Source organism: Heterodontus francisci, unplaced genomic scaffold, assembly GCF_036365525.1.
Source record: "Heterodontus francisci isolate sHetFra1 unplaced genomic scaffold, sHetFra1.hap1 HAP1_SCAFFOLD_374, whole genome shotgun sequence".
Lineage (NCBI taxonomy): Eukaryota > Metazoa > Chordata > Chondrichthyes > Heterodontiformes > Heterodontidae > Heterodontus > Heterodontus francisci.
Window position 1 is genome coordinate 1,158,837 of NW_027140800.1, and position 288,358 is coordinate 1,447,194.

General features: G+C 47.3%; 7 protein-coding genes and 2 pseudogenes across 7 annotated transcripts; all 9 read left to right on the forward strand.

Annotated features, from left to right (window-relative positions):
• The first annotated feature begins 3,313 nt into the window (after nt 1-3,313).
• Nucleotides 3,314-5,739, forward strand: LOC137361182 (zinc finger protein 239-like). The gene is made up of 3 exons (XM_068026106.1): nt 3,314-3,422; nt 4,058-4,220; nt 5,589-5,739. The coding sequence occupies exons 1-3, from the start codon at nt 3,314-3,316 to the stop codon at nt 5,737-5,739; spliced, it is 423 nt and encodes a 140-aa protein (XP_067882207.1).
• A 1,944-nt stretch (nt 5,740-7,683) lies between these two features.
• LOC137361183 (oocyte zinc finger protein XlCOF20-like) lies at nt 7,684-8,594 on the forward strand. The gene is made up of 2 exons (XM_068026107.1): nt 7,684-7,792; nt 8,428-8,594. The coding sequence occupies exons 1-2, from the start codon at nt 7,684-7,686 to the stop codon at nt 8,592-8,594; spliced, it is 276 nt and encodes a 91-aa protein (XP_067882208.1).
• A 1,443-nt stretch (nt 8,595-10,037) lies between these two features.
• Nucleotides 10,038-11,284, forward strand: LOC137361184 (oocyte zinc finger protein XlCOF20-like). The gene is made up of 2 exons (XM_068026108.1): nt 10,038-10,146; nt 11,118-11,284. The coding sequence occupies exons 1-2, from the start codon at nt 10,038-10,040 to the stop codon at nt 11,282-11,284; spliced, it is 276 nt and encodes a 91-aa protein (XP_067882209.1).
• A 3,153-nt stretch (nt 11,285-14,437) lies between these two features.
• LOC137361185 (zinc finger protein 35-like) lies at nt 14,438-20,699 on the forward strand (annotated as a pseudogene).
• Nucleotides 20,700-25,332: 4,633 nt separating this feature from the next.
• LOC137361186 (zinc finger protein 585A-like) lies at nt 25,333-59,300 on the forward strand (annotated as a pseudogene).
• A 715-nt stretch (nt 59,301-60,015) lies between these two features.
• On the forward strand, nt 60,016-61,823 carry LOC137361187 (oocyte zinc finger protein XlCOF26-like). The gene is made up of 3 exons (XM_068026109.1): nt 60,016-60,137; nt 60,990-61,145; nt 61,739-61,823. The coding sequence occupies exons 1-3, from the start codon at nt 60,016-60,018 to the stop codon at nt 61,821-61,823; spliced, it is 363 nt and encodes a 120-aa protein (XP_067882210.1).
• Nucleotides 61,824-63,099: 1,276 nt separating this feature from the next.
• Nucleotides 63,100-63,580, forward strand: LOC137361188 (gastrula zinc finger protein xLCGF3.1-like). The gene is made up of 3 exons (XM_068026111.1): nt 63,100-63,243; nt 63,304-63,410; nt 63,448-63,580. The coding sequence occupies exons 1-3, from the start codon at nt 63,100-63,102 to the stop codon at nt 63,578-63,580; spliced, it is 384 nt and encodes a 127-aa protein (XP_067882212.1).
• A 4,636-nt stretch (nt 63,581-68,216) lies between these two features.
• Nucleotides 68,217-71,855, forward strand: LOC137361189 (oocyte zinc finger protein XlCOF26-like). The gene is made up of 3 exons (XM_068026112.1): nt 68,217-68,360; nt 68,421-68,527; nt 71,741-71,855. Exons 1-3 carry the CDS (start codon nt 68,217-68,219, stop codon nt 71,853-71,855), a joined length of 366 nt encoding a protein of 121 aa, XP_067882213.1.
• An 832-nt stretch (nt 71,856-72,687) lies between these two features.
• Nucleotides 72,688-133,397, forward strand: LOC137361190 (zinc finger protein 585A-like). The gene is made up of 15 exons (XM_068026113.1): nt 72,688-72,725; nt 73,421-73,524; nt 74,950-74,995; nt 75,521-75,624; nt 88,753-88,915; nt 101,623-101,726; nt 105,925-106,047; nt 112,490-112,619; nt 114,407-114,553; nt 123,698-123,844; nt 127,519-127,631; nt 129,279-129,357; nt 130,361-130,450; nt 131,237-131,459; nt 133,245-133,397. Exons 1-15 carry the CDS (start codon nt 72,688-72,690, stop codon nt 133,395-133,397), a joined length of 1,764 nt encoding a protein of 587 aa, XP_067882214.1.
• The last annotated feature ends 154,961 nt before the right edge of the window (nt 133,398-288,358 follow it).

Sequence of the window (288,358 nt, forward strand, 5' to 3'; positions counted from 1 at the left end):
CATCCTACCTGCTCATATATCAGTGCGTTCACATTGGGGAGAGACCGTTCACCTGCTCAGAGTGTCGGAAGAGATTCATTCAGTCATCTTACCTTCTGATACACCAGTGAGTTCACGCTGGGGAGAGAGTATTCAGCTGCTCAGAGTGTGGGATGAGATTCACTCAGTCATCCGACCTGCTGTTACAACTGTGAGTTGAGACTGGGGAGTGACCATTCAACTGTTCAGAGTGTGGGAAGACATTCCCTCAGTCATCCAAACCGCTGATGCACCAGTGAATTCACACTGGGGAGAGACCGTTCACCTGCTCAGAGAGTGGGAAAGACATTCAATCTGTCATCCTACCTGCTGATACACCAGTGAGTTGACACTGGGGAGAGACCGTTCACCTGCTCTGAGTGTGGACAGAGATTCACTTAGTCATCCTTCCAGCTGATACACCAGTGAGTTATCACTGGGTAGAGACCGTTCCCCTGTTCAGAGTGTGGTAAGGGATTCACTCAGTCATCCTACCTGCTGATACACCAGTGAGTTCACACTGGGGAGAGACCATTCAATTGCTCAGAGTGTGGCAAGAGATTCACTCAGTCATCCTACCTGCTGATACAACAGTGAGTTGAGACTGGGGCGAGACCATTCAACTGCTCAGAGTGTGGGAAGAGATTCCCTAAGTCATCCAAACTGCTGATACAACAGTGAGTTCACACTGGGGAGAGACCGTTCACCTGCTCAGAGTGTCGGAAGAGATTCACTAAGTCATTCTAACTTCTGATACACCAGTGAGTTGACACTGGGGAGAGACCGTTCACCTGCTCTGAGTGTGGACAGAGATTCACTTCGTCATCCTACCTGCTGATACACCAGTGAGTATTCACTGGGGAGAGGCCGTTCACCTTTTCAGAGTGTGGAAGGGATTCACTCAGTCATGCTACCTGCTGATACACCAGTGAGTTCACACTGGGGAGAGACCGTTCACCTTCTCAGTGTACGGGAAGAGGTTCACTCAGTCATCAGACCTGCTGATACACCAGTGAGTTCACACTGGGGAGAGACCATTCCCCTTTCAGAGTGCGGGAAAGGATTTACTCAGTCATCCTACCTGCTGATACACCAGTGCGTTATCACTGGGGAGAGACCATTCACTTGCTCAGAGTATGGTAGGAGATTCAATCAGACATCCTACCTGCTGAAACAACAGTGAGTTCACAATGGGGAGAGACCATTCACCTGCTCCGAGTGTGGGAAGTGATTCACTCAGTCATCCAAACTGTTGATACACCAGTGCGTTCACACTGGGGGGAGTCCGTTCACCTGCTCAGATTGTCGGAAGAGATTCACTCAGTCATCCTACCTTCTGATACATCTGTGAGTTAACACTGGGGAGAGACTGTTCACCTGCTCTGTGTGTGGACAGAGATTCACTTAGTCATCCTTCCAGCTGATACACCAGTGAGTTCACACTGGGGAGAGACCGTTCACCTGTTCAGATTGTGGGAAGGGATTCACTCAGTCATCCTGCCTGCTGATACACCAGTGAGTTCACACTGGGGAAAGACCGTTCACCTGCTCAGAGTGTGGGAAGTGTTTCACTCAGTAATCCAACCTGCTGATATACCAGTAAGTTCACACTGGGGAGAGACCGTTCACCTTCTCAGTGTACGGGAAGAGGTTCACTCAGTCATCCTACCTGCTGATACACCAGTGAGTTCTCATTGGGGAGAGACCATTCACCTGCTCAGGGTATGGTAGGAGATTCACTCAGATATCCTACCTGCTGAAACAACAATGAGTTCACAATGGGGAGAGATCGTTCACCTGCTCAGAGTGTGGGATGAGATTCACTCAGTCATCCTGCCTGCTGATACACCAGTGAGTTCACACTTAGCAGAGACCGTTCACCTGTTCAGAGTGTGGGAAGGGATTCTCTCAGTCATCCTACCTTCTGATACACCAGTGAGTTCACACAGGGGAGAGACCGTTAACCTGCTCAGAGTGTGGGATGAGATTCACTCAGTCATCCTGCCTGCTGATACACCAGTGAGTTCACACTTGGCAGAGACCGTTCACCTGTTCAGAGTGTGGGAAGGGATTCTCTCAGTCATCCTACCTGCTGTTACACCAGTGAGCTCACACTGGGGAGAGATCATTCACCTGCTCAGTGTCTGGTAGGAGATTCACTCAGTCATCATACCTGCTGAAACAACAGTGAGTTCACAATGGGGAGAGACGATTCACCTGCACAAAGTGTGGGAAGATATTCACTCAGTCATCCTTCCTGCTGATACAACAGTGAGTTGAGACAGAGGAGAGACCATTCAACTGCTCAGTGTGCGGGAAGAGGTTCACTCAGTCATCCTAACTGCTGATACACCAGTTCGTTCACACTGGGGAGGGAACAGTCCCCTGCTGAGAGTGTGGTAAAGGATTTAATCAGTCATCCTACCTGCTGATACACCAGTGGGTTCACACTGGGGAGAGACCATTCAACTGCTCAATGTCTGGTAGGAGATTCACTCAGTCATCCTACCTGCTGAAACAACAGTGAGTTGACAATGGGGAGAGACCGTTCACCTGCTCAGAGTGTCCGAAGAGATTCACTCAGTCATTTTGCCTTCTGATACACCAGTGAGTTCACACTGGGGAGAGACCATTCACCTGCTCAGAGTCTGGTCGGAGATTCAGTCAGTCATCCTTCCTGCTAAAACAACAGTGAGTTCACAATGCGGAGAGACCATTCACCTGCTCAGAGTGTGGGAAGTGATTCACTCAGTCATCATACCTTCTGATACACCAGTGAGTTCACCCTGGGGAGAGACCATTCAGCTGCTCAGAGTGTGGGATGAGATTCACTCAGTCATCCTGCCTGCTGATACACAAGTGAGTTCAGACTTGGCAGAGACCGTTCACCTGTTCAGATTGTGGGAAGGGATTCAGTCAGTCATCCTACCTGCTGATACACCAGTGAGTTCACACTGGGGAGAGACCGTTCACCTGCTCAGAGTGTGGGCAGTGATTCACTCAGTCATCCAACCTGCTTATATAATAGTGAGTTCACATTGTGGAGCGACCGTTCACCTCCTCAGATTGTCGAAAGAGATTCACTCAGTCATCCTACCTTCTGATACACCAGTGAGTTCACCCTGGGGAGAGACCATTCAGCTGCTCAGAGTGTGGGATGAGATTCACTCAGTCATCCTGCTGCTGACACACCAGTGAGTTCACACTTGGCAGAGACCGTTCACCTGTTCAGAGTGTGGGAAGGGATTCACTCAGTCATCCTACCTGATGATACACCAGTGAGTTCACACTGGGGATGAGACCGTTGACCTGCTCAGAGTGTGGGATGAGATTCACACAGTCTTCCTACCTGCTGATGCACCAGTATGTTGACACAGCGGAGAGACCGTTCACCTGCTCTGAGTGTGGACAGAGATTCACTTAGTCATCCTACCAGCTGATGCATCAGTGAGTTATCACTGGGGAGAGACCGTTCACCTTTTCAGAGTGTTGAAGGGATTCACTCAGTCATTATACCTGCTGATACACAAGAGAGTTCACACTGGGGAGAGACCATTCACCTGCTCAGAGTGTGGGATGAGATTCACTCAGTCATCCTACCTGCTGATACAACTGTGAGCTGAGACTGGGGAGAGACCACTCAACAGCTCCGAGTGTGGGGAGAGATTCCCTTAGACATCCAAACTGCTGATACACCAGTGAGTTCACAATGGGGAGTGACCTTTCACCGGCTCAGAGTCTGGGAAGAGAATCACTCAGTCACCTTACCTGCTGATACACCAGTGAGTTCACACAGGGGCGAGACTGTTCACCTGCTCAGAGTGTGGGATGAGATTCACTCAGTCATCCTACCTGCTAATACACCAGTGAGTTCACACTGTGGAGAGACCATTCACCTGCTCAGAGTGTGGACAGAGATTCACTCAGTCATCCTACCAGCTGATACACCAGTGAGTTCACAATGGTGAGAGACCGTTCACCTGTCCAGATTGTGGCAAGGGATTCACTCAGTCATACCACCTGCTGATACACCAGTGAGTTCACACTGGGGAGAGACCGTTCACCTGCTCTGATTGTGGACAGAGATTCACTCAGTCATCCTACCAGCTGGTGCACCACTCAGTTCACACTGGGGAGAGACCGTTCACCTGTTCAGATTGTGGCAAGGGATTCACTCTATCATACTGCCTGCTGATACACCAGTGAGTTCACAGTGGGGAGAGACCATTCACCTGCTCCGAGTCTGGTAGGTGATTCACTAAGGCATCATACCTGCTGATACAACAGTGAGTTGACAATGGGGAGACTCCGTTCACCTGCTCAGAGTGTGGGAAGTGATTCACTGAGTCATCCTACCTTCTGATACACCAGTGAGTTCACACTGGGGAGAGATCATTCTCCTGTTCAGAGTGTGGGATGAGATTCACTCAGTCATCCTGCCTGCTGATACACCAGTGAGTTCACACTGGGGAGAGACCCTTCACCTGTTCAGAGTGCGGGAAGGGATTCACTCAGTCATCCTGCCTGCTGATACACCAGTGAGTACACACTGGGGAGAGACCGTTCACCTGCTCAGAGTGTGGGAAAGAGATTCACTCTGTCATCCTACCTGCTGATACACAAGTGAGTTGACATTGGGGAGAGACCGTTCACCTGCTCAGAGTGTGGGAAAGAGATTCACTCTGTCATCCTTCCAGGTGATACACCAATGAGTTATCACTGGGGAGAGACCGGTCACCTGCTCAGAGTGTGGGAAAGAGATTCACTCTGTCATCCTACCTGCTGATACACAAGTGAGTTGACACTGGGGAGAGACCATTCACCTTCTCAGTGTCTTGTAGGAGATTCTCTCGGGCATCATACCTGCTGAATCAAAAGTGAGTTCTCAATGGGGAAAGACCATTCACCTGCGCACAGTGTGGGAAGAGATTCACTCAGTCATCCTGCCTGCTGATGCACCAGTGAGTACACACTGGGGAGAGACCGTTCACCTGCTCAGAGTGTCGGAAGAGATTCACTCAGTCATCCTACCTTCTGATACACCAGTGAGTTCAAACTGGGGAGAGACCGTTCACCTGTTCAGAATGTGGGAAGGGATTCACTCAGTCATCCTACCCGCTGATACACCAGTGAGCTCACACAGGGGAGAGGCCGTTCACCTGCTCTGAGTGTGGGATGAGATTCACTCAGTCATCCTACCTGCTGCTACACCAGTGAATTCACACTGGGGTGAATCCATTCAGCTGCTCAGAGTGTGGGAAGTGATTCACTCAGTCATCCAACCTGCTTATATAATAGTGAGTTCACACTGTGGAGAGACCGTTCACCTCCTCAGAGTGTCGGAAGAGATTCACTCAGTCATCATACCTTCTGATACACCAGTGAGTTCACCCTGAGGAGAGACCATTCAGCTGTTCGTTGCGTGGGATGAGATTCACTCAGTCATCCTGCCTGCTGATACACCAGTGAGTTCACACTTGGCAGAGACCGTTCACCTGTTCAGAGTGTGGGAAGGGATTCACTCAGTCATCCTACCTGCTGATACACCAGTGAGTTCACACTGGGGAGAGAACGTTCACCTGCTCAGAGTGTGGGATGCGATTCACTCTGTCATCCGACCTGCTGATGCACCAGGATGTTTACACTGCGGAGAGACCGTTCACCTGTTCAGATTGTGGCAAGGGATTCACTCAGTCATACTACCTGCTGATACACCAGTGAGTTCACACTGGGGAGTGACCGTTCACCTGCTCAGAGTGTCGGAAGAGATTCAGTCAGTCATCCTACCTTCTGATACACCAGTGAGTTCACACTGGGGAGAGACCATTCAACTGCTCAATGTCTGGTAGGAGATTCACTCAGTCATCCTACCTGCTGAAACAACAGTGAGTTGACAATGGGGAGAGACCGTTCACCTGCTCAGAGTGTCCGAAGAGATTCACTCAGTCATTTTGCCTTCTGATACACCAGTGAGTTCACACTGGGGAGAGACCATTCACCTGCTCAGAGTCTGGTCGGAGATTCAGTCAGTCATCCTTCCTGCTAAAACAACAGTGAGTTCACAATGCGGAGAGACCATTCACCTGCTCAGAGTGTGGGAAGTGATTCACTCAGTCATCATGCCTTCTGATACACCAGTGAGTTCACCCTGGGGAGAGACCATTCAGCTGCTCAGAGTGTGGGATGAGATTCACTCAGTCATCCTGCCTGCTGATACACAAGTGAGTTCAGACTTGGCAGAGACCGTTCACCTGTTCAGAGTGTGGGAAGGGATTCTCTCAGTCATCCTACCTGCTGATACACCAGTGAGTTCACACAGGGGAGAGACCGTTAACCTGCTCAGAGTGTGGGATGAGATTCACTCAGTCATCCTGCCTGCTGATACACCAGTGAGTTCACACTTGGCAGAGACCGTTCACCTGTTCAGAGTGTGGGAAGGGATTCTCTCAGTCATCCTACCTGCTGTTACACCAGTGAGCTCACACTGGGGAGAGATCATTCACCTGCTCAGTGTCTGGTAGGAGATTCACTCAGTCATCATACCTGCTGAAACAACAGTGAGTTCACAATGGGGAGAGACGATTCACCTGCACAAAGTGTGGGAAGATATTCACTCAGTCATCCTTCCTGCTGATACAACAGTGAGTTGAGACAGAGGAGAGACCATTCAACTGCTCAGTGTGCGGGAAGAGGTTCACTCAGTCATCCTAACTGCTGATACACCAGTTCGTTCACACTGGGGAGGGAACAGTCCCCTGCTGAGAGTGTGGTAAAGGATTTAATCAGTCATCCTACCTGCTGATACACCAGTGGGTTCACACTGGGGAGAGACCATTCAACTGCTCAATGTCTGGTAGGAGATTCACTCAGTCATCCTACCTGCTGAAACAACAGTGAGTTGACAATGGGGAGAGACCGTTCACCTGCTCAGAGTGTCCGAAGAGATTCACTCAGTCATTTTGCCTTCTGATACACCAGTGAGTTCACACTGGGGAGAGACCATTCACCTGCTCAGAGTCTGGTCGGAGATTCAGTCAGTCATCCTTCCTGCTAAAACAACAGTGAGTTCACAATGCGGAGAGACCATTCACCTGCTCAGAGTGTGGGAAGTGATTCACTCAGTCATCATACCTTCTGATACACCAGTGAGTTCACCCTGGGGAGAGACCATTCAGCTGCTCAGAGTGTGGGATGAGATTCACTCAGTCATCCTGCCTGCTGATACACAAGTGAGTTCAGACTTGGCAGAGACCGTTCACCTGTTCAGATTGTGGGAAGGGATTCAGTCAGTCATCCTACCTGCTGATACACCAGTGAGTTCACACTGGGGAGAGACCGTTCACCTGCTCAGAGTGTGGGCAGTGATTCACTCAGTCATCCAACCTGCTTATATAATAGTGAGTTCACATTGTGGAGCGACCGTTCACCTCCTCAGATTGTCGAAAGAGATTCACTCAGTCATCCTACCTTCTGATACACCAGTGAGTTCACCCTGGGGAGAGACCATTCAGCTGCTCAGAGTGTGGGATGAGATTCACTCAGTCATCCTGCTGCTGACACACCAGTGAGTTCACACTTGGCAGAGACCGTTCACCTGTTCAGAGTGTGGGAAGGGATTCACTCAGTCATCCTACCTGATGATACACCAGTGAGTTCACACTGGGGATGAGACCGTTGACCTGCTCAGAGTGTGGGATGAGATTCACACAGTCTTCCTACCTGCTGATGCACCAGTATGTTGACACAGCGGAGAGACCGTTCACCTGCTCTGAGTGTGGACAGAGATTCACTTAGTCATCCTACCAGCTGATGCATCAGTGAGTTATCACTGGGGAGAGACCGTTCACCTTTTCAGAGTGTTGAAGGGATTCACTCAGTCATTATACCTGCTGATACACAAGAGAGTTCACACTGGGGAGAGACCATTCACCTGCTCAGAGTGTGGGATGAGATTCACTCAGTCATCCTACCTGCTGATACAACTGTGAGCTGAGACTGGGGAGAGACCACTCAACAGCTCCGAGTGTGGGGAGAGATTCCCTTAGACATCCAAACTGCTGATACACCAGTGAGTTCACAATGGGGAGTGACCTTTCACCGGCTCAGAGTCTGGGAAGAGAATCACTCAGTCACCTTACCTGCTGATACACCAGTGAGTTCACACAGGGGCGAGACTGTTCACCTGCTCAGAGTGTGGGATGAGATTCACTCAGTCATCCTACCTGCTAATACACCAGTGAGTTCACACTGTGGAGAGACCATTCACCTGCTCAGAGTGTGGACAGAGATTCACTCAGTCATCCTACCAGCTGATACACCAGTGAGTTCACAATGGTGAGAGACCGTTCACCTGTCCAGATTGTGGCAAGGGATTCACTCAGTCATACCACCTGCTGATACACCAGTGAGTTCACACTGGGGAGAGACCGTTCACCTGCTCTGATTGTGGACAGAGATTCACTCAGTCATCCTACCAGCTGGTGCACCACTCAGTTCACACTGGGGAGAGACCGTTCACCTGTTCAGATTGTGGCAAGGGATTCACTCTATCATACTGCCTGCTGATACACCAGTGAGTTCACAGTGGGGAGAGACCATTCACCTGCTCCGAGTCTGGTAGGTGATTCACTAAGGCATCATACCTGCTGATACAACAGTGAGTTGACAATGGGGAGACTCCGTTCACCTGCTCAGAGTGTGGGAAGTGATTCACTGAGTCATCCTACCTTCTGATACACCAGTGAGTTCACACTGGGGAGAGATCATTCTCCTGTTCAGAGTGTGGGATGAGATTCACTCAGTCATCCTGCCTGCTGATACACCAGTGAGTTCACACTGGGGAGAGACCCTTCACCTGTTCAGAGTGCGGGAAGGGATTCACTCAGTCATCCTGCCTGCTGATACACCAGTGAGTACACACTGGGGAGAGACCGTTCACCTGCTCAGAGTGTGGGAAAGAGATTCACTCTGTCATCCTACCTGCTGATACACAAGTGAGTTGACATTGGGGAGAGACCGTTCACCTGCTCAGAGTGTGGGAAAGAGATTCACTCTGTCATCCTTCCAGGTGATACACCAATGAGTTATCACTGGGGAGAGACCGGTCACCTGCTCAGAGTGTGGGAAAGAGATTCACTCTGTCATCCTACCTGCTGATACACAAGTGAGTTGACACTGGGGAGAGACCATTCACCTTCTCAGTGTCTTGTAGGAGATTCTCTCGGGCATCATACCTGCTGAATCAAAAGTGAGTTCTCAATGGGGAAAGACCATTCACCTGCGCACAGTGTGGGAAGAGATTCACTCAGTCATCCTGCCTGCTGATGCACCAGTGAGTACACACTGGGGAGAGACCGTTCACCTGCTCAGAGTGTCGGAAGAGATTCACTCAGTCATCCTACCTTCTGATACACCAGTGAGTTCAAACTGGGGAGAGACCGTTCACCTGTTCAGAATGTGGGAAGGGATTCACTCAGTCATCCTACCCGCTGATACACCAGTGAGCTCACACAGGGGAGAGGCCGTTCACCTGCTCTGAGTGTGGGATGAGATTCACTCAGTCATCCTGCCTGCTGATACACAAGTGAGTTCAGACTTGGCAGAGACCGTTCACCTGTTCAGATTGTGGGAAGGGATTCAGTCAGTCATCCTACCTGCTGATACACCAGTGAGTTCACACTGGGGAGAGACCGTTCACCTGCTCAGAGTGTGGGCAGTGATTCACTCAGTCATCCAACCTGCTTATATAATAGTGAGTTCACATTGTGGAGCGACCGTTCACCTCCTCAGATTGTCGAAAGAGATTCACTCAGTCATCCTACCTTCTGATACACCAGTGAGTTCACCCTGGGGAGAGACCATTCAGCTGCTCAGAGTGTGGGATGAGATTCACTCAGTCATCCTGCTGCTGACACACCAGTGAGTTCACACTTGGCAGAGACCGTTCACCTGTTCAGAGTGTGGGAAGGGATTCACTCAGTCATCCTACCTGATGATACACCAGTGAGTTCACACTGGGGATGAGACCGTTGACCTGCTCAGAGTGTGGGATGAGATTCACACAGTCTTCCTACCTGCTGATGCACCAGTATGTTGACACAGCGGAGAGACCGTTCACCTGCTCTGAGTGTGGACAGAGATTCACTTAGTCATCCTACCAGCTGATGCATCAGTGAGTTATCACTGGGGAGAGACCGTTCACCTTTTCAGAGTGTTGAAGGGATTCACTCAGTCATTATACCTGCTGATACACAAGAGAGTTCACACTGGGGAGAGACCATTCACCTGCTCAGAGTGTGGGATGAGATTCACTCAGTCATCCTACCTGCTGATACAACTGTGAGCTGAGACTGGGGAGAGACCACTCAACAGCTCCGAGTGTGGGGAGAGATTCCCTTAGACATCCAAACTGCTGATACACCAGTGAGTTCACAATGGGGAGTGACCTTTCACCGGCTCAGAGTCTGGGAAGAGAATCACTCAGTCACCTTACCTGCTGATACACCAGTGAGTTCACACAGGGGCGAGACTGTTCACCTGCTCAGAGTGTGGGATGAGATTCACTCAGTCATCCTACCTGCTAATACACCAGTGAGTTCACACTGTGGAGAGACCATTCACCTGCTCAGAGTGTGGACAGAGATTCACTCAGTCATCCTACCAGCTGATACACCAGTGAGTTCACAATGGTGAGAGACCGTTCACCTGTCCAGATTGTGGCAAGGGATTCACTCAGTCATACCACCTGCTGATACACCAGTGAGTTCACACTGGGGAGAGACCGTTCACCTGCTCAGAGTCTGGGAAGAGATTCACTCAGTCACCCTACCTGCTGATACACAAGTGAGTTCACACAGGGGAGAGACCTTTCACCTGCTCAGAGTGTGGGATGAGATTCTCTCAGTCATTCCACCTGCTAGTACACCAGTGAGTTCACACTGGGGAGAGACCATTCACCTGCTCAGAGTGTGGGACGTGATTCACTCTGTCATCCGACCTGCTGATACAACAGTGAGTTGAGACTGGGGAGAGACCATTCACCTGCTCAGAGTGTGGGACGTGATTCACTCTGTCATCCGACCTGCTGATACACCAGTGAGCTAACACTGGGGAGAGACCGTTCACCTGCTCTGATTGTGGACAGAGATTCACTCAGTCATCCTACCAGCTGGTGCACCACTCAGTTCACACTGGGGAGAGACCGTTCACCTGTTCAGATTGTGGCAAGGGATTCACTCTATCATACTGCCTGCTGATACACCAGTGAGTTCACAGTGGGGAGAGACCATTCACCTGCTCCGAGTCTGGTAGGTGATTCACTAAGGCATCATACCTGCTGATACAACAGTGAGTTGACAATGGGGAGACTCCGTTCACCTGCTCAGAGTGTGGGAAGTGATTCACTGAGTCATCCTACCTTCTGATACACCAGTGAGTTCACACTGGGGAGAGATCATTCTCCTGTTCAGAGTGTGGGATGAGATTCACTCAGTCATCCTGCCTGCTGATACACCAGTGAGTTCACACTGGGGAGAGACCCTTCACCTGTTCAGAGTGCGGGAAGGGATTCACTCAGTCATCCTGCCTGCTGATACACCAGTGAGTACACACTGGGGAGAGACCGTTCACCTGCTCAGAGTGTGGGAAAGAGATTCACTCTGTCATCCTACCTGCTGATACACAAGTGAGTTGACATTGGGGAGAGACCGTTCACCTGCTCAGAGTGTGGGAAAGAGATTCACTCTGTCATCCTTCCAGGTGATACACCAATGAGTTATCACTGGGGAGAGACCGGTCACCTGCTCAGAGTGTGGGAAAGAGATTCACTCTGTCATCCTACCTGCTGATACACAAGTGAGTTGACACTGGGGAGAGACCATTCACCTTCTCAGTGTCTTGTAGGAGATTCTCTCGGGCATCATACCTGCTGAATCAAAAGTGAGTTCTCAATGGGGAAAGACCATTCACCTGCGCACAGTGTGGGAAGAGATTCACTCAGTCATCCTGCCTGCTGATGCACCAGTGAGTACACACTGGGGAGAGACCGTTCACCTGCTCAGAGTGTCGGAAGAGATTCACTCAGTCATCCTACCTTCTGATACACCAGTGAGTTCAAACTGGGGAGAGACCGTTCACCTGTTCAGAATGTGGGAAGGGATTCACTCAGTCATCCTACCCGCTGATACACCAGTGAGCTCACACAGGGGAGAGGCCGTTCACCTGCTCTGAGTGTGGGATGAGATTCACTCAGTCATCCTACCTGCTGCTACACCAGTGAATTCACACTGGGGTGAATCCATTCAGCTGCTCAGAGTGTGGGAAGTGATTCACTCAGTCATCCAACCTGCTTATATAATAGTGAGTTCACACTGTGGAGAGACCGTTCACCTCCTCAGAGTGTCGGAAGAGATTCACTCAGTCATCATACCTTCTGATACACCAGTGAGTTCACCCTGAGGAGAGACCATTCAGCTGTTCGTTGCGTGGGATGAGATTCACTCAGTCATCCTGCCTGCTGATACACCAGTGAGTTCACACTTGGCAGAGACCGTTCACCTGTTCAGAGTGTGGGAAGGGATTCACTCAGTCATCCTACCTGCTGATACACCAGTGAGTTCACACTGGGGAGAGAACGTTCACCTGCTCAGAGTGTGGGATGCGATTCACTCTGTCATCCGACCTGCTGATGCACCAGGATGTTTACACTGCGGAGAGACCGTTCACCTGTTCAGATTGTGGCAAGGGATTCACTCAGTCATACTACCTGCTGATACACCAGTGAGTTCACACTGGGGAGTGACCGTTCACCTGCTCAGAGTGTCGGAAGAGATTCAGTCAGTCATCCTACCTTCTGATACACCAGTGAGTTCACACTGGGGAGAGACCATTCAACTGCTCAATGTCTGGTAGGAGATTCACTCAGTCATCCTACCTGCTGAAACAACAGTGAGTTGACAATGGGGAGAGACCGTTCACCTGCTCAGAGTGTCCGAAGAGATTCACTCAGTCATTTTGCCTTCTGATACACCAGTGAGTTCACACTGGGGAGAGACCATTCACCTGCTCAGAGTCTGGTCGGAGATTCAGTCAGTCATCCTTCCTGCTAAAACAACAGTGAGTTCACAATGCGGAGAGACCATTCACCTGCTCAGAGTGTGGGAAGTGATTCACTCAGTCATCATGCCTTCTGATACACCAGTGAGTTCACCCTGGGGAGAGACCATTCAGCTGCTCAGAGTGTGGGATGAGATTCACTCAGTCATCCTGCCTGCTGATACACAAGTGAGTTCAGACTTGGCAGAGACCGTTCACCTGTTCAGAGTGTGGGAAGGGATTCACTCAGTCATCCTACCTGCTGATACACCAGTGAGTTCACACTGGGGAGAGACCGTTCACCTGCTCAGAGTGTGGGCAGTGATTCACTCAGTCATCCAACCTGCTTATATAATAGTGAGTTCACATTGTGGAGCGACCGTTCACCTCCTCAGATTGTCGAAAGAGATTCACTCAGTCATCCTACCTTCTGATACACCAGTGAGTTCACCCTGGGGAGAGACCATTCAGCTGCTCAGAGTGTGGGATGAGATTCACTCAGTCATCCTGCTGCTGACACACCAGTGAGTTCACACTTGGCAGAGACCGTTCACCTGTTCAGAGTGTGGGAAGGGATTCACTCAGTCATCCTACCTGATGATACACCAGTGAGTTCACACTGGGGATGAGACCGTTGACCTGCTCAGAGTGTGGGATGAGATTCACACAGTCTTCCTACCTGCTGATGCACCAGTATGTTGACACAGCGGAGAGACCGTTCACCTGCTCTGAGTGTGGACAGAGATTCACTTAGTCATCCTACCAGCTGATGCATCAGTGAGTTATCACTGGGGAGAGACCGTTCACCTTTTCAGAGTGTGGAAGGGATTCACTCAGTCATTATACCTGCTGATACACAAGAGAGTTCACACTGGGGAGAGACCATTCACCTGCTCAGAGTGTGGGATGAGATTCACTCAGTCATCCTACCTGCTGATACAACTGTGAGCTGAGACTGGGGAGAGACCACTCAACAGCTCCAAGTGTGGGGAAAGATTCCCTTAGACATCCAAACTGCTGATACACCAGTGAGTTCACAATGGGGAGTGACCTTTCACCGGCTCAGAGTCTGGGAAGAGAATCACTCAGTCACCTTACCTGCTGATACACCAGTGAGTTCACACAGGGGCGAGACTGTTCACCTGCTCAGAGTGCGGGATGAGATTCACTCAGTCATCCTACCTGCTAATACACCAGTGAGTTCACACTGTGGAGAGACCATTCACCTGCTCAGAGTGTGGACAGAGATTCACTCAGTCATCCTACCAGCTGATACACCAGTGAGTTCACAATGGTGAGAGACCGTTCACCTGTTCAGATTGTGTGAATGGATTCACTCAGTCATACCACCTGCCGATACACCAGTGAGTTCACACTGGGGAGAGACCATTCACCTGCTCCGAGTCTGGTAGGAGATTCACTCAGACATCATACCTGCTGATACAACAGTGAGTTGACAATGGGGAGAGTCCGTTCACCTGCTCAGAGTGTGGGAAGTGATTCACTCAGTCATCCTACCAGCTGATACACCAGTGAGTTCACACTGGGGAGAGACCGTTCACCTGCTCAGAGTGTGGGATGAGATTCACTCAGTCATCCTGCCTGCTGATACACCAGTGAGTTCACACTGGGGAGAGACCGTTCACCTGTTCAGAGTGTGGGAAGGGATTCACTCAGTCATCCTACCTGCTGATACACCAGTGAGCTCACACAGGGGAGAGACCGTTCACCTGCTCAGTGTTGGAGGAGATTCACTCAGACATCCAACATGCTGAAACAACAGTGAGTTCACACTGGGGAGAGTCCATTCACCTGCTCAGAGTGCAGGAAGAGAATCACTCAGTCATCCTACCCGCAGATAAAACAGTGAATTGAGACTGGGAAGAGACCATTCAACTGCTCAGAGTGTAGGAAGAGATTCACTCAGTCATCCTACCCGCTGATAAAACAGTGAATTGAGACTGGGGAGAGACCATTCACCTGCTCAGAGTGTGGGAAGTGATTCACTCAGTCATCCAACCTGCTGATACACCAGTGAGTTCGCACAGGGGAGAGACCGTTCACCTTCTCAGAGTGTGGGATGACATTCACTCAGTCATTCTGCCTGCTGTTACACCAGTGAGTTAACACTGGGGAGAGACCGTTCACCTGCTCAGAGTGTGGGAAGGGATTCACTCAGTCATCCTACCTGCTAATAAACCAGTGAGTTCACACTGGGGAGAGACCGTTCACCTGCTCAGAGTCTGGGAAGAGATTCACTCAGTCACCCTACCTGCTGATACACAAGTGAGTTCACACAGGGGAGAGACCTTTCACCTGCTCAGAGTGTGGGATGAGATTCTCTCAGTCATTCCACCTGCTAGTACACCAGTGAGTTCACACTGGGGAGAGACCATTCACCTGCTCAGAGTGTGGGACGTGATTCACTCTGTCATCCGACCTGCTGATACAACAGTGAGTTGAGACTGGGGAGAGACCATTCACCTGCTCAGAGTGTGGGACGTGATTCACTCTGTCATCCGACCTGCTGATACACCAGTGAGCTAACACTGGGGAGAGACCGTTCACCTGCTCTGATTGTGGACAGAGATTCACTCAGTCATCCTACCAGCTGATACAGCACTCAGTTCACACTGGGGAGAGACCGTACACCTGTTCAGATTGTGGCAAGGGATTCACTCTATCATACTGCCTGCTGATACACCAGTGAGTTCACAGTGGGGAGAGACCATTCACCTGCTCCGAGTCTGGTAGGAGATTCACTAAGGCATCATACCTGCTGATACAACAGTGAGTTGACAATGGGGAGACTCCGTTCACCTGCTCAGAGTGTGGGAAGTGATTCACTGAGTCATCCTACCTTCTGATACACCAGTGAGTTCACACTGGGGAGAGATCATTCTCCTGTTCAGAGTGTGGGATGAGATTCACTCAGTCATCCTGCCTGCTGATACACCAGTGAGTTCACACTGGGGAGAGACCGTTCACCTGTTCAGAGTGCGGGAAGGGATTCACTCAGTCATCCTGCCTGCTGATACACCAGTGAGTACACACTGGGGAGAGACCGTTCACCTGCTCAGAGTGTGGGAAAGAGATTCACTCTGTCATCCTACCTGCTGATACACAAGTGAGTTGACATTGGGGAGAGACCGTTCACCTGCTCAGAGTGTGGGAAAGAGATTCACTCTGTCATCCTTCCAGGTGATACACCAATGAGTTATCACTGGGGAGAGACCGTTCACCTGCTCATTGTGCGGCAAGTGGTTCACTCAGTCATCCTAACTGCTGATACTCCAGTGAGTTCACAGTGGGGAGAGACCGTTCACCTGCTTAGAGTCCGGGAAGTGATTCACTCAGTCATCCTACCTGCTGAAACAGCAGTGAGTTCACACTGGGGAGAGACCATTCCCCTGCTCAGAGTGTGGGAAAGGATTTACTCAGTCATCCTACATGCTGATACACCTGTGAGTTCAAACTGGGGAGAGACCATTCACCTTCTCAGTGTCTTGTAGGAGATTCTCTCGGGCATCATACCTGCTGAATCAAAAGTGAGTTCTCAATGGGGAAAGACCATTCACCTGCGCACAGTGTGGGAAGAGATTCACTCAGTCATCCTGCCTGCTGATGCACCAGTGAGTACACACTGGGGAGAGACCGTTCACCTGCTCAGAGTGTCGGAAGAGATTCACTCAGTCATCCTACCTTCTGATACACCAGTGAGTTCAAACTGGGGAGAGACCGTTCACCTGTTCAGAGTGTGGGAAGGGATTCACTCAGTCATCCTACCTGCTGCTACACCAGTGAATTCACACTGGGGAGAGTCCATTCAGCTGCTCAGAGTGTGGGAAGTGATTCACTCAGTCATCCAACCTGCTTATATAATAGTGAGTTCACACTGTGGAGAGACCGTTCACCTGCTCAGAGTGTGGGAAAGAGATTCACTCTGTCATCCTTCCAGGTGATACACCAATGAGTTATCACTGGGGAGAGACCGTTCACCTGCTCATTGTGCGGCAAGTGGTTCACTCAGTCATCATAACTTCTGATACACCAGTGAGTTCACCCTGGGGAGAGACCATTCAGCTGCTCGTTGCGTGGGAAGGGATTCACTCAGTCATCCTACCTGCTGATACACCAGTGAGTTCACACTGGGGAGAGACCGTTCACCTGCTCAGAGTGTGGGATGCGATTCACTCTGTCATCCGACCTGCTGATGCACCAGGATGTTTACACTGCGGAGAGACCGTTCACCTGTTCAGATTGTGGCAAGGGATTCACTCAGTCATACTACCTGCTGATACACCAGTGAGTTCACACTGGGGAGTGACCGTTCACCTGCTCAGAGTGTCGGAAGAGATTCAGTCAGTCATCCTACCTTCTGATACACCAGTGAGTTCACACTGGGGAGAGATCATTCTCCTGTTCAGAGTTTGGGATGAGATTCAGTCAGTCATCCTGCCTGCTGATACACCAGTGAGTTCACACTGGGGAGAGACCGTTCACCTGCTCAGAGTGTGGGAAAGAGATTCACTCTGTCATCCTACCTGCTGATACACCAGTGAGTTGACATTGGGGAGAGACCGTTCACCTGCTCAGAGTGTGGGACCTAGATTTACTCTGTCATCCTATCTGCTGATACACCAGTGAGTTCACACTGGGGAGAGACCATTCACCTGCTCAGAGTCTGGTAAAGAGATTCACTCTGTCATCCTACCTGCTGATACTCCAGTGAGTTCACACTGGGGAGAGACCGTTCACCTGCTCAGAGTGTGGGAAAGAGATTCACTCTGTCATCCTTCCAGGTGATACAACAATGAGTTATCATTGGGGAGAGACCGTTCACCTGCTCATTGTGCGGGAAGTGGTTCACTCAGTCATCCAACCTGCTTATATAATAGTGAGTTCACACTGTGGAGAGACCGTTCACCTCCTCAGAGTGTAGGAAGAGATTCACTCAGTCATCATACCTTATGATACACAAGTGAGTTCACCCTGGGGAGAGACCATTCAGCTGCTCGGAGTGTGGGATGAGATTCAGTCAGTCATCCTGCCTGCTGATACACCAGTGAGTTCACACTTGACAGAGACCGTTCACCTGTGCAGAGTGTGGGAAGGGATTCACTCAGTCATCCTACCTGCTGATACACCAGTGAGTTCACACTGGGGAGAGACCGTTCACCTGCTCAGAGTGTGGGATGCTATTCACTCAGTCATCCTACCTGCTGATACACCAGTGAGTTCACACTGGGGAGAGACCTTTCACCTGCTCAGAGTGTGGGAAAGAGATTCACTCTGTCATCCGACCTGCTGATGCACCAGGATGTTGACACTGCGGAGATACCGTTCACCTGCTCTGAGTGTGGACAGAGATTCACTTAGTCATCCTACCAGCTGAGACACCAGTGAGTTATCACTGGGGAGAGACCGTTCACCTTCTCAGTGTACGGGAAGAGGTTCACTCAGTCATCTTACCTGCTGATAAACCAGTGAGTTCACACTGGGTAGAGACCATTCACATCATCAGAGTGTCGGAAGTGATTCACCCAGTCATCCTACCTTCTGATACACCAGTGAGTTTACACTGGGGAGAGACCGTTCACCTGCTCAGAGTGTGGGATGAGATTCACTCAGTCATCCTACCTGCTGAAACAACAGTGAGTTCACTCTGGGGAGAGACTATTCACCTGCTCGGAGTGCAGGAATAGATTCACTCAGTCATCCTACCTGCCGATACAAAAGTGAGTTGAGACTGTGAAGAGACCACTCAACAGTTCAGAGTGTGGGGAGAGATTCCCTTCGGCATCCAAACTGCTGATACACCAGTGAGTTCACACTGGGGAGAGACCGTTCACCTGCTGTGAGTGTGGGATGAGATTCACTCAGTCATCCTACCTGCTAATACACCAGTGAGTTCACACTGGGGAGAGACCAACTACCTGCTCAGAGTGTGGGACGTGATTCACTCAGTCATCCGACCTGCTGATACAACAGTGAGTTGAGACTGGGGAGAGACCTTTCACCTTCTCATTGTCTTGTAGGAGATTCTCTCGGGCATCATACCTGCTGAAACAACAGTGAGTTCTCAATGGGGAGCGACCATTCACCTGCGCAGAGTGTGGGAAGAGATTCACTCAGTCATCCTACCTGCTGATAAAACAGTGAGTTGACAATGGGGGTGAGACAGTACACCTGCTCAGAGTGTGGCAAGAGATTCCCTCAGTCAGCCAAACTGCTGATACACCAGTGAGTTTACACTGGGGAGAGACCTTTCAGCTGCTCAGAGTTTGGACAGTGATTCACTCAGTCATCCGACCAGCTGATGCACCAGTGAGTTCACACTGGGGAGAGACCGTTCAACTGTTCAGATTGTGGGAAGGGATTCACTCAGTAATCCTGCCTGATGATACACTAGTGAGTTCACACTGGGGCGAGACCATTCACCTGCTCAGAGTCTGGCAGGACATTCACTCAAGGCATCCTACCTGCTGATACAACAGTGAGTTGACAATGGGGAGAGACCGTTCACCTGCTCAGAGTGTGGTAAGTAATTCAAACAGTCATCCGACCAGCTGATACACCAGTGAGTTCACACAGGGGAGATACCGTTCACCTGCACAGAGTGTGGGATGAGATTCACTCAGTCATCCTACCTGCTAATACACCAGTGAGTTCACACAGGGGAGAGACCATTCACCTGCTCATAGTTTGGGAAGAGATTCACTCAGACATCCTACCTTCTCATACAACAGTGAGTTGAGACTGGGGAGAGACCATTCAACTGCTCAGAGTGCGGGAAGAGATTCACTCAGACATCCAAACTGCTGATACACCAGTGAGTTCACACTGGGGAGAGACCTTTCACCTGCTCAGAGTGCGGAAAGTGATTCACTCAGTCATCCGACCATCTGATACACCAGTGAGTTATCACTGGGGAGAGAACGTTCAACTGTTCAGAGTGTGGGAAGGGATTCACTCATTCATCCCACTTGCTGATACACCAGTGATTTCACACTGGGGAGAGACCGTTCACCTGCGAATAGTGTGGGAAGATATTCACTCAGTCATCCTTCCTGCTGATACACCAGTGAGTTGAGACTGGGGAGAGACCATTCCCCTGCTCCGAGTGTGGGTAAGGAATTACTCAGTCATCCAACCTGCTGATACACCAGTGAGTTGACAATGGGGAGAGACCGTACACCTGCTCACAGTGTGGGAAGTGATTCACTCAGTCATCCAACTTTTTGATAAACCAGTGAGTGCACACTGGAGAGAGACCGTTCACCTGCTCTGAGTGTCGGAGGAGATTCACTCAGTCATCCTACCTTCTGATACACCAGTGAGATCACACTGGAGAGAGACCGTTCAACTGCTCAGAGAGTGGGAAGGGATTCACCCAGTCATCCTACCTGCTGATACACCAGTGAGCTCACACAGGGGAGAGTCCGTTGACCTGCTCTGAGTGTGGGAAGAGATTCACTCAGTCATCCTACCTGCTGATACAACAGTCAGTTGAGACTGGGGTTAGACCATTCAACTGCTCAGAGTGTGGGAAGAGATTCCTTCAGTCATCCAAACTGCTGATACACTAGTGAGTTTACACTGTGGAGAGACCTTTCACCTGCTCAGAGTGTGGGAAAGAGATTCACTCTGTCTTCCTACCTGCTGATACACCAATGAGTTCAAACTGGGGAGAGACCGTTCACCTGCTCAGAGTCTGGGAACACATTCACTCAGTCATCCTACCTGCTGATATACCTGTGAGCTCACACTGGGGAGAGACCATTCACCTTCTCAGTGTCTTGTAGGAGATTCTCTCGGGCATCATACCTGCTGAAACAACAGTGAGTTCTCAATGGGGAGCGACCATTCACCTGCGCAGAGTGCGGGAAGAGATTCACTCAGTCATCCTACCTGCTGATAAAACAGTGAGTTGACAATGGGGGAGAGACCGTTCACCTGCTCAGAGTGTGGGAAGAGATTCCCTCAGTCAGCCAAACTGCTGATACACCAGTGAGTTTACAGTGGGGAGAGACCTTTCAGCTGCTCAGAGTTTGGACAGAGATTCACTCAGTCATCCGACCAGCTGATACACCAGTGAGTTCACACTGGGGAGAGACAGTTCAACTGTTCAGATTGTCGGAAGGGATTCACTCAGTACTCCTGCCTGCTGATACACAAGTGATTTCACACTGGGGAGAGACCATTCACCTGCTCAGAGTCTGGTTGGAGATTCACTCAGGCATCCTACCTGCTGATACAACAGTGAGTTGACAATGGGGAGAGACCGTTCACCTGCTCAGAGTGTGGGAAGTAATTCAAACAGTCATCCAACCTGCTGATATACCAGTGAGTTCACACTGGGGAGAGACCGTTCACCTGCTCAGAGTGTCGGAATAGATTCACTCAGTCATCCTACCTTCTGATACACCAGTGAGCTCACACAGGGGAGAGTCCGTTCACCTGCTCAGAGTGTGGGAAAGAGATTCACTCTGTCATCCTACCTGCTGATACAACAGTGAGTTGAGACTGGGGAGAGACAATTCATCTCTTCAGAGTGTGGGAAGAGATTCCCTCAGTCATCCAAACTGCTGATACACCAGTGAGTTCACACTGGGGAGAGACCTTTCAAATGCTCAGAGTGTGGGAAAGAGATTGACTCAGTCATCCTACCGGCTGATACACCAGTGAGTTATCACTGGGGAGAGTCCATACACCTGTTCAAAGTGTGGGAAGAGATTCACTCAGTTATCCTACCTGCTGATACACCAGTGAGTTCAAACTGGGGAGAGACCGTTCACCTGCTCAGAGTCTGGGAAGACATTCACTCAGTCATCCTACCTGCTGATACACCAGTGAGTTCACACTGGGGAGAGACCATTCTCCTGCTCAGAGTCTGGGAAGACATTCACTCAGTCATCCTACCTGCTGATGCACCTGTGAGCTCACACTGGGGAGAGACCATTCACCTGCTCAGAGTTTGGGAAGAGATTCACTCAGACATCCTACCTTCTCATACAACAGTGAGTTGAGAATGGGGAGAGACCATTCAACTGCTCAGAGTGCGGGAAGAGATTCACTCAGACATCCAAACTGCTGATACACCAGTGAGTTCACACTGGGGAGAGACCTTTCACCTGCTCAGAGTGCGGGAAAGAGATTCACTCAGTCATCCGACCATCTGATACACCAGTGAGTTATCACTGGGGAGAGAATGTTCAACTGTTCAGAGTGTGGGAAGGGATTCACTCAGTCATCCTACTTGCTGATAGACCAGTGATTTCACACTGGGGAGAGACCGTTCACCTGTTCATAGTGTGGGAAGATATTCACTCAGTCATCCTTCCTGCTGATACACCAGTGAGTTCACACTGGGGAGAGACCATTTCCCTGCTCCGAGTGTGGGAAAGGAATTACTCAGTCATCCTACCTGCTGATACACCAGTGAGTTCAAACCGGGGGGGACCATTCACCTTCACAGTGTCAGGAGGAGATACACTCGGTCATCCTACCTGCTGATACAAAAGTGAGTTGACAATGGGGAGAGACCGTTCACCTGCTCACAGTGTGGGAAGTGATTCACTCAGTCATCCAACTTGCTGATACACCAGTGAGTTCACACTGGGGAGAGACCGTTCACCTGCTCTGAGTGTCGGAAGAGATTCACTCAGTCATCCTACCTTCTGATCCACCAGTGATTTCACACTGGGGAGAGACCATTCACCTGCTCAGAGTCTGGTAGGAGATTCACTCAGTCATCCTAACTGCTGAAACAACAGTGAGTTCACAATCGGGAGAGACCGTTCACCTGCTCAGAGTGTCGGAAGTGATTCACTCAGTCATGCAACCTGCTGATATACCAGTGAGTTCACACAGGTGAGAGACCGTTCACCTGCTCGGAGTGTGGGATGAGAATCACTCAGTCATCCTACATGCTGAAACAACAGTGAGCTCACACAGGGGAGAGTCCGTTCACCTGCTCTGAGTGAGGGAAGAGATTCACTCAGTCATCCTACCTGCTGATACAACAATGAGTTGAGACTGGGGTTAGACCATTCAACTGCTCAGAGTGTGGGAAGAGATTCCTTCAGTCATCCAAACTGCTGATACACTAGTGATTTTATACTGTGGATAGACCTTTCAGCTGCTCAGAGTGTGGGAAAGAGATTCACTCTGTCATCCTACCGGCTGATACAACAGTGAGCTGAGACTGGGGAGAGACAATTCATCTGCTCAGAGTGTGGGAAGAGAATCTATCAGTCATCCAAACTGCTGATACACCAGTGAGTTCACACTGGGGACAGACCTTTCAAATGCTCAGAGTGTGGGAAAGAGATTCACTCAGTCAACCTACCAGCTGATACACCAGTGAGTTATCACTGGGGACAGACCGTTCACCTGTTCAAAGTGTGGGATGAGATTCACTCAGTCATCCTTCCTGCTGATACACCAGTCAGTTCACACTGGGGAGAGACCATTCCCCTGCTCCGAGTGTGGGAAAGGATTTACTCAGTCATCCTACCTGCTGATACACCAGTGAGTTCACACCGGGGGAGAACATTCACCTGCTCATTGTCAGGAGGAGATTAACTCGGTCATCCTCCCTGCTGATACAAAAGTGAGTTGACAATGGGGAGAGACCGTTCACCTGCTCACAGTGTGGGAAGTGATTCACTCAGTCATCCAACTTGCTGATACACCAGTGAGTTCACACTGGGGAGAGACCGTTCACCTGCTCTGAGTGTCGGAAGAGATTCACTCAGTCATCCTACCTTCTGATACACCAGTGAGTTCACACTGGGGAGAGACCATTCACCTGCTCAGAGTCTGGTAGGAGATTCACTCAGTCATCCTAACTGCTGAAACAACCGTGAGTTCACAATCGGGAGAGACCGTTCACCTGCTCAGAGTGTCGGAAGTGATTCACTCAGTCATGCAACGTGCTGATATACCAGTGAGTTCACACAGGGGAGAGACCGTTCACCTGCTCGGAGTGTGGGATGAGAATCACTCAGTCATCCTACCTGCTGAAACAACAGTGAGTTCACACTGGGGAGAGTCCATTCACCTGCTCAGAGTGTAGGAAGAGATTCACTCAGTCATCCAAACTGCTGATACAACAGTGAATTCACACTGGGGAGAGACCTTTACCCTGCTCAGAGTGTGGGAAAGAGATGCACTCTGTCATCCTACCTGCTGATACACCAGTGGGTTGACACTGGGGAGAGACCATTCACCTGCTCTGAGTGTGGACAGAGATTCACTCAGTCATCCTTCCAGCTGATACACCAATGAGTTATCACTGGGGAGAGACCGTTCACCTGCTCATTGTGCGGGAAGTGGTTCACTCAGTCATCCGAACTGCTGATTCACCATTGAGTTCACACTGGGGAGAGACCGTTCACCTGCTCAAAGTCTGGGAAGTGATTCACTCAGTCATCCTACCTGCTGATACAACAGTGAGTTGAGACTGGGGAGAGACCATTCATCTGATCAGAGTGTGGGAAGAGATTCACTCAGTCATCCAAACTGCTGATACACAAGTGAGTTTACACTGGGGAGAGACCTTTCAGCTGCTCAGAGTTTGGACAGAGATTCACTCAGTCATCCGACCAGCTGATACATCAATGAGTTCACACTGGGAGAGACCGTTCACCAGTTCAGATTGTGGGAAAGGATGCACTCAGTCATCCTGCCTGCTGATACACAAGTGAGTTCAAACTGGGGAGAGACCATTCACCTGCTCAGAGTCTGGTAGAAGATTCACTCAGGCATCCTACCTGCTGATACAACAGTGAGTTGACAATGGGGAGAGACCGTTCACCTGCTCAAAGTCTGGGAAGTGATTCACTCAGTCATCCTACCTGCTGATACAACAGTGAGTTGAGACTGGGGAGAGACCATTCATCTGATCAGAGTGTGGGAAGAGATTCACTCAGTCATCCAAACTGCTGATACACCTGTGCGTTCACACTGGGGAGAGACCATTCCCCTGCTCAGAGTGTGGGAAAGGATTTACTCAGTCATCCTACCTACTGATACACCTGTGAGCTCACACTGGGGAGAGACCATTCACCTTCTCAGTGTCTTGTAGGAGATTCTCTCGGGCATCATAACTGCTGAAACAACAGTGAGTTCTCAATGGGGAGCGACCATTCACCTGCGCAGAGTGTGGGAAGAGATTCACTCAGTCATCCTACCTGCTGATAAAACAGTGAGTTGAGAATGGGGGAGAGACCGTTCACCTGCTCAGAGTGTGGGAAGAGATTCCCTCAGTCATCCAAACTGCTGATGCACCAGTGAGTTTGCACTGGGGAGAGACCTTTCAGCTGCTCAGAGTTTGGACAGAGATTCACTCTGTCATCCTACCTGCTGATACAACATTGAGTTGAAACTGTGGAGAGACAATTCATCTGCTCAGAGTGTGGGAAGAGATACCCTCAGTCATCCAAACTGCTGATACACCAGTGAGTTCACACTGGGGAAAGACCTTTCAAATGCTCAGAGTGTGGGAAAGAGATTCACTCAGTCAGCCTACCAGCTGATACACCAGTGAGTTATCACTGGGGAGAGACCGTTCACCTGTTCAAAGTGTGAGAAGGGATTCACTCAGTTATCCTACCTGCTGATACACCAGTGAGTTCAAACTGGGGAGAGACGGTTCACCTGCTCTGAGTCTGTGAAGACATTCACTCAGGCATCCTACCTGCTGATACACCAGTGAGTTCACACTGGGGAGAGACCGTTCACCTGCTCAGAGCGTGTGATGAGATTCACTCAGTCATCCTACCTGCTAATACACCATTGAGTTCACACTGGGGAGAGACCTTTCACCTGCTCAGAGTTTGGGAAGGGATACACTCAGACATCCTACCTTCTCATACAACAGTGAGTTGAGACTGGGGAGAGACCATTCAACTGCTCAGAGAGCGGGAAGATATTCACTCAGTCATCCAAACTGCTGATACACCAGTGAGTTCACACTGGGGAGAGACCTTTCACGTGCTCAGAGTGTGGGGAAGAGATTCATTCAGTAATCCCACCAGCTGATATACCAGTGAGTTATCACTGGGGAGAGAACGTTCAAATGTTCAGAGTGTGGGAAGGGATTAACTCAGTCATCCTACCTGCTGATACACCAGTGATTTCACACTAGGGAGAGACCGTTCACCTGCTCATAGTGTGGGATGAGATTCACTCAGTCATCCTTCCTGCTGATACACCAGTGAGTTCACACTGGGGAGAGACCATTCCCCTGATCCATGTGTGGGAATGGATTTACTCAGTCATCCTACCTGCTGATGCACCAGTGAGTTCACACCGGGGGGATACCATTCATCTGCTCATTGTCAGGAGAAGATTCACTCGGTCATCCTACCTGCTGATACAAAAGTGAGTTGACAATGGGGAGAGACCGTTCACCTGCTCACAGTGTGGGGAAGAGATTCATTCAGTCATCCTACCAGCTGATATACCAGTGAGTTATCACTGGGGAGAGAACGTTCAAATGTTCAGAGTGTGGGAAGGGATTCACTCAGTCATCCAACTTGCTGATACACCAGTGAGTTCACACTGGCGAGAGACCGTTCACCTGCTCTGAGTGTCAGAAGAGATTCATTCAGTCATCCTACCTTCTGATACACCAGTGAGTTCACACTGGGGAGAGACCATTCACCTGCTCAGAGTCTGGTAGGAGATTCACTCAGTCATCCTAACTGCTGAAACAACAGTGAGTGCACAATCGGGAGAGACCGTTCAGCTGCTCAGAGTGTCGGAGGTGATTCACTCAGTCATGCAACCTGCTGATATACCAGTGAGTTCACACTGGGGAGAGACCGTTCATATGCTCAGAGTGTCGGAAGAGACTCACTCAGTCATCTTGCCTGCTGATACACCAGTGAGTTCACACTTGGAAGAGACCGTTCACCAGATCAGAGTGTGGGAAGAGATTCCCTCAGTCATCCCAACTGCTGATACACCAGTGAGTTCACACTGGGGAGAGACATTACAGCTGCTCAGAGTGTGGGAAAGTGATTCACTCTGTCATCCTACCTGCTGATACACCAGTGAGTCAACACTGGGGAGAGACCGTTCACCTGCTCTGAGTGTGGAGAGAGATTCATTCAGTCATCCTACCAGCTGATACACCAGTGAGTTCACACTGGGGAGAGGCCGTTCACCTGTTCAGAGTGTGGGAAGGGATTCACTCAGTCATCCTTCCTGCTGATACACCAGTGAGTTCACACTGGGGAGAGACCATTCCCCTGCTCCGAGTGTGGGAATGGATTTACTCAGTCATCCTACCTGCTGATACACCAGTGAGTTCACACTGGGGAGTGTCCATTCACCTGCTCAGATTGTGCGATGTGATTCACTCAGTCATCCTACCTGCTGATACACCAGTGAGTTAACACTTGGGAGAGAACATTCACCTGCTCAGAGTCTGGTAGGAGATTCATTCAGTCATCCTACCTGCTGAAATTACAGTGAGTTCACAATGGGGAGAGACCGTTCACCTGCTCAGAGTGTGGGAAAGAAATTCACTCTGTCATCCTACCTGCTGATACACCAGTGAGTTAACACTGGGGAAAGACCGTTCCCCTGTTCAGATTATGGGAAGGAATTCACTCAGTCATCCTGCCTGCTGAAACACTTGTGAGTTCACACTGGGGAGAAGCCATTAACCAAATCAGAGTGTGGGATGAGATTCACTCAGTCATCCTGCCTGCTGATAAACCAGTGAGTTCACACTGGGGAGAGACCGTTCACCTGTTCAGAGTGTGGGAAGGGATTCACTCAGTCATCCTACCTGCTGATACACCAGTGAGTTCACACTGGGGAGAGACCTTTCAAATGCTCAGTGTGTGCGAAAGAGATTCACTCAGTCATCTCACCAGCTGATACACCAGTGAGTTATCACTGGGGAGAGAACGTTCAACTGCTCAGTGTCTGGCAGGATATTCACTCGGTCATCATACCTGCTGAAACAACAGTGAGTTCACAATGGGGAGAGACCATTCATCTGCTCAGAGTGTGGGAAGAGATTCCCTCAGTCATCCTACCTGCTGAAACAACAGTGAGTTCACACTGCGGAGATACCGATCACCTGCTCAGAGTGTAGGAAGAGATTCACTCAGTCATCCTACCTGCTGATACAACAGTGAGTTGAGACTGGGGAGAGACCATTCATCTGATCAGCGTGTGGGAAGAGAATCCCTCAGTCATCCAAACTGCTGATACACCAGTGAGTTCACACTGGTGAGAGACCATTGACCTGCTCAGCGTCTGGCTGGAGATTCACTCAGTCATCCTACCTGCTGAAACAACAGTGAGTTCACACTGCGGAGATACCGATCACCTGCTCAGAGTGTAGGAAGAGATTCACTCAGTCCTCCTACCTGCTGATACAACAGTGAGTTGAGACTGGGGAGAGACCATTCATCTGATCAGCGTGTGGGAAGAGAATCCCTCAGTCATCCAAACTGCTGATACACCAGTGAGTTCACACTGGGGAGAGACCATTGACCTGCTCAGTGTCTGGCAGGAGATTCACTCGGTCATCATACCTGCTGAAACAACAGTGAGTTCACAATGGGGAGAGACCATTCATCTGCTCAGAGTGTGGGAGGAGATTCCCTCAGTCATCCAAACTGCTGATACACCAGTGAGTTCACACTGGGGAGAGACCTTTCACCTGCTCAGAGTGTGGGAAAGAGATTCACTCTGTCATCCTACCTGCTGATACACCAGTGAGTTAACACTCTGGAGAGACCGTTCACCACCACTGAGTGTGGACAGAGATTCACTCAGTCATCCTACCAGCTGATACACCAGTGAGTTCGCACTGGGGAGAGACCGTTCACCTGTTCAGATTGTGTGAATGGATTCACTCAGTCATCCTGCCTGCTGATACACCAGTGAGTTCACAATGGGGAGAGACCATTCACCTGCTCAGAGTGTGGGAAGAGATTCCCTCAGTCATCCAAACTGCTGATACACCAGTGAGTTCACACTGGGGAGAGACCTTTCACCTGCTCAGAGTTTGGGAAAGAGATTCACTCTGTCATTCTACCTGCTGATACACCAGCGAGTTATCACTCTGGAGAGACCGTTCAACACCACTGAGTGTGGACAGAGATTCACTCAGTCATCCTACCAGCTGATACACCAGTGAGTTCGCACTGGGGAGATACCGTTCACCTGTTCAGATTGTGTGAATGGATTCACTCAGTCATCCTGCCTGCTGATACACCAGTGAGTTCACACAGGGGTGAGACCATTCACCTGCTCAGAGTCTGGTAGGAGATTCACTCAGGCATCCTACCTGCTGAAACAACAGTGAGTTCACACTGGGGAGAGACCATTCACCTGCTCAGAGTGCGGGAAGAGATTCACTCAGTCATCCAACCTGCTGATATACCAGTGAGTTCACACTGGGGAGAGACCGTTCACCTGTTCAGAGTGTTGGAAGGGATTCACTCAGTCGTCCTACCTGCTGATACACCAGTGAATTCACACAGTGTAGAGAAAATTCACCTGCTCAGATTGTTGGATGATATTCACTCAGTCATCCTGCCTGCTGTTACACCAGTGAGTTCACACTGGGGAGAGACAGTTCACCTGCTCTGACTGTGGACAGAGATTCACTCAGTCATCCTACCAGCTGATACACCAGTGAGTTCACAACGGGGACAGACCGTTCACCTGCTCAGGGTGTGGGAAATGATTCACTCAGTCATCCTACCTGCTGATACACCAGTGAGTTCACACTGGGGAGAGACAGTTCACCTGCTCTGACTGTGGACAGAGATTCACTCAGTCATCCTCCCAGCTGATACACCAGTGAGTTCACACTGGGGAGAGACCGTTCACCTGCTCAGAGTGTGGGAAGAGATTCACTCAGTCATCCGACCTGCTGATATACCAGTGATTTCACATTGGGGAGAGACCGTTCACCAGCTCAGTGTACGGGAAGAGGTTCACTCAGTCATCAAGCTGCTGATACAACAGTGAGTTGAGACTGGGGAGAGACCATTCATCTGATCAGCGTGTGGGAAGAGAATCCCTCAGTCATCCAAACTGCTGATACACCAGTGAGTTCACACTGGGGAGAGACCATTCACCTGCTCAGAGTCTGGTAGGAGATTCACTCAGTCATCCTGCCTGCTGATACACCAGTGAGTTCACACTGGGGAGAGACCATTCACCTGCTCAGACTCTGGTAGGAGATTCACTCAGTCATCCTGCCTGCTGATACACCAGTGAGTTCACACTGGGGAGAGACCATTCACCTGCTCAGAGTCTCGTGGGAGTTTCACTCAGACATCCAACGTGCTGATAAACCAGTGAGGTTACACTGGGGAAAGACCGTTCACCTGCTCAGAGTGTTGGAAGAGATTCACTCAGTCATCCTACCTTCGGATGCACCAGTGAGTTCACACTGGGGAGAGACCATTCACCTGCTCAGATTGTTGGATGAGATTCACTCAGTCATCCTGCCTGCTGTTACACCAGTGAGTTCACACTGGGGAGACACCATTCACCTGCTCAGAGTGTAGGAGGAGATTCACTCAGTCATCCTACCTGCTGATAGAACAGTGAGTTGAGACTGGCGAGAGACCATTCACCTCCTCAGATTGTGGGAAGAGATTCACTCAGTCATCCAAACTGCTGATACAACTGTGAGTTGACAATGGGGAGAGACCGTTCACCTGCTCACAGTGTGGGAAGAGACTCACTCAGTCATCCTGCCTGCTGTTCCACCAGTGTGTTCATACTGGGGAGAGACCATTCAACTGCTCAGAGTCTGGGAGGAGATTCACTCAGTCATCCTACCTGCTGATAGAACAGTGAGTTGAGACTGGCGAGAGACCATTCAACAGCTCAGATTGTGGGAAGAGATTCACTCAGTTATCCCACCTGCTGATACACCAGTGAGTTGACCCTGGGGAGAGACAGTTCACCTGCTCTGAGTGTGGACAGAGATTCACTCAGTCATCCTACCAGCTGATACACCTGTGAGTTATCACTGGGGAGAGACCTTTCACCGTTTCAGAGTGTGGAAGGGATTCACTCAATCATCCTACCTGCTGATACACAAGTGAGTTCATACTGGTGAGAGACCTTTCACCTGCTCATAGTGTGGGACGACATTCACTCAGTCATCCTACCTGCTGATATACCAGTGATTTGGCATTAGGGAGAGACTGTTCACCAGCTCAGTGTACGGAAGAGGGTCAGTCAGTCATCCTACCTGCTGATTCACCAGTGAGTTCACACTGGGAAGAGACCATTCCCCTTTCAGAGTTTGGGAAAGGATTTACTCAGTCATCCTACCTGCTGTAACAACAGTGAGCTCACAATGGGGAGAGACAATTCACCTGCGCAGAGTCTGGTAGGAGATTCACTCAGACATCCAACCTGCTGATACACCAGTGAGTTCACACTGGGGAGAGACCGTTCACCTGCTGAGAGTGTCGGAAGAGATTCACTCAGTCATCCTACCTTCTGATGCACCAGTGAGTTCACACTGGGGAGAGACCATTCACCTGCTCAGAGTCTGGATGAGATTCAGACAGTCATCCTACCTGCTGAAACAACAATGAGTTCATTATGGGGAGAGACCATTCATCTGCTCAGAGTGTGGGAAGTGATTCACTCAGTCATCCAACCTGCTGATATACCAGTGAGTCTACACTGGGGAGAGACCGTGCACCTCCTCAGAGTGTCGGAAGAGATTCACTCAGTCATCCTACCTTCTGATACACCAGTGAGTTCACCCTGGGGAGAGACGATTCAGCTGCTCAGAGTGTGGAATGAAATTCACTCAGTCATCTTTCCTGCTGATACAAAAGTGTGTTCACACTGGGGAGAGACCGTTCACCTGCTCTGAGTGTGGACAGAGATTCACTCAGTCATCCTAGCAGCTGATACAGCAGTGAGTTATCACTGAGGAGAGACCGTTCACCTTTTCAGAGTATGGGAAGAGATTCAATCAGTCATCCTCCCTGCTGATACACCAGTGAGTTCAAACTGGGGAGAGACCATTCCCCTCTCAGAGTGTGGGAAAGGATTCACTCAGTCATCCAACCTGCTGATATACCATTGAGTTTACACTGGGGAGAGACCATTCACCTGCTCAGAGTCTGGTCGGAGATTCAGTCAGTCATCCTACCTGCTGAAACAACAAAGAGTTCACAATGGGGAGAGAACATTCACCTGCTCAGAGTGTGGGAAGAGAATCACTCAGTCATCCTAACTGCTGATGCAACAGTGAGTTGACAATGGGGACAGACCGTTCACCTGCTCAGAGTGTGGGAAGTGATTCACTCAGTCATCCAACCTGCTGATATACCAGTGAGTTTACTCTGGGGAGAGACCATTCACCTGCTCAGAGTCTGGTAGGAGATGCACTCAGACAACTTACCTGCTGAAACAACAGTGAGTTCACACTGGGGAGACACCATTCACCTGCTCAGAGTGTGGGAAGTGATTCACTCAGTCATCCAACCTGCTGATACACCAGTGAGTTCACACTGGGGAGAGACCGTTCACCTGCTCAGAGTGTCGGAAGAGATTCACTCAGTCATCCTACCTTCTGATACACCAGTGAGTTCACACTGGGGAGAGACCATTCACCTACGCAGACTGTGGGATGAGATTCACTCAGTCATCCAAACTGCTGATACACCAGTGAGTTCACACTGGGGAGAGACCTTTCACCTGCTCAGAGTGTGGGAAAGAGATTCACTCAGTCATCCTACCTGCAGATAAACCAGTGAGTTAACACTGGGGAGAGAACGTTCACCTGCTCAGAGTGTGGGAAAGAGTTTCACTCAGTCATCCTACCAGCTGATACACCAGTGAGTTATCACTGGGGAGAGACCGTTCACCTTTTCAGAGTTTGGAAGAGATTCACTCAGTCATCCTACCTGCTGATACACAGGTGAGTTCACACTGGGGAGAGACCGTTCACCTGCTCAGTGTACGGGAAGATGTTCACTCAGTCTTCCTACCTGCTGATACACCACTGAGTTCACACTGGGGAGACACCATTCCCCTTTCAGAGTGTTGGAAAGGATTTACTCTGTCATCCTACCTGCTGATACACCAGTAGTTCACACTGGGGAGGGACCATTCACCTGCTCAGAGTCTTGTAGGAGATTCACTCAGTCATCCTACCTGCTGATACAAAAGTGAGTTGACAATGGGGAGAGACCGTTCACCAGCTGAGTGTGGGAAGTGATTCACTCAGTCATCCAACCTGCTGATATACCAGTGAGTTCACACTGGGGAGAGACCGTTCACTTGCTCAGAGTGTCGGAAGTGATTCACTCAGTCATTCTACCTTCTGATACAACAGTGAGTTCACACTGGGGAGAGACCATTCACCTGCTCAGTGTGTTGGAAGAGAATCACTCAGTCATCCTGCCTGCTGTTACAGCAGTGAGTTCACACTGGGGAGAGACCATTCACCTGCTCAGAGTCTGGCAGTAGATTCAGTCAGTCATCCTACCAGCTGATAAACCACTGAGTTTTCTCTGGAGAGAGACTGTTCATCTTTTCAGAGTGTGGAAGGGATTCACTCAGTCATCCTACCTGCTGATACACCAGTGAGTTCACACTGGGGAGAGACCGTGCACCTGCACATAGTTTGGGAAGAGATTCACTCAGTCATCCTACCTGCTGATACACCAGTGAGTTCACACTGGTGAGAGACCATTCCCCTCTCAGAGTGTGGGAAAGGATTTACTCAGTCATCCTACCTGCTGATACACCAGTGAGTTCACACTGGGGAGAGACCGTTCACCTGCTCATAGTGTGGGAAGGGATTCACTCAGTCATGCTACATGCCGATACCCAGTGAGTTCACACTGGGGAGAGACCATTCCCCTCTCAGAGTGAGGGAAAGGATTTTCTCAGTCATCCTACCTGCTGAAACAACAGTGAGTTCGCAATGGGGAGAGACCATTCACCTGCTCAGAGTGTGGGAAGTGATTCACTCAGTCATCCAACCTGCTGATATACCAGTGAGTTCACACTGGGGAGAGACCGTTCACCTGTTCAGAGTGTGGGAAGGGATTCACTCAGTCGTCCTACCTGCTGATACACCAGTGAATTCACACAGTGTAGAGACCATTCACCTGCTCAGAGTGTGGGAAGGGATTCACTCAGTCATCCTAACTGCTGATACACTAGTGAGTTCACACTGGGGAGAGACCATTCCCCTGCTCAGAGTGAGGGAAAGGATTTACTAAGTCATCCTACCTGCTGATACACCAGTGAGTTCACACTGGGGAGAGACCATTCACCTGCTCAGTGTCAGTAGGAGATTCACTCGGTTATCATACCTGCTGAAACAAGAGTCAGTTCACAATGGGGAGAGAACATTCACCTGCTCAGGGTGTGGGACGAGATTCACTCAGTCATCCTACCTGCTGATGCAACAGTGAGTTGTCAATGGGGAGAGACCGTTCACCTGCTCACAGTGTGGGAAGTGATTCACTCAGTCATCCAACCTGCTGATACACCAGTGAGTTCACACTGGGGAGAGACCGTTCACCTGCTCTGAATGTCGGGAGAGATTCACTCAGTCATCCTACCTTCTGATCCACCAGTGAGTTCACACTGGGGAGAGACCATTCACCTGCTCAGAGTCTGGTCGGAGATTCACTCAGTCATCCGACCTACTGAAACAACAGTGAGTTGACAATGGGGAAGAGACCGTTGACCTGCTCAGAGTGTGGGAAGTGATTCACTCAGTCATCCTACCTTCTGATACACCAGTGAGTTCACACTGGGGAGAGACAATTCACCTGCTCAGAGTGTGGGATGAGATTCACTCTGTCATCTTGCCTGCTGATACACCAGTGAGTTCACACTTGGAAGAGACCGTTCACCTGTTCAGAGTGTGGCATGGGATTCACTCAGAAATCCTACCTTATGATACACCAGTCAGTTCACACTGGGGAGAGACCATTCACCTGCTCAGATTGTTGGAAGAGATTCACTCAGTCATCCTGCCTGCTGTTACACCAGTGAGTTCATACTTAGGAGAGACCATTCACCTGCTCAGAGTGTGGGAAGAGATTCACTCAGTCATCCTAACTGCTGATACAACTGTGAGTTGACAATGGGGACAGACCGTTCACCTGCTCAGGGTGTGGGCAAGAGTTTCACTCTGTCATCCAACCTGCTGATACACCAGTGAGATGACACTGGGGAGAGACAGTTCACCTGCTCTGACTGTGGACAGAGATTCACTCAGTCATCCTCCCAGCTGATACACCAGTGAGTTCACACTGGGGAGAGACCGTTCACCTTTTCAGAGTGTGGAATTGATTCACTCAATCATCCTACCTGCTGATACACCAGTGAGTTCATACTGTGGAGAGACCGTTCACCGGCTCATAGTGTGGGAAGAGATTCACTCAGTCATCCTACCTGCTGATATACCAGTGATTTCACATTGGGGAGAGACCGTTCACCAGCTCAGTGTACGGGAAGAGGTTCACTCAGTCATCCAAGCTGCTGATACCCCAGTGAGTTCATACTGGGGAGAGACCATTCCCCTTTGAGAGTGTGGGAAAGGATTTACTCTGTCATCCTACCGGCTGATACACCAGTGAGTTCACAGTTGGGAGAGACCACTCACCTGCTCAGAGTCTGGTACGAGATTCACTCAGACATCCTACCTGCTGTAACAAGAGTGAGTTCACAATGGGGAGAGACCATTCATCTGCTCAGAGTCTCGTGGGAGAATAACTCGGTCATTCTCCCTGCTGATACATCACAAAGTTCACACTGGGGAGAGACCGTTCACCTGCTCAGAAAGTTGGAAGAGATTCACTCAGTCATCCTACCTTCGGATGCACCAGTGAGTTCACACTGGGGAGAGACCATTCACCTGCTCAGATTGTTGGATGAGATTCACTCAGTCATCCTGCCTGCTGTTACACCAGTGAGTTCACACTGGGGAGACATCATTCACCTGCTCAGAGTGTAGGAAGAGATTCACTCAGTCATCCTACCTGCTGATAAAACAGTGAGTTGAGACTGGCGAGAGACCATTCAACAGCTCAGAGTGTGGGAAGAGATTCCCTCAGTCATCCAAACTGCTGATACACCTGTGAGTTCACACTGGGGAGAGACCTTTCACCTGCTCAGATTGTTGCATGAGATTCACTCAGTCATCCTGCCTGCTGTTACACCAGTGAGTTCACACTGGGGAGACATCATTCACCTGCTCAGAGTGTAGGAAGAGATTCACTCAGTCATCCTACCTGCTGATAGAACAGTGAGTTGAGACTGGCGAGAGACCATTCAACAGCTCAGAGTGTGGGAAAGAGATTCACTCTGTCATCCTACCTGCTGATACACCAGTGGGTTGACACTGGGGAGAGACCGTTCACCTACTGAGTGTGGACAGAGATTCACTCAGTTATCCTACCAGCTGATACACCAATGAGTTATCACTGGGGAGAGACCTTTCACCTGTTCAGAGTGTGGGAAGGGAATCACTCAATTATCCTACCTGCTGATACACCAGTGAGTTCACACTGGGGAGAGACCGTTCACCTACTCAGAGTCTGGGAAGAGATTTACTCAGTCATCCTACCTGCTGATACACCAGTGAGTTCACACAGGGGAGAGACCCTTCACCTGCTCAGAGTGTGGGATGAGATTCACTCAGTCATCCTACTTGCTAATACACCAGTGAGTTCACACTGGGGAGAGACCATTCACCTGCGCAGAGTGTGGGAAGCGATTCACTCTGTCAACCTACCTGCTGATACAACAGTGAGTTCACAATGGGGAGAGACCTTTCACCTGCTCAGAGTGTGGGAACGAGATTCACTCAGTCATCCTCCCAGCTGATATACCAGTGAGTTATCACTGGGGAGAGACCGTTCACCTGCTCAGTGTGCGGGAAGAGGTTCATTCAGTCATCCTAACTGCTGATTCACCAGTGAGTTCACACTGGGGAGAGACCATTCACCTGCTCAGTGTCAGTAGGAGATTCACTCGGTCATCATACATGCTGAAACAAGAGAGAGTTCACAATGGGGATAGACCATTCACCTGCTCAGGGTGTGGGAAGAGATTCACTCAGTCATCCTACCTGCTGAAACAACAATGAGTTCACAATGGGGAGAGAACATTCACCTGCTCAGAGTGTGGGAAGAGAATCACTCAGTCATCCTAACTGCTGATGCAACAGTGAGTTGACAATGGGGACAGACCGTTCACCTGCTCAGAGTGTGGGATGTGATTCACTCAGTCATCCAACCTGCTGATATACCAGTGAGTTTACTCTGCGGAGAGACCATTCACCTGCTCACAGTCTGGTAGGAGATGCACTCAGACATCCTACCTGCTGAAACAACAGTGAGTTCACACTGGGGAGAGACCATTCACCTGCTCAGTGTCAGTAGGAGATTCACTCGGTCATCATACCTGCGGAAACAAGAGTGAGTTCACAATGGGGATAGACCATTCACCTGCTCAGGGTGTGGGAAGAGATTCACTCAGTCATCCTACCTGCTGATGCAACAGTGAGTTGACAATTGGGAGAGACCGTTCACCTGTTCACAGTGTGGGAAGAGATTCACTCAGTCATCCAACATGCTGATACACTGGTGAGTTCACACTGGGGAGAGACCGTTCACCTGCTCTGAATGTCGGGAGAGAGGCACTCAGTCATCCTACCAGCTGATACACCTGTGAGGTATCACTGGGGAGAGACCTTTCACCTTTTCAGAGTGTGGAAGGGATTCACTCAATCATCCTACCTGCTGATACACAAGTGAGTTCATACTGGTGAGAGACCTTTCACCTGCTCATAGTTTGGGACGACATTCACTCAGTCATCCTACCTGCTGATATACCAGTGATTTCACATTAGGGAGAGACTGTTCACCAGCTCAGTGAACGGAAGAGGGTCACTCAGTCATCCTACCTGCTGATTCACCAGTGAGTTCACACTGGGGAGAGACCATTCCCCTTTCAGAGTGTGGGAAAGTATTCACTCAGACATCCTACCTGCTGTAACAACAGTGAGTTCACAATGGAGAGAGACCATTCACCTGCGCAGAGTCTGGTAGGAGATTCACTCAGACATCCAACCTGCTGATACACCAGTGAGTTCACACTGGGGAGAGACCATTCACCTGCTCAGAGTCTGGATGAGATTCAGACAGTCATCCTACCTGCTGAAACAAAAATGAGTTCATTATGGGGAGAGACCATTCATCTGCTCAGAGTGTGGGAAGAGAATCACTCAGTCATCCTAACTGCTGAAACAACAGTGAGTTGAAAAAGGGGACAGACCGTTCACCTGCTCAGAGTGTGGGAAGTGATTCACTCAGTCATCCAACCTGCTGATATACCAGCGAGTTTACACTGGGGAGAGACCGTGCACCTCCTCAGAGTGTCGGAAGAGATTCACTCAGTCATCCTACCTTCTGATACACCAGTGAGTTCACCCTGGGGAGAGACGATTCAGCTGCTCAGAGTGTGGAATGAAATTCACTCAGTCATCTTTCCTGCTGATACAAAAGTGAGTTCACACTGGGGAGAGACCTTTCACCTGCTCAGAATGTGGGAAAGAGATTCACTCTGTCATCCTACCTGCTGTTACACAAATGAGTTGACACTGGGGAGAGACCGTTCACCTGCTCTGAGAGTGGACAGAGATTCACTCAGTCATCCTAGCAGCTGACACACCAGTGAGTTACCACTGAGGAGAGACCGTTCACCTTGTCAGAGTGTGGGAACAGATTCAATCAGTCATCCTCCCTGCTGATACACCAGTGAGTTCACACTGGGGAGAGACCATTCCCCTCTCAGAGTGTGGGAAAGGATTCACTCAGTCATCCAACCTGCTGATATACCATTGAGTTTACACTGGGGAGTGACCATTCACCTGCTCAGAGTGTGGGAAGAGAATCACTCAGTCATCCTAACTGCTGATGCAACAGTGAGTTGACAATGGGGACAGACCGTTCACCTGCTCAGAGTGTGGGATGTGATTCACTCAGTCATCCAACCTGCTGATATACCAGTGAGTTTACTCTGCGGAGAGACCATTCACCTGCTCACAGTCTGGTAGGAGATGCACTCAGACATCCTACCTGCTGAAACAACAGTGAGTTCACACTGGGGAGAGACCATTCACCTGCTCAGTGTCAGTAGGAGATTCACTCGGTCATCATACCTGCGGAAACAAGAGTGAGTTCACAATGGGGATAGACCATTCACCTGCTCAGGGTGTGGGAAGAGATTCACTCAGTCATCCTACCAGCTGATACAACAGTGAGTTGACAATTGGGAGAGACCGTTCACATGCTCACAGTGTGGGAAGAGATTCACTCAGTCATCCAACATGCTGATACACTGGTGAGTTCACACTGGGGAGAGACCGTTCACCTGCTCTGAATGTCGGGAGAGAGTCACTCAGTCATCCTACCTTCTGATACACCAGTGAGTTCACACTGGGGAGAGACCATTCAGCTGCTCAGAGTGTTGCATGAGACTCACTCAGTCATCCTGCCTGCTGTTCCACCAGTGTGTTCAGACTGGGGAGAGACCATTCACCTGCTCAGAGTCTGGGAAGAGATTCACTCAGTTATCCTTCCTGCTGATACACCAGTGAGTTGACCCTGGGGAGAGACAGTTCACCTGCTCTGAGTGTGGACAGAGATTCACTCAGTCATCCTACCTTCTGATACACCAGTGAGTTGACAATGGGGACAGACCGTTCACCTGCTCAGAGTGTCGGAAGAGATTCACTCAGTCATCCTACCTTCTGATACACCAGTGAGTTCACACTGGGGAGAGACCATTCACCTGCTCAGACTGTGGGATGAGATTCACTCAGTCATCCAAACTGCTGATACACCAGAGAGTTCACACTGGGGAGAGACCTTTCACCTGCTCAGAGAGTGGGAAAGAGATTCACTCAGTCATCCTTCCTTCAGATAAACCAGTGAGTTAACACTGGGGAGAGAACGTTCACCTGCTCGGAGTGTGGGAAAGAGATTCACTCAGTCATCCTACCAGCTGATACACCAGTGAGTTATCACTGGGGTGAGACCGTTCACCTTTTCAGAGTTTGGAAGAGATTCACTCAGTCATCCTACCTGCTGATACACCAGTTGTTCACACTGGGGAGGGACCATTCACCTGCTCAGAGTCTTGTAGGTGATTCACTCAGTCATCCTACCTGCTGATACAAAAGTGAGTTGACAATGGGGAGAGACCGTTCACCAGCTGAGTGTGGGAAGTGGTTCACTCAGTCATCCAAACTGCCGAAACAACAGTGAGTTCACAATGGGGAGAGACCGTTCACCTGCTCAGAATGTGGGAAGAGATTCACTCAGTCATCCTACCAGCTGAAACACCAGTGAGTTCACACTGGGGAGAGACCGTTCTCCTGCTCATAGTTTGGGAAGAGATTCACTCAGTCATCCTACCTGCTGATACACCAGTGAGTTCACACTGGGGAGAGACCGTTCACCTGCTCATAGTTTGGGAAGAGATTCACTCCGTCATCCTACCTGCTGATACACCAGTGAGTTCACACTGGGGAGAGACCGTTCACCTGCTCATAGTGTGGGAAGAGATTCACTCAGTCATCCTACCTGCTGATACCCAATGAGTTCACACTGGGGAGAGACCATTCCTCTCTCATAGTTTGGGAAGAGATTCACTCAGTCATCCTGCCTGCAGTTCCACCAGTGTGTTCAGACTGGGCAGAGACCATTCACCTGCTCAGAGTCTGGTAGGAGATTCTGTCAGTCATCCTACCTGCTGATACAACAGTGAGTTCACAATGGGGAGAGAACATTCACCTGCTCAGAGTGTGGGAAGAGATTCACTCTGTTATCCTTCCTGCTGATACACCAGTGAGTTGACCCTGGGGAGAGACAGTTCACCTGCTCTGAGTGTGGACAGAGATTCACTCAGTCATCTTACCAGCTGATACACCTGTGAGTTATCACTGGGGAGAGACCTTTCACCTTTTCAGAGTGTGGAAGGGATTCACTCAATCATCCTACCTGCTGATACACATGTGAGTTCATACTGGTGAGAGACCTTTCACCTGCTCATAGTGTGGGACGACATTCACTCAGTCATCCTACCTGCAGATATACCAGTGATTTCACATTAGGGAGAGACTGTTCACCAGCTCAGTGCACGGAAGAGGGTCACTCAGTCATCCTACCTGCTGATTCACCAGTGAGTTCACACTGGGGAGAGACCATTCCCCTTTCAGAGTGTGGGAAAGGATTTACTCAGTCATCCTACCTGCTGATACACCAGTGAGTCCACACTGGGGAGAGACCATTCACCTGCTCAGAGTCTGATAGGAGATTCACTCAGACATCCTACCTGCTGTAACAACAGTGAGTTCACAATGGGGAGAGACCATTCACCTGCGCAGAGTCAGGTAGGAGATTCACTCAGACATCCAACCTGCTGATACACCAGTGAGTTCACACTGGGGAGAGACCGTTCACCAGCTCAGAGTGTCGGAAGAGATTCACTCAGTCATCCTACCTTCTGATACACCAGTGAGTTCACAATGGGGAGAGACCATTCACCTGCTCAGAGTCTGGATGAGATTCAGACAGTCATCCTAACTGCTGAAACAACAATGAGTTCATTATGGGGAGAGGCCATTCATCTGCGCAGAGTGTGGGAATAGAATCACTCAGTCATCCTAACTGCTGAAACAACAGTGAGTTGACAATGGGGACAGACCGTTCACCTGCTCAGAGTGTGGGAAGTGATTCACTCAGTCATCCAACCTGCTGATATACCAGTGAGTTTACACTGGGGAGAGACTGTGCACCTCCTCAGAGTGTCGGAAGAGATTCACTCAGTCATCCTACCTTCTGATACACCAGTGAGTTCACCCTTGGGAGAGACGATTCAGCTGCTCAGAGTGTGGAATGAAATTCACTCAGTCATCTTTCCTGCTGATACAAAAGTGAGTTCACACTCGGGAGAGACCTTTCACCTGCTCAGAATGTGGGAAAGAGATTCACTTTGTCATCCTACCTGCTGTTACACAAATGAGTAGACACTGGGGAGAGACCGTTCACCTGCTCTGAGTGTGGACAGAGATTCACTCAGTCATCCTAGCAGCTGATACACCAGTGAGTTATCACTGAGGAGAGACCGTTCTGCTTGTCAGAGTGTGGGAAGGGATTCAATCAGTCATCCTCCCTGCTGATACACCAGTGAGTTCACACTGGGGAGAGACCATTCCCCTCTCAGAGTGTGGGAAAGGATTCACTCAGTCATCCAACCTGCTGATATACCATTGAGTTTACACTGGGGAGAGACCATTCACCTGCTCAGAGTCTGGTAGGAGATGCACTGAGACATCCTACCTGCTGAAACAACAGTGAGTTCACACTGGGGAGAGACCATTCACCTGCTCAGAGTGTGGGAAGTGATTCACTCAGTCATCCAACCTGTTGATACACCAGTGAGTTCACACTGGGGAGAGACCGTTCACCTGCTCAGAGTGTCGGAAGAGATTCACTCAGTCATCCTACCTTCTGATACACCAGTGAGTTCACACTGGGGAGAGACCTTTCACCTGCACAGAGAGTGGGAAAGAGATTCACTCAGTCATCCTTCCTTCAGATAAACCAGTGAGTTAACACTGGGGAGAGAACGTTCACCTGCTCAGAGTGTGGGTAAGAGATTCACTCAGTCATCCTGCCAGGTGATACACCAGTGAGTTATCACTGGGGAGAGACGATTCAGCTGCTCAGAGTGTGGAATGAAATTCACTCAGTCATCTTTCCTGCTGATACAAAAGTGAGTTCACACTGGGGAGAGACCTTTCACCTGCTCAGAATGTGGGAAAGAGATTCACTCTGTCATCCTACCTGCTGTTACACAAATGAGTTGACACTGGGGAGAGACCGTTCACCTGCTCTGAGAGTGGACAGAGATTCACTCAGTCATCCTAGCAGCTGACACACCAGTGAGTTACCACTGAGGAGAGACCGTTCACCTTGTCAGAGTGTGGGAACAGATTCAATCAGTCATCCTCCCTGCTGATACACCAGTGAGTTCACACTGGGGAGAGACCATTCCCCTCTCAGAGTGTGGGAAAGGATTCACTCAGTCATCCAACCTGCTGATATACCATTGAGTTTACACTGGGGAGTGACCATTCACCTGCTCAGAGTGTGGGAAGAGAATCACTCAGTCATCCTAACTGCTGATGCAACAGTGAGTTGACAATGGGGACAGACCGTTCACCTGCTCAGAGTGTGGGATGTGATTCACTCAGTCATCCAACCTGCTGATATACCAGTGAGTTTACTCTGCGGAGAGACCATTCACCTGCTCACAGTCTGGTAGGAGATGCACTCAGACATCCTACCTGCTGAAACAACAGTGAGTTCACACTGGGGAGAGACCATTCACCTGCTCAGTGTCAGTAGGAGATTCACTCGGTCATCATACCTGCGGAAACAAGAGTGAGTTCACAATGGGGATAGACCATTCACCTGCTCAGGGTGTGGGAAGAGATTCACTCAGTCATCCTACCAGCTGATACAACAGTGAGTTGACAATTGGGAGAGACCGTTCACATGCTCACAGTGTGGGAAGAGATTCACTCAGTCATCCAACATGCTGATACACTGGTGAGTTCACACTGGGGAGAGACCGTTCACCTGCTCTGAATGTCGGGAGAGAGTCACTCAGTCATCCTACCTTCTGATACACCAGTGAGTTCACACTGGGGAGAGACCATTCAGCTGCTCAGAGTGTTGCATGAGACTCACTCAGTCATCCTGCCTGCTGTTCCACCAGTGTGTTCAGACTGGGGAGAGACCATTCACCTGCTCAGAGTCTGGGAAGAGATTCACTCAGTTATCCTTCCTGCTGATACACCAGTGAGTTGACCCTGGGGAGAGACAGTTCACCTGCTCTGAGTGTGGACAGAGATTCACTCAGTCATCCTACCTTCTGATACACCAGTGAGTTGACAATGGGGACAGACCGTTCACCTGCTCAGAGTGTCGGAAGAGATTCACTCAGTCATCCTACCTTCTGATACACCAGTGAGTTCACACTGGGGAGAGACCATTCACCTGCTCAGACTGTGGGATGAGATTCACTCAGTCATCCAAACTGCTGATACACCAGAGAGTTCACACTGGGGAGAGACCTTTCACCTGCTCAGAGAGTGGGAAAGAGATTCACTCAGTCATCCTTCCTTCAGATAAACCAGTGAGTTAACACTGGGGAGAGAACGTTCACCTGCTCGGAGTGTGGGAAAGAGATTCACTCAGTCATCCTACCAGCTGATACACCAGTGAGTTATCACTGGGGTGAGACCGTTCACCTTTTCAGAGTTTGGAAGAGATTCACTCAGTCATCCTGCCTGCTGTTACACCAGTGAGTTCACACTGGGGAGAGACCATTCACCTGCTCAGAGTCTGGCAGGAGATTCAGTCAGTCATCCTACCTGCTGAAACAACAGTGAGTTCACAATGGGGAGAGACCGTTCACCTGCTCAGAATGTGGGAAGAGATTCACTCAGTCATTATAACTGCTGATACAACAGTGAGTTAACAATGGGGACAGACCATTCACCTGCTCCGAGTGTGGCAAGTGATTCACTCAGTCATCCTACCAGCTGATACACCACTGAGTTCACACTGGGGAGAGACCGTTCACCTGCTCATAGTGTGGGAAAGGATTTACTCAGTCATCCTACCTGCTGATACACCAGTGAGTTCACACTGGGGAGAGACCATTCACCTGCTCAGACTGTGGGATGAAATTCACTCAGTCATCCAAACTGCTGATACACCAGTGACTTCACACTGGGGAGAGACCTTTCACCTGCTCAGAGTGTGGGAAAGAGATTCACTCTGTCATCCTACCTGCTGATAAACCAGTGAGTTAACAGTGGGCAGAGAACTTTCATCTGCTCAGAGTGTGGACAGAGATTCACTCAGTCATCCTACCAGCTAATACACCAGTTCGTTATCACTGGGATAGACCGTTCACCTTTTCGGTGTGTGGAAGGGATTCACTCAGTCATCCTACCTGCTGATACACCGGTGAGTTCACACTGGGGAGAGAGCGTTCACCTGCTCATAGTGAGGGAAGAGATTTACTCTGTCATCCTACCTGCTGATACACCAGTGAGTTCACACTGGGGAGAGACCATTCACCTGCTCAGAGTCTGGTTGGAGATGGACTCAGACATCCTACCTGCTGAAACAACAGTGAGTTCACAATGGGGAGAGACCATTCACCTGCTCAGAATGTGGGAAGTGATTCACTGAGTCATCCAACCTGCTGATACACCAGTGAGTTCACACTGGGGAGAGACCGTTCACCTGCTCAGAGTGTCGGAAGAGATTCACTCAGTCATCCTACCTTCTGATACACCAGTGAGTTCACACTGGGGAGAGACCATTCACCTGCTCAGAGTCTGGTTGGAGATGGACTCAGACATCCTACCTGCTGAAACAACATTGAGTTCACAATGGGGAGAGACCATTCACCTGCTCAGAGTGTGGGAAGAGATTCACTCAATCATCCTACCTTCTAATGCACCAGTGAGTTCACACTGGGTAGAGACCATTCACCTGCTCAGACTGTGGGATGAGATTCACTCAGTCATCCTACCTGATGATAAAACAGTGAGTTAACACTGGGGAGAGAACGTTCACCTGCTCAGAGTGTGGAAGGGATTCACTCAGTCATCCTACCTGTTGGTACACCAGTGAGTTCACACTGGGGAGAGACCGTTCACCTGCTCATAGTGTGGGAAGAATTCACTAAGTCTTCTTACCTGCTGATACACCAGTGAGTTCACACTGGGGAGAGACCGTTCACCTGCTCAGTGTACGGGAAGATGTTCACTCAGTCTTCCTACCTGCTGATACACCAGTGAGTTCACACTGGGGAGAGACCATTCCCCTTTCATAGTGTGGGAAAGGATTTACTCAGTCATCCTACCTGCTGATGCACCAGTAGTTCACACTGGGGAGGGACCATTCACCTGCTCTGAGTCTTGTAGGAGATTCACTCAGTCATCCTACCTGCTGATACAACAGTGAGTTGACAATGGGGAGAGACCGTTCACCTGCTGAGTGTGGGAAGTGATTCACTCAGTCATCCAACCTGCTGATATACCAGTGAGTTCACAGTGGGGAGAGACCATTCCCCTGCTCAGAGTGTTGGATGAGATTCACTCAGTCATCCTGCCTGCTGTTACACCGGCCTTTCATTGCAGCAGCTTTTTCGGGAGCAGAGAGTGAGCTAGTGAGCAGCTGGGAAGCTCAGTTTGAAAGTAAATTTAATTTCCTTTTGTTTTTCGGCGGAGGCCAGGGGGCTGCTGGGTAAGTAAAACACTATATATTTGGGCGGTTTCTGAACCCGAGACACCACATTTGTCGTGTCTCCCACCCGCCCTCCTCCTCTAACCAAAAAAAAAGGACTCGGTGGGGTGTTTATAAGGTAAGGCTTTTTCGATTTCTCTGGTTTTATTGTGATTGGTAAAAACTTTTCGTTCCTTTTTCATTTAACTAAGTTAAGCTTAAGATTAAAAATGGCAGGAGATCTCAGACCCGTGTCATGCTCCTCTTGCTCAATGTGGGAGCTCAGGGACACGGCTGATGTCCCTGACTCCTTCACGTGCAGTAAGTGTGTCCAGCTGCAGCTCTTGTTAGACCGCATGACGGCTCTCGAGCTGCGGATGGACTCACTTTGGAGCATGCGCGATGCTGAGGAGGTCGTGGATTGCACGTTTAGTGAATTGGTCACACCGCAGATTAGGATTGCTGAGGGAGAAAGGGAATGGGTGACCAAAAGGCAGAGAAAGAGCAGGAAGGCAGCGCAGGAGTCCCCTGCGGTCTTCTCCCTCCAAAACAAGTATACCGTTTTGGATACTGTTGGGGGAGATGGCTCACCAGGGGAAGGCAGCAGTAGCCAGGTCCATGGCACCGTGGCTGGCTCTGCTGTTCAGTAGGGCGGGAAAAAGAGTGGAAGGGCTATAGTCGTAGGGGATTCTTTTGTAAGGGGAGTAGATAGGCGGTTCTGTGGTCGAAAACGAGGCTCCCGAATGGTATGTTGCCTCCCAGGTGCACGGGTCAGGGATGTCTCAGATCGGCTGCAGAACATTCTAAAGGGGGAGGGTGAACAGCCAGTTGTCATTGTGCACATAGGCACTAATGATATAGGTAAAAAACGGGATGAGGTCCTACAAGCAGAGTTTAGGGAGTTAGGAGCCAAGTTAAAAAGTAGGACCTCAGAGGTAGTAATCTCAGGATTACTACCAGTGCCACGTGATAGTCAGAGTAAAAATGAAAGAATAGTCAGGATGAATGCGTGGCTTGAGAGATGGTGCAGGAAGGAGGGGTTCAGATTTTTGGGACATTGGGACCGGTTCTGGGGGAGGTGGGACTATTACAAATTGGACGGTCTACACCTGGGCCGGACTGGAACCAATGTCCTTGGAGGTGCTTTTGCTAACGCTGTTGGGGAGGGTTTAAACTAATGTGGCAGGGGGATGGGAACCAATTGAGGTCAGTTGACAGTAAGGAGTTAGTAACAAAAGCTTGTAAGGAACTAGATAATGAAGTCAGTGTGACTAAGGGGAAGAACAGGCAGGGAGCAGATGATGAATATAAAGGGACTGGTGGTCTGAGGTGCATTTGTTTTAATGCAAGAAGTGTAGTAGGTAAGGTAGATGAACTTAGGGCTTGGATTAGTACCTGGGAGTATGATGTTATTGCTATTACTGAGACTTGGTTGAGGGAAGGGCATGATTGGCAACTAAATATCCCAGGATATCGATGCTTCAGGCGGGATAGAGAGGGAGGTAAAAGGGGTGGAGGAGTTGCATTACTGGTCAAAGAGGATATCACAGCTGTGCTGAAGGAGGGCACTATGGAGGACTCGAGCAGTGAGGCAATATGGACAGAACTCAGAAATAGGAAGGGTGCGGTAACAATGTTAGGGCTGTACTACAGGCCTCCCAACAGCGAGCGTGAGATAGAGGTACAAATATGTAAACAGATTATGGAAAGATGTAGGAGCAACAGGGTGGTGGTGATAGGAGATTTTAATTTTCCCAACATTGACTGGGATTCGCTTAGTGTTAGAGGTCCAGGTGGAGCAGAATTTGTAAGGAGCATCCAGGAAGGTTTTCTAGAGCAGTATGTAAATAGTCCAACTCGGGAAGGGGCCATACTAGACCTGGTGTTGGGGAATGAGCCCGGCCAGGCTGTTGAAGTTTCAGTAGGGGACTACTTTGAGAATAGTGATCACAATTCCGTAAGCTTTAAAATACTCATGGACAAAGACGAGAGTGGTCCTAAAGGAAGAGTGCTAATTTGGGGGAAGGCCAACTATACCAAAATTCGGCAGGAGCTGGGAAATGTAGATTGGGAGCAGCTGTTTGAAGGTAAATCCACATGTGATATGTGGGAGGCTTTTAAAGAGAGGTTGATTAGCGTTCAGGAGAGACATGTTCCTGTGAAAATGAGGGATAAAAATGGCAAGATTAGGGAACCATGGATGACAGGTGAAATTGTGAGACTAGCTAAGAGGAAAAAGGAAGCATACATAAGGTGTAGGCGGCTGATGAAAGACGAAGCTTTGAAAGAATATCGGGAATGTAGGACCAATCTGAAACGAGGAATTAAGAGGGCTAAAAGGGGTCATGAAATATCTTTAGCAAACAGGGTTAAGGAAAATCCCAAAGCCTTTTATTCATATATAAGGAGAAAGAGGGTAACTAGAGAAAGGATTGGCCCACTAAAGGACAAAGGAGGAATGTTATGCTTGGACTCAGAGAAAATGGGTGAGATTCTAAACGAGTACTTTGCATCGGTATTCACCGAGGAGAGGGACATGACGGATGTTGAGGTTAGGAACAGATGTTTGATTACTCTAGGTCAAGTCGGCATAAGGAGGGAGGAAGTGTTGGGTATTCTAAAGGGCATTAAGGTGGACAAGTCCCCAGGTCCGGATGGGATCTATCCCAGGTTACTGAGGGAAGCGAGAGAGGAAATAGCTGGGGCCTTAACAGATATCTTTGCAGCATCCTTAAACATGGGTGAGGTCCCGGAGGACTGGAGAATTGCTAATGTTGTCCCCTTGTTTAAGAAGGGTAGCAGGGATAATCCACGTAATTATAGACCGGTGAGCCTGACGTCAGTGGTAGGGAAGCTGCTGGAGAAGATACTGAGGGATAGGATCTATTCCCATTTGGAAGAAAATGGGCTCATCAGTGATAGGCAACATGGTTTTGTGCAGGGAAGGTCATGTCTTACCAACTTAATAGAATTCTTTGAGGAAGTGACAACGTTGATTGATGAGGGAAGGGCTGTCGATGTCATATACATGGACTTCAGTAAGGCGTTTGATAAGGTTCCCCATGGCAGGCTGATGGAGAAAGTGAAGGCGCTTGGGGTCCAAGGTGTACTAGCTAGATGGATAAAGAACTGGCTGGGCAACAGGAGACAGAGAGTAGCAGTAGAAGGGAGTTTCTCAAAATGGAGACGTGTGACCAGTGGTGTTCCACAGGGATCCGTGCTGGGACCACTGTTGTTTGTGATATACATTAATGATTTGGAGGAAAGTATAGGTGGACTGATTAGCAAGTTTGCAGACGACACTAATATTGGTGGAGTAGCAGATCGTGAAGGGGACTGTCAGAGAATACAGCAGAATGTAGATAGATTAGAGAGTTGGGCAGAGAAATGGTAGATGGAGTTCAATCAGGGCAAATGCGAGGTGATGCATTTTGGAAGATCCAATTCAAGAGTGAACTATACAGTAAATGGAAAAGTCCTGGGGAAAATTGATGTCCAGAGAGATTTGGGTGTTCAGGTCCACTGTTCCCTGAAGGTGGCAACGCAGGTAAATAGAGTGGTCAAGAAGGCATACGGCATGCTTTCCTTCATCGGACGGGGCATTGAGTACAAGAGTTGGCAGGTCATGTTACAGTTGTATAGGACTTTGGTTCGGCCACATTTGGAATACTGCGTACAGTTCTGGTCGCCACATTATCAAAAGGATGTGGATGCTTTGGAGAGGGTGCAGAGGAGGTTCACCAGGATGTTGCCTGGTATGGAGGGCGCTAGCTATGAAGAGAGGTTGAGCAGATTAGGATTATTTTCATTAGAAAGACGGAGGTTGAGGGGGGACCTGATTGAGGTGTACAAAATCATGAGAGGTATAGACAGAGTGGACAGCAAGAGGATTTTTCCCAGAGAGGGGGTTTCAATTACTAGAGGACACGAGTTCAAAGTGAAAGGGGAAATGTTTAGGGGGGATATGCGTGGAAGGTTCTTTACGCAGAGGGTGGTGGGCACCTGGAACGCGTTGCCAGCGGAGGTGGTAGACGCGGGCACGATGGAGTCTTTTAAGATGTATCTAGACAGATACATGAATGGGCAGGAAGAAAAGAGATACAGAACCTTAGAAAATAGGCGACATGTTTAGAGAGAGGATCTGGATCGGCGCAGGCTTGGAGGGCCGAAGGGCCTGTTCCTGTGCTGTAATTATCTTTGTTCTTTGTTCTTTGAGATTCACTCAGTTATCCTGCCTGCTGCTACATCAGTGAGTTCACACTGGGGAGAGACGGTTCATCTGCTCAGAGTGTCGGAAGAGATTCACTCAGTCATTCTACCTTTTGATGCACCAGTGAGTTCACACTGGCGAGAGACCAGTCAGCTGCTCAGAGTGTGGGATGAGATTCACTCAGTCATCCTGTCTGCTGATACACCAGTGTGTTCACACTTGGCAGAGTCCGTTCACCTGTTCACAGGGTGGGATTTGATTCACTCAGTCATCCTACCTGCTGATACACCAGTGAGTTCACACAGGGGAGAGACCGTTCACCTGCTCGGAGTGATGGATGAGATTCACTCAGTCATTCTACCTGCTGATACACCAGTGAGTTCACAATGGGGAGAGACTTTTCACCTGCTCAGAGTGTGGACAGAGATTCACTTAGTCATCCTACCTGCTGATACACCACTGAGTTAACACTGGGGAGAGACCGTTCACCTTTTCAGAGTGTCGGAAAAGATTCACTCAGTCATCCTGCCTTCTGATACACCAGTGAGTTCACACTGGGGAGAGACAATTGACCTGCTCAGAGTCTGGTAGGAAATTCACTCAGTCATCCTATCTGCTGAAACAACAGTGAGTTCACAATGGGGAGAGACCATTCACCTGCTCAGAATGTGGGAATAGATTCACTCAGTCATCCAACCTGCTGATATACCAGTACTTCACTTTGGGGAGAGACCGTTCACCTTTCAGAGTGTCGGAAAAGATTCACTCAGTCATCCTGCCTTCTGATACACCAGTGAGTTCACACTGGGGAGAGTCCATTCAGCTGCTCAGAGTGTGGGATGAGATTCACTCAGTCATCCTGCCTGCTGAAACACCAGTCAATTCACACATGGGAGAGACCGTTCACCTGTTCAGAGTGTGGGACGGGATTCACTCTGTCATCCTACCTGCTGATACACCAGTGAGTTCACACAGGTGAGAGACCTTTCACCTGCTCAGAGTTTTGGATGAGATTCACTCAGTCATCCTACCTGCTGATACACCAGTGAGTTCACACTGGGGAGAGACCATTCAGCAGCTCAGAGTCAGTTTGGAGATTCACTCAGTCATCCTGCCTGCTGTTACACCATTGAGTTCACAAAAGGGGAGAGACCATTCACCTGCTCAGAGTGTGGGAAGAGATTCACTCAGTCATCATAACTGCTGATACAACAGTGATTTGACAATGGGGACAGACCGTTCACGAGCTCAGAGTGTGGGCAAGAGATTCACTCTGTCATCCTACCTGCTGATACACCAGTGAGTTGACACTGGGGAGAGAGAGTTCACCTACTCTGAGTGTGGACAGAGATTCACTCAGTCATCCGACCAGCTGATACACCAGTGAGTTATCACTGGGGAGAGACCGTTCAACTGCTCAGAGTGTCGGAAGAGATTCACTCAGTCATCCTACCTTCTGAGACACCAGTGAGTTCACACTGGGGAGAGACCATTCACCTTTTCAGAGTGTGGAAGGGATTCACTCAATCATCCTACCTGCTGACAAACCAGTGAGTTCATACTGGGGAGAGACCGTTCACCTGCTCCAAGTGTGGGAAGAGATTCACTCAGTCATCCTACCTGCAGATATACATGTGATTTCACATTGGGGAGAGACCGTTCACCAGCTCAGTGTTCGGGAAGAGGTTCACTCAGTCATCCTACCTGCTGATACACCAGTGCGTTCACACTGGGGAGAGACGATACCCCTATCAGACTGTTGGAAAGGATTTACTCAGTCATCCTACCTGCTGATACACCAGTGAGTTCACACTGGGGAGAGAAGATTCACCTGCTCAGAGTCAGGTAGTAGATTCACTCAGTCATCCTAACTGCTGATACAACAGTGATTTGACAATGGGGACATACCGTTCACCTGCTCAGAGTGTGGGAAGAGATTCACTCAGTCATCCAACCTGCTGATATACCAGTGAGTTCACACTGGGGAGAGACCGTTCACCTCCACAGAGAGTCGGAAGAGATTCACTCAGCCATCCTACCTTCTGATACACCAGTGAGTTCACACCGGGGGGAGACCATTCAGCTGCTCAGAGTGTGGGATGAGATTCACTCAGTCATCCTGCCTGCTGATACACCAGTGAGTTCACACTTGGGAGAGAGTATGTACCTGTCAGGCAGGGAGGAAGTTGTCGAGCGAGGGAGCCGTGGTTTACTCAAGAAGTTGAAGCGCTTGTCAAGAGGAAGAGGGCGGCTTATGTTAGGATGAGACGTGAAGGCTCAGTTAGGGCGCTTGAGAGTTACAAGCTAGCCAGGAAGGATCTAAAGGGAGGGCTAAGAAGAGCAAGGAGAGGACACGAGAAGTCATTGGCGGATAGGATCAAAGAAAACCCTAAGGCTTTCTATAGGTATATCAGGAATAAACGAATGATAAGAGTTAGAACAGGGCCAATCAAGGATAGTAGTGGGAAGTTGTGTGCGGAATCAGAGGAGATAGGGGAAGCGTTAAATGAATATTTTTCGTCAGTATTTACAGTAGAGAAAGAAAATGTTGCCGAGGAGATTACTGAGATACAGCCTACTAGGCTAGATGGGATTGAGATTCACAAGGAGGAGGTGTTAGCAATTTTGGAAAGAGTGAAAATAGATAAGTCCCCTGGGCCAGATGGGATTTATCCTAGGATTCTCTGGGAAGCCAGGGAGGAGATTGCAGAGCCGTTGTTGTTGATCTTTAAGTCGTCATTGTCGACAGGAGTAGTGCCGGAGGACTGGAGGATAGCAAATGTTGTCCCCTTGTTCAAGAAGGGGAGTAGAGACAGCCCTGGTAATTATAGACCTGTGAGCCTTACCTCGGTTGTGGGTAAAATGTTGGAAAAGGTTATAAGAGACAGGATTTATAATCATCTTGAAAAGAATAAGTTCATTTGCGATAGTCAGCACGGTTTTGTGAAAGGTAGGTCGTGCCTCACAAACCTTATTGAGTTTTTCGAGAAGGTGACCAAACAGGTGGATGAGGGTAAAGCCGTGGATGTGGTGTATATGGATTTCAGTAAGGCGTTTGATAAGGTTCCCCACGGTAGGCGATTGCAGAAAATACGCAAGTATGGGGTTGAAGGTGATTTAGAGCTTTGGATCAGAAATTGGCTAGCTGAAAGAAGACAGAGGGTGGTGGTTGATGGCAAATGTTCATCCTGGAGTTTAGTTACTAGTGGTGTACCGCAAGGTTCTGTTTTGGGGCCACTGCTGTTTGTCATTTTTATAAACGACCTGGATGAGGGTGTAGAAGGGTGGGTTAGTAAATTTGCGGATGACACGAAGGTCGGTGGAGTTGTGGATAGTGTCGAAGGGTGTTGTAGGGTACAGAGGGACATAGATAGGCTGCAGAGCTGGGCTGAGAGATGGCAAATGGAGTTTAATGCGGAGAAGTGTGAGGTGATTCACTTTGGAAGGAGTAACAGCAATGCAGAGTACTGGGCTAATGGGAAGATTCTTGGTAGTGTAGATGAGCAGAGAGATCTTGGTATCCAGGTACATGAATCCCTGAAAGTTGCTACCCAGGTTAATAGGGCTGTTAAGAAGGCATATGGTGTGTTAGCCTTTATTAGTAGGGGGATCGAGTTTCGGAGCCACGGGGTCATGATGCAGCTGTACAAAACTCTGGTGAGGCCGCACCTGGAGTATTGCGTGCAATTCTGGTCACCGCATTATAGGAAGGATGTCGAAGCTTTGGAAAGGGTGCAGAGGAGATTTACTAGGATGTTGCCTGGTATGGAAGGAAGGTCTTACGAGGAAAGGCTGAGGGACTTGGGGTTGTTTTCGTTAGAGAGAAGGAGGAGGAGAGGTGACTTAATAGAGACATACAAGATAATCAGAGGGTTAGATAGGGTGGATAGTGAGAGTCTTTTTCCTCGGATGAGGATGGCAAACACGAGGGGACATAGCTTTAAGTTGAGGGGTGAAAGATATAGGACAGATGTCAGAGGTAGTTTCTTGACGCAGAGAGTAGTAGGGGCGTGGAACGCCCTGCCTGCAACAGTAGTAGACTCGCCAACTTTAAGGGCATTTAAGTGGTCATTGGATAGACATATGGATGTAAATGGAATAGTGTAGGTCAGATGATCGGCGCAACATCGAGGGCCGAAGGGCCTGTACTGCGCTGTAATATTCTAATTCTAATTCTAATTCTAATTCTAATTCACTTATTCAGAGTGTGGGAAGGGATTCACACAATCATCCTACCTGCTGTTACACCAGTGAGTTCATACTGGGGCGAGACCGTTCACCTGCTCATAGTGTGGGAAGAGATTCACTCAGTCGTCCTACCTTCTGGTATATCAGTGATTTCACATTGGGGAGAGACCGTTCACCAGCTCAGTGTACGGGAAGAGGTTCACTCAATCTTCCTACCTGCTGATACACCAGTGAGTTCACACTGGGGAGATACCATTCACCTGCTCAGAGTCTGGTAGGAGATTCACTCAGAAATCCTACCCGCTGTAACAACAGTGAGTTCACAATGGGGAGAGACCATTCACCTGCTCAGAGTCTGGTAGGAGATTCACTCAGACATCCAACTTGCTGATACACCAGTGAGTTCACACTGGGGAGAGACCGTTCACCTGCTCAGAGTGTTGGATGAGATTCACTCAGTCATCCTGCCTGCTGTTGTAAAAGTGAGTTCACACTGGGGAGAGACCATTCACCTGCTCAGAGTCTGGTAGGAGATACAGTCAGTCATTCTACCTGCTGAATCAACAATGAGTTCACAATGGGGAGAGACCATTCACCTGCTCAGAGTGTGGGAATAGAATCACTCAGTCATCCTGACTGCTGATACAACAGTGAGTTGACAATGGGGACAGACCGTTCACCTGCTCAGAGTGTGGGAAGTGATTCACTCAGTCATCCAACCTGCTGATATACCAGTGAGTTTACACTGGGGAGAGACCGTTCAACTCATCAGAGTGTCGGAAGAGATTCACTCAGTCACCTTACCTTCTGATACACCAGTGAGTTCACACTTGGGAGAGACCGTTCACCTGTTCAGAGTGTGGGAAGGGATTCACTCAGTCATCCTACCTGCTGATACACCAGTGAGTTCACACTGGGAAGAGACCAGTCCCCTCTCAGAGTGTAGGAAAGGATTTACTCAGTCATCCTACCTGCTGATACAACAGTGAGTTCACACTGGGGACAGACCATTCACGTGCTCAGAGTCTGGTTGGAGATTCACTCAGACATCCTACCTGCTGAAACTAAAGTGAGTTCACAATGGGGAGAGACCATTCATCTGCTCAGAGTGTTGGAAGTGATTCACTGAGTCATCCAACCTGCTGATACACCAGTGAGTTCACACTGGGGAGAGACCGTTCACCCGCTCAGAGTGTCGGAAGAGATTCACTCAGTCATCCTCCCCTCTGATACACCAGTGAGTTCACACTGGGGAAAGACCATTCAACTGCTCAGACTGTGGGATGAGATTCACTCAGTCATCCTACCCGCTGATACACCAGTGAGTTATCACTGGGGAGAGACCGTTAACCTTTTCAGAGTGTGGGTGGGATTCACTCAGTCATCCTACCTGTTGATACACCAGTGAGTTCACACTGGGGAGAGACCGTTCACCCGCTCAGTGTGTCGGAAGAGATGCACTCAGTCATCCTCCCCTCTGATACACCAGTGAGTTCACACTGGGGAGAGACCATTCACCTGCTCAGAGTGTGGGAAGAGAATCACTCAGTCATCCTGACTGCTGATACAACAGTGTGTTGACAATGGGGACAGACCGTTCATCTGCTCAGAGTGTGCGAAGACATTCACTCAGTCATCCAACCTGCTGATATACCAGTGAGTTTACACTGGGGAGAGACCGTTTACCTCATCAGACTGTCGGAAGAGATTCAATCAGTCATCCTACCTTCTGATACACCAGTGATTTCACGCTGGGGAGAGACCATTCAGCTGCTCAGAGTATGGGATGAGATTCACTCAGTCATCCTCCCCTCTGATACACCAGTGAGTTCACACTGGGGAGAGACCATTCAACTGCTCAGACTGTGGGATGAGATTCACTCAGTCTTCCAAACTGCTGATACACTAGTGAGTTCACACTGGGGAGAGACCTTTCACCTGCTCTGATTGTGGGAAAGAGATTCACTCTGTCATCCTACCTACTGATAAACCAGTGAGTTAACACTGGGGAGAGACCGTTCACCTGCTCAGAGTGTGGACGGAGATTCACTCAGTCATCCTACCCGCTGATACACCAGTGAGTTATCACTGGGGAGAGACCGTTCACCTTTTCAGAGTGTGGGTGGTATTCACTCAGTCATCCTACCTGTTGATACACCAGTGAGTTCACACTGGGGAGAGACCGTTCACCCGCTCAGAGTGTCGGAAGAGATGCACTCAGTCATCCTCCCCTCTGATACACCAGTGAGTTCACACTGGGGAGAGACCATTCACCTGCTCAGAGTGTGGGAAGAGAATCACTCAGTCATCCTGACTGCTGATACAACAGTGAGTTGACAATGGGGACAGACCGTTCATCTGCTCAGAGTGTGGGAAGAGATTCACTCAGTCATCCAACCTGCTGATATACCAGTGAGTTTACACTGGGGAGAGACCGTTCACCTCGTCAGACTGTCGGAAGAGATTCAATCAGTCATCCTACCTGCTGATACACCAGTGAGTTCACACTGGAGAGAGACCGATCACCTGCTCTGAGTGTGGAAGGGATTCACTCAGTCATCCTGCCTGCTGAGATACCAGTGAGTTCACACTTGGGAGAGACCGTTCACCTATTCAGAGTGTGGGAAGGGATTCACTCAGTCATCCTACCTGCTGATACACCAGTGAGTTCACACTGGGAAGAGACCGATCACCTGCTCTGAGTGTGGAAGGGATTCACTCAGTCATCCTGCCTGCTGAGATACCAGAGAGTTCACACTGGGGAGAGACCGATCACCTGCTCAGAGTGTGGAAGGGATTCACTAAGTCATTCTACCTGCTGATACACCAGTGGGTTCACACTGGGAAGAGACCAGTCCGCTCTCAGAGTGTAGGGAAGTAATTACTCAGTCATCCTACCTGCTGATACAACAGTGAGTTCACACTGGGGAGAGACCATTCACGTGCTCAGAGTCTGGTTGGAGATTCACTCAGACATCCTACCTGCTGAAACAACAGTGAGTTCACAATGGGGAGAGACTATTCATCTGCTCAGAGTGTGGGAAGTGATTCACTGAGTCATCCAACCTGCTGATACACCAGTGAGTTCACACTGGGGAGAGACCGTTCACCCGCTCAGAGTGTCGGATGAGATTCACTCAGTCATCCTCCCCTCTGATACACCAGTGAGTTCACACTGGGGAGAGACCATTCAACTGCTCAGACTGTGGGATGAGATTCACTCACTCTTCCAAACTGCTGATACAACAGTGAGTTCACACTGGGGAGAGACCTTTCACCTGCTCTGAGTGTGGGAAAGAGATTCACTCTGTCATCCTACCTGCTGATAAACCAGTGAGTTAACACTGGGGAGGGACCGTTCACCTGCTCAGAGTGTGGACGGAGATTCACTCAGTCATCCTACCTGCTGATACACCAGTGAGTTATCACTGGGGAGAGACCGTTCACCTTTTCAGAGTGTGGGTGGGATTCACTCAGTCATCCTACCTGTTGATACACCAGTGAGTTCACACTGGGGAGAGACCGTTCACCTGCTCAGTGTACGGGAAGAGGTTCACTCAGTCATCCTACCTGCTGATACGCCAGTGAGTTCGCACTGGGGAGAGAACATTCTCCTTTTAGAGTGTGGGAAAGGATTTACTCTGTCATCCTACCTGCTAATACACCAGTAGTTCACACTGGGGAGAGACCATTCACCTGCTCAGAGTCTTGTAGGAGATTCACTCAGTCATCCTACCTGCTGATACAACAGTGAATTGACAATGGGGATGGACCATTCACCTGCTGAGTGTGGGAAGTGATTCACTCAGTCATCCAACCTGCTGATATACCAGTGAGTTCACAATGTGGAGAGATCGTTCACCTTCTCAGAGTGTCGGAAGATATTCACTCAGTCATTCTACCTTCTGATACACCAGTGAGCTCACACTGGGGAGAGGCCATTCCCCTGCTCAGAGTGTTGGATGAGATTCACTCAGTCATCCTGCCTGCTGTTACACCAGTGAGTTCAAACTGGGGAGAGACCATTCACCTGCTCAGAGTCTAGTAGGAGATTCAGTCAGTCATACTACCAGCTGAAACAACAGTGAGTTCACAATGGGGAGAGACCATTCACCTGCTCAGAATGTTGGAAGAGATTCACTCAGTCATCCAACCTGCTGATATAACAGTGAGTTCACTTTGGGGAGAGACCGTACACCTGCTCAGCGTGTCGGACGAGATTCACTCTGTCATCCTACCTTCTGATACACCAGTGAGTTCACACTGGGGTGAGACCATTCAGTTGCTCAGATTGTGGGCTGAGATTCACTCAGTCATCCTGCCTGCTGGAACACCAGACAGTTCACACTTGGGAGAGACCATTCACCTCCTCAGAGTGTGGGATGAGATTCACTCAGTCATCATACCTGCTGATACACCATTGAGTTCACACTGGGGAGAGACCATTCAGCAGCTCAGAGTGTCGGATGAGTTTCAATCTGTCATCCTGTCTGCTGATACACCAGTGTGTTCACACTGGGGTGTGACCGTTCACCTTTTCAGAGTGTCGGAAGAGATTCAGTCAGTCATCCTACCTTCTGATACACCAGTGAGATCACACTGGGGAGAGACGATTCACCTGCTCAGACTGTGGGATGAGATTCACTCAGTCATCCAAACTGCTGAGACACCAATGAGTTCGCACAGGGGAGAGACATTTCACCTGCTCAGAGTGTGGGAAAGAGATTCACTCTGTCATCCAAACTGCTGATAAACCAGTGAGTTAACACTGGGGAGAGACCGTTCACCTGTTCAGAGTGTGGACAGAGATTCACTCAGTCATCCTTCCAGCTTAAACACCAGTGAGTTATCACTGGGGAGAGACCGTTCACCTGTTCAGATTGTGGGAAGGGATTCACTCAGACATCCTACCTTCTGATGCACCAGTGAGTTCTCACTGGGGAGAGACCATTCACCTGGTCAGAATGTGGGAAGTGATTCACTCAGTCATCCAACCTTCTGATATACCAGTGAGTTCACTTTGGGTAGAGACCGTTCACCTGCTCAGAGATTCGGAAGAGATTCACTCAGTCATCCTACCTTCTGATACACCAGTGAGTTCACAGTGGGGAGAGACCATTCACCTGCTCTGAGTGTGGGATGAGATTCACTCAGTCATCCTGCCTGCTGGAACACCAGTCAGTTCAAACTTGGAAGAGACTGTTCACCTGTTCAGAGTGTGGCATGGGATTCACTCTGTCATCCTACCTGCTGATACACTAGTGAGTTCACACAGGGGAGAGACGTTTCACCTGCTCAGAGTTTGGCATGAGATTCACTCAGTCATCCTACCTGCTGATACACCAGAGACTTCACACTGGGGAGAGATCATTCAGCAGCTCAGAGTGTGGGATGAGATTCACTCAGTCATCCTGCCTGCTGATACACCAGTGAGTTCACACTGGGGAGAGACCGTTCACCTTTTCAGAGTGTCGGAAGAGATTCAGTCAGTCATCCTACCTTCTGATACACCAGTGAGATCACACTGGGGAGAGACGATTCACCTGCTCAGACTGTGGGATGAGATTCACTCAGTCATCCAAACTGCTGAGACACCAATGAGTTCGCACAGGGGAGAGACATTTCACCTGCTCAGAGTGTGGGAAAGAGATTCACTCTGTCATCCAAACTGCTGATAAACCAGTGAGTTAACACTGGGGAGAGACCGTTCACCTGTTCAGAGTGTGGACAGAGATTCACTCAGTCATCCTTCCATCTTAAACACCAGTGAGTTATCACTGGGGAGAGACCGTTCACCTGTTCAGATTGTGGGTGGGATTCACTCAGTCATCCTACCTGTTGATACACCAGTGAGTTCACACTGGGGAGAGACGATTCACCTGCTCAGACTGTGGGATGAGATTCACTCAGTCATCCTGCCTGCTGATACACCAGTGAGTTCACACTGGGGAGAGACCATTCACCTGGTCAGAATGTGGGAAGTGATTCACTCAGTCATCCAACCTTCTGATATACCAGTGAGTTCACTTTGGGTAGAGACCGTTCACCTGCTCAGAGATTCGGAAGAGATTCACTCAGTCATCCTACCTTCCGATACACCAGTGAGTTCGCAGTGGGGAGAGGCCATTCACCTGCTCTGAGTGTGGGATGAGATTCACTCAGTCATCCTGCCTGCTGGAACACCAGTCAGTTCAAACTTGGAAGAGACTGTTCACCTGTTCAGAGTGTGGCAAGGGATTCACTCTGTCATCCTACCTGCTGATACACGAGTGAGTTCACACAGGGGAGAGACGTTTCACCTGCTCAGAGTTTGGGATGAGATTCACTCAGTCATCCTACCTGCTGATACACCAGAGACTTCACACTGGGTAGAGATCATTCAGCAGCTCAGAGTGTGGGATGAGATTCACTCAGTCATCCTGCCTGCTGATACACCAGTGAGTTCACATTGGGGAGAGACCGTTCACCTTTTCAGAGTGTCGGAAGAGATTCACTCAGTCATCCTACCTTCTGATACACCAGTGAGTTCACGCTGGCGAGAGACCATTCACCTGCTCAGACTGTGGGATGAGATTCACTCAGTCATCCAAACTTCTGATACACCAGTGAGTTCACACAGGGGAGAGACCTTTCACCAGCTCAGAGTGTGGGAAAGAGATTCACTCAGTCATCCTACCTTCTGATACACCAGTGAGTTCACACTGGCGAGAGACCATTCACCTGCTCAGACTGTGGGATGAGATTCACTCAGTCATCCAAACTGCTGATACACCATTGCGTTCACACAGGGGAGAGACCTTTCACCAGCTCAGAGTGTGGGAAAGTGATTCACTCAGTCATCCTCCCTGCCGATACGCCAGAGAGTTCACACTGGGGAGAGACCATTCACCTGCTCAGAGTGTGGGATGAGATTCACTCAGTCATCCAGCCTGCTGATACACCAGTGAGTTCACACTGGGGAGATACCATTCACCTGTCCAGACTCTGGTAGGAGATTCACTCAGTCATCCTACCTGCTGAAACAACAGTGAGTTCACAATGGGGAGAGACCATTCACCTGCTCAGAGTGTGGGAAGTGATTCACTCAGTCATGCAACCTGCTGATACACCAGTGAGTTCTCACTGGGGAGTAACCGTTCACCTGCTCAGTGTACGGGAAGAGGTTCACTCAGTCATCCTACCAGCTGATACATCAGTGAGTTCACACTGGTGAGAGACCATTCCCCTTTCAGAGTGTGGGAAAGGATTAACTCAGTCATCCTACCTGCTGATGCACCAGTGGGTTCACACTGGGGAGAGACCATTCAACTGCACAGAGTATGGCAGGAGATTCACTCTGTTATCCTAAATGCTCATACAACAGTGAGTTGACAATGGGGAGAGACCGTTCACCTGCTCAGAGTGTGGGAAGTGATTCACTCAGTCATCCAACCTGCTGATAGACATGTGAGTTCACACTGGGGAGAGACCGTTCACCTGCTCAGAGTGTCGGATGGGATTCACTCAGTCATTCTACCTTCTGATACACTAGGGAGTTCACACAGGGGAGAGACCATTCACCTGCTCAGCGTCTGGTAGGAGATTCAGTCAGGCATCGGACCTGCTGAAACAACAGTGAGTTCACAATGGGGAGAGACCATTCACTTGCTCAGAGTGTGGGAAGAGATTCACTCAGTCATCCTAACTGCTGATACATCAGTGAGATAACAATGGGGACAGACCATTCACCTGCTCAGAGTGTGGGAAGTGATTCACTCAGTCATCCTACGTGCTGATACTCCAGTGAGTTCACACAGGGGAGATTCCGTTCACCTGCCCAGAGTGTGGGATGAGATTGACTCAGTCATCCTACGTGCTGATACACCAGTGAGTTCACACTGGGGAGAGACCATTCAGCAGCTCAGAGTGTGGGATGTGATTCACTCAGCCATCCTACCTGCTGATACACCAGTGAGTCTACACTGTGGAGAGACCGTTCACCTGCTCAGTGTACGGGAAGAGTTTCACTCAGTCATCCTACCTGCTGATACACCAGTGAGTTCACATTGGGGAGAGACCATTCACTGCTCAGAGTCTGGTTGCAGATTCACTCAGATATCCTACCTACTGAAACAACAGTGAGTTCACAATGGGGAGAGACCATTCACCTACTCAGAGTGTGGGAAGTGATTCACTCAGTCATGCAACCTGCTGATACACCAGTGAGTTCTCACTGCGGAGAGAATGTTCACCTGCTCTGAGTGTCGGAAGAGATTCACGCAGTCATCCTACCTTCTGATACACCAGAGAGTTCACACTGGGGAGAGACCAATTACCTGCTCAGACTGGGATGAGATTCACTCAGTCATCCTAACTTCTGATACATCAGTGAGTTAACAATGGGGACAGACCGTTCACTGTTCAGAGTGTGGGAAGTGATTCACTCAGTCATCCAAACTCCTAATAAACCAATGGGTTCACACTGGGGAGAGACCGTTCACCTGCTCAGTGTACGGGAAGAGGTTCACTCAGTCATCCTACCTGCTGATACGCCAGTGAGTTCGCACTGGGGAGAGAACATTCTCCTTTTAGAGTGTGGGAAAGGATTTACTCTGTCATCCTACCTGCTAATACACCAGTAGTTCACACTGGGGAGAGACCATTCACCTGCTCAGAGTCTTGTAGGAGATTCACTCAGTCATCCTACCTGCTGATACAACAGTGAATTGACAATGGGGATGGACCATTCACCTGCTGAGTGTGGGAAGTGATTCACTCAGTCATCCAACCTGCTGATATACCAGTGAGTTCACAATGTGGAGAGATCGTTCACCTTCTCAGAGTGTCGGAAGATATTCACTCAGTCATTCTACCTTCTGATACACCAGTGAGCTCACACTGGGGAGAGGCCATTCCCCTGCTCAGAGTGTTGGATGAGATTCACTCAGTCATCCTGCCTGCTGTTACACCAGTGAGTTCAAACTGGGGAGAGACCATTCACCTGCTCAGAGTCTAGTAGGAGATTCAGTCAGTCATACTACCAGCTGAAACAACAGTGAGTTCACAATGGGGAGAGACCATTCACCTGCTCAGAATGTTGGAAGAGATTCACTCAGTCATCCAACCTGCTGATATAACAGTGAGTTCACTTTGGGGAGAGACCGTACACCTGCTCAGCGTGTCGGACGAGATTCACTCTGTCATCCTACCTTCTGATACACCAGTGAGTTCACACTGGGGTGAGACCATTCAGTTGCTCAGATTGTGGGCTGAGATTCACTCAGTCATCCTGCCTGCTGGAACACCAGACAGTTCACACTTGGGAGAGACCATTCACCTCCTCAGAGTGTGGGATGAGATTCACTCAGTCATCATACCTGCTGATACACCATTGAGTTCACACTGGGGAGAGACCATTCAGCAGCTCAGAGTGTCGGATGAGTTTCAATCTGTCATCCTGTCTGCTGATACACCAGTGTGTTCACACTGGGGTGTGACCGTTCACCTTTTCAGAGTGTCGGAAGAGATTCAGTCAGTCATCCTACCTTCTGATACACCAGTGAGATCACACTGGGGAGAGACGATTCACCTGCTCAGACTGTGGGATGAGATTCACTCAGTCATCCAAACTGCTGAGACACCAATGAGTTCGCACAGGGGAGAGACATTTCACCTGCTCAGAGTGTGGGAAAGAGATTCACTCTGTCATCCAAACTGCTGATAAACCAGTGAGTTAACACTGGGGAGAGACCGTTCACCTGTTCAGAGTGTGGACAGAGATTCACTCAGTCATCCTTCCAGCTTAAACACCAGTGAGTTATCACTGGGGAGAGACCGTTCACCTGTTCAGATTGTGGGAAGGGATTCACTCAGACATCCTACCTTCTGATGCACCAGTGAGTTCTCACTGGGGAGAGACCATTCACCTGGTCAGAATGTGGGAAGTGATTCACTCAGTCATCCAACCTTCTGATATACCAGTGAGTTCACTTTGGGTAGAGACCGTTCACCTGCTCAGAGATTCGGAAGAGATTCACTCAGTCATCCTACCTTCTGATACACCAGTGAGTTCACAGTGGGGAGAGACCATTCACCTGCTCTGAGTGTGGGATGAGATTCACTCAGTCATCCTGCCTGCTGGAACACCAGTCAGTTCAAACTTGGAAGAGACTGTTCACCTGTTCAGAGTGTGGCATGGGATTCACTCTGTCATCCTACCTGCTGATACACTAGTGAGTTCACACAGGGGAGAGACGTTTCACCTGCTCAGAGTTTGGCATGAGATTCACTCAGTCATCCTACCTGCTGATACACCAGAGACTTCACACTGGGGAGAGATCATTCAGCAGCTCAGAGTGTGGGATGAGATTCACTCAGTCATCCTGCCTGCTGATACACCAGTGAGTTCACACTGGGGAGAGACCGTTCACCTTTTCAGAGTGTCAGAAGAGATTCAGTCAGTCATCCTACCTTCTGATACACCAGTGAGATCACACTGGGGAGAGACGATTCACCTGCTCAGACTGTGGGATGAGATTCACTCAGTCATCCAAACTGCTGAGACACCAATGAGTTCGCACAGGGGAGGTACATTTCACCTGCTCAGAGTGTGGGAAAGAGATTCACTCTGTCATCCAAACTGCTGATAAACCAGTGAGTTAACACTGGGGAGAGACCGTTCACCTGTTCAGAGTGTGGACAGAGATTCACTCAGTCATCCTTCCATCTTAAACACCAGTGAGTTATCACTGGGGAGAGACCGTTCACCTGTTCAGATTGTGGGTGGGATTCACTCAGTCATCCTACCTGTTGATACACCAGTGAGTTCACACTGGGGAGAGACGATTCACCTGCTCAGACTGTGGGATGAGATTCACTCAGTCATCCTGCCTGCTGATACACCAGTGAGTTCACACTGGGGAGAGACCATTCACCTGGTCAGAATGTGGGAAGTGATTCACTCAGTCATCCAACCTTCTGATATACCAGTGAGTTCACTTTGGGTAGAGACCGTTCACCTGCTCAGAGATTCGGAAGAGATTCACTCAGTCATCCTACCTTCCGATACACCAGTGAGTTCACAGTGGGGAGAGACCATTCACCTGCTCTGAGTGTGGGATGAGATTCACTCAGTCATCCTGCCTGCTGGAACACCAGTCAGTTCAAACTTGGAAGAGACTGTTCACCTGTTCAGAGTGTGGCAAGGGATTCACTCTGTCATCCTACCTGCTGATACACTAGTGAGTTCACACAGGGGAGAGACGTTTCACCTGCTCAGAGTTTGGGATGAGATTCACTCAGTCATCCTACCTGCTGATACACCAGAGACTTCACACTGGGTAGAGATCATTCAGCAGCTCAGAGTGTGGGATGAGATTCAGTCAGTCATCCTGCCTGCTGATACACCAGTGAGTTCACATTGGGGAGAGACCGTTCACCTTTTCAGAGTGTCGGAAGAGATTCACTCAGTCATCCTACCTTCTGATACACCAGTGAGTTCACGCTGGCGAGAGACCATTCACCTGCTCAGACTGTGGGATGAGATTCACTCAGTCATCCAAACTTCTGATACACCAGTGAGTTCACACAGGGGAGAGACCTTTCACCAGCTCAGAGTGTGGGAAAGAGATTCACTCAGTCATCCTACCTTCTGATACACCAGTGAGTTCACACTGGCGAGAGACCATTCACCTGCTCAGACTGTGGGATGAGATTCACTCAGTCATCCAAACTGCTGATACACCATTGCGTTCACACAGGGGAGAGACCTTTCACCAGCTCAGAGTGTGGGAAAGTGATTCACTCAGTCATCCTCCCTGCCGATACGCCAGAGAGTTCACACTGGGGAGAGACCATTCACCTGCTCAGAGTGTGGGATGAGATTCACTCAGTCATCCAGCCTGCTGATACACCAGTGAGTTCACACTGGGGAGATACCATTCACCTGTCCAGACTCTGGTAGGAGATTCACTCAGTCATCCTACCTGCTGAAACAACAGTGAGTTCACAATGGGGAGAGACCATTCACCTGCTCAGAGTGTGGGAAGTGATTCACTCAGTCATGCAACCTGCTGATACACCAGTGAGTTCTCACTGGGGAGTAACCGTTCACCTGCTCAGTGTACGGGAAGAGGTTCACTCAGTCATCCTACCAGCTGATACATCAGTGAGTTCACACTGGTGAGAGACCATTCCCCTTTCAGAGTGTGGGAAAGGATTAACTCAGTCATCCTACCTGCTGATGCACCAGTGGGTTCACACTGGGGAGAGACCATTCAACTGCACAGAGTATGGCAGGAGATTCACTCTGTTATCCTAAATGCTCATACAACAGTGAGTTGACAATGGGGAGAGACCGTTCACCTGCTCAGAGTGTGGGAAGTGATTCACTCAGTCATCCAACCTGCTGATAGACATGTGAGTTCACACTGGGGAGAGACCGTTCACCTGCTCAGAGTGTCGGATGGGATTCACTCAGTCATTCTACCTTCTGATACACTAGGGAGTTCACACAGGGGAGAGACCATTCCCCTGCTCAGAGTGTTGGATGAGATTCACTCAGTCATCCTGCCTGCTGTTACACCAGTGAGTTCACACTGGGGAGAGACCATTCACCTTCTCAGCGTCTGGTAGGAGATTCAGTCAGGCATCGGACCTGCTGAAACAACAGTGAGTTCACAATGGGGAGAGACCATTCACTTGCTCAGAGTGTGGGAAGAGATTCACTCAGTCATCCTAACTGCTGATACATCAGTGAGATAACAATGGGGAGAGACCATTCACCTGCTCAGAGTGTGGGAAGTGATTCACTCAGTCATCCTACGTGCTGATACTCCAGTGAGTTCACACAGGGGAGATTCCGTTCACCTGCCCAGAGTGTGGGATGAGATTGACTCAGTCATCCTACGTGCTGATACACCAGTGAGTTCACACTGGGGAGAGACCATTCAGCAGCTCAGAGTGTGGGATGTGATTCACTCAGCCATCCTACCTGCTGATACACCAGTGAGTCTACACTGTGGAGAGACCGTTCACCTGCTCAGTGTACGGGAAGAGTTTCACTCAGTCATCCTACCTGCTGATACACCAGTGAGTTCACACTGGGGAGAGGTCATTCCCCTTTCAGAGTGTGGGAAAGGATTTACTCAGTCATCCTACCTGCTGATACACCAGTGAGTTCACATTGGGGAGAGACCATTCACTGCTCAGAGTCTGGTTGCAGATTCACTCAGATATCCTACCTACTGAAACAACAGTGAGTTCACAATGGGGAGAGACCATTCACCTGCTCAGAGTGTGGGAAGTGATTCACTCAGTCATGCAACCTGCTGATACACCAGTGAGTTCTCACTGCGGAGAGAATGTTCACCTGCTCTGAGTGTCGGAAGAGATTCACGCAGTCATCCTACCTTCTGATACACCAGAGAGTTCACACTGGGGAGAGACCAATTACCTGCTCAGACTGGGATGAGATTCACTCAGTCATCCTAACTTCTGATACATCAGTGAGTTAACAATGGGGACAGACCGTTCACTGTTCAGAGTGTGGGAAGTGATTCACTCAGTCATCCAAACTGCTAATAAACCAATGGGTTCACACTGGGGAGAGACCGTTCACCTGCTCAGAGTGTCGGACGAGATTCACTCAGCCATCCTACCTTCTGATACACCAGTGAGTTCACAATGGGGAGAGACCATGCAGCTGCACAGAGTGTGGGATGAGATTCACTCAGTCATCCTGCCTGCTGATGCACCAGTGAGTTCACACTTGGGAGAGACCGTTCACCTGTTCAGAGTGTGGGAAGGGATTCACTCAGTCATCCTACCTGCTGATACACCAGTGAGTTCACACAGGGGATATACCGTTCACCTGCTCAGAGTGTGGGATGAGATTGACTCAGTCATCCTACCTGCTGATACGCCAGTGAGTTCACACTGGGGAGAGACCATTCAGCAGCTCAGAGTGTGGGATGTGATTCACTCAGTCATCCTACCTGCTGATACACCAGTGAGATCACACTGTGGAGAGACCGTTCACCTGCACAGTGTACGGGAAGAGTTTCACTCAGTCATCCTACCTGCTGATACACCAGTGAGTCAACACTGGGCAGAGATCATTCCCCTTTCGGAGTGTGGGAAAGGATTTCCTCAGTCATCCTACCTGCTGATACACCAGTGAGTTCAAACTGGGGAGAGACCATTCACCTGCTCAGAGTCTGGTAGGAGATTCACTCAGACATCCTACCTGCTGAAACAAAAGTGAGTTCACAATGGGGAGAGACCATTCACCTGCTCAGAGTGTGGGAATTGATTCACTCAGTCATGCAACCTGCTGATACACCAGTGAGTTCTCAATGGGGAGAGACCGTTCACCTGCTCAGAGTGTGTGATGAGATTCACTCAGTCATGCTGCCTGCTGATACACCAGTGAGTTCACACTGGGGAGATCCCATTCACCTGCTCAGACTCTGGTAGGAGATTCACTCAGTCATCCTACCTGCTTATACAACAGTGAGTTGACAATGGGGAGAGACCATTCAGCTGCTCAGAGTGTGGGAGGTGATTCACTCAGTCATTCAACCTGCTGATATACCAGTGGGTTCACACTGGGGAGAGACCGTTCACCTGCTCAGTGTACGGGAAGAGGTTCACTCAGTCATCCTACCTGCTGATACATAAGTGAGTTCACACTGGGGAGAGACCATTCCCCTTTCAGAGTGTGGGAAAGGATTTACTCAGTCATCCTACCTGCTGATACACCAGTGGGTTCACACTGGGGAGAGACCATTCACCTGCTCAGCGTCTGGTAGGAGATTCAGTCAGGCATCCCACCTGCTGAAACAACAGTGAGTTCACAATGGGGAGAGACCATTCACTTGATCAGAGAGTTGGAAGAGATTCACTCAGTCATCCTAACTGCTGATACAACAGTGAGTTAACAATGGGGACAGACCGTTCACCTGCTCAGAGTGTGGGAAGTGATTCACTCAGTCATCCAACCTGCTAATATACCAGTGAGTTAACACTGGGGAGAGACCGTTCACCTGCTCTGAGTGAGGACAGAGATTCACTCAGTAATCCTAACAGCTGATACACCAGTGAGTTATCAATGGGGAGAGACCGCTCACCTGTTCAGATTGTGGGATGTGATTCACTCAGTCATCCTACCTTCTGATACACCAGTGGGTTTTCACTGGGGAGAGACCATTAAACTGCTCAGAGTGTGGGATGAGATTCAGTCACTCATCCTGCCTGCTGATACAACAGTGAGTTCTCACTGGGGAGAGACCGTTCACCTGCTCAGAGTGTAGGAAGAGATTCACTCAGTCATCCTACCTTCTGATACACCAGTGAGTTCACACTGGGGAGAGACCATTCAGCTGCTCAGAGTGTGGGAGGTGATTCACTCAGTCATCTCGCCTGCTCATACACAAGTGAGTTCACACTTGGGAGTGACCGTTCACCTGTTCAGAGTGTGGGAAGGGATTCACTCAGTCATCCTACCTGCTGATACACCAGTGCGTTCACACAGGGGAGAGATCGTTCACCTGCTCAGAGTGTGGGATGAGATGCACTCAGTTATCCTGCCTGCTGATGCACCAGTGAGTTCACACTTGGGAGAGACCATTCCCCTGCTCAGGGTGTTGGATGAGATTCACTCAGTCATCCTGCCTGCTGTTACACCAGTGAGTTCACACTGGGGAGAGACCATTCAGCAGCTCAGAGTGTGGGATGAGATTCACTCAGTCATCCTACCTTTTGATACACCAGTGAGTTCACACTGGGGAGAGAACATTCAGCTGCTCAGAGTGTAGGATGAGATTCACTCAGTCATCCTACCTGCTGATACACCAGTGAGTTCACACTGGGGAGAGACCATTCAGCAGCTCAGAGTGTGGGATGAGATTCACTCAGTCATCCTACCTTTTGATACACCAGTGAGTTCACACTGGGGAGAGACCATTCAGCAGCTCAGAGTGTGGGATGAGATTCACTCAGTCATCCTGCCTGCTGATACACAAGTGAGTTCACACTGGGGAGATACCTTTCACCTTTTCAGAGTGTTGGAATAGATGCACTCAGTCATCCTACCTGCTGATACACCAGTGAGTTCAAAATGGGGAGAGACCATTCACCTGCTCAGAGTGTGGGATGAGATTCACTCAGTCATCCAAACTGCTGATACACCAGTGAGTTCACACTGGGGAGAGACATTAAACCTGCTCAGAGTGTGGGAAAGAGATTCACTCTGTCATCCTAACTGCTGATACAACAGTGAGTTAACAATGGGGACAGACCGTTCACCTGCTCAGAGTGTGGGAAGTGATTCACTCAGTCATCCCACCTTTTGATACACCAGTGAGTTCACACTGGGGAGAGAACATTCAGCTGCTCAGAGTGTGGGATGAGATTTACTCAGTCATCCTTCCAGCTGATACACCAGTGAGTTCACACTTGGGAGAGACCGTTCACCTGTTCAGAGTGTGGGAAGGGATTCACTCAGTCATATTAACTGCTGATACACCAGTGAGTTCACACAAGTGAGATACCGTTCACCTTTTCAGAGTGTGGGATGAGATTCACTCAGTCATACTGCCTGCTGATACACAAGTGAGTTCACACTGGGGAGATACCTTTCACCTTTTCAGAGTGTCGGAAGAGATGCACTCAGTCATCCTACCTGCTGATACACCAGTGAGTTCAAACTGGGGAGAGACCATTCACCTGCTCAGAGTGTGGGATGAGATTCACTCAGTCATCCAAAGGGCTGATACACCAGTGAGTTCACACTGGGGAGAGACATTAAACCTGCTCGGAGTGTGGGAAAGAGATTCACTCTGTCATCCTACCTGCTGATAAACCACTGAGTTAACACTGGGGATAGACCGTTCACCAGGTCAGAGTGTGGACGGAGATTCACTCAGTCATCCTACCAGCTGATGCACCAGTTAGTTATCACTGGGGAGAGACCGTTCACCAGCTCAGAGTGTGGGAAGTGATTCACTCAGTCATCCAACCTGCTGATAGACCAGTGAATTCACACTGGGGAGAGACCGTTCACCTGCTCAGACTGTCGGAAGAGATTCACTCAGTCTTTCTATCTTCTGATACACTAGGGAGTTCACACAGGGGAGAGACCATTCCCCTGCTCAGAGTGTTGGATGAGATTCACTCAGTCATCCTGCCTGCTGTTACACCAATGAGTTCACACTTTAGAGAGACCATTCACGTGCTCAGAGTCTGGTAGGAGATTCAGTCAGGCATCCTACCTGCTGACACAACAGTGAGTTCACAATGGTGAGAGACCATTCATTTGCTCAGAGTGTGGGAAGAGATTCACTCAGTCATCCTAACTGCTGATACAACAGTGAGTTAACAATGGGGACAGACCATTCACCTGCTCAGAGTGTGGGAAGTGATTCACTCAGTCATCCAACCTGCTGATATACAAGTGTGTTCACAATGGGGAGAGACATTTCACCTGCTCAGAGTGTGGGAAAGAGATTCACTCTGTCATCCTACCTGCTGATACACCAGTGAGTTAACACTGGGAAGAGACCATTCAGCTGCTCAGAGTGTGGGAGGTGATTCACTCAGTCATCTCGCCTGCTGATACACAAGTGAGTTCACACTTGGGAGAGACCGTTCACCTGTTCAGAGTGTGGGAAGAGATTCACTCAGTCATCCTACCTGCTGATACACCAGTGAGTTCTCACTGGGGGAGACCGTTCACCTGCTCAGAGTGTCGGAAGAGCTTCACGCAGTCATCCTACCTTCTGATACACCAGTGAGTTCACACTGGGGAGAGACCAATTACCTGCTCAGACTGGGATGACATTCACTCAGTCATCCAAACCGCTGATACACCAGTGAGTTCACACTGGTGAGAGACCTTTCACCAGCTCATAGTGTGGGAACGAGATTCACTCTGTCATCCTACCTGCAGATACACCAGTGAGTTAACACTGGTCAGAGACCGTTCATCTGTTCTGAGTGTGGACAGAGATTCACTCAGTCATCCTACCAGCTGATACAACAGTGAGTTATCACTGGTGAGAGACCGTTCACCTGTTCAGATTGTGGGAAGGGATTCACTCAGTCATCCTACCTTCTGATACACCAGTGAGTTCACACTGGGGATAGACCATTCAACTGCTCAGCGTCTGGTAGGAGATTCAGTCAGGCATTCTGCCTGCTGAAACAACAGTGAGTTCACAATGGGTAGAGACCATTCACTTTCTCAGAGTCTGGGAAGAGATTCACTCAGTCATCCTAACTGCTGATACATCAGTGAGTTAACAATGGGGACAGACCGTTCACCTGCTCAGAGTGAGGGAAGTGATTCACTCAGTCATCCAAACTGCTGAAAAACCAGTGAGTTCACACTGGGGAGAGACCGTTCACCTGCTCAGAGTGTCGGACGAGATTCACTCTGCCATCCTACCTTCTGATACACCAGTGAGTTCACACCGGGGAGAGACATTAAACCTGCTCAGAGTGTGGGAAAGAGATTCACTCTGTCATCCTTCCTGCTGATAAACCACTGAGTTAACACTGGGGATAGACCGTTCACCTGGTCAGAGTGTGGACGGAGATTCACTCAGTCATCCTACCAGCTGATGCACCAGTTAGTTATCACTGGGGAGAGACCGTTCACCTGTTCAGATTGTGGGAAGGGATTCACTCAGTCATCCAACCTTCTGATATACCAGTGAGTTCACACTGGTGAGAGACCATTCACCTGCTCAAAGTGTGGTAGGAGATTCACTCTGTCATCCAACCTGCTGATACAACAGTTAGTTGACAATGGGGAGAGACCGTACACCTGCTCAGAGTGTGGGAAGTGATTCACTCAATCATCCAACCTGCTGATAGACCAGTGAATTCACACTGGGGAGAGACCATTCACCTGCTCAGAGTGTGGTAGGAGATTCACTCTGTCATCCAACCTGCTGATACAACAGTTAGTTGACAATGGGGAGAGACCGTTCACCTGCTCAGAGTGTCGGAAGAGATTCACTCAGTCTTTCTATCTTCTGATACACTAGGGAGTTCACACAGGGGAGAGACCATTCCCCTGCTCAGTGTGTTGGATGAGATTCACTCAGTCATCCTGCCTGCTGTTACACCAGTGAGTTCACACTTTAGAGAGACCATTCACCTGCTCAGAGTCTGGTAGGAGATTCAGTCAGGCATCCTACCTGCTGAAACAACAGTGAGTTCACAATGGTGAGAGACCATTCATTTGCTCAGAGTGTGGGAAGAGATTCACTCAGTCATCCTAACTGCTGATACAACAGTGAGTTAACAATGGGGACAGACCATTCACCTGCTCAGAGTGTGGGAAGTGATTCACTCAGTCATCCAACCTGCTGATATACAAGTGAGTTCACAATGGGGAGAGACATTTCACCTGCTCAGAGTGTGGGAAAGAGATTCACTCTGTCATCCTACCTGCTGATACACCAGTGAGTTAACACTGGGGAGAGACCGTTCACCTGCTCTGAGTGAGGACAGAGATTCACTCAGTCATCCTACCAGCTGATACACCAGTGAGTTATCACTGGGGAGAGACCGTTCACCTGTTCAGATTGTGGGAAGGGATTCACTCAGTCATACTACCTTCTGATACACCAGTGAGTTCACACTGGGGAGAGACCATTCAGCTGCTCAGAGTGTGGGAGGTGATTCACTCAGTCATCTCGCCTGCTGATACACAAGTGAGTTCACACTTGGGAGAGACCGTTCACCTGTTCAGAGTGTGGGAAGAGATTCACTCAGTCATCCTACCTGCTGATACACCAGTGCGTTCACACAGGGGAGAGACCGTTCACCTGCTCAGAGTGTGGGAGGTGATTCACTCAGTCATCCTGCCTGCTGATACACAAGTGAGTTCACACTTGGGAGAGACCGTTCACCTGTTCAGCGTGTGGAAGGGATTCACTCAGTCATCCTACCTGCTGATACACCAGTGCGTTCACACAGGGGAGAGACCGTTCACCTGCTCAGAGTGTGGGATGAGATTCACTCAGTCATCCTACCAGCTGATACAACAGTGAGTTATCACTGATGAGAGACCGTTCACCTGTTCAGATTGTGGGAAGGGATTCACTCAGTCATCCTACCTTCTGATACACCGGTGAGTTCACACTGGGGATAGACCATTCAACTGCTCAGCGTCTGGTAGGAGATTCAGTCAGGCATCCTGCCTGCTGAAACAACAGTGAGTTCACAATGGGTAGAGACCATTCACTTGCTCAGAGTGTGGGAAGAGATTCACTCAGTCATCCTAACTGCTGATACATCAGTGAGTTAACAATGGGGACAGACCGTTCACCTGCTGAGAGTGAGGGAAGTGATTCACTCAGTCATCCAAACTGCTGAAAAACCAGTGAGTTCACACTGGGGAGAGACCGTTCACCTGCTCGGAGTGTCGGACGAGATTCACTCTGCCATCCTAACTTCTGATACACCAGTGCGTTCACACTGGGGAGAGACATTAAACCTGCTCAGAGTGTGGGAAGAGATTCACTCAGTCATCCTAACTGCTGATACATCAGTGAGTTAACAATGGGGACAGACCGTTCACCTGCTGAGAGTGAGGGAAGTGATTCACTCAGTCATCCTTCCTGCTGATAAACCAGTGAGTTCACACTGGGGATAGACCGTTCACCTGGTCAGAGTGTGGACGGAGATTCACTCAGTCATCCTACCAGCTGATGCACCAGTTAGTTATCACTGGGGAGAGACCGTTCACCTGTTCAGATTGTGGGAAGGGATTCACTCAGTCATCCAACCTTCTGATATACCAGTGAGTTCACACTGGGGAGAGACCATTCACCTGCTCAGAGTGTGGTAGGAGATTCACTCTGTCATCCTACCTGCTGATACAACAGTGAGTTGACAATGGGGAGAGACCGTTCACCTGCTCAGAGTGTCGGAAGAGATTCACTCAGTCTTTCTATCTTCTGATACACTAGGGAGTTTACACAGGGGAGAGACCATTCCCCTGCTCAGTGTGTTGGATGAGATTCACTCAGTCATCCTACCTGCTGAAACAACAGTGAGTTCACAATGGGGAGAGTCCATTCATTTGCTCAGAGTGTTGGAAGAGATTCACTCAGTCATCCTAACTGCTGATATACAAGTGAGTTCACAATGGGGAGAGACATTTCACCTGCTCAGAGTGTGGGAAATAGATTCACTCAGTCATCCTACCTGCTGATACACCAGTGAGTTAACACTGGGGAGAGACCGTTCACCTGCTCTGAGTGAGGACAGAGATTCACTCAGTCATCCTACCTGCTGATACACAAGTGAGTTCACACTTGGGAGAGACCGTTCACCTGTTCAGAGTGTGGGAAGAGATTCACTAAGTCATCCTACCTGCTGATACACCAGTGCGTTCACACAGGGGAGAGACCGTTCACCTGCTCAGAGTGTGGGAGGTGATTCACTCAGTCATCCTGCCTTCTGATACACCAGTGAGTTCACACTGGGGAGAGACCAATTACCTGCTCAGACTGGGATGAGATTCACTCAGTCATCCAAACTGCTGATACACCAGTGAGTTCACACTGGTGAGAGACCTTTCACCAGCTCATAGTGTGGGAAAGAGATTCACTCTGTCATCCTACCTGCAGATACACCAGTGAGTTAACACTGGTCAGAGACCGTTCACCTGTTCTGAGTGTGGACAGAGATTCACTCAGTCATCCTACCAGCTGATACAACAGTGAGTTATCACTGGTGAGAGACCGTTCACCTGTTCAGATTGTGGGAAGGGATTCACTCAGTCATCCTACCTTCTGATACACCAGTGAGTTCACACTGGGGATAGACCATTCAACTGCTCAGCCTCTGGTAGGAGGTTCAGTCAGGCATCCTGCCTGCTGAAACAACAGTGAGTTCACAATGGGTAGAGACCATTCACTTGCTCAGAGTCTGGGAAGCGATTCACTCAGTCATCCAACCTGCTGATATACCAGTGAGTTCACACTGGGGAGAGACCGTTCACCTGCTCAGTGTACGGGCAGAGGTTCACTCTGTCATCCTAACTGCTGATACATCAGTGAGTTAACAATGGGGAGAGACCGTTCACCTGCTCAGAGTGTGGGAAGTGATTCACTCAGTCATCCAAACTGCTGATATACCAGTGAGGTCACACTGGGGAGAGACCGTTCACCTGCTTAGAGTGTCGGACGAGATTCACTCTGCCATCCTACCTTCTGATACACCAGTGAGTTCACACTGGGGAGAGACCATTCAGCTGCGCAGAGTTTGGGATGAGATTCACTCAGTCATCCTGCCTGCTGATGCACCAGTGAGTTCACACTTGGGAGAGACCTTTCACCTGTTCAGAGTGTGGGAAGGGATTCACTCAGTCATCCTACCTGCTGATACACCAGTGAGTTCACACAGGGGATATACCGTTCACCTGCTCAGTGTACGGGAAGAGTTTCACTCAGTCATCCTACCTGCTGATACACCATTGATTCACACTGGGGAGAGATCATTCCCCTTTCGGAGTGTGGGAAAGGATTTCCTTAGTCATCCTACCTGCTGATACACCAGTGAGTTCACACTGGGGAGAGACCATTCACCTGCTCAGAGTCTGGTAGGAGATTCACTCAGACATCCTACCTGCTGAAACAAAAGTGAGTTCACAATGGGGAGAGACCATTCACCTGCTCAGAGTGTGGGAAGTGATTCACTCAGTCATGCAACCTGCTGATACACCAGTGAGTTCTCAATGGGGAGAGACCGTTCACCTGCTCAGAGTGTCGGAATGGATTCACTCAGTCATCCTACCATCTGAAACACCAGTGAGTTCACATTGGGGCGAGACCATTCACCAGCTCAGAGTGTGGGAAAGAGATTCACTCTGTCATCCTACCTGCAGATACACCAGTGAGTTAACACTGGTCAGAGACCGTTCACCTGTTGTGAGTGTGGACAGAGATTCACTCAGTCATCCTACCAGCTGATACACCAGTGACTTATCACTGGTGAGTGACCGTTCACCTGTTCAGACTCTGGTAGGAGATTCACTCAGTCATCCTACCTGCTGATATACCAGTGAGTTCACACTGGGGAGAGACCGTTCACCTGCTCAGTGTACGGGCAGAGGTTCACTCTGTCATCCTAACTGCTGATACATCAGTGAGTTAACAATGGGGACAGACAGTTCACCTGCTCAGAGTGTGGGAAGTGATTCACTCAGTCATCCAAACTGCTGATATACCAGTGAGGTCACACTGGGGAGAGACCGTTCACCTGCTTAGAGTGTCGGACGAGATTCACTCTGCCATCCTACCTTCTGATACACCAGTGAGTTCACACTGGGGAGAGACCATTCAGCTGCGCAGAGTGTGGGATGAGATTCAATCAGTCATCCTGCCTGCTGATGCACCAGTGAGTTCACACTTGGGAGAGACCTTTCACCTGTTCAGAGTGTGGGAAGGGATTCACTCAGTCAACCTACCTGCTGATACACCAGTGAGTTCACACAGGGGATATACCGTTCACCTGCTCAGTGTACGGGAAGAGTTTCACTCAGTCATCCTACCTGCTGATACACCAGTGATTCACACTGGGGAGAGATCATTCCCCTTTCGGAGTGTGGGAAAGGATTTCCTCAGTCATCCTACCTGCTGATACACCAGTGAGTTCACACTGGGGAGAGACCATTCACCTGCTCAGAGTCTGGTAGGAGATTCACTCAGACATCCTACCTGCTGAAACAAAAGTGAGTTCACAATGGGGAGAGACCATTCACCTGCTCAGAGTGTGGGAAGTGATTCACTCAGTCATGCAACCTGCTGATACACCAGTGAGTTCTCAATGGGGAGAGACCGTTCACCTGCTCAGAGTGTCGGAATGGATTCACTCAGTCATCCTACCATCTGAAACACCAGTGAGTTCACACTGGGGCGAGACCATTCACCAGCTCAGAGTGTGGGAAAGAGATTCACTCTGTCATCCTACCTGCAGATACACCAGTGAGTTAACACTGGTCAGAGACCGTTCACCTGTTGTGAGTGTGGACAGAGATTCACTCAGTCATGCTACCAGATGATACACCAGTGACTTATCACTGGTGAGTGACCGTTCACCTGTTCAGACTCTGGTAGGAGATTCACTCAGTCATCCTACCTGCTGATATACCAGTGAGTTCACACTGGGGAGAGACCGTTCACCTGCTCAGTGTACGGGCAGAGGTTCACTCTGTCATCCTAACTGCTGATACAACAGTGAGTTAACAATGGGGACAGACAGTTCACCTGCTCAGAGTGTGGGAAGTGATTCACTCAGTCATCCAACCTGCTGATATACCAGTGAGTTCACACTGGGGAGAGACCATTCACCTGCTCAGAGTGTGTGATGAGATTCACTCAGTCATGCTGCTTGCTGATACACCAGTGAGTTCACACTGGGGAGATAGCGAAGAGAGGAATAGGGAGAGAGAGGAGTTGAACACGTGGCTGCAGGGATGGAGTAGGAGGGAGGGTTTTGGTTTCCTGGATAATTGGGGCTCTTTCTGGGGTAGGTGGGACCTCTACAAACAGGATGGTCTTCACCTGAACCAGAGGGGTACCAATATCCTGGGGGGGGAGATTTGTTAGTGCTCTTCGGGGGGGTTTAAACTAAATCAGCAGGGGAATGGGAACCTAAATTGCAGTGCCAGTGTACAGGCTGTTGAGAGTAGTGAGGTAGGGGATAAGGTTACAGGGACGCAAGAGGGCACTGGCAAGCAAGAACTTGGTTTAAAGTGTGTCTACTTCAACGCCAGGAGCATCCGGAATAAGGTGGGTGAGCTTGCAGCATGGGTTGGTACCTGGGATCCTGATGTTGTGGCCATTTCGGAGACATGGGTAGAGCAGGGGCAGGAATGGATGTTGCAGGTTCCGGGATTTAGATGTTTCAGAAAGAACAGAGAAGAGGGTAAAAGAGGGGGGAGGGTGTGGCATTGTTAATCAAGGAAAGTATTACAGCGGCAGAAAGGACGTTTGAGGACTCGTCTACTGAGGTAGTATGGGCCAAGGTTAGAAACAGGAGAGGAGAGGTCACCCTGTTGGGAGTTTTCTATAGACCTCCGAATAGTTCCAGAGATGTAGAGGAAAGGATAGCGAAGATGATTCTCGACAGGAGCGAGAGTAACAGGGTAGTGGTTATGGGGGACTTTAACTTTCCAAATATTGACTGGAAATACTATAGTTCGAGTACTTTAGATGGGTCTGTTTTTGTCCAGTGTGTGCAGGAGGGTTTTCTGACACAGTATGTGGACAGGCCAACCAGGGGCGATGCCACATTGGATTTGGTACTGGGTAATGAACCCGGCCAGGTGTTCGATTTAGATGTAGGTGAGCACTTTGGCGATAGTGATCACAATTCGGTTAGGTTTACCTTAGCGATGGGCAGGGACAGGTATATACCACAGGGCAAGAATTATAGCTGGGGGAAAGGAAATTATGACGCGATTAGGCAAGATTTAGGATGTGTAGGATGGGGAAGGAAACTGCAGGGGATGGGCACAAACGAAATGTGGAGCTTATTCAAGGAGCAGCTAATGCGTGTCCTTGATAAGTATGTACCTGTCAGGCAGGGAGGAAGTTGTCGAGCAAGGGAGCCGTGGTTTACTCAAGAAGTTGAAGCGCTTGTCAAGAGGAAGAGGGCGGCTTATGTTAGGATGAGACGTGAAGGCTCAGTTAGGGCGCTTGAGAGTTACAAGCTAGCCAGGAAGGATCTAAAGGGAGGGCTAAGAAGAGCAAGGAGAGGACACGAGAAGTCATTGGCGGATAGGATCAAAGAAAACCCTAAGGCTTTCTATAGGTATATCAGGAATAAACGAATGATAAGAGTTAGAACAGGGCCAATCAAGGATAGTAGTGGGAAGTTGTGTGCGGAATCAGAGGAGATAGGGGAAGCGTTAAATGAATATTTTTCGTCAGTATTTACAGTAGAGAAAGAAAATGTTGCCGAGGAGATTACTGAGATACAGCCTACTAGGCTAGATGGGATTGAGATTCACAAGGAGGAGGTGTTAGCAATTTTGGAAAGAGTGAAAATAGATAAGTCCCCTGGGCCAGATGGGATTTATCCTAGGATTCTCTGGGAAGCCAGGGAGGAGATTGCAGAGCCGTTGTTGTTGATCTTTAAGTCGTCATTGTCGACAGGAGTAGTGCCGGAGGACTGGAGGATAGCAAATGTTGTCCCCTTGTTCAAGAAGGGGAGTAGAGACAGCCCTGGTAATTATAGACCTGTGAGCCTTACTTCGGTTGTGGGTAAAATGTTGGAAAAGGTTATAAGAGACAGGATTTATAATCATCTTGAAAAGAATAAGTTCATTTGCGATAGTCAGCACGGTTTTGTGAAAGGTAGGTCGTGCCTCACAAACCTTATTGAGTTTTTCGAGAAGGTGACCAAACAGGTGGATGAGGGTAAAGCCGTGGATGTGGTGTATATGGATTTCAGTAAGGCGTTTGATAAGGTTCCCCACGGTAGGCTATTGCAGAAAATACGCAAGTATGGGGTTGAAGGTGATTTAGAGCTTTGGATCAGAAATTGGCTAGCTGAAAGAAGACAGAGGGTGGTGGTTGATGGCAAATGTTCATCCTGGAGTTTAGTTACTAGTGGTGTACCGCAAGGTTCTGTTTTGGGGCCACTGCTGTTTGTCATTTTTATAAACGACCTGGATGAGGGTGTAGAAGGGTGGGTTAGTAAATTTGCGGATGACACGAAGGTCGGTGGAGTTGTGGATAGTGTCGAAGGGTGTTGTAGGGTACAGAGGGACATAGATAGGCTGCAGAGCTGGGCTGAGAGATGGCAAATGGAGTTTAATGCGGAGAAGTGTGAGGTGATTCACTTTGGAAGGAGTAACAGCAATGCAGAGTACTGGGCTAATGGGAAGATTCTTGGTAGTGTAGATGAGCAGAGAGATCTTGGTATCCAGGTACATAAATCCCTGAAAGTTGCTACCCAGGTTAATAGGGCTGTTAAGAAGGCATATGGTGTGTTAGCCTTTATTAGTAGGGGGATCGAGTTTCAGAGCCACGGGGTCATGATGCAGCTGTACAAAACTCTGGTGAGGCCGCACCTGGAGTATTGCGTGCAGTTCTGGTCACCGCATTATAGGAAGGATGTCGAAGCTTTGGAAAGGGTGCAGAGGAGATTTACTAGGATGTTGCCTGGTATGGAAGGAAGGTCTTACGAGGAAAGGCTGAGGGACTTGGGGTTGTTTTCGTTAGAGAGAAGGAGGAGGAGAGGTGACTTAATAGAGACATACAAGATAATCAGAGGGTTAGATAGGGTGGATAGTGAGAGTCTTTTTCCTCGGATGAGGATGGCAAACACGAGGGGACATAGCTTTAAGTTGAGGGGTGAAAGATATCGGACAGATGTCAGAGGTAGTTTCTTTACACAGAGAGTAGTAGGGGCGTGGAACGCCCTGCCTGCAACAGTAGTAGACTCGCCAACTTTAAGGGCATTTAAGTGGTCATTGGATAGACATATGGATGTAAATGGAATAGTGTAGGTCAGATGATCGGCGCAACATCGAGGGCCGAAGGGCCTGTACTGCGCTATAATATTCTAATTCTAATTCTAATTCTAATACCATTCACCTGCTCAGACTCTGGTAGGAGATTCACTCAGTCATCCTACCTGCTGATATACCAGTGAGTTCACACTGGGGAGAGACCGTTCACCTGCTCAGTGTACGGGCAGAGGTTCACTCTGTCATCCTAACTGCTGATACAACAGTGAGTTAACAATGGGGACAGACAGTTCACCTGCTCAGAGTGTGGGAAGTGATTCACTCAGTCATCCAACCTGCTGATATACCAGTGAGTTCACACTGGGGAGAGACCTTTCACCTGTTCAGAGTGTGGGAAAGAGATTCACTCTGTCATCCTACCTGCTGATACACCCGTGAGTTAACACTGGGGAGAGACCGTTCACCTGTTCAGATTGTGGGAAGGGATTAACTCAGTCATCCTGCCTGCTGATACAACAGTGAGTTCTCACTGGGGAGAGACCGTTCACCTGCTCAGAATGTGGGAGGTGATTCACTCAGTCATCTCGCCTGCTGATACACAAGTGAGTTCACACTTGGGAGAGACCGTGCACCTGTTCAGAGTGTGGGAAGGGATTCACTCAGTCATCCTACCTGCTGATACACCAGTGCGTTCACACAGGGGTGAGACCGTTCACCTGCTCGGAGTGTGGGATGAGATGCACTCAGTCATCCTGCCTGCTGATACACCAGTGAGTTCACACTTGGGAGAGACCATTCCCCTGCTCAGAGTGTTGGATGAGATTCACTCAGTCATCCTGCCTGCTGTTACACCAGTGAGTTCACACTGGGGAGAGACCATTCACCTGCTCAGAGTGTGGGAAGAGATTCACTCAGTCATCCTAACTGCTGATACAACAGTGAGTTAACAATGGGGAGAGACAGTTCACCTGCTCAGAGTGTGGGAAGTGATTCACTCAGTCATCCAACCTGCTGATATACCAGTGAGTTCACACTGGGGAGAGACCGTTCACCAGCTCAGAGTGTCGGAAGAGATTCACTCAGTCATCCTACCTTTTGATACACCAGTGAGTTCACACTGGGGAGAGAACATTCAGCTGCTCAGAGTGTGGGATGAGATTCACTCAGTCATCCTTCCAGCTGATACACCAGTGAGTTCACACAGGTGAGATACCGTTCACCTGCTCAGAGTGTGGGATGAGATTCACTCAGTCATCCTACCTGCTGATACACCAGTGAGTTCACACTGGGGAGAGACCATTCAGCAGCTCAGAGTGTGGGATGAGATTCACTCAGTCATCCTGCCTGCTGATACACAAGTGAGTTCACACTGGGGAGAGACCTTTCACCTTTTCAGAGTGTCGGAAGAGATGCACTCAGTCATCCTACCTGCTGATACACCAGTGAGTTCAAACTGGGGAGAGACCACTCACCTGCTCTGAGTATGGGATGAGATTCACTCAGTCATCCAAACTGCTGATACACCAGTGAGTTCACACTGGGGAGAGACATTAAACCTGCTCAGAGTGTTGGATGAGATTCACTCAGACATCCTGCCTGCTGTTACACCAGTGAGTTCACGCTTTGGAGAGACCATTCACCTGCTCAGAGTCGGGTAGGAGATTCAGTCAGGCATCCTACCTGCTGATACAACAGTGAGTTGACAATGGGGAGAGACCGTTCACCTGCACAGAGTGTGGGAAGTGATTCACTCAGTCATCCAACCTGCTGATAGACCAGTGAATTCACACTGGGGAGAGACCGTTCACCTGCTCAGAGTGTCGGAAGAGATTAACTCAGTCATTCTACCTTCTGATACACTAGGGAGTTCACACAGGGGAGAGACCATTCCCCTGCTCAGAGTGTTGGATGAGATTCACTCAGTCATCCTGCCTGCTGTTACACCAGTGAGTTCACACTTTGGAGAGACCATTCACCTGCTCCGCGTCTGGTAGGAGATTCAGTCAGGCATCCTACCTGCTGAAACAACAGTGAGTTCACAATGGGGAGAGACCATTCACTTACTCAGAGTCTGGGAAGAGATTCACTCAGTCATCCTAACTGCTGATACAACAGTGAGTTAACAATGGGGACAGACCGTTCACCTGCTCAGAGTGTGGGAAGTGATTCACTCAGTCATCCAACCTGCTGATATACAAGTGAGTTCACAATGGGGAGAGACATTTCACCTGCTCAGAGTGTGGGCAAGAGATTCACTCTGTCATCCTACCTTCTGATACACCAGTGAGTTCACACTGGGGAGAGACCATTCAGCTGCTCAGAGTGTGGGAGGTGATTCACTCAGTCATCTCGCCTGCTGATACACAAGTGAGTTCACACTTGGGAGAGACCGTTCACCTGTTCAGAGTGTGGGAAGAGATTCACTCAGTCATCCTACCTGCTGATACACCAGTGCGTTCAAACAGGGGAGAGACCGTTCACCTGCTCAGAGTGTGGGATGAGATACACTCAGTCATCCTGCCTGCTGATACACCAGTGAGTTCTCACTGGGGAGAGACCGTTCACCTGCTCAGAGTGTCGGAAGAGATTCACGCAGTCATCCTACCTTCTGATACACCAGTGAGTTCACACTGGGGAGAGACCAATTACCTGCTCAGACTGGGATGAGATTCACTCAGTCATCCAAACTGCTGATACACCAGTGAGTTCACACTGGTGAGAGACCTTTCACCAGCTCATAGTGTGGGAAAGAGATTCACTCTGTCATCCTACCTGCAGATACACCAGTGAGTTAACACTGGTCAGAGACCGTTCACCTGTTCTGAGTGTGGACAGAGATTCACTCAGTCATCCTACCAGCTGATACAACAGTGAGTTATCACTGGTGAGAGACCGTTCACCTGTTCAGATTGTGGGAAGGGATTCACTCAGTCATCCTACCTTCTGATACACCAGTGAGTTCACACTGGGGAGAGACCATTCACCTGCTCAGAGTGTGCGATGAGATTCACTCAGTCATGCTGCCTGCTGATATACCAGTGATTTCAGACTGGGGATAGACCATTCAACTGCTCAGCGTCTGGTAGGAGATTCAGTCAGGCATCCTGCCTGCTGAAACAACAGTGAGTTCACAATGGGTAGAGACCATTCACTTGCTCAGAGTCTGGGAAGAGATTCACTCAGTCATCCTACCTGCTGATACACCAGTGCGTTCACACAGGGGATATACCGTTCACCTGCTCAGTGTACGGGAAGAGTTTCACTCAGTCATCCTACCTGCTGATACACCAGTGAGTTCACACTGGGGAGAGATCATTCCCCTTTCGGAGTGTGGGAAAGGATTTCCTCAGTCATCCTACCTGCTGATACACCAGTGAGTTCACACTGGGGAGAGACCATTCACCTGCTCAGAGTCTGGTAGGAGATTCACTCAGACATCCTACCTGCTGAAACAAAAGTGAGTTCACAATGGGGAGAGACCATTCACCTGCTCAGAGTGTGGGAAGTGATTCACTCAGTCATGCAACCTGCTGATACACCAGTGAGTTCTCAATGGGGAGAGACCGTTCACCTGCTCAGAGTGTCGGAATGGATTCACTCAGTCATCCTACCTTCTGATACACCAGTGAGTTCACACTGGGGCGAGACCATTCACCAGCTCAGAGTGTGGGAAAGAGATTCACTCTGTCATCCTACCTGCAGATACACCAGTGAGTTAACACTGGTCAGAGACCGTTCACCTATTCTGAGTGTGGACAGAGATTCACTCAGTCATCCTACCAGCTGATACACCAGTGACTTATCACTGGTGAGAGACCGTTCACCTGTTCAGATTGTGGGAAGGGATTCACTCAGTCATCCTACCTTCTGTTACACCAGTGAGTTCACACTAGGGATAGACCATTCACATGCTCAGAGTGTGTGATGAGATTCACTCAGTCATGCTGCCTGCTGATACACCAGTGAGTTCACACTGCGGAGATACCATACACCTGCTCAGACTCTGGTAGGAGATTCACTCAGTCATCCTACCTGCTGATATACCAGTGAGTTCACACTGGGGAGAGACCGTTCACCTGCTCAGTGTACGGGAACAGTTTCTCTCAGTCATCCTACCTGCTGATACATAAGTGAGTTCACACCGGGGAGAGACCGTTCCCCTTTCAGAGTGTGGGAAAGGATTTACTCAGTCATCCTACCTGCTGATACACCAGTGGGTTCACACTGGGGAGAGACCATTCACCTGCTCAGCGTCTGGTAGGAGATTCAGTCAGGCATCCCACCAGCTGAAACAACAGTGAGTTCACAATGGGGAGAGACCATTCACTTGATCAGAGAGAGGGAAGAGATTCACTCAGTCATCCTAACTGCCGAAACAACAGTGAGTTAACAATGGGGTGAGACCGTTCACCTGTTCAGATTGTGGGAAGTGATTCACTCAGTCATCCTACCTTCTGATACACCAGTGGGTTTTCACTGGGGAGAGACCATTCACCTGTTCAGAGTGTGGGAAGGGATTCACTCAGTCATCCTACCTGCTGATACACCAGTGCGTTCACAAAGGGGAGAGACCGTTCACCTGCTCAGAGTGTGGGATGAGATGCACTCAGTCATCCTGGCTGCTGATACACCAGTGAGTTCACACTTGGGAGAGACCGTTCACCTGTTCTGAGTGTGGGAAGGGATTCGCTCAGTCATCCTACCTGCTGATACTCCAGTGAGTTCACACTGGGGAGAGACCATTCCCCTGCTCAGAGTGTTGGCTGAGATTATCTCAGTCATCCTGCCTGCTGTTACACCAGTGAGTTCACACTGGGGAGAGACCATTCACCTGCTCAGAGTGTGGGAAGAGATTCACTCAGTCATCCTAACTGCTGATACAACAGTGAGTTAACAATGGGGAGAGACAGTTCACCTGCTCAGAGTGTGGGAAGTGATTCACTCAGTCATCCAACCTGCTGATATACCAGTGAGTTCACACTGGGGAGAGACCGTTCAACAGCTCAGAGTGTCGGAATGGATTCACTCAGTCATCCTACCTTCTGATACACCAGTGAGTTCACACTGGGGCGAGACCATGCACCAGCTCAGAGTGTGGGAAAGAGATTCACTCTGTCATCCTACCTGCAGATACACCAGTGAGTTAACACTGGTCAGAGACCGTTCACCTATTCTGAGTGTGGACAGAGATTCACTCAGTCATCCTACCAGCTGATACACCAGTGACTTATCACTGGTGAGAGACCGTTCACCTGTTCAGATTGTGGGAAGGGATTCACTCAGTCATCCTACCTTCTGTTACACCAGTGAGTTCACACTGGGGATAGACCATTCACCTGCTCAGAGTGTGTGATGAGATTCACTCAGTCATGCTGCCTGCTGATACACCAGTGAGTTCACACTGCGGAGATACCATACACCTGCTCAGACTCTGGTAGGAGATTCACTCAGTCATCCTACCTGCTGATATACCAGTGAGTTCACACTGGGGAGAGACCGTTCACCTGCTCAGTGTACGGGAACAGTTTCTCTCAGTCATCCTACCTGCTGATACATAAGTGAGTTCACACCGGGGAGAGACCGTTCCCCTTTCAGAGTGTGGGAAAGGATTTACTCAGTCATCCTACCTGCTGATACACCAGTGGGTTCACACTGGGGAGAGACCATTCACCTGCTCAGCGTCTGGTAGGAATTCAGTCAGGCATCCCACCAGCTGAAACAACAGTGAGTTCACAATGGGGAGAGACCATTCACTTGATCAGAGAGAGGGAAGAGATTCACTCAGTCATCCTAACTGCCGAAATAACAGTGAGTTAACAATGGGGTGAGACCGTTCACCTGTACAGATTGTGGGAAGGGATTCACTCAGTCATCCTACCTTCTGATACACCAGTGGGTTTTCACTGGGGAGAGACCATTCACCTGTTCAGAGTGTGGGAAGGGATTCACTCAGTCATCCTACCTGCTGATACACCAGTGCGTTCACAAAGGGGAGAGACCGTTCACCTGCTCAGAGTGTGGGATGAGATGCACTCAGTCATCCTGGCTGCTGATACACCAGTGAGTTCACACTTGGGAGAGACCGTTCACCTGTTCAGAGTGTGGGAAGGGATTCGCTCAGTCATCCTACCTGCTGATACTCCAGTGAGTTCACACTGGGGAGAGACCATTCCCCTGCTCAGAGTGTTGGCTGAGATTATCTCAGTCATCCTGCCTGCTGTTACACCAGTGAGTTCACACTGGGGAGAGACCATTCACCTGCTCAGAGTGTGGGAAGAGATTCACTCAGTCATCCTAACTGCTGATACAACAGTGAGTTAACAATGGGGAGAGACAGTTCACCTGCTCAGAGTGTGGGAAGTGATTCACTCAGTCATCCAACCTGCTGATATACCAGTGAGTTCACACTGGGGAGAGACCGTTCAACAGCTCAGAGTGTCGGAAGAGATTCACTCAGTCATCCTACCTTTTGATGCACCAGTGTGTTCACACTGGGGAGAGAACATTCAGCTGCTCAGAGTTTGCGATGAGATTCACGCAGTCATCCTTCCTGCTGATACACCAGTGAGTTCACACTTGGGAGAGACCGTTCACCTGTTCAGAGTGTGGGAAAGAGATTCACTCTGTCATCCTACCTGCTGATACACCCGTGAGTTAACACTGGGGAGAGACCGTTCACCTGTTCAGATTGTGGGAAGGGATTCACTCAGTCATCCTGCCTGCTGATACAACAGTGAGTTCTCACTGGGGAGAGACCGTTCACCTGCTCAGAATGTGGGAGGTGATTCACTCAGTCATCTCGCCTGCTGATACACAAGTGAGTTCACACTTGGGAGAGACCGTGCACCTGTTCAGAGTGTGGGAAGGGATTCACTCAGTCATCCTACCTGCTGATACACCAGTGCGTTCACACAGGGGTGAGACCGTTCACCTGCTCGGAGTGTGGGATGAGATGCACTCAGTCATCCTGCCTGCTGATACACCAGTGAGTTCACACTTGGGAGAGACCATTCCCCTGCTCTGAGTGTTGGATGAGATTCACTCAGTCATCCTGCCTGCTGTTACACCAGTGAGTTCACACTGGGGAGAGACCATTCACCTGCTCAGAGTGTGGGAAGAGATTCACTCAGTCATCCTAACTGCTGATACAACAGTGAGTTAACAATGGGGAGAGACAGTTCACCTGCTCAGAGTGTGGGAAGTGATTCACTCAGTCATCCAACCTGCTGATATACCAGTGAGTTCACACTGGGGAGAGACCGTTCACCAGCTCAGAGTGTCGGAAGAGATTCATTCAGTCATCCTACCTTTTGATACACCAGTGAGTTCACACTGGGGAGAGAACATTCAGCTGCTCAGAGTGTGGGATGAGATTCACTCAGTCATCCTTCCAGCTGATACACCAGTGAGTTCACACAGGTGAGATACCGTTCACCTGCTCAGAGTGTGGGATGAGATTCACTCAGTCATCCTACCTGCTGATACACCAGTGAGTTCACACTGGGGAGAGACCATTCAGCAGCTCAGAGTGTGGGATGAGATTCACTCAGTCATCCTGCCTGCTGATACACAAGTGAGTTCACACTGGGGAGAGACCTTTCACCTTTTCAGAGTGTCGGAAGAGATGCACTCAGTCATCCTACCTGCTGATACACCAGTGAGTTCAAACTGGGGAGAGACCACTCACCTGCTCAGAGTATGGGATGAGATTCACTCAGTCATCCAAACTGCTGATACACCAGTGAGTTCACACTGGGGAGAGACATTAAACCTGCTCAGAGTGTTGGATGAGATTCACTCAGACATCCTGCCTGCTGTTACACCAGTGAGTTCACGCTTTGGAGAGACCATTCACCTGCTCAGAGTCGGGTAGGAGATTCAGTCAGGCATCCTACCTGCTGATACAACAGTGAGTTGACAATGGGGAGAGACCGTTCACCTGCACAGAGTGTGGGAAGTGATTCACTCAGTCATCCAACCTGCTGATAGACCAGTGAATTCACACTGGGGAGAGACCGTTCACCTGCTCAGAGTGTCGGAAGAGATTAACTCAGTCATTCTACCTTCTGATACACTAGGGAGTTCACACAGGGGAGAGACCATTCCCCTGCTCAGAGTGTTGGATGAGATTCACTCAGTCATCCTGCCTGCTGTTACACCAGTGAGTTCACACTTTGGAGAGACCATTCACCTGCTCCGCGTCTGGTAGGAGATTCAGTCAGGCATCCTACCTGCTGAAACAACAGTGAGTTCACAATGGGGAGAGACCATTCACTTACTCAGAGTCTGGGAAGAGATTCACTCAGTCATCCTAACTGCTGATACAACAGTGAGTTAACAATGGGGACAGACCGTTCACCTGCTCAGAGTGTGGGAAGTGATTCACTCAGTCATCCAACCTGCTGATATACAAGTGAGTTCACAATGGGGAGAGACATTTCACCTGCTCAGAGTGTGGGCAAGAGATTCACTCTGTCATCCTACCTTCTGATACACCAGTGAGTTCACACTGGGGAGAGACCATTCAGCTGCTCAGAGTGTGGGAGGTGATTCACTCAGTCATCTCGCCTGCTGATACACAAGTGAGTTCACACTTGGGAGAGACCGTTCACCTGTTCAGAGTGTGGGAAGAGATTCACTCAGTCATCCTACCTGCTGATACACCAGTGCGTTCAAACAGGGGAGAGACCGTTCACCTGCTCAGAGTGTGGGATGAGATACACTCAGTCATCCTGCCTGCTGATACACCAGTGAGTTCTCACTGGGGAGAGACCGTTCACCTGCTCAGAGTGTCGGAAGAGATTCACGCAGTCATCCTACCTTCTGATACACCAGTGAGTTCACACTGGGGAGAGACCAATTACCTGCTCAGACTGGGATGAGATTCACTCAGTCATCCAAACTGCTGATACACCAGTGAGTTCACACTGGTGAGAGACCTTTCACCAGCTCATAGTGTGGGAAAGAGATTCACTCTGTCATCCTACCTGCAGATACACCAGTGAGTTAACACTGGTCAGAGACCGTTCACCTGTTCTGAGTGTGGACAGAGATTCACTCAGTCATCCTACCAGCTGATACAACAGTGAGTTATCACTGGTGAGAGACCGTTCACCTGTTCAGATTGTGGGAAGGGATTCACTCAGTCATCCTACCTTCTGATACACCAGTGAGTTCACACTGGGGAGAGACCATTCACCTGCTCAGAGTGTGCGATGAGATTCACTCAGTCATGCTGCCTGCTGATATACCAGTGAGTTCAGACTGGGGATAGACCATTCAACTGCTCAGCGTCTGGTAGGAGATTCAGTCAGGCATCCTGCCTGCTGAAACAACAGTGAGTTCACAATGGGTAGAGACCATTCACTTGCTCAGAGTCTGGGAAGAGATTCACTCAGTCATCCTACCTGCTGATACACCCGTGAGTTAACACTGGGGAGAGACCGTTCACCTGTTCAGATTGTGGGAAGGGATTCACTCAGTCATCCTGCCTGCTGATACAACAGTGAGTTCTCACTGGGGAGAGACCGTTCACCTGCTCAGAATGTGGGAGGTGATTCAGTCAGTCATCTCGCCTGCTGATACACAAGTGAGTTCACACTTGGGAGAGACCGTGCACCTGTTCAGAGTGTGGGAAGGGATTCACTCAGTCATCCTACCTGCTGATACACCAGTGCGTTCACACAGGGGTGAGACCGTTCACCTGCTCGGAGTGTGGGATGAGATGCACTCAGTCATCCTGCCTGCTGATACACCAGTGAGTTCACACTTGGGAGAGACCATTCCCCTGCTCAGAGTATTGGATGAGATTCACTCAGTCATCCTGCCTGCTGTTACACCAGTGAGTTCACACTGGGGAGAGACCATTCACCTGCTCAGAGTGTGGGAAGAGATTCACTCAGTCATCCTAACTGCTGATACAACAGTGAGTTAACAATGGGGAGAGACAGTTCACCTGCTCAGAGTGTGGGAAGTGATTCACTCAGTCATCCAACCTGCTGATATACCAGTGAGTTCACACTGGGGAGAGACCGTTCACCAGCTCAGAGTGTCGGAAGAGATTCATTCAGTCATCCTACCTTTTGATACACCAGTGAGTTCACACTGGGGAGAGAACATTCAGCTGCTCAGAGTGTGGGATGAGATTCACTCAGTCATCCTTCCAGCTGATACACCAGTGAGTTCACACAGGTGAGATACCGTTCACCTGCTCAGAGTGTGGGATGAGATTCACTCAGTCATCCTACCTGCTGATACACCAGTGAGTTCACACTGGGGAGAGACCATTCAGCAGCTCAGAGTGTGGGATGAGATTCACTCAGTCATCCTGCCTGCTGATACACAAGTGAGTTCACACTGGGGAGAGACCTTTCACCTTTTCAGAGTGTCGGAAGAGATGCACTCAGTCATCCTACCTGCTGATACACCAGTGAGTTCAAAATGGGGAGAGACCACTCACCTGCTCAGAGTATGGGATGAGATTCAATCAGTCATCCAAACTGCTGATACACCAGTGAGTTCACACTGGGGAGAGACATTAAACCTGCTCAGAGTGTTGGATGAGATTCACTCAGACATCCTGCCTGCTGTTACACCAGTGAGTTCACGCTTTGGAGAGACCATTCACCTGCTCAGAGTCGGGTAGGAGATTCAGTCAGGCATCCTACCTGCTGATACAACAGTGAGTTGACAATGGGGAGAGACCGTTCACCTGCACAGAGTGTGGGAAGTGATTCACTCAGTCATCCAACCTGCTGATAGACCAGTGAATTCACACTGGGGAGAGACCGTTCACCTGCTCAGAGTGTCGGAAGAGATCAACTCAGTCATTCTACCTTCTGATACACTAGGGAGTTCACACAGGGGAGAGACCATTCCCCTGCTCAGAGTGTTGGATGAGATTCACTCAGTCATCCTGCCTGCTGTTACACCAGTGAGTTCACACTTTGGAGAGACCATTCACCTGCTCCGCGTCTGGTAGGAGATTCAGTCAGGCATCCTACCTGCTGAAACAACAGTGAGTTCACAATGGGGAGAGACCATTCACTTACTCAGAGTCTGGGAAGAGATTCACTCAGTCATCCTAACTGCTGATACAACAGTGAGTTAACAATGGGGACAGACCGTTCACCTGCTCAGAGTGTGGGAAGTGATTCACTCAGTCATCCAACCTGCTGATATACAAGTGAGTTCACAATGGGGAGAGACATTTCACCTGCTCAGAGTGTGGGCAAGAGATTCACTCTGTCATCCTACCTTCTGATACACCAGTGAGTTCACACTGGGGAGAGACCATTCAGCTGCTCAGAGTGTGGGAGGTGATTCACTCAGTCATCTCGCCTGCTGATACACAAGTGAGTTCACACTTGGGAGAGACCGTTCACCTGTTCAGAGTGTGGGAAGAGATTCACTCAGTCATCCTACCTGCTGATACACCAGTGCGTTCAAACAGGGGAGAGACCGTTCACCTGCTCAGAGTGTGGGATGAGATACACTCAGTCATCCTGCCTGCTGATACACCAGTGAGTTCTCACTGGGGAGAGACCGTTCACCTGCTCAGAGTGTCGGAAGAGATTCACGCAGTCATCCTACCTTCTGATACACCAGTGAGTTCACACTGGGGAGAGACCAATTACCTGCTCAGACTGGGATGAGATTCACTCAGTCATCCAAACTGCTGATACACCAGTGAGTTCACACTGGTGAGAGACCTTTCACCAGCTCATAGTGTGGGAAAGAGATTCACTCTGTCATCCTACCTGCAGATACACCAGTGAGTTAACACTGGTCAGAGACCGTTCACCTGTTCTGAGTGTGGACAGAGATTCACTCAGTCATCCTACCAGCTGATACAACAGTGAGTTATCACTGGTGAGAGACCGTTCACCTGTTCAGATTGTGGGAAGGGATTCACTCAGTCATCCTACCTTCTGATACACCAGTGAGTTCACACTGGGGAGAGACCATTCACCTGCTCAGAGTGTGCGATGAGATTCACTCAGTCATGCTGCCTGCTGATATACCAGTGAGTTCAGACTGGGGATAGACCATTCAACTGCTCAGCGTCTGGTAGGAGATTCAGTCAGGCATCCTGCCTGCTGAAACAACAGTGAGTTCACAATGGGTAGAGACCATTCACTTGCTCAGAGTCTGGGAAGAGATTCACTCAGTCATCCTACCTGCTGATACACCAGTGCGTTCACACAGGGGATATACCGTTCACCTGCTCAGTGTACGGGAAGAGTTTCACTCAGTCATCCTACCTGCTGATACACCAGTGAGTTCACACTGGGGAGAGATCATTCCCCTTTCGGAGTGTGGGAAAGGATTTCCTCAGTCATCCTACCTGCTGATACACCAGTGAGTTCACACTGGGGAGAGACCATTCACCTGCTCAGAGTCTGGTAGGAGATTCACTCAGACATCCTACCTGCTGAAACAAAAGTGAGTTCACAATGGGGAGAGACCATTCACCTGCTCAGAGTGTGGGAAGTGATTCACTCAGTCATGCAACCTGCTGATACACCAGTGAGTTCTCAATGGGGAGAGACCGTTCACCTGCTCAGAGTGTCAGAATGGATTCACTCAGTCATCCTACCTTCTGATACACCAGTGAGTTCACACTGGGGCGAGACCATTCACCAGCTCAGAGTGTGGGAAAGAGATTCACTCTGTCATCCTACCTGCAGATACACCAGTGAGTTAACACTGGTCAGAGACCGTTCACCTGTTCTGAGTGTGGACAGAGATTCACTCAGTCATCCTACCAGCTGATACACCAGTGACTTATCACTGGTGAGAGACCGTTCACCTGTTCAGATTGTGGGAAGGGATTCACTCAGTCATCCTACCTTCTGTTACACCAGTGAGTTCACACTGGGGATAGACCATTCACCTGCTCAGAGTGTGTGATGAGATTCACTCAGTCATGCTGCCTGCTGATACACCAGTGAGTTCACACTGCGGAGATACCATACACCTGCTCAGACTCTGGTAGGAGATTCACTCAGTCATCCTACCTGCTGATATACCAGTGAGTTCACACTGGGGAGAGACCGTTCACCTGCTCAGTGTACGGGAACAGTTTCTCTCAGTCATCCTAACTGCCGAAACAACAGTGAGTTAACAATGGGGTGAGACCGTTCACCTGTTCAGATTGTGGGAAGGGATTCACTCAGTCATCCTACCTTCTGATACACCAGTGGGTTTTCACTGGGGAGAGACCATTCACCTGCTCAGAGTGTGGGATGAGATTCAGTCAGTCATCCTACCTGCTGATACAACAGTGAGTTCTCACTGGGGAGAGACCATTCACCTGTTCAGAGTGTGGGAAGGGATTCACTCAGTCATCCTACCTGCTGATACACCAGTGCGTTCACAAAGGGGAGAGACCGTTCACCTGCTCAGAGTGTGGGATGAGATGCACTCAGTCATCCTGGCTGCTGATACACCAGTGAGTTCACACTTGGGAGAGACCGTTCACCTGTTCAGAGTGTGGGAAGGGATTCGCACAGTCATCCTACCTGCTGATACTCCAGTGAGTTCACACTGGGGAGAGACCATTCCCCTGCTCAGAGTGTTGGCTGAGATTATCTCAGTCATCCTGCCTGCTGTTACACCAGTGAGTTCACACTGGGGAGAGACCATTCACCTGCTCAGAGTGTGGGAAGAGATTCACTCAGTCATCCTAACTGCTGATACAACAGTGAGTTAACAATGGGGAGAGACAGTTCACCTGCTCAGAGTGTGGGAAGTGATTCACTCAGTCATCCAACCTGCTGATATACCAGTGAGTTCACACTGGGGAGAGACCGTTCAACAGCTCAGAGTGTCGGAAGAGATTCACTCAGTCATCCTACCTTTTGATACACCAGTGAGTTCACACTGGGGAGAGAACATTCAGCTGCTCAGAGTTTGCGATGAGATTCACTCAGTCATCCTTCCTGCTGATACACCAGTGAGTTCACACTTGGGAGAGACCGTTCACCTGTTCAGAGTGTGGGAAGGGATTCAGTCAGTCATCCTAACTGCTGATGCACCAGTGAGTTCACACAGGTGAGATACCGTTCACCTACTCAGAGTGTGGGATGAGATTCACTCAGTCATCCTACGAGCTGATACAACAGTGAGTTATCACTGGTGAGAGACCGTTCACCTGTTCAGATTGTGGGAAGGGATTCACTCAGTCATCCTACCTTCTGATACACCAGTGAGTTCACACTGGGGAGAGACCATTCACCTGCTCAGAGTGTGCGATGAGATTCACTCAGTCATGCTGCCTGCTGATATACCAGTGAGTTCAGACTGGGGATAGACCATTCAACTGCTCAGCGTCTGGTAGGAGATTCAGTCAGGCATCCTGCCTGCTGAAACAACAGTGAGTTCACAATGGGTAGAGACCATTCACTTGCTCAGAGTCTGGGAAGAGATTCACTCAGTCATCCTACCTGCTGATACACCAGTGCGTTCACACAGGGGATATACCGTTCACCTGCTCAGTGTACGGGAAGAGTTTCACTCAGTCATCCTACCTGCTGATACACCAGTGAGTTCACACTGGGGAGAGATCATTCCCCTTTCGGAGTGTGGGAAAGGATTTCCTCAGTCATCCTACCTGCTGATACACCAGTGAGTTCACACTGGGGAGAGACCATTCACCTGCTCAGAGTCTGGTAGGAGATTCACTCAGACATCCTACCTGCTGAAACAAAAGTGAGTTCACAATGGGGAGAGACCATTCACCTGCTCAGAGTGTGGGAAGTGATTCACTCAGTCATGCAACCTGCTGATACACCAGTGAGTTCTCAATGGGGAGAGACCGTTCACCTGCTCAGAGTGTCGGAATGGATTCACTCAGTCATCCTACCTTCTGATACACCAGTGAGTTCACACTGGGGCGAGACCATTCACCAGCTCAGAGTGTGGGAAAGAGATTCACTCTGTCATCCTACCTGCAGATACACCAGTGAGTTAACACTGGTCAGAGACCGTTCACCTGTTCTGAGTGTGGACAGAGATTCACTCAGTCATCCTACCAGCTGATACACCAGTGACTTATCACTGGTGAGAGACCGTTCACCTGTTCAGATTGTGGGAAGGGATTCACTCAGTCATCCTACCTTCTGTTACACCAGTGAGTTCACACTGGGGATAGACCATTCACCTGCTCAGAGTGTGTGATGAAATTCACTCAGTCATGCTGCCTGCTGATACACCAGTGAGTTCACACTGCGGAGATACCATACAGCTGCTCAGACTCTGGTAGGAGATTCACTCAGTCATCCTACCTGCTGATATACCAGTGAGTTCACACTGGGGAGAGACCGTTCACCTGCTCAGTGTACGGGAACAGTTTCTCTCAGTCATCCTAACTGCCGAAACAACAGTGAGTTAACAATGGGGTGAGACCGTTCACCTGTTCAGATTGTGGGAAGGGATTCAGTCAGTCATCCTACCTGCTGATACAACAGTGAGTTCTCACTGGGGAGAGACCATTCACCTGTTCAGAGTGTGGGAAGGGATTCACTCAGTCATCCTACCTGCTGATACACCAGTGCGTTCACAAAGGGGAGAGACCGTTCACCTGCTCAGAGTGTGGGATGAGATGCACTCAGTCATCCTGGCTGCTGATACACCAGTGAGTTCACACTTGGGAGAGACCGTTCACCTGTTCAGAGTGTGGGAAGGGATTCGCTCAGTCATCCTACCTGCTGATACTCCAGTGAGTTCACACTGGGGAGAGACCATTCCCCTGCTCAGAGTGTTGGCTGAGATTATCTCAGTCATCCTGCCTGCTGTTACACCAGTGAGTTCACACTGGGGAGAGACCATTCACCTGCTCAGAGTGTGGGAAGAGATTCACTCAGTCATCCTAACTGCTGATACAACAGTGAGTTAACAATGGGGAGAGACAGTTCACCTGCTCAGAGTGTGGGAAGTGATTCACTCAGTCATCCAACCTGCTGATATACCAGTGAGTTCACACTGGGGAGAGACCGTTCAACAGCTCAGAGTGTCGGAAGAGATTCACTCAGTCATCCTACCTTTTGATACACCAGTGAGTTCACACTGGGGAGAGAACATTCAGCTGCTCGGAGTTTGCGATGAGATTCACTCAGTCATCCTTCCTGCTGATACACCAGTGAGTTCACACTTGGGAGAGACCGTTCACCTGTTCAGAGTGTGGGAAGGGATTCACTCAGTCATCCTAACTGCTGATGCACCAGTGAGTTCACACAGGTGAGATACCGTTCACCTGCTCAGAGTGTGGGATGAGATTCACTCAGTCATCCTACCTGCTGATACACCAGTGAGTTCACACTGTGGAGAGACCATTCAGCAGCTCAGAGTGTGGGATGTGATTCACTCAGTCATCCTACCTTTTGATACACCAGTGAGTTCACACTGGGGAGAGAACATTCAGCTGCTCAGAGTGTGGGATGAGATTCACTCAGTCATCTTTCCTGCTGATACACCAGTGAGTTCACACTTGGGAGAGACCGTTCACCTGTTCAGAGTGTGGGAAGGGGTTCACTCAGTCATCCTAACTGCTGATGCACCAGTGAGTTCACACAGGTGAGATACCGTTCACCTGCTCAGAGTGTGGCATGAGATTCACTCAGTCATCCTACCTGCTGATACACCAGTGCGTTCACACTGGGGAGAGACCATTCAGCAGCTCAGAGTGTGGGATGAGATTCACTCAGTCATCCTGCCTGCTGATACACAAGTGAGTTCAGACTGGGGAAAGACCTTTCACCTTTTCAGAGTGTCGGAAGAGATGCACTCAGTCATCCTACCTGCTGATACACCAGTGAGTTCAAACTGGGGAGAGACCGTTCACCTGCTCAGAGTGTCGGAATGGATTCACTCAGTCATCCTACCTTCTGATACACCAGTGAGTTCACACTGGGGCGAGACCATTCACCAGTTCTGAGTGTGGGAAAGAGATTCACTCTGTCATCCTACCTGCAGATACACCAGTGAGTTAACACTGGTCAGAGACCGTTCCCCTGTTCTGAGTGTGGTCAGAGATTCACTCAGTCATCCTACCAGCTGATACACCAGTGACTTATCACTGGTGAGAGACCGTTCACCTGTTCAGATTGTGGGAAGGGATTCACTCAGTCATCCTACCTTCTGTTACACCAGTGAGTTCACAATGGGGAGTGACCATTCACCTGCTCAGAGTGTGTGATGAGATTCAGTCAGACATGCTGCCTGCTAATACACCTTTGAGTTCACACTGCGGAGATACCATACACCTGCTCAGACTCTGGTAGGAGATTCACTCAGTCATCCTACCTGCTGATATACCAGTGAGTTCACACTGGGGAGAGACCGTTCACATGCTCAGTGTACGGGAAGAGGTTCTCTCAGTCATCCTACCTGCTGATACATAAGTGAGTTCACACTGGGGAGAGACCGTTCGCCTTTCAGAGTGTGGGAAAGGATTTACTCAGTCATCCTACCTGCTGATACACCAGTGGGTTCACACTGGGGAGAGACCATTCACCTGCTCAGCGTCTGGTAGGAGATTCAGTCAGGCATCCCACCTGCTGAAACAACAGTGAGTTCACAATGGGGAGAGACCATTCACTTGATCAGAGAGAGGGAAGAGATTCACTCAGTCATCCTAACTGCCGAAACAACAGTGAGTTAACAATGGGGAGAGACCGTTCACCTGTTCAGATTGTGGGAAGGGATTCACTCAGTCATCCTACCTTCTGATGCACCAGTGGGTTTTCACTGGGGAGAGACCATTCACCTGCTCAGAGTGTGGGATGAGATTCAGTCAGTCATCCTACCTGCTGATACAACAGTGAGTTCTCACTGGGGAGAGACCGGTCACCTGCTCAGAGTGTCGGAAGAGATTCACTCAGTCATCCTACCTTCTGATACACCAGTGAGTTGACACTGGGGAGAGACCATTCAGCTGCTCAGAGTGTGGGAGGTGATTCACTCAGTCATCTCGCCTGCTGATACACCAGTGAGTTCACACTTGGGAGAGACCTTTCACCTGTTCAGAGTGTGAGAAGGGATTCACTCAGTCATCCTACCTGCTGATACACCAGTGCGTTCACAAAGGGGAGAGACCGTTCACCTGCTCAGAGTGTGGGATGAGATGCACTCAGTCATCCTGGCTGCTGATACACCAGTGAGTTCACACTTGGGAGAGACCGTTCACCTGTTGAGAGTGTGGGAAGGGATTCGCTCAGTCATCCTACCTGCTGATACTCCAGTGAGTTCACACTGGGGAGAGACCATTCCCCTGCTCAGAGTGTTGGCTGAGATTCACTCAGTCATCCTGCCTGCTGTTACACCAGTGAGTTCACACTGGGGAGAGACCATTCACCTGCTCAGAGTGTGGGAAGAGATTCACTCAGTCATCCTAACTGCTGATACAACAGTGAGTTAACAATGGGGAGAGACAGTTCACCTGCTCAGAGTGTGGGAAGTGATTCACTCAGTCATCCAACCTGCTGATATACCAGTGAGTTCACACTTGGGAGAGACCATTCCCCTGCTCAGAGTGTCGGAAGAGATTCACTCAGTCATCCTACCTTTTGATACACCAGTGAGTTCACACTGGGGAGAGAACATTCAGCTGCTCAGAGTGTGGGATGAGATTCACTCAGTCAGCCTTCCTGCTGATACACCAATAAGTTCACACTTGGGAGAGACCGTTCACCTGTTCAGAGTGTGGGAAGGGATTCACTCAGTCATCCTAACTGCTGATGCACCAGTGAGTTCACACAGGTGAGATACCGTTCACCTGCTCAGAGTGTGGGATGAGATTCACTCAGTCATCCTACCTGCTGATACACCAGTGAGTTCCCACTGTGGAGAGACCATTCAGCAGCTCAGAGTGTGGGATGAGATTCACTCAGTCATCCTACCTTTTGATACACCAGTGAGTTCACACTGGGGAGAGAACATTCAGCTGCTCAGAGTGTGGGATGAGATTCACTCAGTCATCCTTCCTGCTGATACACCAGTGAGTTCACACTTGGGAGAGACCGTTCACCTGTTCAGAGTGTCGGAAGAGATGCACTCAGTCATCCTACCTGCTGATACACCATTGAGTTCAAACTGGGAAGAGACCATTCACCTGCTCAGAGTGTGGGATGAGATTCACTCAGTCATCCAAACTGCTGATACACCAGTGAGTTCACACTGGGGAGAGACATTAAACCTGCTCAGAGTGTGGGAAAGAGATTCACTCTGTCATCCTACCTGCTGATAAACCATTGAGTTAACACTGGGGATAGACCGTTCACCTGGTCAGAGTGTGGACGGAGATTCACTCAGTCATCCTACCAGCTGATGCACCAGTTAGTTATCACTGGGGAGAGACCGTTCACCTGTTCAGATTGTGGGAAGGGATTCACTCAGTCATCCAACCTTCTGATATACCAGTGAGTTCACACTGGGGAGAGACCATTCACCTGCTCAGAGTGTGGTAGGAGATTCACTCTGTCATCCTACCTGCTGATACAACAGTGTGTTGACAATGGGGAGAGACCGTTCACCTGCTAAGAGTGTGGGAAGTGATTCACTCAGTCATCCAACCTGCTGATAGACCAGTGAATTCACACTGGGGAGAGACCGTTCACCTGCTCAGAGTGTTGGAAGAGATTAACTCAGTCATTCTACCTTCTGATACACTAGGGAGTTCACACAGGGGAGAGACCATTCCCCTGCTCAGAGTGTTGGATGAGATTCACTCAGTCATCCTGCCTGCTGTTACATCAGTGAGTTCACACTTTGGAGAGACCATTCACCTGCTCCGCGTCTGGTAGGAGATTCAGTCAGGCATCCATCCTGCTGATATACAAGTGAGTTCACAATGGGGAGAGACATTTCACCTGCTCAGAGTGTGGGAAAGAGATTCACTCTGTCATCCTACCTGCTGATACACCAGTGAGTTAACACTGGGGAGAGACCGTTCACCTGCTCTGAGTGAGGACAGAGATTCACTCAGTCATACTACCTTCTGATACACCAGTGAGTTCACACTGGGGAGAGACCATTCAGCTGCTCAGAGTGTGGGAGGTGATTCACTCAGTCATCTCGCCTGCTGATACACAAGTGAGTTCACAAATGGGAGAGACCGTTCACCTGTTCAGAGTGTGGGAAGAGATTCACTCAGTTATTCTACCTGCTGATACACCAGTGCGTTCACACAGGGGAGAGACCGTTCACCTGGTCAGAGTGTGGGATGAGATGCACTCAGTCATCCTACCTTCTGATACACCAGTGAGTTCACACTGGGGATGGACCATTCAGCTGCTCAGAGTGTGGGAGGTGATTCACTCAGTCATCCTGCCTGCTGATACACAAGTGAGTTCACACTTGGGAGAGACCGTTCACCTGTTCAGCGTGTAGGAAGGGATTCACTCAGTCATCCTACCTGCTGATACACCAGTGCGTTCACACAGGGGAGAGACCGTTCACCTGCTCAGAGTGTGGGATGAGATACACTCAGTCATCCTGCCTGCTGATACACCATTGAGTTCACACTTGGGAGAGACCGTTCATCTTTACAGAGTGTGGGAAGGGATTCACTCAGTCATCCTACGTTCTGATACACCAGTGAGTTCACACTGGGGAGAGACCGTTCACTTGCTCAGAGTGTGGGAAGAGATTCACTCAGTCATCCTACCAGCTGATACACTAGTGAGTTTTCACTGGGGAGAGACCGTTCACCTGCTCAGAGTGTGAGAAGGGATTCACTCAGTCATCTACCTGCTGATACACCAGTGAGTTAACACAGGGGAGATACCGTTCACCTGCTCAGAGTGTGGGATGAGATTCACTCAGTCATCCTGCCTGCTGTTACACCAGTGAGTTCACACTGGGGAGAGACCATTCACCTGCTCAGACTGTGGGATGAGATTCACTCAGTCATCCGAACTGCTGATACACCAGTGAGTTCACACTGGGGAGAGACCTTTCACATTCTCAGTGTGTGGGAAAGAGATTCACTCTGTCATCCTACCTGCTGATACACCAGTGAGTTCACACTGGGGAGAGACCGTGCACCAGCTCTGAATGAGGACAGAGATTCACTCTGTCATCCTCCCAGCTGATACACCAGTGAGTTATCACTGGGGAGAGACCGTTCACCTGTTCAGATTGTGGGAAGGGATTCACTCAGTCATCCTACCTGCTGATACACCAGTGAGTTCACACTGGGGAGAGACCATTCACCTGCTCAGAGTGTGGGTGAGATTCTGTCAGTCATCCTGCCTGCTGATACACCAGTGAGTTCACACTGGGGAGAGACCGTTCACCTGCTCAGAGTGTGGGAGGTGATTCACTCAGTCATCCTGCCTGCTGCTACACAAGTGAGTTCACACTTGGGAGAGACCGTTCACCTGTTCAGAGTGTGGGAAGGGATTCAAAGAACAAAGAACAAAGATAATTACAGCACAGGTACAGGCCCTTCGGCCCTCCAAGACTGCGCCGATCCAGATCCTCTCTCTAAACATGTCGCCTATTTTCTAAGGTTCTGTATCTCTTTTCTTCCTGCCCATTCATGCATCTGTCTAGATACATCTTAAAAGACTCCATCGTGCCCGCGTCTACCACCTCCGCTGGCAACGCGTTCCAGGTGCCCACCACCCTCTGCGTAAAGAACTTTCCACGCATATCCCCCCTAAACATTTCCCCTTTCACTTTGAACTCGTGTCCTCTCGTAATTGAAACCCCCACTCTGGGAAAAAGCCTCTTGCTGTCCACCCTGTCTATACCTCTCATGATTTTGTACACCTCAATCAGGTCCCCCCTCAACCTCCGTCTTTCTAATGAAAATAATCCTAATCTACTCAACCGCTCTTCATAGCTAGCGCCCTCCATACCAGGCAACATCCTGGTGAACCTCCTCTGCACCCTCTCCAAAGCATCCACATCCTTTTGATAATGTGGCGACCCGAACTGTACGCAGTATTCCAAATGTGGCCGAACCAAAGTCCTATACAACTGTAACATGACCTGCCAACTCTTGTACTCAATGCCCCGTCCGATGAAGGAAAGCATGCCGTATGCCTTCTTGACCACTCTATTTACCTGCGTTGCCACCTTCAGGGAACAGTGGACCTGAACACCCAAATCTCTCTGGACATCAATTTTCCCCAGGACTTTTCCATTTACTGTATAGTTCGCTCTTGAATTGGATCTTCCAAAATGCATCACCTCGCATTTGCCCTGATTGAACTCCATCTGCCATTTCTCTGCCCAACTCTCTAATCTATCTATATTCTGCTGTATTCTCTGACAGTCCCCTTCACTATCTGCTACTCCACCAATCTTGATGTCGTCTGCAAACTTGCTAATCAGACCACCTATACTTTCCTCCAAATCATTAATGTATATCACAAACAACAGTGGTCCCAGCACGGATCCCTGTGGAACACCACTGGTCACACGTCTCCATTTTGAGAAACTCCCTTCTACTGCTACTCTCTGTCTCCTGTTGCCCAGCCAGTTCTTTATCCATCTAGCTAGTACACCTTGGACCCCAAGCGCCTTCACTTTCTCCATCAGCCTGCCATGGGGAACCTTATCAAACGCCTTACTGAAGTCCATGTATATGACATCTACAGCCCTTCCCTCATCAATCAACTTTGTCACTTCCTCCAAGAATTCTATTAAGTTGGTAAGACATGACCTTCCCTGCACAAAACCATGTTGCCTATCACTGATGAGCCCATTTTCTTCCAAATGGGAATATATCCTATCCCTCAGTATCTTCTCCAGCAGCTTCCCTACCACTGACGTCAGGCTCACCGGTCTATAATTACCTGGATTATCCCTGCTACCCTTCTTAAACAAGGGGACAACATTAGCAATTCTCCAGTCCTCCGGGACCTCGCCCGTGTTTAAGGATGCTGGGGAGTTCACACTGGGGAGAGATCATTCCCCTTTCGGAGTGTGGGAAAGGATTTCCTCAGTCATCCTACCTGCTGATACACCAGTGATTTAACACTGGGGAGAGACCATTCACCTGCTCAGAGTCTGGTAGGAGATTCACTCAGACATCCTACCTGCTGAAACAAAAGTGAGTTCACAATGGGGAGAGACCATTCACCTGCTCAGAGTGTGGGAAGTGATTCACTCAGTCATGCAACCTGCTGATACACCAGTGAGTTCACACTGGGGAGAGACGTTTCACCTATTCAGAGTGTGGGAAAGAGATTCACTATGTCATCCTCCCTGCTGATACACCAGTGAGTTATCACTGGTGAGAGACCGTTCACCTGTTCAGATTGTGGGAAGGGATTCACTCAGTCATCGTACCTTCTGATACACCAGTGAGTTCACACTGGGGCGAGACCATTCACCAGCTCAGAGTGTGGGAAAGTGATTCACTCTGTCATCCTACCTGCAGATACACCAGTGAGTTAACACTGGTCAGAGACCGTTCACCTATTCTGAGTGTGGACAGAGATTCACTCAGTCATCCTACCAGCTGATACACCAGTGACTTATCTCTGGTGAGAGACCGTTCACCTGTTCAGATTGTGGGAAGGGATTCACTCAGTCATCCTACCTTCTGTTACACCAGTGAGTTCACACTGGGGAGAGACCATTCACCTGCTCAGAGTGTGTGATGAGATTCACTCAGTCATGCTGCCTGCTGAGACACCACTTAGTTCACACTGGGGAGATACCATTCACCTGCTCAGACTCTGGTAGGAGATTCACTCAGTCATCCTACCTGCTTATACAACAGTGAGTTGACAATGGGGAGAGACCATTCAGCTGATCAGAGTGTGGGAGGTGATTCACTCAGTCATCCAACCTGCTGATATACCAGTGAGTTCACACTGGGGAGAGACTGTTCACCTGGTCAGTGTACGGGAAGAGGTTCACTCAGTCATCCTACCTGCTAATACATAAGTGAGTTCACACTGGGGAGAGACCGTTCCCCTTTCAGAGTGTGGGAAAGGATTTACTCAGTCATCCTATCTGCTGATACACCAGTGGGTTCACACTGGGGAGAGACCATTCACCTGCTCAGCGTCTGGTCGGAGATTCAGTCAGGCATCCCACCTGCTGAAACAACAGTGAGTTCACAATGGGGAGAGAGCATTCACTTGATCAGAGAGAGGGAAGAGATTCACTCAGTCATCCTAACAGCTGATACAACAGTGAGTTAACAATGGGGACAGACCGTTCACCTGCTCAGAGTGTGGGAAGTGATTCACTCAGTCATCCAACCTGCTGATATACCAGTGAGTTCACACTGGGGAGAGACGTTTCACCTATTCAGAGTGTGGGAAAGAGATTCACTCTGTCATCCTCCCTGCTGATACACCAGTGAGTTAACACTGGGGAGAGACAGTTCACCTGCTCTGAGTGAGGACAGAGATTCACTCAGTAATCCTAACAGCTGATACACCAGTGAGATATCAATGGGGAGAGACCGTTCACCTGTTCAGATTGTGGGAAGAGATTCACTCAGTCATCGTACCTTCTGATACACCAGTGAGTTCACACTGGGGCGAGACCATTCACCTGCTCAGAGTGTGGGATGAGATTCAGTCAGTCATCCTGCCTGCTGATACAACAGTGAGTTCTCACTGTGGAGAGACCGTTCACCTGCTCAGAGTGTCGGAAGAGATTCACTCAGTCATCCTACCTTCTGAGGCACCAGTGAGTTCACACTGGGGAGAGACCATTCCCCTGCTCAGAGTGTTGGATGAGATTCACTCAGTCATCCTAACTGCTGATACAACAGTGAGTTAACAATGGGGAGAGACAGTTCACCTGCTCAGAGTGTGGGAAGTGATTCATTCAGTCATCCAACCTGCTGATATACCAGTGAGTTCACACTGGGGAGAGACTGTTCACCAGCTCAGAGTGTCGGAAGAGATTCACTCAGTCATCCTACCTTTTGATACACCAGTGAGTTCACACTGGGGAGAGAACATTCAGCTGCTCAGAGTGTGGGATGAGATTCACTCAGTCATCCTTCCTGCTGATACACCAGTGAGTTCACAGTTGGGAGAGACCGTTCACCTGTTCAGAGTGTGGGATGAGATTCAGTCAGTCATCCTGCCTGCTGATACAACAGTGAGTTCTCACTGTGGAGAGACCGTTCACCTGCTCAGAGTGTCGGAAGAGATTCACTCAGTCATCCTACCTTCTGAGACACCAGTGAGTTCACACTGGGGAGAGACCATTCCCCTGCTCAGAGTGTTGGATGAGATTCACTCAGTCATCCTAACTGCTGATACAACAGTGAGTTAACAATGGGGAGAGACAGTTCACCTGCTCAGAGTGTGGGAAGTGATTCATTCAGTCATCCAACCTGCTGATATACCAGTGAGTTCACACTGGGGAGAGACTGTTCACCAGCTCAGAGTGTCGGAAGAGATTCACTCAGTCATCCTACCTTTTGATACACCAGTGAGTTCACACTGGGGAGAGAACATTCAGCTGCTCAGAGTGTGGGATGAGATTCACTCAGTCATCCTTCCTGCTGATACACCAGTGAGTTCACAGTTGGGAGAGACCGTTCACCTGTTCAGAGTGTGGGAAGGGATTCACTCAGTCATCCTAACTGCTGATGCACCAGTGAGTTCACACAGGTGAGATACCGTTCACCTGCTCAGAGTGTGGGATGAGATTCACTCAGTCATCCTACCTGCTGATACACCAGTGAGTTCACACTGGGGAGAGACCATTCAGCAGCTCAGAGTGTGGGATGAGATTCACTCAGTCATCCTGCCTGCTGATACACAAGTGAGTTCACACTGGGGAGAGACCTTTCACATTTTCAGAGTGTCGGAAGAGATGCACTCAGTCATCCTACCAGCTGATACACCAGTGAGTTCAAACTGGGGAGAGACCATTCAGCTGCTCAGAGTGTGGGATGAGATTCACTCAGTCATCCAAACTGCTGATACACCAGTGAGCTCACACTGGGGAGAGACATTAAACCTGCTCAGAGTGTGGGAAAGAGATTCACTCTGTCATCCTACCTGCTGATACAACAGTGAGTTGAAAATGGGGAGAGACCGTTCAGCTGCTCAGAGTGTGGGAAGTGATTCAGTCAGTCATCCAACCTGCTGACAGACCAGTGAATTCTCACTGGGGAGAGACCGTTCACCTGCTCAGAGTGTCGGAAGAGATGAACTCAGTCATTCCACCTTCTGATACACGAGGGAGTTCACACAGGGGAGAGACCATTCCCCTGCTCAGAGTGTTGGATGAGATTCACTCAGTCATCCTGCCTGCTGTTACACCAGTGAGTTCACACTTTGGAGAGACCATTCACCTGCTCAGCGTCTGGTAGGAGATTCAGTCAGGCATCCTACCTGCTGATACACAAGTGAGTTCACACTTGGGAGAGACCGTTCACCTGTTCAGAGTGTGGGAAGAGATTCACTCAGTTATCCTACCTGCTGATACACCAGTGCGTTCACACAGGGGAGAGACCGTTCACCTGCTCAGAGTGTGGGATGAGATGCACTCAGTCATCCTACCTTCTGATACACCAGTGAGTTCACACTGGGGATGGACCATTCAGCTGCTCAGAGTGTGGGAAGTGATTCACTCAGTCATCCTGCCTGCTGATACACAAGTGAGTTCACACTTGGGAGAGACCGTTCACCTGTTCAGCGTGTGGGAAGGGATTCACTCAGTCATCCTACCTGCTGATACACCAGTGCGTTCACACAGGGGAGAGACCGTTCACCTGCTCAGAGTGTGGGATGAGATACACTCAGTCATCCTGCCTGCTGATACACCAGTGAGTTCACACTTGGGAGAGACCGTTCATCTTTTCAGAGTGTGGGAAGGGATTCACTCAGTCATCCTACCTGCTGATACACCAGTGAGTTCACACTGGGGAGAGACCGTTCACCTGCTCTGAGTGTGGACAGAGATTCACTCAGTCATCCTACCAGCTGATACACTAGTGAGTTATCACTGGGGAGAAACCGTTCACCTTTTAAGAGTGTGGAATGGATTCACTCAGTCATCCTACGTTCTGATACACCAGTGAGTTCACAATGGGGACAGACCGTTCACCTGCTCAGCGTCTGGTAAGAGATTCACTCAGTCATCCTACCTGCTGAAACAACAGTGAGTTCAAAATGGGGAGAGACCATTCACTTGCTCAGAGTGTGGGAAGAGATTCACTCAGTCATCCAACCTGCTGATATACCAGTGAGTTCACACAGGGGAGAGACCGTTCACCTGCTCAGAGTGTGAGAAGGGATTCACTCAGTCATCTACCTGCTGATACACCAGTGAGTTAACACAGGGGAGATACCGTTCACCTGCTCAGAGTGTGGGATGAGATTCACTCAGTCATCCTACCTGCTGATACACCAGTGAGTTCACACTGGGGAGAGATCATTCAGCAGCTCAGAGTGTGGGATGAGATTCACTCAGTCATCCTGCCTGCTGATACACCAGTGAGTTCACACTGGGGAGAGACCATTCACCTGCTCAGACTGTGGGATGAGATTCACTCAGTCATCCGATCTGCTGATACACCAGTGAGTTCACACTGGGGAGAGACCTTTCACATTCTCAGAGTGTGGGAAAGTGTTTCACTCTGTCATCCTACCTGCTGATACACCAGTGAGTTCACACTGGGGAGAGACCGTTCAACTGTTCAGAGTGTGGGAAGGGATTCAAAGAACAAAGAACAAAGATAATTACAGCACAGGAACAGGCCCTTCGGCCCTCCAAGCCTGCGCCGATCCGGATCCTCTGTCTAAACATGTCGCCTATTTTCAAAGGTTCTGTATCTCTTTTCTTCCTTCCCATTCATGTATCTGTCTAGATACATCTTAAAAGACTCCATCGTGCCCGCGTCTACCACCTCCGCTGGCAACGCGTTCCAGGTGCCCACCACCCTCTGCGTAAAGAACTTTCCACGCATGTCCCCCCTAAACATTTCCCCTTTCACTTTGAACTCGTGTCCTCTCGTAATTGAAACCCCCACTCTGGGAAAAAGCCTCTTGCTGTCCACCCTGTCTATACCTCTCATGATTTTGTACACCTCAATCAGGTCCCCCCTCAACCTCCGTCTTTCTAATGAAAATAATCCTAATCTACTCAACCTCTCTTCATAGCTAGCGCCCTCCATACCAGGCAACATCCTGGTGAACCTCCTCTGCACCCTCTCCAAAGCATCCACATCCTTTTGATAATGTGGCGACCCGAACTGTACGCAGTATTCCAAATGTGGCCGAACCAAAGTCCTATACAACTGTAACATGACCTGCCAACTCTTGTACTCAATGCCCCGTCCGATGAAGGAAAGCATGCCGTATGCCTTCTTGACCACTCTATTTACCTGCGTTGCCACCTTCAGGGAACAGTGGACCTGAACACCCAAATCTCTCTGGACATCAATTTTCCCCAGGACTTTTCCATTTACTGTATAGTTCGCTCTTGAATTGGATCTTCCAAAATGCATCACCTCGCATTTGCCCTGATTGAACTCCATCTGCCATTTCTCTGCCCAACTCTCTAATCTATCTATATTCTGCTGTATTCTCTGACAGTCCCCTTCACTATCTGCTACTCCACCAATCTTAGTGTCGTCTGCAAACTTGCTAATCAGTCCACCTATACTTTCCCCCAAATCATTAATGTATATCACAAACAACAGTGGTCCCAGCACGGATCCCTGTGGAACACCACTGGTCACAAGTCTCCATTTTGAGAAACTCCCTTCTACTGCTACTCTCTGTCTCCTGTTGCCCAGCCAGTTCTTTATCCATCTAGCTAGTACACCTTGGACCCCAAGCGCCTTCACTTTCTCCATCAGCCTGCCATGGGGAACCTTATCAAACGCCTTACTGAAGTCCATGTATATGACATCGAAAGCCCTTCCCTCATCAACCAACTTTGTCACTTCCTCAAAGAATTCTATTAAGACATGACCTTCCCTGCACAAAACCATGTTGCCTATCACTGATGAGCCCATTTTCTTCCAAATGGGAATAGATCCTATCCCTCAGTATCTTCTCCAGCAGCTTCCCTACCACAGACGTCAGGCTCACCGGTCTATAATTACCTGGATTATCCCTGCTACCCTTCTTAAACAAGGGGACAACATTAGCAATTCTCCAGTCCTCCGGGACCTCACCCGTGTTTAAGGATGCTGCAAAGGGATTCACTCAGTCATCCTACCTGCTGATACACCAGTGCGTTCACACTGGGGAGAGATCATTCCCCTTTCGGAGTGTGGGAAAGGATTTCCTCAGTCATCCTACCTGCTGATACACCAGTGATTTCACACTGGGGAGAGACCATTCACCTGCTCAGAGTCTGGTAGGAGATTCACTCAGACATCCTACCTGCTGAAACAAAAGTGAGTTCACAATGGGGAGAGACCATTCACCTGCTCAGAGTGTGGGAAGTGATTCACTCAGTCATGCAACCTGCTGATACACCAGTGAGTTCTCAATGGGGAGAGACCGTTCACCTGCTCAGAGTGTCGGAATGGATTCACTCAGTCATCGTACCTTCTGATACACCAGTGAGTTCACACTGGGGCGAGATCATTCACCAGCTCAGAGTGTGGGAAAGTGATTCACTCTGTCATCCTACCTGCAGATACACCAGTGAGTTAACACTGGTCAGAGACCGTTCACCTATTCTGAGTGTGGACAGAGATCCACTCAGTCATCCTACCAGCTGATACACCAGTGACTTATCACTGGTGAGAGACCGTTCACCTGCTCAGATTGTGGGAAGGGATTCACTCAGTCATCCTACCTTCTGTTACACCAGTGAGTTCACACTGGGGAGAGACCATTCACCTGCTCAGAGTGTGTGATGAGATTCACTCAGTCATGCTGCCTGCTGATACACCAGTAAGTTCACACTGGGGAGATACCATTCACCTGCTCAGACTCTGGTGGGAGATTCACTCAGTCATCCTACCTGCTTATACAACAGTGAGTTGACAATGGGGAGAGACCATTCAGCTGATCAGAGTGTTGGAGGTGATTCACTCAGTCATCCAACCTGCTGATATACCAGTGAGTTCACACTGGGGAGAGACCGTTCACCTGCTCAGTGTACGGGAAGAGGTTCACTCAGTCATCCTATCTGCTGATACATAAGTGAGTTCACACTGGGGAGAGACCGTTCCCCTTTCAGAGTGTGGGAAAGGATTTACTCAGTCATCCTACCTGCTGATACACCAGTGGGTTCACACTGGGGTGAGACCATTCACCTGCTCAGCGACTGGTCGGAGATTCAGTCAGGCATCCCACCTGCTGAAACAACAGTGAGTTCACAATGGGGAGAGAGCATTCACTTGATCAGAGAGAGGGAAGAGATTCACTCAGTCATCCTAACAGCTGATACAACAGTGAGTTAACAATGGGGTGAGACCGTTCACCTGCTCTGAGTGAGGACAGAGATTCACTCAGTAATCCTAACAGCTGATACACCAGTGAGTTCACACTGGGGAGAGACGTTTCACATATTCAGAGTGTGGGAAAGAGATTCACTCTGTCATCCTCCCTGCTGATACACCAGTGAGTTAACACTGGGGAGAGACCGTTCACCTGCTCTGAGTGAGGACAGAGATTCACTCAGTAATCCTAACAGCTGATACCCCAGTGGGTTTTCACTGGGGAGAGACCATTCACCTGCTCAGAGTGTGGGATGAGATTCAGTCAGTCATCCTGCCTGCTGATACAACAGTGAGTTCTCACTGTGGAGAGACCGTTCAACTGCTCAGAGTGTCGGAAGAGATTCACTCAGTCATCCTACCTTCTGATACACCAGTGAGTTCACACTGGGGAGAGACCATCCAGCTGCTCAGAGTGCGGGAGGTGATTCATTCAGTCATCTCGCCTGCTGATACACAAGTGGGTTCACACTTGGGAGAGACCGTTCACCTGTTCAGAGTGTTGGAAGTGATTCACTCAGTCATCCTACCTGCTGATACACCAGTGCGTTCACACAGGGGAGAGACCGTTCACCTGCTCAGAGTGTGGGATGAGATGCACTCAGTCATCCTGCCTGCTGATACACCAGTGAGTTCACACTTGGGAGAGACCGTTCACCTGTTCAGAGTGTGGGAAGGGATTCGCTCAGTCATCCTACCTGCTGATACGCCAGTGAGTTCACACTGGGGAGAGACAATTCCCCTGCTCAGAGTGTTGGATGAGATTCACTCAGTCATCCTGCCTGCTGTTACACCAGTGAGTTCACACTGGGGAGAGACCATTCACCTGCTCAGAGTGTGGGAAGAGATTCACTCAGTCATCCTAACTGCTGATACAACAGTGAGTTAACAATGGGGAGAGACAGTTCACCTGCTCAGAGTGTGGGAAGTGATTCATTCAGTCATTCAACCTGCTGATATACCAGTGAGTTCACACTGGGGAGAGACCGTTCACCAGCTCAGAGTGTCGGAAGAGATTCACTCAGTCATCCTACCTTTTGATACACCAGTGAGTTCACACTGGGGAGAGAACATTCAGCTGCTCAGAGTGTGGGATGAGATTCACTCAGTCATCCTTCCTGCTGATACACCAGTGAGTTCACACTTGGGAGAGACCGTTCACCTGTTCAGAATGTGGGAAGGGATTCACTCAGTCATCCTAACTGCTGATGCACCAGTGAGTTCACACAGGTGAGATACCGTTCACCTGCTCAGAGTGTGGGATGAGATTCACTCAGTCATCCTACCTGCTGATACACCAGTGAGTTCACACTGGGGATAGACCATTCAGCAGCTCAGAGTGTGGGATGAGATTCACTCAGTCATCCTGCCTGCTGATACACAAGTGAGTTCACACTGGGGAGAGACCTTTCACATTTTCAGAGTGTCGGAAGAGATGCACTCAGTCATCCTACCAGCTGATACACCAGTGAGTTCAAACTGGGGAGAGACCATTCAGCTGCTCAGAGTGTGGGATGAGATTCACTCAGTCATCCAAACTGCTGATACACCAGTGAGCTCACACTGGGGAGAGACATTAAACCTGCTCAGAGTGTGGGAAAGAGATTCACTCTGTCATCCTACCTGCTGATAAACCACTGAGTTAACACTGGGGATAGACCGTTCACCTGGTCTGAGTGTGGACGGAGATTCACTCAGTCATCCTACCAGCTGATGCACCAGTTGGATATCACTGGCGAGAGACCGTTCACCTGTTCAGATTGTGGGAAGGGATTCACTCAGTCATCCAACCTTCTGATACACCAGTGAGTTCACACTGGGGAGAGACCATTCACCTGCTCAGAGTGTGGTAGGAGATTCACTCTGTCATCCTACCTGCTGATACAACAGTGAGTTGACAATGGGGAGAGACCGTTCAGCTGCTCAGAGTGTGGGAAGTGATTCACTCTGTCATCCAACCTGCTGATATACAAGTGAGTTCAAAATGGGGAGAGACATTTCACCTGCTCAGAGTGTGGGAAAGAGATTCACTCTGTCATCCTACCTGCTTATACACCAGTGAGTTAACACTGGGGAGGGACCGTTCACCAGCTCTGAGTGAGGAAAGAGATTCACTCAGTCATCCTACCAGCTGATACACCAGTGAGTTATCACTGGGGAGAGACCGTTCACCTGTTCAGATTGTGGGAAGGGATTCACTCAGTCATCCTACCTTCTGATACACCAGAGAGTTTTCACTGGGGAGAGACCGTTCACCTGCTCAGAGTTTCGGAAGAGATTCACTCAGTCATACTACCTTCTGATACACCAGTGAGTTCACACTGGGGAGAGACCATTCAGCTGCTCAGAGTGTGGGAGGTGATTCACTCAGTCATCTCGCCTGCTGAGACACCAGTGCGTTCACACAGGGGAGAGACCGTTCACCTGCTCAGAGTGTGGGATGAGATATACTCAGTCATCCTACCTTCTGATACACCAGTGCGTTCACACAGGGGAGAGACCGTTCACCTGCTCAGAGTGTGGGATGAGATGCAATCAGTCATCCTACCTTCTGATACACCAGTGAGTTCACACTGGGGAGAGACCATTCAGCTGCTCAGAGTGCGGGAGGTGATTCACTCAGTCATCCTGCCTGCTGATACACAAGTGAGTTCACACTTGGGAGAGACCGTTCACCTGTTCAGCGTGTGGGAAGGGATTCACTCAGTCATCCTACCTGCTGATACACCAGTGCGTTCGCACAGGGGAGAGACCGTTCACCTGCTCAAAGTGTGGGATGAGATGCACTCAGTCATCCTACCTTCTGATACACCAGTGAGTTCACACTGGGGAGAGACCATTCAGCTGCTCAGAGTGTGGGAGGTGATTCACTCAGTCATCCTGCCTGCTGATACACAAGTGAGTTCACACTTGGTAGAGACCGTTCACCTGTTCAGCGTGTGGGAAGGGATTCACTCATTCATCCTACCTGCTGATACACCAGTGCGTTCGCACAGGGGAGAGACCGTTCACCTGCTCAGAGTGTGGGATGAGATTCGCTCTGTCATCCTGCCTGCTGATACACCAGTGAGTTCACACTTGGGAGAGACCGTTCATCTGTTCAGAGTGTGGGAAGGGATTCACTCAGTCATCCTACCTGCTGATACACCAGTGAGTTGACAGTGGGGAGAGACCGTTCACCTGCTCTGAGTGTGGACAGAGATTCACTCAGTCATCCTACCGGCTGATACACTAGTGAGTTATCACTGGGGAGAAACCGTTCACCTTTTCAGAGTGTGGAATGGATTCACTCAGTCATCCTACCTGCTGATACACCAGTGAGTTCACACTGGGGAGAGACCATTCCCCTGCTCAGAGTGTGGGAAGTGATTCACTCAGTCATCCAACCTGCTGATATACCAGTGAGTTCACACTGGGGAGAGACCGTTCACCTGCTCAGAGTGTGAGAAGGGATTCACTCAGTCATCCTACCTGCTGATACACCAGTGAGTTAACACAGGGGAGATACCGTTCACATGCTCAGAGTGTGGGATGTGATTCACTCAGTCATCCTACCTGCTGATACAACAGTGAATTCACACTGGGGAGAGACCAATCAGCAGCTCAGAGTGTGGGATGAGATTCACTCAGTCATCCGAAATGCTGATACACCAGTGAGTTAACACAGGGGAGATACCGTTCACATGCTCAGAGTGTGGGATGAGATTCACTCAGTCATCCTACCTGCTGATACACCAGTGAGTTAACACAGGGGAGATACCGTTCACATGCTCAGAGTGTGGGATGAGATTCACTCAGTCATACTACCTTATGATACACCAGTGAGTTCACACTGGGGAGAGACCATTCAGCTGCTCAGAGTGTGGGAGGTGATTCACTCAGTCATCTCGCCTGCTGATACACAAGTGAGTTCACAAATGGGAGAGACCGTTCACCTGTTCAGAGTGTGGACAGAGATTCACTCAGTCATCCTACCAGCTGATACACTAGTGAGTTATCACTGGGGAGAAACCGTTCACCTTTTCAGAGTGTGGAATGGATTCACTCAGTCATCCTACCTGCTGATACACCAGTGAGTTCACACTGGGGAGAGACCGTTCACCTGCTCAGAGTGTCGGACGAGATTCACTCAGTCATCCTACCTGCTGATACACCAGTGGGTTCACACTGGGGAGAGACCATTCACCTGCTCAGCGTCTGGTAGGAGATTCAGTCAGGCATCCCACCTGCTGAAACAACAGTGAGTTCACACAGGGGAGAGACCATTCACTTGCTCAGAGTGTGGGAAGAGATTCACTCAGTCATCCTAACTGCTGATACAACAGTGAGTTAACAATGGGGACAGACCGTTCACCTGCTCAGAGTGTGGGAAGTTATTCACTCAGTCATCCAACCTGCTGATATACCAGTGAGTTCACACAGGGGAGAGACCGTTCACCTGCTCAGAGTGTGAGAAGGGATTCACTCAGTCATCCTACCTGCTGATACACCAGTGAGTTAACACAGGGGAGATACCGTTCACATGCTCAGAGTGTGGGATGTGATTCACTCAGTCATCCTACCTGCTGATACACCAGTGAGTTCACACTGGGGAGAGACCATTCAGCAGCTCAGAGTGTGGGATGAGATTCACTCAGTCATCCTGCCTGCTGATACACCAGTGAGTTCACACTGGGGAGAGACCATTCACCTGCTCAGACTGTGGGATGAGATTTACTCAGTCATCCGAAATGCTGATACACCAGTGAGTTAACACAGGGGAGATACCGTTCACATGCTCAGAGTGTGGGATGAGATTCACTCAGTCATCCTGCCTGCTGATAGACCAGTGAGTTCACACTGGGGAGAGACCATTCAGCTGCTCAGAGTGTGGGAGGTGATTCACTCAGTCATCTCGCCTGCTGATACACAAGTGAGTTCACAAATGGGAGAGACCGTTCACCTGTTCAGAGTGTGGACAGAGATTCACTCAGTCATCCTACCAGCTGATACACTAGTGAGTTATCACTGGGGAGAAACCGTTCACCTTTTCAGAGTGTGGAATGGATTCACTCAGTCATCCTACCTGCTGATACACCAGTGAGTTCACACTGGGGAGAGACCGTTCACCTGCTCAGAGTGTCGGACGAGATTCACTCAGTCATCCTACCTGCTGATACACCAGTGGGTTCACACTGGGGAGAGACCATTCACCTGCTCAGCGTCTGGTAGGAGATTCAGTCAGGCATCCCACCTGCTGAAACAACAGTGAGTTCACAATGGGGAGAGACCATTCTCTTGCTCAGAGTGTGGGAAGAGATTCACTCAGTCATCCTAACTGCTGATACAACAGTGAGTTAACAATGGGGACAGACCGTTCACCTGCTCAGAGTGTGGGAAGTTATTCACTCAGTCATCCAACCTGCTGATATACCAGTGAGTTCACACAGGGGAGAGACCGTTCACCTGCTCAGAGTGTGAGAAGGGATTCACTCAGTCATCCTACCTGCTGATACACCAGTGAGTGAACACAGGGGAGATACCGTTCACATGCTCAGAGTGTGGGATGTGATTCACTCAGTCATCCTACCTGCTGATACACCAGTGAGTTCACACTGGGGAGAGACCATTCAGCAGCTCAGAGTGTGGGATGAGATTCACTCAGTCATCCTGCCTGCTGATACACCAGTGAGTTCACACTGGGGAGAGACCATTCACCTGCTCAGACTGTGGGATGAGATTTACTCAGTCATCCGAAATGCTGATACACCAGTGAGTTAACACAGGGGAGATACCGTTCACATGCTCAGAGTGTGGGATGAGATTCACTCAGTCATCCTACCTGCTGATACACCAGTGAGTTAACACAGGGGAGATACCGTTCACATGCTCAGAGTGTGGGATGAGATTCACTCAGTCATACTACCTTATGATACACCAGTGAGTGCACACTGGGGAGAGACCATTCAGCTGCTCAGAGTGTGGGAGGTGATTCACTCAGTCATCTCGCCTGCTGATACACAAGTGAGTTCACAAATGGGAGAGACCGTTCACCTGTTCAGAGTGTGGGAAGAGATTCACTCAGTCATCCTACCTGCTGATACACCAGTGCGTTCACACAGGGGAGAGACCGTTCACCTGCTCAGAGTGTGGGATGAGATAGAACATAGAACATAGAACATAGAACATACAGCACAGAACAGGCCCTTCGGCCCACAATGTTGTGCCGATCCTTTGTCCTCTGTCAAGGACAATTTAATCTATACCCCATCATTCTCCTTTATCCATATACCTATCCAAAAGCCTTTTGAAAATCCCTAAAGTTTCTGACTCAACAACTTCCCCGGGCAAGGCATTCCATGCCTCGACCACTCTCTGGGTAAAGAACCTTCCCCTGACATCCCCCTTATATCTCCCACCCTTCACCTTAAATTTATGACCCCTTGTAACGCTTTGCTCCACCCGGGGAAAAAGTTTCTGACTGTCTACCCTATCTATTCCCCTGATCATCTTATAAACCTCTATCATGTCACCCCTCATCCTTCTCCTTTCTAATGAGAAGAGGCCTAGAATGTTCAGCCTTTCCTCGTAAGACTTATTCTCCATTCCAGGCAACATCCTGGTAAATCTCCTCTGCACCCTCTCCAAGGCTTCCACATCCTTCCTAAAATGAGGCGACCAGAACTGCACACAGTACTCCAAATGAGGCCTTACCAAGGTCCTGTACAGCTGCATCATCACCTCACGGCTCTTAAATTCAATCCCTCTGCTAATGAACGCTAACACCCCATATGCCTTCTTCACAGCCCTATCCACTTGAGTTGCAACTTTCAATGATCTATGCACATAGACCCCAAGGTCTCTCTGCTCCTCCACATGCCCAAGAACCCTACCGTTAACCCAGTATTTTGCATTCATGTTTGTCCTTCCAAAATGGACGACCTCACACTTTTCAGGGTTAAACTCCATCTGCCACTTTTCAGCCCAGCACTGCAACCTATCCAAGTCCCTTTGCAGACGACAATAGCCCTCCTCGGTATCCACAACTCCACCAACCTTTGTATCATCTGCAAATTTACTGACCCACCCTTCGACTTCCTCATCCAAGTCGTTAATAAAAATCACAAACAGGAGAGGACCCAGAACTGATCCCTGCGGCACGCCACTGGTAACTGGGCTCCAGGCTGAGTATTTACCATCTAAGACCACTCTCTGCCTTCTATCAGTTAGCCAATTCTTAATCCAACTGGCCACATTCCCCACTATCCCATGCCTCCTGACTTTCTCCATAAGTCTACCATGGGGGACCTTATCAAATGCCTTACTAAAATCCATGTACACCACATCCACTGGTTTACCCTCATCCACTTGCTTGGTCACCTGCTCAAAGAATTCAATCAGGCTTGTGAGGCAAGACCTACCCCTCACAAAACCGTGCTGACTGTCCCGAATCAAGCAGTGTCTTTCCAGATGCTCAGAAATCCTATCCCTCAGCACCTTTTCCATCAACTTGCCTACCACCGAAGTAAGACTAACTGGCCTGTAATTCCCAGGGTTGTTCCTATTCCCTTTCTTGAACAGGGGCACAACATTTGCCACCCTCCAATCACCTGGTACCACCCCCGTCAGCAGAGAAGATGAAAAGATCATTGCCAACGGCTCTGCAATTTCATCCCTTGCTTCCCATAACATCCTTGGATATACCCCGTCAGGCCCGGGAGACTTGTCTATCTTCAAGTTATTCAAAAACCCCAACACATCTTCCCTCCTAACGAGCACTTCCTCGAGCTTACCAGTCTGTTTCACACCGTCCTCTTCAGTAATACACCCCTTCTCATTCGTAAATACCGAAGAGAAGTACTCATTCAAAACCTCACTTATCTCTTCCGGCTCAACACACAGTCTCCCGCTATTGTCCTTGACCGGACCTATGGTCCCCCTGGTCATCCTCATATTTCTGACATACGCGTAAAAGGCCTTGGGGTTTTCTTTTATCCTACCCGCCAAGCATTTTTCATGCCCTCTCTTAGCTCTCCTAATCCCTTTCTTCAGATCCTTCCTGGCCATCTTGTATCCCTCCAGAGCTATGCCTGTGCCCTTTTTCCTCAACTTTATATACGCATCCTTCTTCTTCCTAACAAGACTCTCAACCTCTCTTGTCAACCACGGTTCCCTCACATGACCATCCCTTCCCTGTCTGACAGGGACATGCTTATCAATGGCCCCTACTATCTGCTCCTTGAAAAAGTTCCACATTTCGACCGTGCCCTTCCCTGCCAGCATATGCTCCCAACTTATGCTCCTCAGTTCCTGCCTGACAGCATCATATCTACCCTTCCCCCAATTGTAAACCTTGCCCTGTTGCACATACCTATCCCTCTCCATTACCACAGTGAATGCTACAGAATTGTGATCACTATCTCCAAAGTGCTCGCCCACCAACAGCTCTATCACTTGCCCTGGTTCATTACCTAGTACCAAATCCAATATTGCCTCCCCTCTGGTCGGGCAGTCTACATACTGAGTCAGAAAAGCTTCCTGGACATACTGCACAAACACTACCCCATCCAAACTATTCGATCTAAAGAGTTGCCAATCAATATTTGGGAAGTTGAAATCCCCCATAATTACTACCCTGTGACTTCTGCTCCTTTCCAAAATCTGTTTCCCAATCTGCTCTTCCACCTCCGTGCTGCTATTGGGGGGCCTATAGAAAACTCCCATCAAGGTGACTGCTCCTTTCCTGTTCCTGACCTCAACCCACAGTGCCTCAGTCGGCAGATCCTCCTCGAAAATTCTTTCAGCAGTTGTTACACTATTTCTAACTAACAATGCCACCCCCCCACCTCTTTTACCACCATTCCTAATCTTATGAAAACATCTATAACCAGGTACCTCCAAGAACCATTCCTCCCCCTCACCTATCCACGTTTCAGTGATGGCCACAACATCGTAGTCCCAAGTGCCCATCCACGCCTTCAATTCACTCACCTTATTCCTGATACTTCTTGCGTTGAAGTATACGCACTTTAACCCTTCTCCGTGCCCATCTGTCCTCTGTGACAGTGCTACCTTCCCCAATACCTCACTACACTCTTTGTCTTTCTGAGTGGACCCACTGGTCCCTGGATTACAAGTCCGGTTCCCATCCCCCTCCCAAACTAGTTTAAACCCTCCCGAACAGTACTAGCAAACCTCCCTCCCAGGATATTGGTGCCCCTCTGGTTCAGATGCAGCCCGTCCTGTTTGAACAGGTCCCATCTTCCCCAGAATGCAGTCCAATTATCCAAGAACTGGAAGCCCTCCCTCCTACACCATTCCTGCAGCCACGTGTTCAGCTGTGCTCTCTCCCTATTCCTAGCCTCACTATCACGTGGCGCCGGCAACAAACCAGAGATAACAACTCTGTCCGTCCGAGCTTTCAGCTTCCAGCCTAACTCCCTAAACTCACTTCTAACATCTGTGCCACCCTTCCTTCCTACGTCGTTGGTGCCAATGTGCACCACGACCTCTGGCTGCTCCCCCTCCCCTTTAAGGATCCTGAAGGCGCGATCACAAACATCACGGACCCTGGCACCAGGGAGGCAACAAACCATCCGTGCGTCTCGCCTGCGCCCACAGAACCGCCTGTCCGTACTCCTCACCATCGAGTCCCCGATGACTAGTGCTCTCCCATTTTCCCTCCTTCCCTTCTGAGCCACAGTGCAGGACCCCGTGCCAGAGGCCCGGTCACTGCAGCCTGCCCCCGATAGGCCGTCCCCCCCAACAGTATCTAAAACTGTATACTTGTTGTTGAGGGGAACGACCACAGGAGATCCCTGCACTGACCTCTTCCCACCTCTAACTGTTACCCAGCTGCCTTTGATTTGTGGAGTAACGACCTCCGTGTAGCTTCTATCTATCAACCCCTCAGCTTCCCGAATGATCCTCAGTTCATCCAGCTCCAGCTCCAATTCCCTAACACGGTCTGATAGGAGCTGGAGACGGATGCACTTCCAGCAGGTGAAGTCGGCAGGGTCACCGGAGGTTCCCCTCACCTCGAACATTCTGCAGGAGGAGCAATACACTACACTGGCTGCCATTTCTTTTATTCAATTACCCCTTAGTTAAGTACAACTATAGATATTAACAAAAACAGTAAATAGCTTACTTGCTCAGTCCTTTTTGGTTAGAGGAGGAGGGTAAAAAGGGTCTTATTATTAGGTTAGAGGAGGAGGATGGGTGGGACACACTACATGCGTAGTGGCTCGGGTTTACTCAGCTCCGCACCTTTAAGGAAAATACCTACCCAGGAGTCCTCGCTGCCGACCAGCTTCCGGTTCCTCCGGCGCCAAAAGAAACTCAAAGACAAGGAAAACAGTAAGTAAAACAGTAAGTACTTACTTTTAAAACACAGCTCCTGATGCCTTCACTCACCCAACGAAGAGTCGCTACCTTCTCCTGCTGCTCCGCCGGGAAAAAAAAAAAAAAAAAAAAAAAAAAAAAAAAAAAAAAGATGCACTCAGTCATCCTACCTTCTGATACTCCAGTGAGTTCACACTGGGGAGAGACCATTCAGCTGCTCAGAGTGTGGGAGGTGATTCACTCAGTCATCCTGCCTGCTGATACACAAGTGAGTTCACACTGGGGAGAGACCTTTCACATTCTCAGAGTGTGGGAAAGAGATTCACTCTGTCATCCTACCTGCTGATACACCAGTGAGTTCACACTGGGGAGAGACCGTTCACCAGCTCTGAGTGAGGACAGAGATTCACTCTGTCATCCTACCAGCTGATACACCAGTGAGTTATCACTGGGGAGAGACCGTTCACCTGTTCAGATTGTGGGAAGGGATTCACTCAGTCATCCTACCTGCTGATACACCAGTGAGTTCACACTGGGGAGAGACCATTCACCTGCTCAGAGTGTGGGAGGTGATTCACTCAGTCATCCTGCCTGCTGCTACACAAGTGAGTTCACACTTGGGAGAGACCATTCACCTGTTCAGAGTGTGGGAAGGGATTCACTCAGTCATCCTACCTGCTGATACACCAGTGCGTTCACACACAGGAGAGACCGTTCACATGCTCAGAGTGTGGAATGAGATACACTCAGTCATCCTGCCTGCTGATACACCAGTGAGTTCACTCTTGGGAGAGACCGTTCACCTGATCAGAGTGTGGGAAGGCATTCACTCAGTCACGCTACCTGCTGATACACCAGTGAGTTGACAGTGGGGAGAGACCGTTCACCTGCTCTGAGTGTGGAAGGGATTCACTCAGTCATCCTACCTGCTGATACAGCAGTGAGTTCACAATGGGGAGAGACCATTCACCTGCTCAGCGAGTCGGAAGAGATTCACTCAGTCATTCTACCTTCTGATACACCAGTGAGTTCACACTGGGGAGAGACCAATCCCCTGCTCAGAGTGTTGGATGAGATTCACTCATTCATCCTGCCTGATGTGACACCAGTGAGTTCACACTGGGGAGAGACCATTCACCTGCTCAGCGTCTGGTAGGAGATTCAGTCAGGCATCCTACCTTCTGAAACAACAGGGAGTGCACAATGGGGAGAGACCATTCTCTAACTCAGAGTTTGGGAAGAGATTCACTCAGTCATACTACCTGCTGATACACCAGTGAGTTCACACTGGGGAGAGACCGTTCACCTGCTCAGAGTGTGGGATGAGATTCACTCAGTCATCCTGCCTGCTGATACAACAGTGAGTTCACACTTGGGAGAGACCGTTCACCTGTTCAGAGTGTGGGAAGGGATTCACTCAGTCATCCTAACTGCTGATACACCAGTGAGTTCACACAGGGGAGATACCGTTCACCTGCTCAGAGTGTGGGATGAGATTCACTCTGTCATCCTACCTGCTGATACACCAGTGAGTTCACACTGGGGAGAGACCATTCAGCAGCTCAGAGTGTGGGTTGAGATTCACTCAGTCATCCTGCCTGCTGATACACAAGTGAGTTCACACTGGGGAGAGACCGTTCACTTTTTCAGAGTGTCGGAAGAGATTCACTCAGTCATCCTACCTGCTGATACACCAGTGATTTCAAACTGGGGAGAGACCAATCAGCTGCTCAGAGTGTGGGATGAGATTCACTCAGTCATCCAAACTGCTGATGCACCAGTGAGTTCACAATGGGGAGAGACATTAAACCTGCTCAGTGTGTGGGTAAGAGATTCACACTGGGGAGAGACCGTTCATCAGCTCTGAGTGAGGACAGAGATTCACTCTTTCATCCTACCTGCTGATAAACCAGTCAGTTAACACTGGGGATAGACCGTTCACCTGGTCAGAGTGTGGACGGAGATTCACTCAGTCATCCTACCAGCTGATACACCAGTTACTTATCACTGGGGAGAGACCGTTCACCTGTTCAGATTGTGGGAAGAGATTCACTCAGTCATCCTACCTTATGATACACCAGTGAGTTCACACTGGGGAGAGACCATTCACCTGCTCATAGTGTGGGATGAGATTCACTCAGTCATCCGACGTGCTGATACACCAGTGAGTTCACTTTGGGGAGAGACCATTCACCTGCTCAGAGTGTGGGATGAGATTCAGTCAGTCATCCTGCCTGCTGATACACCAGTGAGTTCACAATGGGGAGAGACCGTTCACCTGCTCAGAGTGTCGGAAGAGATTCACTCAGTCATCCTACCTTCTGATAAACCAGTGAGTTCACACGGGGGAGAGACGATACACCTGCACAGCGTCTGGTTGGAGATTCACTCAGTCATCCTAACTGCTGAGACAGCAGTGAGTTAACAATGGGGACAGACCGTTCACCTGCTCAGAGTATGGGAAGTGATTCACTCAGTAATCCAACCTGCTGATATACCAGTGAGTTCACACTGGGGAGAGACCGTTCACCTGCTCAGAGTGTCGGAAGAGATTCACTCAGTCATCCTACCTTCTGATACACCAGGGAGTTCACACACGGGAGAGACATTTCACCTGCTCAGACTGTGTGAAAGAGATTCCCTCTCTCATCCTACCTGCTGATACACCAGTGGGTTAACAGTGGGGAGAGACCGTTCACCTGTTCAGATTGTGGGAAGGGATTCACTCAGTCATCCTACCTGCTGATACACCAGTAAGTTCACACTGGGGAGAGACCGTTCACCTGTTCAGATTGTGGGAAGGGATTCACTCAGTCATCCTGCCTGCTGATACACCAGTGAGTTCACACTGGGGAAATACCATTCACCTGCTCAGACTCTGGTTGGAGATTCACTCAGACATCCTACCTGCAGAAACAAAAGTGAGTTCACATTGGGGAGAGACCGTTCAGCTGCTCAGAGTGTGGGATGAGATTCACTCAGTCATCCTACCTGCTGATACAACAGTGAGTTGACAATGGGGAGAGACCGTTCACCTGCTCAGAGTGTGGGAGGTGATTCAATCAGTCATCCTAACTGCTGATACAGGAGTGAGTTAACAAGTGGGACAGACCGTTCAACTCCTCAGAGTGTGGGACATGATTCACTCAGTCATCCAACCTGCCGGTATACCAGTGAGTTCACACTGGGGAGAGGCCACTCACCTTCTCAGAGTGTGGGATGAGATTCACTCAGTCATCCTACCTGCTGATACACCAGTGAGTTCACACGGGGGAGAGATCATTCAGCTGCTCAGAGTGTGGGATGAGATTCACTCAGTCATCCTGTTTGCTGATACACCAGTGAGTTCACACTTGGGAGAGACCGCTCACCTTCTCAGAGTGATGGATGAGATTCACTCTGTCATTCTACCTGCTGATGCACCAGTGGGTTCACACTGGGGAGAGACCTTTCAACTGCTCAGAGAGTGGGAAAGAGATTCACACTGTCATCCTACCTGCTGATGCACCAGTGAGTTGACACTGGGGAGAGACCGTTCACCTGCTCTGAGTGTGGACAGAGATTCACTTCGTCATCCTACCTGCGGATACACCAGTGAGTTCACACAGGGGAGATACCGTTCACCTGCTCAGAGTGTGGGATGAGATTCACTCAGTCATCCTACCAGCTGATACACCAGTGAGTTCACACTGGGGTGAGACCAGACAGCATCTCAGAGTGTGGGATGAGATTCACTCAGACATCCTGCCTGCTGATACACCAGTGAGTTCACACTGGGGAGAGACCGTTCACCTTTTCAGAGTGTCGGAAGAGATTCACTCAGTCATCCTACCTGCTGATACACCAATGAGTTCATACTGGGGAGAGACATTTCACCTGCTCAGAGTGTGGGAAAGAGATTCACTCTGTCATCCTACGTGCTGATAAACAAGTGAGTTAACACTGGGGAGAGACCGTTCACCTGGTCAGAGTGAGGAGGGAGATTCACTCAGTCATCCTACCAGCTGATATACCAGTGAGTTATCACTGGGGAGAGACCGTTCACCTGTTCAGATTGTGGGAAGGTATTCACTCAGTCATCCTACCTTCTGATACTTCAGTGAGTTCACACTGGGGAGAGACCATTCACCTGCTCAGAGTGTGGGATGAGATTCACTCAGTCATCCTACCAGCTGATACACCAGTGAGTTCACACTGGGGTGGGACCATTCAGCTGCTCAGAGTGTGGGATGAGATTCACTCAGTCATACTGCCTGCTGACACACAAGTGATTTCACACTTGGGAGAGACCGTTCACCTGTTCAGAGTGTGGGAATTGATTCACTCAGTCATCCTACCTGCTGATACATCAGTGCGTTCACACAGGGGAGAGACCGTTCACCTGTTCAGAGTGTGGGAAGAGATTCAATCAGTCATAGTACCTGCTGATACACCAGTGAGTTGACAGTGGGGAGAGACCGTTCACCTGCTCTGAGTTTGGACAGAGATTCACTCAGTCATCCGACCAGCTGATATACCAGTGTGTTATCACTGGGGAGAGACCGTTCACCTGCTCAGCGTGTCGGAAGAGATTCACTCAGTCATTCTACCTTCTGATACACCAGTGAGTTCACACTGGGGAGAGACCATTCCCCTGATCAGAGTGTTGGATGAGATTCACTCAGTCATCCTGCCTGCTGTTGCACCAGTGAGTTCACACTGGGGAGAGACCTTTCACCTGCTCAGCGTCTGGTTGGAGATTCAGTCAGGCATCCCACCTGCAGAAACAACAGTGAGTTCACAATGGGGAGAGACCATTCACTTGCTTAGAGTGTGGGAAGAGATTCACTCAGTCATCCTAACAGCTGATACATCAGTGAGTTAACAATGGGGAGAGACCGTTCACCTGCTCAGAGTGTGGGAAGTGATTCACTCAGTCATCCAACCTGCTGATTTACCAGTGGGTTCACACTGGGGAGAGACCTTTCACCTGCTCAGAGTGTGGGAAAGAGATTCACTCTGTCATCCTGCCTGCTGATACACCATTGAGTTAACACTGGGGAGAGACCGTTCACCTGCTCTGAGTGAGGACAGAGATTCACTCAGTCATCATACCAGCTGATACACCAGTGCGTTATCACTGGTGAGAGACCGTTCACCTGTTCAGATTGTGGGAAGGGATTCACTCAGTCATCCTACCTGCTGATACACCAATGAGTTCATACTGGGGAGAGACATTTCACCTGCTCAGAGTGTGGGAAAGAGATTCACTCTGTCATCCTACGTGCTGATAAACAAGTGAGTTAACACTGGGGAGAGACCGTTCACCTGGTCAGAGTGAGGAGGGAGATTCACTCAGTCATCCTACCAGCTGATATACCAGTGAGTTATCACTGGGGAGAGACCGTTCACCTGTTCAGATTGTGGGAAGGGATTCACTCAGTCATCCTACCTTCTGATACTTCAGTGAGTTCACACTGGGGAGAGACCATTCACCTGCTCAGAGTGTGGGATGAGATTCACTCAGTCATCCTACCAGCTGATACACCAGTGAGTTCACACTGGGGTGGGACCATTCAGCTGCTCAGAGTGTGGGATGAGATTCACTCAGTCATACTGCCTGCTGACACACAAGTGATTTCACACTGGGGAGATACCATTCACCTGCTCAGACTCTGGTAGGAGATTCACTCAGTCATCCTACCTGCTGAAACAACAGTGAGTTCACAATAGGGAGAGACCATTCAACTGCTCAGAGTGTGGGAAGAGATTCACTCAGTCATCCTACCAGCTGATACACCAGTGCGTTATCACTGGTGAGAGACCGTTCACCTGTTCAGATTGTGGGAAGGGATTCACTCAGTCATCCTACCTTCTGATACACCAGTGAGTTCACACTGGGGAGAGACCATTCACCTGCTCAGAGTGTGGGATGAGATTCACTCCGACATCCTGCCTGCTGATACAAAAGTGAGTTCACACTGGGGAGATACCATTCACCTGCTCAGACTCTGGTAGGAGATTCACTCAGTCATCCTACCTGCTGAAACAACAGTGAGTTCAAAATGGGGAGAGACCATTCAGCGGCTCAGAGTGTGGGAAGAGATTCACTCAGTCATCCTACCTGCTGATACAACAGTAGAGTTCACAATGGGGAGAGACTGTTCACCTGCTCAGAGTGTGGGAGGTGATTCAATCAGTCATCCAACCTGCTGATATACCAATCAGTTAACACTGGGGAGAGACCGTTCACCTGCTCAGAGTGTCGGAAGAGATTCACTCAGTCATCCTACTTTTTGATACACTTGTGAGTTCACACTGGGGAGAGACCATTCAGCTGCTCAGAGTGTGGGATGAGATTCACTCAGTCATCCTGCCAGCTGATACACCAGTGAGTTCACACTTGGGAGAGACCGTTCACCTGTTCCGAGTGTGGGAAGGGATTTACTCAGTCATCCTACCTGCTGATACCCCAGTGAGTTGACAGTGGGGAGAGACCGTTCACCTGCTCAGCGTGTCGGAAGAGATTCACTCAGTCATTCTACCTTCTGATACACCAGTGAGTTCACACTGGGTAGAGACCATTCCCCTGCTCAGAGTGTTGGATGAGATTCACTCAGTCAACCTGCCTGCTGTTACACCAGTGAGTTCACACTGGGGAGAGACCATTCACCTGCTCTGCGTCTGGTTGGAGATTCAGTCAGGCATCCCACCTGCTGAAACAACAGTGAGTTCACAATGTGGAGAGACCATTCACTTGCTCAGAGTGTGGGAAGAGATTCACTCAGTCATCCTAACTGCTGATATACCAGTGAGTTCACACTGGGGAGAGACCTTTCACCTGCTCAGAGTGTGGGAAGTGATTCACTCAGTCATCCAATCTGCTGATATACCAGTGAGTTCACACTGGGGAGAGACCTTTCACCTGCTCAGAGTGTGGGAAAGAGATTCACTCTGTCATCCTACCTGCTGATACATCAGTGAGTTAACACTGGGGTGAGACCGTTCACCTGTTCAGATTGTGGGAAGGGATGCACTCAGTCATCCTACCTTCTGATACACCAGTGAGTTCACACTGGGGAGAGACCATTCACCTGCTCAGACTCTGGTAGGTGATTCACTCAGTCATCCTACCTGCTGAAACAACCGTGAGTTCACAATGGGCAGAGACCATTCAGCTGCTCAGAGTGTGGCAAGAGATTCACTCAGTTATCCTACCTGCTGATACAACAGTGAGTTGACAATGGGGAGAGACCGTTCACCTGCTCAGAGTGTGGGAGGTGATTCAATCAGTCATCCAACCTGCTGAGATACCAATCAGTTCACACTGGGGAGACACCGTTCACCTGCTCAGAGTGTCGGAAGAGATTCACTCAGTCATCCTACCTGCTGATACACCAGTGAGTTCACACTGGGGAGAGACCGTTCACCTGCTCAGCGTGTCGGAAGAGCTTCACACATTCATTCTACCTTCTGATACACCAGTGAGTTCACACTGGGGAGAGACCATTCCCCTGCTCAGAGTGTTGGATGATATTCACTCAGTCATCCTGCCTGCTGTTACACCAGTGAGTTCGCACTGGGGAGAGACCATTCACCTGCTCAGCGTCTGGTTGGAGATTCAGTCAGGCATCCCACCTGCTGAAACAACAGTGAGTTCACAATGGGGAGAGACCATTCACTTGCTCAGAGTGTGGGAAGAGATTCACTCAGTCATCCTAACTGCTGATACAGCTGTGAGTTAACAATGGGGACAGACCGTTCACCTTCTCAGAGTGTGGGAAGTGATTCACTCAGTCATCCAACCTGCTGATATACCAGTGAGTTCACACAGGGGAGAGACCTTTCACCTGCTCAGAGTGTGGGAAAGAGATTCACTCTGTCATCCTACCTGCTGATACACCAGTGAGTTAACACTGGGGAGAGACCGTTCACCCACTCTGAGTGAGGACAGAGATTCACTCAGTCATCCTACCTTTTAATACACTAGTGAGTTCCACTGGGGAGAGACCATTCAGCTGCTCAGAGTGTGGGATGAGATTCACTCCGTCATCCTGCCTGCTGATACACCACTGAGTTCACACTGGGGTGATACCATTCACCTGCTCAGACTCAGGTAGGAGATTCACTCAGTCATCCTACCTGCTGAAACAACAGTGAGTTCACAATGGGGAGAGACGATTTAGCTGCTCAGAGTGTGGGAAAAGATTCACTCAATCATCCAACCTGCTGATTTACCAATCAGTTCACACTGGGGAGAGACCTTTCACCTGCTCAGTGTGTGGGAAAGAGATGCACTCAGTCATTCTACCTGCTGATACACCAGTGAGTTCACACTTGGGAGAGGCCGTTCACCTGTTCAGTGTGTGGGAAGGGATGAAATCAGTCATCCGTCCTGCTGATACGCAAGTGAGTTCACACTGGGGAGAGACCGTTCACCTGCTCAGTGTACGGGAAGAGTTTCACTCAGTCATCCTACCTGCTGATACACCAGTGAGTTCACACTGGGGGGAGACCATTCACCTGCTCAGAGTCTGGTTGGAGATTCACTCAGACATCCTACCTGCAGAAACAAAAGTGAGTTCACATTGGGGAGAGACCATTCACCTGCTCAGAGTGTGGGAAGTGATTCACTCAGTCTTGCATCCTGCTGATACACCAGTGTGTTCACACTGGGGAGAGACCGTTCTCCTGCTCAGAGTGTCGGAAGAGATTCACTCAGTCATGCTACCTTCTGATACACCAGTGAGTTCACACTGGGGAGAGACCATTCACCTGCACAGACAGTGGGATGAGATTCACTCAGTCATCCAAACTGCTGATACACCATTGAGTTAACACTGGGGAGAGACCGTTCACCTGCTCTGAGTGTGGATATAGATTCACTCAGTCATCCTACCAGCTGATATACCAGTGAGTTATCACTGGTGAGAGACCGTTCATCTGTTCAGATTGTGGGAAGGGATTCACTCAGTCATCCTGCCTGCTGATGCAACAGTGAGTTCACACTGGGGAGATACCATTCACCTGCTCAGACGCTGGTAGGAGATTCACTCAGTCATCCTACCTGCTGATATACCAGTGAGTTCACACTGGGGAGAGACCGTTCACCTGCTCAGAGTGTCGGAAGAGATTCACTCTGTCAGCCTACCTTCTGATACACCAGTGAGTTCACACTGGGGAGAGACCATTCACCTGCTCAGACTGTGGGATGAGATTCACTCAGTCATCCAGCCTGCTGATACACCAGTGAGTTCACACTGGGGAGAGACCATTCACCTGCTCAGAGTGTGGGAAGAGATTCACTCAGTCATCCTACCTGCTGATATACCAGTGAGTTCACACTGGGGAGAGACCGTTCAACTGCTCAGAGTGTGGGAAGAGATTCAATCTGTCATCCTACCTTCTGATACACCAGTAGGTTCACACTGGTGAGAGACCGTTCACCTGTTCAGAGTGTGGGAAGGGATTCACTCAGTCATCCTACCTGCTGATACACCAGTGAATTCACACAGGGGAGAGACCGTTCACCTGCTCAGATTGTGGGATGAGATTCACTCAGTCTTCCTACCTGCTGATACACCAGTGAGCTCACACTGGGGAGAGAACATTCAGCTGTGCAGAGTCAGGTAGGAGATTCACTCAGTCATCCCACCTGCTGAAACAACAGTGAGTTCACATTGAGGAGAGACCTTTCACCTGCTCAGAGTGTGGGAAGTGATTCACTCAGTCATCCAACCTGCTGACACACCAGTGAGTTCACACTGGGGAGAGACCTTTCACCTGCTCAGAGTGTGGGAAAGAGATTCACTCTGTCATCCTACCTGCTGATACACCACTGAGTTAACACTGGGGAGAGACCATTCACCTGCTCAGAGTCTGGACGGAGATTCACTCAGTCATCCTACCTGCTGAAACAACAGTGAGTTCACATTGAAGAGAGACCATTCACCTGCTCAGAGTGTGGGAAGTGATTCACTCAGTGTTCCTACCTGCTGATACACCAGTGAGTTCACAGTGGGGAGAGACCTTTCACCTGCTCAGAGTGTGGGAAAGAGATTCACTCTGTCATCCGACCAGCTGATACACCAGTGTGTTATTACTGGGGAGAGACCGTTCAACTGTTCAGATTGTGGGATTGGATTCACTCAGACATCCTACCTGCTTATACACCAGTGAATTCACAATGGGGAGAGACCATTCACCTGCTCCGAGTGTGGGAAGAGATTCACTCTGTCATCCTACCAGCTGATACACCAGTGTGTTATTACTGGGGAGATACCGTTCAACTGTTCTGATTGTGGGAATGGATTCACTCAGTCATCCTACCTGCTGATACACCAGTGAGTTCACACTGTGGAGAGACCGTTCACCTGCTCAGAGTGTGGAAAGAGATTCACTCAGTCATCCTACCTGCTGATACAACAGTGAGTTGAGACTGGAGAGAGACCATTCAACTGCTCAGAATGTGGGCAGAGATTCGCTCAGTCATCCTGCCTGCTGAGACACCAGTGAGTTCACACTGGGGTGAGACCTTTCACCTGCTCCGAGTGTGGGAAGAGATTCACTCAGTCATCCTACCTGCTGATACACCAGTTTGTTAACACTGGGGAGAGACCGTTCACCTGCTCAGATTGTGGGATGAGATTCACTCAGTCATCCTACCTGCTGATACACCAGTGAGCTCACACTGGGGAGAGACCATTCACCTGCTCAGAGTGTGGAAAGAGATTCACTCAGTCATCCTACCTGCTGATACAACAGTGAGTTGAGACTGGAGAGAGACCATTCAACTGCTCAGAATGTGGGCAGAGATTCGCTCAGTCATCCTGCCTGCTGAGACACCAGTGAGTTCACACTGGGGTGAGACCTTTCAACTGCTCAGAGTGTGGGAAGAGATTCACTCAGTCATCCTACCTGCTGATACACCAGTTTGTTAACACTGGGGAGAGACCGTTCACCTGCTCAGATTGTGTGATGAGATTCACTCAGTCATCCTACCTGCTGATACACCAGTGAGCTCACACTGGGGAGAGACCATTCACCTGCTCAGAGTCTGGTAGGAGATTCACTCAGTCATCCCACCTGCTGAAACAACAGTGAGTTCACATTGAGGAGAGACCATTCACCTGCTCAGAGTTTGGGAAGTGATTCACTCAGTCATCCAACCTGCTTATACACCAGTGCGTTCACACTGGGGAGAGGCCTTTCACCTGCTCAGAGTGTGGGAAAGAGATTCACTCTGTCATCCTACCTGCTGATACACCAGTGAGTTAACACTGGGGAGAGACCATTCACCTGCTCAGAGTCTGGTAGGAGATTCACTCAGTCATCCTACCTGCTGATACAACAGTGCGTTGAGACTGGAGAGAGACCATTCAACTGCTCAGAATGTGGGCAGAGTTCGCTCAGTCATCCTGCCTGCTGATACACCATTGAGTTCACACTGGGGAGAGACCTTTCACCTGCTCAGAGTGTGGGAAGAGATTCACTCTGTCATCCTATCTGCTGATACACCAGTTTGTTAACACTGGGGAGAGACCGATCACCTGCTCACAGTGTGGACAGTGATTCACTCAGTCATCCTACCCGCTGATACACCAGTGAGTTCACACTGGGGAGAGTCCATTCCCCTGCTCAGAGTGTAGGAAAGGTTTCACTCAGTCATCCTACCTGCTGATACACCAGTGAGTTCACAATGGGGAGAGACCGTTCACCCGCTCAGAGTGTGGGAAGAGATTCACTCAGTCATCCTACCTGCTGATACAACAGTGAGTTGACAATGGGGAGAGACCGTTCACCTGCTCAGAGTGTGGGAAGTGATTCACTCAGTCATCCAACCTGCTGATATACCAGTGAGTTCACACTTGGGACAGAACGTTCACCTGCTCAGAGTGTGGGATGAGATTTACTCAGTCATCCTACCTGCTGATACACCAGTGAGCTCACACTGGGGCGAGACCGTTCACCTGTTCAGATTGTGTGAAAGAGATTCACTCAGTCATCCTGCCTGCTGATACACCAGTGAGTTCACACTGGGCAGGGACCGTTCACCTGCTCAGAGTGTAAGAAAGAGATTCACTCAGTCATCCTACCTCCTGATACACCAGTGAGTTCACACTGCGGTTTGTCCATTCACCTGCTCAGAGTGTGGGATGAGATTCACTCAGTCATCCTGCCTGGTGATACACCAGTGATTTCACCCTGGGGAGAGACCTTTCACCTGCTCAGAGTGTGGGAAAGAGATTCACTCTGTCATCCTACCTGCTGATACACTAGTGAGTTAACACTGTGGAGAGACCGTTCACCTGCTCAGAGTGTGGACAGAGATTCACTCAGTCATCCTACCAGCTCATATAACAATGAGTTATCACTGGGTAGAGACCGTTCTCCTGTTCAGAGTGTGGGAAGGGATGCATTCAGTCATCCTACCTGCTGATACACCAGTGAGTTCACACTTGGTAGAGACCGTTCACCTGCTCATGGTGTGGGAAGACATTCACTCAGTCATCCTACCTGCTGATACACCGGTGAGTTAACACTGGGGAGAGACCATTCACCTGCTCAGAGTCTGGACGGAGATTCACTCAGTCATCCTACCTGCTGAAACAACAGTGAGTTCACATTGAAGAGAGACCATTCACCTGCTCAGAGTGTGGGAAGGGATGCATTCAGTCATCCTACCTGCTGATACACCAGTAAGTTAACACTGGGGAGAGACCATTCAACTGCTCAGAGTCTGGACGGAGATTCACTCAGTCATCCTACCTGCTGAAACAACAGTGAGTTCACATTGAAGAGAGACCATTCACCTGCTCAGAGTGTGGGAAGTGATTCACTCAGTCATCCAACCTGCTGATACACCAGTGAGTTCAGACTGGGGAGAGATCTTTCACCTGCTCAGAGTGTGGGAAAGAGATTCACTCTGTCATCCTACCTGCTGATACACCACTGAGTTACCACTGGAGAGAGACCATTCACCTGCTCAGAGTCTGGACGGAGATTCACTCAGTCATCCTACCTGCTGAAACAAGAATGAGTTCACATTGAAGAGAGACCATTCACCTGCTCAGAGTGTGGGAAGTGATACACTCAGTCATCCAACCTGCTGATACACCAGTGAGTTCACAGTGGGGAGAGACCTTTCACCTGCTCAGAGTGTGGGAAGAGATTCACTCTGTCATCCTACCAGCTGATACACCAGTGTGTTATTACTGGGGAGAGACCGTTCAACTGTTCAGATTGTGGGAAGAGATTCACTCAGACATCGTACCTGCTTCTACACCAGTGAGTTCACAATGGGGAGAGACCATTCACCTGCTCAGAGTGTGGGAAGAGATTCACTCTGTCATCCTACCAGCTGATACACCAGTGTGTTATTACTGGGGAGAGACCGTTCAACTGTTCAGATTGTGGGAATGGATTCACTCAGTCATCCTACCTGCTGATACACTAGTGAGTTCACACTGGGGAGAGACCGTTCACCTGCTCAGAGTGTGGAAAGAGATTCACTCAGTCATCCTACCTGCTGATACAACAGTGAGTTGAGACTGGAGAGAGACCATTCAACTGCTCAGAATGTGGGCAGAGATTCGCTCAGTCATCCTGCCTGCTGAGACACCAGTGAGTTCACACTGGGGAGAGACCTTTCACCTGCTCAGAGTGTGGGAAGAGATTCACTCAGTCATCCTACCTGCTTTCGTAGGTGAGGACCTGGAAACACAAGTCGTGGGAGTCAATTGCCAGCGTTCGCCAGAGCTGGCGGGCAGCCATAAAGACGGGGCTAAAATATGGCGAGTCGAAGAGGCTTAGTAGTTGGCAGGAAAAAAGATAGAGGCGCAAGGGGAGAGCCAACTGTGCAACAGCCCCGACAAACAAATTTCTCTGCAGCACCTGTGGAAGAGCCTGTCACTCTAGAATTGGCCTTTATAGCCACTCCAGGCGCTGCTTCACAAATCACAAACCACCAGGCGCGTACCCATTGTCTCTCGAGATAAGGAGGCCAAAGAAGAATTGACAAAGAGAAGGTGAGGACCTGGAAACAATCATTATTATAGAAGAGGTAGTGTTGGGCAAGCTTATGGAGATAAGGATTGATAAGTCTCCTGGCCCTGATGTAATGCATCCCAGGGTACTAAATGAGATGGCGGGAGAAATAGCAGGTGCACTGACGGTAATTTTCCAAAATTCGCTGGACTCTGGGGTAGTCCCAGTTGATTGGAAAACAACAGATGTGACGCCACTGTTTAAAAAGGGAGGTAGACAAAAGATGGGGAATTATAGACCGGTTAGCTTAATCTCTGTAGTGGGGAAGATGCTTGAGTCTCTTATCAAGGAAGAAATAGCAGGGCATCTCGATAGAAATTGTCCCGTTGGGCAGACACAGCATGGGTTCATGAAGGGCAAGTCATGCTTGACAAATCTTTTGGAATTCTATGATGACATTACGAGCAAGGTGGACAATGGGGACCCAGTGGATGTGGTGTACCTAGATTTCCAAAAGTCCTTCGACAACGTGCCACATAAGAGGCTGCTGCATAAGATAAGGATGCATGGCGTTAGGGGTAAAGTATTAGCATGGATAGAGGATTGGTTGACTAACAGGAAGCAGAGAGTGTGGAAAAATGAGTGCTATTCTGGTTGGCAATCAGTCACGAGTGGTGTGGCTCAGGGATCGGTGTTGGTACCACAATTATTTACAATTCATATAGATGATTAGGAGTTGGGGACCACGTGTAGGGTGTCAAAGTTTGCAGATGACACTAAGCTGAGTGGCAGAGCAAAATGTGCAGATGACTGTGAAACTTTGCAGAGGAACATAGATACATTGAGTGAGTGGGCAAAGGCTGGCAGATGGAATACAATGTTAATAAATGTGAAGTCATTCATTTGGGTAGGAGTAACAGTAAAAAGTATTATTACTTGAATGGTAAAAAGTTGCAGCATGCTGCTATGCAGAGGGACCTGGGTGTCCTTGTGCATGAATCGCAGAAGGTTGGTCTGCAGGTGCAGCAAGTAATTAGGAAGGCAAATGGAATTTTGTCCTTCATTGCTAAAGGGATTGAGTTTAAAAGCAGAGAGGTTATGTTTCAGCTGTACAAGGTACTGGTGAGGCCGCACCTGGAGTACTGTGTGCAGTTTTGGTCTCCTTACTTGAGAAAGGATATACTGGCACTGGAGAGGGTGCAGAGGAGGTTCACTAGGTTGATTCTGGAGTTGAGGCTTATGAGGAGAGACTGAATAGATTGGGATTATATTCATTGCAGTTCCAGAAGAATGAGGGGGGATCTTATAGAAACATATAAAATTATGAAGGGAATAGATAATATACAAGTAGAGAGGATGTTTCCACTGGCAGGTGAAGCTAGGACAAGAGGGCATAGCCTCAGGATTAGAGGGAGCAGGTTTAGGACAGAATTAAGAAGTAACTTCTTCACCCAGAGGGTTGTTAATCTATGGAATTCCTTGCCCAGTGAAGTAGTTGACTTTTCTTCAGGAAACGTCTTTAAAGCTAAGCTAGATACCTTTTTGAACAATAAAGGAATTAAGGGATCCGGTGGGAGCGCGGGTAAGTGGATATGAGTCCATGAAAAGATCAGCCATGATCTTATTGAACGGCGGAGCAGGTTCGAGGGGCTGGACGGCCTACTCCTGCTCATAGTTCTTATGATCTTATGATCTTATGAAATAGGGCACAGTCTCGACAAGAGGTCAAGGTAGGGCACAGTATAGACTAGATGTCAAAGTAGGGCCATTCTGGGAGATTATGTCAAATTTTAAAATGCTTACATGCAGAAAAAGGTGAGACTTTGAAAGCAGACAGTGAAAACAGCTCCTGTGTAGATTTGTCTCGTAATGAGATAAAGAATCTCGAAATGGAAAAATATTGAGATAAAGCAGTCAAAACAAAGGGATACGAATTGCACAAATTTGAAAGGTTAGCAACCATCAAAAAATATTCTTGGTTGGTTCAGAAAGGCATCCTTCAATACAAGAGTAGTCATTGTTTGGGAGAGGGGAAGGCTAACTGGAAAGCTGCCAGGTTGAAGAAGTCCAGTTTTTGATACTGTACGACACAGATTTTTCGCACAACAATGAGACAAGAGAAAGAGATTGATCAATAAGTTGAAGAGAAAAACTGCAAGGGAAAGAGCTTTGTACTTTGCCATCCAGTCTCTGATACTGTTGCTGGAACTAGGGGTCACTGTTTAAAAATAAGGGGACGTCCATTTAAGACAGAGATCAGGAGAATTATTTTCTCTCAGAGGGGAATGATTCTTTGGAATTCTTTTCCTCAACAAATGGTGGAAGCAGAGTCTCGGAATATTTTGAAGCCAGAGGTGGATAGTTTCTTGATAAGCAAGGGGTTGGAAGGTTGTCGGGGGTCGGTGGAAATGAGGAGTAATCACTTCAGACATGACCATACTGAATGGCGGAGTAGTCTGGAAGGGCAGAGTGGCCTGCTCCTGCTCCTAATTCGTATGTTAGTATGTTCATATGCATTATCTGTGTTAGGCTGTTAATTACTGTCTGAGCTAGTGCCTATGGTTTATATGAAAACTGAACAAACTTGTCTTTACATTTATCTCAATAAAGTCGATTCACATCAAGCTTGGTACTGCAAAGTCTTTTCCCACCTTAGAAGGGGCTATAAACGACCTCTTTCTTATTGAATCTTACATTATGACACCCCAGATGGGACTTGACACATTGCAAAATCTTTTTAACAGAAAAGAAGGATCTCGAGTTCGTGAGACTGGCCAACATGCATCTTGGGAGGAAAAATCATTTTGGCGAATGTGGAGAAAGTAATGCCCCCACAAGTGATCAAAGGCACTTATAAGAAAATATATAAAGAGAATAAATGAATTCATGTTGTTAAAGATCATAAACGAGTCTTCGAGGAGAAATAAAGTAAGTTATAAAGTTCATTCAAGATAAGGTAGGCCAGAAAGTGTTTTTCAATCGATATGTTTTCCAAAGAAGTTACATAAAGTGACACATCTGAGAATGTTTTGCTCTTTTCCCTTTGGGGACAAGCAAAGAAATAAACTCCGCAGCAGCTGTTGTTTGTATTTAATTCACCATACAACGTTTGCATTGCTGAGAGTAAAATTTATATATTGAATATTATTAGACTTTCAATTTCTAAACTGACAAATAAAATTGGACAGATTAACAGATTGGGTTTTGGGGCAGAGCGACAGTGGATTGTTTGTGCTATTTTTTTTAAAACAGGTGCCAATAGTTTCCAGGGTCATATGAGAACTGATACCACAGCAAGAGGTCCAGCAGCTTTATGAATTACAGAACTTATCTGCAGACATCAAATGTCACAGCATTGTCACAATTTGGGTTAAAGGCTTTGCCTTTTCAAAAACTTTGGTTATTTGTTATCTTTTGAAACCAAGAGTTTGAGAAGGAGAGATAGTTGCAGCGTTTCTGTCATTAATGTAAAACTCCACGCAATACCGCCAAGTCCGGCATTAAAAATAGGAATCCATTTGCAAAATTAAATTTATATGAGTACTTATCTCAAGCAATCAAAGGAGAATTCATTTGAACTTAAAGGAGATCTGCAGAATCCTGGTGAATAAGAGAGGAGCAGTGGGAAAGGAGTGGAATTAAAAAGCACTAAAACCAGGTGAATAAGAGAGGAGCAGTGGGACAGGAGTGGATTAAAAAGCACCAAAACCTGGTGAATAAGAGAGGGGCAGTGGGGGTGGAGAAGAATTAAAAAGCACTAACACCAGGTGAATAAGAGAGGATCAGTGGGGGAGGAGAGGATTTAATAAGCACCAAAACCTGGTGAAAAGGAGAGCAGCAGTGGGAGAGGAGTGGATTTAAAAAGCTCCGAACCTGGTGAATAAGAGAGGAGCAGTGGGAGAGGAGAGGAATTAACAAGCACCAAAAGCTGGTGAATAACAGAGAAGCAGTGGGAGAGGAGTGGATCTAAAAAACACTGAAATCTGGTGAATAAGAGAGGAGCAGTGGGGGAGGAGTGGATTTAAAATACACTAAAATCTGGTGAATAAGAGAATAGCAGTGGGGGAGTAGTGGATTTAAAAATAACTAAAACCTGGTGAATAAGAGAGTAGCAGCGGGAGAGGAGTGGATTTAAAAATAACTAAAACCTGGTAAATAAGAGAGGAGCAGTGGGAGAGGAGTGGATTTAAAAATAACTAAAACCTGGTAAATAAGAGAGGAGCAGTGGGAGAGGAGTGGATTTAAAAAGCACCGAAACCTGGTGAATAAGAGAGGAGCAGTGGGAGAGGAGTGGATTTAAAAAGCATCAAAACCTGTTGGATAAGAGAGGAGCAGTGGGAGAGGAGCGGATTTAGAACGCACCGAAACCTGCTGAATAGGAGAGGAGCGGTGGGAGAGGAGTGGATTTAAATAGCATCAAAACCTGGTGAATAAGAGAGGAGCAGTGGGAGAGGAGTGGTTTTAAAAAGCATCAAAACCTGGTGAATAAGACAGGAGCAGCGGGAGAGGAAGGGATTTAGAACGCACCGAAACCTGCTGAATAAGAGAGGAGCAGTGGGGAGGAGTGGATTTAAAAAGCACCAAACCTGGTGCATAAGACAGGAACAGTGAGAGAGGAGCGGATTTAGAAACCACCGAAACCTGGTGAATAAGAGAGGAGCAGTGGGAGAGGAGTGGAATTAAAAAGCACTAAAACCTGGTGAATAAGAGAGGAGCAGTGGGAGAGGAGTGGATTTAAAAAGCACTGAAACCTGGTGAATAAGAGAGGGGCAGCGGAGATGGTGAGAGTGGCTCAGAAACTGCAGTGAGACAGGGACACCAGCAGATGGAGATGTTGAGAGGGGGCAGTAACTGCAGTGAGACAGGGACACCAGCAGATGGAAATGGTGAGCGGGGTCAGTAACTGCAGTGAGACAGGGACACCAGCAGATGGGGATGGTGAGAGGGGCATAGTAACTGCAGTGAGACAGGGACACCAGCAGATGGAGATGGTGAGAGGAGGACAGAAATTGCAGTGAGACAGGGACAGCAGCAGATGGGGATGGTGAGAGGGAGCAGTAACTGCAGTGAGGCAGGGACACCAGCAGATAGAGATGGTGAGAGGGGGGACAGTAACTGCAATGTGGCTGGGAGACCAGCAGATGGAGATGATGAGAGGTGGAGAGTAACTTCAGTGATACAGGGACACCAGCAAATGGAGATGGTGAGAGGGGACAGTAACTTCAGTGAGACAGGGACACCAGCAGAAGGAGTTGATAAGAGGAGGCAGATAGCTGCAGTGAGGCAAGGACACCAGCTGATGGAGATGGTGAAAGCAGGGAAAGTAACTGCAGTGAGACAGGAACACCAGCAATGCAGATGATGAGGGGGGACAGTAACTGCAGTGAGACAGGGACACCAGCAGATGGGAATGGTGAGAGTGGGCGGTAACTGCAATGAGACAGGGACACCAGCAGATGGAGATGGTGAGAGGAGGACAGTAATTGCAGTGAGACAGGGACAGCAGCAGATGGAGATGGTGAGAGGGGGCATTAACTGCTGTGAGGCTGGGAGACCAGCAGATGGAAATGGTGAGAGGGGACAGTAACTTCAGTGAGACAGGGACTCCAGCAGATGGAGATGGTGAGAGGGGACAGTAACTTCAGTGAGACAGGGACACCAGCAGAAGGAGATGATAAGAGGAGACAGATATCTGCAGTGAGGCAAGGACACCAGCGGATGGAGATGATGAAAGCAGGGAAAGTAACTGCAGTGAGCAGGAACACCAGCAATGCAGATGGTGAGGGGGGACAGTAACTGCAGTGAGACAGGGACACCAGCAGATGGGTATGGTGAGAGGGGGGCAGTAACTGCAGTGAGACAGGGACACCAGCAGATGGAGATGGTGAGAGGGGGACCGTAACTGCAGTGACACAGCGACACTAGCAGATGCAGATGGTGCGAGGGGGTCAGTAACAAAGAACAAAGAACAAAGAAAATTACAGCACAGGAACAGTCCCTTCGGCCCTCCAAGCCTGCGCCGATCCAGATCCTCTATCTAAACATGTCGCCTATTTTCTAAGGGTCTGTATCTCTTTGCTTCCGACCCATTCATGTATCTGTCTGGACACATCTTAAAAGACGCTATCGTACCCGCGTCTACCACTTCCGCTGGCACCGCATTCCAGGCACCCACCACCCTCTGCGTAAAGAACTTTCCACTCATATCTCCCCTAAACATTTACCCTCTCACTTTGAAGTCGTGACCCCTAGTAATTGAACCCCCACTCTGGGAAAAAGCTTCTTGCTATCAACCCTGTCCATACCGCTCATGATTTTGTACACCTCAATCAGGTGCCCCCTCAACCTTCGTCTTTCTAATGAAAATAATCCTATTCTACTCAACCTCTCTTCATAGCTAGCGCCCTCCATACCAGGCAACATCCTGGTGAACCTCCTCTGCACCCTCTCCAAAGCATCTACATCCTTTTGGTAATGTGGCGACCAGAACTGCACGCAGTATTCCAAATGTGGCCGAACCAAACTATTATACAACTGTAACATGACCTGCCAACTCTTGTGCTCATTTCCCCGTCCGATGAAGGAAAGCATGCCGTCTGCCTTCTTGACCAATCTATTGACCTGCGCTGCCACCTGCAGGGAACAATGGACCTGAACACACAAATCTCTCTGTACATCAATTTGCCCCAGGACTTTTCCATTTACTGTATAGTTCACTCTTGAGTTGGATCTTCCAAAATGCATCACCTCGCATTTGCCCTGATTGAACACCATCTGCATTTCTCTGCCCAACTCTCCAATCTATCTATATTCTGCTGTATTCTCTGACAGTCCGCTTCACTATCTGCTACTCCACCAATCTTAGTGTCGTCTGCAAACTTGCTAATCAGATCACTGATACTTTCCTCCAAATCATTAATGTATATCACAAACAACAGTGGTCCCAGCACGGATCCCTGTGGAACACCACTGGTCACACGTCTCCATTTTGAGAAACTCCCTTCGACTGCTACTCTCTGTCTCCTGTTGCCCAGCCAGTTCTTTATCCATCTGGCTAGTACACCTTGGACCCCATTCGACTTCACTTTCTCCATCAACCTACCATGGGGAACCTTAACAAACGCCTTACTGAAGTCCATGTATATGACATCTACAGCCCTTCCCTCATCAATCAACTTTGTCACTTCCTCAAAGAATTCTATTAAGTTGGTAAGACATGACCTTCCCTGCACAAAACCATGTTTCCTATCACTGATAAGCCCATTTTCTTCCAAATGGGAATAGATCCTATCCCTCAGTATCATCTCCAGCAGCTTCCCTACCACTGACGTCAGGCTCACAGGTCTATAATTACCTGGATTATCCCTGCTATCCTTCTTAAACAAGGGAACAACATTAGCAATTCTCCAGTCATCCGGGACCTCACCCGTGTTTAAGGATGCTGCAAAGATATCTGTTAAGGCCCCAGCTATTTCCTCTCTCGCTTCCCACAGTAACCTGGGATAGATCCCATCCCGACCTGGGGACTTGTCCACCTTAATGCCTTTTAGAATACCCAGCACTTCCTCCCTCATTATGTCGACTTGACCTAGAGTCATCAAACATTTATCCCTAACCTCAACATCCGTCATGTCCCTCTCCTCGGTGTCTACCGAAGCAAAGTACTCGTTTAAAATCTCACCCATTTTCTCTGACTCCACGCATAACTTTCCTCCTTTGTCCTTAAGTGGGCCAATCCTTTCTCGAGTTACCCTCTTGCTCCTTATATATGAATAAAAGGCTTTGGGATTTTCCTTCACCCTGTTTGCTAAAGATATTTCATGACTCCTTTTAGCCCTCTTAATTCCTCGTTTCAGATTGGTCCTACATTCTCGATATTCTTTCAAAGCTTCGTCTTTCTTCAGCCGCCTACACCTTATGTATGCTTCCTTTTTCCTCTTAGCTAGTCTCACAATTTCACCTGTCATCCATGGTTCCCTAATCTTGCCATTTCTATCCCTCATTTTCACAGGAACATGTCTCTCCTGCACGCTAATCAACCTCTCTTTAAAGGCCTCCCACATATCAAATGTGGATTTACCTTCAAACAGCTGCTATCAATCCACATTCTCCAGCTCCTGCCGAATTTTGCTATAGTTGGCCTTCCCCCAATTTAGCACTCTTCCTTTCGGACCACTCTCGTCTTTGACCATGAGTATTCTAAAACTTACGGAATTGTGATCGCTATTCCCAAAGTAGTCCCCTACTAAAGCTTCAACCAATTGGCCGGGCTCATTCCCCAACACCAGGTCCAGTATGGCCCCTTCCCGAGTTGTACTATTTACATACTGTTCTAGAAAACCCTCCTGGATGTTCCTTACAAATTCTGCTCCATCTCGACCTCTAACACTCAGTGAATCCCAGTCAATGTTGGGAAAATTAAAATCTCCTATCGCCACCACCCTGTTGCTCCTACATCTTTCCATAATCTGTTTACATATGTGTACCTCTATCTCACGCTCGCTGTTGGGAGGCCTGTAGTACAGCCCCAACATTGTTACCGCACCCTTCGTATTTCTGAGTTCTGCCGATTTTGCCTCACTAATCGAGTCATCCATAGTGCCCTCCTTCAGCACAGCTGTGATATCCTCTTTGACCAGTAATGCAACTCCTCCACCCCTTTTACCTCCCTCTCTATCCCGCCTGAAGCATCGGTTTCCTGGGATATTTAGTTGCATTTCATGCCTTTCCCTCAACCAAGACTCAGTAATAGCAATAACATCATACTCCCAGGTACTAATCCAAGCCCTAAGTTCATCTGCCTTACCTACTACACTTCTTGCATTAAAACAAATGCACCTCAGACCACCAGTCTCTTTGCATACATCATCTGCTCCCTGCCTACTCTTTCCCTTTGTCACGCTGACTTCAATATATAGTTGCTTACAGGCTTTAGTTACTACCTCCTTACTGTCCACTGACCTCCTCATTTGGTTCCCATCCCCCTGCCACATTAGTTTAAACCCTCTCCAACAGCGTTAGCAAAGGCACCCCCAAGGACATGGGTTCCAGTCCGGCCCATGTGTAGACCGTCCAATTTGTAATAGTCCCACCTCCCCCAGAACCGTTCCCAATGTCCCAAAAATCTGAACCCATCCCTCCTGCACCATCTGTCAAGCCCCGCATTCATCCTGACTAATCTTTCATTTCTCCTCTGACTATCACGTGGCACTGGTAGCAATCCTGAGATTACTACCTCTGAGGTACTAGAACATAGAACATAGAAAAATACAGCACAGAACAGGCCCTTCGGCCCACGATGTTGTGCCGATCCTTTGTCCTCTGTCAAGGACAATTTAATCTATACCCCATCATTCTCCTTTATCCATATACCTATCTAAAAGCCGTTTGAAAGTCCCTAAAGTTTCTGACTCAACAACTTCCCCAGGCAAGGCATTCCATGCCCCGACCACTCTCTGGGTAAAGAACCTTCCCCTGACATCCCCCTTATATCTCCCACCCTTCACCTTAAATTTATGACCCCTTGTAACGCTTTGCTCCACCCGGGGAAAAGGTTTCTGACTGTCTACCCTATCTATTCCCCTGATCATCTTATAAACCTCTATCATGTCACCCCTCATCCTTCTCCGTTCTAATGAGAAGAGGCCTAGAATGTTCAGCCTTTCCTCGTAAGACTTATTCTCCATTCCAGGCAACATCCTGGTAAATCTCCTCTGCACCCTCTCCAAGGCTTCCACATCCTTCCTAAAATGAGGCGACCAGAACTGCACACAGTACTCCAAATGAGGCCTTACCAAGGTCCTGTACAGCTGCATCATCACCTCACGGCTCTTAAATTCAATCCCTCTGCTAATGAACGCTAACACCCCATATGCCTTCTTCACAGCCCTATCCACTTGAGTTGCAACTTTCAACGATCTATGCACATAGACCCCAAGGTCTCTCTGCTCCTCCACATGCCCAAGAACCCTACCGTTAACCCAGTATTTTGCATTCGTGTTTGTCCTTCCAAAATGGACGACCTCACACTTTTCAGGGTTAAACTCCATCTGCCACTTTTCAGCCCAGCACTGCAACCTATCCAAGTCCCTTTGCAGACGACAATAGCCCTCCTCGGTATCCACAACTCCACCAACCTTTGTATCATCTGCAAATTTACTGACCCACCCTTCGACTTCCTCATCCAAGTCGTTAATGAAAATCACAAACAGGAGAGGACCCAGAACTGATCCCTGTGGCACGCCACTGGTAACTGGGCTCCAGGCTGAGTATTTACCATCTAAGACCACTCTCTGCCTTCTATCAGTTAGCCAATTCTTAATCCAACTGGCCACATTCCCCACTATCCCATGCCTCCTGACTTTCTCCATAAGTCTACCATGGGGGACCTTATCAAATGCCTTACTAAAATCCATGTACACCACATCCACTGGTTTACCCTCATCCACTTGCTTGGTCACCTGCTCAAAGAATTCAATCAGGCTTGTGAGGCAAGACCTACCCCTCACAAAACCGTGCTGACTGTCCCGAATCAAGCAGTGTCTTTCCAGATGCTCAGAAATCCTATCCCTCAGCACCTTTTCCATCAACTTGCCTACCACCGAAGTAAGACTAACTGGCCTGTAATTCCCAGGGTTGTTCCTATTCCCTTTCTTGAACAGGGGCACAACATTTGCCACCCTCCAATCACCTGGTACCACCCCCGTCAACAGAGAAGATGAAAAGATCATTGCCAGCGGCTCTGCAATTTCATCCCTTGCTTCCCATAACATCCTTGGATATACCCCGTCAGGCCCGGGAGACTTGTCTATCTTCAAGTTATTCAAAAACCCCAACACATCTTCCCTCCTAACGAGCACTTCCTCGAGCTTACCAGTCTGTTTCACACCGTCCTCTTCAGTAATACACCCCTTCTCATTCGTAAATACCGAAGAGAAGTACTCATTCAAAACCTCACTTATCTCTTCCGGCTCAACACACAGTCTCCCGCTATTGTCCTTGACCGGACCTACGGTCCCCCTAGTCATCCTCATATTTCTGACATACGCGTAAAAGGCCTTGGGGTTTTCTTTTATCCTACCCGCCAAGCATTTTTCATGCCCTCTCTTAGCTCTCCTAATCCCTTTCTTCAGATCCTTCCTGGCCATCTTGTATCCCTCCAGAGCTATGCCTGTGCCCTTTTTCCTCAACCTTATATACGCATCCTTCTTCTTCCTAACAAGACTCTCAACCTCTCTTGTCAACCACGGTTCCCTCACATGACCATCCCTTCCCTGTCTGACAGGGACATGCTTATCAATGGCCCCTACTATCTGCTCCTTGAAAAAGTTCCACATTTCGACCGTGCCCTTCCCTGCCAGCATATGCTCCCAACTTATGCTCCTCAGTTCCTGCCTGACAGCATCATATCTACCCTTCCCCCAATTGTAAACCTCGCCCTGTTGCACATACCTATCCCTCTCCATTACCACAGTGAATGCTACAGAATTGTGATCACTATCTCCAAAGTGCTCGCCCACCAACAGCTCTATCACTTGCCCTGGTTCATTACCTAGTACCAAATCCAATATTGCCTCCCCTCTGGTCGGGCAGTCTACATACTGAGTCAGAAAAGCTTCCTGGACATACTGCACAAACACTACCCCATCCAAACTATTCGATCTAAAGAGTTGCCAATCAATATTTGGGAAGTTGAAATCCCCCATAATTACTACCCTGTGACTTCTGCTCCTTTCCAAAATCTGTTTCCCAATCTGCTCTTCCACCTCCCTGCTGCTATTGGGGGGCCGATAGAAAACTCCCATCAAGGTGACTGCTCCTTTCCTGTTCCTGACCTCAACCCACAGTGCCTCAGTCGGCAGATCCTCCTCGAAAATTCTTTCAGCAGTTGTTACACTATTTCTAACTAACAATGCCACCCCCCCACCTCTTTTACCACCATTCCTAATCTTATGAAAACATCTATAGCCAGGTACCTCCAAGAACCATTCCTCCCCCTCACCTATCCACGTTTCAGTGATGGCCACAACATCGTAGTCCCAAGTGCCCATCCACGCCTTCAATTCACTCACCTTATTCCTGATGCTTCTTGCGTTGAAGTATACGCACTTCAACCCTTCTCCGTGCCCATCTGTCCTCTGCGACAGTGCTACCTTCCCCAATACCTCACTACACTCTTTGTCTTTCTGAGTGGACCCACTGGTCCCTGGACTACAAGTCCGGTTCCCATCCCCCTCCCAAACTAGTTTAAACCCTCCCGAACAGTACTAGCAAACCTCCCTCCCAGGATATTGGTGCCCCTCTGGTTCAGATGCAGCCCGTCCTGTTTGAACAGGTCCCATCTTCCCCAGAATGCAGTCCAATTATCCAAGAACTGGAAGCCCTCTCTCCTACACCATTCCTGCAGCCACGTGTTCAGCTGTGCTCTCTCCCTATTCCTAGCCTCACTATCACGTGGCGCTGGCAACAAACCAGAGATAACAACTCTGTCCGTCCGAGCTTTCAGCTTCCAGCCTAACTACTTTTTAATTTGGCTCCTAGCTCCCTAAATTCTGCTTGCAGGACCTCATCCCGTTTTTTACCTATATTATTGGTGTCTATGTGCACAACGACAACTGGCTGTTCACCCTCCCCCTTCAGAAAGTTCTGCAGCCGATCTGAGACATCCCTGACCCGTCCACCTGGGAGGCAACATACCATTCGAGAGTCTCGTTTTCGACCACAGAACCTCCTATCTACTCCCATTACAATCGAATCCCCTATACTATAGCCCTTCCACACTTTTTCCCGCCCTTCCGAACAGCAGAGCCAGCCACGGTGCAATGAACCTGGCTACTGCTGCCTTCCCCCGTTAAGCCATCTCCCTCAACAGTATCCTAAACGGTATACCTGTTTTGGAGGGAGATGACCGCAGGGGACACCAGCACTGCCTTCCTGCTCTTTCTCTGCCTTTTGGTCACCCATTCCCTTTCTCCCTCAGCAATCCTAATCTGTGGTGTGACCAATTCGCTAAACGTGCTATCCACGACGTCCTCAGCATCGCGGATGCTCCAAAGTGAGTCCATCCGCAGCTCCAGAGCCGTCATGCGGTCTAACAAGAGCTGCAGCTGGACACACTTCCTGCACGTGAAGGAGTCAGGGACATCAGCCGTGTCCCTGAGCTCCCACATTGATCAAGATGAGCAGAACACGGGTCTGAGATATCCTGCCATTTTTAATCTTAAGCATAACCTAGATAAATGAAAAAGGAACTAAAGATTTTTACCAATCTCACGATAAAAAAAAAAGAGAAACGGAAAAAGCCTTGCCTTATCTACACACCACCGAGTCCTTTTATTTTGGTTAGAGGAGGAGGGCGGGTGGGAGCCACTACACGTGAAGTGTCACGGGTTCAGAAATAGCCCAAATATAGAGGTTTTTACTTCCCCAGCAGCCCCCTGGACCGCCGAAAACAAAAGGAAAATTAAGTTTAAGTTGAAACTGACCTTCCCAGCTGAATACTCGCTCAGCACTCTCTGCTTCCAAATAAGCTGCTGCAATGAAACGCAAGTTGTTTTAAACAGCTCAAATTTATAGGTTTTTACTTACCCAGCAGCCCCCTGGTCCGCCGAAAACAAAAGGAAAATTAAGTTTAAGTTGAAACTGACCTTCCCAGCTGAATACTCGCTCAGCACTCTCTGCTTCCAAATAAGCTGCTGCAATGAAAGGCAAGTTATTTTAAACAGCCCAAATATATAGGTTTTTACTTACCCAGCAGCCCCCTGGTCCGCCGAAAACAAAAGGAAAATTAAGTTGAAGTTGAAACTGACCTTCCCAGCTGATCACTCGCTCAGCACCCTCTGCTTCCAAATAAGCTGCTGCAATGAAAGGCAAGTTATTTTAAACAGCCCAAATATATAGGTTTTTACTTACCCAGCAGCCCCCTGGTCCGCCGAAAACAAAAGGAAAATTAAGTTGAAGTTGAAACTGACCTTCCCAGCTGATCACTCGCTCAGCACCCTCTGCTTCCGAATAAGCTGCTGCAACGAAAAGGCAAGTTATTTTAAACATCCCAAATATATTGGTAACTGCAGTGAGACAGCGACACCAGCAGATGTCGATGGTGAGAGGCGGGCAGAAACTGCAGTGAGACGGGGATGGAGATGAAGACTCGGGGGGAAGGAATGCAGTGAGACAGGGACACCAGCAGATGGAGATGGGGAGATGGGGACAGTAACTGCAGTGAGACAGGGACACCAGCAAATGGAGATGGCGAGAGGGGGGACAGTAACTGCAGTGAGACAGGGACTCCAGCAGATGGAGATGATGAGAGGGGGGCCGTAATTGCAGTGAGACAGGGACACCAGCAGATGGAGATGGTGAGAGGGGGGTTGTAACTGCAGTGAGACAGGGACAGCAGCACATGGAGATGGTGAGATGGGGACAGTAGCTGCAGTGAGACAGGGACACCAGCAAATGGAGATGGCGAGAGGGGGAACAGTAACTGCAGTGAGACAGGGACACCAGCAGATGGAGATGATGAGAGGGGGGCAGCAACTGCTGTGAGACAGGGACACCAGCAGATGGAGATGGTGAGAGGTGGTCAGTAACTGCAGTCAGACAGGGACACCAGCAGCTGGAGATGGCGAGAGGGGGAACAGTAACTGCAGTGAGACAGGGACACCAGCAGATGGAGATGGTGAGAGGTGGTCAGTAACTACAGTGAGACAGGGACACCAGCAGGTGGAGATAGTGAGAACATTAGAACAATAGAACATAACAGCGCAATACAGGCCCTTCGGCCCTCGATGTTGCGCCGACCTGTGAAACCATCTGACCTACACTATTCCATTTTCATCCATATATCTATAAAATGACCACTTAAATGCCTTTACAGTTGGCGAGTCTACTACTGTTGCTGGCAGGTCGTTCCACGCCCCTACTGCTCTCTGAGTAAAGAAACTAACTCTAACATCTGTCCTATATCTATCACCCCTCAACTTAAAGCTATGTCCCCTCCTGTTTGCCATCACCATCCGAGGAAAAAAACTCTCACTATCCACCCTATCTAACCCTCTGATTATCTTATATGTCTCTATTAAGTCACCTCTCCTCCTCCTTCTCTCCAACGAAAACAACCTCAAGTCCCTCAGCCTTTCCTCGTAAGAACTTCCATCCATACCAGAGAACATCCTAGTAAATCTCCTCTGCACCCTTTCCAAAGCTTCCACATCCTTCCTATAATGCGGTGACCAGAACTGCACGCAATACTCCAGGTGCAGCCTCACCAGAGTTTTGTACAGCTGCAGCATGACCTCGTGGCTCCGAAACTCGATCCCCCTACTAATAAAAGCTAACACCCCATATGCCTTCTTAACAGCCCTATTAACCTGGGTAGCAACTTTCAGGGATTTATGCACATGGACACCAAGATCTCTCTGCTCATCTACATTATCAAGAATCTTCCCATTAGCCCAGTACTCTGCATTCCTGTTACTCCTTCCAAAGTGAATCACCTCACACTTTTCCGCATTAAACTCCATTTGCCATCTCTCAGCCCAGCTCTGCAGCCTATCTATGTCCCTCTGTATCCTACAACATCCTACGGCACTATCCACAACTCCACCGACCTTCGTGTCATCCGCAAATTTACTAACCCACCCTTCTATACCCTCTTCCAGGTCATTTATAAAAATGACAAACAGCAGTGGCCCCAAAACAGATCCTTGCGGTACACCACTAGTAACTAAACTCCAGAATGTACATTTGCCATCAACCACCACCCTCTGTCTTCTTTCAGCTAGCCAATTTCTGATCCAAAGCTCTAAATCACCTTCAACCCCATACTTCCGTATTTTCTGCAATAGCCTACCGTGGGGAACCTTATCAAACGCCTTACTGAAATCCATATACACCACATCCACTGCTTTACCCTCATCCACCTGTTTGGTCACCTTCTCGAAAAACTCAATAAGGTTTGTGAGGCACGACCTACCCTTCACAAAACCGTGCTGACTATCGCGAATGAACTTATTCTTTTCAAGATGATTATAAATCCTATCTCTTATAACCTTTTCCAAAATTTTACCCACAACCGAAGTAAGGCTCACAGGTCCATAATTACCAGGGCTGTCTCTATTCCCCTTCTTGAACAAGGGGACAACATTTGCAATCATCCAGTCTTCCGGCACGATTCCTGTCGAGAATGACGACATAAGTATCAAGGACAAAGGCTCTGCAATCTCCTCCCTGGCTTCCCAGAGAATCCTAGGATAAATCCCATCTGGCCCAGGGGACTTATCTATTTTCACACTTTCCAAAATTGCTAACACCTCCTCTTTGTGAACCTCAATTCCATCTCGCCTAGTAGACTGAATCGCAGTAGTCTCCTCGACAACATTTTGTTTCTCTAGTGTAAATAATGGCGAAAAATATGCATTTAACGCTTCCCCTATCTCCTCTGATTCCACACACAACTTCCAACTACTATCCATGATTGGCCCTAATCTAACTCTAGTCATTCTTTTATTCCTGATATACCTATAGAAAGCCTTAGGGTTTTCCTTGATCCTATCCGCCAATGACTTCTCGTGTCCTCTCCTTGCTCTTCTTAGCTCTCCCTTTAGATCCTTCCTGGCTAGCTTGTAACTCTCAAGCACCCGAACTGAGCATTCACGTCTCATCCTAACATAAGCCTTCTTCTTCCTCTTGACAAGCGCTTCAACTTCTTTAGTAAACCACGGCTCCCTCGCTCGACAACTTCCTCCCTGCCTGACAGGTACATACTTATCAAGGACACGCAGTAGCTGCTCATTGAATAAGTTCCACATTTCGATTGTGCCCATCCCCTGCAGTTTCCTTCCCCATCCTAAGCATCATAAATCTTGCCTCATCGCATCATAATTTCCTTTCCCCCAGCTATAATTCTTGCCCTGCGGTATATACCTGTCCCTGCCCATCGCTAAGATAAACCTAAACGAATTGTGATCACTATCACCAAAGTGCTCACCTACATCTAAATCTAACATCTGGCCGGGTTCATTACCCAGTACCAAATCCAATGTGGCATCGCCCCTGGTTGGCCTGTCTACATACTGTGTCAGAAAACCCTCCTACACACACTGGACAAAAACTGACCCATCTAAAGTACTCGAACTATAGTATTTCCAGTCAATATTTGGAAAGTTAAAGTCCCCCCATAACCACTACCCTGTTACTCTCGCTCCTGTCGAGAATCATCTTCGATATCCTTTCCTCTACATCTCTGGAACTATTCGGAGGTCTATAGAAAACTCCCAACAGGGTGACCTATCCTCTCCTGTTTCTAACCTCGGCCTATACTACCTCAGTAGACGAGTCCTCAAACGTCCTTTCTGCCGCTGTAATACTCTCCTTGATTAGCAATGCCACACCCCCCCCCCCCCCCCCACTTTATCATCTTCTCTGTTCTTACTGAAACATCCAAATCCCGGAATCTGCAACATCCATTCCTGCCGCTGCTCTACCCATGTCTCCGAAATGGCCACTACATCGAGATCCCAGGTACCAACCCATGCTGCAAGCTCACCCACCTTATTCCGGATGCTCCTGGCGTTGAAGTAGACACACTTTAAACCAAGTTCTTGCTTGCCAGTGCCCTCTTGCGTCCTTGTAAACTTACCCCTGACCTTACTACTCTCAACATCCTGTACACTGGCACTACAATTTAGGTTCCCATTCCCCTGCTGAATTAGTTTAAACCCCACTAGCAAATCTCCCCCACCCCCCCACCCCCGGGATATTGGTACCCCTCTGGTTCAGGTGAAGACCATCCTGTTTGTAGAGGGCCCACCTACCCCAGAAAGAGCCCCAATTATCCAGGAAACCAAAACCCTCCCTGCTACACCATCCCTGCAGCCACCTGTTCAACTCCTCTCTCTCCCTATTCCTCGCTTCGCTAGCACGTGGCACGGGCAACAACCCAGAGATAACAACTATGTTTGTTCTCGCTCTAAACTTCCACCCTAGCTCCCTGAATTTCTGCCTTAAATCCCAATCTCTCTTCCTACCTATGTCGTTGGTGCCTATGTGGACTACGACTTGGGGCTGCTCCCCCTCCCCCTTAAGGATCCCAAAAACACGATCCGAGACATCACGAACCCTGGCACCTGGGAGGCAACACACCAACCGTGAGTCTCTCTCATTCCCACAGAACCTCCTATCTGTTCCCCTAACTATGGAGTCCCCAATGACTAATGCTCTGCTCCTCTTCCCCTTTCCCTTCTGAGCAACAGGGACAGACTCTGTGCCAGAGACCTGTACCCCATTGCTTACCCCTGGTAAGTCGCCCCCGCAACAGTATCCAAACCTGTTGTTGAGGGAAACGGCCACAGGGGATCCCTGTACTGCCTGCTGGTTCCCTCTCCTTCCTCTGACGGTAACCCATCTATCTACTTCTTTTACCTGAGTTGTAACTACCTCCCTATAACTCCTCTCAATAACCCCCTCCGCCTCCCGAATGATCCGAAGTTCATCCAGCTCCAGCTCCAGTTCCCTAACGCGGTTCTCGAGGAGCTGGATGCAGATGCAGTCAGCAGGGACACTCTTGGCGACACTTACCTCCCACATTCTGCAGGAGGAACATACAACTGCCTTAACCTCCATTCCCACTATTCTAAATTCCCAACAAATCTACTGAAAAACCAAAAAAAAGTCAAAACTTGTTAGCTTAGCAATCTGACGGACAGAACTTTTTAAATAGAAAGCTTACCTTATCAACACACCAGAGTCCTTTTTTTTGGTTAGAGGAGGAGGTTGGGTGGGAGACACTACATTTGTCGTGTCTCGGGTACAGCCACCGCCCAAATATATAGTTTTTACTTACCCAGCAGTCCCCTGGTCCCCCGAAAACAAAAGGGAATTAACTTTCACTTGCACTGAAACTGTCCTCCCAGCTGCAAGTTCGCTCTGCACCTCCGCTTCTGTCAAAGCTGCTGCACCAAAAGGTGAGAGGGGGAAAGTAGCTGCAGTGAGACATGGACACCAGCAGATGGAGATGGTGATAGGGGGACAGTAACTGCAGTGAGACAGGAACACCAGCAGATGGAGATGGTGAGAGGGGGGCAGAGCAAGTCCCAACTCAATAGCTCAGATTCTCAATATTCTTATCTCTGAATCAGATTAAAAATAATGATAGGGCTCAGTGCTGTGAATATAAAATGTACTTTCTGTCCTGTGGGGAGTGTCGTGAATGGAATATGAAATGTGGTTTAGTTCCAGTGTTTATCTCTTTCTATGATTTCACTAATTTAACAATGAGATTGAGAGGGTATTTCACCCCCTTCTTCAGCTTCTGTCTGAATTTACTCTGGGTCACAATGTAAATACATGTGTTGGTGCAGGAACTGAGAAGCTGCAGCATCTTTGATGTGCGTTCAGTGATATAGGGAGGGTCAGTGAAGGAGGAATTATACCGAATATCTGCAATGCGCCCATAAATGATGAACACAACCTGGATCACCCATAACAATATAAAACTGCTGGATATACTGAAGAGTAAAATAATTGATTTTCTCCGATTCTCCATCTCTGGGTCCTTGTGATTCTCTCCATTGCTGTGGCGCCAGAATCGCCTGCGGACATTACTGGAGAATAAAATTCGTCTGACCGTCAGAACATTGAACAGCAAAATCAGAAAGACAGGGACACAAGGGGTCAAAACATAATGAAACAATTCAAATGTGATCCATGTGGGGGAAGTGAAGAAGCTCAGTTTATAAACAAAACCCATGGGAACATTATCAATAATGTAATCTTGTTCCACTGTAAAGTACCAGGGGACAGACACTAAACCGCCCAGCACACTCACTGTTCCTGCAACCGCAGCCGCTGTTTTCTCGGTGCAATATTTTGTTTTTAGCTTCTCACAGCAAATGGCCACAAATCGATCAAAGGTGAAAGTGACTGTGAGCCAAACAGAAATAAATGTGGATGCAGAAATCAGAACAACATTGAGAGAAAAAACAGGAGTAATGTTCAGGAATGTATCTGGGAAATAAATTAAAACAATTCACAACAATATGGGACCAGTGATAATGACCAGGAGATCAGACACTGTCATTCCCACCAGGTGGACAGTGATACATTTGGAGAGACCGCACTTTCCTCGGGACAGGATCACAATCGCCGCCAAGTTAACTGGAACAGAGAGAAAAGGAAGCAGAGAAATTACTGATCAGACCTGGAGACAAAGCAGCAGTTTGACAGGATCAGAGCTGAAATTTCCAGTTTGTTGCTGCATTGAACGATGAAAACTGATTCATTGACCTTGGCAGTGCTTTGTCACAGTGAAATGTTTAAAACACAATTATTAATAATGAATTGGGAAATTGATACAGAAAGTGAATATGGTCAACACTGGATCTACTGGAAGTAATGAGTGTGGATGCAGTGCAGGTGGGGAAATGTGAAGATGTTTCACAGAGATGGAATCCAATGGGTTAAATGGGAATTTGTCTCCAGATTATTGGTCAGGAAGGTTTGGAGCCAGTGGAGGTTGCAGCTGGTTTGTTGCTGTGGGTTCAGAGAGCTGACAGGGGCTGGTAGAGAATGGGAAAAGGCTGAGAGATGCTGCAATGAGTTTCAGGGTTAGGATTTATTTGGAAGAGGCGGCTGGTGGTGGAACAAGTGAGTGAGTTGGGAGGGAGGTAAGGAAAAGGACATGTTGGAGCGGAGGGGAGACAGGAGCCGATGGTTTGTACAGGCAATTAAATATAAATTTAAATATATTTCTGATATCAACCTCACTCTTTATTGCATTCAGCAGTCACAGAGATTTTAAAGTGCAGTATTTAAATAATGACTTACCGTCAGTGAACAACTGATTCTATGATGTTTATTCAGTCACTAAGTAAGGAAAAGGAAATTTCTACAAAACATGATAAGACCCAGACATAAATAAACACAGAGGATCAATTCCAACAGTAAAATGAGCACAATCTGACAGCAAACAACTTCAACCCACAGGTTCTCTCACTAACTGTTCTGGATATTTCAGCACTTTATGACAGTGAATTATTCACACTGCTGCTTCTTTCTCTTTACTTCTAATTATCTCTTTCCCTCGCTTTCCTTCTCCCTGCTTCTTTTCTCCTTCCCTATCTCTCTGGAGTGCTCACACCCTGCAAGCTGTTACTTAAAGCCGTTTTTCACATACGATTTATTCCTAACATTCAGTGCCTGTGTTCTGTTCACCAGCCCCGTGTTCATTGATTCTATTCTCAGAGTCAGTTTGTTCAATGGTGAAACATCTGAATAATTTACTGTGTCTACAGAACACCCAAGTCTCCACCTGTTCACCTACACTCTCCACTTCATCTACAATACATGGATTAAACAGGATTTAAAGCTTCTTCCACATTAACTTCACAATCATTGAAATTCCTTCTCCTGGATTTATAAAGTACACCGTTAGAATGTGGGATTGTTTAATTAATAAAACACCAACATCAGCGCTGCAGCTGATAATCTACAGATAAATGGAAAGACTCCTGATTCCAACTGATAGAGTGTAAACCCCAATAAAACATCAGATCAATACATTCTCTTTTGAAATGAATTCCAGTGACAGTGAAGGCTCCACAGTGAAGCAGAGAAGGAGATGTGAAAGAGGCAGCAGCAAACTCAGTTCAGTAGCAAGACCTCTGAAGCAACTTCAGACACACATAATATGAAATAATATTTTATGACAGTGATAATGAATAAATACATTGAAATCCCAGTTAAACTGAACCATATTAATGCGCATGGAGGACTTTGTTCTGTCCCCTTGTCACACTGACACTGTGACTTGTCTCATTAGCAATCAGTGAAAAAGCAATCATAAAAATATTCCAGGACCAGTTAGTTGCACATCTTGAAACTATGACAATCTCCTGATGATCTGATTCTTGATCCGAACCGAGACATCTGATTCAAATACTTTCAATACACAGAATAATCCAGTAACAATGTCAGGGTTACTTAAACCAATACAATTGAATACAGCTCCTGCAAGATGGAAAGAGTAAACAATGAGGAGATTCAATCAGTAAATTGATGGAAACACACACTGTGAAATAATGCTGAGTGCAGCAGCAGAGTTAATATCGATTTGCACCATTAACAGCTGAGATACTGGCTTACCAGGAACTCCAGTTGCTGCAAGTACAGGATAATAAATGCCTTCTATCTGATAGATTACTGGATAGACCATTTCTCAGAAGCTGAGGCTTCTGTTAGCCTGGAACCCACAGCTCCAGCAGACACTCTGAGCTAATCCATTCCAATGGGTCCTGATTTATACAGTGGATAAGTCTCCACTGACACGGTTATACCCCTGATCATTGCTATTAGTTACACTCACCTGAACAAACACATTACATCAGCAGCTTTGACTCTGATGTAAATAATGTGATGGATAAAACACAATAATTTCAATGGTAATGATATTTTCTTCGCAAGACCTCTCTCGGGACTAGACCTGAAATCTGTACTCATACTGTACAGATGCTACAATTATGAGTGGAGTCATTTTCATTTTCCATATTATTGTATTGACCTTGTTCACTCCTGGCATTCCTATTGTAAATGTAACTAACTGCCTGCAGTGTGCACTGAATCCAGGGACAAAAACAATCCCGTCTTAGTCTGTTCCTGCCTTTTCCCAGTTAAACTGTGAACTTTGAGTCTCTGATTCGGGACCACGTTCGGGGTTACAGTCCAGAAACTATTGTGGGTGATATTAGGGGACAGACACTGTACACGCCAATTGGGAGGCAGTCATGGAGTGACAATATTACTGGGCTAGTAATCCAGAGGTCCAACCCATGGGCCTGGGGACAGGGGTTCAAATCGTACCATGGCAGCTGCTGTAATTTAAATCCAATCAATTAACAAAAGTCTGCAATTGAAAGCTAGTTTCTGTAATGGTGCCATAATACTATCATAGATTGCTGTAAAAACTCATTTGGTTCGCTAATTCCTTTCAGGTATGGAAATCTGCCATCCTTACCTGGTCTGGCCTACATGTGGCTGCAGACCCAGAGCAATGTGGCTGACTCTTAACTGCTCTCTGAAATGGCCCAGCAAGTTGTCAAGGTCAACAACTGCTGACCTTGTCAGCGGAGCTCACATCACATGAAATAATAAAAGAAAATCTTGTCTCCACTATTTCACTGCAGATATTTCCCTGTTTATTCTATAGTGGTTAATGCCTACAGTAAAATTACAACTGCACCAACTCCTGACTCCTTTCCTCCAGGTCACTGCGAACCAGACCCCCAGTCCTCTAAGTATTTAAATTTATAATTCTAAACATTGGGTTAACATTCTTCCATGTCCTCACCACTCCTCATCTCCGGCCACTCCTCCAAGCCTGTGGCCAACCCATCTGTAATCTCCCCATACCTCTGACATTGGTATTTTTCAGTGGGATTGCACCTGCCTGGTTCCAATATTGCTGATCTGATTGTAACTAGAGCATCTCCAGCAATGGCCTCTCTTCCCACACCAGCACTGTTACCTCTGGAGACCCTGAACTTTCTATTCTTGTTCCATCCTCTTCCTCATTCACTCACTGCCCATTGGCCACATCATCTACAGATATGGGGAAAGCTTCCAAATGTGTGCTGACAAGACCCGTCTCCAGCTCTCTAGATTCTCCACTTCCTCTGTGTTATCAGACTGTAAAAGTCTGCTCCCATGAGCTGCAATTTCCTCCAATTAAACATAGCACAGAGCGAAGCCTCCACTTTTGGTTCCACCACAAACTCCACTCCCTTGTCATTGATTCCATCACCATTCCTAGCTGTTGTATAAGACTAAATATGATGTTGTGTAAAATATGCTCCCTATTCATCCCTGACCTGAGCTTCGGACCTGATGTTGTCTCCGTCAGAAATGACACCTCCTTCCACCTCTGTAACATCTCCAGCCTCTGTCCCTGCCCCTGCCTTCAGGCACTGAAAAGGCTCAATCGCGCATCTGTGTAAGGTTATTAGGTTACTAAATGCAAATAACCAGGTTACTAATTGTTAAAAATTGCGAATCTACCTATTATATCTAACAATTGACGTTTATTGTAAACTAACACTTAGCTTCATTCGAACAATTCATTGCAGTATGGTAAAGTGGGGAAACTTAGGAAATAGGGCATAGTATAGGAAACATTTCAAGGGAGAGGGATTCTGGGAGATTATGGCAAGTTTTAAATTGCTTATTTGCAGCAAAAGGGTGAGACATTGAGAGCAGACAGTGAAATCAACCTGTGTAGATTTGTCTCGTAATGAGATTAAAAAAACAACTCAAAATGTAAAAGCATTGCAATAAAGTAGTCAAGACAAACGGATACTAATTGCACAAATTCAAAAGGCTAGCAACCATCACAAAATTATAGTTGGTTGGTTCAGAAAGGCAACCTTTAATGCAAGAATTATCACTGATTGGGAGAGGGGAGGGTTAACTGGAAAGCTGCCAGAATAAAAGGAGTCATGGCTTTGATACCGTATGGCAGAGAATGTTCAAACAACAATGAGACAAGAGAGAGGGACCCACCAATGACCTGAAGGGCAAAAACTGAAAGAGAAAGTGTTCTGCGCTCTGCTGCCCAATCTCTAATATGGGGACTAGGAGTAGGGGTCACTGTTTAAAAATAAGGCAGAGAGATTTTTTTTCTCTCAGATGGTCGTGAGTCTTTGTAATTCTCTTCCTTAATTCGTCATCTGGTGGAAGCAGAGTCTTTGAATATGTTCAAGGCAGAGATAGATAGATTCTTGATAAGCAAGGGGATCGAGGTTTATCGGGTGGAAATGTGGAGTAATCAGTTTAGCCATGAACTTATTGAACGGCAGAGCAGGCTGGAAGGGCCGAATGGCCGAATCCTGCCCCTAATTCGCATGTTCGTATGTAGTATCTGAGTTAGACTGTTTATTACTGCCTGAGCATGTGACTGTGGTTAATCTGAAAACTCAACAAACTTGTCTTTCCCTTTATCTCTCAATAAAGTCGATTTACAGCATGCTTTGTGCTGTCAAGTCTGTTACCACCTTAGAAGAGTGCATACACCACCCCTATCTTATTGCTTGTTAAATTGTGACACCCCAGATGGGACTTGGCACATTGTGAATGCTTTTTGAGGGAATAGAAGGATCTCGTGTTCGTGGGACTGGCCATCTTGGGAGGAAAACCCTTTTGGCGAATGTAGAGAAATTAATGGACCCACCAGTGATCAAAGGCACTTATACGAAAATATATAAAGAGAATAAATGAATTCATGCTGTTCAAGATGATGAAGGAGTCTTCGAGGAGAAATAGAAGGAAGTTATAAACTTCATTCAAGATATGGTAGGGCAGAAGAAATCTTTCAATTGAGATTTTTTTCAACTAAGTTATATAAAGTGATGCATCTGAGAATGTTTTGCTCCGCCCCCTTTGGAGTCAAGCAAATAGATTAACCCCGCTGCAGCTGTATTATTCATTTAATTCACCACACAACATTTGCATTGCTGAGAGTAAAATTTATATATTGGACATTAGTAGACTTTCAATTTCTAAATTGACAAATAAAATTGGACAAATTAAATCATTGGGTTTTGGGGCAGAGCTACAATGGATTCTATGTGGTTTTTTGAACAGGTGACACTAGTTTCCAGGGTCACATGAGAACTGATACCACAGCAAGAGAACCATCAGCTTTAAGAATTACAGAAGTTATCTGCAGACATCAAATGTCACAGAATTGTCACAGTTTAGTTTAAAGGCTTTGCCTTCTCTAAAACTTTGGCTATTATTTATCTTAATATCATTAATTACGATTGAGAAGGAGAGATAGTTTCAAGCATTTCTGCCTTTAATGTAAAGCTCCATGCAATAACACAGAGCCTGGGCAAAAGAAATAGGAATCCATCAGCAAAGAGAGGAGCAGCGGGAGAGGAGTGGATTTAAAATGCCCCAAAACCTGGCAAATAAAGGAAAAGGAGTGGGAGACGAGTGGATTTAAAAAACACCAAAACCTGGTGAATAAGAGAGGAACATCAGGAGAGCAGTGGATTTAAACATCACCAAAACCTGGTGAATAATAGAGGTGCCGTGGGAGAGGAGTGGATTTAAAATGCATCAAAACCTGGTGAATAAGAGACAAGGAGTGGGAGAGGAGTGGATTTAAAAAGCACCAACACCTGGTGAATACGAGAGGAGCCGTGGGAGAGGAGTGGATTTAAAATGCATCAAAACCTGGTGAATAAGAGACAAGGAGTGGTAGAGGAGTGGATTTAAGCATCACCAAAACCTGGTGAATAAGAGAGGAGCAGTGGGAGAGGAGTGGATTTAAACATCACCAGAACCTGGTGAACAAGGGAGGAGCAGCGGGAGAGGAGTGGATTTAAAAAATACCAAAATCTGGCGAATAAGAGATGAACAGAGGAGAGGAGTGGATTTAAAAAGCACCAATATCTGGCGAATAAGAGGGGAGCAGTGGGAGAGGAGTGGATTTAAAAAACACCAATATCTGGCGAATAAGAGATGAGCAGTGGGAGAGGAGCGGATTTAAAAAACACCAATATCTGGCGAATAAGAGGGGAGCAGTGGGAGAGGAGTGGATTTTAAAAAGCACAAAAAAACTGGTGACTAAGAGAGAAGCAGTGGGGGAGGAGTGGATTTATAAAGCACCAAAACCTGGTGAATAAGAGAGGAGAAATGGGAGAGGAGTGGATTTAAAAAGCACCAAAACCTGGTGAATAAAAGATGAGAAGTGGGAGAGGAGCGGATTTAAAAAGCACCAAAATCTGGTGAATAAGGGAGGAGCAGAGGGAGAGGAGTGGTTTTAAAAAGCACCAAAACCTGGTGAATTAGAGATGAGCAGAGGAAGAGGAGCGCATATAAAAAGCACCAAATCCTGGTGAATAAGAGAGAAGTAGATGGAGAGGAGCAGATTTAAAAAAACACCAAAACCTGGTGAATGGGAGAGGATGTTGTCTGGAATGAAGAATTTTTGGTTTGAGGAAAGGTTAAACCGGCTGAAATTGATTTCTTTGGGACAGAGTTGGCTGAATGGGAGATTTAATGGAGGTGTATAAAATGATGATGGGCCTAGACAGAATCGATAGGATGGACCTATATCCCTTAGAAGAGGGGTCGATCAGCAGGGACCATAGATTTAAATTAATTGGTTGAGGAATTAGAAGCGAGCTGAGGGGTACTTTAGGCCTCTTTTTGTGCCCTATCTTTTATATGGTTCTATTGTTCGATATGCACTTCAAGGAATAATTTCTTCATGTCTACCCTGTCCCTGAGTATTTTTTTCACTCAGCGGCTGGTGGGGGTCTGGAACTCACAGCCTGAAAGGATGTTACGGACATAAATCCTCATCATATCAAAAAAGAAACACTTGGATATTCACTTGAAGTGATAATATTTCCACTTCTGCACTGTCCCATCGAATATACTCAGAGAAGGTGCAGCATGGGTTAGATACAGAGTAAAGCTCCGTTTAAACATTCCCCGGAGTGTCGGATTAACCCGGGTCACTCACTGTGCCCGGCTCAGCCTCAAGACTGACCTGCGTCAGTCACTGAGACGCTCCTGTATCACTTGCCTTAACAGAAGTGGATGCCGGGTTTGGGATTAGGACGACTGCTTGTGTGGAGGATAAGCATCACGAATCCCTCAGAGAATCAGAACAGGCCAGTGAGACTCAGAAAAGGAAACTTGTGTTGAATTTGTGAGTCTTGCATTGTGGAATGCTTTAGTATTAGGTGAGAATGTTGAGCCAGTGAAATTTTGCCCCAGTGGGATGAGTGGATACTATATGACTTTATTACAACAGTAAGGCACCGTGTGTACTGTAAATATGGACTGAAATAACAACTTTCAGCTGAATACTATGACTACAGTTATACCTGCTATCCAGTGAGAATGTACATAAGACACGATGGGATGAAGTCAAAGTGGTCACTGTTGAATTTGCCAGCTTGATCTTTGTGGGAACACAAGGGTTAAGAAAGTTAAAAATATTAAATGGTCAATTCGCTTGTTTGAGTAAACACTCAACAGAAATGGGTATGGAATTTCCTATGTGCTGCATTCCTACTCCTACATCTACTCTGTCCGGACCCCTCATGATTTTGAACACCTCTATCAAATCTAATCTCAAGTTTCTCTTCTCTATGGAGAACAACCCCTGTTTCTCCAATCTATCCACGTAACTGAAGTCCCTCATCCCTGGAACATTTCTCTTGCATCTGTTCTGCATTCTCTCTAATGCCCTCACATCCTTCCTAAAGTACGGTGTCCAGAATTGGACACAATACCAGTTGAGGATGAAGCAGTGTTTTATAAAGCTTCATCATAACCTCCTTGCTTTTATACTCTAAGCCTCTATTAACAAAGCCAGGGATGCCACATGCCTTTTAACCACTTTCTCAACTCGCCCTGCCACCTTCAATTTGTGCACAGATATCCCCAGGTCTCTCTGTCCCTGCACCCACTTTCTTCTGTTCTTAGGTTCTCATAACAGAGAGGAACAGGAGGACAGGGAGATCTAGAAAGAAGGAGGGGAGAGAGAGAGCAAACAAACAGGAAACACGTATGGGAACACCACCACCTGCAAGTTTCCCTTAAGTCACACACCATCCTGACTTGGAACTATATCGCCGCTCGTTCACTGTAACTGGGTCAAATTCCTGGATCTCGCTTCCGAACAGCACTGTGGGTGTACCTACCCGACATGGACTTCAGCGGTTCAAGAGGAAGGCTCAACACCACCTTCTCAAGGGAAGTTATGAATGGGCAATAAATGCTGTCCTTGCCACTAACGCACACATCCAACAAATGAATAAAGAAAATAAAAATTTGACACAGAGTCGCTTCAGGAGATATAGACCAGACGACCAAAAACCTGGTCAGAGGTTGCTTTGAGGGAGAATCTTCAAACAGGGAAGAGAGTTAATGAGACGGGGAAGTTTAGGAAAGGAATTCCAGAGTTAGGGCCTTGGCAGCTTGAAGGCACGGCCAACAATGGTGGAACAATTCAAATTGGGGATGTTCAAGAGGCCATAATTAGAGAATCACATATATTGGTGGATTGTGGAGCTGGAGGAGATTGCAGAGATAGTGAGGGGTCATTTGTGGAAGACACTTCCAAAATTCCACCATCCTTTGTGTGTAGAAGTGTTAATAAATGTCACCCTTGAAAGGGTCTTCGACTAATGATCGATTTTTCGACTGTGCCCCTCGTCCAAGACTCCTCCAACCGGTGAGAAGAGTTTATCTCTATCTACCCCATCAGTTTCCAATATTGTCTTGTAAACCTTGATCAATTCACCCCATACCGTTCGAAATTTCAGGGATACAGAGTAAAGCTCCGTCCAAACTGTCACTTCAATTGCTGCCAAGCCAAGTGCATCTTGGGGTTATCTACAGAGCAAACCTCTGTCCTCTCTGTTCTATCAAACAGTTGCAGGGCAGGTACAGTGTGGGGTTAGATACCGAGTCAAGCTGCCTCTATATATTCCTCTCTTTCTCCTTCTCCATCCAGATGGAGAGAATAACAGTGAGAAAGACAGGGATAGATTAAAAATTTTAAGGGACTGCACACGGGACAAAACAAAATTGCCATGCACAACAACTACATTTTCTGGGAACAGTGGAGCCAGCTGTAGCTCAGTGGGTAATAATCCTACCTCTGAGTTCTCCGTTTGTGTGTTCAAGGCTGAACACAAAATCTAGGCTGATGCCACCCAACAGAAAATCAGAACAGACCAGCGAGACTCAGAAAAGGAAACTTGTGTTGAATTTGTGAGCCTCGCTTTCTGTAATGTTTTAGTGTTTGGTCAGAATGTTGACCCAGTGAAATTTTGCCCCTGTGGGATGAGAGTTATCTGCATAGAGATTATAACATCTTATTGCAACATGAAGATACCACGCGTACTGAGTATAACAACATTTGCAGCGTCCCATCATATAAAATACTTTGCTGGGTGTGGGATCAGGGTTTGATATTTCTGAAACACTGAGGTAAACTCGAACTTTTAATCAGCCCTGGGAGGAAAGTCAACCTTGAGACTTTCAAACAGTAATCAATGTCAGATTTGATCAATTATTAGGTATTAATCAATTACAGTATACAAATCAGACAGAATATGCCGTTAAAGAGCGGGATATGGGTTTCCTACCAGCCTGCAGAAGGAAGTGCACCCTCTGCAGTTGTGGTATCACCTAAATGATGACTTTCTGTCTGTCTTCACTGAGAAAGATAGAAGAAATCTTTCAGAATTCGAGATCCAAGGGATTAGGTGGAATGGGGAATTGAAGGACATTGGTATTAGTAAGAAGGTTGTATTGGAGAAATTAATGGGGCTGAAGGTTGAGAAGTTGCCAGGACCTGATATTCCAGATTTATTTTTTTAAGAAAAAACAGAATTCATATTCACAACAGCCTAGTGTGGGATTTGAACTCCTGCTTTTTCAATCATCTGATCAGGCTTTCAAAATAAAACCCATGAAAAGAGATTCCGTTTGTTGTCTGACTATCTCGGGTTTTGTATATTGTTCCCTTCTCCTCTTCTTCTATGTGTCTGAAGTCTTTGATGTTTGTCAGACATTGGTCAACTACTTCATTTGGTGTTGTGTAACTACCTTCAATTCTGTGTATCTGCAAGGGACGCGATTCAAATTTTCACCTTATTGCATCAACCAAAACCTGCAGGTCCATGCAAACACCCCTATTTCCTGTCTCTGCAAAGATAGCTCACACTTCCACAATGTAGGAATGTCTGAATGGAAACAGCTTTGATACATTTCCCAACACGTTTGCTAACACATTTCAGGATGAAGCTAAATTCAACTGACCAGATTCCAAGTCCCAAATAGAATCTTTAAGATTTAAATAGTGTCACAAATGAAATCCCAGATCTCTTTGCCACTGCACCGATTTTAAAATCGAACGTTTCAGTTTATATCGCTTCTCTTCAGCCTTCCTTCCAAAATGCATCATTTTACATTTCTCAGCGTTGAGTTTAACCCACCATGTGTATGACCATTTCACCAGACTGTCTCTATCCTTCTGAAATCTGCTACTATTCCCTTCCCTGTTTATTACATTGCAGATGGCACAATGTTGAAGTAATGCCCTGTATACCCAAATCTAAGTCATTAATATATCTCAAAAGGATCAGTGGTCCTAATCCAAACTCCTGGGGAATATCACTGTGCAAACGTCTCTACTCGGTTTTCCTACCAGTGGAGGCGGAAGTTGCGGGCGTGGTTCTTCATGCATGCTCGATAACTGTCTTCACAAAAGAGGGGACGGTGCAAACATAGTAGTCAATGAGGAGGGGTTTGAAAGATTGAATGGGATAAACAATGAGAAGGGAAGTATAAAGGGGTTTTGCATCTTTGAAAGCTGATAATTCACCAGGCTCAGACTGTTGAGAGATACAAGGGAGGAAATAGCAGAGGCTTTGACCATCATTTTCCAATCCTCTCTGGTTACAGGCGTGGTTCCAGAGGACTGGAGGACTTCTAATGTTGTACTGTTGGTGAACAAGGGAGAAAGTAAAAGACTGAGTGATGACAGGCCACCCAGACTAATCACAGTGGAGGGCGAATCATTGGGTACAAGGGAATAATTAACTCCTTTCTAGTACTGTGTGTCTCCATGTCTGTGTCTCTGTCACATTTTAAGTACTAACCTCACATTAGTGAGGAGTCAGTCTCTGAAATAAATGTCCCAATGTTGTGGTAACATAGAATGACCACCGAGAACAATCCTAAAATGGCTGACTAATGTTTGTGGATTTTCACAGATGTTTGAGAGGAGAGTGAGTGAGGCAGACAGACAGAAAAAGAGACAAAGAGGGACACAGACCGAGACACTGACAGTGACAGGAGGATATTTGTCGTTGGACAGAGGAAGAGGAGGAGGCCATTTTGCCCCTCAACCCTCTTCTGCCATTCACTGAGCTCATGGCTGATTTGTGATCTAATTCCATGTACCTGTCTTTGCCCCTTAATACTTTTGGTTGACAAAAATCTATCAAACTCAGATTTAAAAATTAACAAGTGTCTCAGCATCAATTGCCGTTCGTGAAAGAGATTTCCAAACTGATACCACACCTGGTGTATTGAAGTGTTTCTTAATTTCACTCCCGAAAGATTTTTAGACCACGTTTATATTATTAGACTATGCCCCCAAGTTCCTGACAGCCAGTGGGAATAGTTACTCTCTGTCGACCCAATCAGTTTCCCTCATTATCTTGAAAACATTCATCAAATCATCCCATAACCTTCTAAATTCCAGGGATACACAGTAAAGCTCCAGCTACACTGTCCCATTAAACATTCCCAAACCAAGAACAATGTTGGGTTTGATACAGAGTAAATTTCCCTCTACGCTGCCCCATCACATACTCCCAGGACAGGAACATCATGGGGTGGATACAGAATGAATCTCACTCTACACTGTCCAAAACAGACACAAAGAGAGACAGAAAGAGGGAAACAGAGAGACATAGACTGACAGGGTGACTGACAGAGAAAGAAGGATATTTTTAAGATCGGATATTGGAAGAGGAGGATGTAATTTAACCCCACAACCCTGTTCCAGCATTCAATGAGACCAGGGCTGATCTGTGATCTAGCTTACACCATATATCCTGACTTTGCTCCTTATCTCTTACTCTCTTTGGTTAACAAGAATCTTTCAATCACAGATTTTAAAATTCACCAATAATCCAAAATGAAATTTCCACAACCAATATCATGATGGTGTGATGGCTCCCATTGTGGAATAGCTTGCTGGATGTTTAAATTAGAGGCTATTCCTTCTGGATCATCAAAAGTGTCCGCCTGCGCCCCAACCTCTTCGATATTTCTCCCTCTCCTGATGTTTTTTCTCTCCATACCTAACTCTAATATCTTTGTGCACACAGCAGTAAAGGATTAAATCAAATTAATATGTATTATATTCTCCCTTTCAGTCCACCGCAACAACCTCTCTCTCTCCAACCTTATCCCTCTGTACAGCCCTCTCTCTGTCTGCATATCTAACCCTCTCTCCCTCTGTCTCCCTCTTAGCGTCAGAGATAGTAGGAGGGAGAGATAGAGAGAGGAAGGCAGAGAAAGACACAGAACAACACCAGCTTCTCCAATCTATCCACGTAACTGAAGTCTCTCATCCCTGGAACCAGGCTTGTGACTCTTTTCTGCACCCTCTCTAATGCCTCCATATCGTTCCTCAAGTGCAGTGCGCAGAATTGGATACAATACTCCAGGCGAGGCCAAACCAGTGTTTTGCACAGGTCTGACACAGCCTCATTGCTTTTGTACTCTATATCTCTTATTTATAAAGCCCAGGACACCTTATGCCTTTTAACCACTTTCTCAACCTTCTCTGCCACCTTCAGTGATGTGTGTACAAATGCCAACTACCCGCTCCAGATCTGTCTATTTCTGCACCTCATTTAAAATTGAACCCTCTAGTTTATATCCTCATGCTTCCTATCTGTGGTGACAGAAGATGTGGACATGGTTCTTCGTGAATATTTTACATCAGTCTTTACGAAGGAGGGGACGACGCAGACATTGTAGTCAATGAGGAGCGATTTGAAATATTGAATAGGATAAACAGTGAGAGAGGAAATATTCAGGGGTTTAGCATCTTTGAAAGCTGATAATTCACTAGATGCAGACTGCTAAGAGGTGCAAGTGAGGAAATAGCAGAGGCTCTGACCATCATTTTCCAATCCTCTCTGGTTAAAGGCGTAGTGCCAGAGGACTGGAGGACTGCTAATGTTGTACAAGGGAGAAAGTAATAGACTGAGTAATTTCAGGCCACCCAGCCTAATCACAGTGGAGGACAAATTATTGGGTATAAGGGTGAGTATTCACTCCTTTCTAGTACTGTGTGTCTCAGTGTCTCCATGTCTGTGTCTCTGTCATGTTTTGAACACTAACCTTACATTAGTGAGGAGTCAGTCTCTGAAATAAATGTCCCAGTGTTGTGGTAAAATAAAATGGCCACCGAAAACCAATCTAAAATGGCTGACTGATGTGTGTGGATTTCCACAGATGTGAGGGGAGAGAGAGAGAGACAGGCAGAAAGAGAAACAAAGAGGGAGACAGAGACCAAGACGCAAAGAGTGATAGCAGTATATTTGTCGGAGGACAGAGGAAGAGGAGGAGGCCATTTGGCCCCTCAACCCTGTTCTGTCATTCACTGAGCTCATGGTTGATGTTTGATCTAACTCCATGTACCTATCTTTGCCCCTTACATACTTTTGGTTGACATACATCTATCAAACTCAGATTTATAAATTAACAAGTGTCTCAGCATCAATTGCTGTTTGTGCAAGAGAGTTCCAAACTGAAACCACACCTGGTGTGTTGAAGTGTTTCTTCATTTCAATCCTGAAAGGTTTTTAGACTACGTTTATATTTTTAGACTATGCCCCCACGTTCCTGTCTCTGCAGCCAGTGGGAATTGTTACTCTCTGTCCACCCTATCAGTTTCCCTTATTATCTTGAAAACAATCAACAAATCACTCCTTAGTCTTCAAAATTCCAGGGATACAGAGTAAAGCTCCAGCTACACTGTCCCATTTAACATTCCCAAGCAAAGCGTAATGTTGCCTTTGACACAGAGTAAATTTCCCTCTACACTGTCCCATTACACACTCCCAGGGCAGGAACATCATGGGTGGATACAGAGTGAATCTCACTCTACACTGTCCGAAACAGACAAAGAGAGAGACAGAAAGAGAGAAACAGAGAGACATAGACTGACAGGGTGACAAAAAGAGAAAGAAGGGTACTTCACAGGGGATATTGGAAGAGGAGGATGCAATTTAACCCCACAACCCTGTTCCTGCATTCAATGAGATCATGGCTGATCTGTGATCTAACTTACACCATATATCCTGCCTTTGCCCCTTAACCTTTGGTTAACAAGAATCTATCAATCACAGATTTAAAAATTAACCAATATGCCAGCATGAAATTTGCACAACCAATATCATGAGGGTGTTTCGGCTCCCACAGTGCCATTGCTTGCTGGATGTTTAAAATGGAGGCTATTCCTTCTGGATCATCAAAAGTATCCTCCTGGGCCCCAACTTCATCTACATTTCCCCCTCTCCCGATGCTTTTTTCTCTCCATATCTATCTCTTAAATGTTTGTGTGCACAGCAGTGAAGGATGACATCAAATTAAAATCTCTTACATTATCCTTTCCATCCACCTCAAATAACTCTCTCTCTCCAACTTTGTCCCTCTCTACAGCCCTCTCTCTGCCTTCATATCTAACCCTCTCTCCCTCTGTCTCTCTCCTAATCTCAGAGATCGCAGGAGGGAGAGACAGAGAGAGAATGTTGAAGGAACTGTACTCTGTTCCTGAGCTGTGCTGAAGCTGCTCTGGGAGTGTTTGATGGGCTACATTAATCAGCCGTGTACAGTCCTGTATCAGGCTGTGAAGAAGCAGGGCATGTTCAGTACACAATGGGTCAAAGGGAATGATTCACTCCTGTCTGCTACTGAGAAGAGAGACTGACCTTAACATCAAGGCAGCATTTGACAAAGTGTGGCATCGAGAAGCCCGAGTAAAACTGAAGTCAGTGGGAATCGGGGGAAAACTCTCCACTGGTTGGAATCATACCGGGCGGCACAGTGGCGCAGTGGTTAGCACCGCAGCCTCACAGCTCCAGCGACCTGGGTTCAATTCTGGGTACTGCCTGTGTGGAGTTTGCAAGTTCTCCCTGTGTCTGCGTGGGTTTCCTCCCACATGCCGAAGACTTGCAGGTTGATAGGTTAATTGGCCATTATAAATTGCCCCTAGTATAGGTAGGTGATAGGGAAATATAGGGACAGGTGGGGATGTGGTAGGAATATGGAATTAGTGTAGGGTTAGTATAAATGGGTGGTTGATGGTCGGCACAGACTCGGTGGGCCGAAGGGCCTGTTTCATTGCTGTATCTCTAAAACTAAAACATACCGAGCACAAAGGAAGATGGTTGTGGTTGTTGGAAGTCAATCATCTCAGTCCCAGGCCTTCACTGCAGGAGTTTATCAGAGTAGTGTCCTCAGCCCAACCATCTTCAGCTGAGATCCCAGCAGAAAGTGCTGGATATACTGAGCAGGGCAAGCAGCATCTGTGGAGAGAGAAACAGAGTTAGTGATTCAGCTCGAAACTTTCCAGATTTCCTGCATCCACAGTGATCGCGTCTTCAGGATCCTTAAAGGGGAGGGGGAGCAGCCAGAGGTCGTGGTGCACATTGGCACCAACGACGTAGGAAGGAACGGTGGCACAGATGTTAGAAGTGAGTTTAGGGAGTTAGGCTGGAAGCTGAAAGCTCGGACGGACAGAGTTGTTATCTCTGGTTTGTTGCCGGCGCCACGTGACAGTGAGGCTAGGAATAGGGAGAGAGCACAGCTGAACACGTGGCTGCAGGAATGGTGTAGGAGGGAGGGCTTCCAGTTCTTGGATAATTGGACTGCATTCTGGGGAAGATGGGACCTGTTCAAACAGGACGGGCTGCATCTGAACCAGAGGGGCACCAATATCCTGGGAGGGAGGTTTGCTAGTACTGTTCGGGAGGGTTTAAACTAGTTTGGGAGGGGGATGGGAACCGGACTTGTAATCCAGGGACCAGTGGGTCCACTCAGAAAGACAAAGAGTGTAGTGAGGTATTGGGGAAGGTAGCACTGTCACAGAGGACAGATGGGCACGGAGAAGGGTTAAAGTGCGTATACTTCAACGCAAGAAGCATCAGGAATAAGGTGAGTGAATTGAAGGCGTGGATGGGCACTTGGGACTACGATGTTGTGGCCATCACTGAAACGTGGATAGGTGAGGGGGAGGAATGGTTTTTGGAGGTACCTGGTTATAGATGTTTTCATAAGATTAGGAATGGTGGTAAAAGAGGTGGGGGGGTGGCATTGTTAGTTAGAAATAGTGTAACAACTGCTGAAAGAATTTTCGAGGAGGATCTGCCGACTGAGGCACTGTGGGCTGAGGTCAGGAACAGGAAAGGAGCAGTCACCTTGATGGGAGTTTTCTATAGGCCCCCCAATAGCAGCAGGGAGGTGGAAGAGCAGATTGGGAAACAGATTTTGGAAAGGAGCAGAAGTCACAGGGTAGTAATTATGGGGGATTTCAACTTCCCAAATATTGATTGGCAACTCTTTAGATCGAATAGTTTGGATGGGGTAGTGTTTGTGCAGTATGTCCAGGAAGCTTTTTTGACTCAGTATGTAGACTGCCCGACCAGAGGGGAGGCAATATTGGATTTGGTACTAGGTAATGAACCAGGGCAAGTGATAGAGCTGTTGGTGGGCGAGCACTTTGGAGATAGTGATCACAATTCTGTAGCATTCACTGTGGTAATGGAGAGGGATAGGTATGTGCAACAGGGCAAGGTTTACAATTGGGGGAAGGGTAGATATGATGCTGTCAGGCAGGAACTGAGGAGCATAAGTTGGGAGCATATGCTGGCAGGGAAGGGCACGGTCGAAATGTGGAACTTTTTCAAGGAGCAGATAGTAGGGGCCATTGATAAGCATGTCCCTGTCAGACAGGGAAGGGATGGTCATGTGAGGGAACCGTGGTTGACAAGAGAGGTTGAGAGTCTTGTTAGGAAGAAGAAGGATGCGTATATAAAGTTGAGGAAAAAGGGCACAGGCATAGCTCTGGAGGGATACAAGATGGCCAGGAAGGATCTGAAGAAAGGGATTAGGAGAGCTAAGAGAGGGCATGAAAAATGCTTGGCGGGTAGGATAAAAGAAAACCCCAAGGCCTTTTACGCGTATGTCAGAAATATGAGGATGACCAGGGGGACCATAGGTCCGGTCAAGGACAATAGCGGGAGACTGTGTGTTGAGCCGGAAGAGATAAGTGAGGTTTTGAATGAGTACTTCTCTTCGGTATTTACGAATGAGAAGGGGTGTATTACTGAAGAGGACGGTGTGAAACAGACTGGTAAGCTCGAGGAAGTGCTCGTTAGGAGGGAAGATGTGTTGGGGTTTTTGAATAACTTGAAGATAGACAAGTCTCCCGGGCCTGACGGGGTATATCCAAGGATGTTATGGGAAGCAAGGGATGAAATTGCAGAGCCGCTGGCAATGATCTTTTCATCTTCTCTGCTGACGGGGGTGGTACCAGGTGATTGGAGGGTGGCAAATGTTGTGCCCCTGTTCAAGAAAGGGAATAGGAACAACCCTGGGAATTACAGGCCAGTTAGTCTTACTTCGGTGGTAGGCAAGTTGATGGAAAAGGTGCTGAGGGATAGGATTTCTGAGCATCTGGAAAGACACTGCTTGATTCGGGACAGTCAGCACGGTTTTGTGAGGGGTAGGTCTTGCCTCACAAGCCTGATTGAATTCTTTGAGCAGGTGACCAAGCAAGTGGATGAGGGTAAACCAGTGGATGTGGTGTACATGGATTTTAGTAAGGCATTTGATAAGGTCCCCCATGGTAGACTTATGGAGAAAGTCAGGAGGCATGGGATAGTGGGGAATGTGGCCAGTTGGATTAAGAATTGGCTAACTGATAGAAGGCAGAGAGTGGTCTTAGATGGTAAATACTCAGCCTGGAGCCCAGTGACCAGTGGCGTGCCGCAGGGATCAGTTCTGGGTCCTCTCCTGTTTGTGATTTTTATTAACGACTTGGATGAGGAAGTCGAAGGGTGGGTCAGTAAATTTGCAGATGATACAAAGGTTGGTGGAGTTGTGGATACCGAGGAGGGCTATTGTCGTCTGCAGGGGGACTTGGATAGGTTGCAGTGCTGGGCTGAAAAGTGGCAGATGGAGTTTAACCCTGAAAAGTGTGAGGTCGTCCATTTTGGAAGGACAAACATGAATGCAAAATACTGGGTTAACGGTAGGGTTCTTGGGCATGTGGAGGAGCAGAGAGACCTTGGGGTCTATGTGCATAGATCATTGAAAGTTGCAACTCAAGTGGATAGGGCTGTGAAGAAGGCATATGGGGTGTTAGCGTTCATTAGCAGAGGGATTGAATTTAAGAGCCGTGAGGTGATGATGCAGCTGTACAGGACCTTGGTAAGGCCTCATTTGGAGTACTGTGTGCAGTTCTGGTCGCCTCATTTTAGGAAGGATGTGGAAGCCTTGGAGAGGGTGCAGAGGAGATTTACCAGGATGTTGCCTGGAATGGAGAATAAGTCTTACGAGGAAAGGCTGAACATTCTAGGCCTCTTCTCATTAGAAAGGAGAAGGATGAGGGGTGACATGATAGAGGTTTATAAGATGATCAGGGGAATAGATAGGGTAGACAGTCAGAAACTTTTTCCCCGGGTGGAGCAAAGCGTTACAAGGGGTCATAAATTTAAGGTGAAGGGTGGGAGATATAAGGGGGATGTCAGGGGAAGGTTCTTTACCCAGAGAGTGGTCGAGGCATGGAATGCCTTGCCCGGGGAAGTTGTTGAGTCAGAAACTTTAGGGACTTTCAAAAGGCTTTTGGATAGGTATATGGATAAAGGAGAATGATGGGGTATAGATTAAATTGTCCTTGACAGAGGACAAAGGATCGGCACAACATTGTGGGCCGAAGGGCCTGTTCTGTGCTGTATGTTCTATATTTTGCCTCAGACAATGAAGCAATCCAGAGCCATATGCACCAAGACCCGGACAACATTCAGGCTTGGGCCGACCAGTGGCAAGTAACATTCATGTCACACAAGTGCCAGGCAATGACCATCTGCAACATGCGAGAATCCAAACACATCCCCTTGGCATTCAAAGCATTATCCCATCGCTGAATCCCCCAGTGTCAACATCCTGGGGAAACACTGACATCAAACGTAACTGAACGACACACAACAATAGTTTTTTCACCATCCTTCTGGGACAGAGAGACACAGATAAAGAATGTGAGTGGACCATGACAGAACCTCAGTAAATTGTTCCAACCGTTGCTAACGATAGAAATCAAGGATTATATTACAGCAAAGGAAGAGGCATATAACGTTAGCCCCTTTATAACGATATCCTTTAGTTTAGATTGCCTCTCCTTCTTCCTAGCTGTGGTGGTGGATGATGTGGGCATGGTTCTTAATGAATACTTTGTGTTTATCTTCATAAAAGAGGGGAAACGATGCAGAAATTGTCGTTAAAGAGGAGTGTGAAATATTTGATGGGATAAACAAAGTGAGAGGGGAAATATGAAGGTGTTTGGCAGCTTTGAAAGTGGATAAATGGTCAGGCCTGGATGCATTGGAATCAGTTCAGAGAAGGTTCACTGGGCTGATTCCTGGGATGAAGATGTTATCTTTGAGGTATGGTGCAACTGGTTGGGCTTATACACATTGGAGTTTCGTAGAATGAGAGGTGATCTTATTGAAACATACAAGATTCTGAGGGGACTTTGCAGGGCGGATTCTGGGAGGATGTTCCCCTTGTGAGGGAGTCTAGAACTAGGAGGCAGGTACAGTGTGGATTTAGATACAGAGTAAAGCTGCCTTTGTATATGCCTCTCTTTCTCCTCCTCCATTGAGATGGAGAGAGTAACAGTGAGAAAGAAGAGGGATAGATATGGAGAGTAACACAAGAGAGGGAAGGATAGCAATGGGCAGAGATTACCAGAGAGAAAGAGGAAGAGATTGGGATGGAGCGTGTCGGTCAGTGTTCCTGCAAATCTGCGTGCAGCAGCCTCAAAGGTCCCATGCAGATCCTGTTCCACAATAAATAGCACACGTCTTCAAAGATTCTACAAAAATTTCAAGGGACAGCTCACGGAAAAGAAACTGGGCACGCACAACATATAAATTTTCATGGCAACATTGGAGCCAACTGCGGAATGCAGGTTTCTTACCAGCCTGCATAAGGAAGTGCAACCTCTGCAGATGCAGTGAAACCAAAAGCAGCTGACTTCAAATTGCAAACGGATGTATGTCGAGCTTTACAAAGTGTCTGAGAGAGGAGAGAGAAACAGACAGACAGACAGACACACACACACACACATAAACACACACACAGAAGCACACACACACACAAACACATACAAACAGAGAAGCAGAGGGCTTCAGGGACAGAGAGCGAAAGAAGAATATTTCAATTTTCAAAAGGCATTTGATGAGATCAACCTTAGATTTAAAAACGACAATTGATTTTGCATCAATGTGTGTGCGCAGAAGACACGTTCCAAACTACTACCACTTTTTGCCTGGAGTGTTGGATTAACCACGGTCACTCACTATGCCCGGCTCAGGCTCAAGACTCACCTGCCTCAGTCACTGAGACACTCCTGTATCACTTGCCTTAATGTAAGCGGATACTGGGTTTGGGAGTGGGACAGGCACACAGGATTAGGACGACTGCTCATGTGGAGGATAAGAATCAGTAATCCCTCAGTGAATCAGAAAAGGCATGGGAGAATGAAAAAAAAGAAACTTGTGTTGAATTTGTGAGCTTCGCTTTCTGGAATTCTTCAGTGTTTAGTGAGAACGTTGAGCCAGTGACATTTTGCCCCAGTGGGATGATTAGATACCATATGAACTTATTGCAACACTAAGGTACCGTGTGTATTGTAAATATGGACTGAAATAACTATGTAACTGATCAATTTTCAGCTGAATACTGTGACGACAGTTATACCTGCTATCCTGAGAGAATGGACATAAGATACGATGGGATGAAGTCCAAGTGGCCACCGTTGAATTTGCTAGCTGGAGAGAGAGAGAGAGAGAGAGAGAGAGAGAGAGAGAGAGAGAGAGAGAGAGAGAGAGAGAGAGAGAGAGAGAGAGAGAGAGAGAGAGAGAGAGAGAGAGAGAGAGAGAGAAATGGGGCAAGGGAGAGAGAGAGATTAGATTAGAGATACAGCACTGAAACAGGCCCTTCGGCCCACCGAGTCTGTGCCGAACATCAACCACCCATTTTTACTAATCCTACGCTAATCCCATATTCCTACCAAACATCCCCACCTGTCCCTATATTTCCCTACCACCTACCTATACTAGTGACAATTTATAATGGCCAATTTACCTATCAACCTGCAAGTCTTTTGGCTTGTGGGAGGAAACCGGAGCACCCGGAGAAAACCCACGCAGACACAGGGAGAACTTGCAAACTCCGCACAGGCAGTACCCGGAATCGAACCCGGGTCGCTGGAGCTGTGAGGCTGCGGTGCTAACCACTGCGCCACTGTGCCGCGATGGGGTGGGGAGAGAGAGAGAGAGAGCGATGGGGTGAGTGAAAGAGAGAAAGAGATGGGCTGCTGGAGAGAGAGTGACAGGGTGAGGGACGGAGAGAGACACACAGGGAGAGGGAAAGGAATAAAACATCCCAAAGGGATAGTACAGGCTTGAAGGGCAGAACAGTCTCCTCCTGTCTTCCGAAGGGCTTTATTAATATTACATCATGAAATAAACAAGGTCGTGATGATAATTTTGAGAAAATAGAATTGAATTAATTAACAATAGTTTCTCATTTCTGATTACTGATCCTATCGCCTCCTATTGTATTGTATTACTCTATGATTCTATGGTCTCTTCTGAGAGAGAGAGACAGAGAAAGAGAGAGAGAGACAGAGATAGATGTAGTGTGGGAGAGAGAGTGAAAGAAAGATACAGAGATGGGGTGAGGGGGAGAGAGAGAGAGAGGGAGACAGGTTAAGAGAGAGATAGATGGAGACAGGGTGAGGGAGGGAGAGAGACGGTTAAGGAGGAGAGAGAGACAGTCTGGCTGAGGGACAGTGAGAGAGAGAGCGAGAGAGCGACACACACACACATAAGGGAGAGGGTGAGGAAGAAAATGTCTCAAAGAGATTGGACAGGCTCAATGGGCCGAACGGCCTCCTCATGTCTTCCTAAGGGCTTTATTCATATTAAATCCAGAAATAAACAAGATTGTGATGATAATTTTTGGCAAATGAAATGGAATTAATGAACAACAGGTTCTCCTTTAAAATTATTAATCCGAATTCACAATGTTACTTGTGTGAATTTGGGCTTGACAGATAATTTGCTGTTTATTAACATCATTGAATAAACAAATATTGGAAGATTCAATGGCACTTTGTTCCCATCCTTGTTCAAACTCCTACTGACTGACTCGAAGGTTTAAATCAAAGGAACTGTTCTGACGGTGCGGGATCCCCTTCAGAGGTTGGGACTGACCCTCTCCCTGCTGCCTCCCCCAATCCCCTAGGGGTCACAGCGCTGGGTCAGGGGTCACAGACTGCACAGACACCAGGATTGACCCGTGACCCCCTGAAACCAAAGACAAGAAAAGGAAAACAAAAATTATTCTGGTCCCTGTGAAATCAGATTGACAATAAATTTAAACCCCGAGGGTAAAATATAAAAGGAGAAAAGAGAGCTTTTGATGTTTGTAAAAGCATTCTTTACACAGAAGGAAGTGTTTGTGTTTATCTGTCTAAGTTGGTCAAAGTGAATATATGCGTCTGTGTGTGGGTTTCTCTCTCTCTCTCTCTCTCAGATCCCGGGGACGTGTTGCAATCCCGGAGTGAGGGACGGTTATGATTGCCAATGCCAAGTTTCTTTGTATGTGGCATGGGGTATAATGTGGAAACCCAGCCATTGAGAGTTAAACCTGTAAAACAAATTAAATCAGACACTTCCAGCCTCATTAAAATATTTATATTGTCACTCTGCCTCCTGGGAGTGGTTACTTGACCGTCCCATGTCCCGACTCTGATAAAACTGGAAGTAGGCCGGTCTGAGGTCGTTTGCTGTCAGTGTTTAGTGTTCTTTAATTTTAACCTCTGAACCTTCCTAACACACTTGTTTTTGTTGCTAAAATCCTCTCCTAACTGTCTGACTCAGACATGGAGAATATGTGATCAGTAATTTCTGGTATTTTTTCCCCTTCTCTCTCTCTTGCAGTGACTTTGCTGGCGACTGTGATCCTGTCCCGGGGAAAATGTGAAATCTCCACTTGCACCATTCGCTATCTGGTGGTCACGGCACCCGCGGATATATTGGTCATTGTCACTATGTTCATACTGTTCAGGATCAGTTATTTTTATTATTTCCAGATATCTTTCTTGGACATCACCCCTGTGAGCAATATTGTTCTTGTCCCACTCTGTGCAACCCGAGACACTTCTGCCTGGTTCACCGTCATTCTCACCTTTGATCAATTTCTGGCGAATTGTTGCCAGAAGCTAAAAACAAAATATTTCACTGAAAATATTGTGTTTGTGGTTCTAGCAACAACCTGCATACTGCTCTGTTTAAAAAACATTACCTACTACTTTACATTTGAACCTGCATGAATAATGTACAGTGTACTGTGGTTCTCCACTGGAAAGTCAAGCTATTATACTGAGCATGGATGGGTGGGATTTGACATGTTCGATACGGTTTTAAGTCCATCGCTCCCATTTGCATTAATTCTGTTGCTCAACGCTCTGAAAGTCAGACACATTTCAGTGGCCAGTCGAGTCCATAAGGGCCTGATGGGTCAGAGCAGGGGAGAGAATCGCAGTGACCCAGAGATTCAGAGCAGAAGGAAGTCTGTGGTTTTACTCTTCACCATATCTGACAGCTTCATTCTTCTGTGGTTGGTGCATGTTATAGAATTCTTAAATTATAACATTGCAGGAACAAATCACAGGGAGTACAACAATTCTGAATATACATTTCAACAAGTCAGATTGATGCTGCTGACTTTATGTTGTTGCACAAACACATTTATTTATCGGGCGACTCATTCCAAGTTCAGAGATCAGCTCAAGAGCGCGGTGAAATATCCTGTTACATCAATTATTTTAATTAATGAATAAACAATACAATGGAGAACAGCCCTGAGGCAGGTTCCACTGTTTCCGGACAATGAATGGAATATTTATCCCCAACGTAAAAGAGCTGACTGACAGTTGGGTGACCAAAAATACACTGGCGGGTGATGAAGCCACACTCGCCGAAGTGCAGTGGGGCATCAGGGAAACGCTCACCGACAAATGTATGACATGACATACACTGGTGGGGAGGACAGGGGGATGATCACACACGCTGCAGGCAGCACGGTGGTAGGCACGTGGTGGCCAGCAGCTGGATAAGCTGAAACACACTGGTGGGGGCAGCTTTCTCACGCAGAATAAAGCACCAGGGAGGTGGGCAAGAGGTGACCTTCAGAGCAGAGGACAGAAAGTGGGAAGGAGAAGAGTCAAAGCACTTTTGTTTGACAGGCGGTGAAACAGCAGCCACACTCCCTCCTCTACTTCCATAAATTCCATTCTCAGTTCCTCACATCAGCTCAAGAGTCAAATCTTGCGCTTACTGAAGAAAAATGTTACAGATGCTTGAAATATTCTCGTGTCAGTTCATTATTATTTTGTGCTTTATTTTTTGAAGACACTTTATTGAGTCCGTCTCCCTTCCATTTTCCCAACCCAGTCACTGCCATCTCTCTCTCCCCCCTCCAGTCAGACGGTGGTGTTGGTGGCTGCTATTGGGGGATTATCAAGATGCCAGAAATCGATCAGCGCAGAGACCTCAGAGTGTGGTAAGGGTTGAATGAGGGTCCAGATACTGGGAGGGCAGTTGAGGTGGAGGATGTTACAGAGATAACGTGTGTTGTGGGGAATGAAGGAGATTATCTATTTGGAGAGGGTTAGGAGGCTGGGGGTTATTAAAGAGAAAGGAAGGTTTGCAGAGACATGATGAGGTTATACAGATAGGGAGAGTTCTCGAGGCTGGAGGAGATCACACAGATAGTGAGTATTATAGGAGCTGGAGGAGGTGCAAGAGATCGGGCCAAGCCCGTGGAGGGATTTGAACACAAAGATGATAGTTTTAAAAAGGAGATGTTGTTGGACCAAGAGCGAATGTCGGTCAGCGAACATGGGGGAGGTGGGCGAATGTGACCTGCTGTGAGTTTGGACATGAGACATCAGAGAGTTGGATGCACAGACGTTAATGGAGGGTGGACAATGGGAGGCCACAATGGAGAGCATTGAATTGGTCAAGATTGGAGACAACAAAGGCATGGATCAGGGTTTCAGCTGCAGATGAAATGGTTCAGGGGAGGAGATGAGCATTGTTCACCCACCTGCTGCTCATATTCAGTGGTACCGTGGGATCGAAACTGCATATTAATGCAGTCCTGATGCATACATACTTGCTCGGAGACCCTGACTACATACTGCAGGAATAATCCCAACTCACCAGGGTTTGTGAAAAACCCTGAACAAATATTAAACGTTTTTAAACCAGCATTAACTCACAACATAGTTTGATTCAAGGATTTGATTAATACCAATCCTTAAATACCTCTCGAAAATGTGGGCTTAGGCCATATATCTTGAACCAGCTGCTAGACGCTATGGCGATAGCGCTTTCACAGTTGCAGCTATTGAAAGAGTTCCAGGATCTGGCTCAGTTGTGCATAATTCCATTGCCGAATAGGTTGTCAATACCCCCTGGCGGTTTTCACAGGTGAATAGCAGGCCACTTGAAAGAGGGAAGGTAAGGAAGAAATTGTGACAAAGAAAAGTAACCTTCATGTCTATTTTAAACCAACAAACAAACAAACAAAAACTCTTTCAGTAACTGGCCACAAGCTTTTGCTGGCACTGATGGAGGAAATGGATACTTTTTCTTCACTCCTGCCTCCTGTTAGATCCTCATCCCACGGTGCCACTGAATGGCAGCCACGGCCGGTCTCGTTGCCCCTCAGTGGCTGCCATTTTTGTGAGAGGCAAAGACAAACCTGTAGATTCAACCAATTAATTTCCAAACATGAGAGGATAAAATGCTGACTGTTCCCAGTGAAAGAAATAAAACTGATCACTTTCAAACCAGTTTTTTAAAGGCGACATTATTTCGCCAAGTTATGACCCTTTTATACCCAACTGCCCTACAAGCTGATATTAAACCATTGAGCAGTCTTGCAGCTCCCTCTTTCCATTTCTCTCTCACTCTGCCCTCCCACATTCTCTTTATCTCTCTGTCTCCCCATGCCCTCTCACATTTTCTCCCTCCCTGCCCCTCTCACATTCGCTCTGGCTATCTCTCTGTCTCTCCCTGCCATTTCACTTTCTCTCTCTTCCTACCCTTCTCAAATTATCTTTCTCTGTCTCTCCCTACTCTCTCCCTTTCTCTCTCTCCCTGCCAATCTCAAATTCTCTCCCTCCATATCTTCCGGCTCGCTCCCTTTCCCTCTCTCCCTGCCAATCTCAAATTCTCTGTCTATCTCTCTCTCTGTCCCGCTCTCAATTACTTTTTTCACGAAGCAGCCTTCTTTCTCTCTCTATCTAGATGGCACGTGTTTTTAAAGGTCAAAATGGGAGATAGGCTGTTTCCACCTCAATTCAAAGGCGTATGTGGGGGCTGTGGCTAAACGATTATGGTCTTGGTTTTGCATTCCGCAGGTTGTGAGTTGGAATTCCCCAAGGTGACGCTTGTATAATGTACAAACTGGCAACAGGGCTGAAACAAATCTGCACAGGCTAAATTATTGGTTAAAAACGAAACATTTCATTCTACATTCCTGGCCACATTTTAGGATTGAAAACAGAGAATGTGGAAAATTTTTAATCTCGGGATATACTGGTGTGGCTGGGATTTAATATGTAAACGATGGGATACAGACTGGGGATGGAGATTGCAAAGTGAAGAACCAATGGTTCTTGTTCATGGCATAACCGTGTTTCAAACTAACTGTGAACTTAGAAACAGAATCAAAAATTTAGTCGGACCCAGGGAAATTTGAACTCTCCATCTCTGATTTACAAGATCAGTGCCCACTTGCCCAAAGGGTAGTCGGTGGCGTAGTGGTATTATCACTGGACTAGGAACCCAAAGACCCAGGGTATTTCTCTGGGGGCAGGGGTTCAAACCCCACCACAGCAAAAGGTGGAATTTGAATTTAATTAATAAATCTGGAATTAAAAAAGCAAGTCTAATGACGGCCATGAAACCATTGTCGATTGTAGTAAAAGCCCATCTGGTTCACTAATGTCCTAACCTGGTCTGGCCGACATGTGAATCCAGACCCACAGCAATGTGGTTAACTCTTAGATGCCCTCTGAAATGGCCTAGCAAGCCATCAGTAGTGCTAATGCGATGAAGTCAATCAAATATGGGAATATGGGATTAGTGTAGAATTAGTCTAAATGGGTGGTTGATGTTCGGCACAGACTCGGTGGGCCGAAGGGCCTGTTTCAGTGCTGTATCTCTAATCTAATCAAAAGGAATGAAACCGGACGGACCACCCGCCATCGACCTAGGCACCGGAAACGACAACGGCAAACCCAGCCCTGTCGACCCTGTAAAGGCCTCCTTACTAACATCTGGGGGCTTGTGCCAAAGTTGGGAGAGCTGTCGCACAGACTAGTCAAGCAACAGCCTGACATAGTCGTACTCACGGAATCATACCTTACAGACAAAGTCCCAGACACTGCCATCACCATCCCGGGTATGTCCTGTCCAACCGGCAGGACAGACCCACCAGAGGTGGCGGGACAGTAGTATACAGTAAGGAGGGAGTTGCCCTGGGAGTCGTCAACAACGAATCCAGACCCCTGAAGTCTCATGGCATCAGGTCAAACATGGGCAAGGTAACCTCCTACTGATTGCCACTTACTGCCCTCCCTCAGCTGATGAGTCAATGCTCCTCCATATTTAACACGATTTGGAGGAAACACTCCAAGGGCACAAAATGTACTCTGGGTGGGGGACTTTAATGTCCATCACCAAAAGTGGCTCGGTAGCACCACTACTGACCGAGCTGGCCGAGTACGAAAGGACATAGCTACTAGACTGGGTCTGCGACAGGTAGTGGGGGAACCAACATGAGGGAAAAACATACTTGGTACTGTCCTCACCAGTCTGTCTACGACAGATGCTTCTGTCCATGACAGTATTGGTAGGGGTGACCACCGCACAGTCCTTGTGGAGACGAAGTCCCGCCTTCACATTTGGGATGCGCTCGATCGTGTTGTGTGGCACTATCACTCAACCACAATCTGTAATCTAATGGCCCAGCATATCCCTCACCTTAACATTACATCACGCCAGGAGACCAACACTGGTTCAATGAACAGTGCAGGAGGGCATGGCAGGAGCAGCACCAGACATATCTCAAAATGAGGTATCAACGTGCTGAAGCTACAACACAGGACTATCTGCGTGCCAACCTGCGTAAGCATCATGTGATAGACAGAGCTAAGCGATCCCATAACCAACGGATCAGATCTAAGCTCTGCAGTCCTGCCACATCCAGCCGTGAATGGTGGTAGACAATTAAACAATTAACTGGAGGAGGTGGTTCCACAAATATCCCCATCCTCAATGATGGGGGAGCCCAGCACATCAGTGCGAAAGATAAGTCTGAAGCATTTGCAATAATCTTCAGCCAGAAGTGCCGAGTTGATGATCCATCTCGTCCTCCTCCTGAAGTCCCGAGCATCACAGATGCCAGACTTCAGCAAATTCGATTCACTCCGCGTGATATCAAGAAATGACTGAAGGCACTGGATACTGCAAAAGCTATGGGCCCTGACAATATTCTGGCAATAGTACTGAAGACCTGTGCTCCAGAACCTGCCGCGCTCCTAGCCAAGCTGTTCCAGTACAGCTGCAACACTGGCATCTACCCTGCAATGAGGAAAATTGCCAAGGTCTATCCTGTACTCAAAAAGCAGGACAAGTCCAACCCGGCCAATTACCGCCCCTTCAGCCTACTCCCAATCATCAGTAAAGTGATAGAAGGTGTCATCAACAGTGCCACCAAGTGGCACGTGCTCAGTAATAACCTGCTTAGTGACGCTCAGTTTGGGTTCCGCCAGGGCCACTCAGCTCCTGACCTCATTACAGCCTTGGTTCAAACATGGACAAAAGTGCTGAACTCAAGAGGGCAGGTGAGAGTGACTGCCCTTGACATCAAGGCAGTATTTGACCGAGCATGGCATCAAGGAGCCCTAGCAAAACTGAGGTCAATGGGAATCAGGGGAAAACCCTCCGCTGGCTGGAGTTATACAGCGCACAACGGAAGGTGGTTGTGGTTGTTGGAGGTCAATCATCTGAGCTCCAGGACATCACTGCAGGAGTTCTTCAGGGTAGTGTCCTGGGCCCAACCATCTTCAGCAGCTTCATCAATGACCTTCCTTCAATCATAAGGTCAGATGTGGGGATGTTCGCTAATGATTGCACAATGTTCAGCACCATTCGTGACTCCTCAGATACTGAAGCAGTCCGTGTAGAAATGCAGCAAGACCTGGACAATATCCAGGCTTGGGCTCATAAGTGGCAAGTAACATTCACGCCACACAAGTGTCAGGCAATGTCCATCTCCAACAAGAGAGATTCTAACCATCTCCCCTTTACATTCAACAGCATTACCACCGCTGAATCCCCCACTATCAACATCCTAGGGGCTACCATTGACCAGAAACTGAACTGGAGTAGCCATAAAAATATCGTGGCTACAAGAGCAAGTCAGGGACTAGGAATCCTAAGGAGAGTAACTCACTTCCTGACTCCCAAAAGCCTATCCACCATCTACAAGGCATAAGTCGGGAGTGTGATGGAATACTCTCCACTTGCCTGGATGGCTGCAGCTCCAACAACACTCAAGAAGTTCGACACCATACAGGATAAAGCAGCCCGCTTGATTGGCACCCCATCTACAAACATTCACTCCCTGCACCACAGACACACAGTGGTAGCAGTGTGTACCATCTACAAGATGCACTGCAGCAATGCACGAAGACTCGTAAGACAGCACCTTCAAAACCAGCGACCTCTACCAACTAGAAGGTCAAGGGCTGCAAATACAAGGGAACACCACCACCTGCAAGTTTCCCTTCAATTCACACACCATCCTGACTTGGAACGAAATCGCCGTTCCTTCACTGTCGCTGGGTCAAAATCTGGAAGTCCCTTCCTAACAGCACTGTGGGTTTACCTACCCCAAATGGACTGCAGCGGTTCAAGAAGGCAGCTCACCGCCACCTTCTCAACGGCAATTCGGGATGGGCAATAAATGTTGCCCTGGCCAACGTCGCCCACATCCCATGAATTAATTTTAAAAAACCTTTTTCTGGATGTGCATTCCTCAATCTTTATTAATGACTTAGACTTGGATGTACAGGGCACAGATTCAAAGTTTGCAGCTGACACAAAATTTGAAAGCATTGCAGACTGTGAGGATAGCGATAAACTTCAAGAGAATATCGACAGGCTGGAGGAATGAGCAGCCACGAAGGCAGATGAAACGTAATGCAGGAAAGTGTGATGTGATACATTTTTGTCGGAAGAACGAGAAGAGACAATCTAAAATAAAGGGTACAATTCTAAGTGCAGGAGCAGAGGATCCTGAGGGTTTGGAGGCACAAATTGTTGAAGGAAGCAGGCAGGCCAGGTTCAGAAAGTGTTTAATAAACTTGTGGGATCCTGGCTTTTATAAAGTAGAAGCATAGGGTCAAAAAGCAAGGAAGTTATGATGATGCATTGTCGAACACTGCTTCAGCCCCAACTGCAGTATTGGAGGAACTGTTCCCATTGGCTGAAGGGACAAGCACAAGAGGACACAAATTTAAAGTGATTGGCAAAATATCAGCGGCGACATGTTGAAAATTAGAATTAGAACATTACAGCGCAGTACAGGCCCTTCGGCCCTCCATGTTGCGCCGACCTGTGAAACCATCTGACCTACACTATTCCATTTTCATCCATATGTCTATCCAATGACCACTTAAATGCCCTTAAAGTTGGCGAGTCTACTACTGTTGCAGGCAGGGCGTTCCACGCCCCGACTACTCTCTGAGAAAAGAAACTACCTCTGACATCTGTCCTACATCTATCTCCCCTCAACTTAAAGTTATGTCCCCTCGTGTTTGCCATCACCATCCGAGGAAAAAGACTTTCACTATCCACCCTATCTAACCCTCTGATTATCTTATATGTCTCTATTAAGTCACCTCTCCTCCTCCTTCTCTCCAAAGAAAACAACCTCAAGTCCCTCAGCCTTTCCCCGTAAGACCTTCCCTCCATACCAGGCAACATCCTAGTAAATCTCCTCTGCACCCTTTCCATAGCTTCCACATCTTTCCTATAATGCGGTGACCAGAACTGCACGCAATACTCCAGGTGCGGTCTCACCAGAGTTTTGTACAGCTGCAGCATAACCTCGTGGCTCCGAAACTCGATCCCCCAACTAATTGTTTTTTTTCTGCAGTGAGTGGTTAGGATCTGGAATGCAATGCCTGAGTTCATGGTGGAAGCAGATCCAATCATGGCTTTCAAGAGGAAATTTCATATTTTTCTCAATGCAATGCCAGGTTAAAAGTGGGGATCTGGGACTAGGTAGTTGCTCTCGCAGAGAGCTGGCACGGGCACAACGAGCAGAATGGCTTCCTCCTGTGCTGCAACCATTCTATGATTCCATCTGGCTCAATCTGTTGCTTCCTATTGTGACGACTGGCCGCTCCTGTCACAGTCCCCCATCAAAATATACGATTATGATTGTGGTGGGACCAATGAACTATTAATTCAATCCCGTCACTCCACAGATCCGCGAACATATCATTTTAAAATTTCCAAATTAAGGAAAGACCCAAGCAAATTGTACCAACCATTAACCACCGAATGAGGCTAACCAAACCAGTTGTCTTTAAATCAATAAATTAACTGTTTAATTTGAAGAACTAAACACTATGGAGATACAAGAAACATTTAAAATAGAAAAAAATAGAGTCCTTGCAAATTTACAGTCCAAAGTTGCTTCAAGTCATAACAGCATGTTGCTCGCAGTTCTCACAGGATGTTTGTTGCTTGAAGTCTTCATGGAATGTTGCTTTCCTTCTCGAGCGAATTTCAATAATTAACGACTTGCAAACTCTTTCAATGGAATCAAGCTGATTTTAGCGTTTTTGAGGGGTAAATGAATGTCAAAGTCCAACTTCTCTTCCCTCAGTTTAAATTACCAGAAATCTCTGTCTTGGCTTGAGTTTTTAGAATTTTGAAAGATAATAACAAGACAAAATTCTCATTCCTTCACTAAAAATGGTTGAGAGCTCTTTTTCCAAGTGCTGACACCAGAGTGGTGTCTTCTGTCAGTCTGTCTGTTGGAAAAACCTGCCTTCAACTCATGTGGGAGCTCAGGGACATGGCTGATGTCCCTGACTCCATCACGTGCAGGAAGTGTGTCCAGCTGCAACTCTTATTAGACCGCATGACTGCTCTGGAGCTGCGGATGGACGCACTTTGGAGCATCCGCGATGCTGAGGAGGTCGTGCATAGCACGTTTAGTGAATTGGTCACACTGCAGATTAGGATTGCTGAGGGAGAAAGGGAATGGGTGACCAAAAGGCAGAGAAAGAGCAGGAAGGCAGTGCAGGTGTCCCCTGCGGTCATCTCCCTCCACAACAGGTTTACCGTTTTGGATACTGTTGAGGGAGATGGCTCACCAGGGTAAGGCAGCAGTAGCCAGGTTCATGGCACTGTGGCTGGCTCTGCTGTACAGAAGGGCGGGAAAAAGTGTGGAAGGGCGATAGTCATAGGGGATTTGATTGTAAGGGGAGTAGATAGGCGGTTCTGTGGTCGAAAACGAGATGCCCGAATGGTATGTTGCCTCCCAGGCGCACGGGTCAGGGATGTCTCAGATCGGCTGCAGAACATTCTGAAGGGGAGGGTGAACAGCCAGTTGTCGTTGTGCACATAGGCACCAATGATATAGGTAAAAAACGGGATGAGGTCCCACAAGCAGAATTTAGGGAGTTAGGAGCCAAGTTAAAAAATAGGACCTCAGAGGTAGTAATCTCAGGATTGCTACCAGTGCCACGTGATAGTCAGAGTAGAAATGAAAGAATAGTCAGGATGAATGCGTGGCTTGAGAGATGGTGCAGGAGGGAGGGGTTCAGATTTTTGGGACATTGGGACCGGTTCTGGGGGAGGTGGGACTATTACAAATTGGACGGTCAATACCTGGGCCGGACTGGAACCAATGTCCTTGTGGGTGCTTTTGCTAACGCTGTTGGGGAGGGTTTAAACTAATGTGGCAGGGGGTTGGGAACCAAATGAGGTCAGTGGAGAGTAAGGAGGTAGTACCTAAAGCCTGTAAGGAACTAGATAATGAAGTCAGCGTTGCTAAGGGAAAGAGTAGGCAGGGAGCAGATGATCAAAGCAAAGGGACTGGTGGTCTGAGGTGCATTTGTTTTAATGCAAGAAGTGTAGTAGGTGAGGCAGATGAACTTATGCCTTGGATTATTACCTGGGAGTATGATGTTATTGCTATTACTGAGACTTGGTTAAGGGAAGGGCGTGATTGGCAACTAAATATCCCAGGATACCGATGCTTCAGGCGTGATAGAGAGGGAGGTAAAAGGGGTGGAGGAGTTGCATTACTGGTCAAAGAGGATATCACAGCTGTGATGAAGGGAGGCACTATGGAGGACTCGAGCTGTGAGGCAATATGGGCAGAACTCAGAAATAGGAAGGGTGCGGTAACAATGTTGGGGCTGTACTACAGGCCTCCCAACAGCGAGCGTGAGATAGCGGTACAAATATGTAAACAGATTATGGAAAGATGTAGGAGCAACAGCGTGGTGGTGATATTAGGTTTTAATTTTCCCAACATTGACTGGGATTCACTTCGTGTTAGAGGTCTAGATGGAGCAGAATTTGTAAGGAGCATCCAGGAGGGTTTTCTAGAGCAGTATGTAAATAATCCAACTCGGGAAGGGGCCATACTGGACCTAGTGCTGGGGAATGAGCAGGGCCAGGTGGTTGACGTTTCAGTAGGGGACTACTTTGGGAATAGTGATCACAATTCCGTAAGTTTTAGAATACTCATGGACAAAGTCGAGAGTGGTCCTAAAGGAAGAGTGTTAAATTGGGGGAAGGCCAACTATACCAAAATTCGGCAGGAGCTGGGGAATGTAGATTGGGAGCAGCTGTTTGAAGGTAAATCCACATGTGATATGTGGGAGGCTTTTAAAGAGAGGTTGATTAGCGTTCAGGAGAGACATGTTCCTGTGAAAATGAGGGGTAGAAATGGCAAGATTAGGGAACCATGGATGACAGGTGAAATTGTAAGACTAGCTAAGAGGAAAAAGGAAGCATACATAAGGTCTAGGCGGCTGAAGAAAGAAGAAGCTTTGAAAGAATATCGGGATTGTAGGCGAAATCTGAAACGAGGAATTAAGAGGGCTAAAAGGGGTTATGCAATATCTTTAGCAAACAGGGTTTAGGAAAATCCCAAAGCCTTTTATTCAAATGTAAGGAGCAAGAGGGTAACTTGAGAAAGGATTGGTCCACTCAAGGACAAAGGAGGAAAGTTATGCGTGGAGTCAGAGAAAATGGGTGAGATTCTAAACGAGTACTTTGCATCGGTATTCACCGAGGAGAGGGACATAACGGATGTTGAGGTTAGGGACAGATCTTTTATTACTCTCGGTCAAGTCAGCATAAGGAGGGAGGAAGGGTTGCGTATTCTAAAAGGCATTAAGGTGGACAAGTCCCCAGGTCCGGATGGGATCTATCCCAGGTTACTGTGGGAAGCGAGAGAGGAAATATCTGGGGCCTTAACAGATATCTTTGCAACATCCTTAAACAGTCCCGGAGAACTGCAGAATTGCTAATGTTGTCCCCTTGTTTAAGAAGGGTAGCAGGGATAATCCAGGTAATTATAGACCGGTGAGCCTGACGTCAATGGTAGGGAAGCTGCTGGAGAAGATACTTAGGGATATGATCTATTCCCATTTGGAAGAAAATGGGCTTATCAGTGATAGGCAACATGGTTTTGTGCAGGGAAGGTCATGTCTTACCAACTTAATAGAATTCTTTGAGGAAGGGACAAAGTTGATTTATGAGGGAAGGGTTGTAGATGTCGTATACATGGACTTCAGTAAGGCGTTTGATAAGGTTCCCCATGGTAGGCTGATGGAGAAAGTGAAGGCGCATGGGATCCAAGATGTAATTGCGTGAGACAGCGACACCAGCAGATGGAAACGACAAAAACGAGTCGGTGGTGATGGCACAGCGGTGTTATCGCTGGGCTACTCTCCCCAACACCCACGATATTTCCATGGCGATTTGGGTTCAAATCGCACCACAACAAAGATGGAACTTGAACTAAGTTGATAAATCTGGAGTTAAATGCTAGTCTACTGATGGCCGTGTAACCGATGTTTTGTTTTGGTAAAAACACATCTGGTTCACTAATATCCTTTCGGGAAGGAAATCTGTTGTGCTTACCTGGTCGGGCCTGCATGTCACTCCAGACCCACAGCAATGTGCTTCCATGCACTCTGAAATGTCCCAGCAAGCCACTCATTGTACCGAAGTGCTGCAAGTCAATAAAAAGGAATGAAACTGGACGTACCACCCGGAAACGACAATGGCAAATCCAGCCCTGTCGACCCTGCAAAGTCCTCCTTACTAACATCTGGGGGATTGTGCCAAAGTTGGGAGCGCTGTCCCACAGACGAGTCGAGCAACAGCCTGACAAAGTCATACTCCCGGAATCATACCTTACAGACAATGTCCAAGACACTGCAATCACTATCCCTGGGTATGTCCTGTCCCACCGGCAGGACCGACCCCAGCAGAGGTGACGGGACAGTGGCCTACAGTAGGGAGGGAGTTGTCCTGGGAGTACTCAACTTCGACTCTGGACGCCATGAAGTCTCATGGCATCAGGTCAAACATGGGCAAGGTAATCTCCTACTGATTACCACCTACCGCCCTCCCTCAGCTCATGAGTCAATACTCCTCCATGTTTAACACCATTTGGGGAAGCACTCCAAGGGCACAAGGGCAGAATATGTACTCTGGGTGGGGGACATAGCTGCTAGACTGGGTCTGCGACAGGTAGTGGGGGAACCAACATGAGGGAAAAACATACTTGATATTGTCCTTACCAGTCTGTCTGCCGCAGATGCTTCTGTCCATGACTGTATTGGAAGGAGTGACCACCGCACAGTCCTTGTGGAGACGAAGTCCCGCCTTCACATTTGGGATACCGTCCATCGTGTTGTGTGGCACTATCACCGAGGTAAATGGGATAGATTTCGAACAGATCTAGCAATGCAAAAGTGGGCATCCATGAGGCGCTGTGGGCCATCATCAGCAGCACCAATGTACTCAACCACAATCTGCAACCTCATGGCCCGGCATATCCCCACTCTACCATTACCCTCAAGCCAGGAGACCAACCCTGGTTCAATGAAGAGTGCAGGAGGGGTGCCAGAAACAGCACCAGGCATACCTCAAAAGGAGGTGTCAACCTGGTGAAGCTACTAGCCAGGACTACTTGCATGCCAAACTCCATAAGCAGCATGCAAAAGACAGAGCTAAGCTATCCCATAACCAACAGGATCTGATCTAAGCTCTGCAGTCCTGCCACATCCAGCCGTGAATGGTGGTGGACAACTAAACTACTAACTGGAGGAGGTGGCTCCACAAATACCCCATCTTCAATGATGGGTGAGCCCAGCACATCAGTGCAAATAGTAAGGCAGAAGCATTTGCAACAATCTTCAGCCAGAAGTGCCGAGTTGAAAATCCATCTCGTCCTGCTCCTGAAGGCCCCAGCATCACAGATGACAGACTTCAGCCAATTCGATTCACTCCGTATGATATCAAGAAATGACTGAAGGCACTGGATACTGCAAAAGCTATGGGCCCCGACAATATTCTGGCAATAGTACTGAAGACCTGTGCTCCAGAACTTGCCACACCCCTAGCCAAACTGTTCCAGTATAGCTGCAACCCTGGTATCTACCCTGCAATGTGGAAAATTGCCTAGGTATGTCCCGTACGCAAAAAGCAGGACAAGTCCAACCCGGCCAATTATCGCCCCATCAGCCTACTCTCAATCATCAGTAAAGTGATGGAAGGTGTCATCAAATGTGCCGTCAAGCAGCACTTGCTTAGCAATAACCTGCTTATTGATGCTCAGTTTAGGTTCCACCATGGCCACTCAGCTCCTGATCTCATTACAGCCCTGGTTCAAACATGGACAAAAAATCTGAACTCAAGCGGTGAGGGGAGAGTGACTGCCCTTGACATCAAGGCAGCATTTGACCGAGTATTGTATCAAGGAGCCCTAGCAAAATTGGAGTCAATGGGAATCAGGGGGGAACTCCCTATTGGTTGGAGTCATACCTAGCTCAAAAGAAGTGGGCTGTGGTTGTTGGAGGTCAATCATCTGAGCTCCAGGACATCACTGCAGGAGATCCTCAGGGTAGTGTCCCAGGCCCAACCATCTTCAGCTGCTTCATCAATGACCTCCCTTCAATCATAAGGTCAGACGTGGGGATGTTTGCTGATGATTGCATAATGTTCAGCACCATTCGAACCTCATCAAATACTGAAGCAGTCCGTGGAAAAATGCAGAAAGACCTGGACAATATCCAGGCTTGGGCAGATAAGTGGCAAGTTACATTCGAGCGACACAAGTGCCAGGCAATGACCATCTCCAACAAAAGAGAATCTAACCATTTCCCATTAGCATTCAATGGCATTATCATCGCTGAATCCCCCACTATGAACATTCTAGGAGCTACCATTGACCAGAACCTGAACTGGAGTCGTCATATAAATACAGTGGCTACAAGAGCAGGTCAGGGGCTAGGAATCCTGCGGCGACTAACTCACTTCCTGTCTCCCCAAAGCCTGTCCACCATCTACAAGGCACAAGGCAGGAGTGTGATGGAATACTCTCCACTTGCCTGGATGTGTGCAGCTCCAACCACACTCAAGTATCTCGACACCATCCAGAACAAAGCAGCCCGCTTGATTGGCACCCCATCTACAAACATTCACTCCCTCCACCACCGATGCGCAGTGGCAGCAGTGTGTACCATCTACAAGATGCACTGCAGCAACGCACCAAGTCTCCTTAGACAGCACCTTCCAAACCCAAGACCTCTACCACCTCGAAGGACAAGAGCAGCAGAGGCATGGGAACATCACGACCCTCAAGTTCCCTTCCAAATCACACGTCATCCTGACTTTGAACTATATCGTCATTCCTTCACTGTCGCTGGGGCAAACTCCTGGAGCTCCCTTTCTAACAGCTCTGAGGGTGTTCCTACCTCACATGGACTGCACCGGTTCAACAAGGCAGCTCACCACCACCTTCTCAAGGAAAATTATGGATAGGCAACAAATGCTGGCCGAGCAAGTGATGCCAAGAACCCATGAATGAATAATAAAAAAAACTTACAGGATACGGAGCTATTCTCCCCTTTGACAAAAAAAATAATTATAACTCTCAGGTATTTTATTCTTCGCCTCTACATTCCGCTTAGTTTTAGTATTTGGTCTCACATTCACAGCTGTCGTTCAAGCTATAGCCTGGTCTGCTGTACGCTCAGTCAGAGTCTTTTTGTCCGCACTTACTTTGCATACGCCAACAAGTTCCATGGGTTCACCTCGCAATTTCCAGCACTCTGAACGAAGATCGCCCGTTTTGTTGCAATGATAAAACTTTAGCTTGCGAACCGCACTTCTATCCTCAGCACCTTCCTTTCTAACCTGAGTAGGCAGTTCAAAATGAATTGTAACCAATGTATCGCATCAGATTCACTCCCAGTGTCTCTATCCATGTTAAGGAGAATGCACACTTTGAATCGCCATCTCCAAATGGCTGTTTCTAAAGCAACAAAAATGAAGCTTCCTATATCTCCTCGGGCTTGACCGGCTCTTAATGCAATAACGATCCCTTGCAAGCCTTAAAGGCAAACAGCATCTTCCGCAAAAAGACTGCAGGGCCATGACACTATAAACAATCAGTCTGCAACATGAATGCAAACAGGCACACAGCCGACTCTTCTCACTGCCGAGCAGCCCATTCCTGAAGGTCCAGCTCTCCATAACCAGACGACGTTGTTCATCATAAGAACACCATGGAAAATGGTCACAGTGAGTAGATGGTCAGTAACAGAAAACATCTTTATATACAATAATGGAAACTTTATACCACAGGAAGTACCTCCAGACAAGTGGAGTACAACAGGAAGCCAATTCAGGCCAAAGAAGATAGGTTACCCAGCACCAAATACGTTTGCACAACCAAAACATCTCGACACAACAGGAAACACAATAATACAAATGATTTGTTTCTCCATCTCAGGCTATTTCTCTGTGCCTCTCTCTCTCTGACGCTTCCTCCCCACCTCCCTCCCTCCATCCCTGTCTCTGTCTCTCACTCTCTTTCTCCCCGCTCTCTCTCCCTCTGGTTCTCTCTTTCAGTCGCTTTCTCTCCCTCTGTCTCTCGCCCTTCCCCTCTGTTTCGATCTCACTCCGTCTGCCTCGACCTAATGCTCGCTCTGTCTTGCCCTCCGCGAGGTAGTTCAATCTGAAGCCAGGGTGTTAAACTTGAACAAAGGAAATTATGAAGGTATGAGGGGCTGAGGTGGATTGGGAAAATACATTAAAAGGTATAACAGTACATAGGAAATAGATAGTCTTTAAATAAATATGGCATAGTTTAGAGCAACTATACAATCCTTCAAGGCACAAAAGCCCCAACAGTAAAGGCAGTCAAAAGTGGATAACAAAGGAAGTTAAGAATTGTATAAGTTTAAAGAAAAGGCCTTTAAAGGTGCCAGCAATAGTAGTAAACCTGAGGATTGCGAGCATTTTAGAATACAGCAAAGGAGGACGAAGAAACTGATAAAGAAAGGGGTAATAGAATATGAATGTAAACTAGCAAAAAAATCATAATAGTAGACTGCAAAAGCTTCTACAGGTATGTAAAAAGGGAATGTTTGGCTAAGACAAATGTGGGTCCATTGCAGGCAGAATCAGGTGAATTTATAATGGGTGTAGAGAAATGGCAGAGAAGCTAAATGATTACTTTGAGTCTGTCTTCACTGAGGACGATACAAGAAATCTCCCAGAATTTGTGATCCGAGCGTTTAGGAGGAATGAGGAATTGAAGAAAATAAGTATTAGTAAGAAGGTTGTATTGGAGGAATTAATGGGGCTGAAGGTTGATAAATCCCCAGGGCCTGATATTCTACATCCCAGTGTATTGAAAGAGTAACTATGGAGATAGTGGATGCATTGGTGATCATCTTCCAAAATTCTACAGACTCTGAAGCGGTTCCTGCAGTTTCGAAGGTTGGAAATGTCACCCCACTATTTACACAGGGAGGGAGAGAGAAAACAGGGAATTACAGTCCTGTCAGCATTACATCAGTCGTTGGGAAAATGCTGGAATCTATTCTAAAGGATTTGTTAAATGGACACTTGGATAATAATGATCTGATTGGGCATTGTCAACATGGATTTATGAATGGGAAATCATGTTTATCGAAGCTGATGGAGTTTTCTAGTACCCAAAGCCTATCGCCAAAAGTTTAGGACCTTTATGAAGCAAGTGAATCAAACCTATCTGGAGGTTGAAAGAAGCAAGCAGCTGGTTTTTGACCAGTGACTGAGGGCTCTTAAAGTACGGCTCAACGATTAGAATCTCAGAGAAGTAATTCTGTTAGAGGAATTTAAAAACTCTTTCCCACTCTCAATAAACACCCATGTGGATGAGCAACGGGTTCATGGAGCCCAGTAAGCGGCCCTTTCAGCTAAGCAGTTTGCTTTAATTTATAAGTCGGTTACCCAGGGAAGAACCTTTCCTAGTCACCCCCACAAAGCTGAAAAGGAAGTCGGGTGGGAAGGTGAGAGGAGCCTCGGCAGTCCTGGGAGGGAAAGAAAAACTGCAACGAGAAAGGGACACCAGCAGTTGGAGATGATGAGAGGGGGCACTAACTGCAGTGAGACAGAGACACGAGCAGATGGAGATGGTTAGAGTGGGGCAGTAACTGCAGTGAGACAGGGATACCAGCAGATGGAGATGGTGAGAGCGGGGCAGTAACTGCACTGAGAGAGGGATACCAGCAGATGGAGATGGTTAGAGTGGGGCAGTAACTGCAGTGAGACAGGGATACCAGCAGATGGAGGTGGTGAGAGCGGGGCAGTAACTGCACTGAGAGAGGGATACCAGCAGATGGAGATGGAGAGAGGGGCAGAAACTACTGTGAGACAAGGACAACAGCAAATGGAGATGGTGAGAGGAGTAGCAACTGTACTGAATTGGACAGGAGGGTATGTTCACAAGGGGAGTTAGACAGGAGGTTGTGTTCAGAGGGGGAATTAGACACAAGGGGAGTTCACAGTGGGAATTAGACAGGAGGGTCAGAGAGCGGAATGTCATAGAGTATTTTGAATGAACGGCAATGGGTGCCTTCAACCCTTCCCCTCCCTCCTTGGACCGCGATAGGGTTCCCCTTGTCCTCACTTTCCACCCCACCTGCCTCCACATCCAAAGGATCATCCTCCGCCATTTCTGCACCTCCAGCGTGTTGCCAAAACCAAACGCATCTTTCCCTCTCCTCCCTGTCATCATTCCAAATGGATCGTTCCCTCTGCAACACCCTGGTCCGCTCCACCATTACCCCCGATACCTTGTCCCCTTCCCTAACACCTTCCCATCCAATTACATGAGGTGTACTACCTGCCCTTTTACCATCTCCCTCTTCACCATCCAAGGTGCCAAACACTTCTTCCAGGTGAAGCAGCGATTGACTTGTACTTCTTTCAATTCAGTATATTTCATTCATTGCTCACAGTGCGGTTTCCTCTTCAGTGGGGAGATTAAACGAAGATTGGGGAGCTGCTTTGCAGAACACTCCGCTCAGTCTGCAAGCATGATCCCAAACTTCAGCTTCAATGTCATTTTAATTCTCCACCTCTTTCTCAAGCCCACATTTCTGTGCTCGGCCTGCTGCAGTGTTCCAGTGAACATCAACACAAGCTCGAGGAGCAGTACCTCAATTTCCGATTAGGCACTATACATCCTTCTGTACTCAATATTGAGTTCAATAATTTCAGACAATGAGCCCCATTATTTTGTATTTACTTTTTAATTTATTTATGTATTCTTTTTATTTTTAAACATGTTCTAGTCTCAAACCGATTTTTCATGTTTTTGCTTTCGTACAGACCTATTCATTTTTCTGCGATTAACAGTCGAACTGGACTCATGCTTTGTCTTTTGCTACAACGAGTTACCTCTCCAGTTGCTTTCTGCTCCATGACATCTGTCACCTAGCCTCTCTCCTCTTTCCCCATCACAGACCTTCGTTCTTGATCTACTTCCCCCTCCCCCCTCTCGCTTGCTCTAGCATTTTCCAGTTCTGATGTAGGATGGCAAACCTGTAACGTTAACTCTGTTTCACTCTCTGCAGATGCTGCCAGACCTGCTGAGTATTTCAAACACTTTCTGGTTTCATTTCACTGAACAGAAGGCGGCGTTCACATGCGGAGTTAGACAGGAGGCAATGTTCACATGGGGAATTTGTTAGGAGGGGCTGTTCACAGGGGAATTAGACAGAAGGGGTGTTCACAAGGGGAATTAGATAGGAGGGTGGTTTTCACAGTGGGGAGTTATATCGGAGGGGGATGTGCAAATTGGGAATTATACAGCTTGGGAAGTTATACATGAGGGTGTGGTGTTCTTTGGGCAATTCGACAGCAGTGCGGTGTTCCCGGTTGTGGGGAATTAGACAGCAGAGCTGGATGTCCACCAGGGCTGAATTAGACAGGAAGGGGTTAAAAAGAAAGGTTTTCTTCAAAGACGGTTCTGAAGATTGTAGGCATTGCAGGAAAGATGTGAGGGCATTGGCGAGGGTACAGAAAAGATTCACGAGAATGGTTCCAGGGATGAGGAACTTCAGTTTTGAAGAAAGATTGGAAACTACGATAAGCTTAATGACAGAAGAAGTAGAAGAAGGTCTGAAATCCTTGAAAATGGATAAATCATCAGGGCCGAATGGAATGTATCCAAGACTATTAAGGGAAGTCAGTGAGGAAATAGCGGTTGTTCTGAGGATCATCCTCACAGGTGATGTACCAGACGAATGGAGGTCTGCAAAGGTTTTACCATTCTTTAAAAAGGGTGCGAGGGATAGCCCAAATAATTATAGGCCTGTCAGTCAGACCTTGATTGTGGGCAAATAATTAGAGACAATTATGAAAGAAAGACTAACTGTTGCATAGAAAGGCGCAGATTACTCAGGGACAGTGAGCATGAATTTGCGAAGGGAAGGTCGTGTCTTTCTAATTTTTTGTGTCAGTAACAAGTAGGATTAATGAGGGTAGTTCAGTGGATGTTGTCGACATGGATTTTATAAGGCATTTGACAAGGTCCCACATGGCAACTCGTCCGAACTCCGGAGAATGTGGCGAGTTGGTTCCAAAATTGGCTCAGTGACAGGAAACAACGAGCAACGCTCGACGTATGATTTTGCTAATGGAAAGCGGTGTCCAGTGGTGTTCCACAGGGCTCAGTGTTGGCTCCCTTGCTGTTTGTGGTATATATTAATGATATGAGACTTAAATGTGGGAGGCAAGATTGGGAAAGTTGCAGCTGACACAAAAATTGGCCGTGTAGTTGCTAGTGAAGATGATAGCTGTCGACCCCAGAATTATATTAATGGTCTGGTTGAGTGGGAAGAAAAGTGGCAAATGGTATTCAGTCCAGAGAAGCGTGAGGTAATGTAGTTGGGGAGTATGAACAAAGTGTGGGAATACACGGGAGTATATTGAGAGGGGTAGAGGAAGTGAGAGACCTTGGAATGCATGTCCACAGATCCCTGAAGGCAGCAGGACAGGTAGATAGAGTGGTGAAGAAGGCATATGGATTTCGTTCCTTCATTGACCGAAGTATAGAATTCCAAAGCAGGGAGGTAATGCTGAAACTATATAAAATACGGGTTTGACCACAGTTGGAGGATTGTGTGCAGTTCTGGTCACCATATTACAAGAAGGACATAATTGCTCTGAAGAGAGTACAGAGGAGATTTACAAGAATGTTGCCAGGGCTCAGACGTTGCAGCTATGAGGAAAGATTAGTTAGGCTAGGGTTGTTTTCCGTAAAACTCAGGAGGCAGAGGTGTGACTTAATAGATATGTACAAAATTATGAGGGGCCTAGATAGAGTAGACAGGCAGGATATGTTTTCCCCAGCGGAGAGGTCAATTACCAGGGGACACAGATATAAGGTGATTGGTAGAAGGATTAGAGGGGACATGAGGAAAAGCTTTTTTCACCCAGAGGGTTGTAGGTCTCTGGAATTAACTGCCAGGAACGGTGGTGGATGAATAAACACTCGATTCTTTTAAAAATTACCTGGACATGCTCCTGAAGTGCTGTAACAGGCAAGGCTATGGACCAGGTGCTGGAAAGTGGGGTTAGATTGGGTGGCTAGTTTTTTCGGCCGGCACAGACACGATGGGCTGAATGGCCTCCTTCTGTGCCATAATTTTTCTCTGGTTCTATGGTTCTAATGGAACCAAGCAATGTCAGTCGCAGTGAAAGAGGCCAAATTCAGAGGTATGAAGAGATCAGGTATATGTTTGCTGCAGATTTGGCGGAGAGGCTAGAGATGGGGAGGGCTGAGGATGCAGAGGTATTTTAACTCAATAGTAAGAAATTTAACTATAAGGTGTTAGAGAAATGGGAGCCAAAGCGGGTGCGTGAAGGTGAGGGTGATGGGTGAGCGTGACCTGGTAAAGAGTGGACATCAGCAGCATAGTTTTGGACTGGTTGACCTTGATGTGTGGCCGGTTAGAATTGTAGAAATGGAGACAGAAGGTGGCACAGTTCTAATTTTACTGGAGACATTACCCAATGTAGAAGAAACAGGTAAATGTACGAACATGTGGACATACGAATTAGGAGCAGAAGTAGGCCATTCGGGCGCTCGAGTCTCCTCTGCCATTCAATAAGGACATGGGCGATCTGTTATGTCTCAAATTCCACACTCCCATCTCCTCACTATAAACTTCGATTCCCTTGCCTCACAAGAATCTATCTCCCTCCGCCTTAAAATTATTCAATGACCCCGCCTCCACGACCTACTAAAGCAAAACATTCCAACGTCGCACAACCCTTTGAGAGAAAAAAAAATCTCCTCATCTCGGTCCTGAAAGGTCGAAACTCGAATTTTATAGCCGTGCTCCCTAATTCTGGACTCGCCCACAAGAGGAGACATCCTTTACACATCCACCTTGTCACGAACGTTGAGGATCTTATATACGTCAATAAAGACTCCCCTCACTCTTCTAAACTCCAGGGAACGCAAGCCCAGTCTGTCCAAACTTTCCTCATAAGATAACCAGATCATTTCAGTATCAATCTCGTAAACCTCCTCTGAACCGCCTCCAAAGCATTCAAATAAAATAAAAGCAAAATACTGCGGATGCTGGAAATCTGAAACAAAAACAAGAAATGCTGGATTCACTCAGCAGGTCTGGCAGCATCTGTGGAAAGAGAAGCAGAGTTAACGTTTCGGGTCAGTGACCAAAGCATTCAGTGCTGCTGATGTAATGTGTTTGTTCAGGTGAGTGTAACTAATAGCAATGATCAGGGGTATAACCGTGACAGTGAAGACTTATCCCCTGTATAGATCCACACCCATCGGAATGGATCAGCTCAGAGTGACTGCTGGAGCTTTGCATTCCAGGCGAACAGAAGTCTCTGCTTCTCACAAAAATGGGATAACCATTATTGCTTCAGGTCCTATCCATTTATTATCCAGTAGTTTCTGCAATTGCAGTTCCTGGTAAGCCTGTATATCAGTTGTGAATGGTATAAATCAATGTGAACTGTGCTGCTGTACTTGGTATTATTTCTCACTATGCGATTTACACAGCTTCCTGTTCTAGCAGTTGATTTATGGCACCTCCTAACTTGCAGCTCTTTCAGTCTTGTAGAAGCTACATGATTTATGTCATGACCTTCGTTTATCCAAATCCGGTATTGTTACTGGATTATTCTGTGTAATGAATGCATTCGAATCAGATGTCTCGGCTCAGAGCAGGAATCAGACTATCAGGAGCTTTGAACAGTTTCATGTTGTGGGTCTAACCTGTCCTGCAATATTTTAATGAATGTGTTTTCAGTGACTGATAATGAGATAGCTCATCAACTCTGTATTACAAGGGGACAGAGAAATGTCCTCCCTCCCTTATAACATGGTTCAGTTTAACTGGGATTTCAATCTATTTATTCGTTATCACTGTTATAAAATATTATTTCATACTGTGTGTGTCCGACGATGCTCCAGAGGTCAGGCCACTGAACTGAGTTTGCTGCTGACTCTTTCACATCTCCTTTTCTGCTTCACTGTGGATCCTTCACTGTCACCGGACCACATTGTAAAATAGAAAGTACTGATGTGATGTTTTATTGGTTTGCACTCCATCAGTTGGAAGCACGAGTATTTCCACTTATCCGAGGTTGTCAGCTGCAGCACAGATGCAAAGTGTTTTATTAATTAAACAATCCCACTTTCTAACGGTGCACATTATAATTCCAGGAGAAGGAATTTCAATGATTGTGAGGTTTGTCTGGAAGAAGTTTTCGATCCTGTTTATTCCATGTATTGTAGATGAAGTGAAGAGTGCAGCTGCACAGGCAGAGACTTGGGTAATCTGTAAATAGATGAAAATATTCACAGAGACTTTATCATTGAACAAACTGACTCTCAGAATAGAATAATTCAACACAAGAACAGATCCGCCATTCAATACGTTGCTGGTTGATCTTCTGATTCAATTCCCATTGCCTACCTGCTCACCATATCCCTTGATTCTCTGAGAGACCAAAAATCTGTTAATCCTATTGAATTTGGGGCTGGTGAAGAGAATACAGGTGTGGGATTTTATGATTAAATAGGATGCGAGAATGGAGCATTGAGGAACAGTTTGCAGAGGGGGTGTGATCCAGAGTGCTGGAGATGGCGACTGAGAGAAGGAAGGAGAGAAAGAGAAGGGAGAATGAAACAGAAAGAGATAAACAGAAGGACAGAGAAAGATAGAGAGAGAGAGAGTGAAAGAGAAGTAGCGTTGTGAATAATTCACGAAGATAAACTTCTGGAAAGTCCAGAACAATTAGTGAGAGAAAGTGTGAGTTGAAGTTGTTATTAGGATGCTGTCAGATTGGGGGAGTTCTATTGTTGATATCGCTGCCTTTGTGTTTATCCCTCTCAGATCCTCATTTCATTTTGGAGAAAGTTAATTTTCTTTACATACTGACTGAATAAATAATCAGAACAGAATCAGTTATTCACTTTTGGTGATTTGTTAATTAAATCTGTGCTTTAAAATCCCTGTGAATGATAAAGTCAATAAAGACTGAGGCTGATTTGATGAATACATTGCTATTTAAATTTAATTGAATGTATGAAGTAGATGTATTGAACATATTTTATAACCAATGAACTGTTCTCTATCATCAATGACGACAGAGATTAATGTTTCAATGCATTAATTGAGTTGTGTCACTGGGATCTCTCCATTAGATTTCCTCTAACAAGCTGCTGCAGTCTCTCCCTGTGAATCTCATCCTCTCCTCTCACTGTATTGAATCCTCTGTCTGCTCATTCAGTGCGTCAGTTTATCCACTTTGCCAAACCATCTGCTTCTGTCTCCCCTCCAGCTCTAACATGTACTTTTCCTTTTGGCTTAAATCTGTCATTTCGTTCCCTATACTTTCACGAGTGGGAACAGTTTCTCTCTATCTACTCTGTCTGGACCCCTCATGATTTTGAATACCTCATCAAATCACCTCTCCGCCTTCTGTTCTCCACGGAAAACAGTCTCATTTCTCCAATCAATCTTCATAACTGAAATTCCTCATCCCTTGAACCATTCTAGGGAATCTTTTCTGTACTCTCTCCAATGTCTTGACATCTTTCCTTAAATGTGTTGCCCAGAACTCGACACAATAATCCAACTAAGGCCAAACTAGTGCCTTATACAATGTCATCATAACCAAATGAAAGATGCTGCTATGGATAAACAAATGGGTCCCCGTTATGGCGGTCTTTTTGTGGTGTATGTCGAAAATTCCTTGCTCCATTACTACTCATCCTCCTTCCCCCAACCCTTTTTCCAGTACATTGATGAATTTATCAGTGATGTTTTCTGCTCCCGTTCCGAACTGGAAAACTTCAAACATCATCAACTTTGCTTCCAATTTCCACCTTTCTCTACCCTTCACATGGTCCGTCTCCGACACATGCCTTCCCTTCCTCGACTTCTCTCTCTCCAGAACTGGTGATCGCTTGTCCACTAATATTCAATATAAGCCCATCGGCTCCCACAGCTACTTCGACTACACTTCTTCACACTGCCTTCTGTATGCACTCCATTCCATTATCCCAGTTTTTCCATTTCTGATACATCCGTTTTGATGATGCAGCTTCCAACAGCAGTGCTTCTGATAAGTCTTCCATTATCCTCAACCAAGGATTCACCGCCACTGTCGTTGATAGGGCCCACGACCGTGCCCGACCCATTTCCCGCACTTCTTATCTCAAACCTTCCAGAACAGCAACAGGGTTCCCCTTGTCCTCATTTTCCACCCCACCAGACTCCACATTCAAATGATCATCCTCTGCCATTTGCACCACCTCCAGTGCGATGTCACCGCCAAATGCATCTTCCCCTCTCCTCCCCTATCAAAATTCTAAAAGGTTCGTTCCCTCTGGGATACCCAGCTCCTCTCCTCCATCACCCCCACGAACTCATCCACTTCCCCCGACACCTTCCCATGCAATCACAGCAGGTGTAATAGCTACCCTTTGACATCCTCTCTCCTCACCACCCAGGGCTTCAAGCACGTCTTTCAGGTGAAGCAGCGATTTCTTGTAATTGTTTCAATTTAGTATACTATATTCAGTGCTCGCAGTGCGATCACCCCTACATTGGGGAAAGAAAACCCAGATTGCGTGATCATTTTGTGGAATATTTCCACTCAGTCTGCAAGCAAGACCCCGAGCTTCTGGTTACTTGCTATTTCAATTGACCATCCTTCTCCCAGGTCAACATTTCAATCCTGGGCCTTCTGCAGTGTTCCAGTGAACGTCAACACAAGCATCTCATCCTCTGATTAGGCACTCTACAGCTTTCTGAACTCAACATTGAGTTCAACAATTTCAGAACATGAATGTATGTTTTATTTTATTTTACTTTGCTTTTAACTGTGCGTCTGTTTTAAACGTGTCTTTTCACCATTTTGCTTTTGGATAGAGTTGTTCATTATTCTGCCATTTGCATTTTTTCTGGACTTATGATTTTGTATTTAAACACAACTGTTAGCACTCCCTTGGCCTTTGTTCCATGCCATCTTTATAATTTAATTTCTCCTGCCGTCACATAGTTTCCCTTTTGTTCTTCTTCCCGTTCCCCTTTTTCACTTGTTCAATAACTACTATATTTCTAACTTTTGCCTGTCATAATGGAATGTCACAGACCTGAAACGTTAACTCTGTTCCTCTCTCCACAGATGCTGCCAGACCCGCTGAGTTTTCCAAGCACTTTCTGTTTTATTTCAACATAAACTCCTTCCTCTTGTACTCCATGCCCCCATTTATAAAGCCAAGAACACCGTATGCTTTATTGACTGCTCTTGGAACCTGTTCTACCACCTGCAGTGATACAGTACATATATCCCCAGGTCCCTCTGTTCCTGCACCCACTTTAGAGTTATACCCTTTATGTTAGACTGTTTTTCCATGTTCTTCCTACCAAAATGAATCACTTCACATTATTTCGTATTGAACTTCATCTGCCACCTGTTCACCCATTCCACCGACTTCTCTATGTCTTTTTGAAATTCTACACTATCCACCTCAAAGTTCACGATGCTTCCAAGTTTTGTATCATCTGCAAAGTGTGAAATTGTGCCCTGTACACCAAGATCTAAATCATTAATATATATCAGTGAGATCAAACGGTCCCAAAGCTGATCCCTGGGCAACTCCATTACAAAACTTCCCCTAACCCAAAGAACATCCAGTAGCCACTACACTCTGTTTCCTGTCAACCAGCTAATTTTGAATGCATGTTGCCACCTTATCTTTTATTGCATGAGCTATAACTTTGCTCAAAAGTCGGTTTTTTTGGCATTGTATCAAATACCTTTTGGAACTCCATATACACCGCATCAACAGCATTGCCCTCATCAACCCTCTCAGTCCCCCCTTCAAATAACTGGAGCAACACAGTTTTCCGTAAATATATACATGTTGGCTTTCTTTAATTAACCTTCATTTGTTTATGTGACTACTAATTTTGCCCAAAATCATTCTTTCTAGAAGTTTCCCCAACACCCCAGATAAACTGACTGGCCTCTGGCTGCAGGGCATATCCTTAAATGCTTTTCTGAACAAGGGTATAATATTTTCAATTCTCCAGTCCTCTACTACCATCCCTGAGTGTAAGGAAGACTGAAAAATTATGATCAGTGCCTTCACAATTTCCACTCTCATTTCCGTCAGTATCCTTGGATGCATCTCATCTGGCCTGCTGCTTTATCAACTTTAAATTTTGACAATCTTTCTAATGCCTCTTCCTTCTCAATTGCAGATCATTCTCGTATATGAATTACCTCCTCTTTCACTGTGATTTGGGTAGCATTTTCTTCCTTGGAAAAGGCAGGACAAAGTATTCATTTAATACCTCAGCTTTTCCCCATGCCGCCATGTGTACATCCCCATTTTGGTCCCTAATCAACTTTAATCACCTTTTACCACCCTTTTTCTATTTGTATTCCTATGGAAGACTTTGGGATTCCCTTTTATGTTAGCTGCCAGACTCTTGTCATACTCTCTCTTCGCTTCTCTGAAATGCTTTTTCACTTCTCATCTGCACTTTATATAATCAGCCATGTTCTCCATTGTACGATATACCTGAAGTCCGTCATAAGCTCACTTCTTTATTCTTCATCTTCATTCTTATCTCTTTTGTCATCTAGGGAGTTCTGGATTTGTTTGCCGTATCTTTCCCCTTCGAGGGAAGCATATTATCTAAATGGTGAGAGATTTCAGAGCTCTGAGATGCCGAGGAATCTGGGTATCCTATTGCATGAATCGCAGAGGTTAGTATGCAGTTACAGCACATAATTAGGAAAGCGAATAGAATGTTATCGTTTGTTGTGAGGGGAATTGAATTAAAAAGTAGGGAGGTTATGCTTCAGCTACACAGGGCATTGATGAGACCACATTTGGAGAACTGTGTACAGCACTGGTCTCCTGATTTAAGGAAAGATGTAAATTCATTGGAAGCAGTACAGAGAAGGTTTACTAGACTAATACCTGGAATGGGCGGGCTGCCTTATGAGGAAAGGCTAGGCCTGTATCCACTGGAACTTATATGAGTAAGAGGCGACCAGATTGAAACATATAAGATCCTGAGGGGCCTTGACAGCGCTGATGTGGAAAGAATGTTTCCCCTTGTGGCATATCTAGAACTAGGGGTCACTGTTTAAAATAACGGGTTGCGCATCTGAGACAGAGATGATATTTTTTTCCTCTCAGAGGGTTCTGAGTCTTTGGAATTCTCTTGCGCAAAATGTTGTGAGCAGAGTCATTGAATATTTTTAAGGCAGAGGTAGATAGATTCTTGGTAAGTTAGGGGGTGGAAGGTAATCAGGTGTAGATGGAAATGTTGAGTGATCAGTTCAGCCATGAACTTATTGAATGGCAGAGCAGGCTCGAAAGAGGAAGTGGTCGACACCTGCTCCTAATTCATATGTTCGTATGTTCATTTGAAAGTAAGCCATTGTTCAGCTATTGTTTTTGTCCTGCCAAATGTTGATTCAAATTTATTCCACCCAGATCCATTCTTACCTCATTTAAATTGTCTTTCCCCAGTTAACTGTTTTTTAATCACGATTATAAGAGGAGGATTGCATATGGCATTGGAAGGATGAATGAGAATTAACAGAGGCTGCTGCAGTTGTGTACCTATCACAACCTCTGCATCACCAACTCGTTCTTTCATACTAAACCCTGTCACCAAGTTTCACGGAGGCACCCAAGATCACGTCGTTGGCACCAGCTGGACCTCATCGTCACAAGTCGAGCCTCTTTAAACAGTGTCCAAATCACACGCAGCTTCCACAGTGCGGACTGCGACACTGAGCACTCCCTGGTGTGCAGCAAGGTTACAGTCAAAACAAAGAAACTGCATCATTCCAAGTAGCAGAGCCACCCGCGCATCAAAACTAACAGAATTTCTTATCCACAGCTGTTACATAAGTTTCTAAATTCACTTGAAAAAGCCCTTCAAAACACACCTACAGGTGATGCAGAGACCAAGTGGGCCCACATCAGAGATGCCATCTCTGAGTCAGCAATGACCACCTATGGCAAACGTGAGTAGCAGAATGCAGGCTGGCTTCAATCTCACTTTGAAGAGCTGGAAACTGTCATAGCCGCTAAACGTGTTGCACTGTTGAACTACAAGAAAGCCCTCAGCGAGTTAACATCGGTTGCACTTAAAGCAGCCAGAAATGCTTCACAAAGAACAGCCAGGCGCTGCACAAATGACGACTGACAGCATCTATGCAGTCATATTCAGGTGGCCTTCCACACTGGAAGCATCACAGGAATGTATGATGGCATTAAGATAACTTTTGGGCCAACCATCAGAAAGATCGCCCCCTCAAATCTAAATCAGGGGACACGATCACTGACCAACGCAAGCAAATGGACCGCTAGGTGGAGCAGTTCCTAGAACTGTACTCTAGGGACAATGTTGCCACTGAGTTCGCCTCAATATAGCCCAGTCTCTGCCAGTCATGGATGAGCTGGATGAACAGCCAACAAAATCGGAACTCAGTGATGCATTGATTCTCTGGCCAGTGGAAAATCCCCTGGGAAGGACGGCATAACCCCTGAAATAATCAAGAGTGCCAAGCCTGCTATACTCTCCACTCCATGAACTGCTTTGCCTGTGCTGGGATGAGGGAGCAGTACCACAGGACATGCGCGATGCCAATATCATCACCCTCTATAAGAACAGGGTGACCGCGGTGACTGCAACAACTACCGTGGAATTTCCCTGCTCAGCATAGTGGGGAATGTCTTTGGTCGAGTCGTTATAAACAGGCTCCAGAAGCTGGCTGAACGTGTCTACCCTGAGGCACAGTGTGGCTTTCGAGCAGAGAGATTCACCATTGACATGTTGTTCTCCCGTCGTCAGCTACAGGAGAAATGCTGTGAACAACAGATGCCCCTCTACGTTGCTTTCATAGATCTGACCGAAGCCTTTGACCTCGTCAGCAGACGTGGTCTCTTCAAACTACTAGCAAAGTTCGGATGTCCACCAAAACTACTAAGTATCATCATCTCATTCCATGACAATATGAAAGGCACAATTCAGCATAGAGGCATGAAAGATGGCAGGATCCCCAAGAACACATTGTACAGTGAGCTCGTCACTGGTATCAGACCCACCGGCCGTCCATGTCTGAACTTTAAAGACATCTGCAAATGCGACATGAAGTCCTGTGACATTGATCATAAGTCTTAGGAGTCAGTTGCCAGTGATCGTCAGAGCTCGCTGTCAGCCATAAAGGCAGGGCTAAAGAGTGGTGAGTCGAAGAGACTTAGCTGTTGGCAGGAAAAAAGACAGAAGCGCCAGGGGAGAGCCAACTGTGTAACAGTCCCGACAGCCAATGTTATCTGCAGCACCAGTGGAAGAGTCTGTCACTCTAGAATTGACCTTTATAGCCACTCCAGTCGCTGCTTCACAAACCACTGACCACCTCCAGGCGCTTACGCGTTGTCTCTCGAAACAAGGAGGCCAAAGAAGAAGACTCTGGATTGCTCTTTGGCGTTTCCCAGAGCCAACCTAAATCTTTTGATACTATTATCACTGTCCCCTAAATATGCTCCGACTGTCACTTGATCAACTTGTCCCACCTCATTCCCAAGAACCAGGTCCAGCAGAGCTTCCTTTCCGAAACATAATGCTGCAGAATTTTTTTTCCAGAACACCGTCTATGAACAGTTACTCTGTAACCTTTACATTACAAGCATCCCAGTCTATATTCAGATAATTAAAGGTCCCCATTATAACGACTCTATCATTTGAGTTTTCCTGAAAATAGACGCATTTTGTTGAAGCCTTTATCTTGCAATCATCTGGACAAATCACAAGAATACTGATGCAAGGGAAAGCAACTAATTTATACCGTATGAAAAGAGAGTGCTGATTCGTTAGAAAGTGCACTATAACTGGTAGAGGCATTGCCATGGAGAATGCATTAGTTTGTTCTGACTGATAATTTACTCCCAAGCTTTTTTGAAATTGAAATCAGGCACGTTGTCTTTGATTGTCGGAGGCATTGCCCTAAGGAATGAACCAGCGAATGCCTGTCACTTATTTGTTTCACTGAAACAGTTGTAATGTGTTCAGAACAGGGTCCTGTGTATTAATATATGATGCTTCCAGTCCACACAAAAGCACCACACTGCGAACCGCACTGACAATCTTACATTGATTGTTAGCGTAATTCTTAGCACACTGAGGATTATTTAGCAAATGTTGTCCAATCGCAGAAACACATCCAATGTTGGACACTGTGTTTTGAGTTTTGCAAGCAAATGCGGGTTGGGTGCAGCCTGTACCTTGCCCTTTGCGAACATCGGAAGAGATGTGTTCTTTGATATGATCCACCAGTCTTTGGGATGCAAGGCCTGTTTTGTAAGGCCTGTTTACCTAGCATCACACTGGCATTGAAATCCATATTTCACATTATTCAATTGTGTGATAGGGAGAGCGTTTTTTTGGCTTGATGGAATCATCCTGTTGATGGAGAACACTACGCGTGTTGCTGCTGTATCGCAGCAGTGTCAAGCAGCTAGCTTCATCCGTCCTTCAATTTGTTAAGATACATTAGTCTTCCCGTGTATTCTGAGGTAGACTGGCTACTTTTTAAAGCCAGAAATTCGGCCTTAGGCCTCTTCCTAAGTTTGTGCCATATACAGTGAAAAATGATCTGATCAGGGTAACCATTATCACGCAGGATGTCTTTGATTCACCCTATTTCAGCATCAAGCTTGCATGGTGAGAAAATGTCTCGGGCTCTTTTTACAAGGTTGCCGATAAGGCCAAACATATAGCCCGGGGAACTGTAAGACTTGCAATGCGTGTATCGACCAATGAAGGTTTGCTTGCGGTAGATATGGGTCGAGAAACCCGATGAGGATATGGAGATTAAACGTTTGCTCTATTTGAATTCATAGCTACATCTCATGATTTCCTTACATGACTTAATGTGCTCCATCCTGCACTCAAACTCACCCTTGAAATGGAGCAATCACATTTTTTCCCTTTGCTTGACGAACCTGTTCAGAAATCTGCTAAGGCATTTAATTCTGAAAATCCTGCTCCTCTCCCGATGCTCCTCGCTCCGTCAGCAGGATATGGTACTTTTTAAAAGTGCACCTCTGCTATTCACAAGGATTTGGTGCTTTTTAAATCCGCAATTCCACTCTTCCTCTCTCCAGCTCTCCAGTCTTTTTTGCTTTTTAAATCCACTCCTCTCTCGCTGCTCCATTCCAGGTATCCAAAGCACCAAAGCCAAATAATTACAAGCCGGTCAGTCTAACCTCAACAGTGGAAAAATTATTTGAATCTCCACTGAGAGACAGGATAAACTGTCAGCTGGAAAGACATGGGATAATCAAGGACAGTCAGCATGGATTTGTTCAGGGATGATCTTGGCTGACCAACGTGATCGAACTTTTAGAAGGTTTAAGAGGGAAGATAGATGAGGGTAGTTCAGTTGATGTGGTCTATATGAAGTTAAGCAAGGCTTTTGACAAGACACTGTATGGCAAACTGGTTAAAAAATAAAATCGCGTGAATCCATGGAAATGCAGCAAATTGGCTCAGTGACAGGAAACAAAGGGTAATTGTAGACGGCTATTTTTGCGACTGGAGAGCTGCTTCCAGTGGCATTCCACAGGGCTCAGTAGTGGGTCGCTTGCTTTTTGTGGCAGGGGGATGGGATCCGGAGCGACGGATCAGTGGACGGGGTAGCTGTTGAACAGGCAGATATCGAGTGCAGAGAGTCTGTGAGGAAGGTTAGACAGTTGACAGGGCAAAGTTGCAGCCAGTATGATGGGTTGAAGTGTGTCTAGTTTAACGCAAGAAGTGTCAGGAATAAGGGTGATGAACGTAGAGCATGGATCAGTACTTGGAGCTACGATGTTGTGGCCATTACGGAGACGTGGATATCACAGGGGCAGGAATGGATGCTGGATGTTCCGGGGTTTAGATGTTTCAAAAGGAATAGGGAGGGAGGTAAAAGAGGTGGGGAAATGGCATTGTTAATCAGGAATAGTATCACAGCTGCAGAAAAGGAGGTCGTCGAGGAGGGTTTGTCTACTGAGTCATTATGGGTGGAAGTCAGAAACAGGAAAGGAGCAGTCACTTTGTTGGGAGTTTTCTAGAGACCCCCCAATAGCGACAGAGACGTAGAGGAACAGATTGGGAGGCAGATTTTGGAAAGGTGCAGAAGTAACAGGGTTGTTGTCATGGGTGACTTCAACTTCACTAATATTGATTGGAACCTCCTTAGTGCAAATAGTTTGGATGGAGCAGTTTTTGTCAGGTGTGTCCAGGAAGGTTTCCTGACTCAATATGTAGATAGGCCGACTAGAGGGGAGAGTATGTTGGACCTGGTGCTTGGCAATGAACCAGGCCAGGTGGCAGATCTCTCGGTGGGAGAGCATTTCGGTGATAGTGATCACAACTCCCTGACCTTTACTATAGTCATGGAGAGGGACAGGAGCAGACGGGATGGGAAAATATTTAATTGAGGGTGGGGGAATTACAATGCCATTAGGCAGGAACTGGGAAGAATAAATTGGAAACAGATGTTCTCAGGGAAATGCACGACAGAAATGTGGAGGTTGTTTAGGGAGCACTTGCTGCGACTGCTGGATAGGTTTGTCCCGATGAGGCAGGGAAGGGATGGTAGGTTGAAGGAACCTTGGATGACAAGAGATGTGGAACAGCTAGTCAAGAGGAAGAAGGAAGCATACTTAAGGTTGAGGAAGCAAGGATCAGACAGGGCTCCAGAGGGTTACAAGGTAGCCAGGAAGGAACTGAAGAATGGACTTCGGAGAGCTAGAAGGGGACATGAAAAAGTCTTGGCGGGTAGAATTAAGGAAATTCCCAAGGCGCTCTACACTTATGTGAGGAACAAGAGGATGGCCAGAGTGAGGGTAGGGCCGATCAGAGATAGTGGAGGGAACTTGTGCCTGGAGTCGGAGGAGGTAGTGGAGGTCCTAAATGAATACTCACTATGAGTATTCATAGTGAGAGGGACTTGGTCGTTTGTGAGGACAGCGTGGAATAGGCTGATATGCTCGAACAGGTTGAGGTTAAGAAGGAGGATGTGGTGGAAATTTTGAATGATATGAGGACAGATAAGTCCCCGGGGCCAGACGGGATATACCCAAGGATATTACGGGAAGCGAGGGAAGAGATTGCTGTGCCTTTGGCGATGATCTTTGTGTCCTCACTGTCCACTGGAGTAGTACCGGAAAATTGGAGGGAGGCAAATGTTGTTCCCTTGCTCAAGAAAGGGAATAGGGATAACCCTGGGAATTATAGTCCAGTCAGTCTTACGTCGGTAGTGGGCAAATTATTGGAGAGGATTCTGAGAGACAGGACTTATGATTATTTGGAAAAGCATGGTTTGATTAGAGACAGTCAGCATGGCTTTGTGAGGGGCAGGTCATGCCTCACAAGCCTTATTGAATTCTTTGAAGATGTGACAAAACACATTGATGAAGGAAGAGCAGTGGATGTGGTGTATATGGATTTTAGCAAGGCGATTGATAAGGTTCCCCATGGTAGGCTCATTCAGAAAGTAAGGAGGCATGGGATTCAGGGAAAGCTGGCTGTCTGGATACAAAATTGGATGGCCCATAGAAGTCAGAGGGTGGTAGTAGATGGAAAGTATTCAGCATGGAGCACGGTGGCCAGTGGTGTTCCACAAGGATCTGTTCTGGGACCTCTGCTCTTTGTGATTTTATAAATGACTGGGATGAGGAAGTGGAAGGCTGGGTTAGCAAGTTTGGCGATGACACGAAGGATGCTGGAGTTGTGGATAGTGTGGAAGGCTGTTGTAGGTTGCAACGGGACATTGACAGGATGCAGAGCTGGGCTGAGAAGTGGCAGATGGAGTTCAACCTGGAAAAGTGTGAAGTGATTCATTTTGGAAGGTCGAATTTGAATGCGGAATAGAGGGTTAAAGACAGGATTCTTGGTAGTGTGGAGGAACAGAGGGATCTTGGGGTCCATGTCCACAGATCGCTCAAAGTTGCCAACCAAGTTGATAGGGTTGTTAAGAAGGCGTATGGTGTGTTGGCTTTCATTAACAAGGGGATTGAGTTTAAGAGCCACGAGGTTATGCTGCAGCTCTATAAGGCCCTGGTTCGACCACACTTGGAATATTGTGTTCAGTTCTGGTCGCCTCATTATAGGAAGGATGTGGAAGCTTTAGAGAGGGTGCAGAGGAGATTTACCAGGATGCTGCCTGGACTGGAGGGCATGTCCTACGAAGAAAGATTGAGGGAGCTCGGCCTTTTCTTATTGGAGCGAAGAAGGATGAGAGGTGACTTGATAGAGGGGTACAAGATGATGAGAGGCATAGATAGAGTGGATAGTCAGAGACTTTTTCCCAGGGTGGAATGGGCTATCACCAGGGGGCATAATTTTAAGGTGATTGGAGGAAGGTTTCGAGGAGATTTCAGAGGTAGGTTCTTTACACAGAGAGTGGTGGGTGCATGGAATGCGCTGCCAGCGGTGGTAGTAGAAGCAGATACATTAGGGGCATTTAAGCGACTCTTGGATAGGTACATGTATGATAGTAGAATGAAGGGTAGGTAGTTAGTTTCATCTTAGAGTAGGTTAAAGGTTCGGCACAACATCGTGGGCCGAAGGGCCTGTAATGTGCTGTACTGTTCTATGTTCTATATTCTAAAGGGTAATTGTTGACGGCTATTTTAGTGACTGGAGAGCTGTTTCCAGTGGCGTTCCACAGGGCTCAGTACTAGGTCACTTGCTTTTTGTGGTGTATATTAACGAGTTGGTCATAAATGTAGGGGGCATGATCAAGAAATTTGCGGACGACAGAAAGTTTGGCTGTGTGGTGGAGAGCGAGGAGTATAGCTGTCGGCTGCAGGAAGATATTCATGGTCTGTTCAAATGGGCAGAAAAGTGGTAAATGGAATTCAATCTGCAGAAGTGTGAGGTGATGCATTTGGGGAGGTCAAACAAGGCAAAGGAGTATATGATTAATGGGAAAATACTGAGAAGTGCAGAGCAAGTGAGGGATCTTGGACTGAATGCCCACAAATCCCTGAAGGCAACAGAACAGATCGATCAGGTGGTTAAGGAGGCATATGGAATCCTTTCCTTTATTAACCGAGGTATTGAATACAAGAGCTGGGAGGTTATGCTGGCGCTGTTTAACTCATTGGTCAGGCCACAAATTGAGTACTGTGTGCAGTTATGCTCACTCATAGAACATAGAACATAGAACATAGAACATACAGCACAGAACAGGCCCTTCGGCCCACAATGTTGTGCCGATCCTTTGTCCTCTGTCAAGGACAATTTAATCTATACCCCATCATTCTCCTTTATCCATATACCTATCCAAAAGCCTTTTGAAAGTCCCTAAAGTTTCTGACTCAACAACTTCCCCGGGCAAGGCATTCCATGCCTCGACCACTCTCTGGGTAAAGAACCTTCCCCTGACATCCCACTCATTGCAGAAAGGATGTAATTGCACAAGAGAAGGTACAAATGAGATTTACGAGCATGTTGCCAGGACTGGACAAATGCAGTTGTGCGGAAAGATTGGATAGGCTGGGATTGCTCTCCGTGGAACAGAGACGGCTGAGGGGAGATCTGATTGAACTGGACAAAAATATGAGGGGCCTGGATAGAATGGAGGTGAAGGGTCTTTTCACCTTAACAGAGAGGTCAGTGACGATGGGAAATAGATTTAAAATCATTTATAGAAGAATTAAGGAGGATATGAGGAAAAACACTTTCACCCAGAGGGTGGTGATCGTCTGGAACTCACTGCCTGAAAGTTTAATTGAAGCAGAAACCTTCAATTCATTCAAAAGGAGTCTGGATATGCAGCTCGAGTTCCGCAATCTGCAGGGCTACGGAGCAAATGCTGGAAGGTGGGATTCGAATAGGTGTATAGTTTTTGAGCCGGCACAGACACGATGGGTCAAGTGGTCTCTTTCTGTGTCTTAAACATTCTCAGATTCGATGAAAATCCGAAGTTTTCTTTCAGCATATAAGTAGTAAAAGGGTGGTAAAAGGAGGGCTGGGGCCGATTGGAGGCTGGAAAGGCGATTTACACATAGAGGCAGAGGGCATAGCTGAGGTATTAAATGAATGCTTGCCATCTATCTTTACCACGGAAGAAGAACAACTCAGGCAATATTGAAAGAGGAGGTAAATCAGACACTAGAGTGGTTGAAAATTGATAACGAGCAAGTATTAGATAGGCTGTCTGTACTTAAAGTGGATAAAGCACGCAACCAGATGAGATGCATCCAAGGATACTGAAGGTGGAAATAGTAGAGGCGCTGGCCCTAATTTTTCAATCTTGCTTAGAATCAGGGTTGTTCCCAGAGGACTGGAGAGTTGTAAACGTTACAACATTATTCACAAATGGGTCTAGGGATTAGCCCAGCAGCTAAAGGACAGTCATTTTAACTTCAGTGGTGGGAAATAATCTGGAAAAAATAATTCGGGACAAAATCAATAGTCACGTGGACAAATGTGGGTGAATTATGGAAAGCCAGCATGGAGTTCCTATGGGAAAATCATGCTGAACCAACTTGCTGGAATTTTGTGAGGAGGCAACAGAGAGGGTTGATGAAGGCGATTCTGTTGATGTGGTGTACATGGACATTCAAAAGCCGCTTGATACAGTGTTACACAACAAACTTGTGAGAAAACTTGTAGCTCATGAAATAAAGGGGATGGTCACAACCTGGATACGGAATTGGCTTGATTGAAAGGAAACAAAGATCCGTGATGGCACTCTTGCTTTTCTGATACATAATAATGAACTAGACCTTGGTGTACAGGGCACAATTGCAACGTTTGCAGATGATACAAAACATGGAAGCATTGTGAATTGTGAGGAGGATATTGTAGAATTTCAAAAGGACATTGACAGGTTGGTGGAATGGGCAGACATGTGGCAGATGAAGTTCAATGCCAAGAAATGTAAGGTAATTCATTTTGGTAGGGAGAACATAGAGAGACAATACAGTATAAAGGGCACAATTCTAAAGGGGTGCAGGAGCAGAGGGGCCTGGGTGTATATGTGCATACGTCATTGAAGGTGACAGGATAGGCAGAGAGAGCAGTTAATAAAGCATATAGTATCCTGGACTTTATTAACAGGGGCATAGTGTACAAGAGCATGGAAGTTATGTTGAACTTGTACAAGGCACTAGTTCGTCCTCAGGTGGAGTATTGGGTCCATTTCAGGGTGCCACAGTTTCGGAAAGACATGAGGGCATTGGAGAGATTACAAAAGAGATTCGTGATAATGGTTCCAGAGGTTAAGAAATTCAGTTACGAATATAGATCGGAGAAGTTAGGACAGTTTTATTTGAAGAAGAGAAGGCTAAGAGGTGATTTGATAGAGGTATTCGAAATCATGAGGTGTCCGGACAGATTAGATAGAGAGAAACTGATCCACACGTGAAAGGATCAAGAATTCGAGGGTACATATTTAAAGTATTTGGTAACAGAAGCAAAAGTGACATGAGGAAAAACTTTTTCACGCAGTGAATGGTTAAGGTCTGGAATGTGCTGCCTGAGAACCTGGTGGAGGCAGGTTCAATTGAAGCATTCAAAAGAGAATTAGACAGTTATGTGAAAAGGAAGAATGTGCAGGGTTATGGGAAGAAGGCAGGGGAATGGAACTGAGGGAATGTCTCTTTCAAACAGCCAGTGCCGACATGATAGGCCGAATGACCTCCTTCTGCGCTGTAACAACTCTGTGATTCTGTGGTGTTTTGGTGTTTTTTTTCTAAATCCACTCCTCTCCCTCTGCTTCTCTATTATTCATGAAGTTTTTGTGTTTTTTTTTTCAAATCTACTCTTCTCCCGCTGCTCCTCTCTTATTCACCAGGTTTTGGTTCTTTTTAAATCAGCACTATTCGTGACTCCTCAGATACTGAAGCAGTCCGTGTTGAAATGCAGCAAGACCTGGACAATATCAAGTCTTGGGCTGATAAGTGGCAAGTATCATTCACGCCACACAAGTGTCAGGCAAAGACCATCTCCAAAAAGAGAGAATCTAACCATCTCCCCTTGACATTCAACAGCATTGCCATCGCTGAATCCCCCACTATCAACATGCTAGGGGTTACCATTGACCAGAAACTGAACTGCAGTAGCCATACAAATACCGTGGCTACAAGAGCAGGTCAGAGGCTAGGAATCCTGAGGAGAGTAACTCACCTCCTGACTCCCCAAAGCCTGTCCACCATCTACAAGGCACAAGTCAGGAGTGTGATGGAATACTCTCCACTTGCCTGGATGGGTGCAGCTCCAACAACACTCAAGAAGCTCGACACCATCCAGGACAAAGCAGCCCGCTTGATTGGCACCCCATCTACAAACATTCACTCCCTCCACCACCGACGCACAGTGGCAGCAGTGTGTAGCATCTACAAGACGCACTGCAGCAATGCACCAAGACTCCTTAGACATCACCCCTTCCAAATCCGCGACCTCTACCAACTAGAAGCTTCCAGCGTTCCGGACGACTACATCTGCAGGAAGTGTACCCAGTTGCAGCTCATCACAGACCGCATGGATCGGTTGGACCGGTAACTGGATGCACTTAGGAGCATGAAGGTTGCAGAGAGCGTCATAGACAGGAGTTTTAGAGAAGTGGTTACAACCAAGGCGCAGGCAGATAGATGGGTGACCGCTAGAAGAGGCAGACAGTCAGTGCAGGAATCCCCTGTGGCTATCCCCTTCTCTAACAAGTATACCGTTTTGGATACTGTTGGGGGGATGGCCTATCAGGGGAAAACAGCAGAATTTGTAAGAAGCATCCAGGAGGGCTTATTGAAACAATACGTAGATAGTCCAACTAGGGATGGGGCCGCACTGGACCTGGTATTGGGGAATGAGCCTGGCCAGGTGGTCTAAGTTTCATCAGGGGAGCATTTCGGGCACAGTGACTATAATTCCATACGTTTTAAGGTACTTGTGGATAAGGATAAGAGTAATCCTCAGGTGAAGGTGCTAAATTGGAGGAAGGCTAGTGATAACAATATTAGGCAGGAACTGAATAATTTAGATTGGGGGCGGCTGTTTGAGGGTAAATCAATATCTGACATGTGGGAATCTTTCAAATGTCAGTTGATTCGAATCCAGGACCAGCACGCTCCTGTGAGGAAGAAAGATAAGTCTGGCAAGTTTCCGGATCCATTGACAATGCAGGATATTGTGAGCCTAGTCAAAAAGAAAGAGGAAGCATTCGTAAGGGCTAGAAGGCGAGGAACAGACGAATCCCTTGAGGAATATAAAGACAGTAAAATGGAACCTCAGCAAGGAGTCAGGAGGGCTAAAAGGGGTCATGAAAAGTCATTGGCAAACAGGAGCAAGGATAATCCAAAGGCTTTCTATAAATATATAAAGAGCAACAGGGAAACTAGGGAAAGGGTTGGCCCGCTCAGGGACAGAGAAGGGAATCTATGTATGGAGCCAGAGGAAATGGGCAAGGTACTAAATGAGTACTTTGCGTCAATATTCACCAAAGAGCAGGACTTGGTGGATGATGAGCCTAGGGAAGGGAGTGTAGATACTCTCAGTCACCTCATTATCAAAAAGGAGCAGGTGTTGGGTTTCTTGCATTAAGCATTAAGGTAGATACGTCCCCAGGGCCTGATGGGATCTACCCCAGGATACAAAAGGGAGGCAAGGGAAGAAATTGCTGGGGCCTTGACAAAAATCTTTGCATCCTCATTGGCTACAAGTGAGGTCCCAAAGGACTGGAGAATAGCAAATGTTGTTCCTTTGTTTAAGAAGGGTAGGAAGGATAATCCAGGAAATTATAGGCCGGTGAGCCTTACGTCAGTGGTAGGGAAATTATTAGAGAGGATTCTTCGGGACAGGATCTACTCCCATTTGGAAAAAAAACAAATGTATTAGCAAGAGGCAGCATGGTTTTGTGAAGGGGAGGTCGCGTCTCACTAATTTGAGTGAGTTTTTGAGGAAGTGACGAAGATGATTGATGAAGGAAGGGCAGTGGATGTTATCTATATGGACTTCAGTAAAGCCTTTGACAAGGTCCCTCATGGCAGACTGGTACAAAAGGTGAAGTCACATGGGATCAGAGGAGTGCTGGCAAGATAGATACAGAACTGGCTCTGTCATAGAGGACAGAGGGTAGCAGTGGAAGGCTGCTTTTCTGAATGGAGAGATGTGGCCAGTGCTGTTCCGCAGCGATCAGTGCTGGGACCTTTGCACTTTGTAGTATATATAAATGATTTAGAGGAAAATGTAGCTGGTCTGATTAATAAGTTTGTGGACAACGCAAAGGTTGGTGGAGTTGCTCATAGTGATGAGGATTGTCAAGAGGATACAGCAGGAGAGAGATCGGTTGGAGACTTGGGTGGAGAAACGGCAGATGAAGTTTAATCCGGACAAATGTGAGGTAATGAATTTTGGAAGATCTAATGCAGGTGGGAAGTATACAGTAAATGGCAGAACCCTTAAGAGTATTGACAGGCAGAGAGATCTGGGCATACAGGTCCACAGGTCACTGTAAGTGGCAACGCAGGTGGATAAAGTAGTCAAGGAGGCATACAGCATGCTTGGCATTCATCGGTCGGGGCATAGAGTATAAAAATTGGCAAGTCATGCTGCAGTTGTACAGAACTTTAGTTGGACCACACTTAGAATATTGCGTGCATTTGTGGTCGCCAAACTACCAGAAGGACGTGGAGGCTTTGGAGAGGGTACAGAAGAGGTTAACGAGGATGTTGCCTGGTATGGAGGGCATTAGCTATGAGGAGAGGTTGGAGAAACTCGAATTGTTTTCACTGGAACGACGGAGGTGGAGGGACGACATGATAAAGGTTTACAAAGTTATAAGCGTCATGGACAGTGTGGATAGTCAGAAACTTTTTTCCAGAGTGGAAGAGTCAGTTACTAGGGAGCATAGGGTTAAGGTGACAGGGGCAAAGATGGGCGCGGCATATTCTTTGCACAGAGGGTGGTGAGTGCCTGGAACTTGCTGTCGGGGGAGGTGGTGGAAGCAAGGTACGATAATGACGTTTAAGAGGCATCTTGACAAATACATGAATAGGGTGGGATTAGAGGGATACGGTCCCCGCAAGTACAGAACGTTTTCGTTTCGGCAGGCATCAGGATCGGCGCAGGCTTGGAGGGCGGAATGGCATGTTCCTGTGTTGTACCGTTCTTTGTTCTTTGTTCTTTGTTTGAAGGGCAAGGGCAGAAAATACATGGGAACACCATCACCTGCAAGTTTCCCTCCAAGTCACACATCATCCTGACTTGGAACTATATCGCCGTTCCTTCACTGTCGCTGGGTCAAAATCCTGGAAATCCCTTCCCAACAGCTATGTGGGTCTACCTACCCCATATGGACTGCAGCAGTTCAAGAAGGCAGCTAACCTTCTGAATGGCAATTAACGATGGGCAATAAATGCTGGCCTGGCCAGCGCCGCGCACATCCCATGAATGAATATAAACTCTTCTCCCAGTGCTCCTCTCCTTTACACCAGGTTTTAGTTCTTTATAAATCCACTCCTCTCCCACTGCCCCTCTCTTATTTACCAGGATTTTGTCCTTTTTAAATCCACTCCTCACCCACTGCTCCTCTCTTATTCACCAGGTTTTGTACTTTTTAGGCCAACTCCTATCCCACTGCTCCTCTCTATTTAATCAGGGTTTTGTGTATTTTTTTAAATACATTCCTCTCCCGCTGCTCCTCTCTTGCTCAACAGGTTTTCTTACTTTTTAAATCCACTCCTCCCCCTCTGCTCCTCTCTTATTCACCAGGTTTCTGTTCTTTTTAAATCCATTCCTCTCCCACTGCTCCTCTCTTATTCACCAGGTTTTGGTACATTTTAAATCCACTCCTCTCCCACTGCTCCTCTCCTATTCACCAGGTTTTGGTACTTTTTAAATCCACTCCTCTCCCACTACTCCTCTCTCATTCACCAGATTTTGGTGCATTTTAAATCATTTCCCCTCCCACTGCCCCTCTCTTATTAATCAGGTCTTGGTACATTTTAAATCCAGTCCTCTCCCACTGCTCCTCTCTTATTCACCAGGTTTTGGTGCTTTTTAAATCCTCTCCCCAACAGCTGCTCCTCTCTTACTCACCAGGTTTTGTTACTTTTTAAATCCAGTCCTCTCCCACTGCTCCTCTCTTATTCACCAGGTTTTGGTGCTTTTTAAATCCTCTCCCCACCCGCTGCTCCTCTCTTATTCACCAGGTTTTGGTACTTTATAAATCCACTCCTCTCCCACTGCTCCTCTCTTATTCACCAGGTTTTGTTACTTTTTAAATCCAGTCCTCTCCCACTGCTCCTCTCTTATTCACCAGGTTTTGGTGCTTTTTAAATCCAGTCCTCTCCCACTGCTCCTCTCTTATTCACCAGGTTTTGGTACTTTATAAATCCACTCCTCTCCCACTGCTCCTATCTTATTCACCAGGTTTCTGTGCTTTTTAAATCCTCTCCCCACCCGCTGCTCCTCTCTTATTCACCAGGTTTTGATACTTTTTAAATCTACTCCTCTCCCGCTGCTCCTCACTTATTCACCAGGTTTTGGTACTTTTTAATTCCACTCCTCTCCCTCTGCACCTCTCTTATTCACCAGGTTTTGGTACATTTTAAATCCACTCGTCGCCCACTGCTCATCTCTTATTCACCAGGTTTTGGTACTTTTTAAATCCACTCCTCTCCCACAGCTCCTCTCTTATTCACCAGGTTTTGGTGCTTTTTAAATCCACGCCACTCCCACTGCTCCTCTCTTAATCACCAGGTTTTGGTGCTTTTTAAATGCACTTCTCTCCCACTGCTCCTCTCTTATTCACCAGGTTTTGGTACTTTTTAAATCCTCTCCTCTCCCACTGCTCCTCTCTTATTCACCAGGTTTTGGTACATTTTAAATCCGCTCCTCGCCCACTGGACCTCTCTTATTCATCAGGTTTTGGTACTTTTTAAATGCACTTCTCTCCCACTGCTCCTCTCTTATTCACCAGGTTTTAGTTCTTTTTAAATCCACTCCTCTCCCACTGCTCCTCTCTTATTCACCAGATTTTGGTACTTTTTAAACCCACTCCTCTCCCACTGCTCCTCTCTTATTCACCAGATTTTGGTACTTTTTAAACCCACTCCTCTCCCACTGCTCCTCTCTTATTCACCAGATTTTGGTACTTTTTAAACCCACTCCTCTCCCACTGCTCCTCTCTTATTCACCAGATTTTGGTACTTTTTAAATCCACTCCTCTCCCACTGCTCCTCTCTTATTCAACAGGTTTCTGTGCTTTTTAAGTCCACTCCTCTCCCACTGCTCCTCTCTTTTTCACCATGTTTCTGTGCTTTTTAAATCCACTCCTCTCCCACTGCTCCTCTCTTATTTAGCAGGTTTTGGTGCTTTTTAAATCCTCTCCTCTCCCACTGCTCCTCTCTTATTCACCAGGGTTTGGGGCTTATTAAATCCTCTCCTCTCCCACTGCCCCTCTCTTATTCACCAGGTTTTAGTTCTTTTTAAATGCACTCCTCTCCCACTGCCCCTCTCTTATTCACCAGGTTTCGGTGCTTTTTAAATCCACTCCTCTCCCACTGCCCCTCTCTTATTCACCAGGTTTCGGTGCTTTGTAAATCCACTCCGCTCCCACTGCCCTTCTCTTATTCACCAGGTTTCGGTGCTTTTTAAATCCACTCCTCTCCCACTGCTCCTCTCTTATTCACCAGGTTTTAGTTCCTTTTAAATCCACTCCTCTCCGACTGCTCCTCTCTTATTCACCAGGTTTTAGTTCTTTTTAAATCCTCTCCTCTCCCACTGCTCCTCTCTTATTCACCAGGTTTCTGTGCTTTTTAAATCCGCTCCTCTCCCGCTGCTCCTCTCTTATTCACCAGGTTTTAGTTCCTTTTAAATCCACTCCTCTCCGACTGCTCCTCTCTTATTCACCAGGTTTTAGTTCTTTTTAAATCCGCTCCTCTCCCGCTGCTCCTCTCTTATTCACCAGGTTTTAGTTCTTTTTAAATCCTCTCATCTCCCACTGTGCCTCTCTTATTCACCAGGTTTTGGTACTTTTTAAATCCACTCCTCTCCCACTGCTCCTCTCTTATTCACCAGGTTTTAGTTCATTTCAAGTCCACTCCTCTCCCACTGCCCCTCTCTTATTCACTAGGTTTCGATGCTTTATAATTCCTCTACCCACCCGCTGCTCCTCTCTTATTCACCAGGTTTTGCTTCCTTTTAAATCCAATGCTCTCCCACTGCTCCTCTCTTATTCACCAGGTTTTAGTTCTTTTTAACTCCAGTCATCTCCCGTTGCTCCTCTCTTATTCACCAGGTTTCGGTGCTTTTTAAATCCACTCCTCTCCCACTGCTCCTCTCTTATGCACCAGATTTTGGTGCTATTTATATCCTCTCTCCACCCGCTGCTCCTCTCTTATTCACCAGGTTTTGATGTTTTTTTAAATCCAGACCTCTCCCTCTGCTCCTCTCTTATTGAACAGGTTTTATTTCTTTTTAAATCCACACCTCTCCCACTGCTCCTCTCTTATTCACCAGGTTCTGGTGCTTTTTAGATCCAGACCTCTCCCTCTGCTCCTCTCTTATTCACCAGGTTTTAGTTCTTTTTAACTCCAGGCGTCTCCCACTTCTCCTCTCTTATTCACCAGGTTTCGATGCTTTTTAAATCCTCCCCCCACCCGCTGCTCCTCTCTTATTCACCAGGTTTTGGTTCTTTTTAAATCCACTCCTCTCCCACTGCTCCTCTCTTATTCACCAGGTTTTGGTTCATTTACAATCCACTCCTCTCCCACTGCTCCTCTCTTATTCACCAGGTTTCGGTGCTTTTTGAATCCACTCCGCTCCCACTGCTCCTCTGTTATTCACCAGGTTTTAGTTCTTTTTAAATCCTCTCCTCTCCCACTGCTCCTCTCTTATTCACCAGGTTTCTGTGCTTTTTAAATCCGCTCCTCTCCCCATGCTCCTCTCTTATTCACCAGGGTTTAGTTCTTGTTAAATCCTCTCATCTCCCACTGTTCCTCTCTTATTCACCAGGTTTTGGTGCTTTTTAAATCCTCTCCTCTCCCACTGCTCCTCTCTTATTCACGAGGTTTCGGTGCTTTTTAAATCCACTCCTCTCCCACTGTTCCTCTCTTATTCACCAGGTTTTGGTGCTTTTTAAATCCACTCCTCTCCCACTGCTCCTCTCTTATTCACCAGGTTTTAGTTCTTTTTAAATCCACTCCTCTCCCACTGCTCCTCTCTTATTCACCAGATTTTGGTACTTTTTAAACCCACTCCTCTCCCACTGCTCCTCTCTTATTCACCAGGTTTTGGTACTTTTTAAATCCTCTCCCCACCCGCATCTCCTCTCTTATTCACCAGATTTTGGTACTTTTTAAATCCACTCCTCTCCCACTGCTCCTCTCTTATTAAACAGGTTTCTGTGCTTTTTAAGTCCACTCCTCTCCCACTGCTCCTCTCTTATTCACCAGGTTTCTGTGCTTTTTAAGTCCACTCCTCTCCCACTGCTCCTCTCTTATACACCAGATTTTGGTGCTTTTTAAATCCTCTCCTCTCCCACTGCTCCTCTCTTTTTCACCATGTTTCTGTGCTTTTTAAATCCACTCTTCTCCCACTGCTCCTCTCTTATTCACCAGGTTTTGGTGCTTTTTAAATCCTCTCCTCTCCCACTGCTCCTCTCTTATTCACCAGGGTTTGGGGCTTCTTAAATCCTCTCCTCTCCCACTGCCCCTCTCTTATTCACCAGGCTTTAGTTCTTTTTAAATCCATTCCTCTCCCCATGCTCCTCTCTTGTTCACCAGGTTTTGGTGCTATTTAAATCCTATCCCCTCCCACTGCCCCTCTCTTATTCACCAGGTTTCGGTGCTTTTTAAATCCATTCCTCTCCCCATGCTCCTCTCTTGTTCACCAGGTTTTGGTGCTATTTAAATCCTATCCCCTCCCACTGCCCCTCTCTTATTCACCAGGTTTCGGTGCTTTTTAAATCCGCTCCTCTCCCACTGCCCCTCTCTTATTCAACAGGTTTCGGTGCTTTTTAAATCCACTCCGCTCCCAATGCCCTTCTCTTATTCACCCGGTTTCGGTGCTTTTTAAATCCACTCCTCTCCCACTGCTCCTCTCTTATTCACCAGGTTTTAGTTCCTTTTAAATCCACTCCTCTCCGACTGCTCCTCTCTTATTCACCAGGTTTTAGTTCTTTTTAAATCCTCTCCTCTCCCACTGCTCCTCTCTTATTCACCAGGTCTCTGTGCTTTTTAAATCCGCTCCTCTCCCGCTGCTCCTCTCTTATTCACCAGGTTTTAGTTCTTTTTAAATCCACTCCTCTCCCACTGCTCCTCTCTTATTCACCAGGGTTTAGTTCTTGTTAAATCCTCTCATCTCCCACTGTTCCTCTCTTATTCACCAGGTTTTGGTACTTTTTAAATCCTCTCCTCTCCCACTGCTCCTCTCTTATTCACCAGGTTTCGGTGCTTTTTAAATCCACTCCTCTCCCACTGCTCCTCTCTTATTCACCAGGTTTTAGTTCATTTCAAGACCACTCCTCTCCCACTGCCCCTCTCTTATTCACTAGGTTTCGATTCTTTATAAATCCTCTAACCACCCGCTGCTCCTCTCTTATTCACCAGGTTTTGCTTCCTTTTAAATCCAATGCTCTCCCACTGCTCCTCTCTTATTCACCAGGTTTTAGTTCTTTTTAACTCCAGTCATCTCCCACTGCTCCTCTCTTATTCACTAGGTTTCGATGCTTTATAAATCCTCTACCCACCCGCTGCTCCTCTCTTATTCACCAGGTTTTGCTTCCTTTTAAATCCAATGCTCTCCCACTGCTCCTCTCTTATTCACCAGGGTTTAGTTCTTTTTAACTGCAGTCATCTCCCGTTGCTCCTCTCTTATTCACGAGGTTTCGGTGCTTTTTAAATCCACTCCTCTCCCACTGCTCCTCTCTTATGCACCAGGTTTTGGTGCTATTTATATCCCCTCTCCACCCGCTGCACCTCCCTTATTCACCAGGTTTTGATGTTTTTTTAAATCCAGACCTCTCCCTCTGCTCCTCTGTTATTGAACAGGTTTTAGTTCTTTTTAAATCCACACCTCTCCCACTGCTCCTCTCTTATTCACCAGGTTTTAGTTCTTTTTAAATCCCCTCCTCTCCCACTGCCCCTTTCTTATTCACCATGTTTCGGTGCTTTTTAAATGCACTCCTCTCCCACTGCTCCTCCCTTATTCACCAGGGTTTAGTTGTTATTAAATCCACTGCTCTCCCACTGCTCCTCTCTTATTCACCGGGTATTGGTTCATTTACAATCCACTCCTCTCCCACTGCTCCTCTCTTATTCACCAGGTTTGGTGCTTTTTAAATCCTCTCCTCTCCCACTGCTCCTCCCTTATTCACCAGGGTTTAGTTCTTATTAAATCCACTGCTCTCCCACTGCTCCTCTCTTATTCACCAGGTTTTGGTTCATTTACAATCCACTCCTCTCCCACTGCTCCTCTCTTATTCACCAGGTTTTTGTTCTTATTAAATCCTCTCCTCTCCCACTGATCCTCTCTTATTCACCAGGTTTTGTTGCTTTTTAAATCCTCTCCTCTCCCAATGCCCCTCTCTTATTAACCAGGTTTCGGTGCTTTTTCAATCCACTCCTCTCCCACTGCTCCTCTCTTATTCACCAGGTTTTTGTTCTTATTAAATCCTCTCCTCTCCCACTGCTCCTCTCTTATTCACCAGGGTTTAGTTCTAGTTAAATCCACTCCCCTCCCACTGCTCCTCTCTTATTCACCAGGTTTTGGTGCTTTTTAAATCCTCTCCTCTCCCACTGCCGCTCTCAATATTCAACAGGTTTCGGTGCTTTTTAAATCCACTCCTCTCCCGCTGCTCCTCTCTTATTCACCAGGTTTTGGTTCTTTTTAAATCCACTCCTCTCCCACTGCTCCTCTCTTATTCACTAGGTTATAGTTCCTTTTAAATCCACTCCTCTCCACTGCTCCTCTCTTATTTACCAGGTTTTGGTGCTTTCTAAATCCTCTCCTCTCCCACTGCTCCTCTCTTATTCACCAGGGTTTAGTTCTTGTTAAATCCACGCCTCTCCCACTGCTCCTCTCTTATTCACCAGGTTATAGTTCTTTTTAAATCCACTCCTCTCCCACTGCTCCTCTCTTATTCACCAGGTTGTGGTGCTTTTTAAATCCTCTCCTCTCCCACTGTTCCTCTCTTATTCATCAGGTTTTGGTGCTTTTTAAATCCTCTCCTCTCCCACTGTTCCTCTCTTATTCACCAGGTTTTGGTGCTTTTTAAATCCACTCCTCTCCCACTGCTCCTCTCTTATTCACCAGGTTTTAGTTCTTTTTAAATCCACTCCTCTCCCACTGCTCCTCTCTTATTCACCAGGTTTTGGTGCTTTTTAAATCCACTCCTCTCCACTGCTCCTCTCTTATTTACCAGGTTTTGGTGCTTTTTAAATCCTCTCCTCTCCCACTGCTCCTCTCTTATTCACCAGGGTTTAGTTCTTGTTAAACCCACGCCTCTCCCACTGCTCCTCTCTTATTCACCAGGTTTTAGTTCTTTTTAAATCCACTCCTCTCCCACTGCTCCTCTCGTATTCACCAGGTTTTGGTGCTTTTTAAATCCTCTCCTCTCCCACTGTTCCTCTCTTATTCACCAGGTTTTGGTGCTTTTTAAATCCACTCCTCTCCCACTGCTCCTCTCTTATTCACCAGGTTTTAGTTCTTTTTAAATCCACTCCTCTCCCACCGCTCCTCTGTTATTTACCAGGTTTTAGTTCTTTTTAAATCCACTCCTCTCCAACTGCTGCTCTCTTATTTACCAGGTTTTAGTTCTTTTTAAATCCACTCCTCTCCCACTGCTCCTCTCTTATTCACCAGGTTTGGGTGCTTTTTAAATCCTCTCCTCTCCCACTGCTCCTCTCTTATTCACCAGGTTTTTGTGCTTTTTAAATCCTCTCCTCTCCCACTGATCCTCTCTTATTCACCAGGTTTTGGTGCATTTTAAATCCTCTCCTCTCCCACTGATCCTCTCTTATTCACCAGGTTTTGGTGCTTTTTAAATCCTCTCCTCTCCCACTGCTCCTCTCTTATTCACCAGGTTTTGGTCCTTTTTAAATCCTCTCCCCACCCGGTGCTCCTCTCTTATTCACCAGGTTTTGGTGCTTTTTAAATCCTCTCCTCTCCCACTGCTCCTCTCTTTTTCACCAGGGTTTAGTTCTTGTTAAATCCACTCCCCTCCCACTGCTCCTCTCTTATTCACAAGGTTTTGGTGCTTTTTAATTCCTCTCCTCTCCCACTGCCCCTCTCTTATTCACCATGTTTTAGTTCTTTTTAAGTCCAGTCATCTCCCACTGCTCCTCTCTTATTCACCAGGTTTCGCTGCTTTTTAAATCCTCTCCTTTCCACTGCTCCTCTCTTATTCACCAGGTATCGTTGCTTTTTAAATCCACTCCTCTCCCACTGCTCCTCTCTTATTCACCAGGTTTTAGTTCTTTTTAACTCCAGTCATCTCCCACTGCTCCTCTCTTTTTCACCAGGTTTCGATGCTTTTAAAACCCTCTCCCCACCCGCTGCGCCTCTCTTATTCACCAGGTTTTGGTTCTTTTTAAATCCAATCCTCTCCCACTGCTCCTCTCTTATTCACCAGGTTTTGGTCCTTTTTAAATCCACTCCCCTCCCGGTGCGCCTCTCTTATTCACCATGTTTTGGTGCTTTTTAAATCATCTCCTCTCCCACCGCTCCTCTCCTATTCACCAGGATTTAGTTGTTGTTAAATCCACTCCTCTCCCACTGTTCCTCTCTTATTCACCCGGTTTTGGTGCTTTTTAAATCCTCTCCTCTCCCACTGCTCCTCTCTTATTCACCAGGTTTTAGTTCTTTTTAACTCCAGTCATCTCCCACTGCTCCTCTCTTATTCGCCAGGTTTCGGTGCTTTTTATATCCACTCCTGTCCCACTGCTCCTCTCTTATTCACCAGGTTTCGGTGCTTTTTAAATCCTCTCCTCTCCCACTGCTCCTCTCTTATTCACCAGGTATCGGTCCTTTTTATATCCACCCCTCTCCCACTGCTCCTCTCTTATTCACCAGGTTTTAGTTCTTTTTAACTCCAGTCATCTCCCACTGCTCCTCTCTTATTCACCAGGTATCGTTGCTTTTTAAATCCCATCCTCTCCCACTGCTCCTCTCTTATTCACCAGGTTTTATTTCTTTTTAACTCCAGTCATCTCCCACTGCTCCTCTATTATTCACCACGTATCGTTGCTTTTTAAATCCACTCCTCTCCCACTGCTCCTCTCTTATTCACCAGGTTTTGGTTCATTTTAAATCCAATCCTCTCCCACTGCTCCTCTCTTATTCACCAGGTTTTTGTGCTTTTTAAATCCTCTCCTCTCCCACTGCTCCTCTCTTATTCAGCAGGGTTTAGTTCTTGTTAAATCCACTCCTCTCCCACTGCTCCTGTCTTATTCTCCAGGTGATGGTGCTTTTTAAATCCTCTCCTCTCCCACAGCTCCTCTCTTATTCACCAGGTTTTGGTCCTTTTTAAATCCTCTCCCCACCCGGTGCTCCTCTCCTATTCACCAGGTTTTGGTGCTTTTTAAATCCTCTCCTTTCCACTGCTCCTCTCTTATTCACCAGGTATCGTTGCTTTTTAAATCCACTCCTCTCCCACTGCTCCTCTCTTATTCACCAGGTTTTAGTTCTTTTTAACTCCAGTCATCTCCCACTGCTCCTCTATTTTTCACCAGGTTTCGATGCTTTTAAAACCCTCTCCCCACCCGCTGCGCCTCTCTTATTCACCAGGTTTTGGTTCTTTTTAAATCCAATCCTCTCCCACTGCTCCTCTCTTATTCACCAGGTTTTGGTCCTTTTTAAATCCACTCCCCACCCGGTGCTCCTCTCTTATTCACCATGTTTTGGTGCTTTTTAAATCATCTCCTCTCCCACCGCTCCTCTCCTATTCACCAGGATTTAGTTGTTGTTAAATCCACTCCGCTCCCACTGTTCCTCTCTTATTCACCCGGTTTTGGTGCTTTTTAAATCCACTCCTCTCCCACTGCTCCTCTCTTATTCACCAGGTTTTAGTTCTTTTTTAATCCTCTCCTCTCCCACTGCTCCTCTATTATTCACCAGGTTTCGGTGCTTTTTATATCCACTCCTGTCCCACTGCTCCTCTCTTATTCACCTGGTTTTTGTGCTTTTTAAATCCTCTCCTCTCCCACTGCTCCTCTCTTATTCACCAGGTTTTGGTCCTTTTTATATCCTCTCCCCACCCGGTGCTCCTCTCTTATTCACCAGGTTTTGGTGCTTTTTAAATCCTCTCCTCTCCCACTGCTCGTCTCTTTTTCACCAGGGTTTAGTTCTTGTTAAATCCACTCCCCTCCCACTGCTCCTCTCTTATTCACAAGGTTTTGGTGCTTTTTAATTCCTCTCCTCTCCCACTGTTCCTCTCTTATTCACCAGGTTTTGGTGCTTTTTAAATCCTCTCCTCTCCCACTGCCCCTCTCTTATTCACCAGGTTTTAGTTCTTTTTAAGTCCACTCCTCTCCCACTGCCCCTCTCTTATTCAACAGGTTTCGGTGCTTTATAAATCCGCTCCTTTCCACTGCTCCTCTCTTATTCACCAGGTATCGTTGCTTTTTAAATCCACTCCTCTCCCACTGCTCCTCTCTTATTCACCAGGTTTTAGCTCTTTTTAACTCCAGTCATCTCCCACTGCTCCTCTCTTTTTCACCAGGTTTCGATGCTTTTAAAACCCTCTCCCCACCCGCTGCGCCTCTCTTATTCACCAGGTTTTGGTTCTTTTTAAATCCAATCCTCTCCCACTGCTCCTCTCTTATTCACCAGGTTTTGGTCCTTTTTAAATCCACTCCCCACCCGGTGCTCCTCTCTTATTCACCATGTTTTGGTGCTTTTTAAATCATCTCCTCTCCCACCGCTCCTCTCCTATTCACCAGGATTTAGTTGTTGTTAAATCCACTCCTCTCCCACTGTTCCTCTCTTATTCACCCGGTTTTGGTGCTTTTTAAATCCTCTCCTCTCCCACTGCTCCTCTCTTATTCACCAGGTTTTAGTTCTTTTTAACTCCAGTCATCTCCCACTGCTCCTCTCTTATTCACCAGGTTTTAGTTCTTTTTAAATCCTCTCCTCTCCCACTGCTCCTCTATTATTCACCAGGTTTCGGTGCTTTTTATATCCACTCCTGTCCCACTGCTCCTCTCTTATTCACCAGGTTTCGGTGCTTTTTAAATCCTCTCCTCTCCCACTGCTCCTCTCTTATTCACCAGGTATCGGTCCTTTTTATATCCACCCCTCTCCCACTGCTCCTCTCTTATTCACCAGGTTTTAGTTCTTTTTAACTCCTGTCATCTCCCACTGCTCCTCTCTTATTCACCAGGTATCGTTGCTTTTTAAATCCCATCCTCTCCCACTGCTCCTCTCTTATTCACCAGGTTTTATTTCTTTTTAACTCCAGTCATCACCCACTGCTCCTCTCTTATTCACCAGGTATCGTTGCTTTTTAAATCCACTCCTCTCCCACTGCTCCTCTCTTATTCAACAGGTTTTGGTTCATTTTAAATCCAATCCTCTCCCACTGCTCCTCTCTTATTCACCAGGTTTTTGTGCTTTTTAAATCCTCTCCTCTCCCACTGCTCCTCTCTTATTCAGCAGGGTTTAGTTCTTGTTAAATCCACTCCTCTCCCACTGCTCCTGTCTTATTCTCCAGGTTTTAGTTCTTTTTAACTCCAGTCATCTCCCACTGCTCCTCTCTTATTCACCAGGTTTTAGTTCTTTTTAAATCCTCTCCTCTCCCACTGCTCCTCTATTATTCACCAGGTTTCAGTGCTTTTTATATCCACTCCTGTCCCACTGCTCCTCTCTTATTCACCAGGTTTCGGTGCTTTTTAAATCCTCTCCTCTCCCACTGCTCCTCTCTTATTCACCAGGTATCAGTCCTTTTTATATCCACCCCTCTCCCACTGCTCCTCCCTTATTCACCAGGTTTTAGTTCTTTTTAACTCCAGTCATCTCCCACTGCTCCTCTCTTATTCACCAGGTATCGTTGCTTTTTAAATCCCATCCTCTCCCACTGCTCCTCTCTTATTCACCAGGTTTTATTTCTTTTTAACTCCAGTCATCTCCCACTGCTCCTCTCTTATTCACCAGGTATCGTTGCTTTTTAAATCCACTCCTCTCCCACTGCTCCTCTCTTATTCACCAGGTTTTGGTTCATTTTAAATCCCGTCCTCTCCCACTGCTCCTCTCTTAGTCACCAGGTTTTTGTGCTTTTTAAATCCTCTCCTCTCCCACTGCTCCTCTCTTATTCAGCAGGGTTTAGTTCTTGTTAAATCCACTCCTCTCCCACTGCTCCTGTCTTATTCTCCAGGTGTTGGTGCTTTTTAAATCCTCTCCTCTCCCACTGCTCCTCTCTTATTCACCAGGTTTTGGTCCTTTTTAAATCCTCTACCCACCCGGTGCTCCTCTCTTATTCACCACGTGTTGGTGCTTTTTAAATCCTCTCCTCTCCCACTGCTCCTCTCTTTTTCACCAGGGTTTAGTTCTTGTTAAATCCACTCCCCTCCCACTGCTCCTCTCTTATTCACAAGGTTTTGGTGCTTTTTAAATCCTCTCCTCTCCCACTGTTCCTCTCTTATTCACCAGGTTTTTTTGCTTTTTAAATCCTCTCCTCTCCCACTGCCCCTCTCTTATTCACCAGGTTTTAGTTCTTTTTAAGTCCAGTCATCTCCCACTGCTCCTCTCTTATTCACCAGGTTTCGCTGCTTTTTAAATCCTCTCCTTTCCACTGCTCCTCTCTTATTCATCCAGGTATCGTTGCTTTTTAAATCCACTCCTCTCCCACTGCTCCTCTCTTATTCACCAGGTTTTAGTTCTTTTTAACTCCAGTCATCTCCCACTGCTCCTCTCTTTTTCACCAGGTTTCGATGCTTTTAAAACCCTCTCCCCACCCGCTGCGCCTCTCTTATTCACCAGGTTTTGGTTCTTTTTAAATCCAATCCTCTCCCACTGCTCCTCTCTTATTCACCATGTTTTGGTGCGTTTTAACTCATCTCCTCTCCCACCGCTCCTCTCCTATTCACCAGGATTTAGTTGTTGTTAAATCCACTCCTCTCCCACTGCTCCTCTCTTATTCACCAGGTTTTAGTTCTTTTTATATCCTCTCCTCTCCCACTGCTCCTCTCTTATTCACCAGGTATCGTTGCTTTTTAAATCCACTCCTCTCCCACTGCTCCTCTCTTATTCACCAGGTTTTGGTTCATTTTAAATCCAATCCTCTCCCACTGCTCCTCTCTTATTCACCAGGTTTTTGTGCTTTTTAAATCCTCTCCTCTCCCACTGCTCCTCTCTTATTCAGCAGGATTTAGTTCTTGTTAAATCCACTCCTCTCCCACTGCTCCTCTCTTATTCAGCAGGATTTAGTTCTTGTTAAATCCACTCCTCTCCCAATGCTCCTGTCTTATTCTCCAGGTTTTAGTTCTTTTTAACTCCAGTCATCTCCCACTGCTCCTCTCTTATTCACCAGGTTTTAGTTCTTTTTAAATCCTCTCCTCTCCCACTGCTCCTCTATTATTCACCAGGTTTCGGTGCTTTTTATATCCACTCCTGTCCCACTGCTCCTCTCTTATTCACCAGGTTTCGGTGCTTTTTAAATCCTCTCCTCTCCCACTGCTCCTCTCTTATTCACCAGGTATCAGTCCTTTTTATATCCACCCCTTTCCCACTGCTCCTCCCTTATTCACCAGGTTTTAGTTCTTTTTAACTCCAGTCATCTCCCACTGCTCCTCTCTTATTCACCAGGTATCGTTGCTTTTTAAATCCCATCCTCTCCCACTGCTCCTCTCTTATTCACCAGGTTTTATTTCTTTTTAACTCCAGTCATCTCCCACTGCTCCTCTCTTATTCACCAGGTATCGTTGCTTTTTAAATCCTCTCCTCTCCCACTGCTCCTCTCTTATTCACCAGGTTTTGGTTCATTTTAAATCCCGTCCTCTCCCACTGCTCCTCTCTTATTCACCAGGTTTTTGTGCTTTTTAAATCCTCTCCTCTCCCACTGCTCCTCTCTTATTCAGCAGTGTTTAGTTCTTGTTAAATCCACTCCTCTCCCACTGCTCCTGTCTTATTCTCCAGGTGTTGGTGCTTTTTAAATCCTCTCCTCTCCCACTGCTCCTCTCTTATTCACCAGGTTTTGGTCCTTTTTAAATCCTCTCCCCACCCGGTGCTCCTCTCTTATTCACCACGTGTTGGTGCTTTTTAAATCCTCTCCTCTCCCACTGCTCCTCTCTTTTTCACCAGGGTTTAGTTCTTGTTAAATCCACTCCCCTCCCACTGCTCCTCTCTTATTCACAAGTTTTTGGTGCTTTTTAAATCCTCTCCTCTCCCACTGTTCCTCTCTTATTCACCAGGTTTTGGTGCTTTTTAAATCCTCTCCTCTCCCACTGCCCCTCTCTTATTCACCAGGTTTTAGTTCTTTTTAAGTCCAGTCATCTCCCACTGCTCCTCTCTTATTCACAGGTTTCGCTGCTTTTTAAATCCTCTCCTTTCCACTGCTCCTCTCTTATTCACCAGGTATCGTTGCTTTTTAAATCCACTCCTCTCCCACTGCTCCTCTCTTATTCACCAGGTTTTAGTTCTTTTTAACTCCAGTCATCTCCCACTGCTCCTCTCTTTTTCACCAGGTTTCGATGCTTTTAAAACCCTCTCCCCACCCGCTGCGCCTCTCTTATTCACCAGGTTTTGGTTCTTTTTAAATCCAATCCTCTCCCACTGCTCCTCTCTTATTCACCAGGTTTTGGTCCTTTTTAAATCCACTCCCCACCCGGTGCTCCTCTCTTATTCACCATGTTTTGGTGCTTTTTAAATCATCTCCTCTCCCACCGCTCCTCTCCTATTCACCAGGATTTAGTTGTTGTTAAATCCACTCCTCTCCCACTGTTCCTCTCTTATTCACCCGGTTTTGGTGCTTTTTAAATCCTCTCCTCTCCCACTGCTCCTCTCTTATTCACCAGGTTTTAGTTCTTTTTAACTCCAGTCATCTCCCACTGCTCCTCTCTTATTCACCAGGTTTTAGTTCTTTTTAAATCCTCTCCTCTCCCACTGCTCCTTTATTATTCACCAGGTTTCGGTGCTTTTTATATCCACTCCTGTCCCACTGCTCCTCTCTTATTCACCAGGTTTCGGTGCTTTTTAAATCCTCTCCTCTCCCACTGCTCCTCTCTTATTCACCAGGTATCGGTCCTTTTTAAATGCACTCCTCTCCCACTGCTCCCCTCTTATTCACCAGGTTTTGGTGCTTTTTAAATCCTCTCCTCTCCCACTGTTCCTCTCTTATTCACCAGGTTTTGGTTCTTTTTAAATCCAATCCTCTCCCACTGCTCCTCTCTTATTCACCAGGTTTTGGTCCTTTTTAAATCCACTCCCCACCCGGTGCTCCTCTCTTATTCACCATGTTTTGGTGCTTTTTAAATCATCTCCTCTCCCACCGCTCCTCTCCTATTCACCAGGATTTAGTTGTTGTTAAATCCACTCCTCTCCCACTGTTCCTCTCTTATTCACCCGGTTTTGGTGCTTTTTAAATCCTCTCCTCTCCCACTGCTCCTCTCTTATTCACCAGGTTTTAGTTCTTTTTAACTCCAGTCATCTCCCACTGCTCCTCTCTTATTCACCAGGTTTTAGTTCTTTTTAAATCCTCTCCTCTCCCACTGCTCCTTTATTATTCACCAGGTTTCGGTGCTTTTTATATCCACTCCTGTCCCACTGCTCCTCTCTTATTCACCAGGTTTCGGTGCTTTTTAAATCCTCTCCTCTCCCACTGCTCCTCTCTTATTCACCAGGTATCGGTCCTTTTTATATCCACCCCTCTCCCACTGCTCCTCTCTTATTCACCAGGTTTTAGTTCTTTTTAACTCCAGTCATCTCCCACTGCTCCTCTCTTATTCACCAGGTATCGTTGCTTTTTAAATCCCATCCTCTCCCACTGCTCCTCTCTTATTCACCAGGTTTTATTTCTTTTTAACTCCAGTCATCTCCCACTGCTCCTCTCTTATTCACCAGGTATCGTTGCTTTTTAAATCCACTCCTCTCCCACTGCTCCTCTCTTATTCACCAGGTTTTGGTTCATTTGAAATCCAATCCTCTCCCACTGCTCCTCTCTTATTCACCAGGTTTTTGTGCTTTTTAAATCCTCTCCTCTCCTACTGCTCCTCTCTTATTCAGCAGGGTTTAGTTCTTGTTAAATCCACTCCTCTCCCACTGCTCCTGTCTTATTCTCCAGGTGTTGGTGCTTTTTAAATACTCTCCTCTCCCAATGTTCCTCTCTTATTGACCAGGTTATGGTGCTTTTTAAATCCTCTCCTCTCCCACTGCTCCTCTCTTATTCACCAGGTTGCTATGCTTTTTAAATCCTCTCCTCTCCCACTGCTCCTCTCTTTTTCACCAGGGTTTAGTTCTTGTTAAATCCACTCCCGTCCCACTGCTCCTCTCTTATTCACCAGGTTTTGGTGCTTTTTAAATCCTCTCCTCTCCCACTGCTCCTCTCTTATTCACCAGGTTTTAGTTCTTTTTAAGTCCAGTCATCACCCACTGCTCCTCTCTTATTCACCAGGTTTCGGTGCTTTTTAAATCCTCTCCATTCCACTGCTCCTCTCTTATTCACCAGGTATCGTTGCTTTTTAAATCCACTCCTCTCCCACTGCTCCTCTCTTATTCACCAGGTTTTAGTTCTTTTTAACTCCAGTCATCTCCCACTGCTTCTCTACTTTTCACCAGGTTTCGATGCTTTTTAAATCCTCTCCCCACCCGCTGCACTTCTATTATTCACCAGGTTTCGGTGCTTTTTAAATCCACTCCTCTCCCACTGCTCCTCTCTTATTCACCAGGTTTCGGTGCTTGTTAAATCCTCTCCTCTTCCACTGCTCCTCTCTTATTCACCAGGTATCGTTGCTTTTTAAATCCACTCCACTCCCACTGCTCCTCTCTTATTCACCAGGTTTTAGTTCTTTTTAAGTCCTCTCCTCTCCCACCGCTCCTCTAATATTCACCAGGTTTCGGTGCTTTTTAAATCCACTCCTCTCCCACTGCTCCTCTCTCATTCACCCGGTTTCGGCGCTTTTTAAATCCTCTCCTCTCCCACTGCTCCTCTCTTATTCACCAGGTATCGTTGTTTTTTAAATCCACTCCTCTCCCACTGCTCCTCTCTTATTCACCAGGTTTTGGTTCTTTTTAAATCCACTCCTCTCCCACTGCTCCTCTCTTATTCACCAGGTTTTGGTTCTTTTTAAATCCAATCCTCTCCCACTGCTCCTCTCTTATTCACCAGGGTTTAGTTCTTGTTAAATCCTCTCCTCTCCCACTGCTCCTCTCTTATTCACCAGGTATCGTTGTTTTTTAAATCCACTCCTCTCCCACTGCTCCTCTCTTATTCACTAGGTTTTGGTTCTTTTTAAATCCACTGCTCTCCCACTGCTCCTCTCTTATTCACCAGGTTTTGGTTCTTTTTAAATCCAATCCTCTCCCACTGCTCCTCTCTTATTCACCAGGGTTTAGTTCTTGTTAAATCCTCTCCTCTCCCACTGCCCCTCTCTTATTCACCAGGTTTTAGTTCTTTTTCACTCCAGTCATTTCCCACTGCTCCTCTCTTATTCACCAGGTTTTAGATCTTTTTAACTCCAGTCATCTCCCACTGCTCCTCTCTTATTCACCAGATTTCGATGCTTTTTAAATCCTCTCCCCACTCGCTGCTCCTCTCTTATTCTCCAGGTTTTGGTTCTTTTTAAATCCACTCCTCTCCCACTGCTCCTCTCTTATTCACCAGGTTTTGGGACTATTTATATCCTCTCCCCACCCGCTGCCCCTCTCTTATTCACCAAGTTTTGATGTTTTTTTGAATCCACTCCTCTCCCACTGCTCCTCGCTTAATCAACAGGTTTGGGTACCTTTTAAATCCTCTCCTCAACCACTGCCCCTCTCGTATTCACCAGGTTTTAGTTCTTTTTAAATCCACTCCTCTCCCACTGCTCCTCTCTTATTCACCATGTTTCGTTGCTTTTTAAATCCTCTCCCCACCCGCTGCTCCTCTCTTATTCACCAGGTTTCGGTGCTTTTTTAAATGCACTCCTCTCCCACTGCTCCCCTCTTATTCACCAGGTTTTGGTGCTTTTTAAATCCTCTCCTCTCCCACTGCTCCTCTCTTATTCACCAGGTTTTGGTTCTTTTTAAATCCACTCCTCTCCCACTGCTCCTCTCTTATTCACCAGGTTTTAGTTCTTTTTAAATCCACTCTTCTCCCACTGCCCCTCTCTTATTCACCAGGTATCGTTGCTTTGTAAATCCACTCCTCTCCCACGGCTCCTCTCTTATTCACCAGGTTTTGGTTCTTTTTAACGCCAGTCCTCTCCCACTGCTCCTCTCTTATTCACCAGGTTTCGTTGCTTTTTCTATCCTCTCCCTACCCGCTGCTCCTCTCTTATTCAACAGGTTTCGGTGCTTTCTAAATCCACTCCTCTCCTGTTGCTCCTCTCTTATTCATCAGGTTTTGATGCTTTTTAAATCCACTGCGCTCCCACTGCTCCTCTCTTATTCACCAGGTTTTGGTTCTTTTTAAATCCACTCCTCTCCCAAAGCTCCTCTCTTATTCACCAGGTTTTGGTGCTTTTTAACTGCACTCCTCTCCCACTGCTCCTCTCTTATTCACCAGGTTTCGGTGCTTGTTAAATCCTCTCCTCTTCCACTGCTCCTCTCTTATTCACCAGGTATCGTTGCTTTTTAAATCCACTCCACTCCCACTGCTCCTCTCTTATTCACCAGGTTTTAGTTCTTTTTAAGTCCTCTCCTCTCCCACCGCTCCTCTAATATTCACCAGGTTTCGGTGCTTTTTAAATCCACTCCTCTCCCACTGCTCCACTCTTATTCACCCGGTTTCGGCGCTTTTTAAATCCTCTCCTCTCCCACTGCTCCTCTCTTATTCACCAGGTATCGTTGTTTTTTAAATCCACTCCTCTCCCACTGCTCCTCTCTTATTCACCAGGTTTTGGTTCTTTTTAAATCCAATCCTCTCCCACTGCTCCTCTCTTATTCACCAGGGTTTAGTTCTTGTTAAATCCTCTCCTCTCCCACTGCTCCTCTCTTATTCACCAGGTATCGTTGTTTTTTAAATCCACTCCTCTCCCACTGCTCCTCTCTTATTCACCAGGTTTTGGTTCTTTTTAAATCCACTCCTCTCCCACTGCTCCTCTCTTATTCACCAGGTTTTGGTTCTTTTTAAATCCAATCCTCTCCCACTGCTCCTCTCTTATTCACCAGGGTTTAGTTCTTGTTAAATCCTCTCCTCTCCCACAGCTCCTCTCTTATTCACCAGGTTTCAGTGCTTTTTATATCCTCTCCTCTCCCACTGCTCCTCTCTTATTCACCAGGTTTTAGATCTTTTTAACTCCAGTCATTTCCCACTGCTCCTCTCTTATTCACCAGGTTTTAGATCTTTTTAACTCCAGTCATCTCCCACTGCTCCTCTCTTATTCACCAGATTTCGATGCTTTTTAAATCCTCTCCCCACTCGCTGCTCCTCTCTTATTCTCCAGGTTTTGGTTCTTTTTAAATCCACTCCTCTCCCACTGCTCCTCTCTTATTCACCAGGTTTTGGGACTATTTATATCCTCTCCCCACCCGCTGCCCCTCTCTTATTCACCAAGTTTTGATGTTTTTTTGAATCCACTCCTCTCCCACTGCTCCTCGCTTAATCAACAGGTTTGGGTACCTTTTAAATCCTCTCCTCAACCACTGCCCCTCTCGTATTCACCAGGTTTTAGTTCTTTTTAAATCCACTCCTCTCCCACTGCTCCTCTCTTATTCACCATGTTTCGGTGCTTTTTAAATCCTCTCCCCACCCGCTGCTCCTCTCTTATTCACCAGGTTTCGGTGCTTTTTTAAATGCACTCCTCTCCCACTGCTCCCCTCTTATTCACCAGGTTTTGGTGCTTTTTAAATCCTCTCCTCTCCCACTGCTCCTCTCTTATTCACCAGGTTTTGGTTCTTTTTAAATCCACTCCTCTCCCACTGCTCCTCTCTTATTCACCAGGTTTTAGTTCTTTTTAAATCCACTCCTCTCCCACTGCCCCTCTCTTATTCACCAGGTATCGTTGCTTTGTAAATCCACTCCTCTCCCACGGCTCCTCTCTTATTCACCATGTTTTGGTTCTTTTTAACGCCAGTCCTCTCCCACTGCTCCTCTCTTATTCACCAGGTTTCGTTGCTTTTTCTATCCTCTCCCTACCCGCTGCTCCTCTCTTATTCAACAGGTTTCGGTGCTTTCTAAATCCACTCCTCTCCTGTTGCTCCTCTCTTATTCATCAGGTTTTGATGCTTTTTAAATCCACTGCGCTCCCACTGCTCCTCTCTTATTCACCAGGTTTTGTTTCTTTTTAAATCCACTCCTCTCCCAAAGCTCCTCTCTTATTCACCAGGTTTTGGTGCTTTTTAACTGCACTCCTCTCCCACTGCTCCCCTCTTATTCACCAGGTTCTGGTGCTTTTTAAATCCTCTCCTCTCCCACTGTCCCTCTCTTATTCACCAGGTTTCGATGCCTTTTAAATCCACTCCTCTCCCACTGCTCCTCTCTTATTCACCAGGTTTCGGTGCTTTTTAAATCATCTCCTCTCCCACTGCTCCTCTCTTATTCACCAGGTTTTTGTTCTTTTTAAATGCAATCCTCTCCCACTGCTCCTCTCTTATTCACCAGGTATCGTTGCTTTTTAAATCCACTCCTCTCCCACTGCTCCTCTCTTATTCACCAGGTTTTTATTCTTTTTAACTCCAGTCATCTCCCACTGCTCCTCTCTTATTCACCAGGTATCGTTGCTTTTTAAATCCACTCCTCTCCCACTGCTCCTCTCTTATTCACCAGGTTTTGGTTCATTTTAAATCCAATCCTCTCCCACTGCTCCTCTCTTATTCACCAGGTTTATGTGCTTTTTAAATCCTCTCCTCTCCCACTGCTCCTCTCTTATTCAGCAGGGTTTAGTTCTTGTTAAATCCACTCCTCTCCCACTGCTCCTCTCTTATTCACCAGATTTTGGTGCTTTTGAAATCCTCTCCTCTCCCACTGCCCCTCTCTTATTCACCAGGTTTTAGTTCTTTTTAAGTCCAGTCATCTCCCACTGCTACTGTCTTATTCACCAGGTTTCGGTGCTTGTTAAATCCTCTCCTCTCCCACTGCTTCTCTATTTTTCACCAGGTTTCGATGCTTTTTAAATCCTCTCCCCACCCGCTGCACCTCTATTATTCACCAGGTTTCGGTGCTTTTTAAATCCATTCCTCTCCCACTGCTCCTCTCTTATTCACCAGGTTTCGGTGCTTGTTAAATCCTCTCCTCTCCCACTGCTCCTCTCTTATTCACCAGGTATCGTTGCTTTTTAACTCCACTCCACTCCCACTGCTCCTCTCTTATTCACCAGGTTTTTGTTCTTTTTAAGTCCTCTCCTCTCCCACCGCTCCTCTAATATTCACCAGGTTTTGGTGCTTTTTAAATCCACTCCTCTCCCACTGCTCCTCTCTTATTCACCCGGTTTCGGCGCTATTTAAATCCTCTCCTCTCCCACTGCTCCTCTCTTATTCACCAGGTATCGTTGCTTTTTAAATCCACTCCTCTCCCACTGCTCCTCTCTTATTCACCAGGTTTTAGTCCTTTTTAAATCCTCTCCGCACCCGGTGCTCCTCTCTTATTCACCAGGTTTTGGTGATTTTTAAATCCTCTCCTCTCCCACTGCTCCTCTCTTATTCACCAGGGTTTAGTTCTTGTTAAATCCTCTCCTCTCCCACTGCCCCTCTCTTATTCAACAGGTTTCGCTGCTTTTTAAATCCACTCCTCTCCCACTGCTCCTCTCTTATTCACCAGGTTTTAGTTCTTTTTAAATCCACTCGTCTCCCACTGCTCCTCTCTTATTCACCAGGTTTTGGTTCTTTTTAAATCCACTCCTCTCCCACTGCCCATCTCTTATTCACCAGGTTTTAGATCTTTTTAACTCCAGTCATCTCCCACTGCTCCTCTCTTATTCACCAGGTTTCGGTGCTTTTTAAATCCACTCCTCTCCCACTGCTCCTCTCTTATTCACCAGGTTTTGGGACTATTTATGTCCTCTCCCCACCCGCTGCCCCTCTCTTATTCACCAAGTTTTGATTTTTTTTTGAATCCACTCCTCTCCAACTGCTCCTCGCTTAATCAACAGGTTTGGGTACCTTTTAAATCCTCTCCACACCCACTGCCCCTCTCTTATTCACCAGGTTTTAGTTCTTTTTATATCCACTCCTCTCCCACTGCTCCTCTCTTATTCACCATGTTTCGGTGCTTTTTAAATCCTCTCCCCACCCGCTGCTCCTCTCTTATTCACCAGGTTTCGGTGCTTTTTAAATGCACTCCTCTCCCACTGCCCCCTCTTATTCACCAGGTTTTGGTGCTTTTTAAATCCTCTCCTCTCCCACTGCTCCTCTCTTATTCACCAGGTTTCGATGTTTTTTAAATCCACCTCGCTCCCACTGCTCCTCTCTTATTGACCAGGGTTTAGTTCTTGTTAAATCCACTCCTCTCCCACTGTTCCTCTCTTATTCACCAGGTTTTGGTTCTTTTTCAATCCACTCCTCTCCCACTGCTCCTCTCTTATTCACCAGGTTTTAGTTCTTTTTAAATCCACTCCTCTCCCACTGCCCCTCTCTTATTCACCAGGTATCGTTGCTTTGTAAATCCACTCCTCTCCCACGGCTCCTCTCTTATTCACCAGGTTTTGGTTCTTTTTAACGCCAGTCCTCTCACACTGCTCCTCTCTTATTCACCAGGTTTCGGTGCTTTTTCTATCCTCTCCCCACCCGCTGCTCCTCTCTTATTCAACAGGTTTCGGTGCTTTCTAAATCCACTCCTCTCCTGTTGCTCCTCTCTTATTCACCAGGTTTTGGTTCTTTTTAAATCCACTCCTCTCCCAAAGCGCCTCTCTTATTCACCAGGTTTTGGTGCTTTTTAACTGCACTCCTCTCCCACTGCTCCCCTCTTATTCACCAGGTTCTGGTGCTTTTTAAATCCTCTCCTCTCCCACTGTCCCTCTCTTATTCACCAGGTTTCGATGCTTTTTAAATCCACTCCTCTCCCACTGCTCCTCTCTTATTCACCAGGTTTCGGTGCTTTTTAAATCCACTCCTCTCCCACTGCTCCTCTCTTATTCACCAGGTTTTTATTCTTTTTAACTCCAGTCATCTCCCACTGCTCCTCTCTTATTCACCAGGTATCGTTGCTTTTTAAATCCACTCCTCTCCCACTGCTCCTCTCTTATTCACCAGGTTTTGGTTCATTTTAAATCCAATCCTCTCCCACTGCTCCTCTCTTATTCACCAGGTTTATGTGCTTTTTAAATCCTCTCCTCTCCCACTGCTCCTCTCTTATTCAGCAGGGTTTAGTTCTTGTTAAATCCACTCCTCTCCCACTGCTCCTCTCTTATTCACCAGGTTTTGGTGCTTTTGAAATCCTCTCCTCTCCCACTGTTCCTCTCTTATTCACCAGGTTTTGGCGCTTTTCAAATCCTCTCCTCTCCCACTGCTCCTCTCTTATTCACCAGGTTGCTGTGCTTTTTAAATCCACTCCTCTCCCACTGCTCCTCTCTTATTCACCAGGTTTTAGTTATTTTTAACTCCAGTCATCTCCCACTGCTCCTCTCTTTTTCACCAGGTTTCGATGCATTTTAAAACCTCTCCCCACCCGCTGCACCTCTATTATTCACCAGGTTTCGGTGCTTTTTAAATCCACTCCTCTCCCACTGCTCCTCTCTTATTCACCAGGTTTCGGTGCTTGTTAAATCCTCTCCTCTCCCACTGCTCCTCTCTTATTCACCAGGTATCGTTGCTTTTTAAATTCACTCCACTCCCACTGCTCCTCTCTTATTCACCAGGTTTCGGCGCTTTTTAAATCCTCTCCTCTCCCACTGCTCCTCTCTTATTCACCAGGGTTTAGTTCTTGTTAAATCCACTCCTCTCCCACTGCTCCTCTCTTATTCACCATGTTATAGTTCTTTTTAAATCCACTCCTCTCCCACTGCCCCTCTCTTATTCACCAGGTTTTGATGCTTTTTAAATCCACTCCTCTCCCACTGCTCCTCTCTTATTCACCAGGTTTTGATGCTTTTTAAATCCACTCCTCTCCCACTGCTCCTCTCTTATTCACCAGGTTTTAGTTCTTTTTAAATCCACTCCTCTCCCACTGTCCCTCTCTTATTCACCATGTTTCGATGCTTTTTAAATCCACTGCGCTCCCACTGCTCCTCTCTTATTCACCAGCTTTTGGTTCTTTTTATATCCACTCCTCTCCCACTGCTCCTCTCTTATTCGCCAGGTTTTAGTTCTTTTTAAATCCACTCCTCTCCCACTGCCCCTCTCTTATTCACCAGGTATCGTTGCTTTGTAAATCCACTCCTCTCCCACGGCTCCTCTCTTATTCACCAGGTTTTGGTTCTTTTTAACGCCAGTCCTCTCCCACTGCTCCTCTCTTATTCACCAGGTTTCGGTGCTTTTTCTATCATCTCCCCACCCGCTGCTCCTCTCTTATTCAACAGTTTTCGGTGCTTTTTAAATCCACTCCTCTCCTGTTGCTCCTCTCTTATTCATCAGGTTTTGATGCTTTTTAAATCCACTTCGCTCCCACTGCTCCTCTCTTATTCACCAGGTTTTGGTTCTTTTTAAATCCACTCGTCTCCCAAAGCTCCTCTCTTATTCACCAGGTTTCGGTGCTTTTTAAATGCACTCCTCTCCCACTGCTCCCCTCTTATTCACCAGGTTTTGGTGCTTTTAAAATCGTCTCCTCTCCCACTGTCCCTCTCTTATTCACCAGGTTTCGATGCTTTTTAAATCCACTCCTCTCCCACTGCTCCTCTCCTATTCACCAGGTTTCGGTGCTTTTTAAATCATCTCCTCTCCCACTGCTCCTCTCTTATTCACCAGGTTTCGGTGCTTTTTAAATCCACTCCTCTCCCATCGCTCCTCGCTTATTCACCAGGTTTTGGTTCTTTTTAAATCCACTCCTCTCCCACTGCTCCTCTCTTATTCACCAGGTTTTAGTTCTTTTTAACTCCAGTCATCTCCCACTGCTCCTCTCTTATTCACGAGGTTTCGATGCTTTTTAAATCCTCTCCCTACCCGCTGCTCCTCTCTTATTCTCCAGGTTTTGGATCTTTTTAAATGCAATCCTCTCCCACTGCTCCTCTCTTATTCACCAGGTATCGTTGCTTTTTAAATCCACTCCTCTCCCACTGCTCCTCTCTTATTCACCAGGTATCGTTGCTTTTTAAATCCACTCCTCTCCCACTGCTCCTCTCTTATTCTCCAGGTTTTGGTTCATTTTAAATCCAATCCTCTCCCACTGCTCCTCTCTTATTCACCAGGTTTATGTGCTTTTTAAATCCACTCCTCTCCCACTGCTCCTCTCTTATTCAGCAAGGTTTAGTTCTTGTTAAATCCACTCCTCTCCCACTGCTCCTCTCTTATTCACCAGGTTTTGGTGCTTTTTAAATCCTCTCCTCTCCCACTGCTCCTCTCTTATTCACCAGGTTTTAGTTATTTTTAACTCCAGTCATCTCCCACTGCACCTCTATTATTCACCAGGTTTCGGTGCTTTTTAAATCCACTCCTCTCCCACTGCTCCTCTCTTATTCATCAGGTTTCGATGCTTGTTAAATCCTCTCCTCTCCCACTGCTCCTCTCTTATTCACCAGGTATCGTTGCTTTTTAAATTCACTCCACTCCCACTGCTCCTCTCTTATTCACCTGGTTTTAGTTCTTTTTAAATCCTCTCCTCTCCCACCGCTCCTCTAATATTCACCAGGTTTCGGTGCTTTTTAAATCCACTCCTCTCCCACTGCTCCTCTCTTATTCACCAGGTATCGTTGCTTTTTAAATTCACTCCACTCCCACTGCTCCTCTCTTATTCACCAGGTTTTAGTTCTTTTTAAATCCTCTCCTCTCCCACCGCTCCTCTAATATTCACCAGGTTTCGGTGCTTTTTAAATCCTCTCCTCTCCCACTGCTCCTCTCTTATTCACCAGGTATCGTTGCTTTTTAAATTCACTCCACTCCCACTGCTCCTCTCTTATTCACCAGGTTTTAGTTCTTTTTAAATCCTCTCCTCTCCCACCGCTCCTCTAATATTCACCAGGTTTCGGTGCTTTTTAAATCCAATCCTCTCCCACTGCTCCTCTCTTATTCACCAGGTTTATGTGCTTTTTAAATCCACTCCTCTCCCACTGCTCCTCTCTTATTCAGCAAGGTTTAATTCTTGTTAAATCCACTCCTCTCCCACTGCTCCTCTCTTATTCACCAGGTTTTGGTGCTTTTTAAATCCTCTCCTCTCCCACTGCTCCTCTCTTATTCACCAGATTTTAGTTATTTTTAACTCCAGTCATCTCCCACTGCACCTCTATTATTCACCAGGTTTCGGTGCTTTTTAAATCCTCTCCTCTCCCACTGCTCCTCTCTTATTCACCAGGTATCGTTGCTTTTTAAATTCACTCCACTCCCACTGCTCCTCTCTTATTCACCAGGTTTTAGTTCTTTTTAAATCCTCTCCTCTCCCACCGCTCCTCTAATATTCACCAGGTTTCGGTGCTTTTTAAATCCACTCCTCTCCCACTGCTCCTCTCTTATTCACCAGGTTTCGGCGCTTTTTAAATCCTCTCCTCTCCCACTGCTCCTCTCTTATTCACCAGGGTTTAGTTCTTGTTAAATCCACTCCTCTCCCACTGCTCCTCTCTTATTCACCAGGTTATAGTTCTTTTTAAATCCACTCCTCTCCCACTGCTCCTCTCTTATTCACCAGGTTTTGGTTCTTTTTAAATCCACTCCTCTCCCACTGTCCCTCTCTTATTCACCAGGTTTCGATGCTTTTTAAATCCACTGCGCTCCCACTGCTCCTCTCTTATTCACCAGGTTTTGGTGCTTTTTAAATCATCTCCTCTCCCACTGCCCCTCTCTTATTCACCAGGTTTTAGTTCTTTTTAAATCCACTCCTCTCCCACTGCCCCTCTCTTATTCACCAGGTATCGTTGCTTTGTAAATCCACTCCTCTCCCACTGCTCCTCTCTTATTCACCAGGTATCGTTGCTTTGTAAATCCACTCCTCTCCCACTGCCCCTCTCTTATTCACCAGGTATCGTTGCTTTTTAAATACTCTCCTCTCCCACTGCTCCTCTCTTATTCACCAGGTTTTAGTTCTTTTGAAATCCACTCCTCTCCCACTGTCCCTCTCTTATTCACCAGGTATCGTTGCTTTTTAAATCCACTCCTCTCCCACTGTCCCTCTCTTATTCACCAGGTTTCGATGCTTTTTAAATCCACTGCGCTCCCACTGCTCCTCTCTTATTCACCAGGTTTTGGTTCTTTTTAACGCCAGTCCTCTCCCACTGCTCCTCTCTTCATCACCAGGTTTCGGTGCTTTTTCTATCATCTCCCCACATGCTGCTCCTCTCTTATTCAACAGTTTTCGGTGCTTTTTAAATCCACTTCTCTCCTGTTGCTCCTCTCTTATTCATCAGGTTTTGATGCTTTTTAAATCCACTGCGCTCCCACTGCTCCTCTCTTATTCACCAGGTTTTGGTTCTTTTTAAATCCACTCCTCTCCCAAAGCTCCTCTTTTATTCACCAGGTTTCGGTGCTTTTTAAATGCACACCTCTCCCACTGCTCCCCTCTTATTCACCAGGTTTTGGTGCTTTTAAAATCGTCTCCTCTCCCACTGTCCCTCTCTTATTCACCAGGTTTCGATGCTTTTTAAATCCACTCCTCTCCCACTGCTCCTCTCCTATTCACCAGGTTTCGGTGCTTTTTAAATCATCTCCTCTCCCACTGCTCCTCTCTTATTCACCAGGTTTCGGTGCTTTTTAAATCCACTCCTCTCCCACCGCTCCTCGCTTATTCACCAGGTTTTAGTTCTTTTTAACTCCAGTCATCTCCCACTGCTCCTCTCTTATTCACGAGGTTTCGATGCTTTTTAAATCCTCTCCCTCCCGGTGCTCCTCTCTTATTCTCCAGGTTTTGGTTCTTTTTAAATGCAATCCTCTCCCACTGCTCCTCTCTTATTCACCAGGTATTGCTGCTTTTTAAATCCACTCCTCTCCCACTGCTCCTCTCTTATTCACCAGGTTTTGTTTCTTTTTAACTCCAGTCATCTCCCACTGCTCCTCTCTTATTCACCAGGTATCGTTGCTTTTTAAATCCACTCCTCTCCCACTGCTCCTCTCTTATTCTCCAGGTTTTGGTTCATTTTAAATCCAATCCTCTCCCACTGCTCCTCTCTTATTCACCAGGTTTATGTGCTTTTTAAATCCTCTCCTCTCCCACTGCTCCTCTCTTATTCAGCAGGGTTTAGTTCTTGTTAAATCCACTCCTCTCCCACTGCTCCTCTCTTATTCACCAGGTTTTGGTGCTTTTTAAATCCTCTCCTCTCCCACTGTTCCTCTCTTATTCACCAGGTTTTGGTGCTTTTTAAATCCTCTCCTCTCCCACTGCTCCTCTCTTATTCACCAGGTTGCTGTGCTTTTTAAATCCACTCCTCTCCCACTGCTCCTCTCTTATTCACCAGGTTTTAGTTATTTTTAACTCCTGTCATCTCCCACTGCTCCTCTCTTTTTCACGAGGTTTCGATGCTTTTTAAATCCTCACCCCACCCGCTGCACCTCTATTATTCACCAGGTTTCGGTGCTTTTTAAATCCACTCCTCTCCCACTCCTCCTCTCTTATTCACCAGGTTTCGGTGCTTGTTAAATCCTCTCCTCTCCCACTGCTCCTCTCTTATTCACCAGGTATCGTTGCTTTTTAAATCCACTCCACTCCCACTGCTCCTCTCTTATTCACCAGGTTTTAGTTCTTTTTAAATCCTCTCCTCTCCCACCGCTCCTCTAATATTCACCAGGTTTCGCTGCTTTTTAAATCCACTCCTCTCCCACTGCTGGTCTCTTATTCACCAGGTTTCGGCGCTTTTTAAATCCTCTCCTCTCCCACTGCTCCTCTCTTATTCACCAGGTTTTAGTTCTTTTTAAATCCTCTCCTCTCCCACTGCTCCTCTGTTATTCACCAGGTTTTAGTTCTTTTTAAATCCTCTCCTCTCCCACTGCTCCTCTATTATTCACCAGGTTTCGGTGCTTGTTAAATCCTCTCCTCTCCCACTGCTCCTCTCTTATTCACCATGTTTTCGTTGCTTTTTAAATCCACTCCACTCCCACTGCTCCTCTCTTATTCACCAGGTTTTAGTTCTTTTTAAATCCTCTCCTCTCCCACCGCTCCTCTAATATTCACCAGGTTTCGCTGCTTTTTAAATCCACTCCTCTCCCACTGCTCCTCTCTTATTCACCAGGGTTTAGTTCTTGTTAAATCCACTCCTCTCCCACTGCTCCTCTCTTATTCACCAGGTTTTAGTTCTTTTTAAATCCACTCCTCTCCCACTGCTCCTCTCTTATTCACCAGGTTTTGGTTCTTGTTAAATCCACTCCTCTCCCACTGCTCCTCTCTTATTCACCAGGTTTTGGTGCTTTTTAAATCCTCTCCTCTCCCTCTGTTGCTCTCTTATTCACCAGGTTTTGGTGCTTTTTAAATCCTCTCCTCTCCCACTGCTCCTCTCTTACTCACAATGTTTTGGTCCTTTTTAAATCCTCTCCCCACCCGGTTCTCCTCTCTTATTCACCAGGTTTTGGTGCTTTTTAAATCCTCTCCTCTCCCACTGCTCCTCTCTTATTCACCAGGGTTTAGTTCTTGTTATATCCACTCCCCTCCCACTGCTCCTCTCTTATTCACCAGGTTTTGGTGCTTTTTAAATACTCTCCTCTCCCACTGCTCCTCTCTTATTCACCAGGTTGTGGTGCTTTTTAGATCCTCTCCTCTCCCACTGTTCCTCTCTTATTCACCAGGTTTTGGTGCTTTTTAAATCCTCTCCTCTCCCACTGTTCCTCTCTTATTCACCAGGTTTTGGTGCTTTTTAAATCCACTCCTCTCCCACTGCTCCTCTGTTATTCACCAGGTTTTAGTTCTTTTTAAATCCACTGCTCTCCAACTGCTGCTCTCTTATTCACCAGGTTTTGGTGCTTTTTAAATCCTCTCCTCTCCCACTGTTGCTCTCTTATTCACCAGGTTTTGGTGCTTTTTAAATCCTCTCCTCTCCCACTGCTCCTCTCTTATTCACCAGGTTGTGGTGCTTTTTAGATCCTCTCCTCTCCCACTGTTCCTCTCTTATTCACCAGGTTTTGGTGCTTATAAATCCTCTCGTCTCCCACTGTTCCTCCCTTATTCACCAGGTTTTGGTGCTTTTTAAATCCACTCCTCTCCCACTGCTCCTCTGTTATTCACCAGGTTTTAGTTATTTTTAAATCCACTGCTCTCCAACTGCTGCTCTCTTATTCACCAGGTTTTGGTGCTTTTTAAATCCTCTCCTCTCCCTCTGTTGCTCTCTTATTCACCAGGTTTTGGTGCTTTTTAAATCCTCTCCTCTCCCACTGCTCCTCTTTTACTCACCAGGTTTTGGTCCTTTTTAAATCCTCTCCCCACCCGGTGCTCCTCTCTTATTCACCAGGTTTTGGTGCTTTTTAAATCCTCTCCTCTCCCACTGCTCCTCTCTTATTCACCAGGGTTTAGTTCTTGTTATATCCACTCCCCTCCCACTGCTCCTCTCTTATTCACAAGGTTTTGGTGCTTTTTAAATCCTCTCCTCTCCCACTGTTCCTCTCTTATTCACCAGGTTTTGGTGCTTTTTAAATCCTCTCCTCTCCCACTGTCCCTCTCTTATCCACCAGGTTTTAGTTCTTTTTAACTCCAGTCATCTCCCACTGCTCCTCTCCTATTCACCAGGTTTCGCTGCTTTTTAAATCCTCTCCTTTCCACTGCTCCTCTCTTAATCACCTGGTATCGTTGCTTTTTAAATCCACTCCTCTCCCACTGCTCCTCTCTTATTCACCAGGTTTTAGTTCTTTTTAACTCCAGTCATCTCCCACTGCTCCTCTCTTTTTCACCAGGTTTCGATGCTTTTTAAACCCTCTCCCCACCCGCTGCGCCTCTCTTATTCACCAGGTTTTGGTTCTTTTTAAATCCAATCCTCTCCCACTGCACCTCTCTGATTCACCAGGTTTTGGTCCTTTTTAAATCCACTCCCCACCCGGTGCTCCTCTCTTATTCACCATGTTTTGGTGCTTTTGAAATCCACTCCTCTCCCACTGCTCCTCTCTTATTCACCCGGGTTTGGTGTTTTTAAATCCTCTCCTCTCCCACTGCTCCTCTCTTATTCACCAGGTTTTAGTTCTTTCTAACTCCAGTCTTCTCCCACTGCTCCTCTCTTATTCACCAGGTTTAAGTTCTTTTTAAATCCTCTCCTCTCCCACTGCTCCTCTCTTATTCACCAGGTTTTGGTGCTTTTTAAATCCTCTCCTCTCCCTCTGTTGCTCTCTTATTCACCAGGTTTTGGTGCTTTTTAAATCCTCTCCTCTCCCACTGCTCCTCTCTTACTCACAATGTTTTGGTCCTTTTTAAATCCTCTCCCCACCCGGTTCTCCTCTCTTATTCACCAGGTTTTGGTGCTTTTTAAATCCTCTCCTCTCCCACTGCTCCTCTCTTATTCACCAGGGTTTAGTTCTTGTTATATCCACTCCCCTCCCACTGCTCCTCTCTTATTCACCAGGTTTTGGTGCTTTTTAAATACTCTCCTCTCCCACTGCTCCTCTCTTATTCACCAGGTTGTGGTGCTTTTTAGATCCTCTCCTCTCCCACTGTTCCTCTCTTATTCACCAGGTTTTGGTGCTTTTTAAATCCTCTCCTCTCCCACTGTTCCTCTCTTATTCACCAGGTTTTGGTGCTTTTAAATCCACTCCTCTCCCACTGCTCCTCTGTTATTCACCAGGTTTTAGTTCTTTTTAAATCCACTGCTCTCCAACTGCTGCTCTCTTATTCACCAGGTTTTGGTGCTTTTTAAATCCTCTCCTCTCCCACTGTTGCTCTCTTATTCACCAGGTTTTGGTGCTTTTTAAATCCTCTCCTCTCCCACTGCTCCTCTCTTATTCACCAGGTTGTGGTGCTGTTTAGATCCTCTCCTCTCCCACTGTTCCTCTCTTATTCACCAGGTTTTGGTGCTTATAAATCCTCTCGTCTCCCACTGTTCCTCCCTTATTCACCAGGTTTTGGTGCTTTTTAAATCCACTCCTCTCCCACTGCTCCTCTGTTATTCACCAGGTTTTAGTTATTTTTAAATCCACTGCTCTCCAACTGCTGCTCTCTTATTCACCAGGTTTTGGTGCTTTTTAAATCCTCTCCTCTCCCTCTTTAGCTCTCTTATTCACCAGGTTTTGGTGCTTTTTAAATCCTCTCCTCTCCCACTGCTCCTCTTTTACTCACCAGGTTTTGGTCCTTTTTAAATCCTCTCCCCACCCGGTGCTCCTCTCTTATTCACCAGGTTTTGGTGCTTTTTAAATCCTCTCCTCTCCCACTGCTCCTCTCTTATTCACCAGGGTTTAGTTCTTGTTATATCCACTCCCCTCCCACTGCTCCTCTCTTATTCACAAGGTTTTGGTGCTTTTTAAATCCTCTCCTCTCCCACTGTTCCTCTCTTATTCACCAGGTTTTGGTGCTTTTTAAATCCTCTCCTCTCCCACTGTCCCTCTCTTATCCACCAGGTTTTAGTTCTTTTTAACTCCAGTCATCTCCCACTGCTCCTCTCCTATTCACCAGGTTTCGCTGCTTTTTAAATCCTCTCCTTTCCACTGCTCCTCTCTTAATCACCTGGTATCGTTGCTTTTTAAATCCACTCCTCTCCCACTGCTCCTCTCTTATTCACCAGGTTTTAGTTCTTTTTAACTCCAGTCATCTCCCACTGCTCCTCTCTTTTTCACCAGGTTTCGATGCTTTTTAAACCCTCTCCCCACCCGCTGCGCCTCTCTTATTCACCAGGTTTTGGTTCTTTTTAAATCCAATCCTCTCCCACTGCACCTCTCTGATTCACCAGGTTTTGGTCCTTTTTAAATCCACTCCCCACCCGGTGCTCCTCTCTTATTCACCATGTTTTGGTGCTTTTGAAATCCACTCCTCTCCCACTGCTCCTCTCTTATTCACCCGGGTTTGGTGTTTTTAAATCCTCTCCTCTCCCACTGCTCCTCTCTTATTCACCAGGTTTTAGTTCTTTCTAACTCCAGTCTTCTCCCACTGCTCCTCTCTTATTCACCAGGTTTAAGTTCTTTTTAAATCCTCTCCTCTCCCACTGCTCCTCTATTATTCACCAGGTTTCGGTGCTTTTTATATCCACTCCTCTCCCACTGCTCCTCTCTTATTCACCAGGTTTCGGTGCTTTTTAAATCCACTCCTCTCCCACTGCTCCTCTCTTATTCACCAGGTTTTGGTTCATTTTAAATCCAATCCTCTCCCACTGCTCCTCTCTTATTCACCAGGTTTTTGTGCTTTTTAAATCCTCTCCTCTCCCACTGCTCCTCTCCTATTCACCAGGTTTTAGTTATTTTTAACTCCAGTCATCTCCCACTGCTCCTCTATTTTTCACCAGGTTTCGATGCTTTTTAAATCCTCTCCTCTCCCACTGCTCCTCTCTTATTCACCAGGTTTCGGTGCTTTTTAAATCCACTCCTCTCCCACCGCTCCTCGCTTATTCACCAGGTTTTGGTTCTTTTTAAATCCACTCCTCTCCCACTGCTCCTCTCTTATTCACCAGGTTTCGGTGCTTTTTAAATCCACTCCTCTCCCACCGCTCCTCGCTTATTCACCAGGTTTTAGTTCTTTTTAACTCCAGTCATCTCCCACTGCTCCTCTCTTATTCACGAGGTTTCGATGCTTTTTAAATCCTCTCCCTACCCGCTGCTCCTCTCTTATTCTCCAGGTTTTGGTTCTTTTTAAATGCAATCCTCTGCCACTGCTCCTCTCTTATTCACCAGGTATCGTTGCTTTTTAAATCCACTCCTCTCCCACTGCTCCTCTCTTATTCTCCAGGCTTTGGTGCTTTTTAAATCCTCTCCTCTCCCACTGCTCCTCTCTTATTCACCATGTTTTAGTTCTTTTTAAATCCACTCCTCTCCCACTGCCCCTCTCTTATTCACCAGGTTTTGGTTCTTTTTAAATCCACTCCTCTCCAACTGCTGCTCTCTTATTCACCAGGTTTTAGTTCTTTTTAAATCCACTCCTCTCCCACTGCTCCTCTCTTATTCACCAGGTTTTGGTTCTTGTTAAATCCACTCCTCTCCCACTGCTCCTCTCTTATTCACCAGGTTTTGGTGCTTTTTAAATCCTCTCCTCTCCCACTGTTGCTCTCTTATTCACCAGGTTTTGGTGCTTTTTAAATCCTCTCCTCTCCCACTGCTCCTCTCTTACTCACCAGGTTTTGGTCCTTTTTAAATCCTCTCCCCACCCGGTGCTCCTCTCTTATTCACCAGGTTTTGGTGCTTTTTAAATCCTCTCCTCTCCCACTGCTCCTCTCTTATTCACCAGGGTTTAGTTCTTGTTATATCCACTCCCCTCCCACTGCTCCTCTCTTATCCACCAGGTTTTAGTTCTTTTTAAGTCCAGTCATCTCCCACTGCTCCTCTCTTATTCACCAGGTTTCGGTGCTTTTTAAATCCTCTCCTTTCCACTGCTCCTCTCTTAATCACCAGGTATCGTTGCTTTTTAAATCCACTCCTCTCCCACTGCTCCTCTCTTATTCACCAGGTTTTAGTTCTTTTTAACTCCAGTCATCTCCCACTGCTCCTCTCTTTTTCACCAGGTTTCGATGCTTTTTAAACCCTCTCCCCACCCGCTGCGCCTCTCTTATTCACCAGGTTTTGGTTCTTTTTAAATCCTCTCCCCACCCGGTGCTCCTCTCTTATTCACCAGGTTTTGGTGCTTTTTAAATCCTCTCCTCTCCCACTGCTCCTCTCTTATTCACCAGGGTTTAGTTCTTGTTATATCCACTCCCCTCCCACTGCTCCTCTCTTATCCACCAGGTTTTGGTCCTTTTTAAATCCTCTCCCCACCCGGTGCTCCTCTCTTATTCACCAGGTTTTGGTGCTTTTTAAATCCTCTCCTCTCCCACTGCTCCTCTCTTATTCACCAGGGTTTAGTTCTTGTTATATCCACTCCTCTCCCACTGCTCCTCTCTTATTCACCAGGTTTCGGTGCTTTTTAAATCGTCTCCTTTCCACTGCTCCTCTCTTAATCACCAGGTATCGTTGCTTTTTAAATCCACTCCTCTCCCACTGCTCCTCTCTTATTCACCAGGTTTTAGTTCTTTTTAACTCCAGTCATCTCCCACTGCTCCTCTCTTTTTCACCAGGTTTCGATGCTTTTTAAACCCTCTCCCCACCCGCTGCGCCTCTCTTATTCACCAGGTTTTGGTTCTTTATAAATCCACTCCCCACCCGGTGCTCCTCTCTTATTCACCATGTTTTGGTGCTTTTTAAATCATCTCCTCTCCCACTGCTACTCTCCTATTCACCAGGTTTTAGTTCTTTTTAACTCCAGTCATCTCCCACTGCTCCTCTCTTTTTCACCAGGTTTCGATGCTTTTTAAACCCTCTCCCCACCCGCTGCGCCTCTCTTATTCACCAGGTTTTGGTTCTTTTTAAATCCAATCCTCTCCCACTGCTCCTCTCTTATTCACCAGGTTTTAGTTCTTTTTAACTCCAGTCATCTCCCACTGCTCCTCTCTTTTTCACCAGGTTTCGATGCTTTTTAAATCCTCTCCCCACCCGCTGCTCCTCTCTTATTCACCAGGTTTTGGTTCTTTTTAAATGCAATCCTCTCCCACTGCTCCTCTCCTATTCACCAGGTATCGTTGCTTTTTAAATCCACTCCTCTCCCACTGCTCCTCTCTTATTCACCAGGTTTTATTTTGTTTTAAGTCCAGTCATCTCCCACTGCTCCTCTCTTATTCACCAGGTATCGTTGCTTTTTAAATCCACTCCTCTCCCACTGCTCCTCTCTTATTCACCAGGTTTTGGTTCATTTTAAATCCAATCCTCTCCCACTGCTCCTCTCTTATTCACCAGGTTTTTGTCCTTTTTAAATCCACTCCTCTCCCACTGCTCCTCTCTTATTCACCAGGTTTTAGTTATTTTTAACTCCAGTCATCTCCCACTGCTCCTCTATTTTTCACCAGGTTTCGATGCTTTTTAAATCCTCTCCCCACCCGCTGCACCTCTATTATTCACCAGGTTTAGATTAGATTAGAATATTACAGCGCAGTACAGGCCCTTCGGCCCTCGATGTTGCGCCGAGCTGTGAAACCATCTGACCTACACTATTTCATTTTCATCCATGTGTCTATCCAATGTCCACTTAAATGCCCTTAAAGTTGGCGAATCTACTACTGCTGCAGGCAGGGCGTTCTACGCCCTTGCTACTCTCTGAGTAAAGAAACTACCTCTCACATCTGTCCTATATCTATCACCCCTCAACTTGAAGCTATGTCCCCTCGTGTTTGCCATCACCATCCGAGGAAAAAGACGCTCACTATCCACCCTATCTAACCCTCTGATTATCTTATATGTCTCTATTAAGTCACCTCTCCTCCTCCTTCTCTCCAACGAAAACAACCTCAAGTCCCTCAGCCTTTCCTCGTAAGACCTTCCCTCCATACCAGGCAACATCCTAGTAAATCTCCTCTGCACCCTTTCCATAGCTTCCACATCCTTTCTATAATGCGGTGACCAGAACTGCACGCAATACTCCAGGTGCGGTCTCACCAGAGTTTTGTACAGCTGCAGCATGACCTCGTGGCTCCGAAACTCGACCCCCCGACTAATAAAAGCTAACACACCATATGCCTTCTTAACAGCCCTATTAACCTGGTTAGCAACCTTCAGGGATTTATGCACCTGGACACCAAGATCTCTCTGTTCATCAACACTACCAAGAATCTTCCCATTAGCCCAGTACTCTGCATTCCTGTTACTCCTTCCAAAGTGAATCACCTCACACTTTTCCGCATTAAACTCCATTTGCCATCTCTCAGCCCAGCTCTGCAGCCTATCTATGTCTCTCTGTACCCAACAACATCCTTCGGCACTATCCACAACTCCACCGACCTTAGTGTCATCTGCAAATTTACTAACCCACCCTTCTACACCCTCTTCCAGGTCATTTATAAAAATGACAAACAGCAGTGGCCCCAAACAGATCCTTGCGGTACACCACTAGTAACTAAACTCCAGGATGAACATTTACCATCAACCACCACCCTCTGTCTTCTTTCCGCTAGCCAATTTCTGATCCAAAGCTCTAAATCACCTTCAACCCCATACTTGCGTATTTTCTGCAATAGCCTACCGTGGGGAACCTTATCAAACGCCTTACTGAAATCCATATACACCACATCCACTGCTTTACCCTCATCCACCTGTTTGGTCACCTTCTCGAAAAACTCAATAAGGTTTGTGAGGCACGACCTACCCGTCACAAAACCGTGCTGACTATCTCTAATGTACTTATTCTTTTCAAGATGATTATAAATCCTGTCTCTTATAACCTTTTCCAACATTTTACCCACAACCGAAGTAAGGCTCACAGGTCTATAATTACCAGGGCTGTCTCTACTCCCCTTCTTGAACAAGGGGACAACATTTGCAATCCTCCAGTCTTCCGGCACTATTCCTGTCGACAATGACGACATAAAGATCAAGGACAAAGGCTCTGCAATCTCCTCCCTAGCTTCCCAGAGAATCCTAGGATAAATCCCATCTGGCCCAGGGGACTTATCTATTTTCACACTTTCCAAAATTGCTAACACCTCCTCCTTGTGAACCTCAATCCCATCTAGCCTCGTAGCGTGAATCTCAGTATTCTCAACAACATTTTCTTTCTCTACTGTAAATACTGACGCAAAATATTCATTTAACACTTCCCCTATCTCCTCTGATTCCACACACAACTTCCCACTACTATCCTTGATTGGCCCTAATCTAACTCTAGTCATTCTTTTATTCCTGATATACCTATAGAAAGCCTTAGGGTTTTCCCTGATCCGATCCACCAATGACTTCTCGTGTCCTCTCCTTGCTCTTCTTAGCTCTCCCTTTAGATCCTTCCTGGCTAGCTTGTAGCTCTCAAGCGCCCTAACTGAGCCTTCACGTCTCATCCTAACATAAGCCTTCTTCTTCCTCTTGACAAGCGCTTCAACTTCTTTAGTAAACCACGGCTCCCTCGCACGACAACTTCCTCCCTGCCTCACAGGTACATACTTATCAAGGACACGCAGTAGCTGCTCCTTGAATAAGCTCCACATTTCGATTGTTCCCATCCCCTGCAGTTTCCGTCCCCATCCTACGCATCCTAAATCTTGCCTAATCGCATCATAATTTCCTTTCCCCCAGTTATAATTCTTGCCCTGCAGTATATACCTGTCCCTGCCCATCGCTAAGGTAAACCTAACCGAATTGTGATCACTGTCACCAAAGTGCTCACCTACATCTAAATCTAACACCTGGCCGGGTTCATTTCCCAGTACCAAATCCAATGTGGCATCGCCCCTGGTTGGCCTGTCTACATACTGTGTCAGAAAACCCTCCTGCACACACTGGACAAAAACTGACCCATCTAAAGTACTCGAACTATAGTATTTCCAGTCGATATTTGGAAAGTTAAAGTCCCCCATAACAACTACCCTGTTACTCTCACCCCTGTCGAGAATCATCTTCGCTATCCTTTCCTCTACATCTCTGGAACTATTCGGAGGTCTATAAAAGACTCCCAACAGGGTAACCTCACCTCTCCTGTTTCTAACCTCAGCCCATACTACCTCAGTAGCCGAGTCCTCAAACGTCCTTTCTGTCGCTGTAATACTCTCCTTGATTAACAATGCCACACCCCACCCCCTCTTTTACCATCTTCTCTGTTCTTACTGAAACATCTAAATCCCGGAATCTGCAACATCCATTCCTGCCCCTGCTCTACCCATGTCTCCGAAATGGCCACTACATCGAGATCCCAGGTACCAACCCATGCTGCAAGCTCACCCACCTTATTCCGGATGCTCCTGGCGTTGCAATAGACACACTTTAAACCAGGTTCTTGCTTGCCAGTGCCCTCTTGCGTCCTTGTAACCATATCCCTGACCTCACTACTCTCAACATCCTGTACACTGGCACTACAATTTGGGTTCCCATTCCCCTGCTGAATTAGTTTAAACCCCCCCCCCCGAAGAGCACTAGCAAACCTCCCCCCCAGGATATTGGTACCCCTCTGGTTCAGGTGAAGACCATCCTGTTTGTAGAGGTCCCACCTACCGCAGAAAGAGCCCCAATTATCCAGGAAACCAAATCCCTCCCTCCTGCACCATCCCTGCAGCCACGTGTTCAACTCCTCTCTCTCCCTATTCCTCGCTTCGCTATCACGTGGCACGGGCAACAACCCAGAGATAACAACTCTGTTTGTTCTTGCTCGAAGCTTCCACCCTAGCTCCCTAAATTTCTGTCTTAAATCCCCATCTCTCTTCCTACCTATGTCGTTGGTGCCTATGTGGACCACGACTTGGGGCTGCTCCCCCTCCCCATTAAGGATCCCAAAAACACGATCAGAGACATCACGAACCCTGGCACCTGGGAGGCAACATACCAACCGTGAGTCTCTCTCGTTCCCACAGAACCTCCTATCTGTTCCCCTAACTATGCAGTCCCCAATGACTAATGTTCTGCTCCTCTTCCCCCTTCCCTTCTGAGCAACAGGGACAGACTCTGTGCCAGATATCTGTACCCCATTGCTTACCCCTGGTAAGTCGTCCCCCCCAACAGTATCCAAAACGGTATACCTGTTGTTGAGGGAAACAGCCACAGGGGATCCCTGCACTGCCTGCTGGTTCCCTCTCCTTCCCCTGACGGTAACCCATCTACCTACTTCTTTTACCTGAGGTGTGACTACCTCCCCATAACTCCTCTCAATAACCTCCTCCGCCTCCCGAATGATCCGAAGTTCATCCAGCTCCAGCTCCAGTTCCCTAACTCGGTTCTCGAGGAGCTGGAGTTGGGTGCACTTCCCACAGATGCAGTCAGCAGTGACACTCTTGGCGACCCTTACCTCCCACATTCTGCAGGCGGAACATACAACTGCCTTAACCTCCATTCCCAATATTCCAAATTCCCAACAAATCTACTGAAAAACCAAAAAAACAAAAAGTCAAAACTTGTTAGGTTAGCAATCCAACGGACAGAACTTCCCAAATAAAAAGCTTACCTTATCAACACACCAGAGTCCTTTTTTTTGGTTAGAGGAGGAGGGTGGGTGGGAGACACTACACGTGTAGTGTCTCGGGTGCAGGCACCACACAAATATATACCTTTTCCTTACACAGCAGTCCCCTGGTCCTCCGAAAACAAAAGGGAATTCACTTTTAAACTTACGCTGAAATTGACTTCCCAGCTGTAAGCCCGTTCACGCACCTCCGTTGCTATCCAAGCTGCAGTCACCGAAACTAAAAGAAAGAGATTCTAAACCACACAAATATATACCTTTTCCTTACCCAGCAGTCCCCTGGTCCTCCGAAAACAAAAGGGAATTCACTTTTAAACTTACGCTGAAATTGACTTCCCAGCTGTAAGCCCGTTCACGCACCTCCGTTGCTATCCAAGCTGCAGTCACCGAAACTAAAAGAAAGAGATTCTAAACCACACAAATATATACCTTTTCCTTACCCAGCAGTCCCCTGGTCCTCCGAAAACAAAAGGGAATTCACTTTTAAACTTACGCTGAAATTGACTTCCCAGCTGTAAGCCCGTTCACGCACCTCCGTTGCTATCCAAGCTGCAGTCACCGAAACTAAAAGAAAGAGATTCCAAACCACACAAATATATACCTTTTCCTTACACAGCAGTCCCCTGGTCCTCCGAAAACAAAAGGGAATTCACTTTTAAACTTACGCTGAAATTGACTTCCCAGCTGTAAGCCCGTTCACGCACCTCCGTTGCTATCCAAGCTGCAGTCACCGAAACTAAAAGAAAGAGATTCTAAACCACACAAATATATACCTTTTCCTTACCCAGCAGTCCCCTTGTCCTCCGAAAACAAAAGGGAATTCACTTTTAAACTTACGCTGAAATTGACTTCCCAGCTGTAAGCCCGTTCACGCACCTCCGTTGCTATCCAAGCTGCAGTCACCGAAACTAAAAGAAAGAGATTCTAAACCACACATATATATACCTTTTCCTTACCCAGCAGTCCCCTGGTCCTCCGAAAACAAAAGGGAATTCACTTTTAAACTTACGCTGAAATTGACTTCCCAGCTGTAAGCCCGTTCACGCACCTCCGTTGCTATCCAAGCTGCAGTCACCGAAACTAAAAGAAAGAGATTCCAAACCACACAAATATATACCTTTTTCCTTACCCAGCAGTCCCCTGGTCCTCCGAAAACAAAAGGGAATTCACTTTTAAACTTACGCTGAAATTGACTTCCCAGCTGTAAGCCCGTTCACGCACCTCCGTTGCTATCCAAGCTGCAGTCACCGAAACTAAAAGAAAGAGATTCCAAACCACACAAATATATACCTTTTTCCTTACCCAGCAGTCCCCTGGTCCTCCGAAAACAAAAGGGAATTCACTTTTAAACTTACGCTGAAATTGACTTCCCAGCTGTAAGCCCGTTCACGCACCTCCGTTGCTATCCAAGCTGCAGTCACCGAAACTAAAAGCTAAAAGTTTCGGTGCTTTTTAAATCCACTCCTCTCCCACTGCTCCTCTAATATTCACCAGGTTTCGGTGCTTTTTAAATCCAGTGCTCTCCCACTGCTCCTCTCTTATTCACCAGGTTTCGGCGCTTTTTAAATCCTCTCCTCTCCCACTGCTCCTCTCTTATTCACCAGATTTCGATGCTTTTTAATCCTCTCCCCACTCGCTGCTCCTCTCTTATTCACCAGGTTTTGGTACTATTTATATCCTCTGCCCACCCGCTGCCCCTCTCTTATTCACCAGGTTTTGATGTTTTTTTGAATCCACTCCTCTCCCACTGCTCCTCGCGTAATCAACAGGTTTGGGTACCTTTTAAATCCTCTCCTCACCCACTGCCCCTCTCGTATTCACCAGGTTTTAGTTCTTATTATATCCACTCCTCTCCCACTGCTCCTCTCTTATTCACCAGGTTTCGGTGCTTTTTAAATCCACTCCTCTCCCGCTGCTCCTCTCCTATTCACCAGGTTTCGGTGCTTTTTAAATCCTCTCCCCACCCGCTGCTCCTCTCTTATTCCTCAGGTTTTGGTGCTTTTTAAATGCAGTCCTCTCCCACTGCTCCTCTCTTCTTCACCAGGTTTTGATGTTTATTTAACTCCTCTACTCTCCCACTGCTCCTCTCTTATTCAGCAGGTTTTAGTTCTTTTTAAATCCTCTCCTCTTCCACTGCCCCTCTCTTATTCACCAGGTATCGTTGCTTTGTAAATCCACTCCTCTCCCACTGCTCCTCTCTTATTCACCAGGTTTTGGTTCTTTTTAATGCCAGTCCTCTCCCACTGCTCCTCTCTTATTCACCAGGTTTTGGTTCTTTTTAATGCCAGTCCTCTCCCACTGCTCCTCTCTTATTCAACAGGTTTCGGTGCTTTTTAAATCCACTCCTCTCCTGTTGCTCCTCTCTTATTCATCAGGTTTTGATGCTTTTTAAATCCACTGCGCTCCCACTGCTCCTCTCTTATTCACCAGGTTTTGGTTCTTTTTATATCCACTCCTCTCCCACTGTTCCTCTCTTATTCACCATGTTTCAGTGCTTTTTAAATGCACTCCTCTCCCACTGCTCCCCTCTTATTCACCAGGTTTTGGTGCTTTTTAAATCCTCTCCTCTCCCACTGCTCCTCTCTTATTCACCAGGTTTTAGTCCTTTTTAAATCCTCTCCGCACCCGGTGCTCCTCTCTTATTCACCAGGTTTTGGTGATTTTTAATTCCTCTCCTCTCCCACTGCTCCTCTCTTATTCACCAGGGTTTAGTTCTTGTTAAATCCACTCCTCTCCCACTGCTCCTCTCTTATTCACCAGGGTTTAGTTCTTGTTAAATCCACTCCTCTCCCACTGCTCCTCTCTTATTCACCAAGTTTTGGTGCCTTTTAAATCCACTCCTCTCCCACTGTTCCTCGCTTATTCACCAGGTGTTGGTGCTTTTTAAATCCTCTCCTCTCCCACTGCCCCTCTCTTATTCACCAAGTTTTGGTGCTTTTTAAATCCACTCCTCTCCCACTGTTCCTCTCTTCTTCACCAGGTGTTGGTGCTTTTTAAATCCTCTCCTCTCCCACTGCCCCTCTCTTATTCACCAAGTTTTGGTGCTTTTTAAATCCACTCCTCTCCCACTGTTCCTCTCTTATTCACCAGGTGTTGGTGCTTTTTAAATCCTCTCCTCTCCCACTGCCCCTCTCTTATTCAACAGGTTTCGGTGCTTTTTAAATCCACTCCTCTCCCACTGCTCCTCTCTTATTCACCAAGTTTTGGTGCTTTTTAAATCCACTCCTCTCCCACTGTTCCTCTCTTATTCACCAGGTGTTGGTGCTTTTTAAATCCTCTCCTCTCCCGCTGCTCCTCTCTTATTCACCAGGTTTTAGTTCTTTTTAAATCCACTCCTCTCCCACTGCTCCTCTCTTATTCACCAAGTTTTGCTGCTTTTTAAATCCTCTCCTCTCCCACTGTTCCTCTCTTATTCACCAGGTGTTGGTGCTTTTTAAATCCTCTCCTCTCCCACTGCCCCTCTCTTATTCAACAGGTTTCGGTGCTTTTTAAATCCACTCCTCTCCCACTGCCCCTCTCTTATTCACCAGGTTTTAGTTCTTTTTAACTCCAGTCATCTCCCACTGCTCCTCTCTTATTCTCCAGGTTTTAGATCTTTTTAACTCCAGTCATCTCCCACTGCTCCTCTCTTATTCACCAGATTTCGATGCTTTTTAATCCTCTCCCCACTCGCTGCTCCTCTCTTATACTCCAGGTTTTGGTTCTTTTTAAATCCACTCCTCTCCCACTGCTCCTCTCTTATTCACCAGGTTTCAGTGCTTTTTAAATCCACTCCTCTCCCACTGCTCCTCTCTTATTCACCAGGTTTTGGTACTATTTATATCCTCTGCCCACCCGCTGCCCCTCTCTTATTCACCAGGTTTTGATGTTTTTTTGAATCCACTCCTCTCCCACTGCTCCTCGCGTAATCAACAGGTTTGGGTACCTTTTAAATCCTCTCCTCACCCACTGCCCCTCTCGTATTCACCAGGTTTTAGTTCTTTTTATATCCACTCCTCTCCCACTGCTCCTCTCTTATTCACCAGGTTTCGGTGCTTTTTAAATCCACTCCTCTCCCGCTGCTCCTCTCCTATTCACCAGGTTTCGGTGCTTTTTAAATCCTCTCCCCACCCGCTGCTCCTCTCTTATTCCTCAGGTTTTGGTGCTTTTTAAATGCAGTCCTCTCCCACTGCTCCTCTCTTCTTCACCAGGTTTTGATGTTTATTTAACTCCTCTACTCTCCCACTGCTCCTCTCTTATTCAGCAGGTTTTAGTTCTTTTTAAATCCTCTCCTCTTCCACTGCCCCTCTCTTATTCACCAGGTATCGTTGCTTTGTAAATCCACTCCTCTCCCACTGCTCCTCTCTTATTCACCAGGTTTTGGTTCTTTTTAATGCCAGTCCTCTCCCACTGCTCCTCTCTTATTCACCAGGTTTTGGTTCTTTTTAATGCCAGTCCTCTCCCACTGCTCCTCTCTTATTCAACAGGTTTCGGTGCTTTTTAAATCCACTCCTCTCCTGTTGCTCCTCTCTTATTCATCAGGTTTTGATGCTTTTTAAATCCACTGCGCTCCCACTGCTCCTCTCTTATTCACCAGGTTTTGGTTCTTTATATATCCACTCCTCTCCCACTGTTCCTCTCTTATTCACCATGTTTCAGTGCTTTTTAAATGCACTCCTCTCCCACTGCTCCCCTCTTATTCACCAGGTTTTGGTGCTTTTTAAATCCTCTCCTCTCCCACTGCTCCTCTCTTATTCACCAGGTTTCGATGCTTTTTAAATCCACTCCTCTCCCACTGCTCCTCTCTTATTCACCAGGTTTCGGTGCTTTTTAAATCATCTCCTCTCCCACTGCTCCTCTCTTATTCACCAGCTTTCGGTGCTTTTTAAATCCACTCCTCTCCCATCGCTCCTCGCTTATTTACCAGGATTTGTTTCTTTTTAAATCCACTCCTCTCCCACTGCCCCTCTCTTATTCACCAGGTTTTAGTTCTTTTTAACTCCAGTCATCACCCACTGCTCCTCTCTTATTCACGAGGTTTCGATGCTTTTTAAATCCTCTCCCCACCCGCTGCTCCTCTCTTATTCACCACGTTTTGGTTCTTTTTAAATGCAATCCTCTCCCACTGCTCCTCTCTTATTCACCAGGTATCGTTGCTTTTTAAATCCACTCCTCTCCCACTGCTCCTCTCTTGTTCACCAGGTTTTATTTCTTTTTAAGTCCAGTCATCTCCCACTGCTCCTCTCTTATTCACCAGGTATCGTTGCTTTTTAAATCCACTCCTCTCCCACTGCTCCTCTCTTATTCACCAGGTTTTGGTTCATTTTAAATCCAATCCTCTCCCACTGCTCCTCTCTTATTCACCAGGCTTATGTGCTTTTTAAATCCTCTCCTCTCCCACTGCTCCTCTCTTATTCAGCAGGGTTTAGTTCTTGTTAAATCCACTCCTCTCCCACTGCTCCTCTCTTATTCACCAGGTTTTGATGCTTTTTAAATCCTCTCCTCTCCCACTGTTCCTCTCTTATTCACCAGGTTTTGATGCTTTTTAAATCCTCTCCTCTCCCACTGCTCCTCTCTTATTCACCAGGTTGCTGTGCTTTTTAAATCCACTCCTCTCCCACTGCTCCTCTCTTATTCACCAGGTTTTAGTTATTTTTAACTGCAGTCATCTCCCACTGCTCCTCTCTTTTTCACCAGGTTTCGATGCTTTTTAAATCCTCTCCCCACCCGCTGCACCTCTATTATTCACCAGGTTTCGATGCTTTTTAAATCCTCTCCCCACCCGCTGCACCTCTATTATTCACCAGGTTTCGGTGCTTTTTAAATCCACTCCTCTCCCACTGCTCCTCTCTTATTCACCAGGTTTTAGTTCTTTTTAAATCCTCTCCTCTCCCACCGCTCCTCTAATATTCACAAGGTTTCGGTGCTTTTTAAATCCACTCCTCTCCCACTGCTCCTCTCTTATTCACCAGGTTTTGGCGCTTTTTAAATCCTCTCCTCTCCCACTGCTCCTCTCGTATTCACCAGGTATCGTTGCTTTTTAAATCCACTCCTCTCCCACTGCTCCTCTCTTATTCACCAGGTTTTGGTTCTTTTTAAATCCAATCCTCTCCCACTGCTCCTCTCTTAATCACCAGGTTTTGGTTCTTTTTAAATCCACTCCTCTCCCACTGCTCCTCTCTTATTCACCAGGTTTTGGTTCTTTTTAAATCCAATCCTCTCCCACCGCTCCTCTCTTATTCACCAGGTTTTGGTGCTTTTTAAATCCAATCCACTCCCACTGCTCCTCTCTTATTCACCATGTTTTGATTCTTTTTAAATCCACTCCTCTTCCACTGCTCCACTCTTATTCACCAGGTTTCGGCGCTTTTTAAATCCTCTCCTCTCCCACTGCTCCTCTCGTATTCACCAGGTATCGTTGCTTTTTAAATCCACTCCTCTCCCACTGCTCCTCTCTTATTCTCCAGGTTTTGGTTCTTTTTAAATCCACTCCTCTCCCACTGCTCCTCTCTTATTCACCAGGTTTTGGTTCTTTTTAAATCCAATCCTCTCCCACTGCTCCTCTCTTATTCACCAGGTTTTAGTCCTTTTTAAATCCCCTCCGCACCCGGTGCTCCTCTCTTATTCACCAGGTTTTGGTGCTTTTTAAATCCAATCCTCTCCCACTGCTCCTCTCTTATTCACCAGGTTTTAGTTCTTGTTAAATCCACTCCTCTCCCACTGCTCCTCTCTTATTCACCAGGTTTTAGTTCTTTTTAAATCCACTCCTCTCCCACTGCTCCTCTCTTATTCACCAGGTTTTGGTTCTTTTTAACGCCAGTCCTCTCCCACTGCTCCTCTCTTATTCGCCAGGTTTCGGTGCTTCTTCTATCCTCTCCCACTGCTCCTCTCTTATTCACCAGGTATCGTTGCTTTTTAAATCCACTCCTCTCCCACTGCTCCTCTCTTATTCACCAGGTTTTGGTTCATTTTAAATCCAATCCTCTCCCACTGCTCCTCTCTTATTCACCAGGCTTATGTGCTTTTTAAATCCTCTCCTCTCCCACTGCTCCTCTCTTATTCAGCAGGGTTTAGTTCTTGTTAAATCCACTCCTCTCCCACTGCTCCTCTCTTATTCACCAGGTTTTGATGCTTTTTAAATCCTCTCCTCTCCCACTGTTCCTCTCTTATTCACCAGGTTTTGATGCTTTTTAAATCCTCTCCTCTCCCACTGCTCCTCTCTTATTCACCAGGTTGCTGTGCTTTTTAAATCCACTCCTCTCCCACTGCTCCTCTCTTATTCACCAGGTTTTAGTTATTTTTAACTGCAGTCATCTCCCACTGCTCCTCTCTTTTTCACCACGTTTCGATGCTTTTTAAATCCTCTCCCCACCCGCTGCACCTCTATTATTCACCAGGTTTCGATGCTTTTTAAATCCTCTCCCCACCCGCTGCACCTCTATTATTCACCAGGTTTCGGTGCTTTTTAAATCCACTCCTCTCCCACTGCTCCTCTCTTATTCACCAGGTTTTAGTTCTTTTTAAATCCTCTCCTCTCCCACCGCTCCTCTAATATTCACCAGGTTTCGGTGCTTTTTAAATCCACTCCTCTCCCACTGCTCCTCTCTTATTCACCAGGTTTCGGCGCTTTTTAAATCCTCTCCTCTCCCACTGCTCCTCTCGTATTCACCAGGTATCGTTGCTTTTTAAATCCACTCCTCTCCCACTGCTCCTCTCTTATTCACCAGGTTTTGGTTCTTTTTAAATCCAATCCTCTCCCACTGCTCCTCTCTTATTCACCAGGTTTTGGTTCTTTTTAAATCCACTCCTCTCCCACTGCTCCTCTCTTATTCACCAGGTTTTGGTTCTTTTTAAATCCAATCCTCTCCCACCGCTCCTCTCTTATTCACCAGGTTTTGGTGCTTTTTAAATCCAATCCTCTCCCACTGCTCCTCTCTTATTCACCATGTTTTGATTCTTTTTAAATCCACTCCTCTCCCACTGCTCCTCTCTTATTCACCAGGTTTCGGCGCTTTTTAAATCCTCTCCTCTCCCACTGCTCCTCTCGTATTCACCAGGTATCGTTGCTTTTTAAATCCACTCCTCTCCCACTGCTCCTCTCTTATTCTCCAGGTTTTGGTTCTTTTTAAATCCACTCCTCTCCCACTGCTCCTCTCTTATTCACCAGGTTTTGGTTCTTTTTAAATCCAATCCTCTCCCACTGCTCCTCTCTTATTCACCAGGTTTTGGTGCTTTTTAAATCCAATCCTCTCCCACTGCTCCTCTCTTATTCACCAGGTTTTAGTTCTTGTTAAATCCACTCCTCTCCCACTGCTCCTCTCTTATTCACCAGGTTTTAGTTCTTTTTAAATCCACTCCTCTCCCACTGCTCCTCTCTTATTCACCAGGTTTTGGTTCTTTTTAACGCCAGTCCTCTCCCACTGCTCCTCTCTTATTCGCCAGGTTTCGGTGCTTTTTCTATCCTCTCCCACTGCTCCTCTCTTATTCATCAGGTTTCGGTGCTTTTCAAATCCTCTCCCCACCCGCTGCTCCTCTCTTATTCCTCAGGTTTTGGTGCTTTTTAAATGCAGTCCTCTCCCACTGCTCCTCTCTTCTTCACCAGGTTTTGATGTTTATTTAACTCCAGTCATCTCCCACTGCTCCTCTCTTATTCACCAGGTTTTAGATCTTTTTAACTGCAGTCATCTCCCACTGCTCCTCTCTTATTCACCAGATTTCGATGCTTTTTAATCCTCTCCCCACTCGCTGCTCCTCTCTTATTCTCCAGGTTTTGGTTCTTTTTAAATCCACTCCTCTCCCACTGCTCCTCTCTTATTCACCATGTTTCGGTGCTTTTTAAATCCACTCCTCTCCCACTGCTCCTCTCTTATTCACCAGGTTTTGGTACTATTTATATCCTCTCCCCACCCGCTGCCCCACTCTTATTCACCAGGTTTTGATGTTTTTTTGAATCCACTCCTCTCCCACTGCTCCTCGCTTAATCAACAGGTTTGGGTACCTTTTAAATCCTCTCCTCACCCACTGCCCCTCTCGTATTCACCAGGTTTTAGTTCTTTTTATATCCACTCCTCTCCCACTGCTCCTCTCTTATTCACCATGTTTCGGTGCTTTTTAAATCCTCTCCCCACCCGCTGCTCCTCTCTTATTCACCAGGTTTTGGTACTTTTTAAATCCAGTCCTCTCCCGCTGCTCCTCTCCTGTTCACAAGGTTTCGGTGCTTTTTAAATCCTCTCCCCACCCGCTGCTCCTCTCTTATTCCTCAGGTTTTGGTGCTTTTTAAATGCAGTCCTCTCCCACTGCTCCTCTCTTATTCACCAGGTTTTGGTGCTTTTTAAATCCTCTCCTCTCCCACTGTTCCTCTCTTATTCACCAGGTTTTGGTGCTTTTTAAATCCTCTCCTCTCCCACTGCTCCTCTCTTATTCACCAGGTTTTATTTCTTTTTAAGTCCAGTCATCTCCCACTGCTCCTCTCTTATTCACCAGGTATCGTTGCTTTTTAAATCCACTCCTCTCCCACTGCTCCTCTCTTATTCACCAGGTTTTGGTTCATTTTAAATCCAATCCTCTCCCACTGCTCCTCTCTTATTCACCAGGTTTATGTGCTTTTTAAATCCTCTCCTCTCCCACTGCTCCTCTCTTATTCAGCAGGGTTTAGTTCTTGTTAAATCCACTCCTCTCCCACTGCTCCTCTCTTATTCACCAGGTTTTGGTGCTTTTTAAATCCTCTCCTCTCCCACTGTTCCTCTCTTATTCACCAGGTTTTGGTGCTTTTTAAATCCTCTCCTCTCCCACTGCTCCTCTCTTATTCACCAGGTTGCTGTGCTTTTTAAATCCACTCCTGTCCCACTGCTCCTCTCTTATTCACCAGGTTTTAGTTATTTTTAACTGCAGTCATCTCCCACAGCTCCTCTCTTTTTCACCAGGTTTTGATGCTTTTTAAATCCTCTCCCCACCAGCTGCACCTCTATTATTCACCAGGTTTCGGTGCTTTTTAAATCCACTCCTCTCCCACTGCTCCTCTCTTATTCACCAGGTTTTGGGACTATTTATATCCTCTCCCCACCCTCTGCCCCTCTCTTATTCACCAGGTTTTGATGTTTTTTTGAATCCACTCCTCTCCCACTGCTCCTCGCTTAATCAACAGGTTTGGGTACCTTTTAAATCCTCTCCTCACCCACTGCCCCTCTCGTATTCACCAGGTTTTAGTTCTTTTTATATCCACTCCTCTCCCACTGCTCCTCTCTTATGCACCATGTTTCCGTGCTTTTTAAATCCTCTCCCCACCCGCTGCTCCTCTCTTATTCACCAGGTTTTGGTACTTTTTAAATCCAGTCCTCTCCCGCTGCTCCTCTCCTATTCACAAGGTTTCGGTGCTTTTTAAATCCTCTCCCCACCCGCTGCTCCTCTCTTATTCCTCTGGTTTTGGTGCTTTTTAAATGCAGTCCTCTCCCACTGCTCCTCTCTTATTCACCAGGTTTTGGTGCTTTTTAAATCCTCTCCTCTCCCACTGTTCCTCTCTTATTCACCAGGTTTTGGTGCTTTTTAAATCCTCTCCTCTCCCACTGCTCCTCTCTTATTCACCAGGTTTTATTTCTTTTTAAGTCCAGTCATCTCCCACTGCTCCTCTCTTATTCACCAGGTATCGTTGCTTTTTAAATCCACTCCTCTCCCACTGCTCCTCTCTTATTCACCAGGTTTTGGTTCATTTTAAATCCAATCCTCTCCCACTGCTCCTCTCTTATTCACCAGGTTTATGTGCTTTTTAAATCCTCTCCTCTCCCACTGCTCCTCTCTTATTCAGCAGGGTTTAGTTCTTGTTAAATCCACTCCTCTCCCACTGCTCCTCTCTTATTCACCAGGTTTTGGTGCTTTTTAAATCCTCTCCTCTCCCACTGTTCCTCTCTTATTCACCAGGTTTTGGTGCTTTTTAAATCCTCTCCTCTCCCACTGCTCCTCTCTTATTCACCAGGTTGCTGCGCTTTTTAAATCCACTCCTCTCTCACTGCTCCTCTCTTATTCACCAGGTTTTAGTTATTTTTAACTGCAGTCATCTCCCAGTGCTCCTCTCTTTTTCACCAGGTTTCGATGCTTTTTAAATCCTCTCCCCACCCGCTTCACCTCTCTTATTCAACAGGTATCGTTGCTTTTTAAATCCACTCCTCTCCCACTGCTCCTCTCTTATTCACCAGGTTTTAGTTCTTTTTAAATCCTCTCCTCTCCCACCGCTCCTCTCTTATTCACCAGGTTTTAGTTCTTTTTAAATCCTCTCCTCTCCCACCGCTCCTCTAATATTCACCAGGTTTCGGTGCTTTTTAAATCCACTCCTCTCCCACTGCTCCTCTCGTATTCACCAGGTATCGTTGCTTTTTAAATCCACTCCTCTCCCACTGCTCCTCTCTTATTCACCAGGTTTTAGTCCTTTTTAAATCCCCTCCGCACCCGGTGCTCCTCTCTTATTCACTCGGTTTTGGTGATTTTTAAATCCTCTCCTCTCCCACTGCTCCTCTCTTATTGACCAGGGTTTAGTTCTTGTTAAATCCACTCCTCTCCCACTGCTCCTCTCTTATTCACCAGGTTTTGGTTCTTTTTAAATCCTCTCCTCTCCCACTGCTCCTCTCTTATTGACCAGGGTTTAGTTCTTGTTAAATCCACTCCTCTCCCACTGTTCCTCTCTCATTCACCAGGTTTTGGTTCTTTTTAAATCCTCTCCTCTCCCACTGCTCCTCTCTTATTGACCAGGGTTTAGTTCTTGTTAAATCCACTCCTCTCCCACTGTTCCTCTCTCATTCACCAGGTTTAGCCCTTTTTAAATCCCCTCCGCACCCGGTGCTCCTCTCTTATTCACTCGGTTTTGGTTCTTTTTAAATCCACTCCTCTCCCACTGTTCCTCTCTCATTCACCAGGTTTTAGTCCTTTTTAAATCCCCTCCGCACCCGGTGCTCCTCTCTTATTCACCAGGTTTTGGTGCTTTTTAAATCCTCTCCTCTCCCACTCTTCCTCTCTTATTCACCAGGTTTTGGTGCTTTTTAAATCCTCTCCTCTCCCACTCTTCCTCTCTTATTCACCAGGTTTTGGTGCTTTTTAAATCCACTCCTCTCCCACTGCTCCTCTCTTATTCACCAGGTTTTGGTGCTTTTTCTGTCCTCTCCCCACCCGCTGCTCCTCTCTTATTCAACAGGTTTCGGTGCTTTTTCTATCCTCTCCCCACCCGCTGCTCCTCTCTTATTCAACAGGTTTCGGTGCTTTTTAAATCCTCTCCCCACCCGCTGCTCCTCTCTTATTCCTCAGGTTTTGGTGCTTTTTAAATGCAGTCCTCTCTCACTGCTCCTCTCTTCTTCACCAGGTTTTGATGTTTATTTAACTCCTCTCCTCTCCCACGGCTCCTCTCCTATTCACCAGGTTTTAGTTCTTTTTAAATCCACTCCTCTCCCACTGCTCCCCTCTGATTCACAAGGTTTTGTTGCTTTTTAAATCCGCTCCTCTCCCACTGCCCCTCTCTTATTCAACAGGTTTTGGTGCTTTTTAAATCGTCTCCTCTCCCACTGCCCCTCTCTTATTCACCAGGTTTTGGTGCTTTTTAAATCCACTCCTCTCCCACTGCTCCTCTCTTATTCACCAGGTTTCAGTGCTTTTTATATCCTCTCCTCTCCCACTGCCCCTCTCTTATTCACCAGGTTTTAGATCTTTTTAACTCCAGTCATCTCCCACTGCTCCTCTCTTATTCACCAGATTTCGATGCTTTTTAATCCTCTCCCCACTCGCTGCTCCTCTCTTATTCTCCAGGTTTTGGTTCTTTTTAAATCCACTCCTCTCCCACTGCTCCTCTCTTATTCACCAGGTTTTGGTTCTTTTTAAATCCACTCCTCTCCCACTGCTCCTCGCTTAATCAACAGGTTTGGGTACCTTTTAAATCCTCTCCTCACCCACTGCCCCTCTCGTATTCACCAGGTTTTAGTTCTTTTTATATCCACTCCTCTCCCACTGCTCCTCTCTTATTCACCTGGTTTTGGTACTTTTTAAATCCAGTCCTCTCCCGCTGCTCCTCTCCTATTCACAAGGTTTCGGTGCTTTTTAAATCCTCTCCCCACCCGCTGCTCCTCTCTTATTCCTCAGGTTTTAGTTCTTTTTAAATCCACTCCTCTCCCACTGCTCCTCTGTTATTCACCAGGTTTTAGTTCTTTTTAAATCCACTCCTCTCCCACTGCCCCTCTCTTATTCACCAGGTATCGTTGCTTTGTAAATCCACTCCTCTCCCACGGCTCCTCTCTTATTCACCAGGTTTTGGTTCTTTTTAACGCCAGTCCTCTCCCACTGCTCCTCTCTTATTCACCAGGTTTCGGTGCTTTTTCTATCCTCTCCCCACCCGCTGCTCCTCTCTTATTCAACAGGTTTCGGTGCTTTTTAAATCCACTCCTCTCCTGTTGCTCCTCTCTTATTCATCAGGTTTTGATGCTTTTTAAATCCACTGCGCTCCCACTGCTCCTCTCTTATTCACCAGGTTTTGGTTCTTTTTATATCCACTCCTCTCCCACTGCTCCTTTCTTATTCACCATGTTTCGGCGCTTTTTAAATGCACTCCTCTCCCACTGCTCCCCTCTTATTCACCAGGTTTTGGTGTTTTTTAAATCCTCTCCTCTCCCACTGTCCCTCTCTTATTCACCAGGATTCGATGCTTTTTAAATCCACTCCTCTCCCACTGCTCCTCTCTTATTCACCAGGTTTCGGTGCTTTTTAAATCATCTCCTCCCCCACTGCTCCTCTCTTCTTCACCAGGTTTCGGTGCTTTTTAAATCCACTCCTCTCACACCGCTCCTCGCTTATTTACCAAGTTTTGTTTCTTTTTAAATCCACTCCTCTCCCACTGCCCCTCTCTTATTCACCAGGTTTTAGTTCTTTTTAACTCCAGTCATCACCCACTGCTCCTCTCTTATTAACGAGGTTTCGATGCTTTTTAAATCCTCTCCCCAACCGCTGCTCCTCTCTTATTCACCACGTTTTGGTTCTTTTTAAATGCAATCCTCTCCCACTGCTCCTCTCTTATTCACCAAGTATCGTTGCTTTTTAAATCCACTCCTCTCCCACTGCTCCTCTCTTATTCACCAGGTTTTATTTCTTTTTAAGTCCTGTCATCTCCCACTGCTCCTCTCTTATTCACCAGGTATCGTTGCTTTTTAAATCCTCTCCTCTCCGACTGCTCCTCTCTTATTCACCAGGTTTTGGTTCATTTTAAATACAATCCTCTCCCACTGCTCCTCTCTTATTCACCAGGTTTTGGTGCTTTTTAAATCCTCTCCTCTCCCACTCTTCCTCTCTTATTCTCCAGGTTTTGGTGCTTTTTAAATCCTCTCCTCTCCCAATGCTCGTCTCTTATTCAACAGGTTTCGGTGCTTTTTAAATCCACTCCTCTCCCACTGCTCCTCTCTTATTCACCAGGTTTTAGTTCTTTTTAAATCCACTCCTCTCCCACTGCCCCTCTGTTATTCACCAGGTATCGTTGCTTTGTAAATCACTCCTCTCCCACTGCTCCTCTCTTATTCATAGGTTTTGGTTCTTTTTAACGCCAGTCCTCTCCCACTGCTCCTCTCTTATTCGCCAGGTTTCGGTGCTTTTTCTATCCTCTCCCCACTCGCTGCTCCTCTCTTATTCAACAGGTTTCGGTGCTTTTTAAATCCACTCCTCTCCTGTTGCTCCTCTCTTATTCATCAGGATTTGATGCTTTTTAAATCCACTGCGCTCCCACTGCTCCTCTCTTATTCACCAGGTTTTGGTTCTTTTTAAATCCACTCCTCTCCCACTGCTCCTCTCTTATTCACCAGGTTTTGGTGCTTTTTAAATGCACTCCTCTCCCACTGCTCCCCTCTTATTCACCAGGTTTTGGTGCTTTTTAAATCCTCTCTTCTCCCACTGTCCCTCTCTTATTCACCAGGTTTCGGTGCTTTTTAAATCATCTCCTCTCCCACTGCTCCTCTCTTATTCACCAGGTTTCGGTGCTTTTTAAATCCACTCCTCTCCCACTGCTCCCCTCTTATTCACCAGGTTTTGGTGCTTTGTAAATCCTCTCCTCTCCCACTGCCGCACTCTTATTCACCATGTTTAGGTACTTTTTAAATCCACTCCTCTCCCACTGCTCCTCTCTTATTCACCAGTTTTTGGTGCTTTTAAAATCCTCTCGTCTCCCACTGCCCCTCTCTTATTCAGCAGGTTTTGGTGCTTTTTAATTCCTCTCCTCTCCCACTTCTCCTCTCTTATTCACCAGGTTTCGCTGCTTTTTAAATCGACTCCTCTCCCACTGCTCCTTTCTTATTCACCACGTTTTGGTGCTTTTTAAATCCTCTCCTCTCCCACTGCTCCTCTCTTATTCACCAGGTTTTGGTTCTTTTTAAATCCACTCCTCTCCCGCTGCTCCTCTCTTATTCACCAGGTTTTGGTTCTTTTTAAATCGACTCCTCTCCCACTGCTCCTTTCGTATTCACCAGGTTTCGGTGTTTTTTAAATCCACTCCTCTCCCACTGCTCCTCTCTTATTCACCAGGTTTTGGTGCTTTTTTAAATCCTCTCCCGACCCGCTGCTTCTCTCTTCTTCACCATATTTCGGTGCTTTTTAAATCCTCTCCCCACCCACTGCTCCTCTCTTATTCACCAGGTTTTGGTGCTTTTTAAATCAAGTCCTCTCCCACAGCTCCTCTCTTCTTCACCAGGTATTAGTTCTTTTCACATTCACTCCTCTCCCACTGCTCCTCTCTTATTCACCAGGTTTCGGTGCTTTTTAAATCCTCTCCCCACCCACTGCTCCTCTCTTATTCACCAGGTTTTGGTGCTTTTTAAATCAAGTCCTCTCCCACAGCTCCTCTCTTCTTCACCAGGTATTAGTTCTTTTCACATTCACTCCTCTCCCACTGCTCCTCTCTTATTCACCAGGTTTTAGTTCTTTTTAAATCCACTCCTCTCCCACTGCTCCTCTCTTATTCACCAGGTTTTAGTTCTTTTTAACTCCAGACCTCTCCCACTGCTCCTCTCTTATTCACCAGGTTTCGGTGCTTTTTAAATCCTCTCCACACCCAATGCTCCTCTCTTATTCACCAGGTTTTGGTACATTTTAAATCCACTCCTCTCCCACTGCTCCTCTCTTATTCACCAGGTTGTGGTACTATTTCAATCCACTCCTCTCCCACTGCTCCTCTCTTACTCACCAAGTTTTAGTTCTTTTTAAATCTACTCCTCTCGAACTGCTCCTCTCTTATTCACCAGGTTTTGGTGCTTTTTAAATCCTCTCCTCTCCAACTGCCCCTCTCTTATTCACCAGGTTTCAGTGCTTTTTAAAACCAGTCCTTTCCCACTGCTCCTCTCCTATTCACCAGGTTTTGGTAATTTTTAAATCCTCTCCCCACCCGCTGCTCCTCCCTTATTCCCCAGCTTTTGATGTTTTTTTGAATCCACTCCTCTCCCACAGCTCCTCTCATATTAACCAGGTTTGGGTACCTTTTAAATCCACTCCTCTCCCACTGCTCCTCTCTTCTTCACCAGGTTTTGGTGCTTTTTAATTCCGCTCCTCTCCCACTGCCCCCTATTATTCACCAGGTTTCGGTGCTTTTTAAATCCACTCATCTCCCACTGCTCCTTTCTTATTCAACAAGTTTGGGTACCTTTTAAATCCACTCCTTTCCCACTGCTCCTCTCTTATTCACCAGGTTTTGGTGCTTTTTAATTCCTCTCTTCTCCCACTGCCCCTCTCTTATTCACCAGGTTTCGGTACCTTTTAAATCCACTCCTCTCCCACTGCTCGTCTCTTATTCACCAGGTTTGGGTACCTTTTAAATCCCAACCTCTCCCACTGCTCCTCTCTTATTCACCAGGTTTTGGTTCTTTTTAAATCCAGTCCTCTCCCACTGCTCCTCTCTTATTCACCAATTTTTGGTGCTTTTTTATATCCTCTCCCGACCCACTGCTCCTCTCGTCTTCACCAGGTTTCGGTGCTTTTTAAATCCAGTCCTCTCCGACTGCCCCTCTCTTATTCACCATGTTTTGGTGCTTTTTAAATCCTCTCCGCTCCCACTGCCCCTCTCTTATTCACCATGTATCGGTTCTTTTTAAATCCACTCCTCTCCAACTGCTCCTCTCTTATTCAACAGGTTTCGGTGCTTTTTATATCCTCTCCCCCACCCCCCCTCCCCCTCCCCCCGCTGCTCCCCTCTTATTCACCAGGTTTCTGTTCTTTTTAAATCCAGACCTCACCCACTGCTCCTCTCTTATTCACCAGGTTTTGGTGCTTTTTAAATCCTCTCCTCTCCCACTGCCCCTCTCTTATTCACCAGGTTTTGGTGCTTTTTAATTCCTCTCCTCTCCCACTGCTCCTCTCTTATTCACGAGGTTTTAGTTCTTTTTAAATCCACTCCTCTCCCACTTCCCTTCTCTTATTCACCAGGTTTCGGTGCTTTTTAAATCCTCTCCTCTCCCACTGCTCCTCTCTTATTCACGAGATTTTAGTTCTTTTTAAATCCACTCCTCTCCCACTGCTCCTTTCTTATTCACCAGGCTTTGGTTCTTTTTAAATCCAGTCCTCTCCCACTGCTCCTCTCTTATTCACCAATTTTTGGTGCTTTTTTAAATCCTCTCCCCACCCACTGCTCCTCTCTTCTTCACCAGGTTTCGGTGCTTTTTAAATCCAGTCCTCTCCGACTGCCCCTCTCTTATTCACCATGTTTTGGTGCTTTTTAAATCCTCTCCGCTCCCACTGCCCCTCTCTTATTGACCAGGTATCGGTGCCTTTTAAATCCACTCCTCTCCAACTGCCCCTCTCTTATTCACCAGGTTTTACTTCTTTTTAAATCCACTCCTCTCCCACTGCCCCACTCTTTTTCACCAGGTTTTGGTGCTTTTTAAATCATCTCCTCTCCCACTGCCCCTCTCCTATTCACCAGGTTTTAGTTCTTTTTAAATCCTCTCCTCTCCCACAGCCCCTCTATTATTCACAAGGTTTCGGTGCTTCTTAAATCCTCTGCTCTCCTACTGCCTCTCTCTTATTCACCAAGTTTTGCTGCTTTTTAAATCCTCTCCTCTCCTACTGCCCCTCTCTTATTCACCAGGTTTTGGTGCTTTTTAAATCCTCTCCTCTCCCACTGCACCTCTCTTATTCACCAGGTTTCGGTGCTTTTTAAATCCACTCCGCTCCCACTGCTCCTCGCTTATTCACCAGGTTTTAGTTCTTTTTAAATCCACTCCTCTCCCACTGCTCCCCTCTTATTCACCAGGTTTTGTTGCTTTTTAAATCCGCTCCTCTCCCACTGCTCCTCTCTTATTCACCAGGTTTGGTTGCTTTTTAAATCCGCTCCTCTCCCACTGCTCCTCTCTTATTCACCAGGTTTTAGTTCTTTTTAAATCCACTCCTCTCCCACTCCTCCCCTCTTATTCACCAGGTTTCGGTGCTTTTTAAATCCTCTCCTCTCCCACTGCCCCTCTCTTATTCACCAGGTTTCGGTGCTTTTTAAATCCTCTCCTCTCCCACTGCCCCTCTCAATATTCACCAGGTTTCGGTGCTTTTTAAATCCACTCCTCTCCCGCTGCTCCTCTCTTATTCACCAGGTTTTGGTTCTTTTTAAATCCTCTCCTCTCCCACTGCCCCTCTCAATATTCAACAGTTTTCGGTGCTTTTTAAATCCTCTCCTCTCCCACTGCTCCCCTCTTATTCACCAGGTTTTGTTGCTTTTTAAATCCGCTCCTCTCCCGCTGCTCCTCTCTTATTCAACAGGTTTTGTTGCTTTTTAAATCCTCTCCTCTCCCGCTGCTCCCCTCTTATTCACCCGGTTTCGGTGCTTTTTAAATCCCCTCCTCTCCCACTGCTCCTCTCTTATTCACCAGGTTTCGGTGCTTTTTAAATCCTCTCCCCTCCCACTGCCCCTCTCAATATTCACCAGGTTTCGGTGCTTTTTAAATCCACTCCTCTCCCAATGCTCCTCTCTTATTCACCAAGATTTGGTTCTTTTTAAATCCACTCCTCTCCCACTCCTCCTCTCTTATCCACCAGGTTTTGGTGCTTTTTAAATCCACTCCTCTCCCGCTGCTCCTCTCTTCTTCACCAGGTTTTGGTTCTTTTTAAATCCACTCCTCTCCCACTGCTCCTCTCTTATTCACCAGGATTTGGTTCATTTTCAATCCACTCCTCTCCCACTGCTCTTCTCTTATTCACCAGGTTTCGCTGCTTTTCATATCCACTCCTCTCCCACTGCTCCTCTCTTATTCACCAGTTTCGGTGCTATTTAAATCCTCTCCTCTCCCACTGCCCCTCTCTTATTCACCAGGTTTCTGTTCTTTTTAATCCAGAGCTCACCCACTGCTCCTCTCTTATTCACCAGGTTTTGGCGCTTTTTAAATCCTCTCCTCTCCCACTGTCCCTCTCTTATTCACCAGGTTTTGGTGCTTTTTAAATCCTCTCCTCTCCCACTGCCCCTCTCTTATTCACCAGGTTTTGGTTTTCTAAATCCACTCCTCTCCCACTGTTCCTCTCTTATTCACCTGGTTTTGGTGCTTTTTAAATCCTCTCCTCTCCCACTGCCCCACTCTGATTCACCAGGATTCGGTGCTTTTTAAATCCACTCCTCTCCCACTGCCCCTCTCTTAGTCACCAGGTGTCGGTGCTTTTTAAATCCTCTCCTCTCCCACTGCACCTCTCTTATTCACCAGGTTTTGGTGCAGTTTAAGTCCTCTCCTCTCCCACTTCTCCTCTTTTATTCACCAGGTTTCGTTGCTTTTTAAATCCTCTCCTCACCCACTTCTCCTCTCTTATTCACCAGGTTTCGGTGCTTTTTAAATCCTCTCCTCTCCCACTGCCCCTCTCTTATTCACCAGGTTTCTGTGCTTTTTAAATCCGCTAATCTCCCACTTCTCCTCTCCCATTCACCAGGTTTCGGTGCTTTTTAAATCCTCTCCTCTCCCACTTCTCCTCTCTTATTCACCAGGTTTCGGTGCTTTTTAAATCCTCTCCTCTCCCACTGCCCCTGTCTTATTCACCAGGTTTGGGTGCTTTTTAAATCCACTCGTCTCCAACTGCCCCTCTCTTATTCACCAGGTTTCGGTGCTTTTAAAATCCTCTCCTCTCCCACCTCTCCCCTCTTATTCACCAGGTTTTGGTGCATTTTAAATCCTCTCCTCTCCCACTGCCCCTCTCTTATTCACCAGGTTTCGGTGCTTTTTAAATCCACTCATCTCCCACTGCTCCTTTCTTATTCACCAGGTTTTAGTTCTTTTTAAATCCTCTCCTCTCCCACTGCCCCTCTCTTATTCACCAGGTTTCGGTGCTTTTTAAATCCACTCCTCTCCCACTGCTCCTTTCTTATTCACCAGGTTTTAGTTCTTTTTAATTCCTCTCCTCTCCCACTGCTCCTCTCTTAATCACCAGATTTTAGTTCTTTTTAAATCCACTCCTCTCCCACTGTTCCCCTCTTATTCACAAGGTTTTGTTGCTTTTTAAATCCGCTCCTCTCCCACTGCCCCTTTCTTATTCAACAGGTTTCGGTGCTTTTTAAATCCACTCCTCTCCCACTGCTCCTCTGTTATTCACCAGGTTTCGGTGCTTTTTAAATCCTCTCCTCTCCCTCTGCCCCTCTCAATATTCACCAGGTTTCGGTGCTTTTTAAATCCGCTCCTCTCCCAGTGCTCCTCTCTTATTCACCAGGTTTCTGTTCTTTTTAAATCCAGAGCTCACCCACTGCTCCTCTCTTAGTCACCAGGTTTTGCCGCTTTTCAAATCCTCTCCTCTCCCACTGTCCCTCTCTTATTCACCAGGTTTTGGTGCTTTTTAAATCCTCTCCTCTCCCACTGCTCCTCTCTTATTCACCAGGTTTCGGTGCTTTTTAAATCCTCTCCTCTCCCACTGCCCCTCTCAATATTCACCAGGTTTCGGTGCTTTTTAAATCCGCTCCTCTCCCAGTGCTCCTCTCTTATTCACCAGGTTTCTGTTCTTTTTAAATCCAGAGCGCACCCACTGCTCCTCTCTTATTCACCAGGTTTTGCCGCTTTTCAAATCCTCTCCTCTCCCACTGTCCCTCTCTTATTCACCAGGTTTTGGTGCTTTTTAAATCCTCTCCTCTCCCACTGCCCCTCTCTTATTCAGCAGGTTTTGGTTTTTTAAATCCACTCCTCTCCCACTGTTCCTCTCTTATTCACCAGCTTTTGGTGCTTTTTAAATCCTCTCCTCTCCCACTGCCCCACTCTTATTCACCAGGATTCGGTGCTTTTAAAATCCACTCCTCTCCCACTGCCCCTCTCTTCGTCACCAGGTTTCGGTGCTTTTTAAATCCTCTCCTCTCCCACTTCTCCTCTCTTATTCACCAGGTTTCGGTGCTTTTTAAATCCTCTAATCTACCACTTCTCCTCTCCTATTCACCAGGTTTCGGTGCTTTTTAAATCCTCTCCTCTCCCACTGCCCCTCTCTTAGTCACCAGGTTTCGGTGCTTTTTAAATCCACTCCTCTCCCACTGCCCCTCTCTTAGTCACCAGGTTTCGGTGCTTTTTAAATCCTCTCCTCTCCCACTTCTCCTCTGTTATTAACCAGGTTTCTGTGCTTTTTAAATCCTCTCCTCTCCCACTGCCCCTCTCTTATTCACCAGGTTTCGGTGCTTTTTAAATCCACTCCTCTCCCACTGCCCCTCTCTTATTCACCAGGTTTCGGTGCTTTTTAAATCCTCTCCTCTCCCACCTCTCCCCTCTTATTCACCAGGTTTTGGTGCATTTTAAATCCTCTCCTCTCCCACTTCTCCTCTCTTATTAACCAGGTTTCTGTGCTTTTTAAATCCTCTCCTCTCCCACTGCCCCTCTCTTATTCACCAGGTTTCGGTGCTTTTTAAATCCACTCCTCTCCCACTTCTCCTTTCTTATTCACCAGGTTTTAGTTCTTTTTAAATCCTCTCCTCTCCTGCTGCCCCTCTCTTATTCACCAGGTTTTGGTGCTTTTTAAATCCTCTCCTCTCCCACATCTCCTCTCTTATTCACCAGGTTTCGGTGCTTTTTAAATCCTCTCCTCTCCCACTGCCCCTCTCTTATTCACCAGGTTTTGGTGCTTTAAAATCGTCGCCTCTCCCACTACCCCTCTCTTATTCACCAGGTTTTGGAGCTTTTTAAATCCTCTCCTCTCCCACTGCCCCTCTCTTATTCACCAGGTTTTGTTGCTTTTTATATTCTCTCCTCTCCCACTTCTCCTCTCTTATTCACCAGGTTTCGGTGCTTTTTAAATCCACCCCTCTCCCACTGCCCCTCTCTTAGTCACCAGGTTATAGTTCCTTTTAAATCCACTCCTCTCCCACTGCTCCTCTCTTATTCACCAGGTTTCGGTGCTTTTTAAATCCACTCCTCTCCCACATCTCCTCTCTTATTCACCAGGTTTCGGTGCTTTTTAAATCCTCTCCTCTCCCACTGCCCCTCTCTTATTCACCAGGTTTTGGTGCTTTAAAATCGTCGCCTCTCCCACTGCCCCTCTCTTATTCACCAGGTTTTGGAGCTTTTTAAATCCTCTCCTCTCCCACTGCCCCTCTCTTATTCACCAGGTTTTGTTGCTTTTTATATTCTCTCCTCTCCCACTTCTCCTCTCTTATTCACCAGGTTTCGGTGCTTTTTAAATCCACCCCTCTCCCACTGCCCCTCTCTTATTCACCAGGTTTCGGTGCTTTTTAAATCCATTCCTCTCCCACTGTTCCACTCTTATTCACCAGGTTTTGGTTCATTTTAAATCATCTCCTCTCCCATTTCTCCTCTCTTATTCACAAGGTTTCGGTGCTTTTTAAATCCTCTCCTCTCCCACTTCTCCTCTCTTATTCACCAGGTTTCGGTGCTTTTTAAATCCAGTCCTCTCCCACTGCTCCTCTCTTATTCACCAGGTTTTGGTGCTTTTTAAATCCTCTCCTCTCCCACTGCCCCTCTCTTATTCACCAGGTTTCGGTTCTTTTTAAATCCTCTCCTCTCCCACTGCCCCTCTCTTATTCACCAGGTTCTGGTGCTTTTTAAATCCTCTCCTCTCCCACTGCCCTTCTCTTATTCACCAGGTTTCGGTTCTTTTTAAATCCTCTCCTCTCCCACTGCCCCTCTCTTATTCACCAGGTTTCGGTTCTTTTTAAATCCTCTCCTCTCCCACTGCCCCTTTCTTATTCACCAGGTTTTGGTTCTTTTTAAATCCTCTCCTCTCCCACTGCCCCTCTCATATTCACCAGGTTTCGGTGCTTTTTAAATCCACTCCTCTCCCACTGCTCCTTTCTTATTCACCAGGTTTTAGTTCTTTTTAAATCCTCTCCTCTCCCACTGCTCCTCTCTTATTCACCAGGTTTCGGTGCTTTTTAAATCCACTCCTCTCCCACTGCTCCTTTCTTATTCACCAGGTTTTAGTTCTTTTTAAATCCTCTCCTCTCCCACTGTTCCTCTCTTATTCACCAGGTTTCGGTGCTTTTTAAATCCAGTCCTCTCCCATTGCTCCTCTCTTATTCACCAGATTTTAGTTCTTTTTAAATCCACTCCTCTCCCACTGCCCCTCTCTTATTCAACAGTTTTCGGTACTTTTTAAACCCACTCCTCTCCCACTGCTCCTCTCTTATTCACCAGGTTTCGGTGCTTTTTAAATCCGCTCCTCTCCCGCTGCTCCTCTTTTATTCACCAGGTTTTGGTTCTTTTTAAATCCACTCCTCTCCCACTGATCCTCTCTTATTCACCTGGTTTTGGTTCTTTCTAAATCCACTCCTCTCCCACTGCTCCTCTCTTATTCACCAGGTTTCGGTGCTTTTTAAATCCACTCCTCTCCCACTGCTCCTCTCTTATTCACCAGGTTTTGGTGCTTTTTAAATCGTCTCCTCTCCCACTGCCCCTCTCTTATTCACCAGGTTTTGGAGCTTTTTAAATCCTCTCCTCTCCCACTGCCCCTCTCTTATTCACCAGGTTTTGTTGCTTTTTATATTCTCTCCTCTCCCACTTCTCCTCTCTTATTCACCAGGTTTCGGTGCTTTTAAATCCACCCCTCTCCCACTGCCCCTCTCTTATTCACCAGGTTTCGGTGCTTTTTAAATCCATTCCTCTCCCACTGTTCCACTCTTATTCACCAGGTTTTGGTGCATTTTAAATCATCTCCTCTCCCATTTCTCCTCTCTTATTCACAAGGTTTCGGTGCTTTTTAAATCTTCTCCTCTCCCACTTCTCCTCTCTTATTCACCAGGTTTCGGTGCTTTTTAAATCCAGTCCTCTCCCACTGCTCCTCTCTTATTCACCAGGTTTTGGTGCTTTTTAAATCCTCTCCTCTCCCACTGCCCCTCTCTTCTTCACCAGGTTTCGGTTCTTTTTAAATCCTCTCCTCTCCCACTGCCCCTCTCTTATTCAGCAGGTTCTGGTGCTTTTTAAATCCTCTCCTCTCCCACTGCCCCTCTCTTATTCACCAGGTTTCGGTTCTTTTTAAATCCTCTCCTCTCCCACTGCCCCTCTCTTATTCACCAGGTTCTGGTGCTTTTTAAATCCTCTCCTCTCCCACTGCCCCTCTCTTATTCACCAGGTTTCGGTTCTTTTTAAATCCTCTCCTCTCCCACTGCCCCTCTCTTATTCACCAGGTTTTGGTGCTTTTTAAATCCTCTCCTCTCCCACTGCCCCTCTCATATTCACCAGGTTTCGGTGCTTTTTAAATCCACTCCTCTCCCACTGCTCCTTTCTTATTCACCAGGTTTTAGTTCTTTTTAAATCCTCTCCTCTCCCACTGCTCCCCTCTTATTCACAAGGTTTTGTTGCTTTTTAAATCCACTCCTCTCCCACTGCTCCTCTCTTATTCACCAGATTTTAGTTCTTTTTAAATCCACTCCTCTCCCACTGCCCCTCTCTTATTCAACAGTTTTCGGTACTTTTTAAACCCACTCCTCTCCCACTGCTCCTCTCTTATTCACCAGGTTTCGGTGCTTTTTAAATCCACTCCTCTCCCACTGCCCCTCTCAATATTCACCAGGTTTCGGTGCTTTTTAAATCCACTCCTCTCCCACTGCTCCTCTCTTATTCACCAGGTTATAGTTCCTTTAAAATCCACTCC

What these genes read in the sequence shown, in the direction of transcription:
- LOC137361184 (XM_068026108.1), top strand. Translation starts at nt 10,038, where the DNA reads ATGAGACCGTTGACCTGCTCAGAGTGTGGGATGAGATTCACACAGTCT. An exon ending in ACCGTTCACCTGCTCTGAGT is followed by an intron (nt 10,147 to 11,117) that starts GTGGACAGAGAT and finishes TACACCAGTGAG; the next exon opens with CTAACACTGGGGAGAGACCG.
- LOC137361189 (XM_068026112.1), top strand. Translation starts at nt 68,217, where the DNA reads ATGTTCACCTGCTCTGAGTGTCGGAAGAGATTCACGCAGTCATCCTAC. An exon ending in TCCTAACTTCTGATACATCA is followed by an intron (nt 68,361 to 68,420) that starts GTGAGTTAACAA and finishes TGATTCACTCAG; the next exon opens with TCATCCAAACTGCTAATAAA. An exon ending in TCCTACCTTCTGATACACCA is followed by an intron (nt 68,528 to 71,740) that starts GTGAGTTCACAA and finishes CACTGGGGATAG; the next exon opens with ACCGTTCACCAGGTCAGAGT.
- LOC137361183 (XM_068026107.1), top strand. Translation starts at nt 7,684, where the DNA reads ATGAGACCGTTGACCTGCTCAGAGTGTGGGATGAGATTCACACAGTCT. An exon ending in ACCGTTCACCTGCTCTGAGT is followed by an intron (nt 7,793 to 8,427) that starts GTGGACAGAGAT and finishes TACACCAGTGAG; the next exon opens with TTCACACTGGGGAGAGACCG.
- LOC137361188 (XM_068026111.1), top strand. Translation starts at nt 63,100, where the DNA reads ATGTTCACCTGCTCTGAGTGTCGGAAGAGATTCACGCAGTCATCCTAC. An exon ending in TCCTAACTTCTGATACATCA is followed by an intron (nt 63,244 to 63,303) that starts GTGAGTTAACAA and finishes TGATTCACTCAG; the next exon opens with TCATCCAAACTCCTAATAAA. An exon ending in TCCTACCTGCTGATACGCCA is followed by an intron (nt 63,411 to 63,447) that starts GTGAGTTCGCAC and finishes TTCTCCTTTTAG; the next exon opens with AGTGTGGGAAAGGATTTACT.
- LOC137361182 (XM_068026106.1), top strand. Translation starts at nt 3,314, where the DNA reads ATGAGACCGTTGACCTGCTCAGAGTGTGGGATGAGATTCACACAGTCT. An exon ending in ACCGTTCACCTGCTCTGAGT is followed by an intron (nt 3,423 to 4,057) that starts GTGGACAGAGAT and finishes TACACCAGTGAG; the next exon opens with TTCACACTGGGGAGAGACCG. An exon ending in TACTGCCTGCTGATACACCA is followed by an intron (nt 4,221 to 5,588) that starts GTGAGTTCACAG and finishes CACTGGGGAGAG; the next exon opens with AACGTTCACCTGCTCAGAGT.
- LOC137361190 (XM_068026113.1), top strand. Translation starts at nt 72,688, where the DNA reads ATGACATTCACTCAGTCATCCAAACCGCTGATACACCA. An exon ending in TCCTACCTTCTGATACACCG is followed by an intron (nt 74,996 to 75,520) that starts GTGAGTTCACAC and finishes CACTGGGGATAG; the next exon opens with ACCGTTCACCTGGTCAGAGT. An exon ending in ACCGTTCACCTGTTCAGATT is followed by an intron (nt 75,625 to 88,752) that starts GTGGGAAGGGAT and finishes TATACCAGTGAG; the next exon opens with TTCACACTGGGGAGAGACCG.
- LOC137361187 (XM_068026109.1), top strand. Translation starts at nt 60,016, where the DNA reads ATGAGATTCACTCAGTCATCCTGCCTGCTGGAACACCAGTCAGTTCAA. An exon ending in TCCTACCTGCTGATACACTA is followed by an intron (nt 60,138 to 60,989) that starts GTGAGTTCACAC and finishes GTGAGTTCGCAG; the next exon opens with TGGGGAGAGGCCATTCACCT. An exon ending in TCCTACCTGCTGATACACGA is followed by an intron (nt 61,146 to 61,738) that starts GTGAGTTCACAC and finishes GATACGCCAGAG; the next exon opens with AGTTCACACTGGGGAGAGAC.